Genomic DNA, 251,357 nt, shown 5'->3' on the forward strand with positions numbered 1-251,357 from the left:
GGTTCAAGTGATCCTTCCACCTTAGCCTCCTGAGTAAGAGTGTGCTACAACGTCTGTCTAACTTTTGTATTTTTAGTAGAGATGGTTTTTCACCATGTTGGTCAGGCTGGTCTCAAACTCTTGACCTCTGGTGATCCACCCACCTTGACATCCCAAAATGCTGGGATTACAGGTGTGAGCCACTGCACCTTGCCTACAATTGCTTTTTAAAATCTGTTATGAAGAAAGGAAAAATGTACTTTTCTACTGTCTTTTATAATTACATAATTACCTTTTCCAGTATTTTTTATTTTTTCATTTGGATTCAGATTATTGTTTGGGACCAGGGTCAAATACTTTCAGCCTATAGACTTTCCTTTAGTATTTCTCTTAAGGTAGATCTTCTAGCAACCAATTCTCTCTGTTTTTGTTTATTTGGAAGAGTCTTTGTTCTGTCTGCATTTTTAAAGGACAGCTTTGCTGGATATAGGATTCTTCATGGAAAGTTTCTTTCTTTGAGTACTTTTGATATGTTATCCTCCTGCCTTCTGGCCTTCATTGTTTCTTCTGAGAAGCCAGATCTTAATCTTACTGAGATTCCCTTGTAATGTTATAGACTTGCCAATGCACCACAATGTAGCAGTCTTTCATTGTGTGATATCACCAGGAGTTATTTGTCTCACAACCAAGAGAATTAAGTAGCATGAACACTAAGGGTGAGGCTGGAGCAAAAGTTTAATAAGTGAAAGAAAAAAGTTCCCTGTAGTGAAGAGGGGGCCGGAAAGAGGGTTGCTGTTTTTATGGTTAAATGCAAAGCCTTTACAAGAAATGGATGAAGGCTGAGCATCTCATTTGCATAAGGTGCAAATTTCTGATAGCTCCACCCATCCTCCTAATGAATATGTGGACCTTTAGCTTGAGCTACTCCATATTGCCTTGTTCCTCTTAATGTGCATGTATCAGGGAACAGAATTTTCCATAGTGGGCATGTCTGGGCAAATCACCTGTGTAGACTTTCTTATCTGTGTGGTTGTGGGCATATCCTAGGCAAACCCCCCTGTGCAAGTTACCTTATCTGTGCCTGTTGGCTATTCTTTGGTTGGAAAGAATTCAATGAAGGATCCACCCTAACTGCCTGCCTGACTCGTTTCTTCCTTTCCCCTCTCAGTAAGGTATGAGTCATTTTTCTCTTGCTTCATTCAAGAATTTCTCATCTTTGATAAGCAAAATTTTGACTATTATTTTTCTGATTGTGGATCTCTTGCATTTACCATACTTGTAGTTTATGGAGTCCTGGATGCTTACTCTTTTTTTTTTTTTTTTTTTTTTTTTTTTTTTTTTTTTTTTTGTAAATACAGGAGTGTTTCAGTGATTATTTCTTGAAGTATTTTTTCTACTTCTTTCTCTCTTACTATTATGTGTATGTTGGTGTTCCGTATTTATCTGAGACTGTGTTCCTTTTTCATCATTCATTTTTCTCTCTGTCCTTCAGCTTGCAAAATCTCTATGTGCCTACCTTCAAGTTGTTAATTCTTTTTTCTATTAGTTCAAATCTACTCTCGATCTCATTCTAGTAGTAATTTTTAAATTTATTATATTTTTTAACTTCAGAATTTTCATTTGGTTCTTTTTAATCATGTTTATTTTTTTACTGATATTGTCTATTTGATGTGCATTGTCACCATCACTTCTTTTACTTCTTTAATTATGCTTTCCTTTAGGTCTGTAAACATGTTTATATTGGCTATTTTTATGTCCTTTTCTGTTAAATCTGATATCTGCTCATGTTCACAGGCAATTTCTGTTGCCTGATTTTTAGTATTTTTTCTTCTTCTGGCATACAGGTTATATTTTAATTTCTCTTTATGCCTCATAATTTTCTAATACCTCTTAGACAATGTATTTGTTGCAACTGTGGGTACTTCTCCCTCTCTTCCAGGAACTGTTACTGTCATTTGCTTGTTTATTTATTTAGTGACAGCTGGATTATTTTAGTAAAGTCTATTCCCACCCCCCTCTCCAACCACTCCCAACATACACACAGTGTTTGGCCACTGATGTTGTTACTTAGGTAGACACTGTTCTTAGTGTGTCAACAGTTTCTATGGGAAGACAACAGCATTGGTAAGACTCTCTTACTCTCTTTTCATAGCTACATTTAGCTTTTTAACTCCACTAATTGCTTGCTGATTGCTGTATTATTTTCAACAATTCCATGAAGTGTGAGTAGCTCTACAAACAAATCCTATCCAATTGTGGCTACTTTGAAGGAACTGTTTCTAAGGTCAGCGTTTGATATTTATTGTGACCCCAGAAGGCCTCTTTGCAAACAGTCCACTTATAGTCTAAGATGTATCTTCTTTAAATCCACCAATCTCCTTCCTTTTGTCTTCCACTATAACCTCCACTGCTTTTGTATGTGTGTGTGTATGTGTGTGTGTGTTCCTAAGTTTAAACTTTATGCTCTACTGCAAATAGAGTAATTTCCTTTGGGAAGAGATTCAGAGGTATCCATTTTAGGACCTTCTTCTTTCCCAAGGCAAAAATCTATGAGCTGGGCTCTGGGGCTGGTGGGGAAGACAATAGCAAGCTTTTGTCTGAGTGATACCCCTACTCAAAGGGTTGAGCACTCAGTGCTGAGAGAGGCAGCACCCAGAGGTCTCTGAGTTGCCTCCTTTAGTGTGGAACTTCCACATGCCAAACTGAGACAATGTTAATTCAGATCCCAGTGTTCTCAAGGTATGTGACACCAGACAGAGCCTCAATTTCACAAATGGGAGCTAGATGGAAGAAGAGAGCCCTAAACTTTTGACTTCATTTGTTGGAGCAACAAGTAGTTGAAGGCAGGATGAGAAATATGAAAGTCCTGTTCCTCTTGAGATGATAGCCAGAGGCAGATATTTCACAGGACTGAAAGCTGGAGGGGTTGGTGAGTCCTGTGTTCTTGGTTCCTGCAGTCACACTGAACTGGAAAGGAAAGGGCAGGAGTGGTCTTGGTTCAAATAGCACAGACTTTTGCCATTTTGAAATACTTTTCATAGTGAGAGGACTAGCTGGATTTCCTAGGCCAACTAAGAATCCCTAAGCCCAGCTGGGAAGGTGACCCCTTCCACCTTTAAACACGGGGCTTGCAACTTAGCTCACACCCGACCAATCAGATAGCAAAGAGAGCTCACTAAAGTGCTAATCAGGCAAAAACAGGAGGTAAAGATATAGCCAATAATCTATCGCCTGAGAGCAGAGCGGGAGGGACAATGATCGGGATATAAACCCAGGCATTCCAGCCGGCAACGGCTATCCTCTTTGACTCCCATCCTTTTGTGTGGGAACTCTGTGTTCACCCTATTGAATCTTGCAACTGCACTATCTTCTGGTCCATGTTTGTTAGAGATCGAGCTGAGCTTTCATTGGTGCTCCACCACTGCTGTTTGCCGCCATCGCAGATGCCCCGCTGACTTCCATCCCTCCAGATCCAGCAGGGTGTCCCCCATGCTCCTGATCCAGGGAGGCACCCATTGCTGCTCTCAATGGGGCTAAAGGCTTGCCATTGTTCCTGCAGGGCTAAGTACCTGGGTTCGTCCTAATCAAGGTGAACAATAGTCACTGGGTTCCATGGTTCTCTTCCATGACCCACAGCTTCTAATAGAGCTATAACACTCACCACATGGCCCAAGATTCCATTCCTTGGAATCCATGAGGTCAAGAACCCCAGGTCAGAGAACAGGAGGCTTGCCACTATCTTGTAAGCAGCCCGCCGCCATTTTGGAAGTGGCCCACCACCATCTTGGGAGCTCTGGTAGCAAGGATCTCCTGGTAACAATAGGTTTTCTCCAATGGAGGTGTTTCTTTTTTTATTTGCAGTTTGTCCTTAAGTCCATTTCAAGAGCTTTAAAATGGTTGTTTTTTAAACTGATTTTCACCAGTTTCACTGGGGAACATGTCAGGGAAGTTCCTCACACTGTCATGCTGTAAATTGATTATTAATGTATTATTTTTTACAACTGTATATGAACCTACAATTATCACAAAATAAAATGTTTATTTTAAAATCGTGCAATAACAACACAAGTAGTTATGTAGAATTGTTATTCAGTCCATTTCTCATTTCCAGGATAGCTTCGAGTAGACTAGCAAGCTAATTTTTCTCTTTTGAATCTCAACAGAGAGAAAATCTCTTTTCACTTTCTGTAATCCATTAATATACTTTACATAGAAAATCACTTTTGATAATGTAAATAGATTTTGTATAATAAAGTGTATTGATGATAGGTTAAGGAGAAAATTAAGGAATCTAGACTGAACACCCAGCATCTAATGTCTTCATCAGTTGTTCTTTAAATGATTGACTGTTCAACCAAATAAATGAATTAAGTCAGGTCAGTATTAATGGTGTTACACTCTCTCTCTCTTTCTTCACTACCATCATCCAAGTCCTCCTAAATTCCTTACCACCATCATCATTTAAAACTCATTTAAGTGTTCATGAGCTTGTCATGTGTCATGGTCATTCAAAGACACTACTGAAAATGTTGCCATGGTTTGTTTTATAAACTTGCTATATAAAAAGGGAATAATAGGAGTGCAATTTTTTAAATTTTTATCCAATGTTGTGGCCATCTGTTTTTCAGAAATTCATATATCATTATCTTTCCCCCCGAGTTTGAGAGACTGGGTTCTAAGAAGGTAAGAAAAAGTGCAAAGAGGCAGTTCAGGCACCCTGAGTGCAGTCCCAGGGGTCACTGGAGCAAGGAGGAGCCTGGTGAGGATAAGCACAGGAGAATTTTGGACTTGATATCTGTTGTATAATCAAAATGTAAAAGCCTCTGCCATGCCTCTACTCCTTTCACTTTAATGTTTTTCTTTTGAACTGAGATGAATTTGCTTTTGAAAGAGAACATTAGCAGGATTAAAACATTACCCCCCACACCACCTGTGGTTGGTGAGGGAAGAAAGCAAACAATCAGAAGGGATCAATCCATTTCTAATGCAAGAAACATTGCTGGTTTGAAAATGCAGACCACCAACACTGAGTAATTTCATCTCACTATAAATAGCACATTAGCTGAGAAGGAAAATCACCCAGGCAATGACTGAAAAATATCTTCAGAATGCTTGCTTTACCTCTTTTTTTGGATATATATTCTTTGACAGCAGTAACTGGTGAATTAAATGAATTTCTGACTGCATAGACATCTGTCACCAACTAAGGAGATGTTTTGGTTATCTCCTTTGCTCAGTGCAGAAAATCAGTGTGGAAAATGTGAGTAAAACATTTTTGTCCTAGGACATAAATGAACTCCATTGGTTATGAACATCAAACCAACTAGTCCGCAAGTCTGCATTTTATTCTCCATAGACAAAGCGTAAGTGAATAGACACAATTTATACCAGAATACTAATACTTCTCTTATACAGAGAGATTTTTATTAAAGATATTGCTGTCAGAGGCATGTGAACCAGAACAACTCCATCTTGAGTAGGAGCTGGGTAAAATGAGACTGAAACCTACTGGGCTGCATTCCCAGGTGGTTAAGATACTCTAAGTCACAGGATGAGATAGGAAGTTGGCACAGAATACAAGTCATAAGTGTCTGTTCATATCATTTGCCCACTTTTTGATGGGGTTGTTTGATTTTTTCTTGTAAATTTGTTTGAGTTCTTTGTAGGTTCTGGTTATTAGCCCTTTGTCAGATGAGTAGACTGTAAAAATTTTCTCCCATTCTGTAGGTTGCCTGTTCACTCTGATGGTAGTTTCTTTTGCTGTGCAGAAGCTCTGTAGTTTAATTAGATCCCATTTGTCAATTTTGGCTTTCGTTGCCATTGCTTTTGGTGTTTTAGACATGAAGTCCTTGCCCATGCCTATGTCCTGAATGGCATTGCTTAGGTTTTATTCTAGGGTTTTTATGGTTTTAGGTCTTTGCATTGCTTAGGTTTTATTCTAGGGTTTTTATGGTTTTAGGTCTAACATTTAAGTTTCTAATCCATGTTGAATTAATTTTTGTATAAGGTGTAAGGAATGGATCCAGTTTCAGCTTTCTACTTATGGCTAGCCAGTTTTCCCAGCACCATTTATTAAATAGGGAATCCTTTCCCCATTTCTTGTTTTTTATGCAGCCAACAGACACATGAAAAAATGCTCATCATCACTAGCCATCAGAGAAATGCAAATCAAAACCACAATGAGATACCACTATCTCATTGTGTTAGAATGGCGATCATTAAAAAGTCAGGAAACAACAGGTGCTGGAGAGGATGTGGAGAAATAGGAACACTTTTACACTGTTGGTGGGACTGTAAACTAGTTCAACCATTGTTGAAGACAGTGTGGCGATTTCTCAAGGATCTAGTACTAGAAATACCATTTGACCCAGCCATCCCATTACTGGGTATATACTCAAAGGATTATAAATCATGCTGCTATAAAGACACATGCACATGTATGTTTCTTGAGGCACTATTCACAATAGCAAAGACTTGGAATCAACCCAAATGTCCATCAGTGACAGACTGGATTGAGAAAATGTGGCACATATACACCATGGAATACTATGCAGCCATAAAAAAGGATGAGTTCATGTCCTTTGTAGGCACATGGATGCAGATGGAAACCATCATTCTCAGCAAACTATCGCAACAACAGAAAACCAAACACTGCATGTTATCACTCATAGGTGGGAATTGAACAATGATAACACTTGGACACAGGAAGGGGAACATCACACACCAGGGCCTGTTGTGGGGTGGGGGTAGTGGGGAGGGATAGCATTAGGAGATATACCTAATGTAAATGACGAGTTAATGGGTGCAGCACACCAACATGGCACATGCATACATATGTAACAAACCTGCACATTGTGCACATGTACCCTAGAACCTAAAGTATAATTTAAAAAAAACATAAAAAAATAAAGTAAATGCTGAGAAATGATAAAAAAAGAATACAAGTCATAAAAACCTTGCTGATAAAACAGGTTGCAGTAAAGACGCCAGCTGAAACGCACCAAAACCAAGACAGCCACGAGAGTGACGTCTGGTTGTCCTCACTGCTACACTCCCCACCAGTGCCATGACAGTTTACAAATGCCATGGCAACATCAGAAAGTTACCCTGTATGATCCACCTTTGTTTAGCACATCATCAAGAAAGAACCATAAAAATGGGCAACCAGCAGCCCTTGGGGCTGCTCTGTCTATAGAGTAGCTATTCTTTTATTCCTTTACTTTCCTAATAAACTTGCTTTAACTTTACTTTATGGACTCGCCCTGAATTCTTTCTTGAGGGACATCCAAAACCCTCTCTGAGGGTTGAATTGAGACCCCTTTTCTGTAACATTGCCCTTCTAAAATTGACCAAGAAGTAGAAAGTAAGAAAAAAACACAAAGGAATGTTTTAATTTATGCACAAGGAAATCCTCAGGTTTTCATTCACAGCTGACTGAGCTATAGATTCATTATAAAAATTTAACGTGATGTTCAATTTTATAGTTGCTTAGGAGTACTTAGAAACTACACAAGGGAGACTAGAGGGATACTAGTGCAGAGATACTGAGAGCAGCAGTGACAGCCAACATACCAGGTTCTCATCCATGATAACGGTTTGATTCCTCAATCTAATTATTAGTTAAATATGTGTTGTCCTTCTGAGCTTTTAAGCTCACCAGGCAGGGATTCAATCTTATTTATTGCTGAATCCACAGTTTTAAAAACACTGGCTAAAATATATTAGCTACAATAAATAAATGAACAATGTTTTAAGATTTTTCCAATGAAGAAAAGAATGTTCGGGAGGTAAAGCCAGAGGCTGCCATCTCACCCTTGGTTTTGTATAATCAGAGCATCAGAGAAAGACATGTGGAGTCCAAGTGGGACAGAGGGTGCCAGTTGTGTGGTTCAGAGCCAGGTTATAATCCTGGTGTTGTAGTCCTTACAGCTGTTTGTGAATATTTTGCAGCTTCTCCAGCCTGGCACATAGGAGGCATATGCTCTTCCACTTCCTTTAAAAATATAATTTGACTTTGCTGAAGAAATGTGAGCGGAGGTGCCATGTTTCACATTTGAGAGACTGTGCATGATTACTCACATTTCCTGCTGTGGTCATTCTGGAAGCTTGGCTCAAGTTGGATCCTCCACCTGCCTAGGTCCCTGAGTGACTAGAAAGAGGAGAATATCCCACTCCATGTACACTAAAATGAACACTTTTAAAAGTTATTGCCTGCTTTCTATTCTACAATTGAAAACAATCATTTTCTCTACTTTTTTTTTTCCAAATAAGAAGTGAATCGGGAAGTCAGTGCAGTTTTGTCCCATGGATATATTGTACAGAGGTGAAGTCGAGGCTTTTAGTGTACCTATCACCTGAATAATGTACATTGTAATTTCTCCTCCCTCCCTCCCTTCCTTCCTTCCACCCTCCCACACTTCCAAGTCTCCAATGTCTATTATTCCACACTCAATGTCCATGTGTACACATTATTTAGCTCTCACTTGTAGGTGAGAATATATGGTATTCAACTTTCTGTTTCTAAGTTATTTCATTTAAGATAAAGACCTCTAGTTCCACCTACGTTGTTGCAAAAGACATGATTTTATTCTTCTTAGTGGCTGAGTAGTATTCCATTGTATATATATGTATATCACATTTTCACACTACTCTTTTTCTCTTCCTTCAGTTTTTTTTTTTTTTCCTTTGAGATGGAGTCTCACTCTGTTGCCCAGGCTAGAGGGCAATGGTGTGATCTCTGCTCACTGCAACCTCTTCCTCCCAGGCTCAGGTGATTCTCCTGCCTCAGCCTTCCAAGTAGCTGGGATTACAGGTGCCTGTCACCATGCCTGGCTAACTTTTGTATTTTTAGTGGAGACAGGGTTTCACCAGCCAGCCTGGTTTTGAACTCCTGGACTCAAATGATCTGCCTGTCTTGGCCTCCCAAAGTGCTGGGATTACACATGTGAGCCACCACGCTCGGCCAGTTCTCTTCTTTCTAAAGTGAAGATGCTTATAGTTCTTGCTCTATAGGTTTGTTCTGAGGCATGAATGCATACATACATAATATATATTTTTTAAATTGACATAATATTTTACACATTTATGGAGTACATGTGATACACACACACATATATATATATAATGTTTTGAACAGTGCTTGGCACAAGGTAAATATATTATATACATTTTGCTAATATTAGTCAACTAAAATTTATTAGGTATCAGCTATGTGCTAATATGTTAGTGCTCAGAATTAAAAGGAAAATGGTTATAACCTATGCATAACATCACTCTCCAAGAATGAGTATATTGTGGAGAGTTAGATATATTAGTAGTAAATTAGAAGACCAAGAGGTAAGTAAAATAGAAGATGATGTACAAAATATTGCAAAGAGGAAGTGTAGCGCACTATAGTGATAGAATAGTTAGGATGGATATTACCATCATTTCCATTTTACGTAGAGAGAAATTAAAATTTATAAAGATTATATATTTTTGAAGCTACTGAGTATTCAAGGAGATGCTTGAACCTAAGTATTTTTAAATTGACATAATATTTTACATATTTATGGAGTACATGTGCTATTTTGTTCTATGCATGGACTGTATAATGATAAAGTCAAGGTATTTGAGATGTTTATCACTTTGAGTATCTATTATTTCTACTTGTTGAGAACAATTCTAGTCCTCTCTTCTAGTTACTTTTCTTCTTCTTTGAGGCAGAGTCCCACTCTATTGACCAGGCTGGAGTGCAGTAGCTAGATCTCGGCTCACTGCAACCTCTGCCTCCTGGGTTCAAGTGATTCTCCTGCCTCAACCTCCTGAGTAGCTGGGATTACAGGAGGTGTCCACCACATCCACCTAATTCTTGTATTTTTAGTAGAGACAGGTTTCACTATGGTTGTCAGGCTGTCTCAAACTGCTGACCTCAAGTGATCTGCCTGCCTCGGCCTCCCAAAGTGCTGGGATTACAGGTGTGAGCCACCACACCCAGCCTTCTTCTAGCTACTTTGAAATATATGATACAATATTGTTAACTATAGTCATTCTACTCTGCTGTGGAACACCAGAACTTATTCCTTTTATCTATATGTGTGTTTGTATTTACTTCTCTTCATTCTCCTTCCCACCCCTGTTTCCTAGCCTGTAGTATCTATTATTCTACTCTCTCTGTCCACAACACCAACTTTTTTAGCTCCCACATATGAGTGAAAACAAGTCATATTTGTCTTTCTGTGCTTGGCTTATTTCATTTAACATAATGACCTCCAGTCACATCCATGTTGTTGCAAAAGAAAGGATTTTATTGTTTTTTTATGGCTGAATAGTAGGACATTGTGTATATATACTACCTTTCCTTTATCCATTAGTCTGTTGATGGACATTTAGGGTGATTCTGTATCTTTGCTATTGTGAATAGTGCTGCAATAAACATGCAGAAGGAGTACAGGTATGTCCTTGATATACTACTTTCAACCTAAATTTCTAACCCCAATCTTTACACTACATCATTCTGTTTGTAGTTATTTTCCTCCATTTCTTACTGACAAATTTTTATTTATATCACAAATCAGAAAAAAATTCTGGAAGAGAAACTTCTTGCTTTGGTGATGCACCAAAGCAACCAACCTGTCTACACTTATAACCATATATTCTGGGAACAAGTCATACTCCTTTGTAACGGTAGCACCTCAATTTGACCTTTTTCTCTCTCAACTCAAGTACTTTGCTCCTCAGATTTTCCCCTTTCTCCCTTGCATTACTGTTTTCTCTTTTTAAATTTTTCCTATCACAACACTAACATGCTAAATTATACCCCCACCAAGTTCTCGCTATTTTTTTTTTTTAACTTCATTTTATAGTAAAGTTTTTGAAATAATTTGTGGTCACTTTCTCTAATTTCTCACTATTTATTCTCTCTTAAGTCCATTAAAATGAGGTTATTTCCCCACTGGTCAATGAAACTGCTTGTCAGTTTTCTTTATCAGATCTATGCAGCCATATCCACCAGTCGCTTTCAGCCTTTATCTTACACAACCGAGTTAAATAAACAAATGAAGAGTCGATGACCTTAGAGGCTACCAAAGGTCCTGTTGATTACACAAATCTGAAATCTGTAAATCTGTATGAGCAAGAATAACATCATCTTGATGAAGTCAATATATCTCAAAAGAGGAAGCTAGAAAATGATCTTTCTAAGGTTTGGGAATCGGGATTAATTACAGAAGCTTTTGCAGAATGGAAACTAGTAAGTGCTGTCTAGGCATGAAAAGGCAGAATTTGTAAGCTCAGTGAGTTGTTGGAATAGTCGGCGGTCCTACTTTGGAGCACATGTGGTCATTCAGGGTTTGCCTCTGGTCTTATCTTGGGAAACATGAATCTGAAAGTGTGAGCTTTGGTTAAAACTATCTGAGCTTAGATAATTTTGTTGCATATTATGGTTTTATGCATGTTATGGTATAGTAAATTTTGAGTTTGCTTTGCAAGTTAGGGCGTCTATTTAATCTCAAAATGATTCTTGGCTCTGCTATATTAGGGACCTGGAATAGTTTATCTGGTCATTCAAGTACTTAGACAGCCCCTTAATCCCGTTTTAATTATCATCCTGACTCTTAAACTTACTTACAATTATGTCAATTTACAAATTTACACTTCTCAGAATCAACATTTTTAGATATATCCTTGTGCATATATCCTCATTGCCTTGTATTGTGCCTCTTTAATTATATAGCTAGCATAGTATCTGAAGCAGAAGCATTACCATGACCCAGATAATAATTGTGACCCTAATTGTGCACGCTTCCTCTCACCTTGGCCTTGCAGCCATTCCTAACATGCCAAAAGGAACAAGACAATCACTGAAAATGGAAGCAAAGTTAGTGTTTTCTGGTTTGTATAACTTACCCCATAGGAAAGATTTTTAGAATAACTTTAATTGTCTTATATTAGACCCATGGAAGAGTTGAAGTTGAAGATTAGAACAATGGGAGGATCTGTTGGATATTGGGGCCCTGTCAGCAGGGAGCAGTGATGACTGAATACCCACCAACAAAAAAAAAATCAGAAAGACTACTAAAAGCATATTTGCCTTTCTAATATGAATTACATACTATATGGCTCCTTAACAAGATCGCATATGTTGTAATTTAATTTTTTCTTGATAATTCGAAGTTATCATATTACCAACTATTTTAATTATTATACTATAATACACTGAAGCCCTTAGAATCTGGCTGAAATGTTTTTATTTTACCCCAAATAAGTAGTTTCCAAAAGTGTGAGTATAATGTGAAACAATATGATAATAAAAATTTCATGAAAATATGAAATGTACCTGAGAAAATTTTAATAAAAGTGAATGTGATTTTTAAACAGACAAATATCAGGGCTTAAAGAATTATACACGGCTTATCTGGGAAACTTGCTTAAGTTTAAGACTTTATTAGCCAGTGGTGCCAGAGAGATGATTACTTGCTCTCTCTGAGCATTTAAATACACGATGCAGGGAAAACCATGATGGTCGTATTCGGTTATCAGCATATATTATGATCTGTCTTGGTCAAGAGCCAGTAGGACTGTTATCACATTCCAGTAGTTTGAGCATCATTACACAGTTCCCACAAATAGATAGCTATTATTTTAAAGCTATCCTAATTGTAGCACTTGCTATAGTAAGCTATGTAGGCTAAAAATATTTTCAGCAAAAGTACACACTGGATGACAATGGTAACCACTGTATTTTAAGATTCTTTTCAAGTGTTCTGCAGCCTAAGAAACATGTGACTGGCATGTTCTTCCTTTGCTAGTGGTAAATTATATTCACAGAAGGACAGTGAGTACTATGAAAGAAGGAGCTACCTATCTCGGGCTTTAACTTTTGCTATAGCTGTCTTTTGTTGAAGTTTATGTAGTTATGCAGTGGTTCATGGCATTCTTCCCCTCTGTACCTAATAGATATATTGGTACTTCACGTGAAATAAGATTTCTTACTTTCATTTTCAACATTTAATAAGCAATTTCTGTAAGCAGCTGCACGTATTATCTTTGTACATGTTATGTACTAGCTTATTGTTAATTTAAGTTTTGTGAATATTGAATTCATACTTTTCTGTGATAACCTTCTATTCTTTTCTGTGTCATATTTTTACTGCATATTAACTTGATTATTCATGTCTTTGTTACTTACCAAATAGTTATTACCTGTAATTAGAGAACAATATGTTTTTGACACTTGGCATGGTGGAATAGTCTCAAGAACTTGCGATGATCTCCTTTACTAACATCCTTTCAGAAATACAAACCTGGACAGAATAGCACTGATTCAAAACTATAAACATCCTTGTAAATTTTAGACGTGATGGGAATAAAAATTAGCTGGCAATCTATTCTTTAGAAGTAAACTGGGCACTGTAAGAGAAACATTATGTTATCTAGCAATAAAATACACAATTTGAACTTGAACTGCATATTAAAGTGGTGGTTTGTTTAAGAAATTCTGGTGACAGGAAAAAAGTATTACATCTTGAAAATGAGTCTACAGTTCTGTTTATATGCAATTACAAAACAGACTATTTTGAATCAATTTTTTTTTTCTTACCAAAATTAACACTCATTCTCTGTACAACCATTTGGACAACTCTGTAGTATGCCCAACACAGCATTTACTATGATAATATAAATGAACCACTTTCAGGCCTGGTTGTTAGATAAAGAATGTCATATGTTAAGGTAAAATCTTACTGAGGAGACTCACTAGTGTCTAGAGCTAGATTTTATGTAAATATTTCTGTGCATATCACAAATATTAGGTACATTTTCTTTGAATCCACATAATCTATAGATTAAGAAAGTTCTATATTCAGTCAAAAAGTAAAACATAGGTAGTCTGCCAAAATCTAAAAGAAATTAAGTAGTGAAAATGAAAATCCAAGAGCAGACGTAAAAGGATGGAGTGTACACAGTCTCTCCTTCCTGTTTTATCTTTGTGGAAATTCATGTCGGCGTCAGTTGGGAGACATTGCACAGACTCAACACCTAGTGCTTGACATTTGGCTGCAGAGCCAGTAAATACAAATGTCTTCCAACTTCCCTTCGTCCTCCTAACCTTAAATACCTCAACCATACCACTATAAAAGAAATTGCAAAAACAATCTAAAGGACAAAAGAGCATTCTATCATGAAAAGGTATTTCGGATCCCTCCACTATTCATCACTCCTGCCATTTTCCTAGAGTCAGCCAAAAGTCTGTATTGAGTAGTACTTATAAATAGCTAGCTATAGTGCAAATGAATGCGTGCAATGTAGGGTTTGGGATTTCTCAAAAAGAAATCATTTTTGTAAAATAATGATTTTCAATGTTTTACATCATTGTATGTGCTTTATACAATGAAGTCATTACATAAAGCAAATGGAAGTGATATTCCATGACAGAATCAGAGATGGCATCTGCTGGGCTCCCTGAAACTATGTAAAAACCATCAGGCAGTGTGAAAGACATGGCATGGTACAGAGGTGGGGAGAATGGCTACATTCTGTGGACTTAGATTGCTGGTTTTGAACTCCAGGTTTGCTATTTTCTAATTGTGACACCACCTGAGATATTAAACTTCTTATGTCTTGGTTTCCTCGCCTTTAATAGGAAGTTCTTGTGAAAATTAAATGAGTTAACATTTGCAAAGCATTTAAAGTTGTTGTGTCAAAGTGACATTTAAGAAAAACAAAGTCTTTCTTAGTTCATTCGTTTTATTGTCTCTTGAAATGAGAAGTATGAACAACACAGTGGTTTCATTATCTGGGATATGGAACTTCCTAACTAGATTGCCATTCCTAAATCTACTATACATTGGTTGTTGGAATCTTAGAAAGATCATTCACCTTGGAGTTGCTAGTCCTGTATGTGTTCTGTGTATAAATGTGTATGCTCTTTCCTAAGGTCAGAATGTCACACTACATTCATTTCTGAAGATTAATAAGAACTTTAAAATAACTATAAAAGTAATTATTTCTAATTTAGGACGAGTTTCTCAATCTGTTCTTTCTTGACTTTCTCTACATATTAATTCAATTTACACCTAAACTAATATAGATTCATACTCTCTAAAAAAAATCCCGAGGCATTTTCAAGGGCCTCCAGTAATCACTGTGCAATTTTCACTCAATCTGAAATAGAGGAAATCCAAGCAACATTCCTTTACAGATGAAGCTGTATTTTCTACCTTCATATATGTGGTTAGAACAAGCTGTCACAAATTAGACAAGATTAACATTTAGAAAGTGATCATATTACTTGTTTTCATTCTATTCCTTTTGGTGATAACTGGTAAGTTATTTATTTACATAAAAAATTAAAACAGCCAGGTACAGCAGTGGAGATGAAAGGGGATGGTAGCTGTCATACAAAAATGTCTACTTGTCATTACTAATTTATCTGCAGCATGTTGGAAGCTTTATTTATTCCTAGTTGACAACTTTGGTTATCTGGGGGTCTGTCTGTGGCTTAGAATGTAGATGTTTAATTTTGTCAAAAATACAGCCTATTGTGGGGTATAATATTTCTGACATATAAGAGAGAAATAGGGCATTTAATAGCATTTATTTCTGGGGGAAATTACAAGTATTTGCATCGAATTGAAGAAAATGACTGCAAAACAGTGAAAGCACACTGAGCTCCTGAGAGCAAAAAGCACATTCAGTCCTTGAACATTCATTACCTACTGAGTTCAAACAGAACAGCCTTTTTTTTTTCTCCAGAGCCACCTCCATGATTGGGGTTTTAAAGGACTGTGGCACAGTAAAATGAAAAGCTGATTGGGAAAATTGCTAGTTGAGGGAATGCACGTTTTAAAGTATACTGTAGCTATTGAGCTTACATAATATCATCATTACCTGTGATTATATCTGAATACGTTTAGTTAGAAAGGTCATTTAATTTCTGAGCCATCTCAAAGGCAAAAATAACTGGCTAAAAAAAATAAGATGATTAAATTGCTAAAATAATGCCAATCGCTATTCAAAACTTCATGCTTTTATTTACTTTAACATGTGCATTTTTGGCTCAAAGGAAGTATTTCCCATTTTATCTTTCTTTAAAAGATATTTCATGTTGGTAACAAGCAAGCAAACAAACAAAAAACACCCAAATACTTCAGAAAGATACTAGGTTTTTTAGTCTTATTTTATAAATAATGGCCGTTTTTCTCATTACACAAGTGATATATGCTCATTGTATAATAATTAAGAAAAAAGTACTTGTAGGAAAGTAAAAGCAACTATTAATCTACTGCTAATATTTAAAGAAGATTCTTTTCCCCCTGTTTATGTGTGTGTATGTGGATGTGTGTGCTGGGGGTATATGAGAATTAATATTTCTATAACCTTTTATTTAATATATGCTATAAAATTTTCCCACATGATTACACACACACACATACACACACACACACAAACACCCTACGTTCTATTATGTTTAAGGATGTACTATGACTTCTTTATTTATCCTTTTTCCAATTATGGGCATTTACATTGAAATTTTTAAATAGGATTATGATGAATATTGATGCATAACTACCTTGTAGCTAATCTGTTTCTCTAAGACAGAGTTCTAGAAGTGTGAACACACTACCAAAATAAATAAGCATTTAAAAAGTTTCTGAATGACTTCATGCTGTTTTCTAGATGTTGATAAATTTATGTTAGTACTGGGGGGGGATGAAGAGAGTTTGATAAATGGGTTTAAATATACAGTTAGAAAGAAGATGTAAGACCCTGTGTTTGATAGATCAGTAGGATGACTGTAGTTTGCAGTAATCTAGTGTATATGTTAAAATAGCTAGAAGGGAATAATTCAAATGTTTCTGGCATAAAGAAAAGACAAATATTTAAGGTAATGAGCATCCGAGTTATACTGATTTGATCTTTAAAATTTATATGAATGTGTTAAATTATCATATGTACCTCAAAATATGTACAGATATAATATTATGTACCAAAATTTAATTTAGAGACATTATAACTGAAAAATTTATACTAGCACCAACAGTGTGTGGTCTCTTTCTCTACATACACATATCATAAATGCTTACAGAACATATATACATATGCATACATGTTAGTTCATCTATATATACACAAATATATGTATATATTTTGAATTGTATTTAATGAGCTCAGACGTGTGTGTTCGTGTTTTGTGTTTAGGCAGGCCTTTATGTGTATATATATTTTATGAAAGTATTTCAGAGCTTCAGAAATACTTCTGACATTCACCAAACATTAAATATTACAGAGAAGGTTCACTGCTTTTTGATTCTGTCTAGTGTTTTCAGTTATCTGTGATTCATATTCAAGATAAACTTTCTTGTCCTTCATTAATTACAGGACAAACATATCCAGATCACAAAGGGTCTGTAGTGGTGTCAAGTTGCTTGTGGGAGGGGATGCCAGGTGAATGTTTATGCCCAGGGCTCTGTCCAGTTCTGCCTTGCTATAAATAGATTCAGCCAATTTAATTTGCATAATTAACTCTCCTAGCTGTCTTTAAAGGCTCTGCCAGCAAAGATTACAGAATGAACGCCTAAGGACTGTTGCTATATCCTATTCATTTGAGCTCTCAGATCCTGTTCACTCTGAACTGCTGACCCCTAATATGAGGGCCAAATGAGTATGCAGGGTTCCCTAAGAGCTCTTTAGTGCCCCAAGCTTTGGTTATCTCATGGACACCTGGAAATTGATTGACAGGAAGTCAAGCCAGGCTAAATGGGTAGAAAAAGGGTTCACACATTAGCCAGGTCAAACAGGCAAGAAATTGAACCACAATGTCCCACAAACATTTTGGAAAAATGTTGCCCAGGTAATTTGGAAAGGGAAAAGTACCAGAAATTGATCTGAAAATTAACCTGTTCACTGTCTTTACCATGAAAACTATAGTAGTTAATCCCCAGAGGTCATTTGAGTAAGGTAGATACTAAGATATATTTAAAGGCAAATAAAATACATTGTTTAGAAGATGTTTTAAATTATAATAATGGCATATATAAACATATACATACATATAGACAGCAAAAAAAGCAGAAAGTCAAAGCTTTTCTTCTTTATAGAAAACTTACCTGACTTTTTACATTTAGTGTGTTGGGTAGAAATTACTCTACATTATTTGCATAAACAGTTACTTCTTGATTTGAAAATCTTCACATATATTTATTATTATCTCTTATGAAAAATACTTTACCCACATCACCTCCTGCAATCATACCTCCTTCCCCCGATGACTTTTTAAACTTTACATAGTTGTTTTTAGTCTGTTGATGATGGTCTAGAAATTTAAGAATTACCTTGATATCTATATCAGTTCAAGAACTTTAGTTTCTCATCTTCCTTCTACAGAACAAGAAACAATATATCCTTTACTTCCATCTATTTCTTTGCTCACACATCATTACTCATCTTCTCTCTGTGACCCTACTTTTATGTATTCAAAATTTAGAACATTTATATTGTCTTTTTAGATTTTTTTAAAAAGATGTCCTTTTTTTCCTATAGTAATCATTCTCCATTGGGAGCAATTCTGACTCCCAAGCTCCCACTGCAAAGGGACATTTGGCAATGACTGGAGACATCTGAGATCGTTGCAACTAGAGTGCTAAAAACATCTAGCTGCTAGAGGCCAGGGATGCTGCCAAATATCACACTGGATATTCCCCCATTTCAAAGAATGTCGATAGTGCTAAGTTTGAGAAACCATTTCTGCTGAAGACTGAACAACAGGAGCTTTTCTTAGCAATACCAAGTAATAAGTTCTGTGCTGTTCAAAGGAGGATCTTAAAATCACCAAGATTCAATAAAATTCATTTTCTTAAATTTGATCATTGAATAAAAATCATGCCACGTTTGGAACATATTTTCTTATACATTTTGTTATTTCTGGAATTTTTAATTGCTTATCTTTATCTCATTGAAGGAAGAAATGCAGCTTTTTAAATCACAGCACTAGGATTTTGCAGCTTCTTGATAAAAGGTCAGTTTTGTACAGATTGCTTATTATGACTACTGCACAGCTGTCATTTGGGATATATTTTTTTCCCTCTCTCTCACTTCTCTCCAATTTGCTTAGATTTGTCATCTTCAGTTCTTAGATTCCTTTTTCATTTTGCTGATATAGAGTATTGTATAATTACCTCAAGAAAAATGTATAAGAGAGAAAAATGTTGCATAGCTTCATATTTGATCGTTTAATAGGTTATAGAATCCCAGTTTCAAAACTGTTTATCACAAAACTTTTGAGATAGTATTTCTTTATCATTAAGTACCTAGTGATCCTGAAAAAAGGTATCATGTTCATCTCATTCTAATTTCTTTGGGGTCATCCCCCCACCAGCTTCAAAACTTTTGGAGCTTCTCTTTAGCCTTGACTGTAGTAATTAGGTTCTTTTTATATGCAACTAAAGGATACAAGATTTAATTAACATAAAAGGTCTTTATATGTTTCACATAAAACAAAATATAAATGTAGATGCTTCTGGGGTTGATTTGAAGGTTTGGAGCTAGTTTTTCTGAGATCCTTTAAGCTATAATCATATTCTTCCTCCTTCTCTTCCTCTTGCCTCTTACTCTTCACCCTCTTCTTCATTCTCTTTCTCCTCTTCTTCCCCTTTCTCTTTCTCCTCTTCTTCCCCTTTCTCTTTCTCTTAGGAAAAAAAAGTATTTCTCACATAATCTCCTGTAGCCAACTTCTCCCTTTTCATTTAATTGGTCATAATGGGCAAACATCTTCATTCCATCATTAAACAAGTAAAAGACTTATCTCCTGTGGTTGAAAGGGCACTGAACTTGTCTTAAGATATTGCTTCCCATTAGATATCTGAACAAATTCAGATTCTTCTCAGTAAGAAGGAGAGGGAAGTAAAGGACAGTGTCTACTTTGTTCTGTTTTCAGATTTGGTAAGTAAATGGCAATGTCATATATAGTATTTTGAAATTTTATTTCAACATCATGTACCAGCTGTTTTTCATTTTTTTAGTTGTATAAAGGTAAAGGATGCAAGCGCAATTTTGTTACATGCATATATTGTGTAGTGGTAAAGTGTTGGTTTTTGGTGTCAACATCAACCAAATAATGTATATTATAATCATTAAGTAAATTCTCAGTATGCAGTGGTTCTGTTCAGTCTAAAAAGCATATTTTTGTTTGCATTCTACAATTAATCTCCCTATAATTTTTTGTCATCTTTTTCTGGAAGTACTAGTAGAGAGCTATTAGTCCTTTGGACTGATTCTCTTTGCTTTTTTCCTCAAAAATTTTCATATCTCTTTTTTTAACCATGTTCTAAGAAAATTCTAATCTTTTTTTTTACTTTCTCTTGATTTTTAATTATGTTGACTAATTTCAATACCATGAAGTCCCTGCATTGCTCCTTTCTCAGTGTAAGTTGTTCTTACATTAGTGCAAGAGCATCTTGATTCTGTCATAGAACACTAATAAAGATTTATTTATGTTCTGTTTTCTTCCCTAAATCATCATTATTTGCTATAGCGCCACATACCTTGGTCGAGTGACTTGGTCATACGCTTTCGTGCTGAGAATTTTTCCAACCTCTTTGTTAATACTGAAACGTTAATCCCATGGATAGCTATGTTTTGTTTTGCCTTTTTTCTCCTGCTCTTCCTTGCCTCTGTGTGAAGAAGAAGGTATATATACCCCAAGCTCTAAGCATGAGGATAGGGGATAACAACCAGTAGTCACACCCCATACCACCACTAGTGCCACAGAGAAGGATCCTATTCTAGGGCACCAAAACCCACTCTGAAAGATTTATCCACTTCCAAAAGGCCACTGTATTTTTGTAGAAGATTTTCTCTACTTTGGGCGAAATCAAAAGTCGATATATTTAATGTGTGTTTGTTGGTTTGAGGAGTGATTTGAAGGATGTGACAGACAGTAGTTCAATCAATCACTTCCATTACTACCTTACTCCCAAAACTCACTATTTAAATAAATCTTCTGAATCTAAGGACAAGACTGTGAAAAATGACTCCACCCTCCCCTCAAGACCTCTCTCCTTGTGATATTTGTGACTTTCTCCCAATAGCAATCCATAAATCATACCACAGTAGACTTCTGTCATCCTGAAATGTATCACAGTCTTTAGTTTGTTCATGTCCTCTGTGCCCATTCACATGAAAAAATAAAAACACATAATCTTCTACTTAGTTGACACTTGAATGATTATTGGGGAGACATGGAAAATAAAAACTGGCTTTTTCCTACAGTATTGAAAAGGAACTCATGGTATAGGTAACATTACTGGCTGTACATCAAGCTGTGAGAACAGATTATTGAATTCATAGGTTATACAATTTTGCATGGTCATGCAAGACCATATATAAACTCACAGTTCTATTCCTTACTCAAGTATCAAGCCCACATCAATCCTGTCCTGGTTATATCTGCTCCTTATAGCATGATTCCACCTCCATATGCAACTTTCTTTCTCACATTTTCCATGTATTCATATAGGTATCCATTCATTTATTTATGTACCATACATGTATTAAACCGCTCACACACACTCTGTTTTTCTGTTGGACATTATTGAGTTATGCATGAATGAGGCACGTCCCTGATAAACTAACATTAACATACAGCAAAACTGGCATAGAGAATAATTATTATATAGAGCATGACAAATGCTTTAATAAAGTTATGACTATAGTGCAGTGGGAGATTACCCTTCACTGACTATTGCTCTTTTGTAAATAAGGCCACATTACTGAGGGCTTGGTAATATTTTATTACTTAAATGTTTTCATGTTCTTAAAATGTCAGCTAGTGGAAGAGTTTTATTTTGGAAACAAATCTGCTCTGATCATTTAAAAGAAAAAATAGAGCAGGCAGGGTGATCTGGTGGAACAAGCTCTGAAGAGTTGAGTTCCACCATGTGACTAACTTACTAGATCACTGAGAATAAATCATTTTACTATTTTTGGCTTCAGTTGTTTCATCTGTAAAACAAGGACTTTCTCTAAGTAATCTCTAATGATCTTTTCTGGATTGGTAATTTAGGGTTGGTCATTCAGCCACATGTGCAGTATCCCCCGCCCCCCCCCCCGCCCAGATACCCAGGTGAAAACACTTATTCCCAGCTCCAAAAAGATGGATGTGAGATTTGGAATCCTTAGGAAAGGGCAGTTTTGGAGTACACTTAGGCTGAGCTTCCTGACTTCATAGATGAGTTCTTCAGCCAGAAACAGTTATGGAATTGCCAGGTGTCACATGCATTCTTCCATCTGGAGGCCAGGACACTGGAGGCAGCAGCCTGGAGCACAAGGAGAATGGAGAAGGTCCTGAGATGCCCACACTCAGGCCCTGACAATGAAGCAGGATGTTCCGCTGACTCATTCACGGGACTCCTGACAGGTGTGCCTCCTTTACCAAGCCCAGGGCTCTCAGCTCCTAACAGGAGGGAGCGCGCAAGCAAATGAGACCGGAACTGGAGTACAGGAGCACCGGAACCAGCCAGCGAACTCCCTGCGGCCCGCGGCACTTTTCAGGGCGGGGGTGCCTGCAACCTCTGAAGCCCCAAAGGGCATTTTTTACAGTGCTCTTTTAGCTCTGCTGACCGCGGATGGCTTAAGTGTTAACAGCTGAGTGGACTCTTTGCCTTTTCGCATGAGTTGGCCGCCCTGTGCCAGCAAGGGCAAAGGGCCAGTGTAACAGCTGTTTGTATCTGCACTCGTGGCTCCTGAGCTCCTGTCTGGCATACAGGAAAAACGAGGTCGCATCAACAAATTGAAGGATGGTAAATGTTGGGGACTTTATTGCCAATGAAAGCGGCTCTCACTGGGAGCTGAAAAGGGGATGGAAAGCTGAAAAGGGGAGGAGGTGAGTAGATACGTGAAGTCTGACCATCTACAGCAGCTGGATTATTCTCCAAAGTTACACTGTCATGCTGACCCTCTGAAGCCAAGACACTTCTCTCCGACATCCAGCTGTAGTTTCTGCTCTTCTCCAACTGAGTATGAGGTATTTATGGGCACAGGTTGGGGAGTGGGGCAGGGGAGGAGGTGGGGGTAGGCATGGGTGGTTTAGGGAAAGACAGCACTCAAATGGGAAAACAGGGATACAAATTCTCACTTTGTGCTGCAGTTACAGGCTTTTCAGCTTGAGGGTGGGCTTTTCACCAGGGGCCTGCCCTTTTCTGCCTAGAATGTATCTACCTCCTGTCCCTGTGGTTACCTGTTCTCCTGGAAAGGCCCTTGGCCATATGAAGACAGTATTATTTGCTGAGAAAACCTTAAAAGGAGGATGCTCAATTGGAATTGGACTGAATTGTATTTGTCCTGAGCTTAAGGCAAAAGTTTTAAAGCTATGAGATATTCTACACTCAGCTGAATATGAACTCCTCTTCCCTTTTTCTCCTTAAATCCTCTTAAAGCTTTCTAACATTTTATATATTTCACCCACTGAGAGTATCTTCCAAAGATAACTTGAATTTTCTTATGAATGCTTTTAGAGTGTCTTTTGACGATTAGAGTTAGAGTTTGGATCCGTTAGCATGGTCTTTGCATTAAAGTTATTTAAGTTCAACATTTCTCTTACATGTAAACAACACAGCTGTCAAGGTGCCAAGAATTCCTTTGCCCATCACCACAATTGAACTAAAGGCCAGATATACAAGTATACTCCCTTCATCTTTTCCATTGAAAATTCTACAATACATTATAGAATATAAAGGTTGTTTTGGAGAGAGGAAGAAACTGAAATGGGAAGGAATTTTTAAATATTACACATGTGGAGAAGGGGTTTATTTTCTCTATATACATTTTTATAAAATGTACTCATTGAAATGGACTTGGGACATCATAGCTCCTATTTCCATGATAGTGATAGTCATCATGAGGTCTGTAGTTTTCTAAGATTTTGGTAGCTATACTGATTAGTCCTCACAGGAAGCCTTAGAAAATTACAGCTCCTAAGGTGACAATGCTAACATCAGCAAAAATTCATATTGATTCTGTATAAGACTGTGACAGAAAGATCGTGGCTGGTCTGGCTGGGCTGGATTCAATTTGAGTGAGCACTGTCTCCTAGCTGGAAGTAGAGTTGAGGTAAAACAGAGAAAGTGAAAAAATAAATCTTTAAGAGGAGTCTGAGGAGGGAGCAAGACCAACAAAAATCTGGGACACAGAGAAGTGGCATCATTGGTTGCCAGCATGAGGGTAAGGATGAGATGGGTATCAGTAACTGGAATATGAATCCACAAATGAAAGACCGGACACATTGAAAGCAGATCCAATAGTTGGAATGAGCAAGGAGGAAGATGCTAAGGTTGAATTCTAGATTTAGGCTGTTTCCCAAAGCTTATTCATTTGCTCTCTTTGGCTGTCTGACTCCATTTAAAAGTTCAGGAGAGGTGTTTACAATAATGTGCCAAGATCTTATATGATGAGAGGACTGGACACTAGCAGAACAATTCTTCTGAGAAGAAAACAGTTTTGGGAGTCTGAGGCACAGAGAGATCTGATGGATAACATAGTCTTACCAAGCATTAATTTAAATCCCAAATGGAACAAAAGGGCTCTCAAAAAGGCTGTAAAAGTTACATAGGTGTCAGAGAACACTGTTTGTAACAAATAGAGTATAGGAAGTAGCTAAAATTGAAAATAATAATAATTTTAAAAAAGGGAAATACCAATTGTCAAGGTGAGTCCCAACTTCAAAGAAATTTGAGAAATAACAAGACTAGAAATTGGGGCATATATGTCAAAGGTGAATTATTTCTTTCTCTTTTACATTCTAAATTTGTGAAGGATAATAGGTTTCTACTTGTGGTAAGAGACCAAAAAAGAGCCCTTCACATGTGGTAGCACTTAATGGCACGATCAAAACAATAGCAATGAGGATAGGATTTTCAAATATTAGAGGATCTCCCTTCTGTACTTGTGTAGAATATTTTAAATTTCAAAACAAGGAATTTACATGATATACTGAGAATATGAATTTATTCAATAACTTTACTATAAAAGCATACTCTAATATTTTCAAATTGCACTATAGACCATATGTTATTTGTTCTGTTCCTGCAGTCCACTCGCCAGCACACCTATCCATCCCTACAAAACTCCTTGTGACTCTGTATGCAAATCATAGCGTTTCACCACTGCCACTAACTTAGGACTCAAGAATATCCTGTTCCTCTCAATGCAAGAGTGTATAGTATGACTGGATCCAGGCCAATCAGAATCCTTCTCTAGATTTTCCATACTAACTCTGTAATGGAAAGCATTCTGTAAGCCACCCCTCTGATACCTGTAGGGAGAGTACAAAGTATATCAATGCTTATCTAGGATGATGCAGACCTAGCACAGCCTACAGTCATGTTCTAAACTTATGGTATAAAGCTGTGTGGAGAAGATACTATTGCCAATGCCCAGTGAAGAAGGGACAGAAATGGAGAGTGGCTGGGTAGAAGCTAGCACACTTTTAAATCCCTAAGTCCTGGTGTTTCTTATACAGACACCACTTCTTTTCTTTAGAGTTAATGAAATCCTTAACTTTAGGGTTAATGAAACAGGTGTGGTGACTCATGCCTGTAATCCCAGCACTTTGAAAGGCCAAGGCAGGCAGATCACCTCAAGTCAGGGGTTTGAGACCAGCCTGGCCAACATGGCAAAACGCCATCGCTACTAAAAATACCAAAATTAGCCAGGCATTTGGGTACAGACCTGTAGTCCCAGCTACTCAGGAGGGTGAGGCAGGAAAATCGCTTGAATCCAGGAGGTGAAGGTTGCAGTGAGCTGGGATTGTACCACTGTATTCCAGCCTGGGCGACAGTGAGACTCCATCTCAAAAGAAAAAAAAAAAAGAAGTTAATGAAGCCCAATATTACTCCTCTCCTTTTTCTTTTACTAAAATTAGTAAATCAAATTTAAATAAGATTATTACTTGTAAATAAAAAATATTGTAAAAAAAGAGTACCATTTAGGCAAATTGTTGCTTCTGAAAAGACTGCATTTTGTGATTTATACCAGAGTAAATTATATAAGAGCCAAATAATCATAGTAAGGACAGTACAATGTCTTTATGACACTGATATAGTCCTATTGGTAAAAACATTAGTTTGGTGCCTTCTATAGGTGAGGTTGAGCATAAAATTAAGGAGGCAAACAAATAAATGAAAAACAAACAATAGTCTTTCTTACCTATAAAACTGATATGTTTACCTCTGAATAAAACATTCATTACCAAAGTTCTTACTCTATTAAACCTGTTAATTGTCTTCTCCTGTGCCTCCATGATTTGTACTTCAGGGATAATGTGGAAGAAAGTTGAACTCTTAATTTACAGTTCATCTTAAAATGGTAGTTTCCCATGGTTAATGTATCTCAGTTTATTTACATTGACAAAACTGGATGTTCCTCTGTAGCAAGTTCTAAATAGCTATTTTGTGAAGTTTAGGGTCACTGCTACTTTTGTGGGGTCACTTGTCAGAATTCTTTCAATGAAAATTTTTCTGAGTTCTTGCAAGCCAGACAGGTCTTTCAGAACTTTGAATCTTGTGTTGAAAAAATCTTAATAAACATCTATGATATGTAACGTTTCCATCAAATAATGACATATTTTCATCTTGTGTTTTATCCTTATATTATGACAGAAATTATATATTTAACAATTTTTTAAGTGAGTGTAAAAATGCCTTCTACTTCCTCAGCATCTGCTAAATTGTGAGCCTTCTTCAGAGTTCGTGGAGTTGAAAATAGTAAGGGAAAACTGGAGAACAGGAAGAATGGGGAGAAGAGATATACTTACCATTGATTTGTGGTAGCACATCCTGGCATGCCCAGGGGCTAGCACAGTGCTACATATGTATAGCTACTGAGAGATTTTTACCAGGACGTGTGCCCATGTATCAGCGGCCACAGTTTCTTAACTGATTCTCTTTCTGTACTTTGTCGTCTGCTTTCTCTGGACAACCTTTCTAAGCAAGTGACACTGAAGAAGTGGTATTTCTGCCCATAACATATGCAGAAAAATTACTCAGTATTTGTATTTGTTCACTTTATTATTTTGAAATGTAAAGTCATGTGAGTAGGAATTTTGCTTGGTTGGTTCATCACTGTGGCTTTGGGAAGCTACAGTGGTAGTATTCTAGAAGGCTCCCAGAAAGTGATTAATGAATTAATGAATAAATGAATTAATAGATACAATCTGAAAGAAAAAAAATGGATGCAAAAAACATTAAGACTAAAAATTTCATAATACTGGGTAAGTTACTGAATAGAGTAGGTGAGATAAAGGAAGTTAAAGCTGTTTCCAAAAATCATTAGATGGCTGGGAGAATGAGGTCATTAACTGAGGTAGAAAGCATATGTACAGGTGAGAGAAATGGCAGAGGAGGTATTTATTTTGTGGTCTGCCTGGCTGTCCTCATGGAAAAGTGCATTAGATAGGTAGAAAGGCAAGGCTGAAGTATAGGAGAGAAACAGGATCATAAAAGTAGATTGAAGCATTATTATCCTGAGGTTGATGTTTAAATTTTACATAGATTATTGCTTCTGTCTGGAGTGATTGTTCTTTCTTTCTATGCCTTGAGAAACGTTCTTCTTCACCATCCGGATTAATGGTATTTTTATTTGGGCAGTTCAATTGACAGAAGGATATGTAGTAATTTTTCCTTGATACAACCATCACATTTTTCCTTGAACACAGTATTAAACTGATGGCACAGCATTAGAAACAATAAATTATATTTCTTTTGGCTCTAATCCTCATCTTCATACACACTTAACCAAAAATGAGGGTAAGAAATACATTTATTATCAAATAGTAGTAATAACACCTTAATAATAATAATAATGAACACTTTTAAAGCTAAATGAGTGAAAGTATTAAGTGAAATTGAGGCACTAGCAGTTGAAGAGAAGCTAAGAATAAAAACTAGGAGAAAACTATATTAAAATGGATAAAGAAATGCAACTTATGATTAATGAAAAGAGAATGGTAAAGAAGACTCAGATGGAGAAGAGGGATAGGAAGTAAAGCAAGAAATTTACTTGCTACTTATTATGGAAGGAAAATTCAAGAACAAGGTACCTATAATGTGAAAACATGCAGAGTTCAAGAAGTAGGTGTTTAGTGACTCAGGACACTGATAACCTATTAGATGACTTTTTGGTCAAGATAAGAAATAGAATCAAGACCAAAGATAGAATGGCAAATAAGCAATAATAAGCATAAGGTGCTCCCAGTCCTTCCCAAAAGCTTAATGGCATGATGAAAAGAGGTATAATAATAATCCAACCAGTTGTGGTTTCCTTAGGAATGTTATACTTTTGTTTTATTTTCAATATTAACTAATATTAATATTAAGATAATCGGCAGATGTACATTAAAAGAAGATATCCAATGTAACACAACTAGATAGAAGGGATAAGTTCTAGTGTCTAATAACATGGTGGGTGACTATAATTAACAAGAAATTAACATTGATTTCAAAATAGCCAGAAGAGAAGATCTAAAATGTTGCCAACACAAAGAAATGATAAATGTTTGAGGTCACATATATTTTAAATACCCTGATTTGATTAATACACATTGTAGGCATGTATCAAAATATAACCATATACCCTATAAATCTGTACAAGTATTATGATTCAATTTAAAAAGTTACAAAAATATTAGGCCTGTTTATTATGGAAATTAAAACAATACTATATATTTCTAAAGATTCATGTATATATAAGGACTATTCCAAGCACATTACAGCAAGAATCCATGAGGTGAAAGGGAAACCGAAATAAGTGAGGATGAGGCAAAAAAAAATTAATGAAAGAAAATATAAAACCAAAAAAAGACAGAGGCTCCACATGGTCCAACAATACAAGTTTATCATGCATAGGGGTCAATATAATTAACTCAGCCCAATGGATCTGGTGCACATTTGGGGAAAAGCAGAGATGTAAGTAAAAGTCTCAACACTCGTGCTTGCCAGGACCCTGGAGCTATTGTGGTTCTCTCTTCGGTTGCTTTCAACTTCTTTCAGATTTTGTAACATACAATAAACCCACCTTCGAAAGGAGAGGGGAGGGGAGGGGAGGGGAGGGGAGAAGACAAGACAAGACAAGACAAGATGGGAGGGAAGAAGAGGAGAAGAGAGGAGAGGAATCCAATATAAAAAAAGAGATCATCCTTTTTTATGGCTGCATAGTATTCCATGGTGTGTATGTGCCACATTTTCTTAATCCAGTCTGTCACTGATGGACATTTGGGTTGATGAGTTTGTGTCCTTTGTAGGGACATGGATGCAGCTGGAAACCATCATTCTTAGCAAACTATCACAAGAACAGAAAACCAAACACTGCATGTTCTCACTCATAGGTGGGAACTGAACAATGAGATCACTTGGACTCGGGAAGGGGAACATCACACACCGGGGCCTATCATGGGGAGGGGGGAGGGATTGCATTGGGAGTTATACCTGATATAAATGACGAGTTGATGGGTGCTGACGAGTTGATGGGTGCAGCACAGCAACATGGCACAAGTATACATATGTAACAAACCTGCACGTTGTGCACATGTACCCTAGAACTTAAAGTATAATAATAAAAAATAATTAAAAAAAAAAGAGATCAGAACTTCAAGAGAAAGACACATTTAATGGAACAAAATCCCAAAGGATATAGAGGAGGAGAAGAATATAAACAAAAGGAGGGGGAAAGAGATTTGAATGAATTTAGAAAAGAGAGAATAACTCCAAAATGGAAGAAAGAAGAAAGAGTGAAAGTAAAGAGACTTTTTAATCTGCTGGAAGAAAAGAATGGCATTGTATGAAATTATAATTTCTAAATCAATGTTGTTAGATACGATGGCAATAATTTTCTGTGTGAATAAGATTTCCAGTTAGATGTGAACAGAAACACATGAATAATAATAATCTTCCTATGATATAATGGAAATAAAGTCAAAGTTTTAATGACATTTACAAAATCTTTCAGAAGCCCAGAATACCCCTTTGAGCTTTTGATTATCTTAGTATTTTAATATTATAATTACAGCATGTCAGTACTCTATTTAAAATGTAATTATCAAAGCTCAGAGGAAACTGATTCTTATGCATCCATAATTTTATACAATATAATTTTAGAGCGTGAGCTATTTTTATGTTATCATTTTAATCATAGAAACAGTAGTTAGGTTGAAAGTCTAGGGACTTGTATATTTCTTTTTCAATGGGGTTTTAAGATAATCTTTGCTTTTAAAGTGGCCTTGTCACGGAGTATACATTTATCTACAATAAATCAAATTGCTTCTGTTCAAATGGTTCATACAGTTTCCACAAACATATCTTAACAACAAAACCATATCCTACAAAAAATATGTTTTATCAAATCCTTTCACATAAGCCATTTTTTTTTTCCTACAAGAATTAGGAGGACATTTTAGAATATATTTACTGGGATGCTTTATTGATTTTATTCGAGTATCTGCTTAACAGTCATCTCAACAAGACCTTCTCTGGCCATTCTATTAAAAATAGCCTTTCAACAAAATGTAAACTTGACAGCTAGGGTTTTGCCTTTTTGCCAAAGTATCCCTGGGACCTGAAAAGAGGTTCTTACATGCAGAACAAACAACTCTTATAGAATATATTATGTATACTTACGATTATTTTGTTGGGTTGGAAGTGAAATTTAGAAATTAAAAAAAATTTCCTAGGTGTTTCACATGAACAGTCAGAATGAGAAAGCACTCAACCAAAGCAATATCTAATTCCTTATTTTTTTAAATTATTATACTTTAAGTTCTAGGGTACATGTTTACAACGTACAGGTTTGTTACATATATATACATGTGCCATGTTGGTGTGCTGCACCCATTAACTCATTGTTTACATTACGTATATCTCCTAATGCTATCCCTCCCCCCACCCCCACAATAGGCCCCGGTGTGTGATATTCCCCTTCCTGTGTCCAAGTGATTTCATTGTTCAATTCCCATCTATGAGTGAGAACATGTGGTATTTGGTTTTCTGTTCTTGCGATTTGCTGAGAATGATGGTTTCCAGCTGCATCCATGTCCCTACAAAGGAGACAAACTGATCCTTTTTTATGGCTGCATAGTATTCCATGGTGTGTATGTGCCACATTTTCTTAATCCAGTCTGTCACTGATGGACATTTGGGTTGATTCCAAGTCTTTGCTATTGTGAATAGTGCCGCAATAAACATACGTGTGCATGTGTCTTTATAGCAGCATGATTTATAATCCTTTGGGTATATACCCAGTAATAGGATGGCTGGGTCAAATGGTATTTCTAGTTCTAGATCCTTGCGGAATCGCCACACTGTTTTCCACAATGGTTGAACTAGTTTACAGTCCCACCAACAGTGTGAAAGTGTTCCTATTTCTCCACATCCTCTCCAGCACCTGTTGTTTCCTGATTTTTTAATGATTGCCATTCTAACTGGTGTGAGATGGTATCTCATTGTGGTTTTGATTTGCATTTCTCTGATGGTGAGTGATAATGAACATTTTTTCATGTGTCTGTTGGCTGTCTTCTTTCAAGCATATGTTTTCTTTCAAGCAAACTCTAACAGACCTGCAGCTAATTCCTTTTTAAAATAAAGAATTGCATAGCCCCTCCCTCCCTTCCTCCCTTCCTCCCTTCTTTCCTTCCTTCCTTCCTCCTACACATGTTATTAAGAATGCTAAGTATTAGACATTGTGGATACCAAAACAAAATAACAAATCATCTGTGCCCTTAAAATACATGCAGTTAAGCCGTGCACATTTTCACCCTTCGAGAATAGATACACTTTTTGCAGAGAGTTAAAGATGAACAAATAACATGATGAAGCTGGTTAACACAGTGGGTGTTTAAGTGTATGTGTGTTTGTGTGCGCGCGTGTGTGTGTGTGTTTTACAAAATGAAATGTGAGTGAAGCAATGAAGCTAATATTCTCAAGAGGTTTAAGACAGATTCAGGGGAAATTCCAAAGGAGACACGGGGAATATGTTATGAGAAATAATACATTTTTTGGAATACATGTAGAAAAAATCCCAATTGCTGTGAGCCAGTCTCCCATCTAAGTACCAATCCCCTGTACAAACAAACTCTGCGTTCATCACATTCATCAGAAACATATACAGTGGTTTGGTTCCTCGGCCAACTAAGCCTCATTAATTTATTAACTTCTTGAAATAGGATCCCAGAACTTAGCAACTATGTCTAACAATATTTCCCGATACAGTACATGCAAGAAATAAAATGGCAGGAACCTGAGTACACATTTCCTAAGAACTCTGGCACAGGGAAGAGTTAACTTCTCTTCGTGTCTTCCTTGCTGAACAGTTCTCATCACAGGTCTCAGCACAACCTTAGTAAGTCAAAGCAGGGTTCCCGGCAAGGCAGTGATTGGCACACCATAAGGCACAGCAGAGGGAAGGGATCCTTCTTTTGTTCCCTTTGCCACCATTCTTTTTTTGAAGGCATCCCTCTTCTGCACCAAGATAATCCATTCTAAATCAAGGCGAGAAGGGGGAGCTAGGGCTAGAGTGAAGACTGGAGTTGCTCTGTGCTGGTAAAAGGGAATAAAATGTTGATGGGAGAAAAGGTAGGTTATCCACACTGACAGCAGGTAGAATCTGCCATTTTGAGTAAATACACACAGGATTCAAGAGCTACTCATATTTCGTGGGACAGAATTCAACAGGATGTGTAAGTTCAAGTGTGCATGCTAACAGCCAGCTTCACATTATAACACCTCATTGTAGCATTGGGAGTGATAAATTTATTTTCCATTAAAAATAAAACATATGAGGAAAACCTATTTTTAGGTCACACCAAAGGAGAAACATTCAACTAAAGAAGGGAGTTCTCTCTTATTTTGTCTAAGGGTTGCTGTACAGCTTTAAGTCACATCTCCCTACCACGCACTGAAATGGAATAACAGAAATTTCCAGGAGCATTTGGTTTTCAAAAATTGTCAATATAAGAATCAGAAATAGGTTTTGATATCAAAGTGTAAAGCAACCCCTACATTTACCTCATCTTTATGCTCCCCTAGTGGGTTCTTTATCTTAGTACTTGTCCTATTGAAATTGAAATGACACTGAATTTAACTGAGTCTACTGGGCCATCCACAAGACTAAGATTTTTGAGGGTTGAGTCAGTGGTGTACTGATAAGCCAGCTCCAGAATGTGGTAGTTCTGATTTGTGCCATTCCCCATTTTATTGCTATGAGAGTTCCCGCCATTGCCTAATTTCATGTTTTCAAAGATTTATCAATAATATAATTTCCAAATATGTAATTATTGCCTCCAGTACATGACAGGCTGAGACAGAGTCTTTGCATCATCTAACACACGGTTGGCAACACTGTTATGCAGTAAGCATTTGCTGAATTCTAGTTGAGGAAGTTATAAAACCATCCTCAGAGACTATTAGCTTTTCCAGTTCCTCCATTGTTTTACCTCAGGGCACGCCACTTTTTATGAAAGCAATTTTACTTTCTCCAGCCAATAGCATCCCCTTTTATAGTCTGTAAAAGATGAGAAGACAGAGGTTTAAGGAGTGTCCCAGGTACTACATCACAAAGTCCGTGGCTATTTCCAAAGGTAGTCGATTTCACAGTCTGCTTTGAAGGTTAATGCAAGCTGACTTTACATCACTACAAGAGTAGCTGTTATTCATACAAATGGTTTATCTCGAGATTTCCCTTAACTGTAATTTTTATAGCTGAGTGCAAATCGGTAAGAAGAGTATGTTTGTTTCTGAAGAAAACAAAGCATATATTGAGGGACTTAAATAACCTGGGATGTGTTTAATGTTATATTTGCTGCCATTTATTTTGCAGATTAAAAGAGTCTCCAAAAGACTAAATTGAACAAGTCAGGCAGTTGCAGCAGAATGAAGATTAGAGCCCTTGTCTGACTAATTTCCAAGCCTTTGTTTCTGTGGCCACGAGATAAAAAGCATAGCTGTGCCATAGAAGTTGGACAGGGGTCTAAGGCAGACTTGGTCTGCCCCCTGCCTAGTTCCACTGAGCTTTCCGGGTTTCTGAATGGGTCAACGTGCAGAGTTTAAGAGGTCAAAAGGAAAAACTGAAGTGTTCATAATGAGAAGGGTCACAAAGTAACTACTAGAAAAATTCGCAGGCCTGGAAATCAGGCAGAGGGGTGGCAGGGTCCAGGTGTTGTTTCAGGGAAAGGGAAATTCAGGGAAAGAATCTGGAGGAAGGCCTGTGCTTTCTGGTGAAAAAAAAAAAACAGTTGCTTGGTGGCTGTGTGTGGTGGTTTGTGCCTGTAGTTCCAGCTACAGGAGAAGCTGAGGCTGCGATGGAAGGGCTGCTTGAATCCAGAAGGTGGAGGCTTCAGTGAGCCGTGATTGCGCCATTGCAGTTTAACCTGGGCCACAGAGTGAGACCCTGTATCTTACAAAACAAAACAGAAGGTGGATTAGAGGATTTTTTTTTTTTTAGCGAGTTTTTCTAGATGTTTAAATGTTGAATGTAATTCTCTCCACACTTGCCCCTCTGCTGTTTATTTAAGACACTTCAGGAAGTATCTTCCCTAATTATTATTTAAAGTTTTGAAATGAGATGGATGTTTACTTTAAAATGCAACACCTCAAATGAGACTTGCCTAAATGCAACCCTACTTTATTTTGGGTGTTATTAATCATGGGGAAAATGAAGAGAATTTCGCGTAATTAGTCCATGGAAGAAGTAGAGAACTTCCACTTCCTGGTAAGTATTTGATGCCAGCTAGTTCTATGACTTTATACTTTTTTTTTTTTTTTTTTTAAACTTGATTATAGATTGTTTCTTAGTCATTTCATTCTAAGTACAAATAAAGCATCTTAATAGGACTTTGAAAGCATAGAATTTTGTCACATGTACAAGAGTTATATATTTGACATATAATTTAAAAAATAAAATACACACAACTCCTCTTTCTAACTTGAACAGTGGTCACATTCTTCAGTTTAGGAAAACATTAAGTTGCTCACCATGTGTTTATTCTGCCAATAGTATATTTCATTTAACCCTTTTTTTCTGCCTGTTAGTCCTTGAGCTTTATTAGATTATTTATTGACTAGAAATTCTGGCAGTCATATGAAAGAAGGAATCCAGTCAAGTTTCCTCAAATATTAAAATGGATAGCCTTGGATATGTCAGATACTAAGTCTCATAGACATTGCCCTTTGAGAAACAAGTTCTTCTTTTTGATTTATGTGCTCATGTACACTAATTTTTCAGGAAATTGATTTAAAATATTTTAAGTGTTTCCAAAACATCACCTGTCAGTTCACAGGCATTTGAAAATGTAAATAGAGCTCTGGAGTCAAAGAGCTCAAATATGTCAGACAGCAAATATAAATGAGCACAGTCAGCATGTGTGTTGTTCCTCCAGAGCCCACATTCATCTTTAAAGTCCCCAGGGCTAACTCTCCAGGCCTTACATATTGAAGGTAACAAACTGCCTCCTTGTAGATTTCTTTCTACCTTGCCATTACTGTCAGCATTTGGAGTTCTGCTATCTAAATTTCCATACATTAAAGTCATTAAATACAAGGCAATGGCCCCAAGGAGAGCAACTTTTCTCTGGATCTACCTCTGTGCTTGTGTGTGGCTTGGGAGGGCCATGTTGTTTGTTGAGAGCATTATCATTATGTCAGTGAAGGCATCTGGTCATCATTCCCTGTACCTGGCCCCTCAAATTAAGCTGTTCTCAGCAGTCTTCATGCCAAGGTTACTTCACTGTCAGCTTTCAGTGGCAGCACAAAGTGAGAAATATGCTGGTGGATTTGATTACAAAAGTGTCAGTATGTCAGAGAGAAATCATTAGACATTTGGAAGCCTAATAATAAAACTGAACATGCAAAACTTTGAGTAGCCAAGCAAACCAAATTTGGGGGTTATTTTCAGAATTTTCTCTTAAATTTTCAAAATTTTATTTTTGGGACATCTGAAATCTATGATGAGAGAAGACAGAATCAAAATGTTAGGTGTGTAGATATACGAATTTCTCATTATTATAATAGGTTTGATGTTTGCCTACAAAATGTATGTCTATCAATAAAGCTCCGTTTAATTATTCTTAATTTGAAATAAAATATGCATAGTTTTGTCTTAGATAAGGTTTGTTTCTTTCCATGGCATCCCCTTTTATCTCATGGTGCCTACCTCAATGTTCTTACAGAGGTGATATCAGCTTATATTTGCAAGGCTTCTGAGTCAAGTCTTGTGTCCTTGCTCTTCTTTCAATATTTATTAAAACAATATAAATTGAGTGTTGGTTAATATGCATATATTGTGGTGGATATTTTTACCATATTGCTATACATGATTTAATGGCAAGTTAATATACCTGCATCATATCTCTTACATACTGCTGGAGGAACAACAGGATGTCAACAAATAATCTCATTGATGAATGGGAGATGTGGAGTAGCCGTAGGGGAAACCTTGCTGGTAGTCAGAGATGAGATCATCACCACAACCACTGCTTCTAGTCAGTCATGAAGCTGATGCTAAATCCTGGTTAAGGAGAGCTGGATGTGTGCTGAGTGCTAATCCATCCTGCCTGCTACAAGCGGTGGGGAGATTTATCAAACTGCAGCACAGTGACAGAGAGAGGCAATAGGAAATGGAGTTGGAGAGATAAGCAGGGGTAGTTAAGAGTTTAGATTCATTTTATTTATGATGAGAAGCCACTGGAAGAAGTATATTCTCTTATTTATGTTTGAGAAGGCACATTCTACGTTTGCCTGAACAATAGACTACATGGGAGCAGGAGTAGAAACAAAGCAACAAGCTATCAGGCTAATTGTGATATTCTAGGGTTTGGACCATAGGTGCCTGAGATGGGATGACAGCAGTGAAGATAAGACTTGGTGAGATTCAAAGTACATTTTGAAGCTGAAGCCAATACTGTATCTTTCTTCACTCATTCTCTTCAGGATTTGGGTATACACCAGTAAAATTAAACAATAATACTAATATCCCCAGCTCTTACCTGCACCAGTTCACAAAGTACTTCCACTTTGAAATTTCTGGGAACCCCAGAAGTGCCCTACAAAATGTTCACAAATAAATCAGTTTCTACCAAGTGTTTCCACTGCTCTTTACTTCCCTTTCCTTCCCACTTTCCTTCTCTTACATAGGTGTTGATACCAAGGATGTTTAAACATTCTGTACACTAAAGTTCATTTCAGAGTTCCCTTCCACAACCCCAAGATAACATGCAGTTAAGCAAAAAGGAGAGAAAAAGGCCTCATGGAATTCAGATGCCAACTGATTCTCAGGAAAGGAGGATGGGGAGTAGAAGCGATCTAGTATAATTGGTTTTTGTTGTTGTTGTTTTGTTTTGTTCTGTTTTGTTTGAGACAGAGTCTTACTCTGTCGCCCAGGCTGGAGTGCCGTGGCGCGATCTCGGCTCATTACAACGTCTGACTCCTGGGTGCAAGCAATTCTGCTGTCTCAGCCTCCCGAGCACACACCACCGTGCCTGGCTGATTTTTGAATTTTTAGTAGAGACAGGGTTTCACCATATTGGTCAAGTTGGTCTTGAACTCCTGACCTCAGGTGATCCACCCACCTTGGCCTCCCAAAGTGCTGGGATTACACACGTGAGACACCACACCCGGCCGATCTAGTATAATTGTAAAGTTGTCATGGATGCTCTTTCTGAGTATTAGTTCCTAGTTTTCCTCACTTCTAACAGCTTTTTGGTATTAAAATGAACAAATCAAAACAAAATGAAACAAGTAAAACAAATCAAAACAAAATGAAACAAAATATCAGAATAAAGCAGTTCAAAATACATTCTCCTTGTCTCTCTTCCCAGTCTATGTTACTTTGATGCAGAGATTAGAAAAAGTAAACTTCGGTGCTTTCGTTTGTTTGTAACCATTTTAGATGTATGTCTCTCCAGACAGAGTACAATGATTTACTAAAGTTAATTGTACTGCTGTACGTTATGATATTTTTATTTCAATTGTCTTATTGCTCCTTTTTCATGGGCATTGCAAATACAGCTGAGTTAGCAGCCACATCTCCGCAACCTCTCTGGCTTTCTGCACTTTCTGAGGGTTCGAAAGCCCCTGCAGGGCCTTTGCCTGCTCCTGTCACACCACGCAGAGATTCACCTGTCACTTTGGTCTCCTAGTGGAACCTGGGATCAGCCTCCTGGAGACAGCTATTCTTTTCTCTTTTTTTCTCAGAAATATAACAGTTCTGCAGTGGAGTTTGGCTTCTTCCCAAAAGCTCAATTCGCCTGCAAGACCCAAATACAGACAGAACTTTCTATTGTGCCATACAATATTCTTACATTACAATCAATATGCCCTCTGCTTTGCCCCTCGTGTTTCGAGTAAATAATTATATTTTGAAAGCGCACAGATAAACCAGTACATCCTGGAGTCACATCATCCTGGTTCAGGATGAGGACAGGAGAGAGAAGAGTTTAAAAATGTATGCATCTTTTGATTAGAAGTCGTTGAAATTTCAATAAAATCTTACTACACAGAATTTTTATTCCTTCTTTCTTTATTCCCATACTTTTTGTGAATTAGAATCCCTGGATATTTTATGAAGGGCACCTCTTTCCCTCAAATAACCTCTAGGACCAGTTAATATTCTTAAGTCAAGTGACTCTTTGAGATTCCAGAAAACTGGGGGAGGAGTTTATAGACAAGGAAACCATCCCATCAATCAATCAGTCAATCCGTCAATCACATATATAGATAGAGTACATAATACGTGTGAGACTTTATGTAAACCAGTCTTTTCTGTCCATAATCTTGCCTCAGGAAGAGAAATAGGTTAAAAGACACACAGACAAAGGTGTGCAAGAATCTGTTCTGAGATTCCTTTAGGTATCCCTGGATTCTTTGCAACCTAGAACTGATGTGCTCGAATTGTCTTGGGGTAGGCATTTTCACCTAATCCACCTTTTAGATATTAAGAACTAGGACTATGTAGACAAATGGATACAGACTGGTAAAATATTAATTATACTAATTTACTGAAACTCATTTGTCATTTGTGGTTTATGCACATCACTAAATAAATCAGATCAAGTGTGTTTCAAGTTGTGCTTGGAGATGCCATTTCTTCATTCAGCAGGTATGTAGTGAAGACTTTGTTCTGTGTTAGACACCATTCTGGGCAAAGGCTGCGGATACGCCAGTGAACAAGTCAAATAGAACTTTGGCCTCATAAAATTTAGTTGTGAACCACTCAGCCTTGAAAATACATTAGGAATTATATAATCTTATGGGTATTTTTTTTTTTGTCCTGAAATGCTTTATTATCTACATTGAGACATTCAGAGTATGGTAGACTTAAGAGATAATTGCTTGTAAGAAAAGAACATTTAAACTGTAACTTTACCTCAAAGGCCTCCTTCTCCGATTTTCCAAAGACCCTCAGAATAAATGTCATATTTACAGCAATGTAGATTTAAAAGACTGGTGAAAAGTATAATTATTTTTAAATTATAAGGTTTTAAATGATAATTTGATAAGAGATGCCTTAAAATTAATGCCTTCAAATTGATGGGATAAGCAAAAATGGATGTTGATGTACATACGTCATAAAATATGAGGTATTTATAAAATGAAAGTTACACAATGGAGTGGACAGTCAAGATCAGCAGGCTTCTCTCCATTCTCCTTGGGAGCTTTACAGTTGCAGTGTGTAAATCTAATCTCATTACGAACTAGAAAATTCTGACTTTGAGATTTACAATGTAAGTCAAGCGATTTTCTAGCCTTGTTCTCTTCTTTAAGTCACTTTATTCAATTCTATTCTGAAACTCCTTATTGACAGAAGAACATTCTAAGTTTTGACAAAAAGAGCGTGATACTCAATGGTGGATATGTGCCACGTTTTCTTTATCCAGTCTATCATTGATGGGCATTTGGGTTGATTCCATGTCTTTGCTATTGTGAATAGTGCTGCAATGAACATATGCATGCATATATTGTTATAACAGAATATATTCCTTTGAGTATATACCCAGTAATGGGATTACTGGGTAAAATAGTAATATTTCTGGTTCCTTTGAGGAATCGCCACACTGTCTTCCACCACGGTCAAACTAATTTACATTCCCACCAGCAGTGTAAAAGCATTCCTGTTTCTCCACAGCCTCACCAGAGTCTGCTGTTTCTTGACTTTTTAATAATCACCATTCTGACTGGTATGAGATGGTATCTCGTTGTGGTTTTGATTTGCATTTCTGTAGTGATCAGTGATGTTGAGTCTTTTTTCATGTTTGTTGGCTGGCTGCATGTATATCTTCTTTTGAGAAGTGTCTATTTGTGTCCTTTGCCCACATTTTAACGAGGTTTTTTTTTTCTTATAAATTTAAGATCCTTGTAGATTCTGGATATTAGCCCTTTGTCAGACGGATAGATGGCAAACATTTTCTCCCATTCTGTAGGTTGTCTGTTCACACTGATGATAGTTTCTTTTGCTGTACAGAAACTCTTTAGTTTAATTAGATCTCATTTGTCAATTTTTGCATTTGTTGCTATTGCTTTTGATGTTTTCGTCATGAAATCTTTTTCAATGCCTATGTCCTGGTATTGCCTATGTCTATGGTATTGCCTAGATTTTCTTCTAGGTTTTTTATAGTTTGGGGTTTTACATTTAAGTCTTTAATCCATCTTGAGTTAATTTTTTGTATAAGGTGTAACAAAGGGGTCCAGTTTCACTTTTCTGCACATGGCTGGCCAGTTCTCCCAGCATCATTTATTAAATAGGGAATCCTTTCCCCATTGCTTGTTTCTGTCAGGTTGGTCAAAGATCAGATGGTGGTAGATGTGCAGTCTTGTTTCTGGGTTCTTTATTCTGTTTCATTGGTCGATGTGTCTGTTTTTGTATTAGTATCATGCTGCTTTGGTTACTGTAGCCATGTAGTATAGTTTGAAGTCAGGTAGTGTGAAGCCTCCTGCTTTGTTTTTTTTGTTCAGGATTGTGTTGGCTATGTTGGCTCATTTTTGGTTCCATATGAATTCTTAAAATTACTACTTTAAGTATTTTTATTCTAATTTTGCGAAGAATGTGAATGGTAGTTTAATGGGAATAGCATTGAATCTATAAACTACACTGGGCCATTTGGCCATTTTCATGATGTTGATTCTTCCTATTCATGAGCATGAAATGTTTTTCCATTTGTTTGTGTCCTCTCTGATTTCCTTAGGCAGTGGTTTGTAGTTCTCCTTGAAGAGGTCCTTCACTTCCCTTGTAATGCTAGCTGTATTTCTAGGTATTTTATTCTCTTTGTAGGAATTGTGAATAGGAGTTCATTCATGATTTGGCTCTCTGCTTGTCTGTTGTTCGTGTATAGGAATGCCTTTGATTTTTGCACATTGATTTTGTATTCTGAGACTTTGCTGAAGTTACTTATCAGCTTAAGAAGGTTTTTGGCTGAGAATATGGGGTTTTCTAGATATAGGATCATGTCATCTGCAAACAGAGACAGTTTGAGTTCCTCTCTCCCTATTTGAATACACTTTATTTCCTTCTCTTGCCTGATTGCCACAGCCAGAACTTCCAATACTATATTCAATAGGAGTGATAAGAGAGGGCATCCTTGTCTTGCACCAGTTTTCAAGGGGAATGCTTCCAGCTTTTGCCCATTCAGTATGATATTAGCTGTGGGTTTGTCATAAATGGCTCTAATTATTTTGATATATGTTCCTTCAATACCTAGTTATTGAATTTTTAACATGAAAGGATGTTGAATTTTATCAAAGGCCTTTTCCGCATTTATTGAGATAATTGTGATTTTTGTCTTTAGTTTTGTTTATGTGATGAATTATGTTTATTGATTTGCATATTGTGTATTTGCATATTATATAAGGGACTTGACTGTGGAGGGGAACAACATAGCTGGGGCCTGTCAGGGGTGGGGCCGGGCTTGGGATGCATGCTGGGCTTAATGCCTAGGTGATGGGTTGACAAGTACAGCAGACCACCATGGCACACATTTACCTAAGTAACAAACCTGCGCATCCTGCATATGTATTCCGGAACTTAAAATAAAATAGATACAGTAGAATTTAGATGGAAAATTAGTAAATAAAAAAGAAGATACCTTGTAATACTTACATAAAAGAGCATAAACTTGGCTTTATGGGAATCTCCATCATTAGTAGAGATAGGGTAGGAATTAAAAGTATGTTTTCATAATACACTTAAACTTACTCATTTATTTTAAAAACCTCAAATATACAAACACACTTCATTGTTTTAAATCAAATCAAATGTCAAATGTTGTGAGGTGTCCAGTTGGCCCTCAGTTTATGGATTAGTTTAAGATGGACTCAAATCCCATATGTCTATTTTCCTGGACTTTCAGTTATAGTATTCAAGTGTTTAAATGTTTAGTGTTTAAGGGAGAATCAAAATAACTGTTAAGGTCACGTTTAACAGAAAATGGTGGTTTTTCTTGGCAATAAGACTTCAAGGTTTCTATGCATTTTACAGTGAAAATAATTCAGTGAGCTTCTCAGGGTGACTTATTTGTGAATTTAATTAATGCAAATCCAATAATGCAAATCGATTGCATAGTCCAGAAACATAAGACTGAAAATGAAAAACCCTTTATATAATTTTTATCTTTAATTTTATTTTTTTTCTTTCTCCAAGAGTTTATGGCTCTTTCCCAGTTTGAAATAGTTAATTTCCCCTGAGGCCCTTGAATGTAATGAGTTGTTAACTTAGTAACTGCTAATTATAAACTACTCAGCCTTACTTAAAAAAAAAAAATCGAATCATTGCTGATTTCATGCCATTTGATACATTTTAAATTCCTATCCATAAGTGATTTTATTTCTAATAAAAGGAACCAGTAGCATAGAGTGGCTATTAAAGGCTTATTGACCTTGAAGCTTTCTAACATCTATTATCCAATCTTTTCACATTGCAAAAAGTGGGCCCATGTGTTTTAGTATGATTACACAAAATAAACCACAGCTTTTTGTCACATATACTACCTAAGTTGATAGCTCCAATTTTATTGAGCTCTTATCATATGCCAGATGCTATGCTAAACACCTTCATATGTTACTTTCTAGTCTCACAAAGGTCAGTATTCTTACAGTACCCAGTTTAAAGGTGTGGTCACTGAGGATCTCAATGGTTAAGTAATTCATTCAGGGGCTCATGACTATTAATGATACAATCTGGATTTCAGCCATGTGTGTCTGAATGCAGGTGCGTCACCTCCGTGGTATGCTGCCTTGCGCACACCAACAATTACTTAGTTATATAAGAGCTCAGGTATATTCTCCTTAAGAAGTTAATTCCACTCTCAATTTGCTATTCTTTTGGCTGGTCCAGCCTTTACTGACAATAAACTTCCTACAGCACCTACTCAGGAAAAAAAAAAAAAAAAAAAATAGAGGCAGTGTGCGGTGGCTCACACCTGTAATCCCAGGTCTTTGGAAGGCCGAGGTGGGTGCATCACCTGAGGTCAGGAGTTCAAGACCATCCTGGCCAACATGGTGAAACCCCATCTCTACAAAAATACAAAAATTAGCTGGGCATGATGGCGGGTGCCTGTAATCCCAGCTGCTTGGGAGGCTGAGGCGGGAGAATCTCTTGAACCCAGGAGGCAGAGGTTGCAGTGAGCCGAGATTGCGCCATTACACTCCAGCCTGGATGACAGAGTGAGACTCGGTCTCCAAAAAAAAAAAAAAAAAAAGGAAAATCTAGTAGATCTTTTGTTCATAATTTCACCTATAGTGAATTATTTAATCGTATGCTATAGAATAGAGTCTTATGAGATTTTTATCATAATTGTGAAGTTAATTTACCAATTTATGTAGTGTATTTACAGGTAGTGATTTCTCTTCTGGCCTCTTCTGTGTTTTCTCAGATGTCTTCTTATTGTGTCTTCTATGTTCTCATATTCTGTTTCTTTTGGGTCTAATATTTATTGCAGCTCTTCTGATAACAATCTTTGGGCTTCAAAACTTTGCTAGACTATGCACCCCTGCATCAGAACAGAGTTGCATCTATATGGAAGGACACCCCCAAGGCTGATCAATCTTGTTACCCAGAACTTTATCTGGGGTCCCTGTGGACTGTGCTTGCAGAAGTCAAGATTGGAATAGAGTTTCTGCTAAAGAGATGGGTGTATCTTTTGCTTTTGGGAGACAACAGGGTCAGAAAGTACAGGGATAGGTAAGATGGTGACAGGAAAAGGTAACAATGGAAATACATGGAGATGAATTATTGGTGTGGCTAGGATTTTAATCTGCTGGGGGAATGAGCATTAAAGTAGGGGGAATATACTTATTGTAGGATATTTCAGAATATATCCTTTGGTTCATTTTTCAAATTACACCTGTATTCCTCTCACCTCATTCCTACTCTGCCACCCACCCACAGATTCTCATGTCATGAAGACTTCCTGTGGGGAAAAGAAAGATCAGACTATTACTGTATCTATATAGAAAGAAGTAGACATAAGAGACTCCATTTTGTTCTGTATTTGAGATGCTGTTAATCTGTGACCCTACTCCCAACCTTGTCTTTGCAAGAGACATGTGCTGTGGTGACTCAAGGATTAAAGGATTTTGGGCTGTGCAGGGTGTGCTTTGTTAAACAAGTGCCTGAAGGCAGCTTGCTGGTTAAAAGTCATCACCATTCTCTTAATCTCAAGTACCCAGGGACATGCACACTGCCAAAGGTCGCAGGGACCTCTGCCTTGGAAAGCTAGGTATTGTCCAAGGTTTCTCCCCATGTGATAGTGTGAAATATGGCCTCGTGGGCACGGAAAGACCTGATCGTCCTCCAGCCTGACACCCATGAAGGGTCTGTGCTGAGGAGGACTAGTATAAGAGGAAAGAAGGCCTCTTGGCCATTGAGATAGAGAAAAGCATCTGTCTCCTGCCTGTCCCTGGGCAGTGGAACATCTGGGTGTAAAACCCGATTGTATGTTCTATTTACTAAGATGGAAGAAAACTGCCTTAGGGCAAAAGTGGCATGTGCTAGCGTGATGCTGCTCTTTATGCACTAAAAAGGTTTATGGAGATGTTTGCATATGCATGTCAAGGCACAGCACTTTTCCTTAAACTTATGTCACAGAGATCTTTATTCATATGTCTTACTGCTGACCTTCTCCCTGCGATGATCCTATTATCCTGCCACTTCCCTTTCTCTAAGATGGTAAAGATAATGATCAATAAATACTGAGGGAACTCAGAGACCGGTGCCAGCGTGGGTCCTGTGTATGCTGAGCGCAGGTCCCCTGGGCCCACCTTTTTTTTCTCTATACTTTGTCTCTGTGTCTCATTTCTTTTCTCAAGTCTCTTGTTCCACCTAATGAGAAACGCCCACAGGTGTGGAGGGGCAGGCCACCCTTTCACTTCCCACTACCAACCTGGGCAGAGTATTTTCCCTAGCAAGAAATTATGTCATTTAACAAAAAATATTATTGGTGGAAATACTCGGTAGGTGAAATAAGCAAACAGTAAGCCATTATTTGGGATCATTTTGCAAATCATCAAGTCCTAGAGACAACTACTAAATTGAATGCTGAAAGCACTTGCTAGAGAGGCAATATTTTGGCTAAAAACACAAATTTTACATCAATTTGAGCTAGTCTCCTTGTTAGCCTATTCCCTTATCTAGGAAAGGAGTAATTAAAACTGTAGCAATCTCATAAGCACATTGTGAGTTTTAAATTATAAAGAGCATTAAGTGTGACATTTGGCACACAGTAAATAGTCAATGAATGATCATTGCCAATATAGGAAACAATAACTGGATCAGAAAAGAAAGATATAGAACCTTCTTTCCATCTAAACTTTATCTTAAGTGATTTTATTTCAAAATGTACACATTAGTCGACAATTTAACCTATATAAGACATTTCACCTTAATATGTAATCTGCATTTAAATTGTTTGCAATTTCTCTTCTGCTGTTTCTGTTATTATATTGACTTGATTTTAGATCTGGGTGAGGAGGAGGGCAGCGGGAGATGCTGACTGTTCAGAAGAGTGGGATAATATGACATATATATGGGGATACTCTGCCAAGTAAAGTGGAAAAATTCTATAAACAGTACTCTGAATGCTTTATGAAAGCAATGAAGCAAGTTCCAATGGAAAAACTACAGAAGAGTGGTGCGGCGGCATCTTTCTGGGGAGCTGCTTTAGAATACTATGTAAATTATTCTGCAAACCCTAATGGTGGTTTCACCCAGCTTTCCTTAAATTCCAAATATATCAATCTATAAAAAAATTAACTTAATTCAAATTTATATTTTGTTACATTGTTTGACTATGCTAACAAGATGACATTTGTAAGATCCAGGGGAACTAACATGTACATTTTCCTGCAGAATTATTTCCATGCTGCTGTGTCTTAGTTTAATGTACTCATCTACCTGGCTTGTAAGGATGCCATTTTCGAAATCTGGACATACATAGCTGCTTACTCAGCAATTCCGCTCAAAGGTGTGCATATTTATCAATGAGCACAAATATTATCAAGAGGACTGTTCAAACATATTTATTTTAGCATTATTTGTCATAGCCTCAAACTGAAAAATATTCAAATGTCCATTAACACTATGATGAAAATAAATTATGATATATTCACAAATAAAAACCTACACATCAACGCAAATGAACTACCTACAGTTGCATTTAACCATATTTGTAAAGCTCACATATTGTTGAGCAAAAGAAGCTGAAAACAAAAGAATCCACACTATTTGATTTCAGTTATAAAAATTACCCAAACTGGTAGGACTAAACTATTGCACTTAGAAATTCTTGCATGAATGGAAAAATACAAATAAAGTAATTACCATAAATGTCAGGATAATGACTATTTTGGGATGGGAGAATGCATAATGAGGACTTTTGGGGTCTTAGTAAAATTCTATTTTTTTAATCTGTTCTGTGATTACTCAGTATTTTGCTTTTGCTAAATCATTAAGCTGTACATTTTTGTTTTGTGTACTTTTCTATATGTATGTTATGGTTCAAGTAAAACACATCATCAGAGAAACACCTTTCAAATTTGTTGAATAAACTGCTGCTATCTGTTTTGTATTAGGCACATATAACAAAATGTATTTCATTTTCACTTTGTTCTTTACTGTGTAAATGAGCTCATGAGTATTAAAGAAATTAATCAGAGCTATTTAACGCCATTATAATTTATTAGTTCTTCTATTAGGCTATTTTAAATACATATGTAAGTAAGAATGACTTTATTGCCTTTTTTGATTTATATTACTAAAGGATGTTTCTAGTATTTAAATATCGCAACAGGAACTTTTCTAAAAATTGCATTTATTTTCTATTTTTCTTTTAAAAAGCTTTGAAATTCAAATCAAGATATCAACATATTTTTTTTCATAGTACATATAGAGTTGATTCCAAATTTGTAAGAAGGATCAATATATATTCACTGTCAGATAAGAATAATAAGGCATTTACCCCATTCATTATTAGAAGTTATAAAGCTATGACAGCTAAGTATGGAGAACGATATATAGAAAAGTGAGGGAAATTAAAATGCAAGAGACAATTCTATACATAAATGGATATTTGATCTATACCAGAGATAGTACTGAAAATCATTAGATAGAAGATGAGCTATTCAACAAACGCTGTTGATCTTTAGGAAAATCTGTTATCCTTTAGGAAAAATGTAATTGAATCCCTCTCACACTGTAACCAGAAGGAATTTTAAGTAAATTAAAGAAAAGGTGTTAAAGGTAAAACTATACAGTTCGAGTCTTCTTAAACTTATAATACGTAAAACTTATGAAACAACACACAAAAAGCACAACCCAGAAAAAACAAGGTTTTAAAATTTGCTTGTGTTAAATTTAAAATTTCTGTTTCTTAAAATTTGTTTGAAGAATTCTTTTAATAGTTATTCTAATGCAACTATGCTGCTGATGAACTGCATGGCTGAAAATGTTGGTATTTTTATCTTCATTTTTGAAACATATTTTCAATATCTTAAAGTTGTTACTCCATTTATTCTAGTTTCCATTGTTTTCAATAAGAAATCTACTATGATCTTTATCTTTATTGCTTTGCATGTAATATATAATTTTTTCTGACTTCACTTAAGATACTGGTGTATCTTCCCTTTATTACTGGTTTTAAGTAATATGATTATGATGTTCATTAGTATACTTTTCTTTCTATTTCTTATTTTTCAGGTTTGCTGATTCTTTGGAGCTGTGGGTTTATTATTTTCTTCAAATAGAGCATTTTCCACCATTATAAAAATACCTTTCTAGCGCCCCCTTTTTTCTCCTTATCTTCTAAGACTCCAAATATACCTATATTTAGCTACTTGCAGTTACTCTTTCACTGATGGCCTGCTCATTTATTATTTCAATAGTCTTTTTTGTTGGGATCTGAGTTTAGTTTCTATTACTATATATTCACACTCACTAATATTTTATTCTGCAACCTCTAATAATGCCATTAAGCTCATCCAATCTAATTTTTAATCTCAAATATTGTAGTGTTCCTTTCTAGAAGTTCTATTTGCATTTCTGAAATATTTTTCACTTCTCTGGTGAACATGTTCAATCTTTTTCTAACTCACTAAACATATGGAACATATTTACAATATGTATTTTAACACTTTTGCCTACTAATTCTCTCAGGTGTATCCTTTTTAGATTACTATAGATCGACCCATTTTTCTCTTCAACATGGGCTTTGTCATTTCTCTGCTTATTTGACAACCTATTAATTTCTGATGTGATGCAGATTTGAAAAATTTTTACCTTGCTCTGTGCTGAATAGATGTGCATGACTATAAATTTTCTTGTCTTTGTTTGGGACATACTTAAGCTACTTGGAAACAGTGTAGTTTTCTTTTTTTCTTTTCTTTTTTTGTCTTGTTTCTTTTTTATTTTTTAGCAGGAACAGAGCTGTATTTAGTCTAGGTTTAAATGTTTCTCACTACTTAGACCCTCCTTAGTAATCTAACCAATGACTACTGAGTTCTGGCTGTTGGGAACAGATATTATTTCCAATCTTGTGGGAACCTTGGTTACTCATCCTTTTAGGTGGTTCTTTCTTCATTCTTGGATAATTTCCTCATGAGCACGTGCTGATCAGTAGTCAACTGAATATTTGCTCAGGGGAACCTTATGCAGATCACTGGAATTACCTTTATGTGCAGCTGTGTCTTCTCTGGTAATCTACCCTGCAAACTCACTACCTGGTCCTGCCCAGAACCTCCAATTTTGTCTTCTCAGTTAGGACAATTGCTAAACTCTTCCAGGATGCACCCTTTCTGTTTGCAACCCAGAAATTTTCTCTGTGCCGTACACTGGTCGGTCAAAGGCCTTCCCTTGTTGGTTCCTCTTCCCTCATGGAGCAATGTCCTTCTTTGTTCAACATCTTGAGTGCCAGTATTTCTTTTTTTTTTTTTTTTTTGAGACGGAGTCTCGCTCTGCCGCCCAGGCTGGAGTGCAGTGGCGCGATCTCAGCTCACTGCAAGCTCCGCCTCCCGGGTTCACGCCATTCTCCTGCCTCAGCCTCCCGAGTAGCTGGGACTACAGGCGCCCGCCACCTTGCCCGGCTAGTTTTTTGTATTTTTTAGTAGAGACGGGGTTTCACCGTGTTAGCCAGGTATTTCTTAAATTTTATCTCCCATTAGTTGTTTCAAGTGGGAGAGTACATCTAGTCCCTGTTATTCTATATGTACTGGGATTTAAAGTTTGTTGTTATGCCTTGTCAATCTTCTTTAATAGGAAGTAGTTTCTTACCTTCTTTTGTCTTTTATAACTTGAGTTTTTAATGTATTGGCCAATTATTCTGAAACATGTCCTTTCATTTGAGGGCATCTGATATTTCCTCATGGTTACGGTCAGGTTAAAAATTATTTTATCAAGATACCACAATGGTGATGCTATGTCCTTCTCACTGAATTATATTAGAATGCATGTGATAATGACTTCTTCTATTATTTGGAATGTTAACATTGAATAATTAGTAAAATGGTTCCTGACAAGTTATAGCTACTATTTTTATCTTTGTAATTAATACATATTTTGCATGGATATAAATTAAGCCTATGGAAATATCCTAGTTTTCATTAGATTTTCAAGTAGATTTATCATTCATTGATGATTGTTTCTTAAATCAGTGAATACTATTGCTTTTTAACATTATAATTTCTTCATTTATTGGTTGGAAAGTGGGTATAAGAGGTTTCCCTTATTTCTTTCTTTATATAAATTTGTATTAATAAAGTTATGACTTTATGTATGTGAGATTTGGCTCAAGGATTCTTTACAATTGGTTATAACCTGTTATTATAATTACTTATTTTCATATGAAAATCATTCCTTGTTTGGAGATTAGGAGTCCTTTCGAGCTGACTGCCATTCATTTTTCATATTTCCAGTATTCTTAGATCACTTGCTTACTTTCTGGCAGGGCAAGATTTTCAGGTTTATTTTACATTTATTTTCTCAGCTCTAACACTAGAGGCAGCATTTTCTCCAAGGAGCCTTGGTTCCATTTAGAAAAGAATAGTAGCTGGAAAAATTATGTGGTGCTACTTGTTTTCATTACTACTAGGTCCTTTTAGTGGGCACATTTAGAAATTATAGATGAGTAGAGATAGATAGATAATGCATATTACATATGCACATACATCCATGTCTTCTATTTCTATCTATGTATCTATTCAATTGCCATGTAGGTTTTTTCCATTTGCTTTTACTATGGAGTCTCTTATCTTTAGAGAGATTTTAAAAAGTTTTCTGGATTTTGCCTTTCTGCAAGGAACTAATTTTATTCTTAAAATATTTCCTATGTTGTTCTAGGTTTTGGGGGGCCATAACAACTTGCCCAATTCTGGAAACCACTAAATTGCCTCATCATTGTCTAGTGCTATCTTTACTATGTTTTGCTTTTTTACTCTGCTGTGCAATAGATCTCAAAACTTACTTCTATCTATTTGAAACTGCACCCTTCAACCAACATCTCCCCTTTTCTTTCTCTTCATCAATGCCCTATGCCAGCCTCTGGTAACCACCATTTTACTCTCAACTTTTAAGAATTTAACATTTTTAGATTCCACATGTAAGTGAGATCATGCAATAGTTGTCTTTCTGTACCTGGCTTATTTTACTTAGCATAAAGTCCTCCAGGTTCATCCACATTGTCCCAAGTGACAGAATTTTCTTTTTTTGTTTTTAAGGATGAATAGTATTCCATTGTGTATATATACCACATTTTATTTATTCATTCATCCATTAGTGGACATTTAGGTTGTTTCCATATCTTGGTTATTATGAGTAATGCTGCAATGAATATGGGAGTTCAGATATCTTTTTGACATATTGATTTTAATTCCTTTGGATATATACCCAGGAGAGATTACTGGATTATATGATAGTTCTGATTTTAGTTTTTCAAGGAACCTCCACACTGTTTTCCATAAGTGCTATACAATTTACTTTCTTACCAATAATGTACCAGAGTTTTATTTTCTCCAACGACTCTCCAACACTTATTATTTTGCATATTTTTGGTGAAAATAATTTTAACAGGTGTGAAGTGATAGCTCATTGCCATTTTAATTTGCATTTCACTAATGATTAATGATGCTGAGCATTTTTTTCTACATACTTGTTGGCCATTTGTGTGTCTTCTTTTGAGAAATATCTGATGTCCGGATCCTTTGACTACTTTAAAATCAAGTTATTTATTCTCTCGCTGTTGAGTTGTTTTACTTCTTTATATATTTCAAATATTAGCTCCTCATCAGACATATGACTTGTAAATATTTTCTTCCATTCTGAGAGTTGTCTCTTCACTTGGTTGTTTCCCTTGCTATGCGGAAGCTTTTGAGTTTGATACAATCCCATTTGTCTATTTTTGGTTTGTTGCCTGTGCTTTTGGGATCATATCCAAAAAATTGTAACCCAGACTAGTGTCATCTTTAAGTTAATAAAATTCTGGTATATATTTCTCTTTTGGCCCTCTTGTGCATCTCTAGCTTGGCCTCAAATTCATTACCTTGAATCTTCATTAAAAATATCTTTAAGTATCCTCTTCTTACTACCACAGTTTATTCTCTTCTATTCAGAGACAAACTGTTTGAGGGCAAAATTCTCTGTTCACTGAAGGCAGGAGGCAGCAAATGTTTTCATAAAGAGCCACGTAGTACAAATTTTATGCTTCCTATATACCATCCAGTTTCTGTAGCAGTTATTCATCTCTGACACTGTAGTGTGAATGTAACCATAAATAATATGTAAATGAATGCCTATAGCGGTGTTCCAATAAAATTTTATTTACAAAAATATGCAGCAGCTCTGAATGGGTCTGCAGGCTGTATATAATTTGTTGATTCCTAATCTAAAACATTCTGAAATTTGTATTTCTTAAGAATTTTGTGTCTATGCAAGCATAATTCCTCAGATTAGGGCTGAATTACTATATGATTTCTTTAATAATATTTTGGACCTTCAGAATCATTATAAATTTCATCTAGTATTTCTTCTGTTATATACTCAAATGGAGACTTTATATCTTAATTTTCTTAAGATGCGCTAAGCTTGTATAACAGAGTTCTCAAAAAAAGTGTCTCAAGTAATATTGAAGTTGATTATTCTCTCTCATAAAAGTCTGAAATTAGTGTTTGAGGAGGGTGGGTTCCACATAGTAATTCAGGGATCCAAAGTGTTGCTGGATTTGTTATCCCCTATACATGGCTTCTAGGGATGCTGTGGTAGTCATAACTTCAGTCAGGAGAGAAGGCAGAGGGATGTCTGATCTAGGTGCACTCATGCCTTTACCTTGCCCCAGAGGTGGTGCACATCCCTATACTCATATTCTGTTGGAAATGGCTTAGTCCTATGACCAAAATCAATTGCAGCACATACTGAAGGATGTAGTATAGCCGCATCCCTGGTATATAATTCCACTACTATGAAAAAGTAGAGAATAGATTTCAGTGGACCATAGCATCTCAAATGTTGGGTGAGATAGTCCCTATTTCTCTTTATTTGCTAACAAAGTTTATGAACTTTTAGAGGGCAAAATTGGAAACTAGACCTCCAAGATTGACAGGTATGAGTAATCCTTGATGTAGGGAAGAGAACCAGAAAGTATACTAGCCTTGGCCCTGGATGAAAGTAAAGTCTTATAATACCAGGACCAAAAATAAATAAATAAATAAATAAATAAAGTGTGCTCGTGACTTATAGTTCTGCCTGAGAAACATAACAAAAGTATGACTCTACTCCTCCGGCAACAAGTAAACAACCAACATTCAGAAAGTGTTCAAAAGTCGGTAGTAATATGAAATACAGAAAACAAACTTATACAGTCCAAAACTAAATGTACAAGTCAGTGTTACACTTGCCCCATCAAAAGCTCCCACTATATAAATTTGGTGCTCAAAAGCTCTCTATTCTGTGTTTCTCCATTAAGCAAATGTTGGGGCTATGGTCAGTCATCATTACCAGTGGCTAGGAAAAATAGATGGATGTGAAGCAGAGGAGACTACAGGCAATCTGAAAGCCAACAAAACTCTGCATCTGTTAGTCTCTGCAACCTTCAGAGAATGACTCCTGCTTCACTTACCCCCAACACATCTCTTTTAGCCAACTCTCATTCAGAACTATAAAGGGAAGTATATTACAGTACATAAAGTTTCAGCTTAGCCAAACGGACAGTGTCCCAACTCTCATAGATGAGAATGTGCCTAGCAGATTTTTTTAAAATAAAAAAAGTATTTGAATTTTTTTCTCTTCACTGTATCTGCCTCTTTCCTAACCTGTGAGAAGCTTTGTTAGCCTATCTTACAGGAATTTAGATCACAGTTGTTATTCTATCACTAACAGGATCAGTATCTTTAGAAAGATACACAACTCATCTACAATATAATAGCCTTACTTGTAAAACTGTACGAGTTGAATGGATTTCTAAGCTCCCATCTTGCTCTTTGCTTCTAACAGTACATGTGAAGTGCTTTTTTTTCTTTTGAATGAGATTTTCACAGAGCTCAATTTTAAATAATACAAATCTTGCTTTTTTTCTAAATGTTGTTCAATTTAGAAAGCCTTTCCTATCATAAACACAATGTAATTCTACTTTCAAATACGAGAAGTCATGTTCAAATACACAACTTTGATCTGTCTTCACATTAGTTCTACATAATCGAATAACTGAAAAAAGACAAATATCGTACATTATTGAGCTTCAATTAAATTTCAGAGCTGAAATATGTGCATAGGGAAATAGTCAACCACATTTTAATGCATTCAGAATTTCAGATGTCATTAGTGTTTTACATTAACAAAGTACAAATGAGCTATCTTAGAACATTAGCTTTTAAAAACCACTTCAGATGTACTTACATTTAAAATGCAAACACATCCATTGTTTTAAACAAAAGATTTTGATTTGGGGCTTATGAGTCAATATGAATGTAACCACTTCATTCCATTTTCCTGCTATGAAATGTGACATACTATATATAAAAACACACATTATGCATATTATCATTTTACTACAACCAACATAAAATAACTTGTATGTTGAAGAATTTGACTAATTTTTCTAGAGTGAAATATTAGAGTAATAATTACATAAATTACATTTCCTATTTTAATGAAAAGAAAATGTTAAAAAATGAACAAGTGCTAAACATGAGTTTAAATCAGGTTGTATGCCGTTATTCAAATTTTTCTTTTTTTTTTGCCATTTTTTTTAATTTGAGTTAGAAGCAAACAGATAATGACATAGTTCTCAAGCTGGAATATTTGTATATTTAATTTTTTATTCTGAATTATCTAAAGCATATGTTAAAAAATCTTCATATTTCCTTTGTCCTACCTCCATCATTCCACAAGCTGTTTTGTTTGAATAGAACCTGGAATTCAACTGTGAACAAGTTCGCCAGATGATCCTGATGCACGTCCCAAACTGGGAACCCCAGCTCTAATATTTTCAAATATAGCTGGATTTGGCTGGATAATGATGAGACTTTAAATTGCCTATCCTTTACCTTTGCAGTACCTGTGTCCCTATAGGTCTCTCACCTTATACTGCTTGATTGGCTTGAGATCTATGTCTTTCCCAGGCTGTAATGGAAATAGTCCCCTGATATTGATAAACAGTTGTCCTGTTTCCCTTCTCTCATTATCCATTTTTTTTTCTTTTAGGCTCATCCTTCACATTACCATAAGCATACCTTTTTCTCAAGTGTAAGTTTCATTATATGACATCTTTTTTAACAGCCCAAGTTGGTTATCTACAATTAAAGCTGATTTTCCCTTATCTAAGTCTTTTCAAAATCAAGCCACACCTATTTCTTTCTGGCCTTATCTCCTCAAACAAAACTTTAAGCAGTCTATACTTAATTCATACAAACATTTTCTGTGTTAACTACATGGCTTACCACATTGTTAATAGTGTATCCTTTGCCTAAAATGTATGTTTGTTTTCTGTTTTATTTCCAGGTTTACTAATTGCACTTCTTTTTCTTTTTCTTTAAGTTCTGGGGCACATGTGCAGAACTTGCAGGTTTGTTACATAGGTATACATGTGCTGTGATGGTTTGCTACACCCATCAACCCATCATCCAGGTTTCAAGCCCCACATGCATTAGATATCCTTGTTTTAGAATAATTTTAGATTATAGACAATTACAAAGATAATACAATGTTTCTACATACCCCACATCCAGTTTTCCATATTGTTAAAACATTACATTAGTATGGTACATTTGTAATAATTAGTGAACTGATTTTGATACATTATTACCAGTTAAAGTTTATACTTTATTCATATTTCTTCAGTTTTTATCTAATGTCCTTTTTCAGTTCCAGATCCCATTGAGGGTACAGCATTATATTAAGTCATCATGTCTTCTTTGTTTCTGCAGTGTTTGCTTGTTTTTTATGACCTTGATGATTCTGCTGTGCATTGGTTAGGTATTTTGTAGTACCTCCCTTAGTGGGGATTTTTCAAATATTTTTCTCATGATTAGACTGAGATTATGAGTTAAGTGGAGCAAGCCCACATAAGTAAAGTGCGTTCCCATTGCATCATATCAAGGTATATGCTATGAAAATGACTTATCACTGATGATGTAAACCTTGATCACCTGGCTGATGTTATGTTTCTTCACTGTAAAGTTACTGCACACACACCCACCCCTTCCATACTGTACTAGGCAGAAAGTCACTATATACATCCCACACTTAAGGAGTGAGGAGAATGCTCTACTGCCTGGAGGATGGAGTTTCTATAGAAATTATTTGGAATTCTTATGCCCAGAACATTTGTCTCCTTTCCCCCATTTATATGTTTATACAATCATTTACTTATCAATATGAACTTATAGATATTTATTTTATATTTTATGTTATAATTCAATACATGATTATTGTGATTTTGTTGTTCATATTGTTCCACTTGGCCACTGGAAACTCTTTCAGTTGGCTCTTGTGTCTTTTTGTCAAACCCCATCGTTGTGGAGTCTTTTTGTTTTGTTAGAATGCTTCTTTACTTTCTGGTGCTCTAAAATGCTTTGCGGTCATTTTGTATGTTTTCTGAGCTGTCCTAGAATCAAGCATTCCTTCAAAGAGCCCTGTGTCCTTTAATGGAAGAACAGTATTAGAAACCAAATATGGGCACTAGATATGCTCCTTGCTAGTGGGTTGTGACTGCTTCCAGACCATTTTAGCTATTACAACAAGGAAATATGTATGTATACCAAATTAATCTTCTATTTCTGCTGTAACAATTTGCCATAAGCTTAGTGGCTGTAAACAATAGAGATTTATTGTTTTAGATGTCAAAAGTTCAAAATGAGCCTCCATGGGCTGAAATCAGGATATCACCAGGGGTGCATTCCATTTTAGAGGCTCTGTAGGGCAACTCATTTTCTTGCTCTTTTCCCTCCCTTCTTCCTTCCCTCCCTTCTTCCTTCCCTCCCTTCCTTCCTTCCCTCCTTCCATCCTTCCATCCACCCTTCCTCCCTCCCTCCCTTCTTTCCTTCCTTCCTTCTTTTTTTCCTTTTTTCCTTTCTTTTTTCTTGCCTTTTCTAGTTTCTAGAGGCTGCCTTCATTCCTTGGCTTGTGGCCCCCTTACATCTTCACAGCCGGCAATGGCAGGTCAGTCTTTCTAACATTACATCATTCTGACACTGACTCTCCTGTCTTTTCTTTTACTCAAAGGACTCCTGTGATTACATCCCCGAATAATCCAGAATAATCCTATTTTATGGACAACTGATTAGCAATCTTAATTCCATCTGCAACTTACATCTCCCATTACTATGTAATGTAATATATTCACAGGTTCTGAGGATTAGGAGTTGTATGTCTTTGGGAGGTCATTATTCTATTTATCACATATATTAATTCAGTATACACATTTATTAATATTTCTATATGTAATATCTGTATCTATAGTAAATGAATTAGCCAACCCTAATCCATTACCAGATGGATTATTCTAGCCTCCTTTCTTTCCTTGCTTATCTGTAACATCTCACTCTAACAGTGAGAAACCTGCCTCCCACCATTAACCAGCCATTTACTTAATTTTTAAAGTCCTGTAGACACAAACAGCATTTGCAGAAGAGTTAACACTTATCTCCATGAGAAACAACTAGAGTACAGTGCTTATATTCCATTTCTTTTGCCTTTAGTCTTAGACTTCACTCACTTCCAAAGTGACTTAAGTCAGCACCTTTTCCCCCATGACCAGTGAGGTGGTTTCATACATTTGCAATACAGTTAGTTTGTTTCATCACATTCTGGATTTCACCTTGGCATCCCTGATCTCCCAAATGATTTTTTGAATTGACTATTAAGATCCATTCTTTGTGCTTTTAAGTTTTATGGGTTTTGACAAATGCCTAATGTTACACATTCACCATTATGGTATTTATACATCAAACTTAAACTTCACCTCTGTTTTGAAGCCTTCTCAGATTTTTACTTGTTTTTTTGTTATATTTTGTTTTGCCTATTCATTTTTAGCAGATGGTATCCTTCCACTTTTTAGCTCCGTAACACAACATTCAAAGCTTCGATAAATTTTTACTTTTAAAAATTATCTGTTTGAATCCTTGAATCCTTAAATACTAGATTATATGATCTTTGACACCAAAGAATATGTTCTGTTTCCTGTGAATTCAACACTTTACATGTAGATTAAACACTGAAATTAAACACTCATGTTAAATAATTATTTTAAATAAAATTAGGCCCTAGAATTGTTAAAATCGATTTAGGTGAAGAAATTTTTTAGAAATGTTGACAAGATAAAAGTGTCTTGTTAATTTAATCTTGTTAAAAAATAATCTTAGTAAGCAAATTAAATGAAAGCATTACTTATTTAAAGAAAATTGATAGCATCTATAAAAATATTTAAATAAAAAATGCATAAAACTAAGTAGATGTAACTAGTATATTTGAATGAGTCCATAAACAAGGCAAGCTTATGACTGGCCTGAAAAGAAGACTATATCAGAGTTTAGGAAAAACAAAATACATGCGCTTGTCTATTTCTTATGGTAATAAGAGAGTCTCTGAATGTGATTCTTTGGAACACAAATCTTGAAAGCTATTAGAGTCACATAAGTGGATTTTAATTATGAGAAAGAGCATCAGGAGAACAGCAATATCTCTTCCTTATAACTAATAATAGATTCCTTGAGTTTAAACTAAATAGAATCTCCTTAGATTTCTCAACAAAATTTCTCAAACAAAATTTTGATTGTTTTATAGGTACACGGTTACACTGCCCTGACCTTCCTAGCAATTAATAGATATTTTGAGATGATGAAATTAGTGAACAAATGAACCCAGCAACCTGTCCTAATCTATATCACAGACATGATTCTGCATTTTATTGTAGTTATCTATGTGTTCGTTTATCCCGATAAATATGTTATACAGTTTTTGGTGGTGTTTGTCTTTGTGTTTCCATTCTAGCATTGTCCTTAGTATGTAATTGACAGTTAATAAGTACTTTTGAAAAGACAGTGATGATGAATGAGTGAATAATTGAAGGATTTTGCACTCACCTCATTCTTATTGTGGCAGAGACTGCTGGTTGTTATTCTCATTATAATTTTGCTAACTTGATATCCATACTCATTTTTTTTTCAAGCAATGGAACAGCAATTTATTTGGAAAGAAATATTTCCAGCTCAAAGCCTAGACTTCCAGCCTTTTTGTAGACAGGTGTTGTTATAAGAATATATCTAGTCAATGAGATGTAAGAAGAAATTGTTGAATGTGAATCCTGGAGAAATTCATTTTAAAAGAAAGTTCTCTTTCTATCTTCTCTCTCTTCATTCTCTTGCTTCAATATAAATGGCTGGGGTTTCAAATGCCATCTTGAACTACAAGGTGAGTTCAAAATTAGCCATTTTCTCAAGATAAGAAGCAAAAACCACAAAAAGCCAGTTTGGTAATATCAGCCCTAGACTATTTGCCTTTGAACATTTAGATTTAATTGAGAGAAAAATAAAATTTAATATTATTTCTGATTTTTGTTACTAGTACCTTCATGCATTTCTTAACTACTGAAATCGTCAGTATAACACACTGTGTTGAATAAGCCAATTTATTTCACTCTTCCTCATTGCACTATGTACTTTTAAAAGGAAGAGGGTATACATTTTACTTATGAGTCATTTAATTCTTATGAGGAAAGACATATCCTACAGTTTAAGCATATACGTTTTGATATGGCTTCTTATATTAAACCAGTATATTCCTTTATGAAAATTGGAAGTATTCACTCAGAATTCCAGAATGTACCTTTAATAAATGTCTAAATTGTACTTCACAATGTTTACTTGCCTTTAATGTGAATTTTCTTGCTGTGAACTTGCTGCCAGTGTAAGAATACTTCTTTTTAGAGCTTTTAGAGCTTGCATTTAGGACTGCAAGCTACATGTATAAAAAATGACTGGCATGCCTGCTGTTAAATAGTTGCTGAAAAAAATAAATCTTTCCTTCCAGTAAAAATCAGCTATCTAAATTAACCCAAATGGAATGGAAATTGCCCTCTCAACTAATTATACACTTGGAAATGTTCACTTAAGGATAATTGCCTATTGGTAATTACCCTCACCATTCACCATCTTTAAGAAGTAAGGAAGTGATTATAATATTCTGAGGAATAGTTGAATGGTGACATTGTAAAAATATTGTAAGCCATTGTTGAGAGTACTCAAATATTTATAGGCCTCAGTTTCTCCCCCGAATTGCTTAACATTCCACACTAGCTGATTCTTCATTTTCTCTCAGCTCCCCTAAATATAGCAGCATTGTCTATTTTTTTCCTATAAAATTTATATTATAATTTCAACAACCTAAAAGTAAGTTGAATTCTGTTATTCACCTATATTCCATCCCTATGTTTGGGGCTTGTTTTTTCTCATATGGAAAAAATAATAAGAATATTATTTTATAAAGGGAAAATTTTTAAAAAATGAGTTGAAAACAAAACTGTAGCAATTCCAACACAAATATAGTATAAAATATTTGGAAGACATGTTAGTTAACATATAGAATAATGATATAGATGGAGGACACATTCTCAGATTATAATAATTGTCAAAAAAAAGTGTAGCCATAGACAGCATTACAACATTTGAGATTTCTCAAAGAACTTAAAACAAAACTACCATAGAGCCCAGCAATCTCATTACTATGTATATAACCAAAGGAAAATAAATTGTTCTACCAAAAAGATGCATGTACTCTTATATTTAATCATGGCACTATTCACGATAGCAAAGGTCTAGATGCCCATTAACAGTGGATCAGATAAAGAAAATATGCTACATATACATCATGGAATACTAAACGATCATGAAACTTAACAAAATCATGCTCTTTGCAATAACACAGATAAAGCTAGAGGCCATTAGTCTAAGCAATTTAATGCAGGAACAGACAAATTCTGCATATTCTGTTCTCACTTATAATTAGGAGCTAAGCATTGAATACAAGGACATAAAGACAGGAACAACAGACACTGGGGGCTACTAGAGGGGGAAAGGTGGGAGAGGGTCAAAGTTTGAAAAATTACCTATCTGGTACCATGCTGTCTGCCTGGTTAATGAGATCATTTGTATATTAACCCTCAGCGACACGCAATTTTCCCACATAGCAAACCTGCACATGTATCTTCTGAACTGAAAATAAAATCTAAAATCCTGAAATTTTGATATTTTAGAAAAGTACTTTAAAAATGTATGTAAAAACATATATATGTATATATGTATCCATATACTATATATATACATATACACACACAGTATACATCTGCATATATATTTTCTTTTGCTTCCGATTCCAGTATAGCTTGAGCAAGCAGTGTTTTCCAGAGTTAGTTGACTGCTGATTGGCTGACTTAAAGGATATGATGCCGTCTCTGATTGGTTGACTTTTAGAAACATGTTTACTAAAGTAAATTTTCACTTCAGTGAGTGGTTAAACAGATTTAAAACGAATGATGCACTTATAGTAACTATTAAGATGGAATCAGTACACTAAAACATATTTCCTCATCTCTAAAAACTGTGAAGAAAACACAAAATTCATAAAACAACTCCCTAAACACTCTGGAAAGTCCATAATACCAGGGATATCATAGGAAAGCCAAAGATTGAAGAATGAGCAATATAGGAGTGAATATCCTTTATTTCCTTCTACTTTTATCTCCCATCTTTGACCATAGGTGACCTCCATGTAGAAATGCTCATCATGTTCAGAACATAAATCCTACAATAGAAATACTATCTTTTTGGCCATAAGACCAAGAAAATGCAGCCTTGTGAATATGAGTGAAAGAAAACTTTGTTCATATTTTCTTATATGCATTTATTTTTACTTTCTCCATGCAGTGGTGTGGTGGCAAAAAAGCCAAAACCCTGAGAGCAAAAAATGTATTTTTGTCCTGAAGAATCAGGAAAGGAAGACATAAGGTCTCAAAGGGGAGGGAATGTTCATCATTTTTTTAACTTTGCTCTTTCTCTTGACATGTTTCCCCACTGGTGGCCCTGATATTCCTTTCCACAGCCAGAAAGAGAAAGTGTAGGGAAATTCTTGTAAAGGGAAAAGCTCGAGAAGAGGATCTCCCAATTCTGTGTATGAACTAACACAAGACCTAAGCTGACCCCTGTGCTGTGTATGTGTGGAACAGAACTGAAGTAACACCAAAAGTTTGAAAACTGAATTCGGATTAGAACTACTGTCCACAGAAGACAAGATGGAATTTGTCTTCTGAATATGAATGGATTGATTGTCTACTGGAACAACAATAGCAACAAGCACAACCTCTTCCAAAGTATAGTAATGGGATGCAGAGTCTTACAGTATAATGTCCAAAATATCCAGAATACAATCCAAAATTAGTTAATATAAAAACAACTAGGAAGATATGACTGGTTGCCAAGGGGAAAGACAATCAAGAACTTCCAAAGCTAAAATTATCCAAGTCCTGTAATCATTAAAGTTTAAAATCATTTAAACTTTAAAGCAACCATTATATCCTCATGTCATTAGATAAAAGTAAACTCTATTTCAATGCGTGAAAATACAGAATTTTTCAACAGAGAAAAAGAAACTGGAAGAATTAATCAAGTAAACACAGTAAAAATTGAAGAGCAATCAGGCATGATGGTGTGTGTCTGTAGCCCCAGCTACTTGGGAGGCTAAGGCAGGAGGATTGCTTGAGGCCAGGAGTTTGAGGCTGCTGTGTGCTATGATTGTGCCTCTCAATAACCACTGCACTTCAGCCTGGGAAACACAGGAAGATCCTGTCTCCAGAAAAAGGAAAGGAAAGGAAGAAAATAAGAGAAAAGAAAAGAAAAGAAAAGAAAAAAGAAGAGGAGAGGAGAGGGGAAAGGAAAAGAGAAAGGAAAGAAAGAAAGGAAAGAAAAGGAGAAAGGAAAGGAAGGGAGAAAGGGAAGGAAAGAGAAGGGGAGGGGAGGGGAGGGGAGATGGGAAGAGAGGGAAGGGAAGGGAATGCAAGAAAAGGGAAGGAAAAAGGAAAAGGAAAGGACCTGATGAGCATTTCTACATGGAGGTCACCTATGGTCAAAGGTGGGAGATAAAAGTTGAAGGAAATAAAGGATATTCACTCCTATATTGTTCATTCTTCAATCTTTGGCTTTTCTATGATATCTCTGATATAATGAACTTTCCAGAGTATTTAGGGAGTTGTTTTATGAATTTTGTATTTTGTTCACAGTTGTTAGAGATGTTTAAGGAAATAATGACCAAAATCTTCTCAGGATAGTTAATACTCAAATTTTCAGATTCAAGAAGCTCAGGAAACCCCAAATATGATAAACTTAGAGAAAACAGAGGCCAGATATATCATAATCAGCATCAATATCTTGATAGCGGCCAGAACAAATAAGTAACATATTACATATAGGAGAATTACGATCTAAACAGATTGGAGTAAGTTAAATATATATAAATTATAAACTCTGAAGTAAACATCAAAAATAATATAAAAAGAAAGAGACAAAAAGCTAATAAATTTAAGTAGAATACTAAGATGTTCTAATAATGCAAAAGAATGCAGAAAAGCAGAAACTGGAATTAAAAATAAAAACAGCTTAAGAAATAAAGTTAGGATCATATAAATAATTGTGTTGAATGCAACGTTAAACATTGCAATTCAAAGATATAGGATGTGGCTGGGCGCGGTGGCTCATGCCTGTAATTCCAGCACTTTGGGAGGTGGAGGTGGGTGGATCACTTGAGGTCAGAAGTTCCAGACCAGCCTGACCAACATGGTGAAACTTTGTCTCTACTAAAAATACAAAAATGAGCTAGGTGTGGTGGTACATGCCTGTAATCCCAGCTACTTGGGAGGCTGAGGCAGGAGAATGGCTTGAACGTGGGAGATGAAGGTTGCAGTGAGCAGAGATCACGCCATTGCATTCCAGCTTAGGTGACAAGAACAAAACCCTGTCTCCAAACAAACAAACATATAGGGTGTGATATTTAATAATTGATCTGTAAAAGCAGGGAACCCAGAAAATATAGTAGGCTGAGTTCTGAAGGGCTAGATATAAAAAGTGAAAATTCGTAAATCAAAAAATTTGCACAGAGGCATTCTAATACAGGTTTTATTTAGAAACAAAAATTCCATAGCATTTTCCTGCCTTGGAATTTGGATTAGAGCCATTCTGATAGTTTTCTGCTCTTAAATATATCTGGAGAATAGCCTTTTGTTTACTGATTTTATTTTGCCAGTCTTCCTATAGTTAGCATAGAGAAAAAAATAATTCTGATATCTGCAAACTTCTTGTTTTGTTTTTTACGAAAAATAATGTACAGCAAAATCTCATCATTTTTGGTTCCTTCTGATTTAGATTTCAAGCAAAAGTTTTCCACCAACAGCTGAGTAAATAAGTCATTTCAATCCATTTAAGCTCATTTAGATTACCTAAATGTCTTCTTCCTAAAGGATGAGAAATATTAATAAGGCAAAAAACCTAGATAGTCTGATATATCTTTCTATAAATTATTCTTTTCTCCTAATTTTAATACTCATAATTTTCAATGATAAAGGGGAACATATGCTTAATTATTCTTTCACTGTTCTCTAAATTATTGAATGCTTATTAATGAACACATTTTAATTAGAAAATACATTTTAATTTTCTCAAGAAATAAAAATTGGAAGAATAACATTTATTTCTTCCCTTCTTACACAGAAGCTGCTATCCTAAATCAATACTTTCTATTTGCATTTGAGACTACATCATCATTCTTTTGGATGCATGACTTCGTTCAGGGAGCTATTTTAAACACTTCTTTGCACCAAGAATTTATACAGATTAAATTTTTTTAAAGGGTTACATTTTTAGGACTAAACTGAACTGAAAATTTAACCTTCTAAATTCTGTTCATTTGAAGGGAACATTATCTGTTTTAATGATGTACTCTCCCATCTGCTCTCAAATGTTAACCTTCATTTATGACTAGAAATGCAGAACTAGAAAAAAAATGCCATTTTCCCATTCTACATAGTGCATTCTTATTTTACCTGAGATACAATTTCAAGAATTGAAAAATTATAATAAAATATTTCTCTTTTACTACAACAACACATGGTAGGAAAATGCATATCCATTCAAAGATTAAATTAGAAAAATAACTTCTGAAACATTATTCATAGCCTATATCTACCTTTAACTCAGATTCCTATTTTCAAAAGGAATAATCAGAGAAAAGGAGCAAAGTTTAAGATCCCAATTCTCTGGGTGTCAGTCCTTGATCTGCCACTTATTAGTTGTGTGACCTTGGGCAAATTATTTCATTTTTTTCATGCATCAGATTGGTAATCTGTAAATGGGGAATATGACAGGACCTGATTCTTAATGTAGTTATAATGTTTACATTCATTAATAACTGTAAGCACTGAGAATCCTACCAGACACACAAAGAAATGCTATAATAATGTTTGTTTAAATACTATCAGTCATGTCCAAATATCTGTCTTCAGACAGGCTTTGGTCCATATTGAAGTTGACTCTACTAAGGGCAACGGAGATAAAGTACATTGACATTAGTCTTTTATAAAACAATATTTATTTGATGGAATTTTTGTTATGAAATAATATGTTTGTTTATACCATTTATGTGATTTTATGGCCTTCCTTTTATGAATAATAATACTAGTAGTAATCGTTGTTGTTATGTGTCTAATGTTTAGGAATAAACAAACGGCTATTACCCATAAGTCATTTCCTACACAGTATCTGCAAGTTTATTATACCATGAAATGAAAAGTTTGTACAACTTTGAGCTAGGGAACCTACACCAATTAATATTTCTCTAGTGCTATTTATTTTTGAAACAGCTCTAATGTAGTAGTAATACCATAGTTATTAAATCTGAAGACCTAGGTTAAAATTTATTTTTGTTTATCACTAACTTTGTCACAATAAGCACATAACTTAGCCTTTCCTAATTTAAATGTTCTTACCTTGAAAACAAGAAAAATATATTTCTGCTTGGAAATAATAACTGGCATAGGACTTGGCCTCCAAACAAAAACGCCTATAAAATTTGATGAAGTACTGTGTCATTATTTTGACACTGAAAAAGAGGCAGTTTAGGACCATTATCCTTGATGAAAAGAAAAACATAAAGGTTAGCTCCCATACTGCCCTACAGTTGTCCTAGTTTTCTTCCTAAGAGTGATTTACTGCAGGGAGTAGAGCAGCAAGATGGAGCCAAACCTGAGTAAAAGTCTCACTTAACTGTGGCAACAAAGTCCATATTTGCAGGCTATGGAGGTCACAGGGATTTATAAGACAAAGTGTGTGAGAAAGGGAAACTATTGAGGGGAAGGCCACCTAAAAGTCTGCATGGAAGTTACTCAGTCCTTTCTCAATGGATAGGCTCGAAAAGGCAAAGAGCAAAGTTCTGTGGTTCCTGACAGAGAATTGTTGCTGTGGGACAGAGAGATGAACAGTGAAAGGACAGCAGGGTGAGGGATACTGGAATTACAGTTCCTTCAGAGTAAAAAGAAATTGGGAAGGGGGTAGGGGAGAAGGATAGTACTAGGAGATAAACCTAATGTAAATGGCGAGTTAATGGGTGCAGCACACCAACATGGCACATGTATACATATGTAACAAACCTGCATGTTGTGCACATGTACCCTAGAACTTAAAGTGTAATAAATAAAAGAAATTATTCAGCATATTGGACTTTAATTGAGACCCCAGAAAGACTATATGTTTTAGTAAAAACCACATCCAAGAGTAAGGGCCAAGCCATTGGACTAAATTGAAAAGCAAAATAAATAAGCCCTAACAACAAATAAATTCATATCTGTCCCAGTATACTCTGTGCTACTATGATAGAATACCACAACTGGATATTTTATAATGAGCAGAAATCTATTGGCTCATGGTGCCGAAGGCCAGAAAGTCTAAAATCAAGGAGCTGGTATCTGTCAAGGGCCTTCTTGCTGTGTCATCATGTGGCAAGAAGAAAAAGAGAAGGTGAGAAAGACAAATTGAAAGTAATGGAAAAAAACCACAATTACTTTTGCACCAACTTAATAAAAATCCCACTCTCTCAGTAATGGCATTAATCCATTCTTGAGGGCAGAGCCCTTATTGATGAATCAACTTTATTAGACTCCATCTCCCAAAATTTTTGCATTACAAATTAAGTTTCCAACACATACCTTTTGAGGGACACATTCAAAGCACTGCAATGTCTGACTGCACTTAATAATCACCAGCAATTTATCAGTTAAAAGAAAAATTAGCACTCTTTAAAGGAATTTTACATTAACTAGACTTCCTACAATTATCACACACAGTGTTCAGCTTATAATACACAATGATTAAATGGGCAAAAAGAATTGAACATGTAATCCATGGTTGAAAGAAATAGCAGCATATAGTAGAGTAGTCCTCCTTTATCCACAGTTTTGATTTCTGCAGTTTCAGTTACAGTACAATAAGATATTTTGAGAGAAAAGAGAGGGACCATATTCATATAACTTTGATTACAATGTATGTTTATAATCATTCTATTTTATTCTTAGTTATTTTTGTTAACTTCTGTTTCCTAATTTATAAATTTAACTTGTTTATAGGTATGCATATTTAGAAAAAACCATAGTGTATATATGGTTTGATAGTATCCATGGTTTCAGTTATCCACTGGAGGTCTTGGAACCTATCCTCTGCTAATAAGGGAGGACTACTGTAATCAAACCTTAGATCACTCAAGTATTAGAATTAGCACAAGAAAAATAAAATTCCTAAAGCTGCTGTTATTAATATTTTCTAAGACTTAAACTATGGTGCTAATGAGTAAAAAGATAAAAAATATGACAAAACCCAAATATGACAAAACCCAATATGACAGTGTGACAAATTTAAAATGTAATTATTGTCTTATTCCATTTCTGCTACTATAATAAAATAAGAAGACTGGATCATTTATATAAAACCAAATGCATTTCTTAAATTTCTGGAAGCTGAGAAGTCCAAGATCAAGGCACAGATAGATTTGGTGTCTGATTCTCATCAATGGCCTGTTTCTCATAGATGTTCATGAAGGTCTTGTGCTTATTTTGGTACTGACTTTGGTTTTGATATAAAGGTGAACTGGTCCCATAAATGAATTGGAAAGTGTTTTCTCCTCTTCTGTTTTTTAGAAGAGATTGTGTAGAACAAATATTATTTCTGGCAGGATTCACACATGAAATCATCTAGATCTAAAGACAGTTTTTTCAGAAGGTTCTAAACCAGGAATTCAATTTCTTTGGTCATGAATTATATTTGACCATGAATTCAATAGTTGTAGCTGTATTTATATTGCCTATTTCATCTTGGGTGAGTTTAGTTTGTGTATGCTGAGGAATTGATCAATATTATATAAGCTGTAGAACTCAAAATAAGAAAATAAATAATCTTCTAGAAAATAGAACACCTTACTAAAGAAGGTATACAGATGGCAATAACTACATAAAAACATATTCAACATTCTTAGGCATTAAGGAAATGCAAATTAAAGCCACAATAGGATAAGACTACACAGTTATTAGAATGACTAAATTTTTTTAAATGGCAATATAAAAAAAACCCCTAACCTTAAAAGTTACATACTATAAGTGTTAGTCCATTTCCACTTTCTATAAAGAACTACCTGAAACTGTGTAATTTATAAAGGAAAGAGAGTTAATTGACTTACAGTTCTGCATGTCTAGGGAAGTCTCAGGAAGCTTACAGTCATGGCAGACGGCGAAGGGGAAGCAAGCACCCTTTTTCACAAGGCTGCAGGAGAGATCAAGAGCAAATGGGGAGGGGCTACACACTTTTAAACAACCATATCTCGCGAGAACTCTATCATGAGATAACACGGGTGGGGGGGGGGATGGTGCTAAACCATATTAGAAACTGCCCTCATTATCCAATCATCTCCCATCAGCTCTCTTCCCCAACATGTGGGGATGATAATTCTACATGAGATTTGGGTGGGTACACAGAGCCAAACCATATCAGTAAGATTCTATTTATATAGCATTCCAAAATGTTCAATTGACAGTAATAGAGAATAGGCCAGAGGTTGTCAGGGCTTTAGGTCGGGGAGAATGTCATGTTTATAAAGGGGTAACATTGAAAATTTCTTTAGAATTATGCAGCATTTTGTGTCATGTTCATATCTACCTACCTACTTATTTACCTATCATAAACTTTATAAACATAAAATTAAAAAATTACTTGATTGATAATATCTGGCATGTAAGAGACCATGTGTCATTGAAAGAAACTGGATGAATGGTAAATTGGGGCTCATTGGACTATTTTTGCAACTTTGTGCAAGTCTAAAATAATTTAAAATTTTTTTAAAGTTTAAAATAAATTACCTAGAAATATATAGCATATATAATTGAAGAAAATTTGATGAGCTCATATGCTGTATAATGTGCCAAATGTGCTTAGCCAAAAGAAATAGAAAAAAGAGAGTGGGATGGAAGGAAGGGAAGAAGGAAGGCAGGAAGGGAGGGAGGATGGAAGGAAGGAGGGAGGAAGGGAGGGAAGGAAGGAAAGAAGGAAGGAAGGAAGAAAAGGAAGGAAGGAAAGAGGAAGGGAGGGAAGGAAGGAAGGGGAAGCGAGGGAGGGAAGGAAAGAAGGAAGGGAGGGAAGGAAGGAAGGAAGGAAAGAAGGGAGGGAGGGAAAGAAGGAAGGAAGGAAGAGAGGAAGAGCCCTTTACAAAAAGGTGAAGTACCAGAAGAATGCTTTCCTTCTGGTATTAAAAAATGAAAGTTGCCATGTTGTGGATAGTGCTATGTAACAGAGAATCTCAGACACTCCAGAAGCTAAGAGAGACCCATCATGATCAGTTACCATTAATCCCATAAATAGCAGGAAGAAAATTCTGCCAACAACTTGAAGGGTATCAGAAGATCTAAGTTAGATAAGATTAGGTCTCCATTATGACTACCTCCAAGTCAGATGAGTAGTAACTTCATCCCTGGAGTGATGTCTCATCACACACATGGCGTCACTCACATTCAAGAGTAGATGATTACACAAGGTATTTGTGTCAAGCAGTGGGGACCTTGTGGGGTGGGGAATGGTACATTTTAGAATTGTATCTCCCAGAGTAGGAGACTATTACTAATTTACAAAAGGGTTGTTTATGTTGTTAAATGAGGTGTCTTCCATTCCGTACTTGGAAATTCAGTTTGGGGGCTCGTTAGAATTACTATTCCATACTTCTTAGTAAGTGAATAAAAGTTTAACAACAGTAAAGTGAAAAAAAGATATCTGTGTATGAGCTATGAGAAATGAAAAGAAACCTTCAAAAAACTATCAACAATTTAAACTAACCTCTCAAAGAGTAGACACAGACTTTTAGAAAAAAATGTTTTGCTACAAGTAACAACATAAACACCTGTGTGTCAACTACTCATGTAAATCCATTCTTTTTGATTTTGTGAAAATTTATAACTAAACTAATTTTCTTCAACACTCATTGTGTTTCTTTTTTGTTATAAAATTGTTTTTTTTTTTTTTCTAAACTTTTCTTAGTTTCTTTTAGTCTATTCCATAAATACTTTGGGGGTATCTATGTTTAGATAATTAGGTGTATGAGCGGCATAAAAGCAAGTAGGACACATATTTCAGTAACTAAAATGAAGATATTCCTAGTAATATAGTTTCAGATGGTACATATCTGGCATCCCCAATATTCGCTATCAAATATACATGGTCCATGGCCTGTTGGAAACTGGGTCGCACATTAGGAGATGAGCAGCAGGTGAGTGAGCAAGCAGAGCTCTGTCTGTATGTGACAGCTCTGCATTGTTCACATTACTGCCTGAGCTCCGCCTCTTGTCAGATCTGTGGTGGTATTACATTCTCAGAGGAGTGTGAATGTTACTGTGAACTCTGCATGTGAGGGATTTACGCTGCACACCCCTTATGAGAATCTAATGCCTGACGATGTGTCACTGTCTCCCATCATCTCCAGATAGGACCATCTAGTTGCAGAAAAACGAGCTCAGGGCTTCCATTGATTCGACATTATGGTGAATTGTATAATTATCTCATTATATATTATAATATAGTAATAATAGAAATAAAGTGCCCAACAAATGTAATATGCTTGAATCATCCCAAAATCATTCACCCATCCCCTGGGTCCATGGAAAATTGTATTCCATGAAACTGGTCCCTGGTGCCAAAAGGGTTGGGGATCGCATTTGTATATCATAAACAATTGTAGTGAAAATTGTGGAATGATGATTGTCCTAGATTCTTGTTAGGAAAATCTCCATAAAATAGACAGAGCTTACCTCTGCACCAGTGATGATTAGTTGGTTAGTAAATGTGGGCTGTTTGGGAAAGAAGTTTATCTTGGGGTAGGTGGTTTTCTCCATTGAGACAATTTTCAAATTGCTGACAGCTAAAGACTGTTTGCCTGCAGCTCTCTCAGCAGCTGGGGGAATACATCTTTCATTCTTGAAGTATGGTCTGTGTGGTACATCAAAGTGGTTACTACAACAAATGTGTATTATGTCATGTACATAATGTCAGTTTCAAATATTTGGAGGAAAAATACCCATAAAATTTTATATACTTTCATGTTTTCAGTTAAATGGTTATGATTATGTTGCCTCTTTTTTTATATGGCATGGTTCTACACGCTTCAACATCTAGTTGTCTTGTGCTTTAATTTAGCTACAGCCTTCTTAGAATATTTTACTTAGAACAGAAACATATTGGCCTAATCGGTACAGAATGAAAAACACTAGTATTGATTGCTCATTCTTATTTTTCCTAAACGTAAAATCACATTCTCATTTTTAAAAGCACTGCTATTTTTTCATATATAGGTGAAGAAAATAGTCACTTTTAATAAATTAGTACATCAGTGATATCTTCCTATGCCTTTTTCTTAAATATCCATATACATCACTTTTTTCTAAACAGTCATACACATGTCAACATGTGTAGATTTTTTCTATCTTTTAAAAATAAAATTAGGTCATGTGCACTCTCATTTGCAACTTTTTAATATCACAAATTATATATCTACATAAATGAATGTATCTCTAATATTTGTATAACATTTCATTGTATAAAGATGCTGTCATCTATTATGTCTTGCAGTTACCCTATGGAGACTGTCTCATATTATCTTGATTATAAGCAATACAGTATTGAATTTCCTAGTACTTAGGTTTTTGCACACTTGCTGAAGTTTCTTGATATATTAGATTAGTAGATGTAAGATTTCTGGTCCACAGGAAGGTGCATTGCCCTATTCATAAATCTTTTACCCATAACAGACACCAATTTAGCTAACTTCACTGGAAAAATGCTTTATCAGAAGGTTACTATGTGCTTCAGAGCATTATCAGGAATTTTAAAGAACCAAGCACAGAAAAGTCAGAAAATTAGAAAAGGCAAGGAACAGCTAATGTCCCATCACAGGTGTGTGCATCTTTCGAGACTTAAATGATATGCTTTTCATTATCATGCTGAACATAAAATGTTATGAACATTAGGGCTAAATGACAATGAACAATCGTGGCGATAGCACTGGACTTTTTATCCCATTACTGCCACCACAAATGACCTCTCACCATCCTTACATGTGTCAGTTCTCTCAGCGTTCAAATTCCTGGGTAGGAGTTTCAAACTGGCTAAGTCTCAATCATACTGTTCTTGAATTTTAAGAAGGGACAGCTGCTTCACTGGTACTTCTCTGCGGGAGTTGAGACTCCGGGTTCCCCACAGTGAGGAAGCCCGTTCAAATATCGAGAAACCGAAAGTAAATTCCTCAAAGCATACACACATTTTTAATTGTAATAAATACCATCAAATTTTATTTCCAATCAATTATACCAATTTTAATCCTATTTATAGTAGAGAGTACATTTTCCCAATAAGCATTGACAATGATCAATTTTTAAACTATTGCTAATGTGACAAAAAATAAAAATTACCTTGTTGCAATTTGGATTTTACTGATTAGTTATTAAGCTATTTTATTTTAATTTAATTTAATTTAATTTTATTGGGATGGAGTCTCATTCTGTCACCCAGGCTGGAGTGCAGTGGCGCAATCTTGGCTTACTGCAATCTCCGCCTCCCAGGTTCAAGCGATTCTCCTGCGTCAACCTCCTGAGTAGTGTGGATCAGTCCAAGTCTGAAGGCCTCAGAACCAGAAAAGCTGATGGTTAACCCTCAGTTTGAGGCCAAAGGCCTGAGAATAAGCTGGTGTGTGTAAGTCCTGGAGTCCGAAGGCCAGGAAACTTCGAGTTGTTGTTCAAGGACAAGAGAGAAAGAGTGTATCCTAGTTCTAGCAGATAGTTCAACATAGATGCCTTTCCTCAGTTTCTGTGATGGTGCCCATCTACTTTGAGGGTTGCTTTTCCCTACATAGTGTTATTAGGAATAGTGCTGCAATAAACATAAGAGTACAGATATCTTTTTGACACATTGATTTCAATTCCTTTGGCTATATACTCAGTAGTGGAATTGCTGGATCATATGGCAGTTCTATTTTTATTTTTTTGAGAAACTTCTATGCTTTTTTCCATAATGGCCTTATTACATTTACATTTCCACAAACATTATATATGAGTCTTCTTTTCTCCATATCCTCATAAGCATTTTATTTTTTGTCTTTTTGATAATAGCCATTCTAAATTGAAGTAAGGTAATATTGCATTGTGGTTTTGATTTGCCTCTCCCTGATGATTAGTGATGTTGAGCTTTTTGTCATATGCCCACTAGCTATTTGTATGTCTTTTTTGGAGAAATGTCTATTCAGGCCTTTTACCCATATTTAAATAAAATTACTTTTATTTTTTTGGTATCGGGTTGTTTCAGTTCCTTATATATTGTATATATTAACTCCTATTTGGATGATTCATTTGCAAATATTTTCTCCCATTCTGTAGGTTGTCTCTTCACTCTTAGAATATTTTTCTTTGCTCTGCAGAAGCTTTTTAGTTTGATATAATCACATTTGTCTATTTTTGCTTGTGTTGCTTATGCTTTTGAGGTCTCATCCAAAAAGTTTTTACCAAAATTTTTGTCATGAAGCACTTCCCCTGTGTCTTTTTCTAGTAATCTTATAGTTTTGGTTCTTATATTTAAGTATTTAATTCATTTGGAGTTGATTTTTATATAAGGTGAGCAATTAGGTTCTGGTTTCATTCTTCTGCCTATAGATATCCAGTTTCACAGCACTATTTATTGAAGAGACAATATTTTCCCCAATGTGTGTCCTTGGCATATTTATTTAAAAAAATCAGTTGGCTGTAAATATGTGGATTTATTTCTGGGCTCTATTCTATTTCATTGGTCTATGAGTCTGTTTTTATGGCAGCACCAGCCTGATTTAGTTATTATAGTTTTGTAGTATACTTTGCAGTCGGGTAGTGTGATGCCTCTAGCTTCTTCTTTTTGCTCAAGATTGCTTTGGCTACTGGGAGTCTTTTTTGTTCCATATGAATTTTAACATTGTTATTAACATAGAAGATACAGCTCAAATTTCTAAGAAATAGCCATCTTGCCTGGAAATATTCTCACTTCCTTTTTCTTTCCATGGTACATGATTTTTTAAGGCTCTTTTGAAAAAAATTATTAGATTTTACCTAAAGTTGTTTTACATAGTTGATAAATGATGGACTTAATAAATAACTACAAGTGGTAACAGATCATACTGGGGTAATATTTAGAAGATATAATTTGAGATTTTATGCTTTAGAGAATTTTAATTTCAGAAGCACTAAAATAGACTGTTTGAATATGAAATAGGTGATTTTTTTAACTTTAAAATAGTTTTTATTATACAAAAGTTGCCACATAATTGGATATTTCTCTACTCTGTACACAATTATTCTCATTCTCCACAGAAAGGCTGCTTAACTTCTCATCTGGTGATGGCAAACACTACAATTTTAACAAAATAGTAGTAATGCCTCAGGGATCTAAGTTGAAAGCAGTATATTGGTACATGACTTTGCCCCAATATTAGGAATGTACAAAGGTCTTTTATTCAAAAATACAAAATAAATTATCTGTAAGTTTGGACAATGATTGCAGTAAGCCATTATGTATTTTGTCAACTAAAACCAGTAACTAATGGTTATAGTGATTTCTTAAATATCAGCCAGCCTTTTCTTCAGTCATTTTCTCCAACTGACTTCTCTGAAGCTATTGGTGAGGAAAACTGCCTTAAGCTTCCTGTCACAGTTCATTAATATAGGTAAAGCACTATTCTAGGAATTAGAACATGCCACCTCTCATACCACCGCTCATTCTACACATTGCACCCATTCCAGGGTACTTCTCTTCTTTAGGAATTTTTGTGACTAAAATTTCTGCTGTAGTTAACAGAGAGGCCACCCAAAAGCATCCAATAAAGCAGTTTTCACAAACTTTGTTGGGTCAGTGATTCCTTTTCCCACCGTATTCACAAAATCTCTGACCATAGCATCATAACCAATTTCTGTAGAACTTTGCATAATTTTCTCGACTATAAAAGGTCCTTCAATACCTGCATTTTTAGTAATTGACATTGCAGCAATTTCGAATATTCTTTTAATTTCTATACCAATGTTTTTATCTTCACTAACTGGAGTCAATGAGTACTAGGCTGGAATTTATTGAGGCAGGGCACAGCCCCTTCCCAGAATAATGCCTTCTTCAACAGCAGCTGTTGTAGCATTAAGGGATCTGTAACTCTGTCTTTCTTTTCATTCATTTGACATCACTTGTCCCACCAAACTTCAGCACGGCTACTCCATCTGAAAAGTTTCCCAGCCATTCTATCAGTTTTTCCTTTTCATATTCACTAATTGTTACATCTAACTGCTCCATGATTTCTTGAATATGTTTTTTCAATTTTCTCCCTGTCACCTTTTCCTTTTAAGAGCATAGCATAATCTTTAGTTACAATGACCTGTCAAACTTTACCTAAGTCATGAGGCTGCACATCTTCAAGATTTAGGGTCAAGCCTTCTTCTCCAAACACTGCACCACCAGTAGCAATAACCATATCTTTAAGCTGGTTCTTTCAATTGTTCATCAAACCCTGGAGCTTTGACTGCTATAATGTGAAGACCAACTTTTAGCCTATTCAAGACGAACGTACTTAGAGCATCTCCATCAATATCTTCAACAATTATGACCAAAGTTTTGTGGTGTGCATTGGCAACTTCAAGAGCAGGTACAATGGACTGGACGTTAGAAATTTTCTATTCACTCATTAGAACATAGGCATCCTGGAATTCACATTTCTAGCCTTCTGGTATATTCATAAAGTATGGAGAACTATATCCTCAATCAAACTTCATGCCTTCAATAATGTCTAATTCATCATTCAGTGTTTTTTCCATCCTTTACAGTGATGGCAACGTTTCTACGGTCTGTCTCCATTTGTAGAAATTGTAGCAATCTGAGCATTTTCTTCACAGGTGGTCACAGGTTTAGACTGCTGTTCAAGTTCAGCAATTAGAGCATAAACAGCTAACATCACACCTCTCCCCATTTCCAATAGGTTAGCACCTTTACTAATCTTCTTGAAGCCTTCCTTGGCAATAGAGCATGCCAGAACAGTACAGTGATAGTATCATCCCCAGCCTCTTCACCTGTGTTATTGGCAACATCTTGAACAAGTTTAACCCCAATATTTTTATATTTATCCTTTAAGTCAATAGATGTTTCAACAGTCACACCATCTTTTGTTACTTTGGGACTTCCACAGTTCTGTTCAATAATCACTGCTTTTCCCCATTGTAATGGCTACAGCATTGGCTAAAAGGTCTGCACCTTGAAGGATTAAGGCTTGGACATCTATACCACATTTTACATCTTTAGCATAAACCCAAGTGAGATGAGGAGCCAGTACCCTGGACACAGTTCTCATCTAGTGAAAGACTGGGAGTTATCGAAGCATTTCTGCAGAGCGGTGGTGGTGAGTGAGGAGAAATAGGTGATTTTTAGCACAATAATAACAGAGTGAGCTAAAGAAAGAGGATTAATTTAGGTAATTAATTATAATAGCTAGATATGAAAGTATTTTAGGAAAAGTTTTTTTATGCAGAGTCATTCTAAAAGTGCAAATTAAAATCTCATTTACATTTGGATACATGCCATACATTGTCAGTATATGTCATTTATTTAAAAATCTATTTTTTCTTTATAAGCAAATTGCCTATTTTTCATTTAACATCAAGTTTTTTCATTTTCTAATATTTTCAATTATGTCAGATAAAACAATAAGTGATAATACACACAATTTTACTTTTATCATTGAAGCTTACTTGCAAAAAACAATTCACCACAGCTTATATAGAGTTTACAATTCACATTGTATGCATACCTTCTCCACTTAGCTTTTCCTTTAAGAAGAATGTTAACCCAATCCTAATAAGGAAGCTGCTGTGTGCATTTACAGGGAAAAAAGGCATGAGTTTCCTTGGCAACTGGAGCCATGTGCAGTCTCTCAGAACAGCTCCTCCTACACTCAAGTTTCCTAGGTAGCAGGCTGCATATATTTTATAAAGACAATGGGATAATAGGACAGTTATTACCCTGTTCAATCTTGCATGTGAAAAGCTTCAATGGGAAAGATGCATTTGCTATAATAACTGGCAATTTGAGGGAAAATATTAATTGTATAATGAAGTTGCTTCCTCTTTCCAAATCAGGTTTAACAGTTTAATTCAAGGTCCAAAGTATATTAGGTGTTTACCTTTTTTTTTTACAGGTGAAAATAATTACTTTCCCTTCTACTTCACCCTCATCACCCACTACCAAATTAGCAGCTAAAGTTAAAGGTGAGCTGAAGGTGAGCACTTCAAGGATAAATAGCGGTTAGTTCACAGTACTGCTCTGAAGCAGAAAAATTAATCCGTAATATTGCATGAATGGAAGAGACCCAACGTATCTGAAATTGACGGTAAAGTGTCACAAAATCTTAAAACATCTAAAGAAAGCCTGTCTACAGATCTAGAAAATATTAGAAGATATTAGAAGCATGAATAGCCTAAAGGACATAGATAATTTTAGTAAACTAAAAAATTAGAAGACAAAATATTGATAAAATTGATTATATACAGTCAATACACAAAGCTATTTCTGGGCAGAGGGGTGGGAGAGAGAAGTTAAGTGAATGCATTTACATTATGTAGATTTCTCTTTTTCCAGCAAAAGAGCATTTGAAAGAAATCAAATTAAAGAGCAGCTGTGTATTATTATTAAATGTGGACAAAATTTTCTGGCACATTAGGACTCTTTATAAGTCAAATATTGTTTTAAAATTATTTTGCAACCTTTTTAAACTCTTAATTTTATATAATAGCAACTTCTATTCTCTGACATGCAAATCCTATTCATTCACAAGACAATTAAGTCTAATTATCTGTTGAGTTACACACAAAGAAAAATACAATTTATATGTAATTAATCAGCTCTGGAGCATTGTGAATTTCAAATTCTGTGCAACTAGAGGAGTACAGATTACATTGTTTAAACCTGTTTTGCTGAATACTTAGCAGAGCATCTTTACAATTAGAACTTAAAGGGGAAAATATTACAAAATATTATTTTTAATACTCTTCCAAATTAAATCATCGGACATTCTACATATGACTATTTTGGAACCAAAAAATAAGACTGATTTTTCCACAAAATTTTGGGACATTAATATTTTATACTGCTTTTCAAATATAATATTTATTTTCTCTCCTTTGTGTCTTCTGTCACACACATGTGCATGTGTGTACTCACATATGCACACACACAGATACACATTCTTTTTATTCAATCATTTTTATTGGATTAATTGAAATACTGTGTTTTCCCTGAATGCATCACAGACAATTTGTCAGGTAACACGTGTTACATTACATAGGTATTTTTAATATGTGTTTTACTCTACTATAAATTTAACATAAATTACTAAAAAAATTTCTCCTCTGATGGATACTTAGTTTACTTCAATTGTATACACACACACACACACACACACTCTCACACTTGCTTTCTGTGTTTTTTTCTGTTTGAGTGATTCCAAGAAGTGGGAATTACAGGATTTGAGAATCTGTCATGGAAAGTGATTTTGAGATTGTAATAATGGATTATAAATACTTTATGACAATAGCATAGACTTATGGAATTTGGAATTGCTAGTTTCGTGCATAATAAGGTATGCCTAAAATACTCCATCTGCAGGTTTACTTGGCTCACTATGCAAATTTGCTAAGTTTGATTTAGGAGCATTCTTCTTTAATTATGTTCTTATTTAAAGGTACCTTCTTTTTCTTCCTCAGAGTTCCAAATCAAACTTTCCTCAACTTTCAAAAGCAAAAGTGCAAAAATAACATTAAGAAGAGATATTTAGTTATTTAGTTATCTAATAAGTTTTGGCTTTAGTATGTGCTTGGCACTATTCAAGATTTACTGCGTCATAGGATCAAATATGAATTATTAATGTCAGTTAATTGAGTGTCATGTTCAACATTTGGTCTCATTTTCAATATAATTTTATCAGGCAATTCTATTTACATATTTGTGAGTGTGTCTAACTAGTGTACCGAACCCACCTTCTGGCTGTTTCTAAGACATATTTTGTTTTGTTTTTAACCAGGGAGATGTTTCCTATTATCCTTGATAATGTACCATGAACATATGAAAACATATGAAACATAGAAACATGAAGAAAACAAGATAAAAATCACTAACATCCGCTTGGCAGTATAGAAACAAAGCTTATTCTGGTGACTTACAAAAATATTTATTATTTATAACTACTAACTACTTGCCTTGCAGCAGAGTAATTCCAAACAAAAGATGTAAGTGCAATTTAGCTACATCTTCTACTATATTTGAATTTTGTCTTATGGTGAATAATAATAAATTTGAAGCCATATTTAATGTGAACATTATAAATACAAATTTAATTTTAATTACTTGGTTCATACATTACTACATTTAAGAAAAAGATGTGTGTAAACTGGATAAAAGACATTACTTTAGTTTGGCAAATGGATAACTTTGCCTGATATTGCATACAGAATCTCTTACTTGAATGGATTACTTGGAGATTGCCTCTAAGCTCTCTTTCATATCTAAAATACTCTAATACTTGTCTTGTAATATGGGTCATTTAAAAGCTTTTGTATGCTGCTGAACTTGTTCTTTTTTAATCATGTTATTAGCTCCATTAGCCACAGATAGAACTTTTAAACCACTTGTTAACAAATCCACTGAAAAGAATTTTCTTTTTAAAAAAAGAAAGGAGACAATTCCAGTGAGCGGTTTGCAAACAGGGGAGATTCTGCCTTCCTTACAAAGCAAAGGTGTGTTTGGAGACAACAGAGATAGCTCTTTTTTATTTATTTATTTATTTTTTTTTTTTTTATTTTATTATTATTATTATACTTTGAGTTCTAGGGTACATGTGCATAACGTGCAGGTTTGTTACATATGTATACTTGTGCCATGTTGGTGTGGTGCAACCATCAACTCGTCAGCACCCATCAACTTGTCATTTACATCAGGTATAACTGGCATCCCCATTCAGGTTCCCACTCTGGTCTGCTTATGCAAATGAGGCATGCAAACTTGTTAATTCTTACTGACTGATGCAGCTCACAGTCTAGTGGTTAGGTCCAGGAAGCAAAATGGGGTTTTAACCTGAACAGCTACACACAGTTATGAAAGTCCCAGAATTATAGGAGTGTCTGGGTTTTCCAGGAACGCAGAATATGTATGTGACCCCTATAGTCAGCATCTGGGTGCTTGGCTCTATTTTGAATTTAGGCTCAGTTAGCCACTCAGGATCCTTCTTGAAGGACTGGCTCTTCCGGGATTCACATCTTTTTTAGCAGAACTGTTAATCTTTATTTAAAACTGGCAAAGTAATAGTCTTTAATTCATTAAAGTTATGGTGTATCTAAGGCACATCTCTTTAAAAAGCTTGGCTGTTTTGGAAATAGTGAAGATTTCCTACATAAAAGTGACAACTAAAATTTCACAAGAAAACCAATACATTTGCAAATGGTATGGAAACATGATGAAGAAACCAACAGTGTCACAGAAAAAATATTCATTTTCAAGCCTTATTGGGATGTACAAAATATAAATTTTGTTAATCTTTTAAGAGACGATTAAAAAAGTCTGAAAATCTAAATGACTATAGATACCTTTCAATTTTGACATTTCAAACTGTATTCATTGGTTTTATAAAAATCTACATGTAAACACAGGCTTTACCCTGACAAAAATGTGCCTCACTATTCTCTGAGATAATATACACACTCACATACACTCTATGTCAGATACAAGGAAAAATATTCAACTGTATTTTACTCTGCTTAACAAACATTAAACTGCTTATTTTTCAACATATTATTAAATTACATACTATTAATAATATTTACAATGACTATCGATAGTGTGTTAAGAACACATTAACACTATTAATAACAGCATATTATCAACAAACTACTATGTCATATGTATTAAACTTTATCTCTACAATAAAAGTCTTCGTGTTGGCCACTGTTTAAGAAAAAAATCATAGGAAAAGGTGACCTGCTGAAAAATAACAGGAAGTATCTTCTTTCTCAAACATGTAAAATAATCTATCTGATTAAGAAAGTGTATATTGTCTCACTATTTTTAAAAATTGTTATACATAGCTGTTTAAACTTTTCTCTAGCTTTGCTTTATCAAATTTTAGTGTATTGGACAAATATAAATAGATATAAGTAATATTAATATGATTGACAAACTATAATGATAAACAACTGTCAACCTACTTTCCAGCCCATGAACTAAAATATAATCAGTAACTTACATTACCTATTGCCGCTCACTGTCTTTCTCCTTATGTCCCTATGTATTTTATATATTTTATCATGTAAGAGAGTTCTTCAAAAAGTTTATGAAAATGTATATTATAAATAAACTTGCATAAATTTATTTTTTGCATCAAAATAAACTCCTACTAACTTGTTGTAACATGCTTAAAAATCATCTAGTTTGAGGTACGTAAGAATAATACATCAATTTGAAAAAAGCTATCAGAGCAACATGAATTCTATTAAAACTGAAGCAAGAAGAAAGATTAATTTTATAGTGAAGATTGAGAAGAAGAGAGGTAAACTCATTGATGCTTTATGAAAAGTTGATGGAGACAATGTCCCCCAATCTTCAGCATCTTACAAATGAATAACTCATTTTAAGAAGTGATGAGACAGTGTTGAAGATGAACCTTGCAGTAGCATACCATGCACATCAATTTGTTGTTCATCTTGTTGATGTGCTAATTGAAGAGGACCAGACAATAACAGCACAGACAATAGCCCACACCATAGACATCTCAATTGGTTCAGCTTACATAACTCTTAATGAAAAATTAAAGTTGAGCAAACTTTCCACTTGATAGGTACCAGTACTGTTGTACCCAGATCGGCTGCAGACGAGAGCAGAGCTTTCAATAAAAAGTTTAAACAAGCAGGATCAAGATCCTGTAGCGTTTCTTCAAAGAATTATAATAGGAGATAAAACGTGGCTTCACCAGTATGATCCTAAAGACAAAGAAACAATCAAAGCAATGGCCACCAAGATGTGAAAGTGGTCCAGTCAAAACAAAAGCAGACTGGTCAAGAGCAAATGTCATGGCAACAGATTTTTGGGATGCTCAAGGCATTTTGCTTGCTAACTCCCTCGAGAGCCAAAGACTAATAACATCTGCTTATTATGATAATGTTTTGAGAAAGTTATCCAAAGCTTTAGCAAAAACACCCAGGAAAGAGGCAATACAGAGTCCTTCTCTCCCATAACAAGTTTTCTGCACATTTCTCTCATTAAACTAGGGCAATTTTGTGAGTTTCAGCAAATTATTAGCTATCCACCTTCCAGTCTTGATTTGGCTTCTTCTAACTTCTTTTTGTTCTCTAATCTTAAAAAAAATGTTTAAAGGACACACCAATTTTTCTTCAGTTAATAATATAAAAATAATAATGTAAGAAAGTTGTTAAATCAGCTGTTCTGGTTAAAGTCCCAGGACCCTAAGTTCTTTAAGGATGGACTGAGTGGCTGGTATTATCTCTTACAAAAGTATCTTGAACTTGATGGAGCTTATGTTAAGAAATAAGTTTGTATTTTTATTCTTATCCTTTAATTCTATTTTTAATGAAATTTTAAAATCCCATTTTGCGTGTGTGTGTGTGTGTGTGTGTGTGTGTGTGTGTGTGTGTGTATGTTTTTTAAAATAATAAGTTTTTATTATTATACTCTAAGTTCTGGGATACGTGTGCAGAATGTGCAGGTTTGTCACATAGGTATACACATGCCATGGTGGTTTGCTGCATCCATCAGTCCATCTACATTAGGTATTTCTCCTAATGCTATCCCTCCCCAAGCCCCCTACCCCAACAGGCCCCAGTGTGTGATATTCCCCTCCCCGTGTCCGTGTGTTCTCATTGTTCAACTCCCACTTATGAGTGAGAACATGTGGTGTTTGGTTTTCTGTTCCTGTGTTAGTTTGCTGAGAATGATGGTTTCCAGCTTCATCCATGTCCCTGTAAAGGACATGAACTCATCAATTTCTCTTGTTAAATTAGCGAATAAAAGATAGCATATTGTAGATAGTCTTGTGGGTCTGACTGCTTCCAAATCTTACTTAATGATGTTATGCTTTCAAAATCTATTCCTGTTGCTCTGTGCAACTAATTTCCCTGTTGTATAATGTTTTATTGTGTTAATATACCATACTTCATGAATTTGAATTGCTTTTAGTTTTGCTTTCTTGTTTTGTTTTGTAAATACAATTTTTTGATGAAAATATGCTATTCTACATGGTGGACATAGGCAAGAGTTTGGATATAGGTCTATGAATGTCAGTTTTACTGAAATTACTGGGTAAAGGGGTATACAAATATTTAGCTTTATGAGATTGTGCTAGATTGTTTCCAAAAATGGTTACAATCAATTGACATTCTCACAAGAAATAAAGGAGACCATGGTTGTATTATTTGACTTCTTAATTTTGAAAACTTGGAATGTATAAAATTCTTTCTGGTTATTTTAATTTATATTTCTTAGATTAACACTGATTTTTGGCAGTTTTTCATACGCTAATTGACCTTACTTTCTCTTTTGTCATGTGTCTGTATTATATTTTTTGTATTTTTTAATGATAAATAATAGTTATACATATTTTGGGGATACATGTGATATTTTGAAACATGTACACAATGTATCATGCTCAAATCTGGGTAAATGGGATAACCGTCACCTCAAATATATATCTTCTCTTTGTGTTGGAAATATTATAATTCTCTTCTAGTTATTTTGAAATATACAATAGATTATTATTAGCTATAATTTCCCTATTCTATCAAAAACTAAAATGTATTCCTGCTATTTAAATGTGTTTTTGAACCCATTTAACCACCTTTCCTTCATCTCCCTCCCTACCTTCTTTTGTCATGTGTTTGGCCTACTTTTCTACTGGACTGCTTCACATCGTGTTATCTATTTTTAGCAACTCTTTATATTCTACATGGTAAAATTTTATTGGACATAGGCATACACATATATACTCATATTTTCTCCTAGCTTCCAGTTTATGATATTTTTGACAATCAGAATTGTAAACTTTTATTAGGTTCAAATTTTATCAACATTTAGACTATGAGTAGCAAGCTTAGTACCAATGGGTCATAAGGTTTCATTTGTTTATTTTTTCTTTTTCTGGCATAAGGCTAATCAAACTACAGGCAAATAAGGAAATTGTTGCGTTTACATGTACAAGCCAAACAGTGCATGTGTATAAATCTTCCTGTCAGGAACCTGATACAAGAAAATGAGGAAACTATCATGTAAACACTGAATATTTGCTTTGTATTGAATGGCTTAAGGACAACTCAGAACTCCCTACACCGTAACGATCTTATAATCCAAAGCGATTGATTTATGTTCTCTAAGAAGTGCGGTGCTGCACAGGGTATTGTACTTTGAGTGTTAAGCAAATCACTTCTTTGCAGACTTATTAGAGTATAGCCTTTGTCCAAAACTTTATGTAAAAATTATACTTATCGATGAAACTACTGCCATGAATTTTACATGTTCTTAAAAATATCATTTGGTGCAGAGTGAGTATAATTTCTCCCAAATCCCTGGAACTCTGGCTTCACTCCCTCAGTGTCACTATTTTACTGAAAATATATCATTATAAAAATTAACTTTGGTTTTATTCATAAAAAATTCTTCAATTCAAGTGCTCAATTAACAATATATTTCAGGCTGGCACCTGGGTTAATATGTTACTTATCACAGGCACACATTCTGATTTTGAATCTCACAAGATCCATTCTCTGAATCATACATTTTTGTGCCTTTCAACATCAAATATCAGATTCCATATAAAAATAATTTATATTATGTTACTAGAGCTCAAAATCTTAATTTGTCAAAAGGAGGAAAAGAGGAGTTTTGAGGACAGGGATAATTCCTTATGCATTCAACACAGCTTCCAGCAAGCATTCCTCCTGTGCTCTGTATATTGCCTCTAAGTGCCCAGAGGACTGGGAAAAGGCTGCAGATCAACATAGTCAATGGTCTCGTCTTTACCACAAGGACCAGTATTGGTGGCAGCTCCTGCTTCCCTGGTACTTGGTACCCTGAGACACTGTAAGTATAGGCATGAAGAATGGAGAGACCAGGAATTGTCAGTTAATGTGACTGAACTTTCCCACCTTCAAACTTCTCTCTCTCTTTTTCTCATCTCCTCCCTCTCTCCAACATTGCTTTAGTAGAAAACTTTCTGGCACCTTCCTCTCTCATACCCTGATTTAGGCTCAGTATAGAGGTGCCTCGGGTATTGGGAAATATGATCAAATATTAGATGATTTACAGGGATGAAGTGGTTTATTGTGTGAGCTTATAAAAAAAGAATGGAAATATTTAAGTAGACTTCAGATCCACACAAGGCATATGACAGTAAATTGAAGACCCTCACACACAAAATCTCATATGTATCTTTCTGCCTAATTTTCAAAATCCAATCAGTTTTCATATTTGCTGACTGTATTGTATCATTATTGTTCATTTTTACTTCTGCTTTCTATTTTTACTGACAACAGCCTACACCAAGTTATATTTACTTCTTGCTTAGGCTTTACTAATTATATCTTATCTGGCCTTCCATCTTCTACTTTTCTTCTCTAATCCAACCTACAGTCTAATGCCGAGCTAGTTTTCTCCAGCTCTAATCATGTCATTGACCTATGTTTAAAACCTTCAAATGCAACTTCATATTTTCTGAATAATGCCCTAACATTTCATTCTCATGGTAATGAGCCTGAAAGGAAGATGATTTCTCTGCTGAATGACAATACGGAGAGTGCTCCAAAAATGTAATCTAGAGAATTGAGCATCTGAGGTAATTGTCTTGCTCTTACTTTTATGCTGTTAAAATAATTCATTATTTATATTCTTACAAATCAAAGAATGTGTACTGCGAGTGTGCCTAAAATTATTTTTAAGAACTGGATAATAGAAAGCATTGGACAATATATCATCTCTACTAAAATATTTAAAATCATAAAGTTTATTCGTACTCCCTATGTTTGTGAGTCGCCACAGAAGCCAAGTGGCCTGCATGAGTTTTGCTTGAAAGTATATCATTCTGCTCTAGAAGATGATGTGAAGGTACTACTAATTACAGCCATTTCACTAAAGACTTAAAAATGCATGCCTTCTTACAAGACAATTGAGCAAAGGATTGTCTCTTATACAGGGAAATAAATGAGTAAGTTATTATTCATTATATGTACACATTTAGGACAAAAAGCCTCATTATTAAATATGAAGTTTGTGCCCAAATTTAGAACATGTGCATACATAATCACACTTTGTAGATATATGTCATGTTTGAATTTTTTTAACTAAGACTGAATCACCTGTATTTATTAGCACAATATTCTTTTATAAAAATTTAATTTAATTTCATTTTAAGTTCTGGGATACATGTGAAGGACGTGCACATTTGTTACATAGGTAAATGTGTGCCATGGTGGTTTGTTGCACCTATCAACCCAATCTAGGTATTAATTCCCATATGCAATAGCCATTTATCCTGATGCTGTCTCTCCCCACCAACCCCCACGACAGGTCCCAGGGTGTATTGTTCCCCTCGCTGTGTCCATGTGTTCTCATTATTCAGCTCCCACTTACAAGTGAGAACATGCATTATTTGCTTTTCTGTTTCAGAAAACTATACATTAGTTTGCTAAGTATAATGGCCTCTAGCTCCTTCCATGTCCCTGAAAAGGACATAATCTCATTCCATTTTATGGCTGCATAGTATTCCATGGTATATATGGAACACATTTTCTTTATCCAGTCTATCATTAATGGGCATTTGGGTTGATTCCATATTTTTGCTATGATGAATAGTGCTGCAATTAACATACATGAATGGGCATGCATATTTATAACAGAACAATATATATTTCTTTGGCTTTATACCCAGAAATGGGATTGCTGGGTCAAATGGTATTTCTTATTCTACCATCTTTGAGAAATCGCCACACTGTCTTCCACAATGGTTGAACTAATTTACTTTCCCACCAACAATTAGTGCCTCAATTTACTTTCCCACCAACAATTAGTGCCTCAATTTCAGAACTTGTTATTTGTCTATTCAGGGATTTGACGTCTTCCTGATTCAGCCTTGGGAGACTATATGTGTCCAGGAATTTGTCCATTTCTTCTAGATTTTCTAGTTTATTTGCATAAGGTTGTTTATAGTACTCTCTGATGGTTGTTTGTATTTCTGTGGGGTCAGCGGTGATATCCCCTTTATCATTTTTTTATTGTGTCTATTTAATTCTTCTCTTTTTACTTCTTTATTAGTCTAGCTAGTGGTCTATCTATTTTATTATATTTTTCAAAAGCCCGCTCCTGGATTCATTTATTTTTTTTGAAGGGTTTTTCATGTCTCTATGTCCTTCAGTTCTACTCTGATCTTGGTGATTTCCTCTTTTCTGCTAACTTTGGGGTTTGTATACTCTTGGTTCTCTAGTTCTTTTAGTTGTGATGTTAGAGTGTCCATTTGAGATCTCTCTAACTTTTTGATGTAGCACAATATTCTTAATATATTTACTTTGAGGTTGAAATGACTTTTTCTTGGTCAGATATGTGTGACAATAGCCTAAATTCAGTTTTTTTAATCTTATCATTTAAATGTTTTATTGAACTAGAATACATAGATCCAAAGGACACAAATCAAAAGTATTCAACTTTATTTTCACAAATTGAAATAAATTGAGTGATCAGCACTGATATAAGAAATAGATCATTACCAATATTCAAAAATCCAACTTCCCAGTCACTGTTTCTTCACAAAGGTAATAACTATTATGATGTCTCACTCCACAGATGTATTTGACCTCTTAATGGTATTTTTATTAATAGAATTATGTACTATATATACTCATTTATACCTGCATATTTTCATTAGAAATTGTATTTTGAGAGTTATCCATTTTTATAGGTAGTGATATGTTTATCTTAGTGTTTTGAAACATTTGCTATTCTTAACACTGCTATGAACATCCTTGTACATGTCTGTTAATGATCATATGTACATATGTATATTGGAATATATATATTATATATATATGAGAGGAGTGGCTGAGACACTAAGTATGCATAGTTTGGCTATGTTAGATATTGCTAAACAATTTTGAAAAGTGGTTACCATTCACTCTTATTTGTGTCTGAGAGCGCTACATACTTGCTAGTACTTGGCATTATCTTTTTTATTTTAGCCATTCTGGTACTAAAGAATTAGAATTACTAATTAGTAGAAACAATTACTATTACCACTACCACACAGTGTAAAGTGTCTGTATATGTGGTTTGTCTATTTTTTCCTATTGCTCTGTTAATCTTTATGTTATTGATTTGTATATGTTGGCCAGGTGAAATGGCTCATGCTTATACTCCCAGCATTTTGGGAGGCTGGGATGGGAAATAACTTGAGCCCAGGAGTTTGAGACCAGCCTGGGCAACATAATGAGACCTCATCTCTACCAAAAAATGAAACATGTTAGACAGGTGTGGTGGTGCAAGCCTGTAGCCCCAGATATTAGGAGTCTGAGGCAGGAGGATTGCTTGAGCCCCAGGAGTTCGAGGCTGCAGTGAGCTGTGATTGTACCACTGCACTCCAGCCTGAATGACAGAGAGAGACCCAGTCTCAAACAAAGAAAAAAATTAAAAAGTGAAAAGAATGATGTGTAGATATTTATATATTCTGGATATGGGACTTTGTTAGCTATAGGTTCAACAGACAGCTTCCCCCATTCTTGTTTGTTCAATGTCTTTACAATATTTGTTTGATATACATAGGTTCTTAACTTTAATAGTTTTATCAATTTATTGAATTTTACCATCACTGTTAGCAACTTCAGTGTCCTATTTAAGAAATCTTTGCTTACCTCAATAATATAAAGCTATTTCCTGTTTTTCCCACAGTTTTATGTAGTTACATTTTATAATAAGATCTGCAGTCAATCTAGAATTGATTTTTGTGAATGGTCTGTGCTTGAAGGCAAAATCAAATTGTATCTATATGGCTATCTAGTTGCCCCAACACATTTATTTGTAAAACTGTCCCTTTCCTCCCAGTATTGTGGTATGACATTTCTCACAAATCAAATTACCCTGTATGGGTGGGTCTGCACTTTTGGATTCATTCCATTAGTTTTCTTTTCCATATGGCATTGTCTTAATTACTGTAGGTTATTTTTCCAGAAATCTACTGTAAAATTTCCCTAGCTTTACTCTCCTTTAAGATTTTCTTGATTCTATTTAGCCTTTTGTGATTTTCCCAAATTAATTTTAAGCAGCCAGTAAGTTTATATACACAGACACACCCACACAAATAGTACAAATTTGTTTACATTTTGATAGAGTTTTGGATCGATTCCATAGATTAATCTGGAAAAAAGTATGTCTTTAAATTATTGAGTCTTGGAATTTATTAACAGTATCTATCTTTCCATTCTCTGAAATCTTTTTGATGTCCTCAATAATGTTTTGGAGTTTTCATTTTAGAGTTCTTGTACAACTGTTTTTAGAATTATTGCTAGGTACCAAAGTTCTTTTGATACTAACAAAAATCATCCCCTTGTAAAATTTGTGTTCTTTATTTTTTGCTAGCATGTGGAATTATAATTGAATTTTGTATGCTGACCTCGTATTCAGCATCTTTGCTAAGTTTACTTATTAATCTGTGGTTTAGGAGCTTTTTTTCTTGGCATGGCTCAAAATTTAAGATTAAAAGCTGGGCACTGTATGTGGGATTCTAGATGGTGGTTTCTTCTTCTAGAGAATATTTACTCTTTCAGACAAATAGAGCAGGACTGATGACTTCAATATGACAAGGAACAGAGCTTTCTACATTCTGCAATACAATATTGGCAATGTTCCAGCTGCCTTTGTATTGCCTGTGCTTCTAGGGCATAATCTTCCATAAGCTCGGTTTGGAAACCTGGAGGGCTCAGCAGCTCTGCCCATGACTGGTTCTGAACTCAAATTTAATTATTAATTATGTTTTACCTTGGTAAATTTTTAAAAATGCTCTTTCTGAAATTTAAGAATAGCTTCTCTATTACTGGTAAATTGCTCTCAATACTTTTTAACTTACAATTCCCTCATGAACAATGATATTTCATGTATGTGCATGCCTCCATATGTATATGCCATGAACATACTCAAGCAAATACCTTATAAATATAGCTGTGTGTGTCTGTAAGAACTGTGTAAGAACACACAGCTACATTTATAAAGCATTTGCTTGAGTATGTTCACACACACACACACACACACACACACACACACAATTATCCAACTGTATATATTTCAACATTATTCTGGGTTAATTAAAAGATGGAAAACTTGGATGAGTTGACATAATTCACAGGTATTTTATATCACTCCATGATCGTTGAAAATCTGTGTTCAGTTACATTGGGGAAGTTTCATGGATGTCCACATCATATGAATTAATACTAGATTTAATTCCTGAATCAAAATGACTTTTAAAATCCACTCAGAGACTGAAAATGTAATTTTTTAAGAAACATAGATAGTAAAACCTTGCATAGTTTCTTTTAATTTTAAAACAACTAAATACACTGACCCAGTTGTTTTCAGGGATTTTTAATTCAACCATATAATGAAGTTCCTTTAAAATCTAAGCTGCCGGGCGCGGTGGCTCAAGCCTATAATCCCAGCACTTTGGGAGGCCGAGACGGGTGGATCACGAGGTCAGGAGATCAAGACCATCCTGGCTAACACGGTGAAACCCCGTCTCTACTAAAAAATACAAAAAACTAGCCGGGCAAGGTGGCGGGCGCCTGTAGTCCCAGCTACTCGGGAGGCTGAGGCAGGAGAATGGCGTGAACCCGGGAGGCGGAGCTTGCAGTGAGCTGAGATCTGGCCACTGCACTCCAGCCTGGGCGACAGAGCGAGACTCCGTCTCAAAAAAAAAATAAAAATAAAAAATAAAAAATAAAATCTAAGCTTAGAAACCCATGTTCTCAGGCATAGTCTACATAGTTACCTCTATGGGCACTGGGATTTTGCTAGCAATATTCACCACTATATCTCCAACTTCCTTAAAGGTGTATGTCAGTAGCCCTGAAAATAATCAAAACTGTATTTTTGATTACATAATCAATATTTTGTAGCTGAAAATGAGCAAACGATAAGACAGTAGGAAATGTCGATGAGAAAATACCAATTCTCGGCACAAACGGTTGTGAAACATACCACCACTGGCAGGCAATATAGCTGGGATACAATATTTTGCTGAGGTTTTGTCACTGAAATCAGTTGCACTCAGCATGGACTGTAGTTGTCAATACTTCATGCATAAAATGAAGAAATTCAACTGCGTTTTCTCAGTAATCAGATACTGCATTAAATGTTAACCATTATTTCATAGCTCTTCAGAGTCATTCCTCATCAAAAGCAATTTCAGATATAAACTAGAAAGTTAATATTAAAATGAAAATTGTCTTTTAGGTTTTTCACTGTGACAGAAAAATATCTGTAAATCGCACATAACATAAAAAACATGTTTTTTTCTTAGAAGATGGTGACACAAGAATTGAGAAAGTAACATTTTAAATTTTAAAAGTGTGGGCCCGGCGTGGTGGATCATGCCTGCAATCCCAGAACTTTGGGAGACTATAGGAGGTTGAATCACCTGAGGTCAGGTGTCTGAGACCAGCCTGGTGAACATGGTGAAACTCTGTCTCTACTAAAAAATAAAATACAAAAATTTGCTGGGCACAGTGGTGGGTGCCTGTTACCCCACTACTTGGGGGGCTGAGGCAGGAGAATCACTTGAACCCGGGAGGCGGAGGTTGCAGTGTGCCGAGATCATGCCATTGCACTCCAGCCTGAGCGACAGAGCGAGACTGTGTCTCAAAATAAAACAAAACTAAGCAAATGTAAAACATGTGATGCACATTCAGAATGCGTTTGTTTATGAATGACATAACACAAATTTCAATCTGCTAAGGCAGCTCTTAGTTATAAGTCAGCAGAACGAAATAAAAAATGAAGATGCTTAAAATGGTAGTCGATTATTTTCCTTTAACTTGAATACATTTCTACTCAAATTAAAATTTGAATATATTTTAGAAGATATCTAAAAATTGTTTTTTTATTTTACCCAGCTGTAGTTTCTAATCTTCATCTTTAAACTATTTTTTAGTCAGTTACACATAAAATGAAAATTCTCATTTCTCCTTCTTTCTACCCTACTTTAGAAAAGTTTGCCTCACATAGCCTTATTTGAGCCCCAATTAGTGGGAATATTTGAAAGAAAATAATTTCTCTTTCAATTTCCTACTTAAAGCATGCTTTTGCCTTACTTTTCACATTCATTTCAATATCATAGAGAAGCCCAATGTGTTTCTGTAAAACAAATGACTAAATGTTTCCTATTAGATGTCAGTGCTATGCCTTTGAATGGTTGCAGGGTAGAAAGACAGTCTTATTTAGTTCAGTCTTAAATTAGATAAATAATGTCAGTTTTATCTAAAAATTGGTTTTAGAGAGAGACTGCACCACTTATAATAATAGTTGCTTCTCTTTAAAAATCTTCAGAACAGAAAACAATGTCAAATATTAATTCAAATTTATAACTAAATTGTGGTATCTTATCAAAAATCTCAAATAATGACAATATGACATAACTGACTTCTGCTTTCAGAATATTATGCTTGAAAACATCTAGTTTCTAGATAAATTATAAAAAATATAATTTTAAATGTCTTGCTGCTAAACTCTCTCAATATTAAGGAAAACCTAAGAAACAAACAAAGAAAAGAAATTTAAAAACCAACATAGTGTTAGGAGAAAAGAAAAACCCAAAAAACTTTTTTTAAAACGTAAGAATAAGTGTTTAATCTCTTACAAGTAATTCATTAGATTAAATAATGAAGGATTGTGTCTGCAAAGAAAAATTACGTGTAAAGGAATGAAAATGCAACTATGAACAAAAACCCCAAAATAAAAATTGTGTATCTATGTTTTAGCTCCAAGTTGTAAGTTAAAATAGTGTCTCCTAAGATTTTGTAATGAAGGTCTATCTCACTTGAGGTTTTAATTTGTAGTATCCACAAGGTTAGAAGACCTCTATCTAAGAAGTAAAATATCTAAGAATTAAATTAAAATGTTCTTTGGTATACATCATATTTTCTGATGAAAATATGATGAAAACTTCTTCAAATAAAGATCCATGAGCTGATGCTTATTCAAAATGAAATCAAATATAAGAATTAAAAACATGTAAAAATCAATATGAGTGAATATAGAAACAAACTTGAGAATTTTGGAAAAAATATAAAAGATAAAAGAAAAATAATTATAAATTAATTTTAAAATAAGTAATGAACTTGAAATAAAATAGTTATGAATAAAAAGGCTACCAAAAATTGCTTAAAAGATTTAACAATGAATTAAAAAACTTTTAGAAATTAAAAAATAATAATTGAAATAAAAAGTAAATAGATGAGCATATGTTAAATTTTATGATTAATTAAAAATTATTGAACCACAATATATACCTATGAAGTTATGTATAAAGCTGTGTAGAGATAAAAGAAGATGGAACATATAAAGGACAGCTTAAGAAATATTTACAAATAATTTAGAGAAAATTTAATATTGCTCTGAACAGAGCTCCACGAAATGAAATGAGACACTGTTTGAGAATGTCAGATTAACAGCAGATTTCTCAGCAGAAACCCTACAAGCTAGAAGTAACTGGGTCCTATCTTTAGCCTCCTTAGACAAAACAAATATCAGCCAATAACTTTGTATCTAGCTAAACTTAGCTTCGTAAATGGAAAGATACAGTCATTTTAGAGAAATTCGGAGAGAATTCTCCACTACCAAGCCAGTACCACAAGAACTGATAAAACGAGTTTTAAATCTTGAAACAACTCCTTGAAATATAGTAAAACAGAGCCTTCTCAGAGCATAAATTTCACAGGACTTATAATAAGAAAAAAAAAAAAAAAAGGTATTCAGGCAACAACTAACTGAATATAACTGGCCTGAATGTTCCATTTAAAAGATACAGAATGGCAACATGGATAAGTATTCACGAACCAAGTATCTGCTGTCTTCAAGAGACTCACCTGACATATAAGGAATCACATAAACTTCAGGTAAAGGGGTGGAGAAGGATATTCCATGCACTTGAACACCAAAAGTGAGCAGGAGTAGCTATTCTTATATCAGACAAAACAGACTTTAAAGTAACAACAGTAAAAAAGTCAAAGAGGGACATTATAAAATGATAAAAGATCTAGTCCAATAGGGAAATATCACAATTCTAACTACATATTTACCTAACACTGGAGCTCCCAAATTTATAAAACGATTACTACTAGACCTAAGAAATGAGATAGAGAGCAACATGATAATAGTGGGGGATTTCAATACTTCACTGACAGCATTAGACAGGTCATCAAGACAGTCAACAAAGAAAGAATGAACTTAAACTTTACCCTAAAACAAAGGGACTTAACATAATTTACAGAACATTCTACCCAATAACTGTAGAATATACATTCTATTCATCAGCACACGGAACATGCTCCAAGATAGACCATATGATTGGTCACAAAATAAGATTCAATAAATTTAAGGAAATCAAAAGTATATCAAGTACTCCCTCAAACCACAGTGCAATAAAATTAGAAATCACCTCCAAAAGGAACCCTAAGTACCATGCAAATACAAGGAAATTAAATAACCTGCTCTTGAATGATTGTTAGATCAACACTGAAATCAAGTTGGAAATTTAAAAATTTTTTGAACTGAATGATAATAGTGACACAACCTATCAAAACGTCTGGGATACAGCAAAGGTGGTCACAATAAAAAAAGAATAAAATTAAAAGAATTGCAGTTAAGAATGCCAACTATTAAGACTAAGAGAAAATATTAAATTTAGCAAGAAAGAAAGAACAGATTATATACAAAGGAATCACAAAGAAAGCCAGAATACATTGGAATAATACATTCAAAATTCTAGGAAATAGAACTACCAATCCAGACCTTTATACCCGACAAAGCTATCTTTCAATAATGAGTTAGAAAACTGAGAGGAAAACAATGACACAGAAATGAGAATGTGTCTAAATCAAATAGAATAAAAAAAGAAAAAAAGGATATAAAAGTCAAGACAAATATAAAACAAAAATGTAACATACAAAAGACATGAACAGCCATTTTATGGAAGAAAGAATGTAAGTGATCTATCTATCTATCTATCTATCTATCTATCTATCTATGAAAATATGCCAAATCTCATTAGTAATCTGGGAAATGCTAATTAAAACCATAATGCAATATAGTTTTACATTCAACAGAAAGTAGAGTATCTGGAGAGTACTCAGTGATGGTGAAGAGATGTAGCAATGGGAATTCTTACATATGGCTATGGGGGATGTAAAAATTTGTATTGATATAAAAACTTTTGAAGACAATGTAGACTTACCTATGCAATTTGGAAAATATGCAGGAAAATATGCATAGCTATGATCAAGTATTTTTAGTCTTAGAAAAGTATTCAAGAAAATCTTAAATAAATGAACATCAGGAGGCATTTGCAAGAATATAATTACAGTATCAATTTTAATATAAAAGCAGAAAATGGGGGAATTCTATTAAGTTGTAGCAATCTAGGATTATTAAAATTATTGACACTTATATTTTTAAAGATGAATGGTTAGCACATATGTTTTATATCTGTTATATTTCACTATATATATATAAAAAATGATTGTCTTCATATATATGTATTTCCTAATTAATGAATTAAGATATTTGGCTAGATATCCATTACTTCAGTATTCAATTTAAACTGGCTATATAATGCATGTCAGTTAATCATCAAAATAAAAATTATATACAACTTTGGAATTATAATATTAAGTTTTTACCCCAATTAATTATAATTGTTGTAATTACAAATGACATTGCAAATACAATTTCCTTTTGCTGTATGCTTTATTTTTTATTTAAAATAATTTTGTTTTCCAGAGGAACTTTTGGCTGAATTTGCAGTGTAATTATAGGCTATGAATTATAAATAAATATCATCATAATTAAAGTGCTGGGCTAAATTTACTCCCTGGTTTTCTTATACATAAGTCCTAAAGAAAGTAAGTGTATATGGAAATTGAAGCTTAGAGAAGTTGAGGAAACTGTTCAGGATTTCTATCTTAGTTCAGACTCCTATGGGAATAAGACTATGGACTGAGTGGTTCGATAAACATTTATTTCTTACATTTCTAGAGGCTATAAAGTTCAAGATCAAAGTGCTGGCAGATCCCTTTTCCGGTGAGAGCCATTTCCTGGTTTGCAGACTTCTCATATTCTCACATGGAGGAGAGAGCAGAGAGAGAGAGCAAGCTTCCGTGTCTCTTCTTATAGGATGCTAATCCCATTAATGAGGGCTCTCCCTCATGATCCATTCACTTTCCAAAAATTCCCACCTCCTAACACCGTCACATTTAGGGTTACGATACCAACATATCAATTTTGCAGGGACACAAACATTTAGTTCATAATAATCACATAGGTAATAAGTGGCCAAACAGGAATTCACACTCATATCTGAATAACATAGTCTATGCACTTTTCTGAAACATTAAACTGAAAGGGGAATTTAAATGTAAATCATAGATATACTTGAACTTAGATTTCTAAATAACTGTATAACTCAAAACATTTTTATTTTTATCATTGGCAGCTTTGTTAAATCCATCCATTCCTATGCTATAATGATTCTGCATTTGGTAGCTTAAATAATATTTTTAGTATTTCAATATTAAAATTATTATTTATCCACAGTAATCCCCTACTACATTGTTCTAATACATTCCAGACCTTGGATATACGCAAATTGTTGAAATTGTTCTTAAGTACGACTCATCTATTTTCTCTAGAGTTAGGAAACATAAAGTATATTATTCTTTGTCTACAAGTCTGAATGTTGAGTAGTGTTTGCCTAATTTTAGCAAAATTCTGCTATTCTAGACTATGAAAGGCCTGTTTTCAAAGCGATGCCTGGAGTTCTCTATATAATTTTCTTACAAAAATTTGACAATATATTGTGGTGACTTCCACTTATGACTCTGAATGAAAATTATCTCTATAATACCCTTCTTTTTTGCCTAAAAGACATTTTGTTTTTATTACAAAATATTATTCTCAAATGCTAGAAAATGTTCATCTTTAATTCATTTTATTTTGAAATGAAAATTTATATTTTATCAACGTGTAATAGTTATTAGAATGCACCTAATATTGAATGACACATCAAATATGACAATGGACAATTAGACAAAAATATGACGTTACTTCATAAAGGCAATATAAGCCTTCATGGTTTGAGCAGAACAATATACTCTTCTCTGTAAAGAGAAGAGTCTAAAGAAGTAAAATCATAGTACAACTGTAAAAACGTTAGTACATATGAGATGACTTGAAAATATTCCAATTGGTTTTTCCATACAAATACAATCTATATTTAGCATTATTAATTCAAAAGACTTTTACTTAATACTTTTTTTTTTGAGGTGTAAAACTATCATGTAGTCTATGTAATGTAAAATCTCCACCTTTCAATTTAACTTGAGGAGACAAGACCTGCATATATAAATTGTGTGAATTAGGTAAACACATGATCATAGCATAGACTGTTTGCTCTTGAGAAATTGTGAAAATGTGAATAGAAGGAGACAAAATTTGTGAATTTCTTGTCAATGGTGTTGGAATTGGTGGGGGCAGAAAGACATCAGGTAGCACCTTATCCTCTCCTGAGAGCACTCTTCTTAGTTCCCAGGAAGGAGTACCATTCTCTCAGTCAAGTAGATTATGTTAAAAGTTGAACTTACTATGCTATTACCCTGTTTGTCTGTTTTCCCTCTTTTTTATTTATTTAAAATAATTTAAATTATATTCAAATTAAATAACTTCTTTATTAAATATGCTACAGAGGGAATAAAAGCTGCATTTGAATCAATCTTACCCCGTGTTTATGACACAATATGAGGCACCTGCAATTCAATGCTGAAGAAGCTGGATCTCCAGGGTAGATGATAAAAGCTTACTAACATCAGCAGGACAGAGGCAGGCTGAGTAGACTATAGACATAGACATGAAACTAGGAAGGCACCCAGAGGAAATGTTACTTGGAAAAAACTGTTGATTTGAAAGAGGAAAAGGGATTACTGCGTTGTTTGTGACTTTTCGAAATATAAAATATTCCTTCTCTTTTTGCAGAGTGTGTATTTGTGTCTAAGATGCATAAAGTGTTCATGTCTGAATTTCAGTCCGTTGTATTTTGACCATAGTGTCTGCTTACAGGCAGTCTGCTCATGTCACTCTGTGCTGCCCACGTGCCTGGCCACACACAGCCCAGCATACACTGAGCCCACAGTCAGGTGATTCAGGGAAGGGGCTTCTTAGCAAAATAACTTAAAATTACAAAGAATACCCCACTATTTACCTACACTTATCAACTCGTAGGGATAGGAAATGCATGGAATATTGGCAGTAAAAAGGTACCCGAAATCTTTTAAAAACACCTGATGAATAAAAGAGATGTGCAGAAATGACCAAAAAGAATGTTATTTTGAAAGAAACAGAGAGTTTATGGGTTAGATGAAAATACAAGAATAATTAGGATCCATAGAGAACTGCGATGATCGTTGCATCCATCAAACAACAGAAAGCTAATAAAAAGGCTTTCTGATTTTTATGGGTTGCTTATTCATTTTCTTAACCTCTGCCAATTTTGTATTAAACATCATATTATTTGATTTTGAGTGGGGAAATGATTCATATATTTGCTTTAATGGGTTGCCTTCTTTTTACTGAATTGTTAGAGCTCTCTTTCTGTTCTAAATACAAGCCCCACTGTCAGGCATAGGTTTTAGGAGTATTTACTCCTGGTGTGGCTTGCTGTTTGTATTTCATAATAGTGACTGTGGAAGACTAAAAGTGTACATTTTGATGAAGTCCAATTTACTAAATGCTTCCTTTTAAAGTTTTACTTTTTGTATCCTATTTAAATTCTCTTTGCCAAACCCAAAGTCATAAGATTTTCTCCTGTTTTCTTCTACAGGATTTACAGTTAGGCCCTTATGATAGGTCTATTCAAATTATTTTTTATATATGGTATGAGATACATTGTGTTATATCTCATTGTAGTTTTACTTTATAAAATAATATTAAGTATTTTCTCTGTGCTTTATGTGAACTCATGTCTGTCTCTTTCTCCCACTCTTGCTTTTTTTTTAAGTGCCTATCAAATCTTTTGCCCACTATTTTTTTTTTCAATTCAGTGGCTTGTATTATAATTGAGTTCTAGAGCTCCTTATAAATTCTGCAGACAAGATTTTGGTCATATACTTGCTTTGTGAATGTTTTTTCCGGCTGTGGTTTGCACATTTATTTTCTTTCATAATTCATTAATTAATACTTTCTTTGAGACAAGGTGTCACTCTGTACCCCAGGTTGGAGTGCAGTGGTGCGATCACAGCTCACTGCTGCCTTGACTTCCTAGGCTCAAGTAATTTTCACCCCAGCCTCCTCAGTAGCTTGGACTACAGGTATGTACCAGCACATCTGACTAATTTTTAAAAATATTAATTTTTTAATTGACAAATAAAAGTTGTATATGTTGTATACAATATGTTTTGAAATATGGATACATTGTGGAATGGCTAAATCAAATATAATTATTAATTAAATATAATTAATATATGCATCACCTTGAATACTTATTTTTTGTGGTGAGAACACTTAAAATCTACTCTCTTAAACAGTTTTCAAGTATACAATACATTGTTATTAACTATAGTCATCATGTTGTAAAATAGATCTCTTGAACTTGGTCCTCTGTATAACTGAAACGTTTTATCCTTTGACCAATCTTCCTTAACCTCCACCCCACTTCTAGTGCCTGGTAACCACCACTCTTTGCTTCTATGAATTCAGCATTTGTAGATTTCGTATATAAGTGAGAATACGCCATACCGTATTTGTCTTCCTGTGTTTGTCTTATTTCACTTAACATGATGTTCTCCAGGCTTATCCATGTTGTTACAAATGACAGAATTTTCTTCTTTCTTAGGGCTGAATAGTATTCCATTGTGTAAATATATATTTTCTTTTTTCATTAATCTGTTGATGGACACTTAGGTTTATTCCACATCTTAGCTGTTGTGAATAATGCTGAAATCAACACCAGAGGGCAGATATCCTTTGACATAGTGATTTCATTTCCTTTGTATATATACCCAGTATTGAGATGGCTGGATCATATAATTCTATTTTTAATTTTTCAAGGAACTTCCCTACTATTTTTATTAATATCTATACTAATTTTCATTCCTACCAACAGGGCATTAGTGTTTTATTTTAACTGCATCCTCAAAAACACTTGTCATATTTTGTTTTTGATCAAAGCCAATTCAACAGGTATGAAATGATATCTCATTGTTGTCTTAATTTGCGTTTCTCTGATGACCAGTGATGTTGAACATTTTTTTCATATATCTCTTGGCTATTTGCATGTCTTTTCTTGAGAAATATATGTTCAGGTCCTTCACCTATTTTTCTAAGTGGCTTATTTTTATTCTTACAATGCAGTTGAGATCTTTATGTATTTTGGATATTAATCCCTTATCAGATGTATGTTTGTAAATATTTTTCCTAGTCAGTAGGTTGTCTCTTCACTCTGTTGATTGTTTTCTTTGCTCTCCAGCACTTACACATTGATTTTCTAACTGATATTTTTAATGAGTCCATTTTTTTGACAAAGTTTGATTTATTATTATACATTTTATTCAAAAGTTATTGCTTTCTGTGAATTGGTGAAAAAGCTTGTCTCCCAAGTCACAAAAATATTTCCTTCTTCTTTTCTCATTGCTTTTATCTTTTAGTCTGCATTCTATATCTAAACAATTGTTTTGCTTAATGTAAGGTAGGAGTCAAACTTACCTTTTTCTTTTCTTCACCATGAATATACATCTTTTTAGAGCACAAAGTGTTGAAAGAAAAACTTTTTCTTTCTCCCTTTAGTTAATTTGATGCCCTGTTCATAAGTCAAATGATACTATATAAATATTTATCTATGTATGACAGTATATAAAAGTGTATATATGTTTTAACTTTCTATTTAGTTACATCAAACTTTTGTGCCAATACTTATGCCAGTACTGCACTGTCTTAATTAGTGTAGCTTTATATTACCTCATTATGTCATGAGGTAATCTTCCAACTTTGGTTTCTTTTTCAAGATAACTTTGGTTATTTTTGATCTTGCATTTCCACATAAAGCATAGGTTTAGCTTGTCAATTTCTATAAAAACTCTTCTAGCATTTGGATTTACATTGAATTTGTATTGAATATATGGATCAGTTTGTGTAAAGTTGATGTTTTACCAATATTGAGTTTTCCAACCCATGAATCTTATAAAACTCGTTAGTTAGATATTTACATAGATGGTGTTTAATTCAGTGCAGCAATGTTTTGTATGTTTTAATGCAGAAGTTTTGCATATCTATTATTAAATGTATTCAAAGACATTTTATATGTAAGGACAATATTTTAAATGGAATTTTCTTCATTTTGTTTGCTGCTGGTATCTATTAGCCTTCTATCATGCAACCTCATTAAATAAATATATTAATCCCATAGTTTTGTTGTAGATTCCTCAGGATTTGCTACGTAACTAATCATGACATTTGCAAATATAAGTGGTTTACTTCTTCCTTTTATATCGTTATTGGTTTTGAATCTATCTATCTGTTTTTATTGTTTTCCTTTCTTGATTTCATTGGAGAAAAGCTCCAGTGCAGTGCAGAATAGAAGTGCTAGAAATGTACATCACTTCCTTTTTCAATGTTCAAATATTTATTATTTAGCTGTAGGCCTTTTATAGCTGCCTGATATTAGGTTGAGGAAGTCTCCTTTTATTTTTCAGTTTGCTGAGAGTTTTTTATCTGTTAAATTTTGTTATTTATTTTTAGCATATATTGAAATGAGAACAGTTTTTGTGTTTTATTCTCTTTTTATGGTAAAATGCAATGGTTGATTTTCAAATGTAAAACCAATCCCAAATTACTCAGATTAATGTTGATTGTTCACAGTATAGTAAGCATTTTAATACTATTGTATTTGTTGGCTAATATCTGCTAAATAATTTGTATCTATATTAATTGGTGTATGTTTTAAACTACATCTTTGTTGTATTTTGGTACAGGTTGAGTATCCCTACTGTGAAATGCTTGCAACCAGAAGTGTTTTGACTTTCAAATATTTTCAGATTTTGGAATATTTGCATTATCCTTAGGTTAAGCATCCTTAATCCAAAAATCTGAAATCCAAAATGTTCCAATGAACAGCTCCGTTGAGCATCATGTTGGTGCTCAAAAAGATTAAAATTTTGGAGAATTTTGGAGTTTGGATTTTCAAATTAGGATACTCAGGGGTGACGCTGATTTCATAAAATGAGTTTAGGAGGGCTCCTTCCTATTCTGTTTTTTGGAAGAGTTCACGTGATATTAGTATTTTCTTCTTGAATGTTTGGCAGAGGTTTCATTGAAGCCATAAGGACATGACATTTGCTTCAATTTTATGTTTTTAAATATAGATGTTTTAGTTTTTCATTGATACATAACATTTTTTTTTTTTTTTTTTTTTTTTGAGACGGAGTCTCGCTGTGTCGCCCAGGCTGGAGTGCAGTGGCCGGATCTCAGCTCACTGCAAGCTCTGCCTCCCGGGTTTTTACGCCATTCTCCTGCCTCAGCCTCCCGAGTAGCCGGGACTACAGGCGCCCGCCACCTCGCCCGGCTAGTTTTTTGTACTTTTTAGTAGAGACGGGGTTTCACCGTGTTAGCCAGGATGGTCTCGAACTCCTGACCTCGTGATCCGCCCGTCTCGGCCTCCCAAAGTGCTGGGATTACAGGCTTGAGCCACCGTGCCCGGCCTCATTGATACATAACATTTGCACATATTTATGAGGTACACGTGATATTTTGTTACATGCATATAATGTGTAATGATCAAGTCATGGTCTTTAGGGTATTCATCACCTCGAATATCATTTTTGCATGTTGGGAACATTTCAAATCCTCTCTTTTAGCTATTTTAAAAGATAAAATACATAGGTGTTAACTATAGTCTCCTCCTCTGATATTGAACATTAAAATGTATTTTACCTAACTGTATGCTTGTACCCATTAACCATCCTCTCTTCACCTCCACTCCACAAACTCACACATCCTGGTCAACCTCTGGTATCTATCATTTTACTATCTACCTTTGTAAGATCAACTTTTTCTAGCTCCCATAAATGAGTGAAAATATGTGATATTTGTTTTCTCTATCCCTGGCTTATTTCACTTAACATAATGACTTCCAGTTTCATTCATGTTGCTGCAAATGACATAATTTTAGTCTTTTTGTGGACACTGTGTGTATATATCACATTTTCTTCAACACTTATGTTGAATCTATATATTTGCTGTTATGAATTGTGCTGCAATAAACATGAGGATGGAGTTATCTTTTTGACATATTCATTACTCTTTTTTGGATAAATACCCAGTAGCAGGATTGCTGGATTATATGAAAGTTCTATGAATAGTTTTTAAGAAATCTGCATACTTACTGCTTTCCTTACTGGATGTACTAATTTACATTCCCACCAACAGTGCATAAGAGTTCCTTTTTCTGCACCTCCTCACTGGCATCCGTTATTTTTGTCTTGTAAGTAATAGTCATTCTAACTGGAATAATACAATATCTTATTGTGGTTTTGATTTGCATTTCCCTAATAATTACTGATGTTGAACATTTTGTGTATACCTGTTGGCCACTTGTATGTCTTCTTTTAAGAAATGCCTGTTCGTGTCCTTTACCCATTTCTGATGAGATAACTTGTTCTGATTCCTGTTGAGACGTTGGGTCCTTCTTATACTCTGAATATTAGTTCTTTGTTGGATGAATAGTTTGCAAATATTTTCTCCCATTCAACAGATTGTCTCCCCACTCTGTTTTCTTAGCTGTGTAGAAGATTTTTACTTTAATATAATCTGTATATTTGTATAATTTTGGATTTTCACCTGTGCTTTTGATATTTTAGCCATAGAATCTTTGCCTAGACCAATGTCATAAAGTGTTTTCTCTTATTTCTTCTAGTGGTTTTATATAACTCAGATCTTATGTTTAAGTCTTTAATCCATCTTGAGTTGATTTCTGTATATGGTGAGATATATGGGTCTAATTTCTTTCTTCTGCATATGGATATCCAATTTTCCCACAACATTTACTGAAGAGGGTGTCCTTTCCACACTGTATGTTTTTGGCACCTTTGTCAAAAATCAGTTCACTGTAGATATGTGAATTTATTTTTGGTTTCTCTATTCTGTTACATTGGTCTATGTGTCTGTTTTTATATGAACACTAAGCTTTTTTGGTTACTATAGATATATAATATATTTTGAAGTCAATAAGCTCCTTCAAGCTTTGTTGGTTTTGGTCAGGATTTCTTTGGCTATTTGGACTCTTTTTTGGTTCCATACAAATTTCAAGATAGTTCTATTTCTGGGAAAAATGATATTGGTATTTTGATAGGGAGTATACTAAATCTGTAGCTTTCATTGTTAGTATTGCCATTTTAATAACGTTAATTCCTCTGATCCATGAGTACAGGGTGTCTTTCCATTTGTGTCCTCTTCAACTACTTACATTTTTCAGAGTTTCGCAGTTTTTCTTGTAGATACCTTTCATCTCTTTAGTTGAATTTATCCCTAGGTATTTGTATATGTGTATTGATTGTAAATGGAATTGCTTTCTTGGTATTTTTTCTCAGCTATTTCATTAAGGTATATAGAAACAATACTAAATTTTGTTTCTTAAGCTTCTTTTTAATTTTATTTTTAGCTTTTAAGTTTAGGGGTGTATGTGCAGGTTGGTTACATAGGTTATTTTTCCTGATCCTCTCCTTCCTCCTACCCTTCACTCTCTGACAGGACCCAGTATGTGTCCCTCCCCTCTATGAGAAACAGTACTGAGTTTTCTATGTTGATTTTTGTATCATGAAACCTCACCAAATTTGTTTATCAAATCTAGGAGTTTTTTGGTGGAGTCTTTAGATTTTTCTAGATATGACATTTTTGTCACCTGCAAAGAGGGACAATTTGACTTCCCATTTTCCAATTCAGATGCCTTTTATTTTCTTGCCTGATTGCTCCAGCTAGGATTTTCAGTGCTGTGTTGAAGTAATGAGAATGGGCATCTTTATGTTGTTTGAGTCCTGAAATGAGAGACTTTCAGCTTTTCCCCATTCAATATGATGTTAGCAGTGGATTTATCATATATAACCTTAATTATGTTGAAGTATGTTTCTTGTAGTTCCTTGATATTTTTTAATGTGAAACAATGTTGAATTTTGTCAAATGCTTTCTCTGGGCATGTTGATATGTTCATATGATTTATGTCCTTCATTCTGTTGTTGTGATGTATCATGTTTATTGATTTGCATAGGTCAAACCATCCTTGTATCCCTGGCATAAATTCTACATGATCATATTGTATTATCTTTTTGATGTGCTGCTGGATTTGGTTTTCTCATATTTTATTGAGGATTTTTGTGTCTATGTTGATCAGGAATATTAGCCTGTAATTTTTGCTGTTGTTGTATTTTTGTCTGGTTTTGGTATCAGGGTAATGCTGGCCTCTTAGAATTAAGTTAGGGAGAATTCCATCCTCTATATGTTTTCAAAAATACTTTGAGGAGAATTGGTGTTAGTTCTTCTTTGGAAGTTTGGTTGAATTTGGCAGTGAAGGCATCTGATGCTGGACTTTTATTTGTCGGGACACTTTTAATGCTGATTCAGTATCATTACTCATAATTCTGTTCAGGTTATCTGTTTCTTCTTGATTTAATCTTGGTAGGTTGTATATATCCAGGAATTTATCAATTCCCTGTAGTTTTTTTTTTTTCAGTTTGTTAGTGTATAGTTGTTCATAATAGTCCCTGATAATCTTTTGTATTTCTGTGGCATCAGTTATAATGTCTCATTTTCAATTTCTGATATTGTTTGTTTGAGTCTTTATTTTTTGGTTAGTATAGCTAGCGGTTTATCGATTTTATGTAATTTTTTTAAAAACACCAACTTTTCATTTGTTGATAACTTGGGTTGTTTCTTAGTCTCTTTTGCATTTAGTTCTGCTCTGGTCTTTACTATTTCTTTCCTTCTATTAACTTTGGCTTTGTTTTTTTCTTGCTTTGTAGTTTCTTGAGAAGAACGGTAAGATTATGTAAAATCTTTCTACTTTTTTGATGTAGGTATTTATTGCTATAAACATTACTCTAAATGCTGCTTTTTGCTGTATCCCATTGGGTTTGGTATGTTGTAGTTTGGTTTTCATTTGTTTCAAAAATGTTTAAAAAATTTTCTCCCTTATTTTTTCCTTGACCCAATGGTCATATAGGAAGATGTTGTTTAATTTACATATATTCATATAGTTTCCAAAGTTCCTCTTGTTATTGGTGTCTTGTTATTGATGGCCTCTTGCTATTGATGTTTTATTATATTGTGGTCTGAAAAGATACTTGTGATTTTGATTTTCAAAAATTTGTTGAGACTTGTTTTGTCTTCTAAAATGTAAACTATCTGAAGAATGTTCCATGTGCTGATGAAATTATGTAGCTGTTAAATGAAATGCTCTGTAACTACGTGTTAGGTCCTTTGGGGCAGTTTAAATCCAGTATTTCTTTGTTAATTTTCTGTCTAAATGATCTGTCTAATTCTGAGAGTTGTGTGGTGAAGTCCCCAAATAAATATAGTACTAGAGTCTATCGCTCCCTTTAGATGTAATATTTGCTTTATGTATCTGGATGCTCCAGTGTTGGGTTCATGTATGGTTAGAATTGCATCCTCTTGCTGAACTAATGTCTTTAAGATTATGTATGACCTTCTTTGTCTCTTTTTACTGTTTCTGACTTAAAATCTGTTTTATCTGATATAAGTGTAGCTACTCCTACTCACTTTCGGTTTCTCTCAGCATGGAATATCTTTTTTCATCCCTTTGATTTTATTCTACATGTGCTTTTGCAGGTATGACGAGTGTCTTATAGGCAGCATATAGTTGGGTCATATTATTTTCTTTGATCCATTCAGTCAGTCTATATCTTCGAAGTGGGCAGCTTAATCCATTTATATTCAAGGTTCTTATTGATATGTGAGGACTTATTCTTATCATTTCATTAATTGACACCTGGTTGTTTTCTTCATCCCTAGTTGTTTGTCCTTTTGTTCCTTTCTTTTTTATTGTTTATTTTTTTGGTTTGGTGTTTTTCTGTGCTGGTAACATCTGAGTTCTTTCTCTTCCTCATTTGAGGTTTTTTGTTTTTGCCCCAGTGGCTTTTAGACTTTCATGTGTTTTTGTGATATAGATATAATCCTTTTACTTCTACATGTACAGATCCCTCAAGCATTTCTTGTGGGTCCCAGTCTAGTCTCTGACTAGTCTGTAGTCAGAGAAAAACTTTATTTGTCCTTCATTTATAAAAAGTAGTTTTGCTGGGTATAGTATCCCATGCGGGCAGTTTTCGTCTTTCAGCGCTTTCAATACATTATTTAGTTCTCCCCTGGTCTATACATTTTCTACTGATAAACTCACATAATCTGATGGGGGTTCCAGTATAAGTGACTAGATACTTTTTCTTGTAGAATTTAAAAAAGAATTCTTACTTTGTCTTTCACTTTTGACAGTTTGACTACAATGTGCTGTAAAGAACAACTTTTTATATTATATCAGTTTGGGGATCTCTGAGCTTCCTGTATCTGAATGTCTAAATCTCTTGTTAGACTTGAGATATGTTAAAATTAGTAAGTTTTTCTCCCACTTTAGTTTCCCTTCTGCCTTCTGGGACTCTGACAATTTAAATATTTGGTTGCTTTATGTTGTTCCTTATGTCACATGACACTGCCCCTCCTTTTTTATTCCTCTTAATATTTGTCTGATTCGGTTATTTCAAAAGAATGTGTGTTCCTTCTCTGGAGTAGTGCTGTTGCACAGTCTTCAGGCAGTGCTCCACCTAGTTTCAAAACCTCTGTGGATGGTAAGTTGAGCAGCTCTTCCATGGCTGAAATTGCAGGGGTCTGCGGTGGGAATGTAGACTGCCATGGGAGTCACTCACTTACCCTTTCTGCACGCTGGGGAGCCTTTTCAGTCTCCTAGCCAATACAGCTCAAGTAGGCTGGCCCATTTCCCTCTCCTTTTTCACCTTAGGTGTTTCCTGTCATTCCTTTGTTGAATTCCAGCATTTTTTTCTTAAGTGATGTACTCAAAGCGTTATTATCTATTCATTATTTGGTTTGTCTTTGAAGAGGAGGCTAGTACCAGATGCCTGTAGTCAGCCATCCTGAAGCGCCTCTCAAGTTTACTTTATTGAAAGGACTTTTATAACACATTCAATTTCCTTAAGAGACACGGAGATACTTTCATTTTCTCTTTAATATTGTGTCAGTTTTGCATGTTGTGTTTTTTAAGAATGTTTTTTTTCATCTAAGTTGTTAAATTCATTGTCCAATAATTAGTTTTCAAATTTTTTAATAATCATTTTAATGCCTATGCTACCTTTTATAATGTTCCTTCTTTTTATTAATAAAACTGGTAATTTGTGATCTATCCAGCTATGAGTTTATCAATTTTATTGTTCTTTCATGGAACCATATTTCTTAATTTTCTTTATTCTTATTTTATTTTTTCTATGTATTTAGGGTTTGCTTTGCGTTTAAAAGTGTTTAAAATCTATCTACATTTATTACAAAGCACTGCTTTGTTGTACCATAGAAACTTTGAGATTACATTTTTAATATTATTTAATTAAAAATATTTTCTAGTTTCTCTTGTGCTTCACTTATTTCCTTATATATTATTTAGAAATATATTGTTTACTTTTGATAATATTAACTTTCTTTCTTTTTTTTTTTTTTTTTTTTTTTTTTGGAGACAGAGTCTTGCTCTGTCGCCCGGGCTGGAGTGCAGTGGCTGGATCTTAGCTCACTGCAAGCTCCGCCTCCCAGGTTTACGCCATTCTCCTGCCTCAGCCTCCCGTGTAGCTGGGACTACAGGTGCCCACCACCTCGCCCAGCTAGTTTTTTGTATTTTTTAGTAGAGAGATATTAAATTTCTTAATTAAAAAATCTTTTCTCCACAAGGTGCAGTGACTCACGCCTGTAATAACAGCACTTTGGGAGGCAGGCGGATTACCTGAAGTTAGGACTTTGAGACCAGCCTGGCCAACATAGTGAAACCCTGTCTCTACTACAAACACAAAAATTAGTCAGTTATGGTGGCATACATCTGTAGTCCCAGCTACTCAAGAGGCTGAGGCAGAAGAATCTCTTGAACCTGGGAAGTGGAGATTAAAGTGAACCGAGATTGCACCACTGCACTCCAGCCTGAGCAACAGAATGAGACTCATCTCAAAAAAAAAAAAAAAAAAGACTTTCTGTAGCTTCCTGAGTTTGAATATATAATTTTATTTTTAATGGTTAAGAAGTAATTGCCTTAGAATTTAATAATCAATTATTCTTGAAACAAACATTGGCTAGTTTAGAAATTACACTTGAAACCAACCTATATTGCAGTCATTTTATAGCTCTTGATCATAACTAGTACTGACATCTCATGAAAAACCTTAAAGGAATTTATCATAATTATGTACAAAACCTATTAGTTTGAAATAATAAAATTACAAATTCAGTATATTATCCACTGGGTAAAAAAGAGAAGCAGCAATGATTAATTGTATGCACAACATTTTAAGCATCACTTGTCATGCTATTTTATAGAAAATGTTCATTAAAGCTACCGGCTTGCCCTAGTTATAAACTATCTGCCGTCTATGATTTATTTTTTCTCTCCCGCCCCCCCCAACACTTTTTATTTGCTTCTCAGCCTTTACATTACTTAAATACTCAGTGATTACTGCCATCATCAACTCCTTTTCTTCCAATACGTTGATTTAATTTAGCTTGTGCAGTTCCCAGCTGCATGGTTATTGATAACATTTTGAAAAAAACAAGGATAGATTTAGTACTATACAACTGGTAGACACTTTGGAATTTTAAGGTTTTTTTTGACAACGAACTGCCAAAATCTTATTTTTCAACAAGTATTCACATTTCTTTTTCCCAGAATATCTTTAATATTCTAAAACTCACATAGCTGGTAGTTTTTCTGGAAAATTTACTTTTAGAGTTAAAAAAAGCATTAAAAACTCTGCTGGATCACATATATTTAATAACAACAGATATTTGATCAGCTATACAACAGAATAACTTAACTTTTAATGTGTTAATTGCTTCTATTTTCATATTTTCTTGGAGTATTACTAGCAACAACTTACTAATTTATGGGTTTTAAAATTACATATGGATTATTTCATCATTCCACTAATCCAAAGAGGTAACCAAGGGAGGATATTATGTAGGCTTTATAGGTGAAGAAAAAAAATAACAAGCTTAACAAAATGAGTTGCTGAATTTAAAAAAAAAACTAATTTTTCTGATTTATATATTAGAAATATTATTCATCAATATTAAAATAATTATTTGATATTGATTGCTTTTTAAAGTACATTTTATGGTGTTCAAAGCTTGGAGACATTTAAAGAGAGGATTAGAAGAACGGATCACATAAATTGGGAATTCAGAAATCCTTATATTTCACTCTAATCAACATTTTAATCTCGCTGAAGGGTTTTTCTTTTTATTTAAACAAATGAGAAAGTGTGTCAGCCAAGTGAGTCATGCATAACATTTTATGTTGCCTTCATTTACTAGTAGAAAGCCACATTTGGACAAGTTTTGCCAGCATCAATAATAGAAAACCCACACAAAAGTATATAATAGACAAACACTAAAATCAAGATCTTATGTAGAATCCTGAAGAGTGTATGTATTTTATATTTTCTCAAATATTTAAAATGTAAAATACATTTTAAAGTATTTCTTATTTAAAAATAAATAAGGAAATATACATATAGAAAATAGAAATGATAAAAAGCAAAAAAGAAAGTTACCATTGTACAATCACCTTGTATTTTCCTGGCATATTACAAAAATCATAGTAATAAATAATAAACAATAATTAAATCTTTACTTAATCCTGGAAAAACCAACACATGGTTACATGCTTACTTTATAGTTGCTGATAGAACAAAATTTCCTGGAGTTTAAGTAATGGTCACATTATTAATAAGTGATAGAATCAGGATTTAAAACATATTATTTTTGTCTCTAACGCCAGTGATGGTTACACTATAGGGTATGGGAAAGAGAAGAGGAGGAATGAAGTAGAAAGACAAAGGATATAACTAAAGCCGCAGGTGCAGTGCTAGCCAACTTCACATATAGTATCTCATTAGTTATTGGTTCCATCTATTTTTAAGAGTATAAGACTGAGATTCAGAAATGAATAACCATGTTCTAGTTCAAACAACTGGAAAAGCGTAGAGCTAGTATTTCTACTCTTAAGCCTTAAGTCTTTTTCTCCTAAGTTCAAGACCCACTATCCAACTATTAAAACTGTCTACAATGCCTCAGGTGGCACAAAATAAGTAGGTCCTTAATCATCTCATTATCTGTAATTGTTTTCCAGCATGGTTGTTTTCTCTTGCTTAATGAATATTATTGTCTATCTAATAATAATAAATATGAGGCCCAGGTAGATTATTTGCCTATAAATTTTAGTACCACATTTTCAGAATGCCACATTGCATGAGATGATATAAATGTATAAATCCATGTCTCTCTTACTTACCATAAACTATGCCTTATTTATCTATTAACAAAAGAAAATAAGTAAAAATCTATAATCATTATACTTCAAAGTAATAACAGTAAAAACAATAGCTGGAATTTACAACTTGTTTGATATGCGTCAGATACTGTTGTATGCACTTTAAGATTTATTTTTAATTTTTGTGTGTCCATAGTAAGCATATATACTTATGGGATACATGAGATACTTTGATACAGGTATGCAATGTGTCATAATCATATGATGGAAAATGGGTACCCATCTCTTTAAGCATTTTTCCTTTGCATTACAAACAATCCAATTAAACTCTTTTAGTTATTTTTTAATATAGAATTTAATATTGACTACAGATATCCTGTTTTGCTGTCAAATCTTAGGTTTCATTCATTCTTTCTATTTTTCTTTTTTTTTTTTTTTTTTTGTATCCATCAACCATCCCTACCACCTCCCAAACCCCCTACTATCCTTCTCAGCCTCTGGATATTTTAACAATATTGATGCTTCTAATCCATGAATATGGAATCTATGTCAGTTTTTGGTGTCCTCTTCAATTTCTTTCATCACTGTTTTCTGGTTTTCATTACAGAGATCTTTCACCCTTTGTTTAAAATGACTTCTAGGCATTTAATTTTAATTGTGGCTATTGTAAATGGGATTATGTTTTTTATTTCTTTTTCAGATTGATCACTGTTGGTATATAGAAATGCTACTGATTTGTCTATGTTGATTATGTATCCTGCAAATTTACTGAATATGTTTATCAGCTCCAATATGTTTCTTATGAAGTTTAGGTTTTTCCAAATATAAGATCATATCATTTCCAAGAAAGGGTAATTTGACTTCTTCCTTTCGAATTTGGATGTCCTTTATTTCTTTCTCTTGTCTGATTCCTTTAGATAGAAATTCTAGCACTATGTTGAATAACAGTTGAAATTGGGCATCTTTGTCATGTTTCAGATCTTAGAAGAAAGGCTTTCAGTTTCTCTCCATTCAGTATGATGCCAGCTGTGGGTCTGTCATAAGTGGATTTTATTATGTTGAAATATTTTCCCTTTATACCTAGTTTTTGGAGGGTTTTTTTTTTTATCATGAAGGGATATTGAATTTTATCCAACGTTATTTCAGCAGCAATTGAAATAATCATATGGTTTTTATCCTTCATTCTGGTGATATGATGTATAACACTGATTTATGTATGTTGAACCATCCTTGTATCATAGGTATAAATCCCACTTGGTCATGATAAATGACCTTTCCAATATGTCTATGAATTCAGTTTGCTAGTATTTTGTTGAGGATTTTTGCATCAATGCTTATCAGATATATTTGCCTGTAGTTTTCCTTTTTTATGTTTGTCTAGTTTTGGTATCAGGGTAATACTGGCCTTTTAGAATGAATTTGGAGGTATTCCTTCCTCCTCTATTTTTCCGAATAGTTTGAGTAGGATTGCCATCAGTTCTTACAATCACGGGGAAAGCGAACAGGAAGGAGGTATGTCTTATATGGCAGCAGCAGGAGGAAGAGAGAGACACCAGATCTCATGAGAACTCAGTCACTATCACAGGACAGCAATGGGGTAATCCACCCCCATGATCTAGTCACCTCCCACCAACTCCCTCCTCCAACACTGAGGATTACAATTCAACATGAGATTTGGGTGGAGACACGAATCCAAACCATATCACAGAGTTTTAACTAAACATACTGCTCAGTCAGGTCAAAAGTACTTAAATTCAGCATGGGGCATACTGTAGAAAGTTCATCTTAGTCCAAAGTTCAGCTGCATAGCTGTATATCCCATTACAGTGTTAACTCTATGAAAGCAGAACATGTGTCTACATTACTTTTTTACCATCTTTCTCATGTCTAGAACAGTGCTTGGTGAAAAGTGTCTTTCAAATCAATATTTCATACTTTTTTGAATAGCTGACTATTTAATTATGTAACCACTGGTAGAAGGTATTTCACATGCCATGCTCTTGTTTGTGATTAAACAGACAAACAAAAAAGAAACTATTTTACAAGAATAAATTTGCCGGTTATTTTCTAATCTCCACATCCTCTTTGAGAAAAGTTGTTCTGAAAGCAGATAGGAACAATCGTTAAATGTGAAGCCCTCAATTGTATCCTACCCACTATTTCCTCTTTTCTGGTTCTTTTAGTGACAGCTGGCACTGAGACAAGCTCATCAAATAATAAACACATTTGGACATAAAGTTACATACACATTTAGGGCTATATGGTATAAACATTTAATAGTGATCTCTTTTTGCCTTTGTACAGCTTGCAAATGGATCTTACAGACATTGTCACAGTGCTAAGAAAAGTAAAGTGCTGTCTTCTTCAAGCTTTAAAAAAAAATTTAGGTGACAGAAATTACTGGTGTAATTGCCTTAGAAGAAAACAACAAATTAAGTATCAGTCAGAGTAGTTAGTAGTCCCAGGAGCAAAGCTGCTCAGTTCATGCAGTTCTGAAATGGTAGAGGGGAAGGATGCAGAGACCCACAAGGGAACACATAGTTCCCCTGCATTCCTTTTTTTTTTTTTTTTTTTTGAGACGGAGTCTCGCTCTGTCGCCCAGACTGGAGTGCAGTGGCGCGATCTCGGCTCACTGCAAGCTCCGCCTCCCGGGTTCACGCCATTCTCCTGCCTCAGCCTCCGGAGTAGCTGGGACTACAGGCGCCCGCCACCACGCCCGGCTAATTTCTTTTTGTATTTTTAGTAGAGACGGGGTTTCACCGTGTTAGCCAGGATGGTCTCGATCTCCTGACCTCGTGATCCGCCCGCCTCGGCCTCCCAAAGTGCTGGGATTACAGGCTTGAGCCACCGCGCCCGGCTTCCCCTGCATTCCTATAGCATTTCCAGCTGCGTTGCTGGGTACGTGGGAGATACAGCATGATATGTGTTCTTAGTTGAAATAAACCAGGTAATACCCCAGGCACCCCATAACCTAAAGTACCAGTAGACTGGTATCTGACCAGAGGCTCAATTAAAATTAAGAACATGGGAGAGATGGGAGTAATTTTGTTCCTTTCTCTACACATTGAAGGGTACTTCTTCAACACTCAGGTTGAAAATCAGAGATCAAATATATGAATATGTATTTGGAAACTGACATACTGGCTATTGAGAGTTTTAAAACAGAATCTATTTTGCATTAATAATGTATAGATGTTACTATATACTATTAGTAATAATAATTATGAGCTATAAAGTCCATATGTAAATGTCGTCTTATATGCTAACATACATTATACTGCAAGATAAAGGTAATTAGCCCTCTATATTCATAAATTTTATTTATATTTTTAAAAAAGATACTTTATTGTTTTTTGTTTGTTTGTTTTTTAGACGAAATTTCACTCTTGTTGCCCAGGCTGGAGTGCAATGGCACGATCTCGGCTCACTGCAACCTTCGCCTCCCCGGTTCAAGCGATTCTCCTGCCTCAGCCTCCTGGCTAGCTGGGATTACAGGTATGTGCCACCAGGCCTGGCTAATTTTGTATTTTCAGTAGAGACGGAATTTCTCCATGTTGGTCAGGCTCATCTCGAACTCCTGACCCCAAGTGATCCGCCTGCCTCAGCCTCCCTGAGTGCTGGGATTACAGGTATGAGTCACCGTGTTCGGCCCTATTGTGTTTTAATATTATTCCACAGTCCATCCTTCTCCCAGAGTCCCTCCTCCACCCCCAACACACACACTGCATAGTTCATGGTAATTTCTAAGTTGTATGTTTTGAAACAGACATATGGGAAATCAATTTCAAGCTTAATTACCATGGTCTTTTAACTGACAAACATTGCAGTGTTTATGCTTTCTTTACCTGGAATTTAAATTCAACTGCTTCTAATTAAAAGTAAAAATCCGGTAACTTTACTTTTTTAATTAGGCGTATTTTATGCCCTATAAATGCATTTAAATGATATTATCACAAGTTCACTATCTGACACTTTCCTTCTTCAACACATTTTTAAAATAAGGTGATGACAGTATCTTCCACAGTAAGATTTATTTTGAACAATTTTGAACATATGATTCACACAAAATTATAAAGGATTGTCTTTCATTCTTTTTTCCTTGTATCTAACTTCTAAGAACATCTATATTATGTCTTCTTACAATATGGAATCAGAATGTAAGGCAATTATTTCCAAATTTTGAAGTAGGTCACTATATTTTCCAGAAGTGAGATTATTAAAAATGTGATATTCATGTAGTTAAGCAGTAGAAAAAAACAGAACTAAGCAACCTTTTTAATTTAGAATATTTGTAGGCCTTGTCTATTATAACAATTATTTGATGTTTTTTCCTCATTGAAATACCCATCACTGGAATATTTTACCTAAATTTCTTCTAGTGAAATAAGTCATGCACTGAGGAATTTGGGAAGAAACACTTGATTTCCTTGCCATTTGATTTAAAATAAGCCCTTGAATATGACTGAGCAATTGTGCACTAAAGAACCTATGAAAAGACCAGTGAGGGAATTGTCACAAGTATCTGCATTTGCCAAGTTAGAAGTATGCTAAGAATATTAACTCTATTAATTCATTTGATCTCCAAATCAGTCCTGAAAATTGAATGGATTTACCCATTTTACAACATAAAAATAAGGTTTAGATTATTTCATACCTTCTCCAAGGTCAAGTGGTGATCAAAGCATAGCTGTAATTCAAGTACAAGTTCTGACAACCCCAGAACACTTCCTGCCATGCCATAGCCATCTGCTCATATGAATTGCTAACATATCCCTGGGAACTAGGACTATTCAAGTAGAGTTGCTTAAAGTACTTTGCTTTCCAAAATTAACCGACAGGATAGAATCATTTTTTTTATTAGAGTGTAACTGCAAATGTCTTTTCCAAATCATATACCACCAACAGGAAGCCTGCAGAAATTAATAATTGTGCCAGCTATCAATCTTTTCATGCATAAAATTCAAAATTTTTTACTCTGCCTACAGATGAAATGTCATTTTATAAAGAGCTAATAATATGTAGCTACAAGTTTGCCTGTCAACACCAATGAGCCAATAGCAGTCTGCAAAAGTTAAAATTGAGTATATTAAAATCATTTGAACATAGCATGAAACTACGTAGTTTATTTAAACGGTGTTAAATATCAGTGCAATCTAGTTTTACAATGAACCAGTGGCTTTTGAAGTGACAACATTATGGACAATTTGCATAAGAGCTTTTCCTGACGTACCTAACTACATAGATAAGAATACTGAGGGCCACAGAGGGCAGCAAACTGCTCCTGCCTAGGTGGAAGTGGAGTTAATATGCAACCTCTTTTTCTTTCACTTTCAGCTATGAGATATTTTAGTACTTCATTTTTAATTCCCACTCTGTGTCTGAAATTGTCCGATGATTATTCATTTATTTCTTTAAGTCTATTATGACTCATTCCAGAAAATAACTGATATAGCTTATAAATTTTAAAAGATGGAATGAACTTTAAAAATTCGAATAAAAGAAATAAAAACAAGGCCAGGCACAGTGGGGCACAACTATAGTCCCAGCTACTGGGGAGACTGAGGGAGGAGGATTGCTCAAGCCCAGGAGCTTGAAGTTGCAGTGAGACATGTTCATGCCACTGTACTCCAGCCTGGGCTACAGAGTGAGACCCTGTCTCTGAAAACAAAACAAAACTGAAAAAATAAAACAAGGATTGAGTTAAGATCAAATAGACCTAGAAATGAGGCAACAAAAACTTGAAAACATACCTTATTTTAAATAATACATACATTATTTTAAATTAGCTTTCAGTTTGGCTCTAAGCTTTGTAGCACAAACACGGTAACTAAAATTTGATCCAGGATGCAAGTTGCTCTTATCCACAAGGTAAAAGAAGGCATCATTCTAGAGAAGTATGCTCACTTCTGCAGGTAATGATATTCAGGAGCTGATTTGCTCTAGCTTTAACCATGCAATGTGATACATTTGTGAGCATGTCTTCTCAACTTTGAGTCCGGTGAGGTCACATTGATGTTTTGATATCAGCCACTGGGGAAGAATTTACACCATGGGAATTGGCAAATGCTACATAGAAGGGATTTTTGTCCCCTAGAAAACTAGTTGTCAAAGGTTGACCAGCACATCCCTACTTAAAGCTCTTTCCAGAACACAGACACACATATTAGGCCTGTCTTATAATAACCCTCAATGTAGGCATGATACTTCAAAGATACAATTCAGTTAAAAAAAATATGTACCTGCCAATGAATTATAGTCTGGATAACCTGATCTTGGTTAGTAGGAGTTAATCAAATTATATATTTTATAATATATGAGAAAAATAATGGACGACATATACTTCTTTACATATTTCTTTCTGTAAGCTGAATATCAATCAGTATTAGAAGTAATTAATTCAAGGTAGTAGTATCTGACAATTAGCTGGTACCTAACTACATTATTAGGCAAATTTAGATCCACATGCCTCTAATAATAATAAAGCTAACAGAATAAAGGTACCTTAAAAGGATAAGAAATCGAGGCTTTCTTGCTCCTTATTCTTTCCTGGTTTATTTCCACTCCTTCAAATTGAATACTGAAGTCGTTGAACTCAAATAAATCAGAGCTGGGAAAGAAAAGCTGTTACTTAAACCTAGAAAACAAGCAAACAAATTCACTTTAGTAAACAGCTTTCTTGACTTCATAAAATTGTGTGGGTCTTGACAAAGACACCTAGTGAGATGATCGCTAGCATAGACATAGAAGGCTTCTTGCTGTGTGTTTTTAGTCCTTTGTCTCTTTGTGTCAGCTAATTCTCAATACTATGTGGGTCTATGGTCAACTCATATGTTTGTGTGTGTGTGTGCGTGCATGTGTATGTGTGATGTATATATATACACACATCTATATTTACTGTATCATATATTAATCATAAACATATACATACATTTTTAGGTTTGAAATCTCATTCTATACTTTAGCCATAATGGATTATACTATATTAATTTTGAAGGTTATTACATCCATGTTTTGTGACGAACAACTATTAACTTTTGTGTTCTGACTCAAATGTCATGAAATTCTTAGTTCTCACCTCTCAATTGTATAGGAGAAATATTTCACTCCCTTAGCATCTTATATTCATACATAGATCGTGTATAAAATGCAACTTGTAAACGTAGGTATCATCTTGTGCTCCAAAGGACACCATCCCAAAAGTGAAAAACACAACAGAATGGCAGAAAATATTTGCAAATCTTGTATCTGCTAAGGGATTTGTATCTAAAATATACACATAACTTACAACTCATTAAAAAAGTAGATATATATCAAATTTTAAAATAGGCAAAAGATCTGAATAAATATTTCCCCAATGAGATATACGGAGTCAAAAAGCAACTAAAAAAGTACCCCACAATAGTAACCATCAGAGTAATATAAATCAAAATCACAGTGAAACCACTGTGCATACTAGAATGGCTATAATCAAAAAGACAAATAACAATAAATGTGTTGGAGAAGATGTACAAAATTGGAACTCTCATACACTGCTGGTGGGAATATAAAATGATTCAATCACTTTGGAAAAGTCTGGCAATTCTGCAGAAATTAAAAATACAGTTACCTTATATATCAATAATTCCACTTCTAAATATCTATTCTCAATAGGAATAGAAATACAAGTGCTCGCAAAAATTTGTGTATAAATATTCATAACAGCATTACTTATAATAGTTGAAAAGTGGAATCAACTCAAATGTTTTTCAACTGAACAACTGATTAAAAATGTGATGTAGCCATACAATGGAATATTATTCAATAAAAGGAAATGAAGTACCGATGCATGCTACAAGATAGATGAAGCTTGAAAACATTATGCTAAGTGAAAGCAGCCAGTGGCAAAACAGCATATTTTGTAAGATTCTACTCATATGAAATATCCAGAAAGGAAAAATATAAGACAGGAAGTAGATTTGCTCTTGCCTGGAGCTGGGGCTGATGTTGAGTGTTAAATGGGGAGTAACTGCTAATGGGTAGAAGGTTTATTTTTTGGGCAATGAAATGTGCTAAAATTGATTGTGATTTTGTTTGTACACCTCTGAGAATATACTCGAGCCTGCAATCCTAGCACTTTGGGAGGCCGAGGTGGGCAGATCGCCTGAGCTCAGGAGTTCAAGACCAGCCTGGGCAACACGGTGAAACCCCTGTATCTACTAAAAAAAAAAAAGCCCGGTGTGACTGCACATGCCTGTATTCCCAACTACTTGAGAGGCTGAGGCAGGAGAATCACTTGAACCCAGGAGGCAGAGGCTGCAGTGAGTCAAGATCGTGCCACTGCACTCCAACCTGGGTGACAGAGTGAGACTCCATCTCAAAAAAGTAAATAAACAAATAAAACAAAAGTCATAGATACTAAAAACTACTGAATAGTACCATTTAAATATATGAACTGTATGGTATGTGGATTATATCTCAATAAGGTGTGTGTGTATATGCACACTATATATATATATACTCAAATCATATATATGTATATACACACATACACAAATCAGAGATGGGGAAGAAAAAGTATGTGTGTATATATTACACAAACACAGAGATACTTTATATATATAGTGTGTGTCTGTGTGTGTGTTATATATATAGTTCACACACATAGAAATTTATATGTATAACACACACACTATATATATGTAATTCACACATACACAGAACTTTATATAAATTTATATATTTATATAAATATTATATATATAATTTTTATATTATATATATTATATATATAATATTTATATATATATAAAAAATTATATAAATTTATATTATATATATTATATATAATATTTATATATATATAAAAATTATATATAAAATTTATATATTTATAAGATATAATATATGAACTTATATATAAATTAATATATAAATTATAAATATATTATATATAAACATATTTATATATAATATATAAAAATATATATAACATATATAACATATAAATATAAGTGTATATATTTATATATATTATATATAATTTATATATATTTATATAAACTTATAGATTTGTAGAAATATATAAATATAATTTATATTAAATATATATTTATTTATATATAAATATAATTTATATTAAATATATAAATATTTATATAAATATAATTTATATTATATATTTATATATAAAATATAATTTATATACCATTGTATATATTTATATACCATATTATATATTATACCATATACACCATATTATATAATATATAAATTATATATAAATCTATAGAAACATAGATTTATATATAACATATATATTATATATGTTATATATAACTTATATTTATATATAACTTATTTATATATAAAGTTCCATGGATGAATGATAGTACTACACACACACATATATAGTACTACCAACATATAGTACATGTAGTAGTATGTAATAGTATATGTAGTATACATATATACACATATGTAGTACTACCGATCATACAAGGAACTTATCTTCACTATCATGGTTATTCAACTTAATTTGAATCATTATGTTTCCGAGTCAATCTCCCAGTTAGACAACATGACTTAGAAACAACAGTATTCATCTGAGATAGAGTAGATTTGCGTTTTTATCCTGGCCTTGCTGCTCACTATTTGTATTGACTTAATACTTACCTTTGGCAAATTCCTTCACCTCTCTCCCTCAGTCTATGCAGATAGACAATTAGTAAACCTGACGGTTACTAAGATCACTTCAAGAAGTGTGATATATCATAGAGAATGTGGCACATGACCAGATTTAAATAATGGCCATTTCATATCCTTTTGGTGATAGATCTATTATTTAAGAATTAATGGGAAGCCAACATAGATACCTCATTCAATTCTGATCTGCATGTTAACATCTAGAGTTGCCAGAATCTAAGCCGAAATCACTCTAACTCCTCCTTTCCAGTTGTGCACCGCATATGATCAACTTTAGTGTATTAACAGAATTTCTCTGTGTGAGTCCCCAGAAGTCACTTGGATATGTGTATTTATTCATCAATTATTCATCAATTTCATGTGAATCAAAACTATGCCATATTGCAAAAATTTTATATACTCCCTTGAAACATTTTTGACAATTAGTCATAACTTCAGATAACACATTAGTTTTGAAAGAACTAAAAAAATGTAAAATGTGTTATGCAGTCACGTATAACTGCAACTATTAAATAGTTCATTCATAAGAATATAAAATGATGGCTACAGGTAGATATTTTGAAAATCTCCTTCGACTCAGTATTATTGCAACTTTCACATAAATGGTCTGTTTATAAATGAGTTTTATAAAATTTTGTGTGATACTTAATTATTAATTGTTTTGTCTTCCTCAATGAAGCATAAGCCCTTGTAAGTCAGTTTGCATGTTTCAGTTTTCACCAGAATTTAGGATATATTTATTAAATACATTTATATTTAACATATATTTAATGTGCATGTTCTGTGTCCTAGTTACGTTGGCACATATTGGTTATATAATAAAGTAAAATGCAAACATGACTATGTTTTTAAGGTTTTTAATATATTTGTAAAAAATGTATTTGTGAAATGCTTAGTTTATTATAGACAAGTAACTAAAATCTACCAGAATAAAACACAACATAATTGATTAATATAGCAAAATGTTCAAAGTCTTTTTTTTTTGAGACGGAGTCTCGCTCTGTAGCCCAGGCTGGAGTGCAGTGGCCAGATCTTAGCTCACTGCAAGCTCCGCCTCCCGGGTTTACGCCATTCTCCTGCCTCAGCCTCCCGAGTAGCTGGGACTACAGGCGCCTGCCACCTCGCCCGGCTAGTTTTTTTGTATTTTTTAGTAGAGACGGGGTTTCACCGTGTTAGCCAGGATGGTCTCGATCTCCTGACCTCGTGATCTGCCCGTCTCAGCCTCCCAAAGTGCTGGGATTACAGGCTTGAGCCACCGTGCCCAGCCTCAAAGTTATTTTATAGGTAAGAGAAAGTAATTTCATGTATTAAAATGAAAGGGATTGGGACATGACCCTTTTATACTGATTTGATATTTAAAGTAAAGAACAATGACAATGAGGTTAGTAGAAATGAGTCTTAGCTTTGATTTTTATCACTACTGAGCTGTGTAATGTTGAACTGATAAAAGCCTCAGCTTCATTACGTGTAAAATGAGAAAAGTAGACAAATTTCAATATTCATCCTGCCTGTAAAGTTTGGATTATTCAATGGTAACACTTTTCTTAAAATATTCTTTTTTGGTTTCTTACAATTAACCTTCCTTTTATTTCCTGCTTCACTACTTACATTTTCAATAACTTTAGACCTTTCATTAGGAAAAGGAAAACTAAATGAAAATTACTTGTAAAAATATGAACAGGGACTGCAGAACTCTATGATGGATGGCATTTTCCTTCCAGAAAAATAAAAAGCAGCTCTTTTTTTCCTTGTTTATAAAAGGTGGCATGCCACAGCTGCAAAGCCAACTTTTGAACATTGAAATCGATTCATTTTGTAAGCCCCCACCAAAATATACAGAAGTCTTCCCCAGGAGATATAGCAGCAGGATTGTTTCAACTCACCAACACAGAATGGACAAAATAAATGGGCATGTGACTATGCACACACAGACTGACATGTTTTGCACTCCGTCATGTACCCTGCTGCTATAAAGAGAATCTATAATTTCAGGTGGTGGAAAAGGGAGAGAAGACATGCATATTTTAAGGGAATCATTACATTCAATCCAAAAATATATTTTTGTTTGTAAATTAAGCTTTAGACAAATTTAAATTTGCCTTATCACTATCTCCACCTTAAGCACACTGACATAGTAAATATCTAATAATCTTCATGCTGAAAAGTCCCAATTTAAAATTAAGGGTTAGGAAATTTAGATTTTGAATTATCAGTCTGAAGCCTGAGTTTAGATTATTTTCTTGCTCATTTATGCCTCACGGAGAAAAAAAAAATGTCAAAAAATATCTTATTCAAGATATTCTTGTCATTAGGATAAAACACAAAGTTTGTAATACCGCAAAGGAAAAATGAAAACAAACAAACAAAAAAAACTAGTTCATAATTGAGGAGGTAACTCCACATATTAAAAACAAGCCTCAGTCCCTTACAACTGCAGACTTTCTTCTTACGGAAGATTCCTGTAGCAGCATTCTGGAACTCCTGCTTAGATTGAGGGCCAGAGATTCAAAAGAAAGTCTCCTATAAAACCTAGTTTAATAGTAGTCTTTGGGGTTCCACTGCTTAGATAATTTTCTCAAGTTAGTTGGTTAATGATAAAGCCTTGTATTCTCCACCTTAATGTCTCTGTGTGTTTTGTATGTCTCTGTCTCTATCTCTCTTTCACACACACAAACACACACACGACAAACACACAGACACAGACACAAAACATCTGTTAAATACAAGCAGTTTGCAGATCAAAAAGAGTTCTACAATGAAAATTTTAAAACATACATGTTTTCGTATTTTATTCATTACTAATGAATATCACAATCAGTAGATGTGGTATTATACACAAGCAAACTAGCTCCTTTGAGTTTCCTTTTCTCCCTTCAAAATAGAAACACGTTTTCTATTTCTTCATCAGAGTGTTGTAGGATAATGTCTGATAGTACTGAGTGGTGAGAGTAAAAATCCTGGGTTGATGGATGCATGCCTTAGAGGAGAAAAAGATAGTGATTCATGTTCTCAGTGTCCTAATACAAAGATGGTTACTTTTTAAGAATATATTTTTGGCCGGGCGCGGTGGCTCAAGCCTGTAATCCCAGCACTTTGGGAGGCTGAGACGGGCGGATCACGAGGTCAGGAGATCGAGACCATCCTGGCTAACACGGTGAAACCCTGTCTCTACTAAAAATACAAAAAACTAGCCGGGCGAGGTGGCGGCGCCTGTAGTCCCAGGTACTCGGGAGGCTGAGACAGGAGAATGGCGTAAACCCGGGAGGCGGAGCTTGCAGTGAGCTAAGATCCGGCCACTGCACTCCAGCCCGGGCAACAGAGCCAGACTCCGTCTCAAAAAAAAAAAAAAAAAAAAAAAAAGAATATATTTTTATTTAAAGACCTTCTCTAATACAGTATCAGTGAGATGCATGTATAGCTTAATAAGTATAATCTACTAGATATTATTTAATTTTATTAAAGATTTATATGACTTTAGAGTCATAGTTCTTAATTTTAATCTTTCATGTAATTCTCAAGATATAAAAATAAATGGAGCTGGATTGAATATATTAAAAGCCCAAGTCATATGCCAAAGAATGTTTTATTAGCATTATATATTGTGTACTTTTATATTTTTTGTATTTATCCATTTCCCTTGAACCCTATTTTTTTCTAGGAATATATATATATACACACACACAGATATATACACACACACATATATAGATACACACACATATATACACACACATATTCATTATTATACTTTAAATCCTGGGATACATGTGCAGAACATGCAGGTTTGTTACATACATATACACGTGCCATGATGGTTTGCTACACCCATCAACCCATCATCAACATTAGGTATTTCTCCTAATGCTATCCCTCCCCTAGCCCCTGACCTCTGACAGGCTCTGCTGTGTGATGTTCCCCTCCCTGTGTCCATTTGTTCTCATTGTTCAACTCCCACTTATGAGTGAGAACATGCAAATACCATATTTGTTCAAACCATATAAGATTAAGATTTTAAATAGTGTCAGTTAAAGTAAATGGCTTGGATATAAGATTTTCCTTAATGATACAACAGCTAAAATATACACAATGACTGCAGGCATTGGAAGGCAACCAATGTGGATTATGGTCTTTGAAAGAAGGAAACATAGAAAGTTAACATCACACATATTCCAGCTTTCCCCAAAGAGCATTCACCAATTACTAAGCTGCTACATAGAACCCAAGATGAATGTCAATTTCACTAGGCAGAGGAGACCTCAGAGATTAGAGCTGAGGAGTGCTGACATAGTTGAATCAAGAGTCAGGATTCCCCAGGGAGAGGGACATAAAAAAGGAGCCATAAAGTGTCCCCAAAATTTTTCTTGGGTTTTTGGCCAACTACTGAGATGTGTATATGTAAGAAGAGATTCTAGAAGGCCAAGCATAGAATAGCAGCTAGAAGCTGGAGATCATAAAATAAATCACAGAGGCCACACAGTATTAGGAAGATAGAAGATGACACTGGTCCAGCTATAGTGAAGACAATTTGATGAACAGTGAGATTTAACTAGAGATTCCAGTAGAAACACATTGTAAGGGTAAGACCTAGTTCCTAGGAGTAAGGGTCATGTCTCTTCTAGGTGTAAGGGGAAAGCTGAAATAACGTACCTTCAAAAAAACCTGACACCAACCCTTGAAAAAATAGAGGTACCTGGCTGGATGCAATGGCTCACGCCTGCAATCCCAGCACTTTGGGAGGCTGGGGTGGGCAGATCATTTCAGTCCAGGAGTTCCAGACCAGGGTGGGCAACATGGCAAAACCTCATCTCTGCAAAAAATACAATAATTAGCGGGTTGGTGGTGTGAGCCTGTAGCCTCAGCTACTCAGGAGGCTGAGAGGCAGGAGGACCATTGAGCCTGGGAGGACAGACTGCAATGAGTCGTGATTATATCGCTGCACTCCAGCCTCAGTGACAGAACAAGACCTCGTCTAAAAAAATAAATACATAAATAAATAAAAGATTGCCTGGATTTAAGAACTTGCCAGAGAATAATTAACAATCTTTGGGGGAAGATAGTTACAGTTCAGATAATCTTTAATGTATCTTCCACATCTTCCACTGTAGGCATATAAAAAAATAAATAAAGATGAGCTCCTTCCAAGGTGACGGACTAGAAGCAGCTGGTGTGGGCCGCTGTCACACAGAGAAGAAAGAGTGGGGAGTGGACACTAGCTCTTCAACTGGACCATCCAGGTGGACACACTGGGATTCATCAAGGAAACAACTCAACACACAGAGAACAGAAGAATGAGACAAGACAATTATTCACTCAGAAGTGGCACAGAGCCGGGAGATGGCCCTCACCATGGGAAAATGGGGAGTAAGTGAGAGTCCCCAGGGAGCCACACTTCTGCCATAGACCTTTGCAACGCTGAGCCCAGGAGATCCCCCATGACACCTGTGCCCCACCAGGGCCTCTGGACTGACACAGACAGTTGCATGGAGTGTGGGCAGAGCTGCCGCTAGGCACACATGAAATCCTCGGAGCTTTTGATCCCCAGGCACCCTGGTACCAATGGCTGCGGCTGTGGCCATGGGGGAAGACAGGCTCCCTTGCATGCCCTCAGAATAGGGGCAGAATCCATGGGGCTAAGCAGTGGATGGACTGTGGGGCCCTTCTGCACTACCCATTGCCAGACTGGCCTGGGATCCTAGCATGGACACAAGAGCCCCACCTAGGCTCTCGAGGAACAGCTCTGCACTTCCCTGGCATGGAACTCCTGGAGGGGATGGGCAGGCTGCTCCACAGCCCTCACACCTGTTGCCCTCAGGCTTGGGAGTGAGTACAGTGATTGGAGACTAATGCAGACCCCCAGCACAGTGTACAGACTTGCAGAAAAGCAGCTGGACTGTTTTCCACATGGGTCCTCAGCCCTGCTACTCCTCACAGCGCCTCTTTACCTTGGCCCCCAGCACAACTACACTGCCCCCACATAAACGCTTTGTCAGAGATGGCTCTGTGTTTCTCTGAGGAGAAAAATCCAAAAGACAATCCGGAAGCCTTCTGCTATTGCAGCTGCAGTGGTATGTCCCTTTCTGCCTTCAGGCTGGGGGAAAGAACAAAGGACTTGGTCCTTACATTGGCCCCTCCAGCACACCACCGCCACCATCTGGAGAAGAGCCCAGTCTCTCTTCCCTGTAAGTCTCCGCCCACCTCTGTTCACCAGGAAAGGCCTCTGGTTGGGGACTGCAGAGCAGTTGTCCTGCCCCCGGGTGAGACTTCCCGCTGCTGTTGGCTCTATATTTTCCTGAGGTGGGGCTCCCAGAAGCAATTGACATGCTCTCTGCCACCGTCATGGCAGCCCTTACTGCACTTACTATACTCAGACTGGGGAAAGAACAAACAGCCCCATGGATTCTGCCCCTATTCTGAGGGCATGCAAGGGAGCTTGTCTTCCCCCATTGCCGCAACTGCAGCCATTGGTTCTAGGGTGCCTGGGGATCAAAAGCTCCAAGGATTTCTTCACACACACTCATAGCACAACATAGTCACGATATGGAGAGGAGCCCAGTTCCTCCTGGTGAGCCCTTGACCTCCCACTTTTCACCAAGTGAAGCCTCCAGCTTGGGCTACCAGTGCAGCCACGCCACTCCATGGCTGAACATTCTCAGTAGCAGTGGCTTGAGTTTCTGAGGTAGGGCTCCCAGGGACAACTGAAAGCACCTCTGCCACTGGCACTGCAGCGGTACTGCCCTTGCTGCCCTTGGACTGGGGAAGGGGCAGAGACCTTGAGTGCTTAATCCACAAGTCCAGGAAGCTGCAGCTGCCCTAAGGAGAGGAGGCCAGTCTGTCTCCTCTGCGAGCCCCCTGCCACCGTTGCTCATCACCAGGCAGGGCCTCCAGGCGTGGGTTCACAATGCAGCTGCCCCAATCCCAAGCCCACCTGTCCAATTAGTAGTGGCTCTGCATGTCTCTAGGGTAGAGCCCCAAGAGGCAAGTGAAAGGCTCTCTGCCACAGCCACTGCCAAGGTCCGTTCCCCTGCTGCCTTCAAGCTGGGGAGGGAAAATAAAGCCTTAGCTCGCCCCTAGCAGCAGTGTGCAGCCCAGGAGTGCCAAGACCAGACCTTTAGCCAGCACTGGAGTGGGAAAGGGAGTCCACGCTTTCAGAGCACTGAGAGGGAGCATGGCTGCAATCATGAGGAAATACAGAGGAGCCACGTGGTGGAGCAAGAGCCCACCTACTGGCCATTACACTTCAGTGCCATCTACTGGATCATAGGCCAAACTCCAACTCCAAAAATACTTGCTAATATACCCACCTGTGAAAACAAGGACAAGATTTCAACAACAAAGACCCTGCACAAAGCCTCCTCGGCCCTAAAGAAAAACATTCAGAAAAGGAGTCAACTGATGGCACTCAATTACACCACAGTTAAAGGAGCATCAGCCCACACAGATGAGAAAGAACTGGTACAAAAACTCTGACAACTAAAAAAGCCAGTGTTTTCTTTCCTCCAAATAACTGTACTAGTTCCCAAGGAAGGGTTCTTAACCAGGCTGAAATGGTGGAAATGACAGAGAAATAATTCAAAATATGGATAGGAATGAAGATCACTAAGATTCAGGAGAAAGTCAAAACCCAATCCAAGGAATCTAACAATTACAATAAAACAATACAAGAGCTGAAAGACAAAATGGCCATTATACGAAAGAACCATAGAGCTAAAAAACACACTAAAGAATACCTTAATATAATTACAAGTATTAACAGCAGAATAGGCCAAACTGAAGAAAGAATCTCAGAGCTAAAAGGCTGTATCTCTGAACTCAGTCAGACAAAAATAAGAATACAAAAGAATAAACAAAACCTCTGATAAATACGGGATTATGTAGAGACCAAATCTATGATTCACTGGCATCCCTGAAAGAGAGGAGGAGAAAGCAAGCAAGTTGGAAAACATATTTCAGGATATCATCAATGAAGACTTCCCCAATATCGCTACAGAGGCCAACGTTCAAATTCAGGAAATGCAGAAAACCCCTGTGATATTCTATACAAGAAGACCATCCACAAGACACATGGTCATCAGATTCTTCAAAGTCAAAACAAAAGGAAAAATGTTAAAGGAAGCTAGAGACAAGAGGCAGATCACCTACAAAGGAAACATCATTAGGCTAACGGCAGACCATACAGCAGAAATCCTACAAGCCAGAAGAGATTAGGAGTGTATATTCAGCCTTCTTAAGGAAAAGAAATTTCAACCAAGAATCTCATATCTAGCCAAACTAAGCTTCATTAGCGAAGGAGAAATAAGATACTATTAAGACAAGCAAATGCCAAGATAATTCATTACTACCAGACATTCTCTATAAGAGATCCCGAAGCAAGTGCCAAATATAGAAAGGAAAGTCTGTTACTGGCCACTGCAAAAACACACTAAAAACATAGACCACTGACACTGTAAAGCAACCACACAAAGCTGCATAATAACCAGCTAACAGCACAATGACAGGGTCAAATCAGCAAATACCAATATTAACCTTGAAAGTGAAGGGGCTAAATGCCCCAATGAAAAGTCACAGAGTGGCAAGTTGGATAAAGAGCAAGACGCTGGCCAGGCAGGTGGCTCATGCCTGTAATCTCAGCACTTTGGGAAGCCAATGCAGGTGAATCAAGAATTCGAGACCAGCCTGGCCAACAGGGTGAAACCCCATCTCTACTAAAAATACAAAAATTAGCCCTGGACATGGTGGTGCTCATCTATAGTCCCAGCTACTAGGGAGGCTGAGGCAGGAGAATCACTTGAACTCAGGAGGCAGAGGTTGCAGTGAGTTGAGATCATGCCACTGCACTTCAGCCTAAAAAAATAATAAAAATAAAAGAGGCACGATCCAACTGTATGCTGTCTTCAAGAGACACATCTCACATGGATCCACAGGCTCAAAGTAAAGGGATGAAGAAAAATCTACCAAGCCAATGGAAAACAGAAAATAGCAGGGGTTGATAGTCTAACTTCAGTTAAAACATACTTTAAACCAGCAATGATCAAAAAAGATAAAGAAAGACATTACATAATAGTAAAGGGTTCAATACAACAAAAAGATGTTACTATTGTAAATATATATGCAACCAACACAGGAGAATCCAGATTCATAAAGCAAGTTCTTAGAGACCTATGAGGAGACTTAGATAACTGGACAATAAGAGTGGTACACTTCAACACCCCACTGACAGTATTACACAGATCACTGAGGCAGAAAACTCACAAAATCTCACAGGATTCAAACTCAACATTGACCAAATGGACCCAATAGACATCTGCAGAACTCTCCACCAAACAACACCGGAATATATATTCTACTCATCCGCACATGCACACATTGTAAAATAGAAAACACATTAGCCATAAAACAATCCTCAGGAAATTAAAAATAAGCAAACAAAAACAAAATCATGCAAATCACACTGTCAAACCACAGCACAATAAAAATATAAATTATTACTAAAAAAACCCCTCAAAACCACAAAATTACATGGAAAGTTTTTAAAAGCTCTGCTTTTGAATGACCTTTGGATAAACAATAAAGTCAAAACAGAAATCAAGAAATTCTTTGAAATTAAGAAGAATAAACATACAACATACCAGAATCTCTGAGACACAGCAAAAACAGTGTTAAGAGGGGTGTTTATAGTGCTAAATGCCACATCAAAAAGAAAGACCTCCAATTAAGAATCTCACAGTGCACTTAGAAGAACTAGAGAAAGAAGAACAAGCAACCTCCAAGCTAGTAGAAGACAAGGAATAACAAAAATCAGAGCTGAATGGAAGGATATTGAGAAGCAGAAAACTGTACAAAAATTCAACAAATATAGGATTCGATCCTTTGAAGGAATAGATCAGATAGATAGACCCCTAGTCAGAATAATAAAAAAGGGAGAAGATCCAAATAAACAAAATCAGAAATGACAAAGGGAACACTACCACTAACCCTACAGAAATACAAAAAGCCCCCAGAAACTACTATGAACACCTAAATGCACACCAAGTAGAAAACCTAGAAGAAACTGATAAATTCCTGAAAACATACAACCTCCCAAGATTGTACCAAGAAGAAATTAAAACCCTGAACAGACCAATAATGAGTTCTCAAATTAAATCAGTAATAAAAAGCCTACCAACCAGAAAAATCCCAGGACCAGATGGATTCACAGCTGAATTCTACCAGACATATCAAGAAGACCTGGTATAATCCCTACTGAGAATATTCCAAAACATTAAGGAGGAGGAATTCCTCTCTAATTCATTCTATGAGCCCAGCATCCTTCTGATACCAAAACTTGGCAGACAAACAACAAATAAAACTACAAGCCAATATTCTTGATGAACAAAGATGGAAAAATCCTCAACAAAATATTAGCAAACTGAATCCAGCAGCACATTGAAAAGCTAAATGACCACAATCTCTTAGGCTTTATTCTAGGGAGGCAAGGTTGGTTCAATGCAGGCAAATCAATCAATGTAATTTACTATATAAACAAAATTAGAAACAAAAATCACATGATCATCTCAATAGATGCAGAAAGGGCTTTTGATAAAATTCAATATCCCTTCATGTTAAAAACTCTTAACAAAGTAAGCATCAAAGGTACATACTCAATAAGAGCCACTTATGAAAAATTCATAGCCAACATCATCCTGAATGGGCAAAAGCTGGAAGCATTCCCCTTGAAAACTAAAACAAGACAAGAATGCCCTCTTTTATTATTTTTATTAAACATACTACTGGAAGTCCTAAGCAGAATAATTGGCCAAAAGAAAAGAAAAAAAGGCATCCAAATATGATGATAGAGAGTCAAATAATCCCCTTTTGCAGACGATATGATTCTATACCTAGAAAACCACATAGTCCCTACCCAAAACCGCCTTGATTTGATAAAAAATTACCACAATATTTCAGGATTCAAAATTAGTGTACAAAAAGTAGCATTCCTATACATAAACAATATCCAAGCTGAGAGCCAAATCAAGAACACAATCACATTCACAATGGCCATAAAAAGAATAAAATACCCAGGAATACAGCTAATCAGGGAGGTGAAAGGTGTTTACAATGAGAATTACAAAACACTGCTCAAATAAATCAAAGATGATGCAAACAAATGGAAAATCACCCCATGCTTATGGATAAGAAGAATCAATATTGTTAAAACGGCCATAATGTCCATAGCAATTTACAGACTCAATGCCATTCCTATCAAACTACTAAGGACATTTTTCACAGAACTAGGGAAAAAACTATTTTAAAATTCAGGTAGAACCAAAAAAAGGAGCCCAAATAGCAAAGGCAATAATAAGCAAAAAGGAAAGAAGCTGGAAGCATCCTGTTACCCAACTTTAAACTATAGTATATACAAGGCTACAGTAACCAAACAGCATGGGTTTGGTAAAAAAAAGGAAAAAAGAAAACAAAACAGACATGTAGATCAATGGAACAGAATAGAGAGCTCAGAAATAATGCCACATACCTACAACCATTTAGATTACCTTTGACAACGCTGACAAAAACAAGCAATGGGGAACGGAGTCCCTATATGATAAATGGTGTGGGATAACAGACTAGCCATATGCAGAAGATTGGACCCCTTCCTTACACCATATACAAAAATCAATTCAAGATGGATTGAAGACTTAAATGTAAAACATTAAACTATTAAAATGCTGAAGATAATCTAGGAAATACCATTCTGGGCATAGGCCCTAGCAAAGATTTCATGACAAAGATGCAAAAAGCAATGATAAAAACAACGACGAAAAACGGACACATGAGAACTAATTAAAGAGTTTCAGCATAGCAAAAGAAACTATCAACAGAATGATACGGTTTGACTCTGTGTCCCCACCCAATTCTCATGTCAAATTATAGTTTTCTCAGTGTTGGAGCAGGGGCCTGGTGGGAGGTGACTGGATCATAGGGGCAAACGTCCGCCTTGCTGTTCTCATGACAGTGAGTTCTTATGAGATCTGGTAGTTTAAAAGTGTGTAGCACTTACCCCTTCACTCTCTTCTTCCTGCTTCTGCCATGTAAGATGTGCCTTCTTCCTCTTCACTTTCCACCATGATTGTAAGTTTCCTGATACCTCTCTAGCCATGTTTCCTGTACAGCCTGCAAAACTGTAAGTCAATTAAACTATTTTCTTTATAAATTACTCAGTCTCAGGTAGTTCTTTACAGCAATGCGAGAATAGACAAATACATAGAGTAAACACACAGCCTATGAATGGCAAAAAATACTTGTAAACTGTGCATTCAGAAAAGGTGTAATATCCGGAATCAATAAAAAACTTAACAAATTAACAAGCAAAAAACAACCCAATTAAAGAATGGGCAAAGACACTACTCAAAAGAAGACATACATGTGACCAACAAGCATCTAAAAAATTCTTAATGTCACTAATCATTAGAGAAATACAAATCAAAACCACAGTGAGATACCATCTCACACCTGTCAGAAGGACTATTATTAAAAAGACAAAAAATAATAGATGCAGCTAAGGTCGTGGAGAAAAGTGGGCACTTACACACCGCTGCTGGGAATGTAAATTAGTTTAGCCATTGCAGAAAGCACTTTGGAGATCTCTCAAAGAACTTAACACAGAATTACCAACTGATCCAACAATTCCATTGTTGGGTGTATACCGAAAGGAATATAAATCATTCCACCATGCAGACACATTTATGTATATGTTCATTGCAGCACTAATCACAATAGCAAAGACATGGAATCAACCTAGATGACCATTGATAGTGTACTGGACAAAGAAAAAGTGATAAATATACACCATGGAATAGTATGCAGTCATAAAAAAGAATGAAATCATGTACTTTTCAGAAACATGTAGGCTGCAGGAGACCATTATCCTAAGCATACTAATGTAGGAACAGAAAACAAAATACCATGTGTTCTCATTTATAAGTGGAAGCTAATCATTCAGAACACATGGACACAAAAAAGAATGTTAGACACCAAGGCCTATTTGAGTGAGGACAGTGGGAGGAGGGAAAGGATTGAAAACTGCCTATTGGGTACTATGCTTATTACCTGGGTGACAAAATAACCTGTACATCAAACCCTCATGACACGCTGTTTACCTAAATAACAAACCTGTTCATGTACCCCTGAACCTAAAATAAAATTTTAAAATAATCATGAAAGTAGGTAACTAAAGTTTGGAGAAAAACTATAAACTAAAGGAGATCAAGAGATAATCTAGTTAATGGAATTGAAATAAAAAGTATTTAAAATAACTGCTTATATATTTAATAAAATTTAAAATATTAAAATAATATTAAAATTTTAATACTAATCTTTTTAATAATATTAAAATTAAAAATTAAAATTAAAAAAATTAATAATATTAAAAATTAGGTACAAAAGAATAAAGAATTAGTGAACCCAAAGACAGGTCAATAAAAATTTTACATACTGAAGCAGGGAAGAAAACAATAACAAAAAAAATTAAGAGATACTTGGAACATGATAAAATAGTTTGAATTATAGTTATTGCTCAGAAAGAGAGAAGAGCATGGAATAAGAACACGATTTGATAAAGTATTTGTCTAGAATTTTTCCAATCAGAAAAAATTATCAATTCACATTTATAAAGCACAATAAAAACCCATCTGGATAAATATAAAGATGACCACATCTAGATATGTCCTAGTCAAATTGCTGAATACCAAAGACTGAGGGAAACATTTTAAAGCAGTTAGAAAAAAGTCATAGTGTCTTCAAAGGAAAATCAAGACTGATGTTTAAATTTTTGTCAAAAACTATGGAAGCTGGAAGATAAGAGAATGATACCTTTAAAATATTAAAAGTAGACATAAACCCCTCAAAATCTATACTCTGTGAAAATATCCTTCAAAATGAAAAAGCATACTTTAATGTATTCTATCATATTCTTTTAGCATATGATAGAACCAATCATATGCTAAAAGAATTCACAACTTGCAGATCTTCTCTAAAATGAATAATAAAGGACTAAAACAAAGGAATCCCAGGGGGAAGTATGGATGTGTGTAGGTATATGTAAATCAATATTAGGGAGAAAGTACACGTGGTATGGGATTTATAAAATGTATAGTAAAATACAAGACAATAGGAGGCTGATAAATAGTACTAAATTGTTTTTGCATTTTGGGGGAAGTGGTAGAATACTGAAACTAGATAATAAATCAAGATTTCATTTTTTGTTATTTTGAGTTGCCTTGTAATATTGAACATATTTATGGGATACAGAGTGATGTTTTGATGCGTGTGTGCAATGTGTAATAACTCAGAGTAGTGAGAATGTCCAGTACTTCAAACATTTATCATTTCTCTGTGTTGGGAACAAAGTTCTCCCTTCCTGCTATTTGAAAATATAGTAGATTATGGTTAACGATAGTCACCCTACAGTGCTACAGCACACTGGAACTTTCTTTCCATCTAGACAATTTGGTGTCTATTAACCAACTTCTAGCTATCTTCTCCTCCTCCTTACCATTCCCAGCCTCTAATACTAAACAATTCTATCCTCTACTTTTATGAGCTGAGCTTTTTTCAGCTCCCACATATAAGTGAGAACAGGTGGTATTTATCCTTCTGTGCCTGACTTATTTCACTGAAAATAATGCCCCCCAGGCACACCCATGTTGCTGTAAATGACAAGATTTCCTTCATTTTTAAGCTTAATGGTATCCCACTGTGTATATAACATTTTCTTTATCCATTTCTGTGTTGATGCTCACAGGTCGATTCTTTATCTTGGCTATTGTGAATAGTGCTGCCATAAACATGGGAGTGGAGGTATCATTTTGATATACAGATTTTTCAATGATTAATTTTCAAATCTCTGTGATAGCCATATACACAAAAAGTAAAAAGTTACAATTAAGAAGCAAGAAAACAATGGTGCCTTGCATGTTGATATTTTTCTTTTTCTCCAACTGCTTATTGCCACCATCTTCAATGTTTTCCTCAACAAATTTGTATGATGTGTTCCCAGTAGATATGCCTCATATTCACAAAAGATATCTAGATTTTAGCATCTGCTGTCTTATCATCTCTCCAAAGTATGACCATCATTTGTAGTGTTTGGGGTATGCTTCTCCAAGGTCCATGAAGTTCCATTCTACTAGCACAAAATGAACAGTGAAGTTGTTGTCTTATAGGAACCACTGCTACTGAACAGATAGTTATGTCTGGAATTTCAACGTACTAAATAACCCTGTGTTTCCACATAGAGGTGGGTAACATTGTTCAAGTTACTCTCCCCATAAGCAGAACATATGTCTCAATGACTATCCGCTCTCCCTTAAAAAAAAAAAAAAAAAAAAAATGAAAACAGAGCTATTAGTTTTAACTTGCTTACTCTTCTTTTTCTAGATTCATGCAAATGCACAGGGTAGATTGGTATGAAAAAGCATCAGATAGAGTGGTTTTAAACCAGGAGCAATTTTGCCCCTAGGATATTGTTACTGGAATCAAATGTGTAGAGGCCAGGAATTCTGCTAAGCATTCTGCAATGCACAGGACAGCTTCCCTCAACAAAGTGTTACTGGTCCAAAATATTAATAGTGCCCAGGTTGAGAAACTCTGTAATTACAATATCATGTTTTACCGTGAAATCCTTCTGGTCTAGGCTTCAGTGGATTAGTTCCACTCTTGGAGGTTGCTTTGGATTCGTTCCAATCTTAGAGGTTCATCATTCTCTTAATACAAAGACATATCTAAATGAGCCCTTCACACCAGGATTTAACTAGTTCTGCTTTATCACTTGTAAGTATAACAATATCTATACATTTTACTTATGCTTAGCAGCACTGTCATTGAGATATCCTTGTTAAATATACTATGTGAAATTAATACAATATAATAATTCAGCTAAAATTGTGTGCCTTACTTTCAACAAGCACTTATACTTCTTTTTGTCTATAAGCAATGGTTGATTAATTTTAAGTAACATTTTGTTGAAAAACTGTAGTTCATTTTCAGCTGTCTAAATCAATGTTTCAACAAAGAAGAGTAAGAAAAGTTGATAATAGGAAACCAATAGCATGTAATAGGTTAGTGTGCAGAATTATGGAAGGCAGCAGACACTCTGCATGACCTTAGAAAACTTTATTTACACTCGAAATTATTATTTCTTTTTTGTAAAGTAAAAGTAAAACTATCTACTCTTTACAGCAGAGTAAGGGTGGAATTGTCTTTTAAAATAATCATTTCATCATAAAGGGACAATAAAAGCACAAGATCGCTGGGAGGAAATTGCAGTTTCAGTCATCTTCAGTTGCCAGGATGAGCAAGAGGCTCACTCTTAACCCAAGGCAACTTTGAGTCATGAACTGTTAGGCTTATGTGAGACGTTTCCTTTTGGGATTTGATTATTCTTTGTGTATATTCTCCTTTTTAATCTATTTCCAACTGTTTTTGTCATTTACTCTTTATCCACCCTATAACTCTTACTCATTGCTAGTTTAAACTTTCACCTTACTTTGGATTATATTCAACCTAAAATAGGTTTTCCAATTTTTCTCATGACTGTTGAGTTACTGTTCTCAGTATGAACTCTTTTTCTCTCTTCATAGTTTATGGTTCAATTTTCGAGACAAAGAAATGTGACTATTCTAGTTTATATCTTAGCAAAATGTAGCATGCTAGTGTTTGATTCAATGTCATTGAATCACAAATCCGCAATCGAGCCAACCAGCGGAGGTCTGGGTGTGGGTAGGTGGGAAGATGTGCTCATAGAACACCATTGTCTTCTCTGGCTGCCACTTGAATGGAAAGTAGAGGGTTATGGGTTATTGGTAGGATCACATTTTCTTGGAATTGTCTTATTAGGTATCTTTGATTAATGGCAGGTATCTGGAATGACTGTTAAATGAGGTAATCTATGAAGTCATAAGTCCAGCCATACTAGTCACCCAATCAATGTACTTTTTTCTTATTACTATTATGATGATGATAATAATTGTACTAGATACATATTTTATTAAAAGCTATTATAAAAATACTTATTATGGCAAATATGTAATTTCTTATAAAGGAGTTGGCATGTTCTTTAATGCCTAAGAATGAACTTAAGAGTACATTTTATATCCTCATGTATTTTATATCCGTTGCAAATTAGAAAACTTAACAGTGTGATTATTCCATGTTTTTTTTTTTTTTTTTTTTTTTTTGAGACAGAGTCTCACTCTGTCACCCAGGCTGGAGTGCAGTGGTGTGATCTCTGCTCACTGCAACCCCTGCCTCCTGGGTTCAAGTGATTTTCCTGCCTCAGCCTCCCAAGTAGTGGGGACTACAGGTGCGCACCACCACGCCTGGCTAACTTTTTGTGTTTTTAGCAGAGATGGGGTTTCACCATGTTAGCCAGGATGGTCTCAATCTTCTGACCTTGTGATCCACCCGCCTTGGCCTCCCAAAGTGCTCGGATTACAGGGGTGAGCCACTGCACTGGGCCTATTCCATGTATTTCTTTACTTATCTATAAGAAGTTGTGCCTACCCCTTGACCCATATGATTCGTAGTAGGTGTTATTAATTTTCGATGCATTTTTAGAAATACCTCTTTCTAGGTTAGTTCATAAATATATGTAAAGAAAAGCTTTTTTCAAATGATTCTTTCAGGAAAAAAAAATCAATTTCTAATTGTAGAATAAAAACACAAAGGATAACTCACAGGGGACAGAAGGCATAGCATGCACATGTTGGTGAATAAATATTTTCCTATATGTAAGTCAGCCAGCTCAAAGTTGAACTGAATCCTGAAGACAATGGTAGCAACTCCCTAGAGCTATGTCTATACTCGGGAAATGCTGCTTTTATACCTACAAAGTCCTGTGTTTTCCTTACTCTGCCCCTCAAAACTACTGATAGCCTGACAACCTTCTGTGGAATGTTTGCAAATTCTCCTACGCTGTTCTACCCACCAATCAGCCATTACACATAAAATATATAGTGCAAGAGAAAATCTACTTACGGAGACCCTCCAATAGTTTATTGGCAGTTTGCAGTTCATTGAAGGAAACTTGTGTTCTGAAGCTAGAAGACTTCTCCTTCCTTCTTATTTAGGTGCATGATATTGGCAAAGCTATGTAATCTATCTGAGATTCAGGGCTTTTTAAAATCTATCAAATAATTTATGTTTTATAAAAACCAAATATATAAACATATAAAATTTTCAGCCTTCAGTAGGTTTCCTTCTTTTAACTTTTTAAATACTTGTCTAAGAAGAAAATGAAAAGTGTTACTGGAATATGTGAGTCAAGTTCACAACGATTCTAGTCATTTCTCTCTAATTTTGGCAGTTGTGATGATAAAACAGAAAAGATTCTAAAACCTACCTAATATATTTCAAGATAAATGTTTCTGCCCCATTCTTCTTGGTCAGAATGTCGATGAGAAACTAAATTAACCAATAGTATTTTAGGTAAATAGTTACGGGGTTACTTATTTATTCTGAGGCAGATATAACAATAATGAATAATGCAGACAGAGGGATGGAAACACTAAGAATCAAGAGGAAATACAAAACAATGAAGAATGTCTTTGACAGGCTCATTAAGACAGGATGTAACAGACTACCCTATTTTTAGGTTTTTTTTTTTTCCCCCTTTTCCTTCTTCTGTGGCCCTTTGTATTAACTTTTTAGTAATGAAATAACAACCTTTACTTTCCTTCTTTCCACCAGGCACTCCCTTGCATTGCTAGCTTATCTAATTATGTTTACTTAGAATTTCCAGAGACTGAATCTTGGGACTATCCAAGTGCCTATGGAATTATTCCCCACCAGAAAATTATTATAAGGCTGTGAGTAATTTACAACCTGGCTGAGCCCAAGATGGCACTAGCCCATTCACAAGATGGGTTAATAACTCAAGATAAGTTATCAGAACAAACTACGTACACCTGCACTACCTTGCGTCTTTGCATGCCCTCCATGCCAGACTTCCCCTTCTTACACCCCACTATTTTGCCTGAAAATTTTGAAGTGGCTTCATTAAGGCAGGAGCCTGAATCATTTCCCGCTGCTAGCTTTGGAAAATAAAGTCACTTTCCTTCTACTGTACCTCATCCTTGTCATTTGATTTTGGCAACCTAACCTGTGTTGGGCTATGAGGACACAGAGAAAGAAAGAAATAATGAAGTTGAAGAAACGCCAATTTCAAACTGAAATTTCAAAACTGAAATGTAAAGTGAAAAAATAATTAAAAATACAGAATAAAATATCAAAAAACTATAGGGCAATTACAAATGTCGTAACACACCCACAATGAGAATACTAGAGGGAGAAGAGGGAAAAGAACAGAAAAAAATAATATATTTGAATCAGTAATGACAGACAGTACCCCCAAATTAATAATAAATAGCAACTACAGATCCAGAAAGTCAGATATGGGCAAGGAAGATAAATACTAAAAAATTTACCCTTTACCATATCATATTCAAACTGCAGAAAATCGAAAACAGAGAGAAAATATTGAAAGAATCTAGAGAAGAAGAACACTTTACCAATAAAAGATAAAGGATAAGAATTACATCAGATATTTCCTCAAAAAATATGCAAGCAAGAAAAAAAGGAGTAAAATATTTTAAGGTGTTGAATGAGAAAAGAATTCTAAGATTGTGTATCCCACAAAATAATCTCTAAATAAAGACTTTCTCAAACGAAAATTGAGTGAAGTTTTAGCCAGTAGGTTTGCCTTGCAAGAAATATTAGAATAAATTTTTCAGAAAGAATGAAAATGACACAAGTCAGAAATTCAGATATATATAGGGGGAAGAAGAGCATTACAGAAGGAAAAAATTAAGGTAAAAATAAAATATGTTTATTATTCTTAAATAATGTAACAAACAGTTCTGTTGTAATAATAACAACCTAGTATTCAGTGATTATAGCTTATAGATAAGTGAAATAAGAATCACCTCAATGTTGTAAGGGAGAAGAGGGAGGAATTGGGAATCATCTCTTATATTTGTCCTACCCATAAAGTATTATACTGTAATATGAAAGAGGACTTGAATTAACTGTACATGTATATTGCAAACTCAAGGGCAACAACTTTAAAAAAGTTAAAAAATACATATACAATTTATATGCTAAGGGTAGTGAGGAAATGAAATCATCTAAACTCATAAAATGCTCAACTAAAAGCAGAGAAGTCAGAGTCAAAGAAAAGGACTAAGGGTAGCAAAAAAATCTTAACTGATGTGACAGATATTAATACAACTACACCAATAATCACCTTAAATATCAATTTTCTAAATACATAAATTTAAAGACAGATTGTCAGAATGAATTAAAAAACAAATCCCAACTATATGCTATCTACAAGAAACTCAGTTTAAATAAAAGCACACATACTAAAGTAAAGGTATGGAGAAAGATACACCATGCCAACGCTAATGAAAAGAAAGGTATTGTGGCTATATTAATTTTGGACAAAGGTGAAAAGACTAAAGAAAATTATCAGGGATATACAGGGGCATTACATAATGATAAAGGCATCAATTCTTGAAGAAGACATAAAAATCCTTCATGTGAGTGTATCTAACAACAGAACATCAAAATAAGTGAAGCAAAAGCTAATAGAATTGACACAGCAAAGTTAACTGATAGAGCGACTAGCTAAATCCACTATTAGAGAATAATACATCACCACCCCTCTATCAGTAATTGGCAGATCCAACAGGCAGAAAATCAGTAAGGACATCATTGAAGTCAACAGCTCCATCCGTCAACTGGCTCTTTGGCACCTATAGAATAGTTCATCAAACAACACCAGCATACACATTCCTTTCAAGATCACATCAAACATTTACCAAGATATTAGCATTCTGAATCATAAAACACATCTCAACAGCTGTAAAAGAATGTGCAATATATGTTCACTCAGACCATGATGGAGTTGTGAGACAATTTGAGAAGACTCCAAATGAACAAATACAGGACTAGTTAAGCATCAAAAAAATATAATAATAACGTGCAATGAATGGAAGCACATTAATTTTTTTAAATCCATTGGTTCCTAATAATACTTTAAACATTCTTATTCTCAACTTTTCTGGTTGCTAGGGTGCCAACTTATTATTTTGAACACTGAAAAATAAAGAAAAATAGTCAAGTATTTATTCTGACTCTCCGGTACTGAATAACTAATGAAGGAATTTTTAAATAGAATTCCAGCTAAATATATTCAGACATAATAATCAAATTTGAATATTACTATTTGGGAAACCCTAATAACACCATGAGTTAAAAATTATTTTTTGGCTGCTAAAACCATAAAATAAAAAGCTGATGAAGAATTTTTTAATGGACCAGGCTGTCCCCAACTGAACCGACTAATGTTAAAATTACAAAAACAGATATAATAGGACATTCTATACATCCTGATGTAATGCCATAGGAAGTACACAGCAGCATCTATGAATAATTCTTGTCTAGAACAATCAAATCGGAATCTTAAGCACTTAGTTCTAGCTTCCAATTTGTAGGAAACACAAAGAAATGAAGGAAATCATCAAACATACAAGACAGATGCAGTTAGCAGACTCTAGAATGTAGAAAATATTATAAAACCAATGATTTCGCTTAACTTTACAAATTCATAGATTTAAAAAGACATAAAAGACATATCAACTGAACACAAACACCGCAATTATAAAAGAGAAATTTAAAAACACTGACAAGATTGTACATGATATGAAAGAATTCTTGTATCTTAGAAATGGATACTTTCAGATTATGTAATATAATATCTTTGACTCATTTTAAATGAATCCAGTGGTGATAGAGAGAGGTTTACTGGGAGAGTAAATGAAACAAGATTGGTACATTTTGAAGCAGGTAACTGGAATCCTGGCTGAGCTCTCCTGCTACTTAAAGTAACAGATGCTTTGAGCCAACTTGATAGCAATGCTTTCGAGGAGATTAAAAAGTTGGCAGACATGTGAGGGTGCACACACACACACACACACACACACACCCCCAAATAAAATGATAAAAGTTGGCTGGTAAAGTGATATTCTAGAATTTCAACTACAGAATGAGCTGGGGTGCCTGGAGTTCATAGGCCTGGTCTATGGCTTACTGGTGCCCATCAATCACAAACTTTTACCAAGAAGCTTATATAAATATGTAACTCATCTTTTAGGACTCTCCTTATTTCAGAATGAAGGTAATGAAGAAATGAAAAAGCTGAGCACTTACAAATTGTTTCCTGGTCAAAATAATGGTGGAATGCATGGACATCTACAGAAAACTTAAGAACAAAGTAAATGATCTTCAACTTTCTCTAAGAACAAAATGAGATGAGCGAATAGCAACGTAAAACTGATATTTCTCAAAGTCTTGCCTGTTGAAAGCTGTGGGGTTCCTACCAAATGCCTGTAGAAACTACCAAAGGTGAGGGTGGGTAATAGTTTGGACGCAATTGCTCAACTTTATAAGTCAACAGTAATGCCTTTATGATCACAAAATCTTGACATTTTAAATGTTTCCCAGGATTTTTTGAGATAGCCTCAAATCTTTTCACTTTAGTAATAAAACTTTGTTGTTCTATTGCATTTCAAATCCAGCTAAAGCACCAACATGAGCTAAGTGCATCACTCTTTTCATTTTCTTTTAAACAGTGAGGGCTCTGTGTAGCTATTACTATATTGGTACGACTACCTTGTGAATTTTATCATGATCTTTGACATGTTTTGTTTTAAACAGATCCTCTAGATATCAACTCAAAAACGAAAAGGATAACTCATAAAGGAAAAATCTACCCTTTTCAGAGAAACTTTATCATTGCTTCATTAGCAATCCTGCAGTCCTAATGTATGAAAAATGTAATACAGTTTGTGAAAAAATTAAGCTATTTAACATTTTAAGAAAATATGTATGATATAAAGTGGGTTACATGTTTATTTTAAATGGTTATAATTCATCATACATTTCAAAGATATGAAGAGAAGGAATGGCAGAATGGCATCCTACACAGACTCTTGAGTCCTATTTAATGGGTTTGAAACCAGACTTCCACCACGTACTAGCAGGTTGGACAAGTCAGTTTAACCCTGCTCTTCCAATTGCCTCATCTGTAAAATGTGAGATTCATTTAATGTTATCATGAGGATCAAATGAGGTAATAATACACAATACTTAGCAAAGTGCTTAGAACATGCTAAGTGCTCCTTAATTTCTGTTACTTTTATAATTTCTGTTAACATTAACACTAGTACTACCAGTATGCTAAATACAAGAAGTTTTTCCAAAGAACAGAAACTCAGTGTATTCTAACTATAAAGGTAGATATTTTTACATATCCTTAAAATGATATCACTTTCTTCCAGCATTATGCAGAGTAGAATTATTTGAAAATATGCTGAGATTTTAGATGTTTTGTAAGAATGAATATTAATCTTTCACTAAGTGCTTTATTTTCTCCAAATAATTAACCCAAGTTTAATTTTTCACTATAGCTCATATATCCTGAGAAAATATGAATACTAATGTCACATTATTTTTAAAATTATGATATGCAAAATAAAAAGTTTCAAATTATGGCAGAATATGCACTTGATCTCAATGCCATTTTGAAATAAATGCCCAGAATTTCATTTAATGAATCCAATGTAGTATCACTCTTTTTCACAATTTCTTTCTTGTGTCTCAACATTTTGTCTGATTCATGAAAATGTAGGTGTGTTTCTACTATAAAAAAGAAGGCATGTATATATATGCTGGTTTATACTTAACCAAGGCCTTGAAAAAAAAATCAAGGAGGTAAAATCAATCACACACACACACACACACCTGTATGAATAAAAAGGCGTTCGTTTGCTTGTTTGCCTTGCATTTTTTTCAAGAATTGCCTTAAGGCTTCATTTTCCTTTCCATGCAATTGATTTATCCATCCAAATTACTAGATCACTAAGCTTTTAATTTTCTAAGAATCTCTGGATTTGGCTGTATATATGCATTTGACTTCAAACATTTAATTAATGATGACAATTAGAAACACACATATAAATTGGACTTCCAGCACTTATGTTACCTGATTTGTAATAATATAATAGTTTTAAATAATGTAAGAAAAAAGATAGGTTATTTTAAAATTTCTCTTTTTCACTATTAATACAATATAAAGTAATTAAAGATATGTTAAAGTATTAGCCACCTGTAATTTGTAGCAGTTTTGTAAAGTCTGCTACCTAATTCACATTTTTGACAGATTTATGTATTACACATGTGCAGTTTTCTTACATGCACAATATATGTTTTATGTAGTGTTTGTGTCGACTTTAACATCTATCTGTGAGACTTCACTCAGATAAACATTTTAATCAAAATTTCAAATAATTACTAAAAATCACCAACATTTGATTAACATATTATGATCCGTTGAAGTAAGCAACTAAGTTTAGGTCTGGTGGTTGCCTCATATGTCACTGCAATCTATATATAGTACTTATAGGGAGCTTAACTAGCATATATGTACAATTGCATGCATTCTGTGATATTTTTAATATTCACTTCAATATTCACTCTAATTTTTGACATTGCTTCCAAATTTTCATATATGTTAGTATCTTTATAATTGACAGATTAAATACATTTGTTGTTTGTAACAGAAACTTTGTAAAATTATGCTCCCTTAGAGGTAAACATGCCCTAAATATTCACTGCATGTTCTTGTCATCCTATCTCCTTTTTAATCATTATTTTAACATCACCCTTTTCCTTCCTACCTTCCCTCCACTCCTGGGGTTTATAGGTGTAATGACATCAGCCTCAAAGCCCAGCACAGGTAGTGAGGCGAGAGGGGCAACATAATATCTCAGTACATCATAAGGTTGGAGGCTGAGGGGTGAGTTGTGCTGTAGAGGACTTGGAGGCAATGCTCTGAAGCCAAGAAAGCAGACAGGTGCATAGACAAGATAGGGCCTATGAAGGATATGGCCAAAGAGATGCCAAAATATTGGTGAGTATACATAAGTATTCGCAATGTATACTTATTGTACTTTGTACTTATTGCAAGTATACTGAGGGTATGGGAATCAGGTTTATCATTGCCTGAAAATAGATTCATAATTATGGCAAAGGAAGACAGTTGAAAAGAACCCCAATGTGTTCGATTGAAATTAAAAATATTGATATGAACTCATGAGCTTTATTTATACATACACAGACACAAATACACACAGATAAATAGAAATGGTTATATATATATGTGTGCATATGCCTATACATAGTAGACTTTTATTATTTGCAGTATTATGTTCTATAAAAATGGCTGTGAATATGGAATCAGCAAAAACTAAAACCATTGTTTTTAGGGATAATATAGAGTTGGGTTCCTGTGAGGCTCTGGTCAGGTTTTAATCAACTGATCATTACATAACCTTGTTTTAGGTGTGTTTCTGCTTAAAGACACTTTATTGAATATATATTGTTGATTCATAGTCAACAACAGCACTATAGCTCATGCCTGAATGGAGTTTATCTAACACATATTTTCTCTGTAAGTCATATCACAGGCTTCTTGTGCTTAGGAACATTAGACAGCACTTCAGCACTACCCTAGGGGTCCATTTTAAATAGCAAAATCACCAAAAAAATCAAGATGTGAAAACTGTAACACTAAACAGATCACAAAGGGGACACTTATTTATAGTATGGAAACAAGAAGGGATTAAATTGCCTTAGATGATCTCAACTGGGAACACCTTCATGGGGTGCCTCAATTTGTCACTTTGAGCATGTCTATGAATACAGCAAAAGCATCATGAGTATTGATTTTGGGGTTTCAAATAAATTTTAGCAAGGAAGTGGATTCACAAATACAACAACCAAGAACAGTAAGAATCAAATTGTATATCTGCATATCTATCTATTTGCACATATTTCTCAGTTCTGTCTAATGGGAGAGCATAGAAGCACTGAGCACATCTAGTTTCTGGGTATTGGTATCTAAATACCATCTTCTACTGAAAGGAGCAGGCAGTCTTGCAGAAATGGCTGATTTCAAAATGGGGACAAGAAAAGAACAAGATAAGCTTGCAGATTGTATTGATTGAAAAAACAAGGCATAAGGAAATGCTCAGAGAGTAATGGAACATGAAGAGAATGCAGGAGGCAGCTTGACAGGGCTCTTATTGGCTAAATTTAGAAAAATATTAACATCAAATAAACAATGAGAGTACCAGACTAGACCCCAATGAATAAAACAGAAATCTATTAGACTAAATGTTTTTGTGTGTATGTATGTATATGTATGTGTATATATTTTACATATACACACTACTTTGATTAGTGGAATAAAAGTAGTGTGTATATACTACTTTTCTTAGTGAAAAAGAAAGTAGCAAATGTAGGAAAAAATTTAGGAAGGATGATATAATTTCTATTTGGCAATCACCATAGTGGTAGTAAATAGAGATGGGAGTCATCAGTGGATTAGTGGATTCTATGAATGGTGGGTAGATGAGAGAGAAGAGAATATTAGCATAATATCTCAACATTTATCCACAAATTATTAACCAAAAGGTAATAAAAATAAAATCATGGTATAGGATTTTTTTAAAACTTGAAATTTTTAAAATTAATATAATTTTTTTGAATTTTAACCTTATTTGGGGACGTCTCAGTGGTTATTTTATTCCATGTATTTAAATCAATATTCTTGCACTGAAAAATATGGAGACTTTATGTAATATTTTCACATATTTTTGCCTCCAAACTAGGTTTTAACTACCTTAAAGTAGTTAGGAACAAATTCTTCCAGGGCATTTTTCTCAATAACAATCATAATAACATGAACTAAGTGTTGCTCTACTACCCACCTTTACCCACCTTTACTGTCATCAATGTTAATTCACAATAGAATATCATTGCTTTGTCAGCCCAGTGACCCTATTCTTGTATTGGGAAGTGCAGTTCTCATCTTTTTAGACATTCTTTTTTTTTTTCATTGAGACAGAGTTTCACTCTTGTTGCCCAGGCTGGAGTGCAATGGCACGATCTCAGCTCACCTCAACCTCCACCTTCCGTGTTCAAGCCATTCTCCTGCCTCAGCCTCCCGAGTAGCTGGGATTACAGGCATGAGCCACCACACCTGGCTAATTTTTGTATTTTTAGTAGAGATGGGGTTTTACCATGTTGGTCAGGCTGGTCTCAAACTCCCAACCTCAGGTGATCTGCTCGCCTTGGCCTCCCAAAGTGCTGGGATTACAGGCGTGAGTCATTGCGCCCAGCCTAGACATTCCTTATTATACCATTCCAGTTCTATGGTTCTCATGGGCTCTTCCATTTTTAACACGTGACACCATTACCTGGGTTCATTGCCCAAAGCTGAGCAGCAGACCCAGGTAGGAACATCATATAGATTTTCTGAGTATTTTAAAACCGAAATGGGGTGCTTCCAAAGTAACAAATGCTGTGAGTCATGAGGTCTGAGAGTTCTTAGTTATGTGATAATTAACATGTGGAAAACACATGCCAGAATAAGAGATTTCTAAACAATATCAAAGACATAGGTAGATGAAAGATAGAGGTAGATTCCCATGGTGTCTGAAATTCTTGTCCTGCTGATGCTAAGGCTTAGCTGCATCCTTACTCTTCCCCAAATTTGGTTACTTAATTCCCCCATTTACCTTGTAAGCTAATAAATTTCTGCTTTGCCAAAGCCAATGAAGTTTCTGTCATCTGCAAAAAAAAAAAAAAAAAAAAAAAAAAAAAAAAAGGTTTGGTTAATAAAATTATCATCCTCTTCATCATTCTACTTATCATAAAGAGCAAGTCTGTCAAATATTTTTGAGGTAATGAAATCTTCAGAAATTGTTTTCTTGGTTAAAATTCAGGCATATTGAGAGAATAGCTATAAAATGTAGCATTTTTGTAAACATTGTGCGAAAATGTAAAATAATATTACTTTTCACAGACGAAGAAACAACAATTTAGAGATATTGCAGAGAAAAGAAGTAAAAATTTAATGATCTGTAAATTTTATTCCCACTGGAGTCTAAAAATTAATGAGACTACGTGAACCTGTTACGAACAGCTTTTATTTGGCAATGGTAAAATGTAAGATACTTTAATACATTCTCTCTTTGGTTTATATGTAGAAAGATTTGTGAGGTGTTATTCTACTGCTAATGGAATTTGCATTACTTGATGAAAGTATAAAATGTTCAGAAATATCAAAAGTTACACAAAGTCATTTCCAATTTCCTTTTCAGTAAGCCGACATTTAAACTACCAGTCATTGTTAATTTAATTATTAGTATTCAAAATTCGTGGTGTATTAGTGAACAGATTGCAAATGAAATAAGATGAGAAAATAAATACAGAGCAATAAAACAGAATCGACTCTAAAATGCAGATAGTAAATGCTAATTAATGTGAAACATATTGCCAAAATTTGTGCAGTGGGTTCGTCACTTGCAAATGCAATGATCTTGGGCAGATGATGAAACTTCTCTGCCTCAACACTGTCATCCGTAAAACAGAAAATGTAACGTGACCAACTTCATAGTATGATTGTATTAAATAAATTAATACATGTAAAACTCTCAGAACAGTGTCTTGCATCCATTACATTCTCATATTAGTATTTTCTACTAAGATCATTTTTATTATGCTAATGTTTTTAAAAAAACATTCTTGATTATTAAAATGCTCTGGGAGTTTTAAGGTTGTTTAATCACATAAAAAATTGGTTCTCAGATGCCTAAATCTGCTCTAATGCTATTGCATCCTATCAGGCACACAGTACTTGATTAAGATGCGTTATAAAACGGATTTTACAGACTAATATGTATTGTCTATTGCTCTGTGCCAAAAAAGTGTGTATCTGACACTTATGTGGTAGAATTAATTATCTAAATTAGCTTTTGCATAAACCCACTATCATTTAGTACTCACCAAAGGGCAATTTATTGCTCTGTGATAAAGGATTCCGCTGATCTTAAGAAATGAATTCACAGTTTTAATATACTTTGCCTATTGACTGGTTTTATTTTTCTCAGGGAGAGGCACATATACTCTCATCTCCCCACTGAAAATGTTGAGAAACTTCATTTATTATTGGCCAGTTAGGCATTTCCTTTTGTGAAGTGCCTGATTACATTTTTGTTCATGTTTCTATTGGCTTGTCGGTCTCTACATTTTTTTTTTTTTTTTTTTTTTTTAGTGTGCTGCCATTTAATGATGGGAAAAATCAAACAAAAGAATATGTTATTAATCACATAGACCACATCAGGAAAGGCTGTATGAAAAAGTAAGGACAAAATTATCTCCAGGGAATATTTTTTATGTATAGGAATCTGTCTCCCTAGGTGGTATGTATGTCTGTTTTGCTGTCTGTCTATATGTCTATCCTATATTATCTTTTTTCATGTGTATACATTGAAAATATCTTTTCCCATATAATAGCTTTTTATTCACTCATATAACGGTTTGTTTTAAAGGAAAAAAAAGCTCTTAATATTTTCCAGTTTATCATTTGTTTTTACTTTTAGGTAAGTATTTTTTATAGTATTTAAGAAATGGTTGTCTCCCTCAATGTCATGAAGTGTGTCTGTGTTATCTTCAAGAAACTGTAGACTTACATTTTATATTTAGATCTATAGTTCATCCTAAATTGATTTTTGTGTATGGTGTGACTGTAAAAGAGGCATTTATCTATGTACACACACATACACATATAAAAACTACATTATACTTCCATTTAAACATCAAATTTCCACAGCATCATCAAATTTCCACAGCAACATAAAATATAATGCTATCTCCTTTGTACTTATGTATCTCCTCTGTCATAAACTGACTGTATTTAAAGGGTCTGTTTCTAGATATTATTATGTTCCATTTGGTAGCATGTCTAGTTTGTGTTACTACCACATTATTTAACAACTATAGCTTTAAAAATCTTGTATCCGTACTGTCATGCTGGCAGATTCATTCTTCTTTATTATTGTCATAACTATTTTTACCTTTAAATTTGCATATGGTTTTAAATATCCATTTGTCATTTCCAGCCAAAAACTACATGCTATAAATCTAACTGTAAGTGCATTAAATGCATGGAAGGATTTTGGAAGCTGCAACACATTAAAAACGTTGAATCCTGCTGGGCTGGGTAAGTCATGCCTATAATCCCAGCACTTTGTGAGGCCAAGGAGGGAGGCCAGGAATTTGAGACCAGCATGGGCAATATAGTGAGATCCTGCCTCTACCAAAAAAAAAAAAAAAAAATTGTTGGGCATGGTGGCACACACCTAGAGTTCTAGTTACTTGGGAGGCCAGGGTGGGAGGATAACTTGAGCCCAGGAGGGTGAGGCTGCAGTGAGCCATGACTATGCCTCTGCACTATAGCCTGGGCAACAGAACAAGACCATCTCTCAAAAAAAGTTAAATCTTCCGAACAATGAATATGATGTAGCCCTCCATTAGGTAGTACTTCCTTTGCATTTTTTAATAGAGAGGTCTTACTCATCACTTATTAAATTCATTCCTAGCTGCTGATGCTTATTGTTGCAAGTATAAATTATACCAATTGTAATTTTCAATTTTTTTGCAGATATACTAAATTTCTAATTTTAATCATGTTATAATGAAAATATATTTATCTCTAACAGTTTATCCATAAAATTTTTTGGATTACTACACACACCATCAACCTTCCATGAATAATGCCAATTTATTTTCTTACATTCTAATCATTATAAATTTAATTATTTTCACCATCATATTGTTCTGACCAGGCTGTCCATTGAAATGTGAAATGAAGACAATTACAGCCTTTCCTCATTCCCTATCTTTAGGGACGTGCTCTTACTAATTCATCAAGAATAATGATTTCTGAATAATTTTTGTATATAATCCTATTCACATTAATGAAGTGCCTATTCCTGGTTTTTTATAGTTTCATTATTATTACTTTTTGTAAAACAAATGGTTGTTATTGAGTGTTTAATTTAGTCAAATCCCTTGCATCTAATGTTTTAGAGCATAGTTGTTAGATTTAACCAGTTTAGCAATATTTGTCTTATTTTGTCTATTTCCATTTGAAATGAGTTCTATATTGTGGTTATATATTATCTGTTTTCTATTTGATACATCTGCTATATATGTATTTTGTCTCTTTTTGTTTCCTCTTTTGATTTAATCAAATATAGTTATTTCCTTCCTCTATTAATATGCTGATTAAACATTCCTGTACCTTTTTTGGTCCAGAAGTTAAACTAGACATTGCATCACATATTCCCAAATAATTAGAACCTAATAGAAATCATTACTTTAACAATTCCTTGATTTTTCTATAACCTTAGAATTCTTAATGCTTTCTCTTGTGTCATTACTCTGTATTTTAATCATATGTAAATATTTAAAGCCAAAGGCATTCATTATCTTATAATTATCACTATTTTTTTGAACTGATGTTTACTTAATTTTATCCATATATTTAACCTTTTGGATATTTGATGGGTTTGTCTAAAATACTTTTTCTTTTTTCCAAAGAATCATTTTAGTATTTCTTTTAGTATTGGTGTATTAGCAAATAATTCTTTGTTTTTGTTGTCAATTTTTTCTTCAAGCCCTTTAAAGATCTTTTTCCATTAATTTTGAGCTGCCATTATTGCTATTAAAAATTTATTTGTTGTGGCTGGGTGCAGCGGCTCATGCCTGTAATCCCAGTACTTTGGGAGGCCGAAGTAGGTGGATCACCTGAGGTCAGGAGTTCGAGATCAGTATGACCAACATGGTGAAACCCGGTCTCTATGAAAAATACCAAATTAGCCCGGTGTGGTGGCAGGTGCCTGTAATCCCAGCTATTTGGGAGGCTGATTCAGAAGAATCGCTTGAACTTGGGAGGTGGAGGTTGCAGCAAGCTGAGATCATGCCAGTACATGCCAGCCTGGGCAACAAGAGTAAAAGTCTGTCTCAAAAAAAAAAAAAAAAATTAGTTTATCATTATTATTATTGCTTTGAAGGAAATGATTTTTTTTCTGGCTGCTGCTTTTGCTTTAAGTTGTTGGTTGTGTTTATCCTAATATGCCTCAGTGTGGTTTACTTTGCGCATATTTCAACTAAGGTTTATTGAAGTTCTCAAATCTGTACTTGAATAACTTTCTTCAGCTTTGGAGAACTCTTGGTGACTTTCCTTATTTCTTCTGTCATATTATTTTCCTCTTTTCTCCTTTTAGAACTTAATTAACATATATTAATTTTTTTTCTTGTATCTTATATAGCTCTTACACTCTCTTCTAAACAATCTATGGAATTTTTCTCTACAAGGATTCGGGATTTTTTTGACTTTCTTGTCTTCCAGTTTATTAATCAATTAGCCAACACTTCCATTTCATTTAATCTTCTATTAAAAACAACTATTAATTGAAATTAAGAAGGTTATCTACTTAGATTCTTAGAATCCCACTTTGTATTTCAAATAATGGAAAAAAAAAAAAAAAGAAGGGGAAAACCAACTGTGGGTTGTATTAATTATGCTTTGTAAATTTTTTGTATTTTCAATGTTTTCACATATTAGGGACTTGCTGATCCTGGGAGGACTGCTTGTCCTAAGACGTATCAATTCCCAAAGATACAAAGAACTCACATGCAAACATGCTTTTCACAGGCAAACTAAACTAACCCAGAACCCATATCCCCGACCACATTTTAAAATCATGCTCTTACAGTCTGGGCCATGATTTCCTTGCCCTAATTACCCCAGAGCCAGATACTAGACAACTAGGAAGAGCTCCTACACAACGGAGCCTCCCAAAATTGCTCCAGCTAGCCAATTCCAAGCCTGCTTACACTACCTTGCCCATTTTTTCCTGCAAAAACCAAAATAAAAGCTCTTGCCTGCAGTTTCAGCACAGTCCATCTTCCTCCTGACCAACCTTGGTGCTTTTCCAGGTGCCTCCCGCATAGTGTCATGTCCCTTTCCCTTTGGATCTGGAGTTATATAACCTTTGGCAGTTGTCTCCTGGTCTTTTGGTCTCATCATACCTGAGTAGATAAATAAAATGCGTTTTCATACATGCGTTGAAGTCATTTATTCACACATCACTTCACATTAGAATCCTAACCTCTAGAGACTCCAATTTCTCTGGCGAAATTTCTTCGGTGAAAATAACAAAATCTCTGATTTTGTCTATGCCCTCTAGGAGCAGGCTTCTGTCAGAGTACTAAATACAAAATTTCATCCACTTGCTGTTTTCTCATATTTGGAAAATGTGTCAAGAAAACAGTAGCTAGAGAAATTTTGTCTACCTCTACAATCACTTTCCAGCTCTGAAATAGTCTGCAGTCATCTAATTTTTCTTCATGTACCTGAATCAAGCACATAAGTCTATTACCATTATTCCCATACATTTTAAATACTTGCCAACTGCATAATCCAGGGTGTCCTCTTTCATATAACCCCATTCCCATGTACCACATATGAAAATGTTAGTAAATCCAGCTTTTTGGGGTTCTTAGGACCCATGATTATCACTAGCATTGGGATTCTTGTTGCCGTCTGATAGGTGAGTAGTGCAACTTCTGGATCCTGTTCTCAGGATATATTATCTAGTCCTGTTTCAGCTTTTAGTTTACAGTATATATTTTCTCCTAATACATGGTAATAGTTTGTTCCGTTTGCATTAATAATGGATGGTATCACAGTTTTTCAGTTAAGAGAAATATACAGATCCCTAATATTCACAGGTATGCATGAGAGATTAATATGGAAGTCTTGTACATCTCATTCTTATGACAGACTCCTGCAATTTTCTTTATCCCTGTGGCATCATGTTGATATTTTTACTTTGTGCAATTAATATTAAGATACATTTTGGCATTCTATCACAGTTCGCTGCATCAGGCAACTCATTAGCACTGGAAATTTGGTGTTCCTGAACATATTAGATAGCCACTTTTAAATTATTATTTAAAATGTCTCCTTTTACAGACAGGAAATGTTATTCATTTCATGATACTTTGCATTGATTGCACATCTTAACTTAAAGGATGACATTCCCCTGATAGATTATGGAAATGGATCCTTGAAGTCACAGTTTAAGAGCTAGGAAATGACACTCTGGTGTTTAGCCATTATTCTGCAAATGTAACCTATACTTGGAACCAAGAGACATTATATAATGCTGTGTTCCTGGTTGCTGGAATTCCAAGAAATTGCCCTTCTCAGAAAGATTTCCATTGACATATGTGGCTAATATATGCTTCTTGTCTCTACAACTTAATGCCCTTCTGGCTTCGAATTTCTGGTCCCTGGTGGGAGATAATACCATGAGATGACATAATGTTTCACTAAACATAAAGCTGCAGCTGCTGTATCTGGGTCTTCCCATGTTAATAGGCTGGTAGGAAAACAAATGAGTTCTTTTACTGGAATAAATAATTTACTCAGTATGAGGGCATAAGTTTATAGTTCGATAATGGGACAAGGCTGAGTATTCTGGAACGCAAAGGATTCACTGGGGTGAGTCTTGCTTCTTACATGACCACTGAAAATGTAAATAGAAAATTGAGAAATTTTGCCCCCCAAAATCATGGTAACCAGGGATGCAGATCATTCAGGGAAGAAAATCTTAATTGTTAATTCACAAGTCAGACCTTTTAGATGAACTAAAATTCTGGATAAGGTTGAATAGAGAATGGGTGACATAAAAGGGGCATAAAGATTATTAGTTCTATTAAGGTTGCTATATTTGCTGCCCATAATATATTAATAATTATTAGTGGAAACAAATGCTTTTAAATTCAGAGAAAAAATGATACATAAGAACTGCAGAATGAGTATTATAATCACCTAATGAACTACAACATGCAAGACACATGAAATGATTAACTCGGATGTGATTTACATCTCTATTAATGCTGCCACACAGTAAACATGATTTAAAATATCCAACAGCAGACACTTATTAAGCGTCAATGTTTCTGCCAGACACTTTGCTGGTTTTTGTGGACATAAAGGTAACTTACACATCATTTCTTCCATCATATCAGAAACTGTGGCTAAATTTTTTTTATGAATTTTATCCTTGCTGTCACATTTATTGACAGTAATTTGAATGGCAAGGAAGTACAGAAAAGACTGTCACTACAATATTTACCTGGAACTCATGTCCTTTATGCTTTAGCAAAATGCATGATGAAAACATATTCAAGATATTTGACCATATAATTATTTCTCGTACAAACTGTTACAACTACTACACCTGAATCTGTCCTAGATATGAATGACTTTATCACTGAAGATAAACAGAAATATTTTGGTTTACAAATACTTCATATGTGAAATAAAGTATATAAATAAAATGATTGTATCTAAACATTTGGTTTCTCAAAATAAAGTCTGAGACAAAGATTTGACTACAGGTGGTTTATTTGTGATGCAATTTTAAGAAGTAACATTAAGGGAGCAGAGAGAGGTATAAAGGGAAAAAGCAAAAGCACTTAAAGAGTATTTTATTGGCCGGGGCATGGTGGCTCATGCCTGTAATCCCAGCATTTTGGGAAACTGAGGCAGGTGGATCAACCAAGGTTGGGAGTTTGAGACCAGCCTGACCAACATGGAGAAACCCCATCTCTGCTAAAAATACAAAATTAGCCAGGCATGGTGGCATGTGCCTGTAGTCCCAGCTACTCGGGAGGATGAGGCAAGGGGATCACTTGAACCTAGGAGGGCAGAGATTGCTGTGAGCCAAGATGCACCATTGCACTTCAGCCTGGGCAACAAGAGCAAAACTCTGTCAAAAGAAGAAAGAAAGAAATAGGAAAGAAAGAAAAAGAAAGAAACAAAAAGAAGGAAGGAAGGAAGGGAGGGAGGGAGGGGGAGAGAGAGAGAGAGAAAGAAAGAGAGAAAGAGAGAAAGAAAGAGAGAGAGAGAAAGAAAAGAAAAGAAAGAAAGAAAGAAAGAAAGAAAGAAAGAGAAAGAGGAAGGAAGTTAGTTAGTTATCAAGTTGACCATTTCTGTGAAAACTCATCCACTGGGGACCCTCCAAAACAGTGAATATACACCCTAGAGTTTATCTTTGAAAAGTTTGTGGATGTTTCATTCATTCAGTATTTCCCATTCTTCATTATGGTTTGCTCTTTTGATTAACTTTCTCCTGGACTACGTATTTTATGTGTACTTCTAAACCTTGGGAAAGAATGTGAAGCAGAAAATCATTGGCATACACTGAATGTGGGACACCATCAGCATATACAGAGGTGTCTACCACAGTGTGTAAAACTGAGGAGGAGGCCAGGTGCAGTGGCTCACACCTGTAGTCCCAGCACATTTAGGGAGGTCAAGGCTGGCAGATCACTTGAGCTCAGGAGTTCAAGACCAGCCTGGCCAACATGGTGAAACCCTGTCTCTACTAAAAACAAAAATACAAAAATTAGCTGGGTGTGGTGGCATGTGCCTGTAATCTCAGCTACTTGGGAGGCTAAAGCAGGAGAATCACTTGACCCTGGGAGATGGAGGTTGCAGTGAGCCAAGATCACACCACTGCACTCCAGCCTGGGCAACAGAGAGAGACTCCGTTTCAAAAAAAAAAAAAAAAAAAAAAAGAAAGAAAGAAAGAAAGAGAGAGAGAGAAACCTGAGGAGGAAAAAGAAAATGACACAAAGTATAAGAACTATTTTCAACACATTGTTTATATTTTTAACTTTCACTGAAGTCTTACAGATGGATTTCATGCATTATTTGTTTACTTAATTTCCTCTTGGAAACCAATGATTCATTGGGTACGTACGTATAGTGTAGGGATTTCTTTATAGCTTAGTGAAGCTAATGCATTTTGTCCTCAATACTAATTAATACTTTATAAATATTATAACAAAATACCATTCAACTAACAAATTATATAATTATATAATTAATCAACTATATCACTCAGTTAACAAAAAGCTATTATTTAACTAACTGTAACAAGATTAGTAGTTGTCTTGTGCCAGGTACGATTACAGATATTGGAGATATATGAGTAATCAAAATAATTACAAATCAAAAAGGTGTTTGCCTTTGAAGAGACAGAGTACAAACAGTTCCCGACATTGGATAGGTTGATTCATAAATTTTCATCTTCATAATTGTGTGAAAGTGATATGCATTAAGCAGAAATGGTACTTTGAATTTTGATTTCTTTCCAAACAAATGATATACTCTCTTGTCATGCTGGGCAGCATCAATAAGCCACAACTCCTAGTCAGCCACATAATCACAAGGGTAAACAACTGAGCCTCTACAGAGTACTGTGTTGCCAGACGATTTTGCCCAATGTTAGGCTGTCAGTGTTCTAGACACATGCAAGGTAGGCTAGGCTATGATGTGATGTTCGGTAGGTTAGGTGTTTTAAACGTATTTTAAACTTATGATATTTTCAACTTACTATGGGTTTATGGGGATGTAAAGTGTAAGTCCAGGAGCATCTGCATATGTATTTTTCTCTATCCTGCTATTAAAAGCTAAAAGCCATTCTAACTGGTGTGAGATGGTATCTCATTGTGGTTTTGATTTGCATTTCTCTGATGGCCAGTGATGATGAGCATTTTTTCATTTATCTGTTGGCTGTATGAATGTCTTCTTTTGAGAAATGTCTGTTCATATCCTTTGCCCACTTTTTGATGGGGTTGTTTGTTTTTTTCTTGTAAATTTGTTTGAGTTCTTTGTAGGTTCTGGATATTAGCCCTTTGTCAGATGAGTAGATTGCAAAAATTTTCTCCCATTCTGTAGGTTGCCTGTTGACTCTGATGGTAGTTTCTTTTGCTGTGCAGAAGCTCTTTAGTTTAATGAGATCCCATTTGTCAATTTTGGCTTTTGCTGCCGTTGCTTTTGGTGTTTTAGACATGAAGTCTTTGCCCATGCCTATGTCCTGAATGGTACTACCTAGGTTTTCCTCTAGGATTTTTATGGTATTAGGTCTAACATTTAAGTCTCTAATCCATCTTGAATTAATTTTCGTATAAGGAGTAAGGAAAGGATCCAGTTTCAGCTTTCTACTTATGGCTATCATTAAAAAGTCAGGAAACAACAGGTGCTGGAGAGGATGTGGAGAAATAGGAACACTTTTACACTGTTGGTGGGATTGTAAACTAGTTCAACCATTATGGAAAACAGTATGGCGATTCCTCAAGGATCTAGAACTAGATGTACCATACGACCCAGCCATCCCATTACTGGGTATATACCCAAAGGATTCTAAATCATGCTGCTATAAAGACACATGCACACGTATGTTTATTGCAGCACTATTCACAATAGCAAAGACTTGGAATCAACCCAAATGTCCATCAGTGACAGACTGGATTAAGAAAATGTGGCACATATACACCATGGAATACTATGCAGCCATAAAAAAGATGAGTTTGTGTCCTTTGTAGGGACATGGATGCAGCTGGAAACCATCATTCTTAGCAAACTATCACAGGAACAGAAAACCAAACACCGCATTTTCTCACTCATAGGTGGGAACTGAACAATGAGATCACTTGGACTCGGGAAGGGGAACATCACACACCGGGGCCTATCATGGGGAGGGGGGAGGGGGGGGGGGGAGGGATTGCATTGGGAGTTATACCTGATGTAAATGACGAGTTGATGGGTGCTGACGAGTTGATGGGTGCAGCACAGCAACATGGCACAATTTACATATGTAACAAACTTGCACGTTATGCACATGTACCCTAGAACTTAAAGTATAATAATAATAAAAAATAATAATAAATAAAAAAAAAAAAAAAAAAAAAAAAAAGCTAAAAGCCCTTTGATCATATATAAATCCAACATAAGAAGACTCCTGCAGGTAAGCAGAAGAAGGTAGACTTGCTATGGACTTCAAGGCCCAAGACACAACACCATGGTGAATTCTCTAGGATTTATTTTTGATTCATATATCCCAAACTTGGAGTCAAAAAAATTGACAGCCCAGTATCACCAACAGGCAAAGACAAGAAGACAAAATTCCCTGCTTTCTCTAGAGAAAGGGCAGGCTATGAAGGCCACAAACTTTTAGTCAATAATCTCACTACTACAGCCTCATGCCACAGAAAAAAACATGAGCCCACCCCTTTCCCTACCTACACTGCTAAAGGTTGCATGGGGATGTTACACATCCACATTTTAGAGGCTGTGACAAGGTACTCTAACCCCAATAGAAGATTCTCAGAGAAAGCCAAGTAGAAAGCCAGTACTTATATTGCTACTGACAAATAGTGAGCCAGCAACCCCATTCCCCATGTTAGTTGGCACAACTGACACAAGCTTCTACCTTCGCTCAGCAGCAATGAGAATCTCTCAACTCTTTCTGAAAGGTACTGACAGCACAGGCCAGGGGGAGAGTTAATATTTTCACCACTAACAGTAAACAGGTCACCCCAACCACACTGTTAGTGGAGGCTTTGTGGTGAGTAGGAGCTTCTACTCCCACCTAGTACTAAGGAGGAGACCCCTCTCCCTTTCATGTGATTGCAGCAGCCAGTGGGGAAGATGGACTCCTACCTCTTGCTGGTGGTAACAAGGTGGCACCCCCAGCTTCATATGCAAGAATGGTGTCATAGAAAGTCATATCACAAGAAGAGCCACTGAAGAGATAGAGAAAACAGTCCTGAATCTCTGACACCGCCCCTCTCCCACCCCCAGTAGCAGCAGCATGGTGCAAAGAGTGGCTCTGTACACTGAGGAGAGAGGCAGAACACAGCAGTTGTGAGGCATTGAACTCAGTGCTGTCCTGTTAGAAAGAAAGGAAAATCTGACCAATCTCAGCTGATGCCCACCCACAGTGCGGGTATTTAAAACAGCCCTAGCCAGGGGAACCACTTATCCCAGCAGTCTGAACTCTCACAGTACCTGTACCAGCACCTGGAGCTGCCCACCCCACCACAGCAGCCAGCATGCCTTTCTATGCACAGAGGCTGGACCCCACACTCACTTGTTCATACACCCCTTGCTGCTCCATGCCTGTCTTGCCCTTAGCATGTGTGGAATACAGGCCAGTAGGAAGTGCAAACCAATCACAGCCTGCCAGGATGAGTGGGTGGAACGAGTAGATGCAAGCAAAGCTGAAGCAGAGGGGCCAGCAGCCACCAGCCACAGAGGTTTCCAGCTGGTGAAGTGATACCCGAAGAATCCTGTGACAAAACTATATTATAAGGCTACGGTAACCAAAATAGCATGGTACTGGTATAAAAACAGACACATAGACCAGTAGAACAGAGTAGAGAGACCAGAAATTTTTTTTTTTTCTCGACAGTCTGGTAAAGAATTAAAAAACTGAAAAAGGGGGGAATAGAGAATATAGAGGCGACCTAAAGATGTCAACCATATTCTATGGCGGAAAAATATCAGGAAAAAAGTGTTAATTCTAGCAGAGTAGAATAGCAATTATTCATGGGGGAGGCATTTAAATTGAATCAGTTTAAAGCATATTAAATGCAGAAGAAATTTTGCAGAGACAGAGTGGGAAACATAATTATTTTCCAGAGTAAATTTGGCTAATATTAATTTTGTCATACATTTTTGTCAGTTTTGACATTTTAACTATGAAATTAGTGTGTGGATAAGATAAATTAGGTAGAAATAATGACAATTACAAAATATATTACTTTGATGAGTTGCTGGGTTTGAGAAGAAATTTTAAAATCTTCACCGAAAAATAACTATTATATTTTATGTGTGTGTATATATATATATTTTTCTTCAATCTTACTTTCTAAAATGTTTACCTTGGATAGCAAAATTATAATTCATAGATATTTTTATGTGTTCAGGAAATTTATAAAATATACAAATTGTTGAGAATACTCAAAAAGGAAATTGTGGAAAAAAGGATCTAACAAATGCAAATGCAACCCTCCTAAAAGAGTGGAGGTCTCCTGACAATATTCTCTGTGACCTATGACATGGGATAAGAGGAGTGGACCAACATTCTGTTTCTGACTGATTAGGAGGCAACACATGTACCAGTAAAATTTCTAACTTACATTGGGTCTTCATCTTCCATCTATCAAGGCATAAGTTTATCCATGTATAAGGCTGGCTGCAAAATTTTTCACAAAGTATATTCTATGAGTCCACACAACAGACTCCCTTTTTACTTCTATTGTTCAAAGAGGCATAAGCAAAGAAAAAAATTGAAAGATAAGAGTCTCATGATAGTAGAAAAGGCTTGATCCATGATCTTGGGATAAAGCTGTCCACATCAAGGATGCCATGTTCTTCTGGGGAGAAACTTCTCTGGTTAGGTATATTTTAAGGGCATGTGTACAGTTCCAAGAGTATAGAGGGACCCTTCTGAGTTGTGAGATTATGAACCCTAGGTTCAAGGTCCCAAAGTTATGCTACAATGTGGATGGCAAGGGCAGCTTTTCTCTGATGCTCTCGGAAGATCCAGTCTTTGGGTTCTAGATTGTGAAGGAGTTGATTGTCCCTGGTCAGTGAACCTTGAAGAGCTTTCTTTACCTTGTGAAAATACACTGTGGCATAATGAGCTACTGTTATAACATCAGCCTTCTTACATGAGAAACTTTTATACGACTAGAAAACATGCAATGAGATGATAAGTGATTAAATCCTTCTATAAATATTTAAATGGCCCATCAGGCAGTGAAATGTACCTAAAGTTTTGAATGTCTTCCCGGGAATGTGAGTTTGACAAACCAAACATTTTGGTCATGAACTATTTTAGCAATTTAGAAGACCACACACACACACACACACACACACACACACACACACACACACACACACACACACATACATTTATCAGAATCATTTTATCTTTTCCATGATGAGTCATGGAATGTAGACCACTTATTAACAAAAGCTTTAAGGACTCAAGAAGGACAAGCTTGCTGCCCTAGCTCTCCATGAGTTCATGCTTAGTCAAATTATGTCCTCTTGAATACGAGGTGTTTCCCCAATTTAAGTGCACAGCACTGATAAATGATGGATTATCATGGGTAATTTTACCTAGACTATGAAGTTTATTCAAATTGTCTATCTAAGCAACTTCAGTACTGGCTGATTTAGATAAACCAGTCAGTCTTTTTATTAAAGTTTCAGAGATTTCTTACCCAGTCCAAATGATATGATTCAAAAGTTATTCGGAAACCTGTATTCAAGAGTACTTCTCAGGTTTCTTTTCATCCTGTCATGAACCTCCTGAAAGACAATATATTCTAGGATTTTATATACTTGTGAAGTTTTCAGAAACTGCATCAGAATTAAGCAATTAACTGTGAAAATGGCTTTGAATAGTCATAGTTAATGACACAATTGACAAGGAAATTTGGTTATTTCTGTGGTCTACAATGACAAAACATTATACACATTAGGATTTTAGAAATCCCATACAATTTTGGGACATATATGAATAACATTCATTAAAATATAACCTGAAGAAGGTTAAATATTATTTCTTATTTGACAATCCTTCCCTTGTAACATAACATGTAAAATGATCCCATTTACTTCTCCTTCAGATGCTTCAGGTGGCCTCTGGAGCACCCCAAAGTGGGAGGCAAAAAAAGATGTAATTTTGAAGTTGAAATTTGATTTTGGGAAGCCTGTCAAATATATCAAAGGTTTAAAGCACTTGACCAAAATAAGATCAGAGGTCACCATAAGACAACAATGATACATTTACCAAAGTAATAATTAAAAGATTTTTAAGAACAAAACCTGTTTGTCTTTGATCAAGAGGACTCAGTTTTCTAAACAATCAAAAGACATAAGACAGCATGAGACAGAATCTCTCTGTTCTTATTTACTCATTTTTTTCCTCAGTTTACTCAAAAGGTGAATGAAAATATACTGGCAGGCTAATGCTACACAAAATTTTTGTTTAAAAGGGAAAACCTATTAGTGTATTATCAATATGAAAACTGATTTTAACAAAACCTCATAAATACATTTATCAAATCTGTCATTTTTTAATCACACATTTCTGTAAACCTTTTATTTTACATTTTTCCCCAACTTTCGCCATTCATCTTTTTTATCTGTTTTTTGTTCCTTCAATTTGACATCTTTAAGTAACTTCAAACCAAACAAAATTTTTTAACACACATTTTTATGCCTTTATAACTTTCCTCATCAAACACATATTTTGCTTTGCTTACACACTCTGAAAAAAGAATTGTTTCTCTCAAATCTAGTAGTTTTTAACTCTTAGTAACCATAATTTCCACTGATAATCCTGGAAAGTAATTTTGAACTGTTTTATATCAGTATCTGTAGATTTAAAAATATTTTGTAAGTTTTTAGAAAGATAGTTATCCAAATTATTATTTATTAACAGTCTAAACACACTTAGCTTTTCTATACTGAAGCAGCTACGTTTTCTGGGTTATATATCCTGTGTTTCATTGCCATGTGCTGAGAAAGAATTCAGGACACGGACGCATGTGGGTGGGTTAAGGAGTAGAAAGTTTAATAGACAACAGAAAGGAGAGAGGAGAGCAGCTCCTAGTGAGAGAGAGGAGAGAGAGAGAGGAAGAGAGGAAGAGAGAGAGAGAAACATCTGAAAAGAGTAGGTTGGTGGCGTCAACGGACTGCAGCAGACATTATAGGGAGGTTGGAGAATTCAGTGTCTGATTTACATAGGGCTCACAGATTGGTTCAATCAGGTATGACATCTACACAGTGCACGGAGGAGATGGTGGAGGAGGGGAAACTGGGGGTCCAACCGAAATCTAATTATGCAAATAGTGCAAATGGGCTTTCCAGTTGATCAGAGTCATCTTGTCTGCTTCTCACTGTACACATGGCTGACAAAGAGAAGGGAAGATGGAGCCACCATCTTGAGCATGATTGGCACAACTGCTGGCACTATGTCTGCAGCTTGATTTTACAGGCTGCTCTTCCTTAGAAAGGAAAATAATTTGGGACTACTTTTCATTAAAAAAGAAAGGCCTTACTGAGAACTCCCATGGCCTTGCTATCTGCCTAAGTAATTCCTTCTTAACTCCTATATCAATACCATATAAAAACAACATGTCAAGTTATAGAGACTTAAATGTATATTTATTAATGAATATCTCAGTATATTAGCTTACAGATGACTCAGACATTTTATGATTATCTGTTACTGAATTTAACAAAATATGACTCTAAGATTTTAAATTACTGAAAAGAACTTTATGATACTATGACACAGGTAGCCTCCCCAATGACTACCCCCAGTCATTCTAGGTCCCAAGTAGCCATGTGACATCCATGAGGACTAGGAAGGTCAAACCTTGTCTGAGTCCATCAGGAGAGGAAACAGTTGTTAAGACCATACCTGGAGAAACCAACCCTTCCCAAAATATCCAGGAAGCAAGACAGGGAAAACAGAGGAAGAAGGGACCACACTGAGCTTGATTCTGGCTTTGTAGCCCTTGATATAGGCAATAAAATCATGTCTCCAGACTTTATCATTGTCACCTATCCAGACCCATGAATCCAGAGACCCTAAATCAAAGACATAAGCTCACAGTCAAATCAAGCATGCATCTAATTACATTCAACTGATAATTTTGAAACCACTTATATTTTACCAACAGTTTAAAAGCTAGCTTTATTTACCAAATATCACATACACATATACAGATACAAACACACAGAAACAGATCATACGGCTTTCATAAAGGATTTTCATTTGCTGGCTTTTAAACAGCTTTTCTTTTCCCCATGGAGTCTTCCAATCATCCAGTTACCTGTTTCATTACCCTAAGCAATTGTATTAGGCAAGAAATTTGCATTTCTAAAGGGACAACTATTAGGTGGAACAGAAACATTTAAATTTCATAAGTACAGAGCTAAGATTTTAGGCCTAAATATTGTATCATCATTTTCTCAAACTAAGGGAAAAAAAAAAAAAATGCTCAAATGAAAGTTCACTTAAGACATGATGGCTAAAAAAGCACCTTAAACAAAGGTATGACTTATTATGTAAATTTAAAAGATGGTAAGAGTTTCTAACATACATAGGCAGACATCCTTAAAATTGGAGATTTCCTTCATAGATGTAAATTTTATTTATAAAAGGGTTTCAAGATAGCCAATTAAATCTCAGACAGGTATATTTTAGTTTAATAGGGTGTACTTTTTAACTTAGCTACTGCTTTTTAACTAAAATTACTTGAGTTAAGGGTGGAGTATATTAAGGAATAAGGCCAGAAAGCATTCTATATGCCTGGATTCAGCATGAGTAGATCAGAAAAACAAAGCAAGCCTATTTTACCTTAGGGTCTACCTTTTATAAACACCTTATCTAGGATAGCTTTTTTTCCACCCTTGAGATGGGTTAGTAACTAAGACAAAAGGTTAGCAGATTTAATTTTTCTTATCTATTAGTCACTTAAACTTTTTATTTGCCTTTTACAAATTCTTTAAATAAAAACATTGAAATCTTTTTAGAAGTTTCTGCTGCAGTGTTGTTTGTTTGGAGCATTCCACTGTAACTTGTCTTTAGTAAGATTCTGCCATGTCTGTAAGACATTGCTGCTTCCAGGATCTAATATTTATGCATGTGTAAACCAGAAGGAACTCAGTTCTTAAGTAATTAAAGATCCTATTTCTACTTCAAATATTGGCTTTGGCTCTCAGTTTCTTTTGATCAACTTAGCTAATGATTTTTTTCTCCACCTAAGCATGCCAGAAAAATGAAACAAAGGCATAGAACATAAAAATCCCTGTGAGTTTACAAAAGCCAAATTTTACACCCCCTGCAATATTGCCATTTACTACCTGGTTCTTTCTGATCCAATCAGATATAAGATATCTCTAACTGGATTCAAGCCAGTTAATTATCAGATCTAATTCAATCCTGGACCCGGTCCAATTTCTGTTATGACTTCCAAACCCAGTTTGGATCATACATTTGCTCAAGGCAACTCAGAGAGCTCAAAGCACAAATCTGTGGAGCTTCAGTATCCAAAAGAAAACTTACCATGATCGCCAGCTGCTCTGAGAGAGCAACAGACAGAATAGGCCTGGCGGGTACCTTGCTTGGTCACTCAGTGCTCATGGGGGTTGTTAGAAGCTCTACTTTAGACCCCACTTCTGATGCCATCTGTTAAAAGAAAAACATTAGCTGAATTAAGTTAAACAGAGTTGAATTGAGCAAAGAACGATTCATTAATTGGGCAGCCTCCAGAGCTAGAGTAGGTTCAGAGACTCCAGCATGGCCATATGGTAGAAGATTTGTGGACAGAAAAAGGATAGAGACACGCAGACAATGGTAGTGAGGTAAGCAAACAGCCCAATTGGTTACAGCTTAGCATTTTCCTTATTTGAACACGGTTTGAACAGTTGGGCCACCTTTGGCCCAAACTTGGTAATTGGCACAAGAGTAGACTACGGTTTGTGTACAACTCCTTTAGGTTATAGTTGACAATGTACAGATAAACCTTTAGGCTGAACTTAAAATATGTAAGAAGATAGCTTTAGGCTAAACTTGATTTAACAATATTTACCAAGGAAAATCTACAGTAGATCAAACTTAATATATTTAATATATATGTCTTCTTTTATTATTTTGTTGGCATATGTATGAATTTTCAGGATTTTTTTGTGTGTTGAGGCACTGATTATATAGAGACAGCAGTAGAAGAAGATAACAAAACTTTCTGAGGGAAAGATCATTTTTAAATTATTAACAGGACCAACAGTATTTAGTGGTAATAATGTCTTTTTTCCAAATAATATATTACATATTTGTCAAAAAATGGATTTGGATCATATATTTTATATCTTTTTCTGCTCTAAAAGGCTGTAATATTTTTTTAATTATTATTAAAATTTTTTTGAATGTGTAAAATCAACTATTGCTACAGATTGATACTGTCACAGTTTGGCAAATATACATAAACTTATTTATTCTGACCTCTGTATAAGCATGTAATTATCTAATTAGAAAGTGCTAGAGTTCATTAACAATGCAAAACCCCATGGCTTTATGCTTTATTAAAAACCTGCTTTGTTTTTTAAAAGGTTGATTCAAATGCCATCAGAACCTGTTTTAAAATGGTTAGAAATGCTAGTGTCATTTTAAATCTAAATCCAAAAGAAAATTGATTTAGCATTGATAATTTAACATGTTCAAACCATGAGATATTTGTCAAAAATATGTTTGCTATACAGTTCATTATCTTGCAGGAGATATCTGATCATAAAAAAGATATTCACATTTTTGGTGACAAATGTTTTGGCAAAATTGGAGATTTGGGGGGTGGGGAGAAGAAAATATCCAAGTATTAAGTGTCAAGGAGAGAGAAACAAAATTATAAAAGTAATTCAAACCACAAGGAACTTGTAATAGTTGCTCAGAAGAAATAATTATTTCCTTATGCCGTTTGCTAAGAAATAGAGGATATGAAAAATTATATTTAACTGATGATGTAAATAGAGAAATAATGAGTGAGTATTGAATAGTTAAGGCCAAGGTAAGTATACTGTATCAGTTTGGGTTTGGTCAGGAGAAGGAACTACCTTAGATAATAGAAGTAGGAAAATAGAGGCTTACATACCACTGAAAGGAATGTTACAACATTCAGGAGAGAAGAAAATGGTAGGAGACAAATGCAGATCATCTCAACTGCCATCCATTCAGAGAATAATGCCTAGAAGCTATTGGCAATCCTTTCATTGCCAAAGCCCACGTATATGCCTGTAGCCTATAACAGGTTCTCTTTGTCTGCCTCTGAAAATTTTCATCACTCACATTGATGGAATTTAAATGGGACCCTGTTGGCAAAGGACAGATAGTAAATATTTAAGATAAAAATATACAACAATAAGTTATGATTTGACACAAAGATAAATAATATCTAGATAAATATTATTAATCCATTTGTTATCAAATGCCTACATCAGGAATTGGATGGCATCCATGATAAACTATCATAATTTCTAAATTCAAAACTTTACTCATATGAAAACTTGAGTGATATTTTATGCCAGACTATAAAATTTATACCGGGAAATATAAAATATGATTAATTAGAATATATATCCAGAAACCTAGAAATAGGAGTGCATTTTTTTTACTTAACTATAGTTACAAATAATTTTAACCAAGACAAAGTTTTATACACAATATACATAATTTTTCCCTAGAACAAACATGGCAACCAGATTCTAGTTGATACATTTACTGATTATTATATATAGTCAACGTTCTCATACATTCCCTGACTTAATAGGTCAATGAGTGACAGAGTGACAGCCATGTGGTACAATATTTTAAACAGTCTTGTGGAAACTATGTAATTTTTGTCCTTTAGAAGGTGGCTTTTTAGTTCAACTGAATCAGGAACACTATGAACAAAAAAACCTGACAATCTGCTTCACCCCCAAGATAGAGACAGGATGGCACAAACAGCAATGCTACTCCCTGTGGAAGCCCAAAAGCCAGCAAAGGATTCCAAGTAATCACCTTCTCACAGTCCCTGAGATCCCTGAACTCCAGTTGAGAGTGGTTTCTCTCTGCCCCCAAGCGTGCAGATGTGTAACAAAGCTCCTTCAAGAGTAACCACCTGCACACAGAAAGCTCTCATGCAAGACTATTCATTAATACAAAAGCTGGAGTCTCCTGGAGGAAGTCACACAGCACATTGAATGGAAAAGAACTTTCAGTCCAATATAACCTATTTGACATTGCTACTCTTCCACCTTTACACTTTAATACTTGGGATCCTCTTTTGGTCTCTTTTTTTTTTTTTTGATGTGGAGTCTCCCTCTGTTACCCAGGCTGAAGTGCCATGGTGATTGGCTCACTGCAACCTCCGCCTCCTGGGTTCAAGCAATTCTCCTGCCTCAGCCTCCTGAGTAGCTGGGACTACAGGCACGCGCCACCACACCAGGCTAAGTATTGTATTTTTAGTAGAGACGGGGTTTCACCATATTGGCCAGGCTGGTCTCGAACTCCTGACCTCTAGTGATTGGCCCACCAAGGCCTCCCAAAGTGTTGGGTTTACAGGCATGAGCCACCGCATCCAGGTTCTTTTGGTCTTTACATCAAACAGAAAGACTCCAACAAACTTGCTGGCTCGTCTCTTCACTCTGACATAGCCCATGAAATTGCACCTTTTTCTCTCTACTTTGTAAAACAATGTAGTCCTCCTCTACTCTTATTCCCAAACTTGAAGAATGAACCTGTCCTATCAAGTTCCCCTAGTAGATCAAGAAATTTATTCAGCCTTTTTATAAAAGAATTATCATAATAAATAGTAAAATTCAATTTTCTGCATGATCTACTCTTTTGGCAACCTCATGCAACAACCAAAGGCAGTGTTCCTGAACTAATTACATAATCCAGAGTTTGTGAAAGAAAATTAAATCTTAGGACCCCAAATTCATTAAGCGAAAGGGAAAAGTCAAGCTGGGAACTGGCTCACACAAACCTAACTCCCCCTTTTTTGTTTCTAAATAAGATGGCTACAAGATGAAAAGCTGCATGCCTCCCGCATGTTTTGTCCACAAGGAAATTTTTAGCGAGCTGCAAGATCTTTACTCTAAAGTATTTCTATTAAAATTTCACCATGGCAATGTAAATTTCTAGTTTATCTTTACGGGAGCAGTCACCCCTCTGCCCACCAGACACAAACGCATATCCGATTGTTTCCCTGCCCCATTTTGTCTATGTTGGCTTACGTAAAATACACATTCCCCACATTTTTCTACTGCCTCATTTGTCTATGTCATCTCTGATGGTTAATACTGAGTTTCAACTTGATTGGATTGAAGGATGCGAAATATTGATCCTAGATGCGTCTGTGAGGGTGTTGCCAAAGGAGATTAACCTTTCCATCAGCAGGCTGGGGAAGGCAGACCCATCCTTAATCTGGGTGGGCACAATCTAATCAGCTGCCAGGGTGGCCAGAATAGAAAACAGGCAGAAAAACGTGAAAAGGCTAGTCTGTCTTAGCCTCCCAGCCTACATTTTTCTCTCGTGCTGGATGCTTCCTGCCCTTGAACATTGGACTCCCAAGTTCTTCAGCTTTGGGACTCGGACTGGCATCCTTGCTCCTCAGCTTGCAGATGGCCTATGGTGGAACTTTTTGATCTTGTGAGTTAATACTACTTAATAAACTCCCATATATATAACTTAAACTCCATACATATGTTAATTTATTAAGATTTTATATATGTGTGTGTGTATACATATATATACACATATATATTTGTTCTGTCCCTCTAGAAAACCTTAATACATCATTTTATGTAAAAAGTTTCAGATTTACTGAGCCAGACAAAGGCACGAATGACTATTTTTTTTTCTACCCCCATCTTACATGAAAATTGTGTACTTCTCAATATCTTGCCCTTTCCCCTTTAAATTTGGAGCCCTCAAAATCATCTTCGGAGAAAGGCATAGATCTGTCTAGAGGGAATGCATCCTTAACTTTGGCAAACAAACCTCCTAAAATGATTAAGACTTGTCATTTTTCTCGATTGACAAGTTCCACTTTTAACCCTCAACGGACCCCTCTTAAAATTATATATATTAATTTTTTATAAATCTGGTACTTTTTAATTTTTTTATGAGAAACTAAGAAAGATATATCAGGTAAAGAATACAAAACACATATCAGTTGCAGAAGAGTTATAGAATATAGAATAGTCATAGAATAGAAACATATATCAGTTATAGAATAGTTATAAGGTATATCAGTTCTAGAATAGAAAACCACTCTGGCTTAATAAGATGTGCTTTTGGTGAACTTTCTATGACTTTAAACCTAGGTTGAAATCTTAATGGTCTCACTCGCCAGTTAGAAGACCGTGAAAAAAATCTCTTTATATCTCCAGGATGCTGTTTTTCTTCTCACTTGCAAAATGAGAATAATAGTAGGACCTATTTTATAATGTTATTACATAAATTATAGCATAAATATTTATGAAGGGCCTAGAACAATGTCAGACACACAAATGTGTCTATTTTAAAAAATAAAGATAATTTTTATACAATACTATTTTAAAAAAATAAAAAATATAAAGATAAGAAAATAAAAAAAACAGAATTTTTGAGGAATGAAATCAACGCATTAGTTCTTAGAAAACATGAGTGGAGGCAGCCATGGTCAAAAACATGTTGAAAACACTACTGTGGAAATGAGAACTCCTTAGGAAAGCTCCAAGTTCAGAGTCTGTTGTTGACGTAATATTACTCGTATTGTTACTGCTATATTATTAATTGTAGTAGGGGTTGCTGTAGTCTTTATTTATATTTTGGAGGAAGACAGAAACTTCTGTCTCAGTCTGCACTAGGCTGATTTTGTGTTGCTATTAAGAAATACTTGAGACTGAATACTTTTAAAAGAAAGAGGTTTAATTGGTTCTTCAGGCTGTACAGGAAGCATGCTTTTGGTGTCTGCTTCTGCTGAGGCCTCAGGAAGCTTACAATCATGGTGGAAGGCAAAGACGGAGCCAGTACAGTATGTGGCGAAAGCTGGAGCAAGAGAGAGAGCAGGGAGATGCCATGCACTTTTAAACAACCAGAACTTGCCTGAACTAACTGAGCAAGAACTCACTTATCACCATGGGAATGATGCTAAACCATTCACGAGGCATCCATTCCCATGATCTAATCACATCCCCACTTCCAACATTGGTGATTGCATTTCAACATGGGATCTGGAGGGGACAAATACCCAAACCATATCACAGTCTTTCACAGTATTTACCAGTGACAAATATTTAGGTTTGCTGTAAATCTTACTGATTAATCAACTAGGGAGACACATTTGAGGTAAGGCAGATAACTGTGTTAGTTTCCTACCATACCAGCCTTACTACTTGAGCCAAATCTACTCTCCAGTCACATTTATGTCAACTCTCTCCAGTTTGTCCAAACACAGTGACTTGTCAATGTGGCTTCCTAATTTTGATATTGTCCTCCTTTCCCTTGGTTGAGAAATACGCAAAGCAGTCCAGGAAACCTTTGGTTAAACTTGGCCTCATTGATTCATAATCTATACTCCAGCCTTACAGTGATATCCTCATTGAGGCATGGTTCAGCACCAAAGGTCACAGTAACTTTTACTTTAATTTTATCCTATTTTTACTCATAATTTAAAAACAAAACAAAAAAAAAATAGAACATATTAGAACTAAAAATTATACAGATACTTCTATTTTCCTTAATATGCATTATATAATATATATTATATATATTTAATGAAGGAAATACATATAATGAAAAAAGGTCTGATTTTTATTATAGTCCCATCCCTAACAGAAAAATCTTTGTAACTTCAGGCAAATAATACACTTCTCCAGACATTTTCCTCATCTGAAAAAACAGTAGTCACAAAGAAAGGAGGATATTAGATTAGATAATCTCCAATTTCTTTTCAGTAATGAAATTTAACAATCTATTAAAAAGTTATCTAAAGTACTGTCTCAAATTGCCCCAGTGCTCTGTTTAATGAAAACATAAATCACATTGTTCTTAATTCACTTCACTTCATTTACTCCTATAACAATGAAGAGTTTAGATGTGATTACGTTTTATGATTTGTTACAGTTTGACTTGATAGCTAGATCCCAGGTCAGAGACCTTGATTTAATTTATGCTTGTTAACACTGAAGTTTATTTATGGCACTGAATAAATGATAGTGTAACAACACATTTGAAAATATCTTCCTAAGAGACAAGAGTTATTGCATTAATTTGCATTTTTTCTTTCTAGAATTTAGATAAATGTAAGTATTTATGGAAATAACAAATGTTGCCTGTTGGCTCTAAGATCTCTCTTCTGTATGTAATACTCTGGTGTTAATCTTCATGTTATCTTTTTGCTGAGTTCTCTTCAAAAAGTTGTAGTGTAGTTAATGTGGCAGACATAAAAGCAATGTTGATTCAATTTGATTTTCTGTATTTTTTCCTGGTGATTTGCAAAAAGAAGAGCAAAACGAGTGAAAATCAAGCCAGATTCTAAAATTATGACAGTCTGTAAAGAAAATTAGTTATTAATTATGATGCAGGTTTACAGCAATATTTGTTTTGAATGAAATATATTTTCATGAAAATGTAAACCAGGAACGACACAAAAATAAAAATGTTACCAGTGGAAGAATTGGGTATGTGTTTGGTAAAGTTTATATTTTAACAAATCTTTGAGTAGGAAATATAAAGTGAAAAAAAGTCTGAAAGTGGTATTTATAACTACAAACAAACCCCAAAGCTTAATTTTTAATTCTCTCTCTTCCAAAAGTCTCAATTATATTCTCTCAGTTAGAATACAAATTAAAATATTTCTCTTTGTGAGATACACAGTGTTTTGAAAGGAAATGAGCATTTTTAGTCTAACTACATGACAGTGGGTGCAATTCCTGGCTCTGCCAGCTACAAGCAGCCTGACTCTGTCCAAAACACTTGGCCACTTGTACTCACAGCTTCATGTATAAAATGTGAGCAACAGTGTTCACTGAGTGGGATTGTTGCAATGATATAACTGGTATCCTATCTGTAAAACACCTATAATAGAAACTGGCATATCAAATGTATATTCAGTGCTGATTCCTTACACCCTTTGCTTCTTTTTACCATCAGTTCTCCTCTGATTCTAGCCTTTTGGGATATTGACTTGAAGATTCTAGAAACTTGTTATTTCCATTGTTTATTTCCATTGCTTCCATTTTGTGTTGCTATAAAAGAATACCTGAGGCTGGGTAATTTACAAAGAAAAGAGGTTTATTTGGCTCACAGTTCTGTGGACTGTACAAGGAGCATGGTGCCAGTTCTGCTTCTAGTGGGGCCTCAGGAAACTTTTACCCGTGGTGGAAGGCAGAGAGGAGCCATTGTATTATATGTTGAGAGAGGGAGCAAGAGAGAGTGACAGAGGTCCCAGACTCTTTTTAACAACCAGATCTTGAGTGAACTCATTACTATGAACTTACTACCACTGAGAGAGCACTAGGCCATTCATGAGGAATTGCCCCCATGATCCAATTACCTCCCACTAGGCTGCACTTTCAACATTGGGGATTACATTTCAATATGAGATCTGGAGGATACAAACATCCAAACTATACTGATGCATCTGTTAAATATCATTTTACAAATTCAGACTATTTAACAGCAGGTCAAAGTACTCAAGTGAGTAAAAGAGAGTGGATAGCTGTATCTCTGATGTTCATATAGATGGCACACAGAATCAGAGAAATGGTAACAGTAGTTGTTTAGGCTGTTAGGGTACTGTGAGTTATTGCTCTTTTCTATTTTAGTATCTCATTATTAAAGGAAACACAAGTTTTAATCCCTATCATACAGTGGGAAAGCCAGAAAAAGAAACCTATATGTAAGTACAAAGTGACTAAGATATATAAAAGTAGACAATTCAGTGCTAAAGTGAAATAAGTTTTGTCATAAAGATGAAAAATCTGAGAGATTATGGAATCATTTATAAAAGCCTTCAGAAAATAAAGAGACAAATTTTAAAAAAAGGGAAGGATCTTACCGTGTGGTCAAGAGTAGTGACAAAGTCATTCATAAGACTTCCTTGTTCTTAGGTTTCGAAATGTCCAGTGTTGTGGCAAGAAAATCCTTAGTGTGTCAGAGAACATTTGGTGCTGGGCTGCTGTCACATAAGCTAAACCTCACTATAAAATGGGAAAAGAGGAAAAATTCACAGTATAATCATTTTATCAGATATACTCTGGAGGAAAAAAAAAAACCCCTCTACTTTCTCTTCATTGATTTTAGTTCACTATTGAGTCATAGTCTTGTTCAAAAATTGTTTCATTTCCTTTTGATTTCACTTATGTCATTTCTCATATTTAACGTTACCTTATATAAATAGCAGTTGCTGGCTATCAAATTAATGTGACAGTGTCCTCAGACATAACTGATTTTTCCGTGGCTATGATTAATACTGAATGATTCACTGATATTGAAAGTGGTAACCATTTATTAGCATTTTTCCTTTGAGATCAACTCCAAGGAGGTAAAAGCAAAGTAGCAGTTATCCTTCAACAGCTTTGCCCCGGAACCAACAGGCTAAATTGTAGTTTAAATTGTGATACAAATGGTATTTTTCTTGGCTACTGTCTATTCCATTCCTGCATTCTTTCAGTGGAGAGTTCCCTGTTCTGGCAGCCAATAGAATCAACACCATCGTTTCACCCTCTCTTCTTCTTCATCAAAATCTATTACTCTACATCCACTTCCCCTGTGGGTCCACTCCATAAACGGCCAAGATTCAAGCTAAGGTGTCAAATCTAGGAATAAGATTCTTTCTTATTTTATTGAAGGACACTTCATTTACTCCAGAACTGCTGTGTGTTTCCTATTTTATTTCCATTTAGGAAACATTGATTGAACATGTAGAATGCATTGGAAACAAAACTGACTCAGGAGACATACAATAAATTTTACATTTTTCCTGGTTTCAAGAAGCATATAATACTGTAGGAGGAAGTATCTACAATAAATTTTACATTTTTCCTGGTTTCAAGAAGCATATAATACTGTAGGAGGAAGTATCTGTAACTTGATAAACTATATTATAAGAAGAAGAATGATAATAGTTATAAACAAAATATCATGGGGAAAGGGCTTTAAAAATGAATACAATATTTAAATATTTGCAACATATATTTTCACAATCTGTAATATGTATTTGTAATTTAAAAATATAAAACTAGTATTTGCAATAGTAATGATTTCTAACTATAATTTGCATTGCTAGATTCTATTATTAATTCTGATAGATTAAAAATCTCATTATATTTTTGAGACAATTCTCTAAAGGATGAATTACTCTATTTTGTTCCATCATTATAGTAAATTATATCAAACATTTAAAAAAGTCAAGTCATCTTTACATTTTTGTATTTTGGGAGATAATCATATGTGGTCAGAATGTATCACATATAAACACACACATTTTTACTGAAGTCAACTTACTAGTATTTTTTGTAAGAAATTTGAAGTTGTGTTAATTAAATCTTAGATATGTCTATTTTAGGAGTTCTTAAGGAACTGACTTTGGATTTTCTTAATCTTTATTGTACCTATGTCACCTGTTTACATTTGTGTATTACTACCATTCTTATGCTTCAGGCTTAATCTGCTAGGCTTTTTCTACTTTTTTGAATTGGACATTTTTATAATTTTGCTAGTGCATACATGAGGTCATAGCAGTTGTCAAAATATACATTTATATTCATGTACATCAAAGGCCACTATCGTAAGCTGCTACCCTTCAGTGATCCTGCAAGTCACTAGCCGTCCAGATCTCTTTCCTGGAACTTCTACTTGTCCAAACTTTCAGACACAGCCAGGATTTAGGTGAGACATGTCACATAATCCAACAAAATCAGTGATAAAGAACAAAATAATATTTCATGAAATATTTTTTAAAATAGAAATTAATACTGGGACAAGAGCCAAGATGGCTGACTGCATGCTGCTAAGAATAGCTTCTCCAACCTATTGAGAGACCAGACCATGAAGAAGACTGGCAGACTCCAAGCAGATTTTCAGAAGGATGGCATTGGGAATAAATAGAGGAAGGCCACAGATCCTGCCCTGAAAGGGGAGGAGGCTGGGAACTCTGCACAAGATTGCTGAGTGCCAGGATGTGCTTTGTGCCCTGGGCAGCTCCTAGGGAAAGTATGAGTCAAATAGGCGTGAGTGGCCAAATATCACCACAGACCTCTGGAATCCTAGCTGAAGGGGAACTGATGACCCACATGAACATTTGAGTTGGCAGAGAGAGCTGCTTAGAGAGTTGACAGGGACAGGACTCTAAGTGGTGTAGAGCCTACAGGGTTTGGCATGGAAATGGCAGCAGTGGCACATGGTTGGGGACACCCATACCCCAAGGCTCACCATGCTCCTCTAGGTGGCTTGGGCCTTTGTTGCCTATAAGACATGGGTGGAACAGGACTGTCTGCTCATGGGATGGGGACAGTCTGATCTGACAGCCCCCTGTCTGCTGGTCTCTCCCAGTAGTGCAGTCTGAGATCTCCAACTGTGGCATTTCCCAGTGGCCACTGCCATAATATCTTCACTGGCAGATACCACCAAATCATCAGAGAGCTTCTGCAGATGAGCCACTCCCAGCATGCACCTGCTGACAGCACCCCACACTGCTTCACCAGTGTGCTTTTGCTCACAGCCTTCTTGTACCACTTCATTGGTGATTGAAAGCATAGGCCTCACTGCCACTTCCCCAGTGAAGTACTTTTGCCGGCATGACCCATTAAGAGGGTTGTTACCAGTGGACTGGGAATACTTCAGCCCCTCTGGTGAAACAGGATCCCTGAGGAGTCAAAGAACAAAGCTGTGGGCCCGGTCCCAGTCCCCAGGGTTAGAGCATGCAGCCCAAGAGTGCTGATCTGAGCCTTGGCCCCCTGTGAAACTGTCCAGAAATGAATCCAGTCAACTGAATCCAATTTATACCACAATCAAATGCACAAGGGCATCACAGAATATAAAACCAATAAGCCCCATCCAAAGTATAGCAACTAGAAAGATTACAGGATCATTAGCCCACACAGATGATAAAGAACCAATGCAAGAACTCTGGCAACTTGAAAAACCAGAGTGTGTTCTTACCTCCAAATGATTGCACTACTTCCCCATAAATAGTTATCAAACACACTGAAATGACAGACAGAACATTCAGAATCTGGATGGAAATGAAAATCATCAAGATTCAAGAGAAACTTAAAACCCAATCCAAGGAATCTAAGGAAGCTAGGAAAACAATATAAGAGCTGAAAGACAAAATAGCCATTTTTAAGAAAGAACCTAAACTGATCTGATAGAGCTGAAAACTCACTACAAGAATTTCATAACACAATCATAAGTATAAAATCATAATAGACCAAGCTGAGGAAAGAATCTCAGAACTCAAACATCAGTTCTTTGAGTAAACTCAGTCAGACCAAAATAAAGAAAAAATTTAAAAAGCATTAACAAAACCTTCAAGAAATATGAGATTATGTAAAGAAACAAAACCTACAACTCAGTGGCATCCCTGAAAGAGGAAAGAGAGCAATCAACTTGGAAAAAATATTTGAGGATATTGTCCAAGAAAACTTCCCCAAACTCGCTAGAGAGGTCAACATTCAAATTGAAGAAAATCAGCCAAGCTCTGGGAGATACTACACAAAAATGACCATTCCCAAGACAAATAGTCATCAGATTCTTAAAGGTCAGTGAGTAAGAAAAAATATTTAAGGTAGCTAGAGAGAAGGGGAAAGGTTATCTACAAAGGGAACCCCATCAGGCTAACAGTGGGCCTTTCAGCAGTCTACAAGCCAGAAGAGAATGAGTGCCTATGTTCAACATCCTGAAAGAAAATAAATTTCAACCAAGAATTTCATATCCAGCCAAAATAAGCTTCATAAGTGAAAGAGAAATAAAATTGTTTTCAGAGAAGCAAATGCTAACAGAATTTGTTACCACCAGACCTGCTTCAGAAGAGGTCCTTAAGGGAATGGTAAACATGGAAACAAGAGACTGTAGCCAGGCATGACAAAAATGCAATTTAGTACATAGACCATTGACATAGAGATAGTACATAGACCATCTCTTCTACTTTGTAGAATAGATAAAACTGGTGTTAATTTCACACAGCTCTTTATGAAACCATCTGGGCCCAAAGATTATGAAGCAACCACATAAACAAGTCTACATAACAACTGGCTAACAAGATAATGACAAGGTTAAATCTGCACACATCAGTATAAACCTTGAACATAAATGAGACAAATGCCCCATTTGAAAGACACAGACTGACACATTGGATAAAGAAGCAAAACGCAATGGTAAGCTATCTTCAAGACACCCATCTCACATGCAATGATACTCATAGGCTCAAAGCAAAGGCCAAAAAAAGCAGGGTTGCTATCCTTATTTCAGACAAAACATGCTTTAAATCAACAATGCTTTCCTTTTTGAATAAAGGGTTAAATTTAACAAGAAGACTTAACTATTCTAAATGTATGTGTACCCATCACTGGAACACCCATATTCATAAAACAAGTTTCTAGAGACCTATGCATACACTTAGATAACTGCTTAATAATAGTGGAAGACTTAAATACCCTACTAACAGTGTTAGATAGATCAATGAGGCAGATAACTAACCAAGATATTTGGGATCTAAACTCAACATTTGACCAAAATGATTAGACAAACATGTACAGAATTATCCAAACAAAACCAGAATATCCATTATTCTCATCTGCACATGGCACATACTCTAAAACTCACCACATGCTTGACCATAAAGCAATTCTCAGCAAATTCACCAAATCAAAATCTTACCAACCACACTCTCAGATCACAGTGTAATTAAAATAGAAATCAATACAAATAAGATCTCTCAAAACCATACAATTACATATAAATTAAACAATACACCTCTGAATGGCTTTTGGGTAAACAATGAAATTAAGGCAGAAATCAAGAAGTTCTTTAAAACTAATGAAAACAAAGATACAACATACCAGAATCTCTGGAGCATACCTAAAGCAGTATAAGAGGAAAATTTATAGCATTAAAAATTCACATCAAAAAGTTAGAAAGATCACAAATTAACAACTTAACATCACACCTAGGAGAACTATGAAAACAAGAGCAAACCAACCACTAAGGTAGCAGAAGAAAAGAAATAACCAAAATCAGAGCTGAACTGAACAAAATGGAGGCATGAAAAGACTTACAACAGATAAACAAAACCAAAAGTGTGTTCGTCAAAAGAATAAAGAAGATTGGTATACAACTATCTAGACTAATAAAGAAAAAAAGAGAGAAAACTAAAACGAACACAATCAGAAATGACAAAGTGGACATCATCTCTGACTCCTCAGAAAATTAAAAAAAAAAAAAACTCTCAGACTATTATAAATACCTCTATGCACACAAAACTAGAAAACCAGGAATAAATAAATGAATTCCTGGAAATATACAATTTCTCAAGATTGGACCAGGAAGAAATTGAATCCCTAAACAGACTCATAATGACTTCCAAAATTCAATCAGTAATAAAAATCTGTCAACCAGAAAATGCCCTGAACCAGACGGATTTGCAGCTGAAATCCACTAGATGTATAAAAAAGAGCTGGTAACAATACTACTAAAACTACTGCCATAAATAGAGGAAGAAGGACTCATCCTTAACTAATTCTATGAGGTCAGCATCACTGTGATACCAAAACCTGGCACAGACACAATAAAGAAAAACTTAGACCAATATTCCTGAAGAACATAGATGTAAAAATCCTCAACAAAATATTAGCAAACTGGATCTGACAGCACATCAAAATGCTATTCCCATGATGAAGTAGGCTTTATTTCTAGTTGGAAAGGTTGGTTCTATATACACAAATCAATCAATGTGGCTCATGACACAAACAGAACTATAACAAAAAACCACATGCTTATCTCAATAGACAGAAAAGTCTTCTGATAAAATTCAATATCCCCTCATATTAGAAACCCTCAACAAACTAAATATCAAAGGCACATACCTCAAAATAATAAGAGCTATTTATGATGAACCCACAGCAAACCTCATACTGAATGGACAAAAGTGGGAAGCATTCCCCTTGAGAACCAGAATAAGTCTAGAATGCCCATTCTCACCACTCCTGTTAAATATCATTTTGGAAGTCCTAGCCAGAGCAATCAGACAAGAGAAGAAATACAAGGAAACCAAATAGAAAGACAGGAAGTCAACTATCTGCCTTCTCAGAAGATACAATTCTATACCTAAAGAACCTCTCTGCTGAAAGGCTCCTCCACCTAATAAAAATACTTCAGCAACGTTTCAGAACACAAAATAAATGTATTAAAATCAGTAACATTTCTATAAACCAGTAACACTCCAACTGAGAAAAAAAAATCAAGTACACAGTCTCATTGACAAGAGCCACAAAAAAGAATCAAATACCTGGAAATACAAGTAACTAGGGAGGTAAAAGATCTCTACAATGAGAATTATAAAGCACTACTGAAAGAAATCAGACACAACACAAATAGAAAAACATTTCATGCTCGTGGATTAGAAGAATCAGTATTGTTAAATTGGCCATACTGCCCAAAGCAATTTACAGATTCAATGCTATTTCTATCATACTATCACATTTTCACAGATTTAGAAAACTTTATTCTAAAATTCATGGGGAACCAAAAATGAGCCTGCATAGCCAAAGAATTCCCAAGTAAAAAGAACAAAGCGAGAGGTATGACACTACTTGTATGAATCCATTCTCACATTGCTATAAGGAAATACCTGAGACTGGGTAATTTATAAAGAAAAGAGGTTTAATTGGCTCATGGTTCCACTGGCTGTACAGGACGCGTGATGCTGGCATTTGCTCAGCTTCTGAAGTGGCCTCAGGAAACTTACAATGAAGGCATAAGGCAAAGGGGGAGCAGACACATCACATGGCTGGAGCAGGAGCAAGAGGGTGAGGAAGGAGGTGTTACACACTTTTAAACAACCAGATCTCACAAGAACTTACTCACTGTCATGAGAACACCACCAAAAGGATGATGCTAAACCATTCATGAAAAAAAAAAAAATGCCCCCATGATTCAATCACCTCCCACCAGGCTCCACTTTCAACACTGGGGGCTACATTCAGCAAGAGATTTTGGCAGGGACACAGATCTAAATGATATTACTACCTGACTTCAAACTGTACTACAAAGCTTTAGTAATCAAAACAGCACGGTATTGGTAGAAAAAAAAACAAACACATAGACCATTGGAACTGGTTAGCGAACTTATAAATAAAGGCCACCTATAACCATCTGACCTTCAGCAAAGTTGATAATAACAAGCAATGGTGAAAGGACTCCCTATTCAATACCTGGAATAACTGGCTAGACATATGCAGGAGATTGAAAGTGGACCCCTTCTTTCACCATATACAAAAATCAACTCAAGACAGATTAAAGACTTAAATGTAAAATCTAAAACTATAAACGTTCTAGAAGAAAACCTATGAATACTATGATGGACATAGGCTCTGGCAAATATTTCATGAAAAAGACTCCAAAAGCAACAAAAACAAAAATTTACAAGGGAGACCTAATTGAACTAAAGCGCTTCTGCATAGCAAAAGAAACTATCAACAGAGTAAACAGAAAACCTACAGAATGGAGAAAATATTTGCAAAGTATTTGAATTGAAAATATTTGCATTTAAAAAATGTCTAATATCCATAATCTATAACAAACTTAAACACATTTACAAGCAAAAAAAGAAACCTTGTTAAAAAATGGATAAAGGACATGAGCAGACACTTCTCAAAAGAAGATAGATATACAAGCGACCAACAAACCTATGAAAAAAGTTCAGTATCACTAATCATTACATAAATGCAAATAAAAACCACAATGAAATACCACCTAACAACTGTCAGAATGACTATAAGTAATAAAATAGCAGATGCTGGCAAGATTGTGGAGAAAAGGCAGTGCTTATACATTGTTAGTGGCAATGTAAATTAGTTCAGCCACTGTGGAAGGTTTGGATTTCTCAAACAACTTAACACAGAATTACCATTCAACCCAGTGATTTCATTACTGGGTATATACCCAAAGCAATATAAATCATTCTATCATAAAGACACATGAGCATGTACGTTCATTGCAGCACTATTAACAATACCAAATACATATAATCAATGTAGATGCCCATCATGCTGAACTAGAAAATTAAAAAAAAAAAAGTAGTACATATACAGCCTGGCATACTACACAGCCATAAAGAAGAACAAGATCATGTTATTTACAATGACATGGATGCAGTTGGAGACTATTATCCTAAGGAAGTCAACACAGGAACAGAAAACCAAATACCACATGTTCCCACTTACAAGTGGGAGCTAAACACTGAGTACATATGTACACAAAGAACAGGGCAATAGACAGTAGGGCCTACTTGAGGGTGAAGAGTGGGAGAAGGGTGAGGACTGAGAAACTACCTCTTGGGTACTATGCTCATTACCCAACTGATTAAATAACCTGTATATTAAATCTCCACAACACGTTATTTACTCATGTTACAAATCTGCACTTGTACTCCCTTAACCTAAAGTGAAGTTAGAAGGAAAAACATGAATGCAAATAATTCCTATCAACAATGTAACAAAATATTGAATTAAACGTCTACTTTTGCTTTGCTTGTTTTAAGATACTGCAGCAAGAACCGTCATATGCAATCAACCTAAAGTTCTCAGTTCACCAATCACCTGTCAGGTGAGTTTATGAGGTTGGACAATGGCATGCAAAACAGATTATGCAACACAAGGCATAATATATAGTCATCTGTTTTCATTATAGAGCTTTATTTTATTAGCTCTTTTCCACTTGGTTTAAAATATAGAGGATAGTTTGAGAAGAGTCGGTAGCAGCCAGAATTTTTCTTTTGGCTCAGCATTGCACTGCTTTCAGGTCTATTTCCTTCCAAGCCAATTCATTCTGATTGTTCAGTGCCTTTGCAGTCAGCACCTTGAAATTCTTGCTTCTGAGACATTACCATTTTAATTCTCCAAGCACGGGACACATCTGGTCCCCAAAAGCCAGGGTTATGTCCCAGCACCAGCCACTTCACCAGTGATCCTGCACCTCCCACGTTAATAAGTCTACATAGTCAGAGTGAGCCCAGTCAGGACAAGACAAGGCACAATGGCAGCAGAGCTGGCACCGCTGGGGAACAAACGCCTATCTGGCTCCTCAACTTGTCTGGTTCTGAGAGATTCTGGGAGAGACCAAGAAAGCCCATGGCTGATATTAAAGAGCCACTGCTGTCTCTGGTCAGGCACTATAGTGTCCACTGGCATAGTGAGCATGCCAGCAACAAGAGGAACCACAGGAACCAAAGGACAATTGTGGTGGCTAGGGGCCTCAAACAGGAAAGATGTATCTTCCTGTTGTATTTTACCTCCATTTAATTGCACTGGTTCATGAAAAACCCTGAAATACTCATCCATCATGAATATTAACCTCATTTCCATTACTACAAATAGAACTAATGTTTGTATGACACTTGTCCTGTGTGAGGCATAATTGTTAATGCGTACTCACTTGTTAGAATGATATAATTTTCATCATCATCTCCATTTTCAAGTGAAAAAACTGAAACAGTTTGGGGTCATTTCACATTTCCATGGTAGAGGTGTAATTAGCAGCCCAGACAATGTGCCCATTTTCTTAATTATCCACCTATACCACGTGTCATCTGGTCTGCAAAACTAAATGGAAACCCAACTCATGATTTTCATGACTTGGTCAAAAATGGAGATATGATTATATAAAGTTATCTGACAGTATTACAAGTGTTATAAAACTGATGAAGACTTCCATCTGTTGAATTGTGTTATAGATAATGTCTTGTTCCTTTCTGAGTTTGTTTAGGACTTTATTTTTCTTTGTAGTTTGCCAAAAGCAGAGAGAGGAGAAAACACCATTAACAATGTCATTGATTTTAAGATAATTTTTTTGCTTAAAACTATTACGTAATAACGACCAATGTAATTGGTGGGAGGTAAGAGGTCACTGTTGTTACTTAAAAGTCATGGCACAAATGGAAGCAATATTCAGCAAGCAAAATATTCTTCAAAGAAGTCATAGCAAAACTTTCTAAGATTTAGCAAATGATTTGGAAATTTTTTGAATTATTAAAAGATTTGCATTATAAATTATATCACTTGGTAAACAGATTTGAATAATGTATTTGTTACAGAATGGAAAGTAATATATATTTTAAATTTCAATTTATATTTTAACTTTAAATTAGTTTAAAATTTCAAGCTCGTTATTAAATAATATGAATATCACACCAGTATTTAATATTAAAAATTATCTTATTATCAATTACGTTATTTTCCTGTACTGGCCAGTTTTCAATGCTCCTCAAATTAGCATGTATATATATAGCAAATATATATACATATATAATATATATATAACATATATAGCATATAACAAATTAGCATATATATAGCATATATACACATATACACACACATATAAAACAATAGTATTCATATATATATAAACTATTGTTTAAACACTAATTTCTACATATGCATGTGTGTATGTATATATGTGTGTGTATATATATATATAACATAGATAGAAAATTTTTATTGTATCTTGTTGTTCTCTGAGTTCAACTTTCTTCTCTTCTTCCTGAAGTATATACTTGAAACCTCCTTCACAGAATAACATATACTTTCTTTTTTAATCTTTGATTCATTCATCAAAATTTTCTGTATTTCACTCCCATTCAATGATAGTTTAGTTACTCTCTATCACAACATTGAAAATATTACTTTATGTTTTTCTTGCCTCTTCTGCTACAATTAAGAAGATTTTCATCAGTCTAATTACTGTTGTTTTGTACATAATCTCATTCCTTTCTGGGGGTTTTTAAGGTTACTTCATTTGTCTTTAGTGTTTTACAGTTTTATTTTAATATAATTAATTATGGCATTTTTTGATCTGCTCAAAACATGAAACATGGAATGCTTTTAAATTTTAAGATTCATGGTTCTATTATTTTCTTTTCTGAAAATTCTTTTATAGGTAAGTTGGACATTTCCCTTTAATTATTTGTGTTTTCCCCCATCTCCTCATCTCTCTGTGTTGGATGTTGGGTAATTTTCCAAAGGTTATCCAACTACTCCAAAGAAATTCTGTAGCTTTTGAGTGATTTTTATCTCTTTTTTTTTCATTGCTTTGTTATATATTTAAGGGATTGTATTAGTCCATTCTTGCACTGCTAAGAACTACCTAAAACTGCATAATTTATAAAGAAAAGAGGTTTAATTGCCTCAGGGTTCCATAGGCTGTACAAGAAGCATGGCTGGGGAGGTCTTAGGAAACTTAAAATTTTGGCAGAAGGCAAAGGGGAAGCAGGCACGTCTTACATGGCTGGAACAGGAGGAAGTGGGGATAGATGCTACACATGTTTAAACAACTATATCTTGTGAGAACTGTATCATGAGAACAGCACCAAAGGGAAGGTGCTAAACCATTCATGAAGGATCCACTTCCATGATCCAATCTCCCAACAGGCCCCACCTCCAATATTGAGGATTACAATTGAACATGAGATGTGGGTGGAGACACAGATCCAAACCAAATCAGGGATTTATATGTTGTGTTTCTCAGTTTTGATTTTCCTACATTGTACAGTTAGTGTAAATCTGATCTCAAATTTAGAATTAGATTGTAGATTAAGAGTTATGTTTTTCTTAGAAAAACATAATTCTTGGCTAGGACTGGAAGGAGGCAAATTTATTGCTATGTCACTGAACAAACAGGTGGAATTTGTTAGTCTCCTCTCCCTGGGGTTGCAGCCTTCGCATTTCCAGGTTTGTGATGATTTCCTCTTCCAGTTCCCCTTCTCACGGTGGCCTGATGATCCTCCAGGCCTGTCATGACCATCATCAGCTCCTGTTCCTACTGCTGTGAATCACAATATTCCTTTTCATTTTTAGACCCTACAGGTTTCCTTTTCTTTATTAGAAGCTTGTATAATTATTGAAAATGATACAATTATTTTTTCCCAGAATCTTTTATTGTTTAGATGGATAAGGATTCTGGCCAACCGAGTCTAACATTTTGCCAGAATTAGACAGATTTCTTTTTATATTGTTATTTCGAAGCAGGTTTTCTTCTATATTTGGGTAGAAGCCATCCGTAATTATGGAATAATTTGCAACAAGGCTTATTTCTGCACATGGGCCTGGAACTCTCTTTACATAAAAAAACACAATAACATACACATACAAAAGAGAGTCAGATGGTGAGATGAGATGCAACGTTGTATATTTGTAACTTGCTCCATACTAATGGGGACAGAATTATGTTAGCGAGGCCTGTGGAGAATACCAAGACTGAAGCTGCTCCAGGAGTTAGCACTCTTACAGGGAAGTCTGCAGTGAAGGCTGTTGTCCTTCAGAAGCTGGTGTGAGGGAAGCGCATTGACAGGATACAGTGCTTCCAGAACAGAAAGTATATTAGAATCACTTAGCCTCTTAAAAATAACCATTTATGGAGCCTGCAATTCTCTTTCATGTGCTTAACTGGGCCTAGGGATCTACACTGTGACACATACTTTGAGTGATTCCATGTAGGTGGTTTATGGCATATTGAGCTGCTTTGTTGAATGTCTGGGAAAAGGCATAGTTAAGAAATTAACAGTGGGGAAAGTGAAACTGGTTAACCAAGTGCTTTGAAGCCACCAATAAGGGGTCTTTGCTTTATCTAGATGAATAATAGGGAGACTGTGAAAATTTCAAAAAGGCAATGTGATGTGAAAAACTACAATATATGATGTATTTATAAATAGTACAAATGAAATAAATGTTAAATTTGCTTAAAGTCTATGATAAAGCATGAGTTAGGTCAGGGATTTTCAACCTACGACCCAAGGGCTAAATGAATGTTGTTTTCATATTTCTTGTTTCTGTACAGCCAATGAACTAAGAATGATTTTTGAATGATTTTTAAAGGATTGTGGACCCAAAATAATTATATATGTGTGTACCTGTGTCTGTGTATCTATCTATCATCTATCTATCTATCTATCTATCTATCTATCTATCTATCTATCTATCCATCTATCCATCCATCCATCCATCCATCCATCCATCCATCCATCCATTCACTTGACCAATTGACCTTTGAACAACTCAGGTTTTAACTGCATGGGTCCACTTATATGTTCTGCCTCTGCCACCCCTGAGACAGTGAAACCAGCACCTCCTTTCCCACTCCTTTTCAGCCTTGTCAACATGAAGACAACAAGATGAAGACCTTTGTAATAATCCACTTCCACTTAGTGAATAGTAAATATTTTTCTTCCTTATGATTTTTAATAACATTTTATTTTCTCTAGCTTATTTCATTATAAGAATATGGTGCATATATATATGTGTATGTATGTGTATATATATATATATATATAAAATAAACAAAATACATGTTAGTTGTTACTGTTTATGTTATCAGTAAGCTTCCTGGTAAACAGTAAGCTATTAGTAGTTAAGTGGGGAATCAAAAGTTATACACGAATTTTTGACTGCCTGGGAGATCAGTACCCCTAACCCCCACATTGTTAAGGAGTCAACTGTACACACACATACACATACGCACACACACAACAAAGATGTTTACTGTCCGGCCCTTCAGAGAATAAGTTTGCTGAGTCCCTGGATTTAGGCAGACTGAAGGTTTCCCAGTATTTGTGCAAGTTAGCAGCAAGGCTTCAGCTCTAGTGTGACTGGGTGGGTATCTGGGGAGGTAACTGCGTCAGAATGAGGCAAGAGCAAATAGGACTGGACTAGAAGGTAAACAGTCCAAATAGCTATCAAAACAAGGTCCTTACAGCCTTAGATGGAAAAAGTGAACAAAGTATTTTCCATGGGAGGACACACAGACCTTTTTAAAATGCACATTTAATTATGGTTTACATTGAAATTATTCAGTAATTTCAAATCCCCCTTAAGATGATAAGGCCAAAACTCAAGCTCCCACTCATTCTTCAACTTCTCTTGCAACATAACCTTGAGTAACTCACCAGAATTTACTGAGCAGAAACTTCTTGCAATCTCAGGAAAATACAAAATTCTTTCACTTTGTCTTTATTTTATTTACTTATTATTTGTTTTCAAATTAATCATGTATATTGGTTAAAAAGCAAATCGTACATGTTTTATAATGAATATTAACTGTTCTAAACTCCACTCCAGATTCCCCCCAAAAAAGATCTTTCTATGTTTTCATTTTTTGCCCTGAATTTACCTCCCTAAGTGTAAATAATATGCTTATATCCCTGTTTCCCAATTTTCTATCTTAAACATTATCTACTCAGTTCTAACATTGAAATAAAAATTTAGGACTTTATTGCTTCTTGGCCTTATGGCTAAGACCAAGTGTGAAATTTAGCACTTTATGCTACTCAGTCTCATCCACAAAAAGCTTTCCCTTCTCTCCCAATATTATGTCACAATTTTGATACTCTATGTGTGCATATATACATGTATATGTATATGTATATGTATATATGTGTGTGTGTGTGTGTGTGTGTGTGTGTGTGTATATATATATATTCCCTTAGTATCCATGGGGAATTTGTTCTACAACCCCAATGGATACCTAAGTCTGTGGATGCTCAAGTCACTTATATAAAATGGTACAGTATTTGCATATAATCTATGCATATCCTCCTGTATACTTTAAATCAGCTCTAGATTATTCATAATACCTAACAAAATGTAAATACTATGTCAACAGTTGTACTGTATTTTTTATTTTTATTTTTTTGGTGTTGTTATTCTTTATTCAAGTAATTTTGGTCTACAGTTGGTTGAATTTGCAGATACAGAGCCTGCGAATACAAAGAGTTGAGTGTACATAGTTTACAGTCAAACGTATAGTCCACATATGCTTCCTTTTACAAAAGTTTTATTATTTTCTGCTGTTTCTAATTGCTCTATTTCTTATTGCTGGATTTTCTGCATTTGTAACAAAAACTATTCCTATGCAAAATTGTAAAATACTGCTAAGATCTCCATATATCAGATAATCTACAAAATTCTTTTCATTTTCTTTGAGATGTACCTCCTGGAGCCTTTTATCATCTTGTGCTAACCTTTGCAAATGTCTAAGTGCCTCCTATACAGCTGATTTCCTGGAACCATTTGCCCCTCACCATTTTTCAAGGAATTTACTCTTGTGTTGGATATTCTGTTTTACAAATATGTCTCTTCATATATATTTTTCTCCTTTTTCACTTATTTTTTTGTGGTGAATGTCATACAGAAGCTGCTGGAGAAAGAGAGCATGGAGGGCATATTTTTAAGAATATGCATCCCAAAATACTTTACTACAAGTCTCATAGTGTGGCTGGATATAGAATTCTACATCTTCCGTCAAGAACTTGAAAGTCTTACTATTTTCTAATGTCCAATGCTGTTCTTGAAAAGTTCACTGGCATTCAAATACCTCTGTATAGGAGTAATTCCTTTGACCCTTCTGAAATTTATAGGATTTGCCATTTATCTTGAACATGTTGACATTTTATAACTTATGGCTTGGTGATTTTTTTTAATTTGCTATGTTGGAAACTGTGTAAGCTTTTCTGTTTGGAAATCTATATTCTGCCTTTTGAAAGATATTCATAAGATTTTAAAAACTGATGTCACCATGTACATTTTGCCTATTCTAGCCTATAAGTGCTGTTTTCTTTTCAGATGTTGGACATCTTAGATTGAACCTTTGATTTTTACAACTCTTACTTTTCATCTCTTTGTCATTTGAATTTGCTTTCCAGGACTTAGATTATATTACCATTTAACCCTTTTGTCCATTTTGCTTGTTTGTTTTTAATGTCAGAATTTCAGATGTATCTTTTAAATCCTTTTTTTTTTTTTTTTGAGACAAGGTCTTGCTCTGTCACCCAGGCTGGTGTGCAGTGGTGAGACCATAGCTCACTGTAACCCTGAACTCCAAGACTCAAGTGATCCTCCCCACTCAGCTTCCTAATCAGTTAGGACTTACAAGCACCTGCCACCATGCCTGGCTAATTTTTAACTTTTCTTTATAAAGATGGGGGTCTTGCTATATTGCCCAGGCTGGTCTCAAATTCCAGGCCTCAAGCAATTCTTGTGCCTTTGCCTTCCAAAGCACTGAGATTATAGGAATGAGCCACTGTACCTGAACTCTCTCTTTTTTTCTTTTCTTTTTAATTTAATTTTATATTAAGTTCTGGGATACATGTGCAAGATGTGCAGGTTTGTTACATAGCTAAACTTGTGCCATGGTGGTTGGTTGCACCTATCAATCCATCACCTAGGTATTAAGCCCCATATACTTTAGCTATTTATCCTGATGCTCTCCCTCCCTCAAGAGGCCCCAGTGTGTGATGTTCCCCTCCCTGTGTCCTTGTGTTCTTATTATTCAGTTCCCACTTATAAGTGAGAACATGTGACGTTTGGTTTTCTGTTCCTGTGTTAGTTTGCTGAAGATAATGGCTTCCAGCTCCATCCATGTCCCTGCAAAGGACGTGATCTCATTCCTTTTTTATGACTGCATAGTATTCTGTGGTGTATATGTACCACATTTTTCTTATTCAGCTCTTTTCTTTCTTTTCTTTTCTTTCCTTTTCTTCTCTTTGCTTTTTCTCCTTCCTTCCTTCCTTCCTTTGTTGTTGTCAATTTGACTTTTAAGTTTTTCATAAATTATAGTTTTATTTTTCCCTCTGTTTCCTCCATTAGCTTTATTTCCTTGCCCTCCTTCTTGGTTTGTTGTTATTTGTTTGTTCTTTATCTTCAATGTTGGAATATTTCCTCATATATCTTTGATTTCTTGGCTACCCATTTATTCTTAAGAGTAAGACCTTAAAAATTTCTGTGTAGATTACCATGTGTGGGTTCCTAGTGGATTGTACCACAGGATAATTAGCCAGGAGCCTCTGAAAAACTATGACTTCTGTCAGTATTTACCCATTATTCTCTTCCTTTGGTCACTATCTAGGGAAGAATCCTCTAATACCATGCCTGAGGGAATATGACATATATCTAGAAGTGATTTGGGGAGGGCATTGTGGGCATGAAGGGGAGTCTCTCATCATTCAGCCTGGACACTCTCACGTACTTCTTCAGCATTAAGTTTTGCCAGTCCTTCTCATCCTCCATTGTACCTGGTGCTCCAGAGCAAGGACTTGATCTATTTTAAATTATACAAAAACAAAAGACAAAACTACTGTCTTTTTCTGAGATGCCTGTTACAAAGTAAGTTTTGATAAAATATAATGGGATACATGATTATGAAAAACAATTAGCAAGAACCAGTATAAGAATGTAGACAGTTGTATTATGATTATGGATATGAATTATGTAAAACAACAGCAACGAACAGGGGCAAGGCTAAGAACAGGATCATAGATCTGATGGAACACTGTGGACTCTGGGCCTTGAGCAAGTGTCAGACTGAGACATGGAAAGTTTGGCTCTGCCGGATTGGTCAATAAAGACTCCTCAGTTCACTAAATTTGTTCCAGTTGGCGGTAGAAAGTGTTGAAATAGGAACCAAGGTGAAACCTGATTTCTCCTACAACACGTGGCCTTTGGGGTTTGTTGTCTCAATCACAACCCACCCGTGGTCATGAGAGTTGCCAAGATCTGTCATGAGCTAATTTTGTAATCAGTAAAATGTCAGCTGAAGTAATGAATTAACACTAGCAGGAGTCGGAACCAGAAATTGGAGAGTAAGACCAGTTTTATATGCTGACAGGTGGGAATTTATTGCTGGATGAGGCAAGGTGATCATCAATTATTCAATTAAATAATCAATCTAGTTCGTGTATCTTATTTCTAAGCTCTTAAGTACACAGCTCTCTCTTAAAACTTAATGGTGGCTACTGTAGGGTGATCTGGAACAACTGCTACAGGGGCTGCCCTTTAAATCTGATATTTGTTCTGAGTGACTTTATTCAACCGAGAATTTTTATTAGACCTTGACATTCAAGGCCATTTTAAAATCCATCTTTTACTTACTTGAGGTAAACATAATCTATTTTTCAAAATCTGCAAAACCTTGGGTTTCTGGGCTCTCTTCATTCCCTTTCATTTCTTATTTCAACCAGCTGATTCTTTACCAAATCAATTTTCTCTTTCTTGCAATACATTGCCAAACACAGCCAATGGTAAGCAATCCATACTATTATGGTACCATTTTCCCAAATTATTCCCCTAGAGCTATAAATATAATAAGCACATTATCTACATTTCAAGTTACAGGAGATGAAAACTATTCAATGTTTTGCCAGTATATAACCTGGATATTCATCTATCTTTCCTGCTATATCTCTTTGTTGCTGCCTCCAAGTAACTCAGCTATATATTTTATCCTATATATTATCTGTAGCGAGTGCTACATATTTCACTCTTTTTATTTTCCTATAGTAGTGTCACAAGTCAAGGTAGCAATTACCGCATAGATCATGATAGCACAGTCTATACTATGGCAGCTATTACATATTGAAAATATTGAAATTTCAGCAGTTTATCTCAGTAATGGTTTATATCTGACTCACATTTCAGATTGGAGCAGTTTGAACAGTTCTTTAGGCCAGATATCCAACTGATAATACAGGAATTTGGAATCCCATCATCATGTGTTCCGAAAATACTGAAATCCTTTACATCCAACTGTATTGATGAAAGAGAAAATGTACCAAAAGTTACTTAGGGGTCTTCAGAGGACAAGTGTACATGTAACATACAATAATTACACACACATTCTATTGACAAGTACTAGTCAAGTAACCTCCCTTGACTGCAGCCAGATTAGATATATGATTTAAATGTGTATACAAAAGGAAAGTAAAAACATTTTGGTGAACATACTACATAGGTTACACAGCCAATAAATTGTACTTGAGAGGAATATAATGGACTTGGAAATTTGTAATAGATGTGAGGAGGAATTTAATGGACTTGGAAGTTTGTAATAGATGTGAAAAATCATTTTTAAAATCTATAATTGGGGACTGGATAAATGGTTTATTGATCATTATGAGTCTCTTGAATTTCCTACTAGTTGAAAGACAGTAATTTCTTATAGATACAATTATTTGACAATTTAATTGCCTTTTCATCTTTAAATAAGTTTTATCTTTTACCTGATGTAACTTTTACAAATAAAGATTTCAATCACTTTTTGAGAAATATTGACATACTGTCAATTATATAACAATAGAGACACAACATTTTTTGATACACGGTTATTCTGATACATGCCGTAGACTTTAGATATTTCTAAAAATAGAATAGTGGTTTTGTTTTAAATCTATAAACAAAAAAATTGTTACTATAGTTAATAATTATTTATAAAAAGAACAAGATAAAAATATGTATATACATTATAAATATACCTATGCTATATGTATTACATTAGGTGAATATATAATGAAAATGCAAAAAGAAACTGTTCCAAGATTTGAACAATGACTGATTTAACATGGGAGATTAATGTTTTTCTTTATTAATTAGAAAATGTTTTGTAATACAGAAACACCCTGCTTCTAGGAAGAGGGAAATTAGGTCTTGCAGATGTAGTTAAATTATGTTATATTGAGATGGGCCCTAATACAATGACTGCTGTCCTTATAAGAATAGATAATTTGGACACACTTATGGACCCACACAGTGGGGGAAAGGCCTTGTAAAGATACAGGAAGATATTCAAGTGACACATTTTTAAGCCAAAGAGTGCCAGTAGTGCCTACACCCACCAGAACATGTAAGAGACAAGGGAGAATTCTTCCAAAAACCCTTCAGAGGGACCATGACCCTACTGACACCTTGAACTCAGCATTCGACTCCAGCCTCCAGAACTGTGAGAGGATACACGTATGCTTTTGTTTTAAGCCACCCACTTTATTGTGGAACTCTAAGAAACTAATATAATCTGTATCCGAAAATAAAATAACAAAGGCTGACAAAGAAGCAGCTAAGTATCCACCTAAAAAAGAGGAGGAAAAACTTCAAAGTTAGGCATCTGAGAAGATTAATAAAGCTGACAAATCTTTTATTGACTAATGAGGAGGGGGCAGAAAATGCCAAACAAATTATAATAGGAATAACAAGGGAGCACATAAATACAAGTAATATTACGATGAGATAATAAATAGTTTTATATTCCAAAATATTTTAAGAAAAATATTAGAAAATGCCTAGAAAAAAATAGAACTTACTAAAAATGACTCAAGCAAGGGAATACTCAAATAATCCTATATTCACAAAAGAAATTAAAGCAGTAGTCAAAGATCTGCCCACAAAGAAATCTCCATACACCAATCAGCTGGAAGAATAATTACAAACATAAACAAATGCAAAGATTAGAAAAACTATTAATGGTTTTCAATTTATTTTTGGAAACTCTTATATCCTCTTTTTTTCCCCCCAACTTTTATTTTAGGTGCAGGGGGTACATGCGCAGGCTTGTTACATGGGTAAATTATGTTTTGTGAGGGTTTGCTGTGCAGATTATTTCCTCACCCAGGTAATAAGCATAGGACCTGATGAGTAGTTTTTCCATCCTCACCCTCCTCCCACACTCCACTCTCGAGTAGACTCTGGCATCTATTGTTCTCTACTTTGTGTCCATGTGCATTCAGTTTTTAGCTTTTATTTCTAAGTGAGAATATGCAGTATTTGGTTTCCCGTTTCTGCATTAACTCACATAGGATAATGGCCTCCAGATCCATCAGTGTTGCTATGCTGAATATAGCACCCTACTGCCAATTCCTTCCTGGATTGTAGGGTTTCTGCTGAAAGGTTTCCTATTAGCCTGATGGAGTTCTCTACGTAGGTGATCCACCCTTATTTCTATCTGTCTTTCTTTAATATTTTTTCTTTCACATTGACCTTGGAGAATGTGATGATTATGTGTCTTGGGGATGGTCATCTTGTATTATCTCACTGGGATTCTCTGAATGTCTTGAATTTGAAGGTTGACCTGTGTAGTGAGGTTGGAGAAGTTTTCCTGGACAATATTCTTAAGTATGTTTTCCAAGTTGCTTGCCCTCTCTCCTCCTCTTTCAGGGATATCAATGTATCATATGTTTGGTCTCTTTACATAATCCAGTATTTCTCAGAGGTTTTGTTCATTTTTTAAAATTCTTTTTTTCATTATTTTTGTCTCACTGAGTTGATTCAAAGAGCTGTATTTGAGCTCTGAGATTCTTTCCTCAGCTTGGTCTATTCTGCTGTTGATACTTCTGATTGTATTATGAAATTCTTACAGTGAGTTTTTCAACTCCATAAAATCAGTTCAGTTCATAAATCATTACAGTGTTTTTTTATATATTTATAGTAACAAATAAAGTTTAGCATTACCAACAATATAGGCAAATATCTAACGAAATGGAATAGCAGGCCCCAAACAAATTGATTCATATTTTGATATTTAATATGAAAAGTTGGGCAACATACACCAAACAAGTGGTATTAAGAAAACTGAAGATCCGGCCGGGCGCGGTGGCTCAAGCCTGTAATCCCAGCACTTTGGGAGGCCGAGACGGGCGGATCACGAGGTCAGGAGATCGAGACCATCCTGGCGAACACGGTGAAACCCCGTCTCTACTAAAAAAATACAAAAAACTAGCCGGGCGAGGTGGCGGGCGCCTGTAGTCCCAGCTACACAGGAGGCTGAGGCAGGAGAATGGCGTAAACCCGGGAGGCGGAGCTTGCAGTGAGCTGAGATCCGGCCACTGCGCTCCAGCCCCGGCGACAGAGCGAGACTCCGTCTCAAAAAAAAAAAAAAAAAAAAAAAGAAAACTGAAGATCCATATCTGATTCTATATTTAAAAAATTCCTGTGGCTTGAAGACTGAAATCTAGAAGGCAAAACTGTAAAGATTTATAAAAATTAAATATAATAAAATAGATTTGTGATTTCAAAATAGGGAAAGTTTTCTTAAGCAACATAGAACAAATGCTAATATAAAAGAAAAATAATAATAAATTCAACTACATCAAAAGGAGAGATTTATGATCATCACTCATACCCTGAAGAAAGTGAAAAGACAAGATAACTAAACTAACATGACTGTTTGGCTTACGAAAGAATATTCAGATGCTCAAACCTCCAAAGAAAACACCATCAACATGCCTAATTTTTTATGGATATGAGAATTTAAAACACATCTGATAGGTTGGTAAAAATTTAAAAGTCCAATTATTAGCAAAATTCGCAAGCATGGGAATAAATACAAGAACACTAATAGTGGGAGTGTAAATTTTTATAAACACTCTGAAGAATAGATTGTCATTATTTAGTAAAGCTAAGGACGTACATATACTATAAACTAACAATTTAATTCCTGGATCTATATTGCACCTTCATACATGTATAGAATGCTTATAACAGCATTGTTTTTAGTCACTAAACGAAAACAGAAAAATGACCCACAAATCTATAAATAATAGAATAAATGCATTAGCTTTTACATTTTCATATAATAGAAAATTATATTGCAATAAAATAAATACATCATAATCACCTGTAGCACCTTGTGTCAATCTCACAAATATAACGTTGAATAAACAAAAACAAATAATAAAATCCTACATACGAGCAGTGTTATCCCATTCATATAAAGTTTTAAAATGGGCAAATTAAACTGTATAATTTGGAAATCCATATACATTTGTTAAAATTATGAAGAAAAATGAGAAAATAATTTTTGCAAGTTTTGGATAGCAGTTACATTAAAGATAGAAACATTTGGAGGGAACTTGGGGTACATCATAAATGCTAATCATATTCTCTTTCTTGCCTTGACTAGGGCAAAAATAGATATTAGTTTCATAGTTGTCTGTTTAAACTACATACATAAGTTTTGGTTACATTTTGATAGGTGCAATGTTTAAAAATGTAAAATTTTAAAAACTAAATAAAGATAAAAGTTTTTAAAATACTATGTTAATTAACAATCTAATTGCAAATGAACAAAGCAATCTAATTGCAAATGAGAATGGGAAAAAAGATTGACTTTTTTTTCCTTTGCTTTATTCAACTTTTCTTTGTTTTGCTTGATATTTTGTGTATAGGTGTTTATACTCTTCTTTCAAAGAACGAACTGTTCTAAAACAAATGTCAAGTTGATCTGTTTTTATAGGTTAGTGTTTCTTAAATTTTATTATACATGTGAGTCACCTGGGAATCTTGTTAAAATGCAGATTCTGACTCAGTAAATCTGGAGTGAGGCCTGCGATTCTAATGGGCTATCATGGAATGCACAGGGTGTTAGATTAGTCTAAGCACTACTCTTTGAGGAGTGGAGCTCTGAGCTACAGATTGGTTGGTAATAGCTTAATTAAAACCCAACTGGTAATCTGTAAATGGGATGACCATAGATTTTCATTCAGTTGGGACACAGTTGGAAGTGAAATACAGTTGTTATTAATAATTGTGCTTGGACACAAGGTATAAACCAGAATTTCCTGACAAACTTGGGATATCTGTTCTCCCTAGCTGTGAGTTACAGTGACTTTTTTTACACATTTTAAACTTTAGGACCAGACATTCTGGGAAACTGACCACCGTAAATCCTCCTGAGTAACACACCTAACATTGCCCCCAAAAAGAAACAACCTGAAACGCTTATCAAAGCGTTTGAGGTAGCAAATAAAGGTTTATATTTTGCAAAATGCACAGCAGGGAAAAAGTTATGCCCAGGTTGAAGTGGGTGTAAGTCTCCCATCTGCTGCTAGCTAGACAGTCTGGACCCCAGATTCTTCTTGCTCCTGAAATACTTGTAAGGCATGGTCTTATTACATTTCAATGATATCATCTTTACTTTTGGTATGAGATACTGCTTTGTTTTATCTCTTTTGCATTTTTAATTTTTTGAACTTAAAATAATGTTGCTCTTTTCTATCTACTGTTTCTTTTTTCTGATTTTAAAACTACTTACAAATCTACTTTTCAAAGCAAAACAAGAATTGTCTTTTTTTTTTTTTTTACAATTTTGATTTTTATTTTAGATTTGGAGGTACATGTGCAGATTTGTTACATGGGTATGTTGTGTGGGACTGAGGTTTGGGAGACAAATGATAACATCACCCTGTGCATAATATCCAATAGTTAGTTTTTCAACCTTTGACCCCCTCTAGTACTTCCTAGTGTTTATTGTTGCCATCTTTATGTAATGAGTACCCAATGTTTAGCTCCCACTTACAAGTGAGAACATGTGGTATTTGGTTTTCTGTTCCTGCATTAATTTGCTTAGGATAATGGGCTCCAGCTGCACCCATGTTGCTGCAATGAGCAGCATTTGATTCCCTTTTATGACTGCATAGTATCCCATGGTGTATTATGTACCACATTTTATTTATTGAATCCACTGTTGATGGGAACCTAGGTTAATTCCATGTCTACACTATTTTGAATAGTGCTGCAATGAACATACGTGTGCATGTGTCGTTTGGTAGAACAATTTCTTTTCTTTTGGATCTATACCTAGTAATGACATTGCTAGGTTGAATGGTAGTTTAAATTTCTTTGAGAAATCTCCAACATGCTTTTCACAGTAGCTGAACTAATTTAAATACGCACCAGTAATACATAAGTGTTCCCTTTTCTCCACAGCCTCACCAACATTTGTTCTTTTTTGGCTTTTTAATAATAGCCATTCTAATTGGTGTAATTGGTGAGAGATACTATCTCATTTTTTAAAATATGAATTTATCTGATGATTAGCGATGTTGACCATTTCTTCATATAGTTGTTGGCCACATGAATGTCTTCTTTTGAGAAGTATCTATTTATATCCTTTGCCCATTTCTAATGAGGATATTTGTGTTTTGGTTGTTCAATTGTTTAAGTTCCTTATAGAGTCTAGATATTAGACATTTGTTAGGTGCATAGTTTTGCAAATATTTTCTCCAAATCTGTAGGTTGCTTGCTTATTCTCTTGATAACTTCTTTCACTGTGCAGAAGTGCTTTTGTTTAATTAGGTGTCATTGGTCAATTTTTGTTTTTGTTGCAATTGCTTTTGAGGATTTAGTCATAAGTTCTTTCCCAAGGTTGGTATCCAAAATGGTGTTTCCTAGGTTTTCTTCTAGGATTCTTATGGTTTGAAATTTTATGTTTAATTATTTATTCCACCTTGAATTAATTTTTGCATATGGTGAAGGGCATGGGTCCAGTTTCATTTTTCTGCACATGGCTAACCAGCTATCCCAGCACCATTTTATTGAATAGAAGTTCCTTTCTCCATCGCATATTTTTGTCAACTTTGTTGAAGATTAGATAGCTGTAGAGGTGCGGCTTTATTTCTGCATTCTCTATTCTGTTCCATTGTTTTATCAGTATCATACTGTTTTGACTACTGTAACCTTAAGGTATAGTTTGTATTCACGTAATGTTGTGCCTCCAGCTTTGTTCTTTTTGCTTAGGACTCCTTTGGCTATTTGAGCTCTTTTTTGGTTCCATATGAATTTTAGAATGATTGTTTTTTCTAATTCTGTGAAAAATGTTATTGGTACTTTGATAGGAATAGCATTGAATCTGCAGATTACTTTGGGCAGTAAGGCCATTTTAACAACAGTAATTCTTCCAGTCCATAAGCATGGAATGTTTTTTCATTTGTTTTGTCTCTGATTTCTTTCAACAGTGTTTCATAATTCTTCCTGTAGAAATCTTTCACTTCCTTGATTAGCTGTATTCCTAGGTTTATTTTCATGTGTGTGACTATTGTGAATGAGACTGCATTCTTGAATTGGCTCTTGGCTTGAACATTATTGGTATAGAGAAATGCTATTGATTTTTGTACACTGATTTTGTATCCTGAAACTTTACCAAAGTCATTCATCAGCTTTAGGAGTCTTTGGGTGGAGTCTTTAGGCTTTTCTAGGTATAGAATCCTATCATTAGTGACGAGAGATAGTTTCATCCTTCATTTCCTATTTGAATGCCTTTTCTTTCTTTCTCTGGCCTGATTGCTCTGGCTAGGACTTCCAATTGTCTTTGTTTAAAAAATCTCAATATCTTTAGATTCCATAATAAATTCCTTTGCTTTTGTAAGTAAGTCATATTGTATTTTTGAAATGATTTTCATTTGAGGTTTTTTGTTTTACTATGTGGGAACAATTGGTGTTGATGTTATCAATTACTTGAATAATTTATTCATAAGATATCTTTGTTGAAAATGTAAATATTTAAAACAGTGACCCAAACCTCTAAGAGAAAAACACAAACCGTGACAAAAAAAAAACAGAAAAGAACACTTAAATAAAATAATAGAAGTAACATGCATGTAATCTGAAATTATACCAATGAAAACTAATGCATAATTTTCAATATATAGAGAATCCATTTATACATTTCAGAAAACTGACATTAGAAAATAAAAGGGGTTAGAATATGCCAGCCAGAATTAAAGTGAAAAAGCTAAAGATTCCTTTTGTCTCTTGAATCACAAGCTCTTATCTGCAAAATGTCACACTGAAAACTTCTGCCAGTATTAAACAGGATCTTGGTGAGCCTCATTGAATATCTCTATTCACACTCAAACAAAATGTTTTTAAGTAATGGAGATGAATATTATGGTTTTAAATCACAAAAAGTTAAAAATAATGAATCATATTCAGTACTGAAAACACCTTAAACTTGAAGTATGATTCTTTTCATTATGACATATGGTTTTCAGAAAAATAGCAGAAACTGACATTCTAGAAAAACAAAATGAGTGATTCACAGCCCAGCAAAATCTAATATCACTTCCAGGATATTAAATACTTCATGTGCCAAGTTAGTCATAGATTCTGGCCTTACTTCAAGAGGTACTATTGATATTCTTAGTTGTTTTGCTTTTTGTTTTTTGTGCGTGTGCATTTTTTTTTTAATTCTAATGAATCCATAAAAATTTATCCACATATGAAGAATTCATAATGAAACAAACTTATTGCAGCTGATTCATGATTCTTCATGGAATTGAAATAAAGACTTGGCTTTAGAGATCTTCCAGAACTCCCGACTAAAACAAAAATAAATTACTTCTAAATTATCTATATTATTTGCCTTCATAGTTGTGTGATGATTGCAGGATCTCGGGGCAGTCTCCTTGCAAATGCGTCTAGTCATGTTCTTGGATGCCTTTATTTATTAAATAATCTATTATACTCAATTTAACACACATCTCTCAAGTATGTGTACCTGGCTCTGTGATAATTGTGAAGGATTAACAAGACAACAAAATATAGTTGACTCTTCAACATGAGTTTGAACTGTGTGGATACACTTATGGTCAGATTTTGTTCAATAAAAGTTACACCTAGTGTGCCTATCTCTCCTGCCTCTTCTTCTACCTCTTCTACCTCTTCTTCCCCTGAGACAGCAAGACCAACCCCTCCTCTTTCTCCTCCTCCTCAGCCTACTCAATGTGAAGAGGATAAGAATAAAGAGATTTTGTGATAATCCTTTTCCACTTAATGAATAGTAAATATATTTCCTCTTTCTTATGATTTTCTTAACAACACTTCTTTTCTCTAGCCTACTTCACTGTGAGAATACAGTTATACTACACACAATACACTAAGTAAATATATGTTAATTGATGGTTTATATTATTGATCAGACTTCCAGTCAACAGTAGTCAATTAGTTAAGCCTGGGGGGAGTCAAAAGTTATACACAAATTTTCAACTGTGTGGGGTGTCAGTGCCCCTGACTCCTGAGTTGTTCAAGGTTCAACACTATGGTCTCAAGTAGCTCACACTCAGGTTGACAGATAGTAAAGTCCACATTACAACAGAATTTGGCAAGTGCCCTAAAATCAGAAGAAATGGGATTCTAGGAGAGAAGCAAAAGGAAGTTCAATTTCTGCTACATGTAGCTAAAATCACCTTCCCCCAAACGTACATACTTTAGATAAGTCATACCTTTCAGTCCAGAGGAAATAAGCATCTCTTCCATGCAAGGGGTTCTTAAATTTTGTTATTACTGTTATTTGTTTGCTTTCTTGCTTGCTTTTATCTTTTGGCCTAAAAGATAACACATCAATGTCACCATCTTCTACTAAATATCATCAACTGTTTCTCAACTTAAAGATACCTGCATCTTATTTATTCTCTTTTGAATATACATTTTGTTTCAAGATCCTCCTTTACTGGGTATATACACAAAGGATTATAAATCATGCTGCTATAAAGACACATGCATGCGTATGTTTATTGAGGCACTATTCACAATAGCAAAGACTTGGAATCAACCCAAATGTCCATCAATGATAGACTGGATTAAGAAAATGTGGTACATATGCACCATGGAATACTATGCAGTCATAAAAAAGGATGAATTCTTGTCCTTTGTAGGGACATGGATGAAGCTGGAAACCATCATTCTGAGTAAACTGTCGCAAGGACGGAAAACCAAACACCACATGTTCTCACTCATAGGTGGGAATTGAACAATGAGATCACTTGGACACAGGGTGGGGAACATCACACACCGGAGCCTGTCGTGGGGTTGTGGGAGGGGGGAGGTATAGCATTAGGAGATATACCTAATGTAAATGACGAGTTAACGGGTGCAACACATCAACATGGCACATGTATAAATATGTAACAAACCTGCATGTTGTACACATGTACCCTAGAACTTAAAGTATAATTTTAAAAAAATACAAAAAAAAAAATAAAAATAAATAAAATACTTTAAAGTTTTTGGAAAAAAAGATCCTCCTTAAAACATGATTAACAAAAGTAAACACAATACTACGTTAAAATATGAATAATATAATGCTATAAACACAGTTATAGATAATACTTTTTTCTGTAGTTAGGGTTGTAATGCTATACTCAACCAAATTTTTTCTTTGCAATTATTTGTTAGGTGTAGTAAGACCATGTAAGTCCAGTGAATTTTTGTTTGTTTGCTTGCTTTAAAAAATAATTATTTATTTCTATTAGATTATGGTGTATTTTAATCTGTTCAAATATTTTACAACTAAATTCTGACACCAAACATTAACTCTCCTATCAGATTTAGAGATTTCATTAAGGTTACTTCTATTTTCATTCAGACAATAATAAAAATGCCGATTCATATAAAGTTAAGTACAGGATCTTCTGGAATTCTGGGGTAGCATAAAATAAATGTCTCCAGAGAAATACTTACCAACTGTTTACTGTTGAAGAAACCACTCCAATTTAAGGCAGTGAATACTAAAGGGGTCCCTGAGACTCAAATTGAACTTTTTAAGACTCTCATCTTTTTAATTCTCTTACAGGTATTTTCATTTCATCTTTAGTACAAACCTGCGAGATAGATCTATTATTAAGCTATTTCACCAAAAAGGAAAATGAGATCCGCATAACTTGGCTAACTTGCATGGTCATGCAGTTGGTTGACGGACTAAGAGACTCAAAGGTGATCCATTGATTTTAATTCCCAGGAAACAATTATTCAGTCATTTATCATCCACCAGATTGTTCTATGACTATATGTCGGTGATGTTTGAAGAAATTTTAATATGGATTTTTCCAATCAATACTAACACTACACAACCTGAATGGCTAAAACTTTAAAAATTGGAAAAACCAAACACTAGCAAGAACATGGGGTCAGGGAAACTCTAATGCATGGTGTGGTGGAATGTAACATAGAATATTTTCCTTCACTTTGAAGAAGGGGCCTGGGATTTTACATTTGATACATAAAATCATGTATACTGGCTGGGTGCGGTGGCTCAAGCCTGTAATCCCAGCACTTTGGGAGGCCGAGACGGGCGGATCACGAGGTCAGGAAATCGAAACCATCCTGGCTAACACGGTGAAACCCCATCTCTACTAAAAATACAAAAAACTAGCGGGGCGAGGTGGCGGGCGCCTGTAGTCCCAGCTACTCGGGAGGCTGAGGCAGGAGAATGGCGTGAACCCGGGAAGCGGAGCTTGCAGTGAGCTGAGATCCGGCCACTGCACTCCAGCCTGGGCGGCAGAGCGAGACTCCGTCTCAAAAAAAAAAAAAAAATTTAATAATAAAATCATGTATACCAAATATTTTTACTGTAACCAAGGAGTTTCCTGCCTAGGAATTACTCAAGAAAATTGGAAAACAACGCACAAAAAAAAGTTTGTAATGAGAATATTCATGAAAGCTTTATTCTTTGTAATGAAAAACTGAAAATTGTCCAAGTGCCTACACAGAGAGCAATAAACTGTGGCGTATTCATACTGAAATATGACTCAGTAATAAAAAGGAAAGAGCTACTGATAAGCGAAAAACAAGGATGAATCTCATAAATATGCAGAGTGAAAGATGCTTTCCCAGAAGGTAATGTATAGTTTAAAAAAAAATTGCATTCCTCTATTTTATTGAGAAAAAGGAAGTTATACTCTATACCATAGTTTGCTATTAATAAATTCATACTGGCACCTAGCATGTGTTTTACTCTTTTCCAAGGACTACTCTGAAACAATCTAAGTAGCTGACATCAAGTTCTCACACATGTTTTACCTTTTTTTGAAAACTGAATTATTTCCCTGGATCCTAGTCACCTATCTCATTCTTCACGGTTTTCAGCCATTGCCAAACCGGATTCTAGCCATTCTTTCCTTCTGTGCTTGGGTATTTGGCGTGGAGGTCTCTGAGGTGGAGGTTCTGGCATTGAGATCTCTCTCGTTACTTCCTCAGCTCCATGGGTCTTAAACACCATCTTATCTTCCTTTAACAGTTTCAGTGAGACGAACTCCCTGCATGAACAGGACAAAAGCAAAACAGCAGTTAAGTTGTTCTGTTAACATTATACCATCTGTTGCAAGGAATGGAACTCTCTCTTCCTTGTTCCTCTTCCTGTTTTGAACCTAGTAAAAGTGTTCTTTTTATTGTTCCTAGCATATTTTCCAAGGCTCAGATTATTTTTTATTAGCCTTCTTGGCACTGTTACAGTTTCATGCAACTCTTAAATTTGTATTTATGTGTGAGCGCCTTCTTTTTTTTTCTTCTTTCTAAATGTATAATCATCAAAGAATCCCCCAAAGTCACAGAGCTTTCTTCAGATAATATCCGATTTTCTTCTCTTGAGACTTTTTTTTAATACAGACTCTAACAATGCAATTCCTCACTATTTCTCTACATTTTTTTTTCCTGAAAAACAAACAAAGACCAACTGTGATTGGAAACTTGAATGGGTATATGCAGTCAGAATTGGAGTGAACTATGATAAATAGAACACTTTCATAACTATACTTCCCACCACTACTCACCATTCAAACTAATGATGTGACATTTTCTCTCTCAAATGATAACATAGTCTGTTAGTTTTGTGATTTCTTGGTGAATTATTTCTTTCTCTGACAATAACTAGGGAATTTTCCACATAACAAGACAGGAGTTAACTATGTGTTCCTATGAAAATAGTCTATGGAGTGTTCCAAGAAAATAAATGCACACGATATTAACATAATTTAAACAACAAAAATAGAATAATGATGTTAAATTTCTGTTTTGTGTACCTGAAGGTCATAATTGTTCTAAATACTGTGTACCAGGGTCATGGTATTATTTTTCAATGACATGACATGTGTTGGATTATGTTCAGGATTAAATATTAACATTACAGAGATTGTGCAGAATTACATGAAACAGAAAGTTAAATAATGAACAAATAGGCAGTATAGGGCAAGGAGTGGTAAGACTCCTTTTTACTCATGCTAAACAGAGACTCAGGTAAAATCCATGGGCAGGATTTAAACTTTTCAGTTAATGTGTGACATGGTTTGGGACATAGCAATTTCATTAAAATTTAGATGAACGAAGTCCCTCCTACCTCCTACCTCCACAGTGACATATCCAGTTGTATGTGTCTCAAATACACCACCACTTCCTCCATGTAGGTAATTGCAATTGCTACCATAGCCTGCTGCTAACTGGCATCTCAAGCATCAGTGTCTCCATGTTCTGTCTCTCCACAGTGCTTGAGAGAATAAATATGAACAGAATTCCCAAGTGGGCATCTTTTCACAACCTTTAAGTAATTTCTTATCCTCTATCAACAATTACATTCCATGTAGCCTGCTCCGTAGACACTCTGAGCTTTTTCCTTTAACACAGTTAAACATACACATAGTTAAACATATACATAGTCAAACATTGCTATCGTTTGACATTACAGGGGTAGTCTCGCAATAAGAAAAGACAAATTCATGTTGTTCTTAGAAAAGGGTGAAACACCTATCACAAATGCTTCTGAAATTTCCATTATTTTGAGCAGTACCATTATTGTCATCAATATAAAGGCACTGAGTTTTCTTCAGCATTTCTTCTCCCCTAGAGATGGACTGAGAACTTATAAGGAGAAACTTATATGCGTAGACGTTTGGGTCTGATCACTCATGGGAGCTGGGGTGTACTGAAAAGAGTACACTCTCTGCCCTGCTCCTTTTAAGCCATTTGTAAAGACAGGTTGTCATATAGTGGTCCAGTTCTACCAATGATTTGGAGAATAGGTCCATACGCTTTTCGGTTTCTATATTAGGAAATCTATTTGCCTGCAAATAAAAGAACTGCCTTAATTTGGCACTTCCTCTGTAATGAAAATGTAATTATATTTCCACATATCTTCTATTTTATTTATATTCATTAATTGGCTCAGAAATTAAATGAATAACATGGTTATTTAATGGATTCTCTTTCAATCCCCATTTCTCACTTGTTTTCCATAAATGTTGCAGATAGTGCAGATAGTATATATTCCCTCATATATTATTATATGTTCTTTACAGTTTTCCTGCAATTTTGGTCTTTCTAAATCTCTCTCTGTCTCTCTGTCTCTCTGATCTCCCTCCCTCCCTGCCTCCTCTCCCTCTTTCTCTCTCTCCCTCTTTCTCTCTCTCTCCCTCTCTCCTTTCTCTTTCCTTTTCTCATGATTATTTAACAGACAATTTGTACTGGATGCACCACCGTGGCAAAGTCTGACACTGTAAAATAATATATCTTGGTTCTTCCTGTGTGAAACTCACACTATTTTTGGATTTATAATTATATAAAAGTCTGAAAGAAGTGAATATTATCTCTTTTTTATTTCTAAAATGTTTGTTTCTGAAAGGGTAAAAGAGGATTGATGCTATTTAACTTATCTCAAGTTAATATCAATTTTAAAAATGTGCAAAAATTGAGGTCAAAATAAAAGGTTGTATGCCTGTAAAGAAATTGACAGACAGATTGCTCCTTCAGCATTGAAAGTATCTCAAAACAAATAGATGGGATTTCCATTACGACCTGTGAAAGGTTACATGAGAGTTCACTCCCACTATAAACATCAAAAACATGGACAAGATATATGTGAAAAGAAATATTTTCAGATGTTGGAAAACATACCATGCAGTGCTGTAAACTCTGAAGGAAGAAAAACAAGAAAAATGAGTTCTGCGAGTTCAGTTTTTAGGTTTCAATATAGGAAAGCAGAACGCAAACAAAGACTGGTTGCACTGAGTTGAAGGGACAACAATGGCAGTCCAGGTAGAATGTGGCAGCTAGAATTTGTGACAGTGCCACCCAAGAGGAGAGAGCCATTCCACAGGAAGATAGAGCTCTAGCTTTCTGCAGTTATTCATTCCAAAAATTCTTTGGTTGAATGCTGAGATGCACATATGTGGGATAAAATTTCACAGGATATAGGAAATAATCAATAAAAAGCAGAAAACTGGATAATTAATTAGAGCTCAAATAAGACTGAAGTAAGCTGAACTCCTACCAGCCAGAGTAGACAGACCACATTATGCAAGGAGCCCTGGCTAGAATGCTCAGAAAAGCATTGCTTTAATGGAAAATTCATAGACTGAGGGGAAAATATGCATATATCTGATAAAGAACATGTATCAAAAATATACAAAGAACTCCTGAAACTCAACAGTAAACAAGCAAGCAACACAATTAAAAGATAGACAAAAGATCTGAACAGACACCTCACCAAAGAAGATACACTGGTGACAAATAAACATATTAAAAAGATACTCAATATTATATATCATTAGGGAATTACAAATTAAAACAACAATGAGATACCAGTAAACACCTATTAAAATGGCTAAAACTCAAAACCCTGTGTGTTAGTTTGCTAGGGCTGCCATAACCAAGTATGGATGGCTCAAAAACCAGAAATCTATTTTCTCATACTTCTGAAGACTAGACGTCCAAGATAAGGTGTCAGCAGGGTTAGTTTCTTTTGAGGCTTCTCTCTTTGGCTTATAGATGTTCACCTTCTCCCTGTGCCTTCTCACAGTATTCCTTCTGTGTATTTGGATCTTCTCTCCTTATAAGGATACCTCATTGAATTAGAGCCCACTCTAATTACCTCATTTTGTTCTAACTACCTTTTTAAAGACCCTATCTCCAAAAACAGTCAGATTCTGATATACTGGTTGGTAGAACTTCAACACATGAATTTTAGGGGAGCACAATTCAGTCAACAGCACCCAGACAACACCAAATGCTGGTAAAGATGTGGGGCAACGGGAACTCTCACTCATTGCTGGTGGGAATGCAAAATGGTACAGCTGCTGTGGAAGACAGTTTGGCAGTTTATGACAAAACAAAACATATTTTTATGTGATCTAGCAATCATGCTTCTTGGTATTTATCAAAATGTGTTGGAAATTTATGTACACATGAAAATCTGCACACGGATGTTTATAGCAACTTTATTCATAGTTACCAAACTTGGAAGCAACCAAGAAGTCCTTGGTGAATAGATGAATAAACTGTAGTACATCCAGACAGGGATGTACACAGCACTAAAAGGAAATGAGCTATAAAGGCATGAAAAGATGTAAGAAACCTTAAATGCATACTGCTAAGTGAAAGAAACCAATCTGAAAAGGCTACACACCATATCATTCCAACTATATGACATTTTGGAAAAGGCAAAACCATAGAGTAAAAAGATTAGTGATTGCCAGTGGTTGATGAGAGAGGAGGAGGAATGAATAGGGGAGCAGGGAAATTTTAGGAAAGTGAAACTATTCTGCATGATAATATTGTCATGCGTGAAAAACCCATAGAACTACATAACACAAAGAAACTGTGCCATAAACTGTGGAATTGAGTTAATGATAATGTTTCAGTATTGGTTCAACAACGGAAATGAATGTACTGCAGCAATGCAAGATTGAAATACTAGAAGAAATTGTGTGTATGTGTTAAGGGAAAAGGGATAAATGGGGACTGTACTTTCTCTACAATTTTTCAGTAAACCTGAAAGTGCTTTAAAAAGTAAAGTCTAGGCCGGGCGCGGTGGCTCAAGCCTGTAATCCCGGCACTTTGGGAGGCCGAGACGGGTGGATCATGAGGTCAGGAGATCGAGACCATCCTGGCTAACACGGTGAAACCCCGTCTCTACTAAAAAATACAAAAAACTAGCTGGGCGAGGTGGCGGGCGCCTGTAGTCCCAGCTACTAGGGAGGCTGAGGCAAGAGAATGGCATAAACCTGGGAGGCGGAGCTTGCAGTGAGCTGAGATCCGGCCACTGCACTCCAGCCTGGGTGACAGAGCGAGACTCCGTCTCAAAAAAATAAATAAATAAAATAAAAAATAAAAATAAATAAATAAAGTCTATTTTTAAAATACTAAAACATTAAAATGAAAACAAACTGCTAATTTTGATATATGAACTTAGAAAAGTGGTAGGATACAATGGATTTTTTTAATTACTGTATTCCTATATACCAGCAATCAATATTTTGAAACTGAAGTTTTTTCATCAGTATGACCTGGATGTGAGACATGGAGTCAAAGGATATCATTTTGGAGCTTTAAGATTTGATTGCCCTGTTGGATTTTGGACTTGCATGGGGCCTGTAGCCACATTATTAAAATCATAACACAGGAATAAAGATCATAACACAGGAAAATTTTCATTAAAATCATAACACAGGAATAATTGTCAAACAGTTCAAGATCTGTACAGAAAAAAAAAATAACTATAAAATTTCACTTAGACAATGTATTATCTGTCTTCATGTTACTGATAAAGACATACCCAAGGCCACGTGTGGTGGCTCATGCCTATAATCCCAGCACTTTGGGAGGCCAAGGTGGGTCTATCTCCTGAAGTCAGGAGTTCAAGACCACCCTGACCAACATGGTGAAATCTCATCTCTACTAAAAATACAAAAATTAGCCAGGTGTGGTGGTGGGCACCTGTGGTCCCAGCTACTTGGGAGGCAGAGGCAGAATTGCTTGAAGCTGGGAGGCTGCAATGAGCCAAGATCAGGCCATTGCTCTCCAGCCCAGGCTACAAGAGTAAAGCTCTGTCTCAAAATAAATAAATAAAAATAAATAAAAAATAAAGACATACCTGAGACTGGGATATTTATACAGGAAAAAGGATTTAGTGGACTTACAGTTCCACATGTCTGGGGAGGCCTCACAATCATGGTGGAAGGCAAGGAGGAGCAAAGGCACGTCTTACATGGATGGCAGCAGACAAATAGAGAACTTATGCAGGGAAACTCCCCTTATAAAACCGTTAGATCCCATGAGACTTATTCACTATCATGAGAACAGCATTGGAAAGACCAACCCCCATGATTCAATTACCTCCCATCAGGTTCCTCCCACAACACATGGGAATTCAAGATGAGATATGGGTGGAGACACAGCCAAACCATATCATTCTGCCCCAGCCCCTCCCAAATCTCATGTTCTCACATTTCAAAACCAATCATGCCTTCCCAACAGTCCCCCAAATTCTTAGCTCATTTCAGCATTAACTAAAAAGTCCCCAGTCCCAAATCTGAGACAAGGCAAGTCCCTTCTGCCTATGAGCCTGTAAAATGAAAAGGAAGTTAGTTACTTCCTAGATACAATGGGGGTACTTGCATTGGGTAAATATAGACTTTCCAAATGGGAGAAATTGGCCCAAACAAAGCGGCTACAGGCCCCATGCAAGTCCAAAATCGAGCAGGGCAGTTAAAGCTTAAAGCTCCAAAATGATAGCCTTTGACTCCATGTCTCACATCCAGGTAATGCTGATGCAAGAGGTGGGTTCCCGTGGTCTTGAGCAGCTCCCACCCTGTGGCTTTGCAGGGCACAGCCTCCCTCCTGGCTGCTTTTATGGGCTGGCATTGAATGTCTGCGGCTTTTCCAGGTACATGGTGCAAACTGTCAGTGGATCTACCATCTGGGGTCTGGAGGACGGTGGCCTTCTTCTCACATCTCCTCTTGGTGGTGCCCCAGTAGGGATTCTGTGTGGGGGCTTCCATCCCACATTTCCCTTCTACACTGCCCTAGCAGATATTTTCCATGGAGGACCCCACCCCTATGGCAAACTTCTGCCTGGACATCAAGGCATTTCCACACATCCTCTGAAATCTAGGCAGGGGTTCCCAAACTTCAATTCTTGACTTCTGTGCACTCACAGGTTCAACACCATGTGGAAGCTGCCAAGGCTTGAGGCTTGCACCCTCTGAAGGAACAGCCTGATCTGTACCATCCCCTACTTTTAGTCATGGGTGGAGTAGCTGGGATGCAGGGCACTAAGTCCCTAAACTACACACAGCAGAGGGACCCTGGGCCCAGCACATGAAATCATTTTTCCTCCTAAACCTCCAGGCCTGTGATGGGAGGGCTGCTATAAAAGTCTCTGACATTCCCTGGAGATATTTTCCTCAATGTTTTTGTGATTAATGTTTGGCTCCTCATTACATATGCAAATTTCTGCAGCCAGCTTGAATTTCTCCTCAGAAAATGGGATTTCCCTTTCTATCACATTGTCACGCTGCACATTTTCCAAACTTTTATGCTCTGTTTTTCTTTTAAAACTGAATGCCTTTAATGACACTCAAGTCACCTCTTGAATGCTTTGCTGCTTAGAAATTTCTTCCACCAGATATCCTAAATCATCTCTCTCAAGTTCAGTGTTCCACAAATCTTTAGGTCAGGGGAAAAATGCTTCCAGTTTATTTGCTAAAATGTAACAAGAGTCACTTTTGCTCCAATTCCCAACAAGTTTCTCATTTCTATCTGAGACCACCTCAACCTGAATGTTATCTATATCACTATCAAGATTTTGTGCAAAGCCATTCAACAAGTGTCTAGGAAGTTACAAACTTTTCCACATTTTCATGTCTTCTTCTGAGCCCTCCAAACGGTTCTAACCTCTACCTGTTACCCACTTCCAAAGTCGCTTCCACATTTTTGGGTATCTTTTCAGCAGTGCCCCACTCTTCTGGTACCAATTTATTGTATTAGTCTGTTTTCATGCTGCTGATAAAGACATACCCCAGACTGGGTAATTTATATAGAAAAAGGGTTTAATGGATTACAGTTCCACACAGCTCAGGAGGCCTCACAATCATGGCAGAAGGCAAGGAGGAGCAAGTCATGTCTTACATGGATGGAAGCAGGCAAAGAGAAAGCTTGCACAGGGAAGCTCCCATTTTTAACATCATCGGATCTTGTAAGACTTATCCACTATCATGAGAACAGCCTGTGAAATACCTGCCCCCATGATTCAATTACCTCCCACCAGGTTCCTCACACAATATGTGGGAATTCAAGATGAGATTTGGGTGGGGACACAGACTATATGAGACAAATAAAATATAAACTAAATATATGCTATGTTCATTGGTAGAAGACTCAATACTATCAACATGTCAATTTGTCCAGAGTAATCTGTGGATTTATGAAATTTAAATAAAAACTGCAGAGATACTTTTGAAGAAATTAACAATCTTGCTTTAAAACTTATGTAAAAATGGGAATGACATAGAGTTGCCAAAATAAAATAAAATAAAAAGGTAAAAACAAAAATTGAAGCATTAATTGTACTTTAGATGAAGTTTTGCTGTGTCGCCCAGTACAGTGGTGTGATCTCAGTTCACTGCATGTCTGCCTCCTGTGTTCAAGTGATTCTTGTGCCTCACCCTCCCAAGTGTCTGGGACTACAGGCATGTGCCACCACACCTAGAAAATTTTTGTATTTTGCCATGCATGGTGGCTCATGCCTGTAATCCCCACACTTTGTGAGGCTGAGGCGGGTGGATCACAAGGTCAGGAGATCGAGACCATCCTGGCTAACACGGTGAAACCCTGTCTCTACGAAAAATACAGAACATTAGCTGGGCAGGTGGAGCATGCCTGTGATCCCAGCTACTACTCAGGAGGCTGAGGCAGAAGAATGGCATGAACCCAGGACATGGAGCTTGTAGTGAGCAGAGATTGTGCCACTGCACTCCAGCCTGGAGCGAGACTCTGTCCCCCACCAAAAAAAAAAAAAAAAAAATTTATTTTTAGTAGAGATGGGGTTTCACCTTGTTGGCCAGGCTGATCTTGAACTCCTGACCTCCTGACCTCAAGTGATCCACCCACCTTGGCCTCCCTAAGTGCTGGGATTACAGAAACAAGCCACCACGCCTGGCCAGTTTACTGTACCTTTAAGACTAATTATGAAACTATATTAAGCAACATGATGTGGTATTGGCATACAGATTAACTTTAGGTAAATAGAATAAAACAGAGTTTGGAAAGAGATTTTTTACTTACATAGTCAACTGATTTTCACTAAGTTGTCCAGGTAATTAAATGAAGACAGAATAGTCTTTCACAAATTCTGTGGGAAAATTTTTGCATACGAAAAAATAAATACTGTCACTTATTTCACAACATAAACAAAAATCTGTGCTAAAAGAATCATAGATCTACAACTAAAAATTAAAACTATGAATTAGTTTTAGGCTCCTACCTACATGGAGTGGGAGACCTGGGTCTGCAGCTGCGGTTTGGGTAGCTGCAACTGCTCCTGGGGAGCTTCTACCCCAACACGATAGGGGTGGGGCTCCCACTGGCTCCACGGAGTATGCAGCCCCAACTGTGCCTCCCTGCTGCATGCAGCCAGCATGATGGCTGCGACGATCTCTCTGGAGCAGCCACTTCCGTCTTAAGGATGGTTGCAGCAGATTGACCACAAATGGACATAAGGGAGCTTTTCAGGGTGATGGAAATATTCGATGATTTATTTATGGTTATGTTTACACTGTCACAATATATTTGTCAAAACTCACCAAATTGGACTCTTCAATTAAGTGAATTTTATTGTACAAAATGTATAACTGCCAATATAATTAAATAATATAGATTATAAAAAACAATAAAAAGTTCTGGTACTACCTGTGAGCCAGCTGTGTTTTGAAATTATTCATTCTCCTATATTTCATCTATAAAATGGCAATAAGATTGCCTTCTTCATCTGCTCTATCTTTAAAAATTTTGTTTCAATTTTTACATAATGAACCTTTCATGAATGTGCCTTATAAACTAAAATACTCCTTTAAACGTGTTTTGATTATTGTGTAATACGAGTAGTCAGATGTTACATGAGTAGTTGAATAAGATACTTTGGGCTATGTTTGTGCTAATGGGAAAAGATGGCTATGTGGCAATCATTCATTTTCCATTTATTTCTCACATTCATAAAACTGTTCTATTACAGCCACAGTCATTATTTTCAAACACCTTCATCTCTGAATGCCTGTCATCATTTCCTTTCCAATTGATTTGAGTTAGGTCCTTGTTTTAAAAAGTTATTCCATTCGTGATCCCATTGGTTGAGAGTACCTGCTGCTTTTCCTAGGTCACCAATAACTCATCCACGGATTTCCTTTCGTTTAGTGAGCAAATGTTGAACCCCTACAGACAGGTAGGCACTGTGCTAGATTCAGGGGATACATAGGAGGATAAAACTTTTTCATGCAGTTTTTTTCCACAGAATTGCTTTTACTACACTCCAATTACTTTCCTATTTCACTGCTATAAGCTTTGTTCAAACTTCTGTAGAGAGAGAGGTGGCAGCTACAAGCAGCAATACCAAACACAATTTAAGAAAAATGAGTTGTGAAATCATTATCTTCCTATCTTGAAGTTTTTTATGATTTTGCTCATGGTGGATTAATTCAATTCACATTTAAATTAAAATTTGATTTTGTGAAGTAGCAGAACACTTTAGTTTTACATTTATGTTGTCACATTACCACATCATTTTGGAGTATGAATCCAGTATTTTTTAGGGTTAAAATTTTTATTTTATTCATTAAATTTTAGACTCAGGTGTACATGTGCAGGTTTGTCAAATGGATGTAATGTATAATGCTGAAATTTGGGATTTCATCAAACCCATCACCCAAGTAGCAAACACAGTACCCAACGGGTAGTTTTTCAACCCTTGCTTCCAGTTTCCCCTTCCTTGGAGTCCTCAGTGTCTACTGTTTCCATCCTTATGTATGTGTACTCATTGTTTAGCTTCCACTAATAAGTGAGAACATGTGGTATTTGATTTTCTGTTTCTGTGTTAATTCACTTAGGATAATGACCTGCAGCTGTATCAATGTTGCTGCAAAGACATAATTTCACTTATTTTTCAGGGCTGTGTAATATTCCCTTGTTTATATGTACCATATTTTCTTTATCCAGGCCACATTGATGGTCATCCAGGTTGATTCCATAATTTTGGTATTGTTAATGGTGCTGTGATATACAAATGAGTACAGGTATCTTTTCGGTAGAACAATTTTTTTTTTCTTTTTGGTAGATCAGTAGTGGGATTGCTGGGTCAAATGGCAGTCTTATTTTTGTTGCTCTTTGAGGAACCTCCAAGCTGCTTTCCATAGGGGCTGAACTAATTTACATTTTCACCAACAGTGTATAAGTGTTTCCATTTCTCTGAATCCTCACCAACATGTTATTTTATGACTTTTTAATAGTCATTCTGACTGGTGTGAGATGGTATCTCATTGTGGCTTTAGTCTGCATTTCTCCAACAATTAGTGATGTTGAGCATTTTTCTTTTCATATGTTTGTTGGCCTCATGTATGTCTTCTTTTGAAAAGTCTGTTCATGTCCTTTGTCCACTTTTCAATAGAGTCATTTGTTTTTTTTTCTTGTTGATGTGTTTATGTTGCTTATAGATTCTGGATATTAGTCTTCTGTTGGATGCATAGTTTGCAAATATTTTCTTCCATTCTGTAGGCTGTTTACAATTTTGATGGTTTATTACGGCTGTACAAAATTTCTATAGTTTAATTAGGTACCAATTGTAAATTTTTGTTTTCATTGCTTTTGCTTTTGAGGTCTTAGTCATACATTCTTTGCCTAGGCAATGTCCAGAAGAATGTTTCCTAGGTTTACTTCTAGGATTTTTATAGTTTGAGGTCTTATATTTAAGTCTTTAATCCATCTTGAATTACTTTTTGTGTATGCGAGACACACTTTTTGTGTATGCTGGGACACTGTATCTTTATTGGAAAGTGGTGTGTGGCAGATGAATAGACAGAAAAGACAGGGAATAAGAAATGGGGACTGCAACAATGGGAGCTGCAGAAAACATCACACAAATGTAAATTCATCTTCCACTAGAGGAGAGAGGGTTTTAAAGAATAAAAATTTCATTGTATATTCACCTCGTTTTAAGATGCATCCTTATATAAGTATCACTTAATCAGAATGGAAAGAAGATTCACCTTCTTTGTGGTAATTGTGTCGCTGGGACATTGGGTAGAAAATCGAGTCTATCCTGGGAAGTGGATATCTTCTCCATCAATCACACTGTGAAGAGGCTGTTCCTAAGGGAGGCAATGCTTAAGGAAAAGGTGATAATTAGACGTAAAGAAAGAAGATAGTTATCTCACTCTGGACCTTTTAAGAGTGACTTCCATATTCTAAGGTAGAAACAGGGCAGAAGGCATTCCTGTTTGTGGCAGACACTCCTGTTTCTAATAAGAAAGAAAGTGCTAATCATCAACCTTATAAAACAGATGTGGATTCACTATCTGTGTTATCTTTTTTCATTATCTCCCAACATTCACTATAACTATGTTAAATTACAATGTCGTCTCAACTATCACTGACCCAGTTCTCCCAGCTTTTACATTTCCCTTCTCTCCAGCAAGTCCTCTCTCACTTTTAATGTAATGTGATTTTTCCTTTATTATTTAAGATGATTCAATTCTGATATAGGAAATAGGAAAAAGAGACAAATGATGATAAATTAGATGTGGAAACAAGTAGCTTGTGAGGTATAGACAGAATTCATGAAAATATTAAGTAAATCAGTAAACTATATTATGGGTTAGGAATAGGTAACATAAGTAAAACAGGACGTAGAGACAGAAAGATCAAGTGGTACTTAATATTCATAATACACTGCATATACCTGAGACACATAATACTCCTGATACATAACAAATTCATGAGGCTTATGAAGGCACACAATATTTATGAGTTCTTAAGTTGACCAACCATTTGTGACACCTATCTGACCCTACCTGCAGTCTCCCAAGAGACATAAATAAAATCTACAGCTGCTCATCAGGTTAAAAGATGAACTACATCTTGGCCGGGAGTACTTCTGTGTCTCTCTGATAGAACATATCTCGGGACTCAGATAGTACGTCCTTTCTATCTTCCTTGTACTCTATCCTAAGTGGATTATTTTACCTTTTTTCTTTTCCCTTGACCCTCCCCTGTGTTTTTAATTGAGTTACTAGTCTATGTTATTTGAAAATCTCTACTTGGTCAGTGTATCTTTCTATTCCTTGAACTCTGGGATGTATTTCCTGGGGGTATCATCAGAGGATGACAATGCAGTGAGGTAAATCTTCACACAAGAGCCAACATTCTCCTTATAACACTGCACACAACATTGGGCTCCCTAGAAATAGCAACTGAAATTTACAATGATATCTGTGAGTGCCTGTATTTATCCACAGAGTGAGAAAAATATAAAGAAGAACTTGCCAGAGACTTCCATCTGTCTGTACCCAGAGCCTGCCACATCCTTCCTCCGGTTGGATGGTGCTCATTGAGCATTCTTCTTTGGCTGGCACGTTGTCACCTTCCATACACCTGTGTGGACCCAAATATAACAAAATCTCCAATATACCACATGCAATTATTCAGCTTAGCTTTACCACTCAGTTTTACTTTGTCCTTAATCTTATTTTTTTCCCTCTTTGCAACATATAACTGCCTAAATGTTCTTCAACATAAATTGCTTTGTGAATACTTTTCTGTACTTCATTATCTGTCATGATCTTGCCTAGTGAAGTTAGGCTTCAGTGAGTAACTACTGAAGTTTTACCATCACTGTGTAAAAGACCAAAAAAAAAAAAAAAAAAAATACCAGCTGCGGAATAATGCAAAAGCCAAACTTACACAAATAAGCTTTTATTTTATTTTATTTTAGTTGAGTTGAGTTTATTTATTTTTGAGAAGGAGTCCCATTCTGTTGCCCAGGCTGGAATGCAATGGCACAATCTCGGTTTACTGCAACTTCTGCCTCCCAGGTTCAAGTGATTCTCCTGTCTCATCCTCCTGAGTAGCTGGAATTATAGACATGTGCCACAACCCCCAACTAATTTTTGTATTTTAGTAGAGATGAGGTTTCACCATGTTGGTCAGGCTGGTTTCAATCTCTTGTCCTCCTGATCTGCCCACCTCGGCCTCCCAAAGTGCGGGGATTACAGGAGAAGCTTTTCTTTTATCAATTTATTTTGTTTACTCCGATGTGTCTCATTTGCCACTACAGCAACTTGAACATTTCCAAGTGCTTTAGTGCTACTAAGTGACATTTGAAGCAATTGGTGGCTGAATTTCACAGCCATCTCTTAGACTAATTATTTTTTTATCTGTTTACTTACAATTTTCAATATGATCCTTTTCTCCTCCTCCATCCTTGCCTCTCATCACTTCTAATCACTTCTAAATTTTTTCTTTCTTTTTTATTCAAAACCCCTACTTCTTTTATTCTTACATCCCTGCCCACTCTTTTTTGCCTTTCAAAATATTGATGTATTTCTTTTCAAATGGGGTTGTGATGGTGAATACTGTCAGCTTGATTGGACTGAAGGATGCAAAGTATTGTTCCTGGGTGTGTCTGTGAGGGTGTTGCCAAAGGAGATTAACATTTGAGTCCATGGGCTGGGGAAGGCAGACCCACCCTCAGTCTGGGTGGGCACCATCTAATCAGCTGCCAGCATGGTCAGTATATAAAACAGGCAGAAAAACATGAAAAGGCGAGACTGGCCTAGCCTCCCAGCCTACATCTTTCTCCCACACTGGATGCTTCCTGACCTTGAACATAGGACTCCAGGTTCTTCAGCTTTGGGACTCAGACTGGCTTTCTGGCTCCTCAGCTTGTAGACAGCCTATTGTGGGACCTTGTGATCACGTGAGTTAATACTACTTAAACTCCATATATATGTAATATAGGATATATATATATATATATATCCTATTAGTTCTGTCACTCTAGAGGACCCTAATACATGAGTGCTTCTAGTACCAAGTGAGTCCTTTTTATAGACTTCCTTATGTTAATCCTAAAAATGACAAAGAACTAGGCATACAAAAAGGGTGAAAATATGTAGCATTTTAAAACAACACTTATACACACCTTAGAGAAAGTTTGATGACAAAATGGAAAAGCTTTGCCTTGGTGCTTTTTCTGTGAGCTTACACTTAGAGTTGAAGTGTGACACCTCCTTACCGATTGTGCATTTGGATAGGTAGAATTGGCTACCCAAGAACAGGGAGAAACTTTAGTATTATGACCATTGTTTTCAATTCTAAACACCTCATTGATAGACCCCCATATAGATAAGAACAGTAATTGGCAAATTTATTATTTTAATAGCATCCCTTCTATCTGTAGTGGGGGGTAAAACTCAATATCCTTAGTATTCCACATGTTAAAAATTACTGGCCGTAATGATTGTAATTTACTCCTAAATACAAAGTTATTGATTACTGTGTTTCAGCATGTGTTTTTCCAAAGAAGTTTATTTTGCAGAGATGATGACCAGCTGCTAGCTGTATTTTAAGTCTAGTCTTTAGCCAATTTTTTAATCAGGGTCTATTGGAAATGTGGAAATGAGGCCAAGTTTTTCTGTGATGTCTTTGGTTCTTCATCCTTTCTCTTCCTGTAAGGGGCTTCAATATCACAACCATTACCCTTCTGCAACTCTTTCTTATCTCTACCTTTAGGAAAGGGTCAGATAGGCATTATTGATGAGTTGGTCATTTAAGTCTATATGCTACCTTTTGCATATTTGCATATAAAGCATTTTCAAGAAGTAGTTGTTTCAGCATACATTATTTAACCAACTATGAGGCAGCAGATGCTGTTTCTTATGATTTTGTAATAATATCAGGTTATAGCACATAAATGCTACCTTCAACAGGTTAAAAATCTAATCAGGCTGGGGAACATAGCGAGGCCCGTATCTTTAAAAAAATATGATTTCTCTGATAAAGGAATTTCAGACATCAATTACCAGCTAACTTGGGAGTGAGAACAATGTTCGTTCTCTCTGCAAATTACTTGGCATGGATAGTTGGCTTTTAGAGTGAATGAGACTATTGTTCAGAGAATATAACACAACGGAAGATAAGGGGTTTTTGGAACAACATGTCAGAATTTGATATTAGTTTGCTATTTACTAGCTGCATGACTTGAAAAAAATAGTTAATTACTCCAAATATCAAATTTTTAATCTAGAAAATGAAGATGAAAATTACATCTCATAAAAATGTTTAGAGGATAATAAATTCAATAATATGAGTTTAAAAATAAGAGGAAGAAATGACATGGGGTCAATTATTATACAAAGATTACAAATATACAGTTTGACAGAAGAAATAAAATCCACAGCTTAATAGATCAGTATGATGGCTATAGTTTATAAAAATCTACAGCATATTTCAAAATAGTTAGAAGAGAACAATTCTGATGTTTCTAGCATAAAGAAAATATAAACATTTAAGGTGATGCATATCCCAATTACACTGATTTGATCTTGGCAAATTGTGTGATTGATGTATTAAATTATCATCTTACCCCAAATATATACATCTGTTATATATCAACATAAACGAAAAGTGAAAAAATAAGAAAGTTCCAACATATTACAACAATTATAATTCTTCTTCTCTAAGAATCTTCCTGAGAATAATATTAGTGAAAATGTGGTACGAGAAGTATATAAATACCTTCAGTGTATTGCTATTAAATACACTGTGTTGAAATTTTAAGACTGAAAATTACCATAGAAAAGCTCATATCTAATTAAATTTATATCAATGTCGCTATTCTCTGAATTGCATTAAATCCTTTCAGTGATCGTGCTTTACTGATTAACTTCTCTTTCTCCCATATTTCTTTCTTTTCTCTTAACCTTCTTAACAATATATTTAAAATATTTAGACGGTTTAAGTCTTCCCCATCTTATATCTTAAAAAATTCTTTTACACAACTCTGACCTTTAGGTTTCGTTTTTTCTGTCTCCTTCTCCTTATAGGCAAACTTCTTAAAATAATTACCCATATTTATTGCTTAAGTTTTTCACCACCTATTCTTCCTCTGCCATTGGTCAAAAATTTGATGTCAATCTTTGCTATTCCCATGGCCTCCAAAACCTTCTACATAATGATGGTGACCAAATCTCCAAATCAATTTTGTTTCACCACCAGGCTGAGAGCTCATGGCAACTGAAAAAAAAAATGCATTAACTCCCTTCTCTGCTACACCATACTATTCTTCCATACTATTCTTTCTCTTTATTTTAGTTAATAGGTACACCTGATGACCAAAGAGTTTCTCAATCCAAAGAGTCTCATTCTTCACTTCTCCTTCTTCTTCACCCTGTATTCAAATTTCACTCATATTGTTCAAAGTCTCTCTCTCTCTCTCTCTCTCTGATTCTCTGTGTTTTCCCTTGCATACTCTACCCTGCTTAACACCCTTCTCACTTAGTTTCCCCTCACCACCTGCCCTGCTCCCTGGGTCTTCATAAAGAGCAGATTTGTTTCCTGCTTTACCATCACTAGAGTTCAGTCTTGCCATTATCTATCTGTAACTCTCCACCTTGCACCCAAACTGTTCCTTGTCTCATTAAATGATATTCTATTTCAGCCAAATGCCCTAACATCATTGATCTCACACATCTACTCTATTAGCAAGTCCTTTCAGTTCCACATTTGAAGAATTTATTGAGACTAGGTACTAATCCCTAAGCCCACTACTATCATTTCAGTCTATTTCTTGTCAGGACACCTATAAGAGCTCCTCACAGGGCTCCCTGCTTCCATTGTTGTCTCTCCAGCAATTCAAAGGCCAATCTTCTAAAAACCATAAGTCAGGTTATTTCACATCCTTAGGGGAAAAGATGCCAATGGCTTTCCTAGTTGTTTATAGTGTTCTGTGGAACTTCCCAACGTGCCCTTCCATACATCATTTACAAACTTTCCAATCATACTCCCCATGGCTTACTCTGTTGTAACCACACCAGCTACCTTCTGTTTCTTGAACAAATCAAGATTGTTCCTGCCTCAGGCAGTTCCCTGTGTGTAGAATTTTCTTGCCTAACATCATCTCCTCACTCTTTCCAGTAATTCATAGTTAAAAATCACCTTTTATACAGGTCTTCTTGTACTATCTTATAGAATGGACTTCCCATACCAACCTAACCATCTCTTTCAACTTTCTGTCCCCTTACCATGCTGTACCTCCCTCACAGCACTTTAGCTCTTGAAACTTGACATTCATTTTGTACATGCTTATTTTATTGTCTCTCTGAGTGTGAGCTCCACGGAGCGATGAGTGTGTCCATCTTAAGTAGCACTCTATCGATTCTCAGTACAGAGCCAATGTATTGGCACATGGTATTTAATCAGCAAACATGGTATTACACATGGTATTTAATCCATAAAATTTTCAAAGAATAGATGTTGATTTATTTAATCTGTGAGACTCTAAGCAAGTAATTTATTCTCTATTTATCTTGGATCCATCTCCTGTAAAATAACAACACTGGAACCAAGGATCTTGGGGCAGCCTTCCAGCTCTAAATCTCCATCTTCCAGGACTCTGTGGCAATCTTTTTTCCAAATAGGTACCACTGTTATGGTCAAAGGCAGATAGCACAGATTCTTTAGAGGAGGTCATGTATACAGCCCCTGAAGCAAGAGGTTCCTGGAAGTCATGCTATCTCTCCATTGAACTCATCAACATAGAAAAGGTTTTTACTGTTGCTGTTTGGTATAGAACAGATTCTTTTACTGAAAGAGCAGAGGTCCTCAGGGGTTCCTCCTCTTTGCCACACTCTCATACCCCAGTGCAACCCCAAAAACATCTCTTACAGATCTGACTCTGAGGAGCACAGCTTGAAAATTAATGGTCTAGAGAAACATTAACATTGTGTTGGAAGTCTTACTCTAATAAACCTGGTTCACAATCTTTCAAGGGCAGAGTAGAGTAACTGATCAGATGGGCTCCTGGGAATCGGGAAAAAGAGTTGGACTGACTGTTTTGGAGTTATCTGTATGGTGTGTGGTGTGTGTGTGTGTGTGTGTGTGTGTGTGTGTGTGTGTGTTGGTGATGGTAAACATTAATTCTTATTAGTTAAAAAAATACAAAATAACAAAAGATTAACTACCTTAGATAGCACATATAGCTCCATTTGGAGTAATTATCTGCTTTATTGATTAAACATTTTAGACAACACAATTAAAGTGCTTATGTACTAGGCCTTTGCTTCCTAAAATTCACCAATTATTCTAACTTGTATTTCACATTTTAGTTTTAAAATACATTTTACCTCTGCTTTTTTCCTATAACTTATGGAATTAATAACCAAAAAATAACAGCAAATTCAATATGCATTTTTTATTAATTAAAACTAAAGAGGTTTTGACATCTAGAATTTTACAAAGGGTGGGCTTAGAGACTTATGCAAATAAAAACGAACTAAAACAATGGCAAATTTTGTCAAAACAATAAAAAGAAGGTTATTAAGGCAAAACTCATAGTTGTTGTAACAGAATATATATCACTTCTGCAATAATTTTACAGAAAATTTTCACAAGAACTAAATAATGGTGCCATATATGTCTTTAAATCTATGATCTAGTGCTTTCAATTTTTAAATACTAGTGAGCCCCATTTTTGTCTATATGTCAAACCTGTGAATATTTCTTTTTTATTTCTGTTTATATTTATAAACTGCATCCTAAGAGATTCAAAGGTTAATGTTTTACTCAGTATGAAAGTGTGGAATGTATTTTTAGTGATACTTGATGCACAAACATGAAGAATTCTGCCAATAATATAGATTACACTACAGCAGATTGCACCATTATTTATAGGACAACTGTCTGAGAAGCAAAATAAACTCTTTTTTTTTTTTTTTTTTTTTTTTTTTTGAGATGGAGTCTCGCTGTGTCTCCCAGGCTGGAGTGCAGTGGCGTGATCTCGGCTCACTGCAAGCTCCGCCTCCCGGGTTCACACCATTCTCAGCCTCCCAAGTAGCTGAGACTACAGGCGCCCGCCACCACGCCCGGCTAGTTTTTTTTTGTATTTTTAGTAGAGACGGGGTTTCACCATGTTAGCCAGGATAGTCTCGATCTCCTGACCTCGTGATCCACCCGCCTCGGCCTCCCAAAGTGCTGGGATTACAGGCTTGAGCTAAACTCTTAAAGTTGCCACCAGCATAATTTGAGATATGCTAAAGTGCACAATTCTATAGATAGATAGATAGATACATAGATAGATAGATAGATAGATACATGGATACATAGATAGATACATAGATAGATAGATATAGATGAGTTGTAATTATATTTACAGCAAGCACCTTAAGTGACAATGACCACATAGATTATTGAACTTGCAAGCATGTGTTAGCTTTTCTTGGGGATACAAGATCAATGAGTTATACTGGCTGGCCTCTATTATGCATGTTTTCTAATATACCTTGATAATGAAGTGAAAAAGGATATCTTCATGGTATTTGTCACTGATTAAAATCTCTTAAGCAATTTTGTAGCTTTAAATAATGTCTTCTTAATATGTGTGTGCACACACACGCATGTATGTATACAATGACTGACCAGCCTCTTATATCTGAGATTTTTAACTTAGTATTTTCTCATAAAGCATTTCGCTACACATATATATTTAATAGTCATGTACATCAAATACAATGCAAATTCAGTTGTGAAATGTATGTTTATTGCCTATGATCTAAAGTTTTTTTAGTAGCAATAGGTAAAATAAAAGCAAAAAAGAAAATCCGAGGACTGGAAAGTGGGGAGGTGCTATGGTAAAGAAGTGTGAATACTCACAGCATAGATTCTCCATGGCTATTGCTGAGGGCACAATCTCTCTTGCTGAGAAATCAATGAATCTTCCAAAAACTGGAAGTGTGTCCTCCTCCCACTGTTACAGGATATGCTCATCTGGTTGGTATACAATTTCAGAACAAGAGTCCCATGATCCACTCTATGAAGAAACATGTGGCAACACAAATTTCTTACAAAAACCAGTCGTGACATTATCATAAACTCCCAGTGCATAGCTCTGGGCCCATTTGGTGAGTTATTGGAAAAGAATAACTGCTCCAAGTAGTTAGTGTCACAAGATGCCCTTGCAAGACTTTTAATTTTATCAAAGAAGAGCAATCAGTTTCTTTTCAATTCACTTAAGTCTGGATACTATTTGAAACACTAAAGCAATGCTGCTATATAATTTTCCAAGTTACGTGCTCCTTTTAGTGCTATATGATTTTCCAAGTTATATCTTCACGGTGCTTGATTTAAGCAATCCCTATTGTTGGACTGCTACATTGCTTTTCTTTGTGTGTATTAATTTTTGCTTATGTGGCAGAGATTTATTAAACATATTTGTATAAACTTTCAGTACAAATATCTATTTACCTGTGAGAATTCTAGGATTAAAGAGTATGAACTCTTAAAATATGTATATGTTCATTATTTTCTTTCTTTCCTACAGGATGGACCAATTTTCATTTAACCATCAGTAGATAAGAGTGCTTGTCTCAATGTCTCAAGAATTTATCTAATAAATCTTAGCCAACTTGATATGTCCAAAAGGGTATCTCAGTATTGTTTGATTTTAATTACTTCACTTAATAACCAGGTAGTGCATTTTCCATATATTGAATTATTTATAGTAATCTTTTAAATTATTAGTATATCCGGTTTTCTATTTTCCTTCTAATCTTTAGGATGTCTTTAGATGTGTGTTACTTTAAGTGTAGAAATTTAATCTATTTACATTAAGAGAAATTGGACATCTTATTTTATCAATAAAGTTTAGAGATCTAATTTTAAAATGGACAACAGCAAAAAATCAGGAGAGTGCTCTCACAGGTTTGTGCTTAATGGTGGTAACGTAATGGGACAGCCCAATCAATCCTGTGTGCAAGGATGCCCATACTTGGTTCATCTGTCCGATTAATCACTGATGCTTTCATCAGCTTAAAAAAAAAAGGGAAGGAAAAATTCGAAGCTTTCCCCATGAGGCCATCTCCCCGTTTTCTTTAGTTGTGTAAATACCACAGGCACTTGCTCACTTAAAACTTATTTGAAGGACTTCAGTCGTGTGTGTGGTAGTAAAGTGGAGCAAGTGAACTAGACTGTCCTATCAGCCCACTGGCATTTTAAAATCAATTATTGCCACGGTGAGTCATATCAAACGTCAGCCCCACATAATATAATATAATATTACCTGAGCTGTGCTCAGGTAATAATCAGATGATTTCCAATTACTGCTAAGCGCCAAGATTTGTCTAATTTACCTCACACTTACCTGATGGGTCCCAAAGCACCACCACATGCCAGGGAGATGGGTCTGCAAAAGGCTGCAAATCTGGTTGTATGCCAGGTTAGGACAATCCCTCTTGGTGGTCTTTCTATTAGATCCAGATCCTAAAGCTAGGGGTTCTCTCCTAACATGGTGAATTAATTCCTCTTTGTTGCCTTTTATGCTAGAAAAGTTTGTTTATGAAGATAGCAGTTCACTCCCACAGTTTTACTTAACTTTCAGACTTGGGAGGAAAGGCATTGGATATCTGGGACCCTTCCTTCCCAGAATGCACATGGCTCCTTATACTCCCCCAGATTCTTCTTTTTCAGGGGCTAGAGAAACTTTCCATAAGCCAATCTCACATTACTACACAATTTCTCCAACACAAGAAGTTTCTGCTTGTCTTAAAATTTTATAACCAAGAAACACAACCGAAGTAACACTTTCTAGAACATAGAAAATTTCTTTCTTGTTGATTTTTGGCAGCTTATTTTATTAAAAGTAAAACAGCCACAAGATTTACCTTACTGATTATTCTGATTAGAATGTCTTAAATTTGAAAGACAATTTTAAGATTATTTTACAATGTATTATATGTTTTGACAACATTAATGTTATATAATTTATTAGATGGAAAATATTATAGGAAACATAATTGTATATTCAGAACACCTTATCTACTTCCTTCTTTCATTCTCTTCAGTTACGGTAATTCTTGTGAGCATCATTTGAGATGGTTCTATTTGTTCTGTTCTTACAGAGTCAGTTCATTGTCAGAGCGTGAATGCAAACTCCTTTCCTCTCTCTTGTAATGGCTTGACTTGAGGAGTTTCAGATGGCTGAAATCCGGTCTGATTTAAGCTGGGTCATTATTTCTTCTGTTCTTGAGCCACAATGTTACCAAACCAGCAAAAAAGCCCAAAATAACCAAATGGTGATTTCTAAATTAATTCCAGGAAAGTTTATGAAAAATTTACTGAATACCAGGTGCTGTGCAAAGTTCTAAACTGGCAGCGATGAAAAATGCAGGTAAAATGCCGTGTCCTCCAAAAACTGACAGTGCTTAAGGAGTAACAGTCGGCTAAATGAAAATAGGAAGAAAATTGCAAAAGAAACTCTAATTGTGGTTTGGTCTCTAATGTGTATGTGGTTTTAAACATAGTTTTTACCTCTCTGGGTTTCAGTTTCTATATGTAAAAACTGTGGAATACATTTTCAAATTTTAAAATTCTATGAATTTTTTACAGGGTAGCTGACAATTTTTACATTTTGGTGAATGGAACTTTCAAATGAAAATTATAGTTAAGATTTAAAAATTTGAAAGCTTTGGTTTGACTGTCTCTTTTAATTACTGTTACTGCTTCACTTATTCACAACCACGTAAGTTCTCATTGTTTGGTTTTTTAATATTGTGGTAAAAATATGTATGACACCAAATTTGTCATTTCGACCATATCTAAGTGTACAATTTAGTATAATTATATTCACAATGTTGTGCAAACATCACCTCTATTTCCAAAACGTTTTCATCACTCCAAATAGAAACTCTGGGGTCATTAAGCAATAACTCCCCGTTATTTCCTCCCCTGATCCTTGGTAACCTCTAATCTAACTTCTATCTCTATACATTTGCTTATTCTTAATATCTAATATAAATGAAATCATACAATATTTTTTCTTTTGCAGCTGATTAAATCACTAGGCATGTTTTCAAGTTTCATCCATGTTGAAACATGTATTAGAGATTTCATTATATGACTGAATAATATTTCACTATATGGATATGTATACACACGCCTGCACACACCCACACTTTTTTAAATCCATTTAACTGTTGATGGACACCTACAATATTTCCATCTCTTGGCTATTTATTGTGCATAACGCTGAAAGGGACATTGCTGTACAAGTATCTGTTTGAGTCCCTGCTTCCAATCGCTTTGGGTATATGCCTTGTAGAATTCTGGACCACTCAGTAATTCTATATTTAGCCCACTGAGAAGCCATTAAACTCCTTTCAATAGTGGCTACACCATTTTATATTCCCACCAGCGGTTCACATGGGTTTCCATTCCTGCACATCTTGGATATTTGTTATTTTCCATTTTTTGGATAATAGCCATCCTAATGAGTGTAGAGGAGTATCTCATTATGGTTTTGATTTGCATTTTCCTCATTATTAGTGATGTTAATAAACTTTTCATGTGCTTGTTAGCAAGCAATTGGTACATCTTCTTCGGAGAAATGTCTATTTAAGTATTTTGCCCATTTTTAAAGCTGGGTTTTTTGTTGTTGTTGTTGTTGTTGAGTTAGGAGTTCTTTGTATGTTCTGGATATCAAACTCCTGTTAGATATGTGATTTGCCAGTACTTTCTACCATTCTGTGGATTTGCTTCTCACTTTCTTGATCATATCCTATGATGCATAAAACTTTGTAATTTTAATGAGGTCTAATTTTTCTATTTTTTGCTCACTTGTTTCATTTTATTGCTTATGATTTTGATGCCATATACAGGAATCCATTGTGAACTCACAGTTATGAAGATTTATACCTATGTTTCCTTGTAGAGTTTTAGGATTTTAGCTATTATATTGAGGTCATTGATTCATATTTGATTAATTTTAGTATATGGCATGAGGCAGGGGCCCAAATCCACACTTTTGCATATGAAAATCCAGTTGTTGCAAAATCATTTCTCCCTTTCTTTGCAGATTAGCCCTAAGCTTGAGTACTTCTTCAACACTTGTTTGTACTGAGCTGTACTAAGCCAAGAAATATGCCATAGGTGAAAGCACAGGGTCTTCTCAAGTCTGTTACGGGAATAAGTATGGCTTCTAAATTCCCTACACTACATATGTATTTTTGAATGTCCTGATTTCCCAAAAAAATTGCCCCCAGCATTATTCCCTGGCATGGACCATTTATTGTGTATCTCAGCCATAATCTTTTGCCCCAGGTGACTGTGGGCTGTTCATTAGCTTTATAATACTTTTCTACACTGAGTTCAGTGTTAAATGAAATGAAGATAAGGACCTTGCATCAGTAGTTCTGGTAGCCCCTAGGCAAGTGATAAAGATATAACCAATTATTTGTGAATAATATCCACTTTACTCCCTCCAGAACCTGGGACCAGGATCCCACCTTGGAAACACAGGCCACTAAGTCAATAAAGGAGTGGGACAAGGCCAATACAAAGTTTTCCTATATGTAAGTTGCTTTATTTTTGACTTTTAACTGAGCTTAAAATCTCAGCTGAAGTTTGAGTAAAGATTATTAACCCAAATGGAGGGCTGATTAAAAAAAATTTTTTTCATTATATAACCTCATCTTAGTTCCTATTTTTATTTTTTCAAGGGCTTTTAAAATACTTACATATCTTTATCTAATTTATTTTCTATCTACTGGAAAGTGTCTGTAGCCCTGAATTCTTGAAATAGACATTTTTCAGAGCCAAGAACTTTCTGGATGATTTTTGGGTCTGCAGTTACTTAAATAATAAGTTGCTACTCATTTATATATTTTTCTCCGATGTATTTCTCTCCTTGTCAGACCAAATTAAAGAGAGTAAAACAATAACTAAGCTAATAGATGAATAATTAACAATGATATTTCATGTCCAATGTCTGCTAACCTGTGATCATTCTAAGTAGTCGGCAGAAGGTTTGCCAGTTACAGTGGTTTATTTTAAAAAGCGTCAGTTTTGTCATATTTGTTATATTTTGTGGCAAATAGGCAGTCAGAACATTGGTGTTTGTGGATTATGGATGAATTCTATAAGTAATACCATTCATTTTCACATTTCTAGCCTACACCTATTCCTATATGTTATATATATATACACACACATATATATACTACTTTAATTAATCTTAATATTAACTAAAAATTAGCCTGTATTCTATTTGCTATTGTTAAGTGAAGTGTTTCTTTCTTGTTTTCTCCAAAAAGTTCTAATTTGCATAGATTTCCAGGACAACACTGTTCTTTACTTACAAATGCCTGTATTTCTATTATTTCTGATATGCCCTCAAGGGTTTTAATTGATGAAATAAGTCTTTTTCTTAATGTCATTTACTATGTTGATTTTTTTTCAATATTTCTGCCATTCATTAGAATTTTATTCTACTTATTCCCAGAAAAAATTTTACACTTCACAGGCTAAAATGATATACATGGATGAGCTCTATAATGCTTTGGAATGCTCTGGTTAGCTACATTTTTTGAAGTTTTGCTCACTAAAAAATGGCATGAGAATTTAAAAGTTATATTCTTAGCTTTAAAAAGTCAGTCAAAATTCTTTCAGACACATGGTCCATTTCTAATACTCAGGACAGATCAGGAGGGGGTGGTAGGCAGAAACTGGAAGGAGATTATTCATTGGTATAGAACAGTTGATGAGATCCTGATTTACCCACAGAAGACGACAGACTGAAAGGTAGCTAATAACATCACTGGAGCTGGAAACTGAGACATGATTTAACAAATGATTGACACATCAGGGCTAGGAAAGAGTCTACCTTTTAACTGGGGTTCTAACCAGGGTTCTCATCCTAAAGCTTAAATAAATTAGATATAAGAGAAACCTCCTTTACTAAACAAAACCCGGAGATCCAACATTTCAGCATCGTAAGAAGAAGCTGGAGGAGGATGAGGTCAGTTCACTAATCTGCTCTGACTCTGTTTCTCCTTGATATTTTTCCCATTTGGTTCCCTCACTCGGATTAACACTGTTACCTTCACACTGAGTTATTCCATTTTCATGCTCTGGTACAGTACAGAAAGAAATGCTGTCTCATGGGTTTTCAAAGCACAACGAAAATGGCTTTAATATTAACAAATAAGACTATAAAGAAAACAAATATATGGGCTCCTACTTGCCATGTGTAGGTTTATTACTACCTCGCTATAATGAAGGCTATTCCAATGTGTACACGTTTTATCCATCTCTGTCTCCAGTGTCAGAGCTGGGATACAGCTTCACCATCACCTTGTCTGCATTTCCTGCTTTCCCATTCCCAGGTTGCGTTCATGTCAAAGTTGCCAACATACCTCCAGCGAAAAAGAATTTAATGCAACTGGTAATGCTAACCCTTCTACTCACTATTAACCCAAATGTTTACATTGCATATTTTAGCCTTCCATAATTTTCACTTTGTGTATTGAAATGAGCATGTACAAATGTTTAGCTCTCAATTGTGAATTTTCTCACTTAAAAATCACGAGGCTATGCAGAAAGATGCAATTCCTTATTCTTTTCCCCTCTCTTTATTTTATATTCTTTAAGTCTGATTTAATCTGTAAGTTTGATTTAACTCCTGAAGTCTGATGCAGACATTGCCATACCCAGTCTTCCCATTATTTATGGCTTCTTGCTGAGGACACTGGCTCTTTACATTTTGTTCATTTTCTTTCAGAGAGTCTATGAGATTACTTTGAAAATATTTTTCTTGGAAGCATTTTTGAAGTTTTTTTTCTCTAGTTGTGAATGAATCATCTGATTTCTGCTCTTTATTTAAACATCATTTCAAAGTTTAATCTCCATAAGACTAAAGAACATTCTGTGTGATAGCATTTTCTGCACAGAATTACAAAAGGGAAACAAAGTATTGTTATAGTTAACTTGGACTTTTAATCATGTTTATTTGTATGTTTGTGAACTTCCTATTTCACTGCAAACCACAGTCCAACATTCTGTGTAAACTTCTTATTCATTAGTTTAACATTTAATTATTTTAATGTGAATTAAATTATTCAAAAATGTTTATTAGATGCCCACAGTCGGCCAGGCCCTTCTCACACACTTGGCATTTGTTATACAACAGACAGAAGCCTTGTTTTTATTTTTGTGGCAGGTGGTGAAGGAGAACAACAAATTTAAGATATACATTATATTATGCCAGAGTATATCTGTATATTAACGTTATATGGAATAAGAGTCTATGTGGAAAATAAAATGGGCCAGTAAAGCAGGGCAGTAGACAAATCAAGTGCTAGGGTGGAATGGGCAAATTAAAATATTAAATAATGTTACCACCATAGACCTCTCAAGGAGAAAACATTTGAGTCAAGATTTCAAGGAGCAAGAAAATTAGCCAAACAGATGTCAAGAAGAAATCCTTCCAGCTATCCAGCTATAAAAAGCAGGCCAAGCATGTATTCTGTTATTTCAAAATAAATCACCACAAACAGTAAGTTAAAACAATACCCATTTCTTATCTCACACTTGTATAGCTCAGAGGTCTGGGTAGATGTGACTGGGTTCTCTGTTTAGAGTTTCACCAGGCCAAAAGCAAGGTTTTCGGCAGAGTAGGCTATCTGGAGGACCTGGGGAAGAATCTACTTCCCAGCTAATTCAGGTCACTGGTAAAATTCAGTTTCTCATGGTTACAGGTAGAAGTCAACATTGGAGGCCAGCAGGGGATCACAATCAGCTCCCAGAAATCACTCTTAGTTCTTCCAGGCAGCCCATGCCATTCCAGTGGCAGAGAACCTTCCCTGTGACAAACCTCTCTCATGTTTTAGATCTCCCTGGCTTCTTCTTCTGCTACCATCCAGAGAAGACTCTCTACCTTTAAAGAGCTCATGCAATAAGGTTAGATCCACTTATATAGTCTTCTTGTTAATTAATTCAAAGTCAACTGATGATTAGCCTCAATTACATTGCCAAGATCCATTTATTCCAGGTAATGACACATATTCATGGATGTGATCTCTCATCATAATCAGTCCTGGGATCAGGGTGAGATATTTTGGGAAGGCATTTTATAAGTCTGCCTACCACAGGCCCTAAGGCAATGATATTCCAGGAACATCAAGAAGACACAGGTAGCTGGAGAGGAGAGTACGAGGGGGTTCTGAGAGGTAATAAGCGACCCTTATGCAGGGTCTGCAAGGTGTGGGGAAGAGTTCATGGAGGTAATGGAAGATGCTCACATGCGGTGCTGTAGGTTATCTTAAGAACTTTGAATGTTATATGGAGTGAAATATGGAGCCACAACAGGATTTAGGATAGAGATTTTAAATACTTTTCTTACTTGAGGACAAACCATTGCACCGAAGAACAAAGTATATATATTTTTCTTCTAAACGTTGCTGAATATTTTATAATAATAAGTAGCTTTTAATTCTTTTAATTTATTTTTATATTAGCATTAGAAATAAACATTTAAACATTTCTTTCCTGAAATGGAACCATCAGAGAAGTTTTTTAAAAAATTATGTTCCAATGGAAGCAGATGATCATTTATAAAGCAAATACATTTGACACATTTGGTACTCAAGAGAAATCTTTTCAGACTTCATGATCAAATTCTGTCAAATTTTCTAGTCATTTCCTTTATAATTTTTTTTTTTTTTTTTTTTGAGACAGAGTCTCGCTCTGCCGCCCAGGCTGGAGTGCAGTGGCCTGATCTTGGCTCACTGCAAGCTCCGCCTCCCGGGTTCACGCCATTCTCTTGCCTCAGCCTCCCGAGTAGCTGGGATTACAGGCGCCCACCACCTCGCCCGGCTAGTTTTTTTTGTATTTTTTAGTAGAGACGGGGTTTCACTGTGTCAGCCAGGATGGTCTCGATCTCCTGACCTCGTGATCCGCCCGTCTCGGCCTCCCAAAGTGCTGGGATTACAGGCTTGAGCCACCGCGCCCAGCCTATAATTTGTTTTTATAGTTGCTTTTTATTTGATTAAATGTTAGTAACAATTCTGATGAAAATTGCAATGATCATGACAGCATTGATGAGTGCTTACTAAATTCCTGCACTCAGCAGACATTTTTCTCAGTGCTTTACTTCTTTAATTCATCAGTCATCACAAAAATCCCTAGAGGTAGCAACTATAATTTTTTCCATTTTATACATGAGGATAGTGGGGCATGAAGAGCTTAAGAAATCTGATCTGGAAATGCTAATTTGTTTCACTGTTGTAACTATTTTACTATATACATGTACCACATAACATCATGTTGTATACCTTAAATACACACAACAAAATTTTATTTTTAATATAATAATAATAATAAATCTATTCTGGGTCTCACAGCTACCATGACACACTAAGTGCAATGAACATGCAACATCACATTTAAACCTTACAACTCTTCACACATACTATATGAGAAAGGTACTATGATCATTACTATTTTTCAACAACAACAAAAACACACTAAGCTATATGGTTGTTAGGTAGCTTTTTCACACTCATATGGTTAAGTGGCAGAGTCTGACTTGAGTTTATGCCCTCTGGCTCTAAGGCCTGGGATCAATAACCCCTGTTAACATTTCTTGTCTTGAGAACACAGAAGTCTGGGCTGAGCCCACCTTGAACTAAGGGGCGGGTCAGCAAACTTTTCATAAAAAGGACCAGATGGAAAAAAGACACTATAGGGGCGGAGCAAGATGGCCGAATAGGAACAGCTCCAGTCTCCAGCTCCCAGCACGAGTGACACAGAAGACAGGTGATTTCTGCATTTTCAACTGAGGTACTGGGTTCTTCTCATTAGGGAGTGTCAGACAATCAGTGCTGGTCAGCTGCTGCAGCCTGACCAGCCAGAGCTGAAGCAGGGCGAGGCATCACCTCACCTGGGAAGTGCAAGGGGGAAGGGAATCCCTTTTCCTAGCCAGGAGAACTGAGATACACAACACGTGGAAAATTGGGTAACTCTCACCCCAATACTGCGCTTTACCAAGGGTCTTAGCAAACGGGCACACCATTATATCCCACACCTGGCCGGAAGGGTCCCACACCCACGGAGCCTCCCTCATTGCTAGTACAGCAGTCTGCAATCTAACAGCAAGGCAGCAGAGAGGCTGGGGGAGGGGCGCCCACCATTGCTGAGGCTTAAGTATGTAAACAAAGCCCCTGGGAAGCTCAAACTGGGTGGAGCTCACAGCAGCTCAAGGAGGCCTGCCTGTCTCTGTAGACTCCACCTCTGGGGACAGGGCACAGCTAAACAACAACAACAACAACAACAACAACAACAAAAAGCAGCAGAAACCTCTACAGATGCAAACGACTCTGTCTGACAGCTTTGAAGAGAGCAGTGGATCTCCCAACACGGAGGTTGAGATCTGAGAATGGAGAGACTCCCTGCTCAAGTGGGTCCCTGACCCCTGAGTAGCCTAACTGGGAGACATCCCCCACTAGGGGCAGTCTGACACCCCACACCTCACACGGTGGAGTACACCCCTGAGAGGAAGCTTCCAAAGCAAGAATCAGACAGGTACACTCGCTGTTCAGCAATATTCTATCTTCTGCAGCCTCTGCTGCTGATACTCAGGCAAACAGGGTCTGGAGTGGACCTCAAGCAACCTCCCACAGACCTACAGCTGAGGGTCCTGACTGTTAGAAGGAAAACTAACAATTAACGACACCCACACCAAAACCCCATCAGTACGTCACCATCATTAAAGACCAGAGGCAGATAAAACCACAAAGATGGGGAAAAAGCAGGGCAGAAAAGCTGGAAATTCAAAAAATAAGAGTGCATCGCCCCCTGCAAAGGAACACAGCTCATCACCAACAATGGATCAAAGCTGGATGGAGAATGACTTTGACGAGATGAGAGAAGAAGGCTTCAGTCCATCAAACTTCTCAGAGCTAAAGGAGGAATTACGTACCCAGTGCAAAGGAACTAAAAATCTTGAAAAAAGGGTGGAAGAATTGATAACTAGAATAATTAATGCAGAGAAGGCCATAAACAAACTGACAGAGATGAAAACCATGACACAGGAAATACGTGACAAATGCACAAGCTTCAGTAACCGACTCGATCAACTGGTAGAAAGAGTATCAGCGATTGAGGATCAAATGAATGAAATGAAGCGAGAAGAGAAATCTAAAGAAAAAAGAAGAAAAAGAAATGAACAAAGCCTGCAAGAAGTATGGGATTATGTAAAAAGACTAAATCTACGTCTGATTGGGGTCCCTGAAAGTGAGGGGGAAAATGGAACCAAGTTGGAAAACACTCTTCAGGATATCATCCAGGAGAACTTCCCCAACCTAGTAGGGCAGGCCAATATTCAAATTCAGGAAATACAGAGAACGTCACAAAGATACTCCTCGAGAAGAGCAACTCCAAGACACATAATTGCCAGATTCACCAAAGTTGAAATGAAGGAAAAAATCTTAAGGGCAGTCAGAGAGAAAGGTCAGGGTACCCACAAAGGGAAGCCCATCAGACTAACAGCAGATCTCTCAGCAGAAACTCTACAAGCCAGAAGAGAGTGGGGGCCAATATTCAACGTTCTTAAAGAAAAGAATTTTCAACCCAGAATTTCATATCCAGCCAAACTAAGTTTCATAAGTGAAGGAGAAATAAAATCCTTTACAGATAAGCAAATGCTTAGAGATTTTGTCACCACTAGGCCTGCCTTACAAGAGACCCTGAAGGAAGCACTCAACATGGAAAGGAACAACCGGTACCAGCCATTGCAAAAACATGCCAAAATGTAAAGACCATTGAGGCTAGGAAGAAACTGCATCAACTAATGAGCAAAATAACCAGTTAATATCATAATGGCAGGATCAAGTTCCCACATAACAATATTAACCTTCAATGTAAATGGACTAAATGCTCCAATTAAAAGACACAGACTGGCAAACTGGATAAAGAGTCAAGACCCATCAGTTTGCTGTATTCAGGAGACCCATCTCATGTGCAGAGACATACATAGGCTCAAAATAAAGGGATGGAGGAAGATCTACCAAGCAAATGGAGAACAAAAAAAAGCAGGGGTTGCAAATTAGTCTCTGATAAAACAGACTTTAAACCATCAAAGATCAAAAGAGACAAAGAAGTCCATCACATAATGGTAAAGGGATCAATTCAACAGGAAGAGCTAACTATCCTAAATATATGTGCACCCAACACAGGAGCACCCAGATTCATAAAGCAAGTCCTTAGAGACTTACAAAGAGACTTAGACTCCCATACAATAATAATGGGAGACTTCAACACCCCACTGTCAACATTAGACAGATCAATGAGACAGAAAGTTAACAAGGATATCCAGGAATTGAACTCATCTCTGCAGCAAGCAGACCTAATAGACATCTACAGAACTCTCCACCCCAAATCAACAGAATATACATTCTTCTCAGCACCACATCACACTTATTCCAAAACTGACCACATAATTGGAAGTAAAGCACTCCTCAGCAAATGTACAAGAACAGAAATTATAACAAACTGTCTCTCAGACCACAGTGCAATCAAACTAGAACTCAGGACTAAGAAACTCAATCAAAACTGCTCAACTACATGGAAACTGAATAACCTGCTCCTGAATGACTACTGGGTACATAACGAAATGAAGGCAGAAATAAAGATGTTCTTTGAAACCAATGAGAACAAAGATACAATATACCAGAATCTCTGGGACACATTTAAAGCAGTGTGTAGAGGGAAATTTATAGCACTAAATGCCCACAAGAAAAAGCTGGAAAGATCTAAAATTGACACTCTAACATCACAATTAAAAGAACTAGAGAAGTAAGAGCAAACACATCCAAAAGCTAGCAGAAGGCAAGAAATAACTAAGATCAGAGCAGAACTGAAGGAGATAGAGACACAAAAAACCCTCCAAAAAATCAATGAATCCAGGAGTTGGTTTTTTGAAAAGATCAACAAAATTGATAGACTGCTAGCAAGACTAATAAAGAAGAAAAGAGAGAAGAATCAAATAGATGCAATAAAAAATGATAAAGGAGATATCACCACCAACCCCACAGAAATACAAACTACCATCAGAGAATACTATAAACACCTCTACACAAATAAACTAGAAAATCTAGAAGAAATGGATAATTTCCTAGACACTTACACTCTCCCAAGACTAAACCAGGAAGAAGCTGAATCCCTGAGTAGACCAATAGTAGGCTCTGAAATTGAGGCAATAATTAATAGCCTACCAACCAAAAAAAGTCCAGGACCAGATGGATTCACAGCTGAATTCTATCAGAGGTACAAGGAGGAGCTGGTACCATTCCTTCTGAAACTATTCCAATCAATAGAAAAAGAGGGAATCCTCCCTAACTCATTTTATGAGGCCAACATCATCCTGATACCAAAGCCTGGCAGAGAGACAACAAAAAAAGAGAATTTTAGACCAATATCCCTGATGAACATCGATGCAGAAATCCTCAATAAAATACTGGCAAACCAGATTCAGCAACACATCAAAAAGCTTATCCACCATGATCAAGTGGGCTTCATCCCTGGGATGCAAGGCTGGTTCAACATTCGCAAATCAATAAATGTAATCCAGCATATAAACAGAACCAAAGACAAAAACCACATGATTATCTCAATAGATGCAGAAAAGGCCTTTGACAAAATTCAACAGCCCTTCATGCTAAAAACGCTCAATAAATTCAGTATTGATGGAAGGTACCTCAAAATAATAAGAGCTATTTATGACAAACCCACAGCCAATATCATACTGAATGGGCAAAAACTGGAAAAATTCCCTTTGCAAACTGGCACAAGACAGGGATGCCCTCTCTCACCACTCCTATTCAACATAGTGTTGGAAGTTCTGGCTAGGGCAATCAGGAAAGAGAAAGAAATCAAGAGTATTCAGTTAGGTTAAGAAGTAGTCAAATTGTCCCTGTTTGCAGATGACATCATTGTATATTTAGAAAACCCCATTGTCTCTGCCCAAAATCTTCTTAAGCTGATAAGAAACTTCAGCAAAGTCTCAGGATACAAAATTAATGTGCAAAACCCACAAGCATTCTTATACACCAGTAACAGACAAACAGAGAGCCAAATCATGAATGAACTCCCATTCACAATTGCTTCAAAGAGAATAAAATACCTAGGAATCCAACTTACAAGGGATGTAAAGGACCTCTTCAAGGAGAACTACAAACCACTGCTCAATGAAATAAAAAAGGACACAAACAAATGAAAGAACATACCATGCTCATGGATAGGAAGAATCAATATCGTGAAAATGGCCATACTGCCCAAGGTAATTTATAGATTCAATGCCATCCCCATCAAGCTACCAATGAGTTTCTTCACAGAATTGGAAAAAACTGCTTTAAAGTTCATATGGAACCAAAAAAGAGCCCGCATTGCCAAGACAATCCTAAGTCAAAAGAACAAAGCTGGAGGCATCACGCTACCTGACTTCAAACTATACTACAAGGCTACAGTAACCAAAACAGCATGGTACTGGTACCAAAACAGAGATATAGACCAATGGAAAAGAACAGAGTCCTCAGAAATAATACCACACATCTACAGCCATCGGATCTTTGACAAACCTGAGAAAAACAAACCAAGAGAAAAACAAAAGGATTACCTATTTAATAAATGATGCTGGGAAAATTGGCTAGCCATAAGTAGAAAGCTAAAACTGGATCCTTCCCTTACTCCTTATACAAAAATTAATTCAAGATGGATTAGAGACTTTAAATGTTAGACCTAATACCATAAAAACCCTAGAAGAAAACCTAGGTAATACCATTCAGGACATAGGCATGGGCAAAGACTTCATGTCTAAAACACCAAAAGCAATGGCAACAAAAGCCAAAATTGATAAATGGGATCTAATTAAATGAATGAGCTTCTGCACAGCAAAAGAAACTACCATCAGAGTCAACAGGCAACCTACAGAATGGGAGAAAATTTTTGCAATCTAGTCATCAGACAAAGGGCTAATATCCAGAACCTACAAAGAACTCAAACAAATTTACAAGAAAAATACAACCCCATCAAAAAGTGGGCAAAGGATATGAACAGAAGACATTTCTCAAAAGATGACATTCATACAGCCAACAGACACATGAAAAAATGCTCATCATCACTGGCCATCAGAGAAATGCAAATCAAAACCACAATGAGATATCATCTCACACCAGTTAGAATGGCAATCATTAAAAAGTCAGGAAACAACAGGTGCTGGAGAGGATGTGGAGAAATAGGAACACTTTTACACTGTTGGTGGGATTGTAAACTGGTTCAACCATTATGGAAAACAGTATGGCGATTCCTCAAGGATCTAGAACTAGATGTACCATAGGACCCAGCCATCCCAATACTGGGGATATACCCAAAGGATTCTAAATCATGCTGCTATAAAGACACATGCACACGTATGTTTATTGTGGCACTATTCACAATAGCAAAGACTTGGAATCAACCCAAATGTCCATCAGTGACAGACTGGATGAAGAAAATGTGGCACATATACACCATGGAATACTATGCAGCCATAAAAAAGGATGAGTTTGTGTCCTTTGTAGGGACATGGATGCAGCTGGAAACCATCATTCTCAGCAAACTATCACAAGAAGAGAAAAACAAACACTGCATGTTCTCACTCATAGGTGAGAACTGAACAATGAGATCACTTGGACTCGGGAAGGGGAACATCACACACCAGGGCCTATCATGGGGGGTGGGGTGGGGAGGGATTGCATTGGGAGTTATACCTGATGTAAATGGCGAGTTGATGGGTGCTGACGAGTTGATGGGTGCAGCACAGCAACATGGCACAAGTATACATATGTAACAAACCTGCACGTTATGCACATGTACCCTAGAACTTAAAGTATAATAATAATAAAAATTAAATAAAATAAAAAATAAATAAATACACTATAAACATTAAAAATAAAAAAAAAAGGACGAGATGGTAAATATTTTAGGCTTTGCAGGTGACACAGTGTCTATCACAACTACACAGCTCTACCATTGTAGCAAGACAGCAGCCATATACAATGTATACATCAGCAAGTGTGTATGTTGAAGTGGCTATGTTGAAATAAAACTGCTCACTAGTTCTCCCTTATCTTAGGGAGATATGATGTAATACCCCTGGTGGGTAACTAAAGCCATGGAGTACACAACCCAGTTGCAATCAGTCAGAATGTATTTCTGTTCATGTCTTCTGCCCACAAATTTAATACCTTTTCCATCTTAACTAAGCACTTCTCATGCGCTGTGGCTATCACTTTGGCAGTTTGAGGTGTGACAGCAAAACTAGTGTAACTGCCCAGTGGGTTTATCTTGCCTGCTGCCCAGATAGAACTGATTTATCAAGACAGGAGAAGTGCGATAGAGAAAGAATTTAATGCAGGCAGAGCCAGCTAAATGGGACACCAGAGTTTTATTATTACTCACAACAGCCTCCCCCAAAGTTTGGAGGCTAGGGGTCTTTAAAGATCATTTGGCAGGCAGTGGGCTAAGGAATGGGGATTGCTGATTGGTTGGATTGGTGATAAAATCATAGGGAATCAAAGCTGTCGTCTTGTGCTGAGTCAGTTCCTAGGGGGGACCACAAGAACAGATAAACCAGTTTACAGGGCTGGGTAGCTCCAGTTGATCCATCAGAATGCAGGGTCTGAAAAGAACCTCAAACACCAATCTTAAGTTTTATAATAATGCTATTATCTATAGGAGCTGAGGAGGTTAGTAATTTTGTGGCCTCTGGCCGCATGACTCCCGGGCTACAATTTCTAATCTTGTGGCTCATTTGTTGGTTTTACAAAATCTGTCTCTAAGCAAAAAGGGGGTTTGCTTCGGGGAAGGGCTGTTATCATCTTTTTTTCAAAGTTAAACTGCAAACTAAATTCCTTCTAAAGTTTGTTCACCCTACACCCAGGAATGAACAAAGGCAGCTCGGAGGTTAGAAGACAGACAGAGTTGGTTAGATCAGATCTCTCTCACTGTCAGAATTTTTTCAGTTATAATTTTTGCAAAGGCAGTTTCATTAGCACAAGTTTCTGTTGCCTTCTTCACAATTTAATAGATAGAAGATTCATTCTTACTATAGATCTTAGCAACCTCAGCATACAAACTTTTTTCTTTCCTTATGAAGTCAAGAACTTTCACCTTTTCACTTAAAGAAATCACTTTATGGTTTCTCTTTGGCATATCTGAACTGTCAGCATCACTACTTGTGATGGTTAATATTCGGTGTCAACTTGACTGAATTAAAGGATGCTGAGATGGCTAGTAAAGTATTGTTTCTGGGGATATCTGGGAGGGTCTGCTGGAGGAGACTAACATTTGAGTCAGTGGACTAGGAGAGGAAGACTCGCCCTCAGTGTGGGTGGGCACCATCCACTTGGCTGCCAGAGCAACTACAACAAAGCAGGGGGAAGAAGATGGGATAAGTTTACTTGCTGAGTCTTCTGGCTCTCTTTCTTCTTCCAGTGCTAGATGTTTGCTCCTGCTCCTCCTGTCCTTGGACATCAGACTCCTTTGCACTCTGGGACTTGCACTAGTGACTTCCTGGGGACTTTTGGGCCTTCAGCCACAGACTGAAGGCTGTACCATCAGCTTCCCTTGTTTTGAGGCTTTCAGATGTGGACTGAGTCACTACCAGCTTCTCTTTTACCCTAACTTGCAGATGACCTATTATGGGACTTCGCCTTGTAATCATGTGGGTCAATTCTCGCTAATAAACTTCCTTCTATATATACATACATCCTACTGGTTCTGTCCCTCTGGAGAACCCTGACTAATACATTAGTCTTGTGCTTTGGGGCCATTATGAAGTAAATTAAGGATTCCCTGAACACAAGCACTACAATACTGTGACAGTCGATCTAATAACTGAGAGGGCTCCTAAATGACTAAGGAGCGGGTGCATAGACGGTGTAGATCCTCTGAACAGAGGGAAGACTCAAGTCCCCAGCAGGATGGGATCTGAGGGCACAAGATTCAGCCATACTACTCAGAATGCTATGCAATTGAAAACATATGACTTACTTTATTTCTGGAATTTCCCATTGAATATTTCCAACCCAGGTTGATTGCAGGTAACTGAAACCATGGAAAACAAACAGAAAAAGGGGGAATTACTGTATTTACAAAAGTAGGCAGTGGGCCAGAATTTACCCTTGGGCAGCTATTTGCTCACTTCTGCTTTACAGCACAGATAATTAACAAATTACCACTGCGTGCAAACGGTATGAAATAATATTTTTAATACAATGTTGAGCAAAAGGCCAGGTGCAAAGGAGCAAATGCTGTTCAAATTCATTTATATAAAATTCAGTAACAGGCAAACCTGACCTATGGCTATAAATGTAGGAATAGTGGTTCCCTTTGTGCAGAGGTAGTGATTAAGAAGGGCCAAAACCAAGACATCTGAGATGCTCTCAATATTCTAGTTCTTCACATGAACATAAAAAGGGGAATAGCAGTCACTGGGACCTCCTTGAGGGTTCAGGTTAGGAGGAGGGAGAAGATCAGAAAACATAAGTATGGGATGCTATGCTTAGTACCTGGGAGGTGAAATAATCTGTACAACAAACCCTTGTGAGGTGACACGAGTTTATCTATATAATAAACCTGCACATGTAACCCTGAACCTAAAACAAAAGTTAAAAAATATATTCTAGTTCTTGGCATGGGTGATGTTTATATGATTTCACTGTGTGAAAAATTAATCAGTTGGTTTAGATTGTGTGCACTCTTTAAATGTATATTTCTTTTTTTTTTTTTTTTTTTTTCCTGAGACGGAGTTTTGCTCCGTCGCCCAGGCTGGAGTGCAGTGGCGCGATCTTGGCTCACTGCAAACTCCACTTTCCAGGTTCATGCCATTCTCCTGCCTCAGCCTCCCGAGTGGCTGGGACTAGAGGCGCCTGCCACCACGCCCGGCTAATTTTTTGTATTTTTAGTAGAGACAGGGTTTCACCGTGTTAGCCAGGATGGTCTCGATCTCCTGACCTTGTGATCCGCCCACCTCGGCCTCCCAAAGTGCTGGAATTACAGGCATGAGCCACTGCACCTGGCCTGTATATTTCAATATAAAGTGAAAACACAATTTTAAAAAGCTGAAAAACTGAAAAACTATAATAAACCTGCTCAATTATCCAGTATAGTATATTGAATAATATATACTAAAATGAGAATGTAGAAAATGCTGAGGGCAAGGGTGGTGGAAGAAAACTGAGGAAGCACAAGATTCTCATAATAAAAATAATAGCTAACACATACGAGCGTTTAATAGTTGCTAGGAGTTGTGCTAATTGCTTTACAAATGTTATCTGAGCAACCCCAGGCTACAGCCCTAAAAGATAGTATCAACGATGTTGCCACAGTTGAGGAAGCTGAGGCACAAAAAGGTTGAATACCTTTGAAATAATCGTGAAGCTGATAGTAGAGGAAAAGAATACAAACCTGAGTCGAGTGAAATAATAAGTGAAAAGAAGAAAAGAAGACACTGAGCATGACTGGAGACTTATGGAAAGTGAACACTAGACCCCACTTAGGAAAATGCAAGTCGTTTTAGACAATTGGAATGACAAAAACTCCTAGGCAATTGTGGATGAGAAACTGTAAGCAGCGGTGAATCCATATGGGTCTGCAGCAGCCTTAATTCTTGCCTCCTCAGAAGGAAGAGTTCAACTGAGAGGCATAAGGCAAGAGGGAGAGAGGGAGAGAGGGAGGGAGGGAGGGAGGGAGGGAGGGAGAGAGGGAGAGAGGGAGAGAGAGAGGGAGGGAGGGAGGAGAGGGAGAGAGAGAGAGAGAGAGGGAGGGAGGGAAGGAGGGAGGGAGGAGAGAGAGAGAGGGAGGGAGGGAGAGCGAGGGAGGCAGGGAGGGAAGGAGGGAGAGAGGGAGAATGGGAGAGAAGGGAGAGAGGGAAGGAGGGAGAGAGGGAGAATGGGAGAGAAGGGAGAGAGGGAAGGAGGGAGGAAGGGAGAGAGGGAGGGAGAGAGGGAGGGAGAGAGGGAGGGAGAGAGGGAGGGAGAGAGAGAGACCGAGACCGGGGCAAATTTTAGAGCAGAAATGGAAACTTACTAAAAATTTTAGAGCAGGAATGAAAGGAAGTAAACTACACTTGGAAGATGGCCAAACAGACAACTTGAGAGATTCAAGTGCAGGATGTGACCTTTGGCTTGGGGTTGTATACACTGGCATGCTTCTGGGGTTGCATTACTTCTTCCTTTGATGAGGGCTGCCCACATGCACAGTGGCCTGCCAGCTCTTGGGAGGGTCTGCATGCACCAGGTGTTTACTAAAGTTGTACACATGCTCACTTGAGGTGCTTTTCCCTTACCTGTCCAGTGTTTCTAGAGGAAGGTCATATTCCAGTTACACTCCATTTTGCCTGTTAGGGCACATGCGTGAGCCACTCACCCAGCTCCTGATATCTTATTGGGAAGATGCTGATCACCGTCTATCTGTTGGGAGACTGCCTTTCCCTGGCATAGGCTGCCACCAATTATTATTTTAGAGAGACGTTTTTACAACCACCTAACCATCAATTCCAGGTGGGGGCAGGGCGTCTTCTGCCCTGCTCATGTCTGACTAGATATCAACTCTAACAACACCATGTATTTGTAGTAGACAATTTATATTTGACAGTCAATTTCTTTTTGTGCAGCAAACAACATAGCAACCCCCACACTATCACTGGACCATGAAGAAGAAGAAATTATCCAGAAACCCCATATCATTGATCAAATTATTCAAGAATACACATTGATCTTATTCTGAGAGTTTGTCATCTGAACAAGTTCCTAATTGTCTCATATCTCTCTTTATCCAGTCACTAGTAAGAACACAACTTCACAATCTAAAATACCTTCACTACTGTCCTCACACTACTATTAAGAGACACAAGAGACACCAAGAGACACACATGACTTAATCTCATTTAATCATCATACCTATACATCTATGCAGTTCCATATTTGAAAACAGCAGACTTTTTAGTCCTCCCTACCTGAATTTTTCTTTGAGATATTTGTTCCTAATTTTTATCAGATCAGAAAGAACCACCCAGCCTGCACTACCTAAAGAGGCTTTCCTCACAAGTCACTTACTAACTTGCCATGGTTTAAATCTCAATTGTTGCATATGTCACTCTCTGTACTTACCTGTTTTCTTATTTCTTTATTATCTGAAACTCTGACTGTAATATGAGCTTAATGAGGCCAGACAGTTGTCCTATTTAGCCCTGTATTGTACTTTTCAAATTATCAGGCAGTTATCTGGGTTCAAGAATTCAAATATTTCTTGAACACATGTGTGAATGAATGACGATCCTAAATAGTCAATCCATAGGTTTGTAGTCTTTCTAGGTATATAGACACTTTTGAGATTTTTCAGTTTTATCAGTTACTTGCCATCCTGAAGATTTGAGTAATAAAAGATTTTTTTAGGGATTATAAAGTCTTTGGCAATTAATAAAGACAAGTACTCACAGGTGGTGTTTAGTCATTGTTCTCACTGGCAGTTGGAACCTTGGAAGAGAAAAGAATATGTGGGAATAAAAATATTGGGCATGAAAATGGAATTTTAAATATGTGCATTTCAAATTATGACTCAAGGTACCAGACTGATACATCGTATCCCTTGCCAATAAGCTATGTCATTTGTATGGGAAAAGTATTGTTCCAAAGATATACAGCTTGATAATGAGGGATTTAAACAGAATTTGTAGACAGATGGAAAAAAAAATACTTCTGGCTAAACATATGAGTCTAGTCTCTATGCAAATAGTAAGTTTAACATGGCAAGAAAAATGGAAGAGGTGGTCAGAGATTCACAGAAGGAAACAATATAAACTGATACTGAGTACAGATAGGCAATTTAAATTTCAGATACATACTTAGAAGAAGACAATAGATAATTAATAAACTGGAGGGTTCATCACAGCACTGCTCACATTGTCCTCCAGGAATCAACACATTTAGATGAAGTTAGGCTGAGTATTAGAATGTGAAAAGGAGAAAGCATGCAGGACTTCAAAGAGACATTTTAGGAAAGGAAGATGAGGGAGAGAAGTGAGTTCCTGGTCAAAAAACATACAGGCATACAGGAAAATTCACGAACCTAACCCTGAAATCATCCTAGAGAGACCATAGGTGAAACAAAAGTGAAAGGGAAACTAAAAATAGCTTATTGGAAGGTCCTACTTCGCCAGATGAAGGAAACAGTGTCATCAAAAGAACAGAAGAACTGTTAAAAAAAAAATCTACGTTAAATCTGTGGATTAGAAAATAGCATTGTATCCATGTTAATTTCTCCCTTTTGTACTACAGTTATGTAAGAGAATGTACTTATTCTGGGGAAATGCACACTGAAATATGAGTGGTAAAGGGGCATCATGTCTGCAACTTACTCTGAAAAGGTTCAGGAAAACTCTGTTTTTGCAGATACAAACATACATATGGATATATGTATTTTTATAGTACTGCCACATTCTTTGTTTCAAATTATGTCAACATTTAAGAAAATAGAGTATATAATTAAGAGATTTTTTAAAACCTGTTCATATTTTAGAGCATGATGAACATTATGATTGTGAATAATTTTTTTCACTTATTTGAAACTCAGCTACAAAATGAATGTGATACTTATTTGTAGATTTATTGTGATGACGAAATGGAATTGTACTGTGTTTTGTAAATTATAAAGAATAGTGTTAACAACATTGCCATTATTATGAGCATGATGGAAATTTTAGTAGGCCTGGAGGCAAGATAGAGTAGCATTGGGGAATTTTCACTCCTAAGTTTCTGCGTGAAGTATTTTTCAGCTGAAAGCAATTTTGCCCTATGTGGTAATCACTTAATCTCTCTAAGAATAGAATAAATGACTAGGAGAACCTAATTCTGAAGATAATGGGGGAAATTTATAAAACAAAAGTAAAAAAAACAATAAAACTTCTACGTTGGAAAGACGAACAACAAAGAATTTGGGAAATATGGGAAAGGAAAAGGATAGGTATCCTCAAACTCAGCTCAAAATTTCAAAATTAAGCCCAAATTTACAAAACAGTTCAGATTTTGCAACATAAAATAAGATTATTGGAAATGACATATGCTTGGCAATGTGTGCACCACAGCCCTGTCTGTACAATCTCAAGTTATCTAGATGAGGAAGAGTGACATAAAGGAAGAGTGATATAAAAGTCTGACATCAAGAAACGCATGTAAGTAACAGATCTCTCAGCACTTACTATAAGCCAGGAAATATGAGGTGCAGAACCCCAAAGACAAAGAAGGTGGATCTCGGCCCTCACAGAGCTTGCAGTCTCATCATCATTTCATACACGTACAATAGTTTTTATATGCTTTTATTTCCAGATTTAATAGACAGCTTCAAA

General features: G+C 35.7%; 3 long non-coding RNA genes and 1 pseudogene across 4 annotated transcripts; 2 read left to right on the forward strand and 2 right to left on the reverse strand.

The window, feature by feature from the left end:
• Positions 1 to 22,575: 22,575 nt before the first annotated feature.
• Positions 22,576 to 186,792, forward strand: LOC126940858 (uncharacterized). 2 transcript variants are annotated; one of them, XR_007720944.1, is made up of 3 exons: positions 22,576 to 22,978; positions 115,813 to 115,935; positions 185,299 to 186,792. It is a non-coding gene; the product is annotated as an uncharacterized LOC126940858 (long non-coding RNA). The 2 variants fall into 2 exon arrangements; XR_007720943.1 differs by lacking the exon at positions 185,299 to 186,792 and adding an exon at positions 127,227 to 133,578.
• On the reverse strand, positions 75,276 to 76,947 carry LOC126940855 (60 kDa heat shock protein, mitochondrial-like; annotated as a pseudogene).
• On the forward strand, positions 135,492 to 152,689 carry LOC126940857 (uncharacterized). Its single transcript, XR_007720942.1, has 3 exons — positions 135,492 to 150,225; positions 151,334 to 151,420; positions 152,181 to 152,689. It is a non-coding gene; the product is annotated as an uncharacterized LOC126940857 (long non-coding RNA).
• Positions 155,035 to 207,470, reverse strand: LOC126940856 (uncharacterized). The gene is made up of 7 exons (XR_007720941.1): positions 207,143 to 207,470; positions 204,568 to 204,669; positions 195,214 to 195,328; positions 176,596 to 176,737; positions 169,660 to 169,876; positions 168,081 to 168,203; positions 155,035 to 155,157 (listed from the first exon to the last, which is right to left on the reverse strand). It is a non-coding gene; the product is annotated as an uncharacterized LOC126940856 (long non-coding RNA).
• Between the last annotated feature and the right edge of the window lie 43,887 nt (positions 207,471 to 251,357).

The sequence above is a fragment of the Macaca thibetana genome, chromosome 17 (assembly GCF_024542745.1).
Source record: "Macaca thibetana thibetana isolate TM-01 chromosome 17, ASM2454274v1, whole genome shotgun sequence".
Lineage (NCBI taxonomy): Eukaryota > Metazoa > Chordata > Mammalia > Primates > Cercopithecidae > Macaca > Macaca thibetana.